Below are 214,382 nucleotides of genomic sequence, written 5' to 3'. Positions count from 1 at the left end.
GACTAGGACACTGGGAGACCAGAGTTTGAATCCTGGCTTAGCCGTGTAAACCCACTGGGTGACCTTGGGCAAGTCACACTCTCAGCCTCAAAGGATGGCAATGGCAACCCTCCTCTGAAGAAATTTAGATTCACCTTAGAGTCACCATATGTCAGAAACGACACACAACAACAACAACAACAACAACCCTTGACAATTCTACTGCAGAGACCTTAGTATCTGGGCTTACAAAAAAGTCAGTCTAAATAAGAGATAAACAACCAGCCCAATGAAAATATTATATGTAGATATTCAACCATGAACCAAATGAGTTTTGTTTGTTGTGTGCCTTCAGGTTGTTTGCTACTTATGGCAACCCTTAGGTGATTCTGTCACAGGGTTTTTTGGGCTGAGAGTGTGTGGCTTGCCCAAGGTCACCCAGTGGGTTACCATGGCCAGGTGGGGAATCAAACCCTGATCCCTAGAGGTGCAGTCCTATGCTCAAACTACTCCATGGAATTAAAGCAGTATTTTTTCCTTTAGATATTTACAGAATTTCTTCATGGATGCTGTAAAAAATTTCAGAGGGGCCATATATAAAGAAGTCTGCAGTCTGTTATACAAAAAGGTCTGACTGTAGCTATTGTATGTTGCATTTGTATAGCGCTGGTCTGGAACATTTCAGGAGTGACGCATATTTTGAGGTAGACCCCCCAAAAAATGGAGAAAACATTGGCTGATGTTGCTGACCTTCAAACAGATTTTGCTTTAAATCTTTCTGGCTACAAAAGTTGAAACTCTATGGGACGTTCTTTGTAGTGTTTAAGCATTCATGTCTAGATGATTTAGAGTGTTACTGATACCTGTTTTTCTTTTTCCATCAAAAAGGATATGGCCAGACCACCCAAGTAGTGCTGCATAATAATACATGGTCTACTTTCCTCACACTTGCACTCAAAATAACTATTTAAATGTTAGCTAAATAAAAACTGCTGAAAGTTCTCTTGTGTAACACTATTTGGGTGTGTGTATGTCTTTGTGTGTGTGGTATGAAGCAAAAAAAAAATCTCAGTTAAACTGTGTTCCTACTTGGAATGATTTGTATGTACAATTAAAAATGAAACACATTTAAACTATCCCTCTCTTGTTTTGTAAACAGTAAAAATGTCAGTGTAGAAACAGATCTTGCAGAATTTGACTTTGGACCAGCCAGATACATGAAACAATCATATAGTTTCAAAGTTATTTAAGCCTCAACATTGTCCCTATCTAGTCTGAAAGAAGAGAGACAGTGTAGCATAGTGGTTTGAGTGTTGGACTATGACTCTGGAGACTAGGGTTCGATTCCCCACGCAGACATGAAGTCCAATGAGTGACCTTGGATATGTCACATGCTCTCAGCCTCAGGGAAAGGCAATGGCAAACCTCCTGTGAACAAATCTTGCCAAGAAAACCCTATGATAGGATTAACATAAGTCAAAAACAACTTGAAAGTACACAACAATGAAGTCTGACAGGAAAGTTGGAATCAGCTACTTATAATAAGACCTAGTGGTTGGATAAACTAGATTGTGTTCTGCATTTGACTCTTAGCAAATGATAATGATTGTAGTTGTCCCATCGTTTCCAAATGGTGAGGATTAAACATTTATGCAAGACATGGAAAATGATCAGTACATTCTGGCACAGCTAATTGTAGTCATATTACAGATAAACAACATTACCTATGTAATTTCTCCTGAGCCAGTAAACAATGTCATGCAATCTTTTCCCCACAGACGTTTAAAACTGAGGTGCAGGGACGTAGCCAAGATTTTGGGAAGGGGATGGGGGGTTCCAGACTAAGTGCCACCATTATAATGGGGCTCGGGCATGGTGGTGCAGCAACACATATCCTTCATTGTATCTAACAGAAGGGGGGGTCCAGACACTATGGACCCCCCCTTGGCTACGTCCCTGTGAGGTGTTTGTCTCTATGATCCCTTAATACTGAACTCAATCTACAAAAAGGTTTAGGTTTTCCAAACCTGCAAGACTTCTCTTTTTCAACATCCGAAACATCTAGAACCTTTATCTTAAATGTATGTTGGTATTATGAGCAGAGTTATGACATGCACTGCCTTTTTAAAAACATGGGATGTCTTAAATTATATTTGAAGTGTCCTCCAAGAATAGAAGTTAATGAAGAAAAGCTAACCAATGGATGCCGGGCCAAAAGGAACTTGTTTTATTCTTGTCTAAATACTGCTGGACAGGTTTTTCTGCTAAAATGAGAGGAAACAGGAATTAATGGAACCAATTAAAAAGATGTATAATCTGGTCCAAAGACATGTGATCTACCCAAGTGTCATGGAAAATCACTGATGATAGAGCTGAGAAAATGTTTTAAACTTCTAGAAGTTGGTCCAAAACTAGCTTAAGAAAGTTTCATACTCCCAGCTACGTTTGAGTTAAGTGACAGTTTTGCTCTGTTTGAATCAAAGGCTTAGGAAAGAAAAGAAAAAGACAGAATTGAGGAGGCATGATAGAGGTGTATAAAAAGATACATGATATGGAGAAAATAGATAGGAAGACATTTTTCTCACTGTCTCATAATACTAGAACCCTGGGGTCATACACTTAAAGCTGAATGGTGGGAGTTTCAGGATAGATAATAACTAACTTCTTTGCACTGCACATCATTAAAGTGTGAAATCACTGCCACAAGGAGTGGTGGCAGCTGATAGCTTAGCTTTAAAAGAGGACTAGGCAAAATAATGGAAGTTGAGACTCTCACTGACTCTCAGTCAGAATTTCTGTACATTATCCCCACTGTCAGAGACAGTGTCTCTGTATGTCATTTGCCAGGGCATCCTAGATGGAGAGCTCACTTCCCTTCAGGCCTGCTAAGTGGGCTGGTGACTGTGAGAACAGAATGGTGTTCATTTTCATCCAGAATTGTTCTGCTTATTTCTTTTTGTGCCTAGAAAAGGAGATGCTTTCTGTATTGTCAGATCCACGTCTCCTTACCTAGTATGAGTCACTGGTCAGCTACAGCATCAGCTTCAAGAAGCTGCTTTTGTACTACCAAGTTGTAAATGTCTTACTTTCACCATGTTGTTGTTAAACATCTTCAAGTCAATGCTGGCTCATGGTGACCCTGTGGATGAGACATCTCTAAGGCTCCCTGGGCTCCACTGCTCTGCTTAGGTCCTGTAAATTCATACCTGTGACCTCCCTAATAAAGTCTATTCATCTGGCAGACAGTCTTCCTCTCTTTCTACTTCTCTCCACCTTTCTTAGCATTATTATCTTACCCAATGAGTCATGCCTTTTCATGATGTGGCCAAAACATGACAGCCTTAGTTTAATTGTCTTGGCTTCCAGAGAGAGCTCATGCTTGATCTGTCTAGGTTGAATATATGTAGGTCCTCTGCAGTCATTGTTTTCATTTTCTTTTTGTTCAACAGCAAGCCTGCCTTGCACTTTCTACTCTGGCCTTCCTTAATAATTGTTCCAAGTCCATGATGTTTTCTGCTAGTAGTATGGTGTCATCCACATAGCTTAGATTGCTGATATTCCTTCCTCCTACCTTTACTCCTCCCTTTTCTGAGTTTAAGCCAGCTCTTCTTATGATGATAAATTGAACAAATAGGGTGATATAATGCATCTTTGCCTGATCTTGTTGCCAATTGGGAACCATTCTGTTTCTCTGTATTCTGTTCTGACAGTAGCCTCTTGTCCTAAGTAACTTGCCATGGGATTCAAGAATGGAGGAGGTGTTGCACTCATATCCTTCTTGTGGACTTTCTACAGTTGCTGGCCCTTATGGGTAAAGACTGCTGGACTAGATCATGTCTTTGGTCTGATGCAGAAGGGCTTATGTTCTTATGTGCTTTAAATTTAGCAAAGATATAATTAACAAATGCTTTCACATTTCATTGTTGCAGTTTAAACTAGAAAAAGGCAATGTGAGGCAATGTCATACAGCTTATTGAAGAGCTGTCTCAAATTGTTCAGCCTTTTTGAAGTTTTGCTGCTGATAGTGACTGACACTAGTAACTTTGGGATACTGTCTCACCATGTCACTTTGAAAACAGATGCTTTCCATATCAACAGCTGCACTCCAATTGGGGGGGGGGGTCTTTAATTTTCTTTTTCATAAATTCTAGTGTAAGAAAAACATCTGCCACCAAAAGAAAGATAGAGGGGCTAATGAATTATGCAAGAGACACCTTGATTTGGAAGCACTGTTTTGTTCATTAGATTAAAATTGCCTCCTGTCAGGAACAGAGGGAAAACTCCTGGAGAGAAAATAATTTTGCTTACACTCCTTACCATTGTTATTCGATGACAAGGTTTAAATTAATGCCATTTTGCAACTGTCTAGCACTACCTTCTGATCTTTTATTTGAATGTATATAGTTAAAAACATTTTAATTCACCCAAATTAGTAATGCTGGTCACATTTTATGTATTTTATCTAAATCACAGACAGTTTGGGCAGGGATAATGTAAGAGATGCCTGCACTTCATACTTTTGAAATTGCCTTTTTGCCACTAGATGGTGATAGTGAACTGTTTGCTGCACTACATATGTTTGCCGCACTACATAGCATTATTGTTGTGAGCCTTCAAATTATAATTCCAAGTCCCAATTTTGGGAAAGAGGTGGGATAATAATATTAATAATATTACATAACTGCCCATATAACAAAATGAATATCCTCAGAGATGATTATGACCTCAAGGGAACTGACTTTCATTAAGCAGATTTCTTGCTTTCAAATACCATTACCAGCCACCTGAAAGGCCTGTAATCATCTCACACAACTCTTTGAAGATGTATGGACATGGTCACAATTTGCATCTTTTTGCATCCTGTTACATTAAACCTGAGGTTTTAATATCACTCATCAGAGTGATATCCATTAAAGTTTGTGCTTAAATAGGCCAGTTTGTCTTAAAGGAGCTTCACATTTTCTTGCTCCTTTTCCATCTTTTTAGGCCATGACAGAAACATGGTTTCCATTCATGTTATCAGGTGAGTAATAAGCAGTGTTTTTCAGCCTTTGATTTTGTCCCAGAATCTTTCACCATCAGTCTTGTTGGCTAGGGCTTCTGGAAGTAAAAAACATTAGAAAGAGCAAAGTCTAAAACCACTTGCCTAAAGAGTTCTCTTTTAGTGTTTTCCATCCGTATATTCCAGATGTTAGGGGCTATACTGCAAATGAAACATCAGTGCTAGAAACCTTAAAACCGCTCCTTCACCTTCTGATCTGTGAATCAAATAGACTCAAGTGTGCATTCGGGGCATGAGGGGATACCTCCCAGAATCAAACTATAAAAACTCCTTGACACTGAGCCAAAGGAACACATGGTTTACTGTTCCTGGCAGGGTTGTACCATGGCTTCAGCCCTGGAAGAACATTGGTATTCAGCCTTGGGGCACTGCCACTTCATTCACAAGAATGAGTTTGAAAAAGAATTTGTGCACCCACAAATTGAGGCTTGACAGAAGGAAAATAAGAGCAATGTGTTGAGTAACTAATAAAAGGACATGTGGACTATGTTGAACAGCTTTGATTATGGTACACACCATGGATAGGTTTAATCATTAACAAAAAGCGATTTGAGTTCAGAGGTAAATGTTCTTTCCAGGGGATTATGCCAAGTAAACCTAGAAAATGCAGCATAAACATGTGCTGGTACTGCAGTCCATTGTATATTCTGATACACGTATCTTGGCAGGCAGCCTGATGTACCCAGTTTGGTGGGGCAACAACACTAGTTTCCACACTGGATTAAGTATGGTGGAAGACAGTTGTACCTGCTTAAAATTAGCAGAAGTGCTAACCAAAAACCTAACATACAGTAGCATCATTTTACAGAGATAGCCCTGCCCCATCCAACTTTCTGTAGGGAGAGGTGGGATAATAATAATAATAATAATAATAATAATAATAATAATAATAATAATAAATTTGCAGCATGGAAGAAGATAGAATAACCAGCTGACAGAACACTTTATAATTGTGTGCCTTCAAGTAATTTCTGACTTATGGTGGCATTAAGGCAAGCCTATCATGGGGCTTTCTTGGCAAGTTTCTTCAGCGGGGGATTCGCCATTGCCCTCCTCTGAGGCTGAGTGTAACTTGGTCACCCAGTGGGTCAATCTGGCTCAGACAGGACTTGAACCCTGGTCTCCAGAGTCCTAGTCCAACACTCAAACCACTAAACCATGGTGGCTCTCGACAGAGCACTATATGTGGGAAATTTGATGACAAGACCACTGGAGTGCCCAACTGACTTGCCCTCATTGTTTGCAGAATGGCTGACATACAGAGCAGCCTTCGTTGGTGGTTGTTTTCCTCTGCAGAAACAGCAGGGTAGTGGATGACTGAACCTCCTGGAGGTCTCTCATTCATAGGTTGCCCTAATATGAAGTCAAGGCAAATAACTCCTTTTGGAAAACATGTTCAAATAGGACTATGAAGCCAAAATCTGTTGTCAAGATATGGTTTTGGAGGAAGCAGTGTAGCATAGTGGTTTGACCATTGGACTAGGATTCTGGAGAAGCAGGGTTCAACTCTACTTAGCTATGAAACCCACTGGTTAACCTTGGACAAATCTCATTCTCTCAACCTTAGAGGATGGCAATGGCAAATCCTTGTGAAGAAACTTATCAAGTAAACCCTGATAGGTTTGCCTCGGGATCGCCATAAGACAGAAACTACTAGAAGGCACACAACACATATACACTTAACCCCTACTTGAAATCCCTGAATCTAAGTTCAGTTGTGGCTTTGAACAACTATGCTAATGATGTGATTTAATTAGGTTTACTGAATTATGGGCTTTTAATCTTTTGATCGTAATTGCATGTTTAAGTCCAAGGCTTGCTTTTAATCTTAAAAGCTATACAAAGACTAATATTAGTGTTGTAAGATCTTAACATCTCCATATCTTACTTCCATCCCATCGAAAGCTTCCATTTTTAGAAGTGTAACATTTCTATTAAAAATCTAGATGTGATAACTTTGGTGTTTATCAGACAGGGTCGGAACTGGGGCTTTTACGTACTGGGTGATTCGAATTCGCGTGTTAACGTGAATGTACTTTCATACCTGGGAGTCTTTCCACATTGGCGGGTTTCGAATTGCCCAATCCGCATTCGCGCGAAGTGCATTCAGTGCTGAATATTTTACCAAACCGGACCTTAACATGCGGATTGGCCAATTCGTATCGGCCGCCTCGCACATGCTCAGTGGTGCCCTGCATGGGTCGCGACCTTAAACGCTTCCGGGGTGAAAAAGGAGGTCATGTCCTTTTCCTGCTTTTCGTGCCTCGCATGACAGCCCGGTAAACAGCTGGAGAGCAAGCTCATGCACATTAACAATGTGATACAACATGCCCATTACTGTTTCCTCTCTACATTCCTGCTTGGTTTTAATGTAACAATTACCTTCACTTGCAACAAATTAGCAATGCCTGGTTCTGCGTGCATGTGTGTGAATGGGTGTATGTATATGAACATAGGCATGGAAATATATATATGTTTTGCTCTAGGTGTGTGTGAGTGTGTGTATGTATATGAACATAGGCATGGAAATATATATATGTTTTGCTCTAGGTGTGTGTGAGTGTCTATATATATATACACACACACACACACACACACACACACACACTATTACATATGCTCTGTGTGTGGGTATATATGCACACAAATAGTTGCATTTGCGCGGTGTGTGTATATATATATATAAATAAAAATAAAATAAATAAAACATTTATTTCTATCCTGCCTTTCCAGGGATCAAGGCGGCGTACAATAGTGGGATTTATCATCCCAATGACAGATAAAAAGATTACAATAAAAACATTACAATATCAGCATAAAAACAACGGCAATACACAATAACACTTCCAAGCTAACAATGGGGGGAGGGGAACATAATAGGTATATTGGGGGTAAGCCTGTTTGAACAAATACGTTTTGTTCGAACATATATCTAAATATATGTATTGATACATAGGTAGATACACCTATAAAATAGCATATGCTCTGTGTGTGTGTGTGTGTGTATGCACATGTATGATTTCACATGCTCTGTGTGTGCCTTGGCATGTATATGTATGTATATAATATTGTAACTAAATTTTCTCTGTGTGTGTTTGTGTGCATACACACACACACACACACACACACACACACACACACACAGAGCTACATATTCCCTGGATCTGTGTGTGTGTGTGTGTGTGTGTGTGTGTGTATACACACACATATATATGGAGATATATATGATTACGTTAGCTCTAGGTGTGTGAGTGTCTGTGTGTAAGAGTGTGTGTGTATACACACATATGAAAATTATACACACACATAGAAGTACATATGCTCTGTGTGTGGGTGTGTTTGTATGTATTTATATATGCGCACATATATATGTACATGTTGGCTGTTTGCGTGTCAGTATACACACACACACATATGCATATGCATATATATGTAGTTTCATGTGCTCTGTTTGTGGGTTTGCATATATATATGTCTGCATATGTATGTGTATAATTTTGTTACTACATGTTCTCTGTGTGTGCATGTATCTCTCTCTCTCTCTCTCTCTCTCTCTCTCTCTATCTATCTATCTATAGATATAGATATTTATATATTTATAAACACACACACCTACTTATTCCCTGGATCTGTTGGGGTCCGTGTGTGTGAGAGAGTGTGGGTCTGGGTGTGAGTGTGTGTATGTATGTACATGTAGGTACGAAAATATATATATATGTATCTGTATATATATATATACATATATATTGTCCAGGTACTAAGTTGTGACTGGATGAGAATCTAGTGAGCAGGCAGGTGTAGACCATGGTAATAAGCTAAGTAGACCAGGTGATTGTATTAACTAATTAGAAAGGTATAATTTGCCTTGTGGGCCTATTGAGTCTTGGGAGCATTCATTGAATCCTGCTCTCCATGCTGCCCTCATGGTAATATATGCATGCTGCTGTATCTGGATTTTGTACTGTGCTATTCATATTGTTTTGCTTCAGTTTTTGAGACTTCTGTTAAGTAAAGTTTTTATTAAATTTCCTCAAACCTCTGCTGTCATTTTTTCTTTAATACTCACACCCCAACATATATATGGGGAAATATATACAATGTAATTTGCTGTAGGTGTGTGCGTGCATTTCTGAATGTGTAGGTATATATTTATCTATGTATATATGTGTCCATGTCTGTGTATGTATATGTCTGTGTGTGTGTGTATATATATATATTTATATATTCAGACATATGAAATCACATATGTTCTGTGTCTGGTGGTGTATATATACATTTATATATGTATGCATATATATCCGGCAGTTTAGTAAATAGATAGACCAAAAATCATAATTAAAATCTTTTATTTAACGATTGCTTGTCTCCCGGGCTTTTGTACAAGTTGGTGCCGGGGAAGTTCGGAAGAACACACTGAGGATAGACCGGGCAAGATATTCCCCCAAGCAAGTCCAGCAAAAAGCGGGGGTCTCAACTTCAGATGCTACAGTGTCCAGAAATGTTATCCCCTGCGTGCTGCAGGATCTGAAAAGAAAAGCAAACAAAGAAATATTACTTGATCTCATACCCAGAAACACTCATACATGTTCAGGAAGGTCTACAGACGGGTAGATAACTATAGCTATGAGCGATCATATATATGCACATGCTAGCTATGGGAGGATTGTTCACATGGGGTTCACCATTTCCATCCTATGAGGCTGAGAGAGTGTGACGTCCAAGGGCTTTCTCTGGGAGGGTTGCAGGTCAAATTAGGGGGGCAGATAGGGGGCCTAGGAGAAGGCAGAGGATGATGGGATGGGTTACAGGTCAAATAATGGGGGCAGATAGGGGGCCTAGGAGAAGGCAGTGGATGATGGGATTGGTGGCAGGCAGAAGGAGAGGTGCAGAAGGGCCCCAGGGAGAAGGCAGAGGATGATGGGATGGGTTGCAGGTCAAATAATGGGGGCAGGTAGGGGGCCTAGGAGAAGGCAGTGGATGATGGGATCGGTGGCAGGCAGAAGGAGAGGTTCAGATGGGCCCCTGGGGGAAGGCAGTGGATGATTGGATTGGTGGCAGGGAGAAGGAGAGGTTCAGATGGGCCTCTGGGGGAAGGCAGTGGATGATGGGATTGGTGGCAGGCAGGAGAGGTGCAGATGGACACCCTGGCAAAAGGCAGTGGATGATGGGATTGGTGACAGGCAGAAGGAGAGGTTCAGATGGGCCCCAGGGAGAAGGCAGGGGATGATGGGATTGGTGGCAGGCAGAAGGAGAGGTGCAGATGGGCCCCAGGGAGAAGGCAGGGGATGATGGGATGGGTTGCACACCGAAGGAGAGGAGCAGAAAGAACATTGGAGGAAACCCCACACCCCCTCCATCACAAGCGGGCAAATTTAAACCCCACTTTGCAGAAAACCCCCTGGAAGGACCGCAAGCTTACCTTTCCTCTGTGCCAAGAGTGCTCCTCCCCCGGCTTCCCTGGAACCGGCAAGAGGAAAGACCCACTGGAAGGAAAAATGGGGCAAATTGCAACAAGGCATCATGGGAAAGTTGGAATCTGGGGATCTTGCGATGGAGTTCAGGACTGGGAATTCACACCAGACCAGTTCGCACTGAGATTGCACAGAGTCCCAATGCGGATATCGCCAATCCACGTATTAAGTGCACTCGCCAACATGCACCAAAAAGAGGAGCCAGTACGCAATCAGTTCGGAAGCCCCGCGGAAAGGGCGCACATCCAGCGATGCCAGGTATGAAATTACATTCGTGTTAGCACCCGAATTCGAATCGCCCAGCACGCAAAAGCCCCAGTTCCACGCGGCAGAGACCCCATCTGATAAACGCCTTTGAATAAGGCAAGCTGCAATTCTTTGAGGAAGTGCTACACTTTAGCATTATACATTGTTTGAAGCCATAATTCCTGGAGTTTCCAAGCCATTGTTGTTGGGTGCTTTCAAATCATTTCTGACTTATGGCCACTTATGGCACTAACTAGTGTCATGTGTAGTGTGCCAGGAAATCATGGTTTCTATTTAACCCACTCTCAATGGACTGGAGTGTGTGGATCTGTTTCATTTCTATTGACTCTTTATAAGCTTCTTTTTTAAATATATTTTTTGGGGTTCAAGGATTGCTGCTCTGAGGTCTGAGATGCAACATTCAGGAAGATGGAATTGTTTTGCAACTAGTTTTTCTGTATCCTCGTTCCTAATGTCTGATTTATGTCAACTTATTCTCTGGCACAGAAACCGGCTTATTTACCCAATGTGTAAATAAGGAGAGCCTGAAGGGCATTGTTGCTAGAGCATGATATCACACTGAAGCTTAAGTGAAAGTACCTCTAACATTATGGATGATATGAATAGGTCCTTTTGATGTGTGGGCAGAATTAGGTTTGTGGCCAATAAAAAGACCCTCTTTTATAGTCCCTTCTTCTTAGTATCTGCATATCTGATTTAAATGCAATGGTAGGAGGTAATCACACAAACACACTCACCCACAAAAGGACATTTTCTACTCCTGAAAATGGCTCTGCAAATTTCAACACACTGAGTACCACATGCTATGCTGGAAAGTTCCGAAGTTCCATACATATGTGTGTCACTTTATATTTAGACATTTAGCTATAGTTTTGTTTTCTAACAAACTTTTAAAGGCATTTACAGAACTTCAAAAGTTCCAAGCTGATATGTTATTTAGTGCTACAGCGAAGCAATGAGTACACATATTGAAGGAGAGACCCAACCACCAGAAAAATGAAGCCTACATGGAGGCTCTTAAGCATAAGAAACACAAGAGTCTAGTATATTAAGCACACATATTTACTTAATCTATACAGAACTGAGTAGATAAAACGTCAGATTCACATTAGTGAAAAATCTCTACAAAATGTTCCTGAAAAGCAAAAACAAAGACTGCCTATTTATTCAGCATTTTTAATCATGAAAGCAAATATGGTTGTAAAAATAAAGCAATGTGTTCAGCACAAACTAAATTTCTGCATCACTTTTCACAGTTATTTCCATCTACAGTCTGAAGAGGTAGATTTTCTGCAACACCTGAGAATTGAACTGCAAATTAACCAGGCATAAGAAAGTGGACAATGGATAGGAAAGATACAGCCCTAACATGTATGCAAATACTTTTTCTGTTCCAAATGAAAGGGGTTGGTTTTGTGTGGGTTGAAAGGGAAGATTACCTTCTAAGGTTCTAGGACCTGGCTTTTAACTGAATTTTTGAAGCTCCAATTATTCAATAAATGCACTCCTTTACTGAACACCTCTGATGCAAATTAATTGCAAAATGTATGAAGAAACAGATGGCATAAGCAACCCCCCCCTTTTTTTTTTTTAAATGTACATTACTGGTTCACACACAGTAAAGTCTGTCTTGATAAGCCTGAGCTGTATATGCAATGTTTACCAAATAATTCAGCTAGAAAACAACAGCCGACCAAGCAAGTGCTGAGGTTTTCCTACACTGGTCCTCTTGTTGGCCAATATAGGAATGCTTTGACATTTCAGGAAACAAGCTGTAGTTCATCTAGACCTGAAAGGGCTGCCTGTGGTCACCATTTAAATGCATTTATTTTTCAGTATCAATAACCAAAATGCTTACACTGTATCTGCTGTTGATTGAAAGCTATTTTTCATTTTAACAAGTCAAAATCAACTCTGGCCAACAGATAAGAGGAAGCATCACACCAGATATGTCAGTAGTTAGAATTTGGGTAAAAATTCCACAAGCTTTGCAGTTACTTTCAAACTTGTTCTCTATGTAAAATGCTTTCAGGGTCCACTGCTCGTACATCTCAAGCAATGTTTCTCTCTTTTACCCAACTATTTGAAAATATTGGCCAGATTTGTATAATGAACCTCTTTTGCTCCAGTAACAAATGTTATTACCAAATGGTTACAATTGAAAAGATAAATCTGTTTTACCAAAGACTAGCCATGCTTACATTATTGTGTTTGAAATACAGAGTGCAAATGCAATTGGGAGTTCCCAATTAGGTTATTATATGTCAATCTGATTTTGTGTGGTCATATGAGCCAACATCTGAAAGGCTTCCTTCCAATCCTTTATTTCCTTTCATGACATCTTTCACTATGTACATTATAGCAAGTAAAGGGAGTGCATCAGTATAGCCTGAATGTTCAAGCAAACTGTCTTATTTGTAAAAAAGTACAGGTGGGCAAGGAGACAGCCTATTGACGATTATGTGCTTGAATCAAGAATCCCTTAAAAACAAAGATTAATTAGGTATCAGAAGCTGGAATTATTAGCATTTCTTCAATGCATCAACAAATAGGTAGGTAATACTGGAAGGCAGAGTTAACAGCTGCTGGTGTCCTAGTAGCATTCTGCTTATATTAACTAGGGAAATATTCTTGGTCCTTGTCTCTTTTTAAAAAATCATTTTTTTGTGGGGAGGGGGCAGTGGGGTTCTGGTCCTTTCCAAGTCAACCTACAATAACAATTCTAAGCACAACACAGCAGAAATAAAAGAGAGCCTTGCTTGTACATTAATTCCGCCGCCCCCCCCCCCCGAAGTGCCATGTGTACCAGGTAATCTATAGATACCAGAAGGCACTTTGAACTTACAGGTGTTTCACCTAATAAGACATTTCATGTATTACTGTAATTTAGCAATAACATCAAAGTATTTTCCTCCATTGATCTCTGATTTAAGAGTACTCATCTATACTCTCACCTCCATATTTAATAAGGGTAGATCCATCTTCATGGAAACATGTTTCCTGCCAATTATATGTATTATGTCACTATACTGTCTAAAATGGACCAACACAGTGTTACTGTTCATCATATGCCCATGTTCAGTGATTTATACACACTTCTCTAGGCACCAAACCTAGTGAATGGCAGAAAAATAGTATACTTCTGTTTAGCAACCCCTAACCAAAGTCTCATTACAAATAAGCTGCAACTGTACATAGACATTTGCAGACAGCAGGATTTACATTTCAGCTTTGTTCATAAAAATAAATATCCTCTGGAGGAGGCAGCAGCACTTTAAATGCTTCTGGACTTTAATTAGTGGTTGTCTGGACATTTGCCTGGCTTTGGCCCCTTGTTCCTTCATTTTAACAGGTAGGATAACAGTTACTGCATCTATGAATTGACTGTGCAGGACAATCCTGAGAAATATGAGAGTTGCGCACCCTGTTTTTCCAGTTGCAAAATTTCAAAACTATAGGCAAAACTGCAGCTACACTAAACCCTGTAAGATTGTACAGCTTTGTTCATGTAAATATGAATCTAAGAAGCCAATCAAGTGCTTCCATTGATCATCACATGCCCAATTAAGAGTTTACTGCAGTATTTGGTAATTACAGTTCGTTTCTAAATCTAATAAAAGTGAAGGGTTTTCCCCTCCAAATCAAGTCTGTGATAACACTGGTCACAACTGTTCCCCTAATATGATGTCAAATCTATGCATGGTGATGTATGTGATGGGGTCAGAAGAAAGGAATTTGCATGCATCCTTTGACAGTTTTTGTTTAGAAAAACGAGGCAGATGTGCAACACAGTTTGTGGAAAATTTATAGATAAGCTATTCAACAGCTGCTATGCAGCTTCCTGTACCAGGCAAATTCTGTTCTGTTCTAAGAAAATACAGATATGGTAGAAAAAGTAAGAAAATTTTCACCACAAAACTAAATTACCACCACCAGTTAAAGTTATACACAAAATATATCTCTCAGTACAGTGTTTACACTTTAGTCAACAAAATCTGTGGCAGGAATGGAATCATGGCAGACAGTTTTTTGAGAGCCCTCAGTTGCCACCATTGGTTCAGCATCTGGCTGGATTCCTTCTTGCGCTCCGTTGGTAGAAACCCCCAGCTTCCCATGAGAGTTGAGCGTGCATGACTGCAACACGTGTACAGCAAGATCAACATCTCCTTCTTTTACAGAAAGCTGTTCCTTAAGGACTTCCACCTTCTCATTCAGCTCATTCCTCTCGGTTTGAAGAGCTCTGCACAGCTTTTCCAAACGCTCCAATTTTATTTGGAATCCTTTATATTCTTTGTCCTTGACTGTTTTCTGTGGTAAACAAAAGATGGTACAAGACCCAGATGACACTTATGCAACATGGTCAAAAACATCAGTATGACAAACTACAGACCTGCATGAACAATTTGTTAGGGATGATGACCCTTTCATATTTTCCCATTTAACAGTTTCTCAAATAGTCTATAATCAATATGACCAAAGCATTCCCTACCCTGTCCAGTCCATTCTTACTTATTACTCTAATCCAAAGATGTATATTCCAACTTCTGCACACAAGAAGGTATAAACAAAGGTGGTTTGTGTAAAAGGAATTTCTAGCCATAAAACAAATTTACACAATGATTTTAGTAGGCAACTGATGATCTGAATAACAGACCTAATACATTTACAAAGAGCAACCAAATAGAATAAATTTACAGACAGTGATGCTGACCGGAATACGATTTCAAAAACCTTATCCATTAAAAGTATCTACAGTGCCTTGCAGAAGTACTCACTCACTCCCCCCCCCCCAATACTTTTCTACATTTTTTTGAGTTACAATCTGGAAATGAAATGGATTTACTTGGCACTGTTACCAGGTGCTGCACACAAGATATATAACACTATGGAGGTGGAAAATATTTGTATTGTGGCATAAAAACTGGTATTTATTGATTGAAATACTTACTCATGCTCACACACGCACAATCAAACACTTGGTAAGCACTGGTGGCAGCAATTGCAGCTGCCTATCTGCCATCAGCTTTATCCATTTGGATCCTTCAATTTTTGCCCACTCTTCTTAGGAAAACTGCTCCAGTACTATCAAGATGGATGCCTAATAGCTACTTTTGTGTTTTTCCACAAATCGGCAATCAGGCTAAGGTGTGGGCATTGACTACTACTCTAAGTTATTCAGGTTCTGTTTTAAAACACTCCACTTAAAACACTTGCTTTAGCTACTGTATATGTTTAGGAAAAGTGTATTGCTTAAAGGTGAATCATCCCCATCTCAGAGTCCTCTAAAACTTTTCTCTGCATTTGACCCCATTTATCCTTCCCTCAATCTGCACCAGTTTCCCAGTCCCTGACAAAGAAAAACATCCCCACAATGTGATGCTTCCACCACACCTCTCCACCAGGATGGTGTTCTCAGGGAAATGAGCACTGTTGGCTTTGCACTACACATAGCATTTGGCATCAAGCTCACAAAATTCAATTTTGATCTCATCTTCTTGTACATGTTTGTTGTGTCTATCATATGACGTTTTGCAAACACCAAACAGGCTTTGTAATAGGTTTGTTTCAGCAGTGATTTGCTTCTTGCCACTCTTCCATAAAGCCTAGTTTTGTGGAGTGTCTGGGTGATTGTTGTTCCCTGTGGATAGCTCCAGGACTTTCAGAGTTGTGACTGGCCTCTTGGTTGTTTCTTTGGCTAATGCCATCTTTATCTGATCACTGAGCTGTGGTTGATGGCTTTTCTAGCTAAAATTGTGCTTGAGCCATATCCTTTCTATTTTGTAATAATGGATTAAACAGTGCTCTGGAAGATGTTAATAGTTTAGATTTTTTTAAAAAACAACTGATGCTTCTGTACAACTTTATCAAAGACTACCTTTGATAGCTCAGAGGCGAGCCCCTCTCTGACCCAAGAAGCCTCCTTTTAACCATCCATTAAGAAGCCAAGCCCTTCCTCCAGTCCATCTGCCTTGGTCCAGGCCTCGGAGGTGGAGAAGATCTGCTGGACCTGATCCTATTCCCCACCACCATTAACTTCTCCTTTTGTGTCGTGTCTTTTTAGATTGTAAGCCTGAGGACAGGGAACCGTCTGACTAAAAGATTGTATGTACAGCGCTGTGTAAATTTACAGCGCTTTATAAATAAAGGTTAATAATGATGATGATGATGATGATGATAATAATAATAATAATAGCTCCTCTGTCTTTATGACACTAATTGCTTAGCAACACCCTCCCATAAACTCTGGGGCCTTCCTAATGAGATTATGTGGCAATGGAACTGCATATAGGTGGACTCCATTCAACCATTTGTGTGATTTCTGGAAGTAGTTTCACCAGATTTATGTATCACAGAAAAGGTTTGAAAACTTATGCAACCATTCAGTACCAATTTGTTCCGAGTTCACTTAACTTTTGTGCCCCAGTACAAATATTTTGCACCTCCACATCTTGTGAATAACATTGCCAATTAAATCCATTTCGGATCCAGGTTGAAACACAACAAAATTAGAAAAAAAAAATCAAAGGGCTTTATAGTGCAAGGCATTGTAGAGCTTTCCTCAGCCACTTTGATACAGTCTGCTTTCTCATGCCTGATTAGACAGCTTTTGCTTTTTGGTTCAGTTTTTACATTCTATGAAGTTATACAGAAGATATCTGCACAATATAATTTTTTAAAGTAGTCTGAGTCCTTAGGGCCACCATAAGTCAGAGATGACTTGAAAGCGTACAACAACAAAACCTGAGTAGCCATTATTCGAAATGCCTGGACCAGAAGTGTTCCAAGTCTTTTTCAGATTTTAGAGCATTTGCTTATGCACTATATAATGAAATAATGGGAGCTGGAACCCAAGTTTAAATACAAAATTCATTTATGTTTCATATACACCTTATACACATAATCTGAAGGTAATTATTAAAAATAAGTTTGTGCATGAAACCAAGTTTGAGTACAGTGAACCAAGCAAAGGTGTCACTATGTCAGCCACCCATGGAAAAAGTTTTGGATTTTGCAGCATGTCAGATTTTCGAATAAGGGACACTCAAGCTGTAATGAATATTAATAAGGATGAAGTGTTCACACCTTCAGTGATCCAAAATACTACTGACTATTGACTAAAGTCAGATACAGGCAGCATGTGATTCTCTTTGTACAACAGCTTCACTGGCTAGGTTTGGACCACAATTCTAAGTGCTGATAATGATTGATAAAGCCCTGTACGTCTTGAGACCAGTTGATCTGAGAAACTGCATTCTACTATAAATGCTTCTTTAGATTTCAGGAACTTGGGGAGAGGGGAAGGAAGATCCTTCTTTCAGTCTGTCTGTCTCCAGGCTGTGAAACTCCATTCCAAAGGTAGCTAGACTAGTTTCCTCTTCGGTTTTTTGGTGGCAAGCAAAACCTTTTTTTGTTTAGAAATGTCTTGAGCATCTAAATTAGACTGTAAATGAGGTGACTCTCTCACTCTTTCATATTCCATATGCCTTTAACTTGTTTGTATGTTTTAACAGTATTTAACAATGTTTCCATCTCCCATTATTTTATATCCCCTTTTTCCACAAAAAGACTTACTAACAGTAAAATTAAAAGGAGAGAAATACTGTTATAGTCAATACTCACTTCTTCAGCCATTTGCAGAAGAGCCTTGTTGTTGTTTTCCCATTTTGTACGCCAAACTATTATTTCTTTTTCCAGTTTTTTAATCTTCTTGGTCATCTGAAATCAAGTTTGATGGTAATGTTTAGAAAAGTGAGCTTTAGCAAGCACCCAGAAAACATTTCGCTCTGTACAACGTTTGACTTTAACTGTCAGCTGTCACTTAAAATGAGATTTATTATACTGAAAGAAAAATTTATTTCTTTTCACTGACCTATGTCAAAACGGTGCACAATCATTTCTTCCACACAGAATCACGCTCACCCATACCTTTTCAACATTTAACATTTTCAAACTTTGTACAGATACAAATCAGTTCTGTACATGACTGCTCAGAAGGCAGGCCCATTAAGTTCTGAGCAGGTTACTTCTATATGAGTTTATACAACTTAGCCTATATTTCACTAAGCATTTCCTCCCCAGTTAAAGATTAAAAATACTTGTAGTAAGTCAAGTACCTTTTCCATCTCTTGCCTGAATGTTGTAAAAAGTTCATTACTTTTTGCCATTGTTGTCTGGAACTCCTCAAATTTATCCATATATAGAGAGAGCTGAAGGAAACAATAAATAATAATTATAATAATTAAAGCCCTGGTGGCGCAGTGGTTAAATGCCTGTACTGCAGCCATTCACTCAAAACCACAAGGTTGCGAGTTCAAGACCAGCAAAAGGGCCCAAGCTCGACTCAGGCTTGCATCCTTCCGAGGTCGCTAAAATGAGTACCCAGACTGTTGGGGGCAAATTAGCTTACGTGCTAATTAGCTTACTTGCTGTTCACCACTATGATCTTTGGAATAGCGGTATATATAAAAAAAAAAAAAAGCAATACTGTAAACTGCACATTTTAGTTATATTACATTCAAGGTTTTATTAAATGGCTTAAAATCCTACAAGTATTAAGAAGCATTTTTGACAAGACAGGAACTTCATATGAGCTTCTTTTAAAATTGACTATTAACTGACATATCTATTTTGAAACTGCATCAAATACACACTAGGATGTAACTATCAATACAAATAGTCTCTAAAGCAGGGATGGGAAAGATGTGGTTCTTTTTGCAGGTCATGACTTCCTAACACCTGTTTTTTTCTTACCACTATAGGGCTCTCCTGGAAGTGTCTCACAGTGGAGATTACTTTTATTAAGCCAGCTAGCTTTTCCATAATAAGATAATGCTTTCATACATATAATCATTTTATTCTGTTTTACTATTAGCAACCTGATCACCCAATAAATATTTCAATACTGTATAATCGTATTATGAAATCTATATGAAATATAGCTACATCATGAAACTAAATATATTCTAACCCTCCCTAGTCCAACTGCCATCAGTGATTATTGTCTTCTGTCAGTGATATCTCAAAATATCCCATTATATCTCAGCGGCTTTCGATACCATAGACCATGGTATCCTTCTGGGGCGCCTGGCTGAGGTGGGAATTGGGGGCACTGCGCTTCAGTGGTTCCGTTCCTACCTCTCTGGGAGGTCCCAGATGGTGCAGCTGGGGGACGTGTGCTCCAGTGAGCGGGCCCTTAAAACTGGGGTCCCTCAGGGAGCCATTCTGTCCCCTATGCTATTTAACATTTACATGAAACCGCTGGGAGAGATCATCCGGAGACATGGGGCGCGGGGTTATCAGTACGCTGATGACACCCAAATTATTTTCTCTATGTCTCCGACTGATGCAGTGACCGGGGATGGCGTCTCTTCCCTCGTGGCCTGTCTGGAGTCAGTAATGGGCTGGATGAGGGAAAACCGACTCAAACTTAATCCAGAGAAGACGGAGGTACTAGTGATAGGTTCCCCTGGTCCAGGAATGACGGTGGTTCCACCTGTCCTGAATGGGGTCACGCTCCCCGTGAAGGACTCCGTGCGCAGTCTGGGGGTGCTTCTTGACTCTTCCCTTCACCTGACTGCTCAGGTGAATGCGACAGTCAAGAGCACCTGTTATCAGCTTCGGCTGATTCGCCAGCTGCGCCCATACCTGGCCCAGAGGGACCTTGAAACTGTGGTACACGCTCTGGTAACTTCGAGACTGGATTTCTGTAATGTACTCTACATGGGGCAACCCTTATATCTAACTCGGAAGCTGCAACTGGTGCAGAACATGGCAGCACGGCTGGTCACTGGTGCTCCCAGGACCAGCCATATAACACCTGTGCTTAAAGATCTCCATTGGCTGCCCATTCGCTTCCGAGCACAATATAAGGCGTTGGTTATTACCTATAAAGCCCTAAATGGCTTGGGTCCAGGATTCCTGAAGGACCGCCTCTCCCCGTACATTCCGCCTCGCACCCTCAGAACATCCGGGCAGCAACTCCTGAAGGTGCCTGGGGCTAGGTTGGCTGCTACGGCCAGAAGATCTTTTTCCACAGCTGCCCCAGCCCTCTGGAACACGCTGCCCACGGAGCTCCGCTCATCCACCACCCTGGCCCAATTTAGGAAGGGCTTAAAAACCTTCCTATTTAATCAGGCATTCCCCGTTTAAAACATCCTGTGGGCCTCCCTCCTCTCTCGTGGCCGTGAGGTTGGGCTAAGGGGCTTTTTATTGTTTTTATGGATTGTTAATATTGTGTTTGTTTTTAACCTTGTACTCTGTTTGCGCTTCGGTGCACTTTGTTAGCCGCCCTGATCATTCGGAAGGGCGGGGTATAAATAAAAATTTTATTTATTTATTAATTTTATATAAATACCTTAAATCAAGAATTCCAAAACTTTTGATCAGTTTGTCTTTTCCTGACCAATTTTCATTTCTCTGACTTTGCAAAGTTAACAGTCCTGAAGCTGGTTTTAAATGGATAAAAACCCGAGTCATGCTAAATGGGTGAAGGATACAAGTAAAGATCAGAGGCTTCTGGCTATCCTATTTTGTTTCTAAACATAAAAAGTGAATATAAGCACTTTCATGTACCCAAATTTTTCAGCAGAACTGCAAGAAACAGACAAGATGTTTCTGGTTTCATGTTTGAAACTACATTCATGTTGAATCTGTCCTAGTATCGTTCAAGACTCTTCCACTTATGTTATACATAGAGCTTCAGGGGGGGAAATAGTTTCAATGACATAAACTGCAGAAAAAGGCATACAAAACAAATCCAAAAAGCGAACGCATAAAGATGTAGTATTACTGGATAGTTCAATACATCTGATATTGTATTAGTCATGAAGTTTCCTGTGCATTCTTGACACAGACATTAAGAATTATTTTCTATTTCCACCTCCCTCCACATTTGACAAAAAGCTTAGGGAAAAAATGTCGTAATCTCTCTAAAACCACAGATTTCGCATTCATGGCTTGAACCCCCCCCAATAAATAAAAACAACAACAACAACAACAACACACCACCATTGAGCATCCACAGGTACTTTTGGTACTCACAGGTAGGGTGGGGTAGTGTCTTGGAACCAAACATTTTTTTTAATCAAGAAGGAAAGAATAAACTTGAATTACGTGAGGGTTCAGTATATCCTTTCCTCCCCAAGAAATATAAGATATTTAAGAATGGAGTCAAAGGAAAGAGCCAGCAAGACAGAGCAGGGTGGGTGGGAGGGGAAACTTGCATGCCCTAGGCTATTACTGATTCCCCTGTACCAGAATCTCCCATACACCATGGAATGCGAATAGTAAACAGGTCCTCTCCTCCAACCCTGCATTGTACTAGGGCTAGATAAGCAACTTCCTGCTCACTTTGCTCCAAATTTTTACACTACAGGACAACTGTGATTAGACTGCTGAGATAAAGTGAAATAAGACTGGCAACACTATATTGCTGAAGTAAAAGTGTAGAAGAGCAAGGCGCTGCTCATCTGATTAATTTGAGTCATTATCACTTTGAATATAATAAACAAGTATAGACAGACTCTAGATTAGTTTACCTGCTGTTTTAACTGGGCTTCTTGTTGTTTCATCTGTTCACATTTGTGTCTGGACTCTGTAGCCTCTTTTAGAAGCTAAAGAGAAAAAAATCCTTATTATCTGTACAATACATTAGTTATTAGTGAAAACAATAGAGAAACTACTCCTTTAAATTCTTCCTTTCTCCCACTATATAAAAGCAAGTTTACAACTAAGGTATTTATTAAAACACACTCTTATTTTTCTCCCTGCCAATTAAAAGCCCATTTCTGAAGCTAATGTTCATAAATGTGTTTGGTTTACAGTGTACAATCGTAGTCAGCTGTAATGATATACAAAAATCTAACCTTTCATATTTACAGTGCAAATGAATGCAAAATATTGGCATATTTAGCAAGTCCTGTTCAATTTTTCAAGGAGAAGCAGGAATGTAAGATAAATTCTAAACTATCCAACATGATGTGCTTACTAACACAAGGAAATCTTCTTGTAGTCACATCCTTTTCTTATGAATTCAAAACACTTACAAACTCCCTCTCTCTCTGATGCTTTTCTTCAGCTTCTTTTATTAGCTGAGTTGTTTGCTGAAGCTTGGCATCCACCAGTTGCTGCTGCAATTCTTTATGCTTGAAAACTTTGTCCATGTGCTAGAGAAAAGCATGAACATTTGTAAAATAAATATATAGTAATAAAGCTTTTAAACTGAACATGTTATTTCATAGAGTGGATTTGTGTCAAACTATCCCACCAGGCTTCCTTTTCATTGTGTCTTTTACTTGGAGAACACATCGCAATCTCAACAGTACCAAAAGCTACTTCAAATGAAATGACCATGTTTAAGCTGTAATGCTTAACAGATATACTAAGGAGTAAGTCTCAAGGAACAAATACCGGACTCATTTCTGCATAAAAATGTGCACATTGCATTGTTAAGGAATAGGTGCTGCACAGAATCAACATGGTCCCTGTTGGGTCATGGACACAGAAATATAAAAAGGTCCTGTTGTGATGAAACAGCATGGCAGAAATGGCTCTGAGGACTTACTGAACATAGGCCGGAAATGCTCTTCCACGTTGGAAGAACTGAGCAGGAAAAATAAAATGTTAAAAAATATATAAGGTATTGGCTGCTGGTAAGCATACACGCATCCATCCATGAAGAATTATATACTTCAAGGACCAGAATAAATAAGCATCCTTAGGGTAAGCAGTAAAAAGACAATGGAACTGTCAAAGCATAGCAAATACCTGCCCTGGGGAAAATAAATAAATAAAATAATGCAGAATCAGAGTTGGAAGAGGTCACAAGGCCTATCCTGTTTAGCCCACTGTCATGTAGGAATACACAATCAAAGAATTCCCAACAGATGGCCATCCAACCTGTTTAAAAGCCTCCTAAGAAGGCGGCTCCACTTTGTGACACCGGATCTCTCAGATCTCTCACACTAGATCTTTCAGATCCCCTCACGCTGGGTCTTTTGGATCCTACCACTTGGCACCAATTATATGGAACTGCTGAGCTACACAGGATTCTTTTCCTGTCTTATCCTAAATAGTTTGACACTTCTCTTTCCTCAGCACTGTCTCTCTAACCCTTGGTCCTCTCACTGACTTAAGCGCCACTACTACGATTTATTTTTAATATTCTTGGTAGTGTGTTTTTATGTTATACATAAATCACTTCAGGCAACTCCTATGTGAACAAAAAGGAACTAACTTTTATTTACAGGCAGAACTTACGATAGTATCTTTTTGGCAGTTGGTTCTCAAGACTTGTTATTTTTGTGTGTGTATCTGTGGTTGTTACAAACTGTCTTCTTTCAAGTTCCCCTAGTGAGTTGTTTCCCACCTGAAGCTGTGATTCTAAATAATTCTCTAAACCCCAGCTTCAATAAATTAGCTCTTTACTTCCCAAACAACCTAATACACTCCTTTAATATCACTGGACTTCTTTTTTCCTTCTCAAGTCCTTCTTCCCTTACATAGAAACCTCTATCCTATGAATATTAAATTCTTACCTTAACTGTACATTTGGCAGATTATGACACACTCATCCCCTCTTAATGTCTCCTCCTCCTTTTATAGCCATTCACCAGGCAGGCCCCATCTTTTTGGCTGCTCCAAACATCCCAATCTGCCACTGCTCCTACACAACCACCCTAGTTTTCCCCTGTCAAACAGCTCTTCCACTAGGAAGTTCTCCCTAATGTTTAATGGAATCTCTTTTCTCATAGTTTGACTCCATTTCTCTGTGTTCTAGTCTCTAGAGTGGCAGAAAACAGGCTTGCTCTATCCTCAATATGACATCCCTTTAAATAATCAAACATGGCCACCATATCACCTCTTAACCTTCTCTCCTGCAGGCTAAACATACCCTGCTCCCTAAGCCTCTCATCATAGTTTATCTTCTTACTAAGAACTGCTGTCAAGCCAGGTGTCACACATCCTTTATCTCTGCATTTCATTTTTTTCTGCCCAACTATAGTACCTTACATTTCTAGTTGACTAGTGCAATTGCAACACTCAGCAACTTAATACACCAGAAAGGCACCATCAGTAATCATGAAGGAAAGCAAATTTCCTTTTTTTACTTAAGATAAAATGAAGATCCATGTGCATCATGTCCAGTTTCAAACAGCAGTTTAAATACTTAATTAGCACTTCTTAGATAACTAAAGGGCTGAACAGTCAATCATCAGTTCTAGGGATTAACAGTTGTAACAAACACTAGTCTAAAATTAATCATTGAAAATATAGGTATGGATGAGAGTATAAAGCAGGACTGGAGAAGACAAAGCCCAAGGGGACATGTGTACCACTACCTCTGCAGTTTCATGGCTGAACTTCTGGACTTTTTAAAATATGAAAACAAGGCATGTGGGAGTTGCATATGTCTTATGCTGACCACGTGTGCATTAACAAGGCATTCACATATTCCTTCTAGTGAAAACAGAGATTTCAGATGTAAGCAGCATGCATGTTTTATCTATACGACCAATAAAGCTTCCAGAAGGTTATGGAAAAGCTATTAGCCCTGGAAAAAAGATGTTGACATTTCACATGTCTTGCTCTCATGAAAAAAGTTAAGAATTTTTGTCATCACTAATAATTTAGTAGTGTGACATTTTGTGGGAATGTGCTTACCCTTACATAAAGCATGCAGCGAGGAAATGGAAGATGGAAAGGTAAGCAGCTAGAGAGCTCAACAAGTTGATTAGGAATTTTATGGTTCATTGCCATGCAGATTGTGTTGCATTGAGTATTCTAGCATCAAGTTTTGTCCCTAACATTCCACCCAGGTGCTAACACTGGGGGGCACAACAGACTAAAAGGATTGTCTGAAAAAGATATGCAACATGAAATATGAATTGTTCTTAAGTTATTAATGAAAATCATAGGAAGCAAAAACCCTGCAAAATCTCATAGCACATAACTTGCTCAAAGCAAAGATTAACGAACAATAATACAGTACAGTTAGTTATTAGACAGATTATACAGTTCAGTGGTTAGCATTGAACCATGACCAGAAAGACCTGGATGTAACTCCTTGTTCAAGTAAAAAGCTTGCTCAAGTAAAAAGTAAACACTTCTGTTAGTGCTCTTTACTAGCCTAACCTACCTCAGATGGCTGCTGTGAGGATAAAGGAGGAACAGGCGCATAACTCCAAGGTCCTCAGAGGCAGGAAACGGTTAATATAGAGAAAATATTTGCTCCTAAGTTGACATAAAGAGAATTCTTTTTTTTTTTTCAGTAGACAGGGAGGCGCCAAACTCTTTGAAAGCTTTTCTACCTTCCTCTAGGTATGAATCTAACTACTTTTGGAAGCAAACTTCATGCATCCAGGAGCTACTGCATTACTCTCAAAATTAAGAATATGTACATTCAAGCAAGACAGTCTATATCTGTTGTAATATTCTAAAATGAAATACTACTACTTCTGATCCATGGAACAGGAAAGTCTGAATATGGCTCCCTAGAAGGTATGGACAAAAGGAGACAATTCTTTACAAGCAGTTTAAAAAGTCTGAAAGAATAATGTGGGTTGTATCCACCGGTATAGTGTGTCAGCAGAACTGATTTTATTCCCTCCCCAAAACTGTGCTCCAAGTGGGTACACAAGAGGGAGGAAAGGATATAATGTTGCTTGAGTGGAAGTTTGTTTACATGATACTGGACAAAGCCCTATATTTAAATAAGCCCAATGTAGAAATGTGAAGGTCTACTCACTTCTTCTCGCAGTGCATATTGCTCTACAAGTTTCTTCAACTTCTCCCCTAATTCAATATTTTCTTGGCGGAGCTTTGCATTGTGTATGCCATGCTTTTCCAACTGAGCCTGAATTTCATTTAGTGTGATTTGGAAGTGTGCAGTTGCTTCTTTACGTCTTTCCTCCTCTTCCCGGGCTTGTTGCATGTTCTCTTCCTTTTATAAAAAGAGATGAAACAATATGTTTTCACTAATATGTTATTCAGCCACCAGTATTTAAAAGCAGATCAATATCATTTCATTAGTTCAGGTTCTTACAATAAACTGCCCTTCCAAATCCCAGTAATTCACCCATCAGACCTACATATACACTAAAAATACTCTTGTACAAGCCAAACTCATGTATAAGATAAGAGATGGTTTCAGGGTCAAAAACATGGATTTTGATGTGATCCATGGATAAGTCAAGAGTAAAACTTAGGGAGTTATAACAAAGGATAGAAAGGGGAAAACACCACTTCCTTCCCTCCTTCTCTAGACCTCTCCCGACCACCTGACACCACTTCCCAGGTGTTGGAGAGGTTTTAACATCAGGTGGGGGAAGAAAGGGGTGTTTCTCTGACGGGAAGGGAAAGAAGTGGAGCTAAATGGGGTGCTTCTTTAATGGGGGAGAAGGCTTTCAAATCAGACTGGGAACTTCTTACACACACACACACACAGAAAAACAAACTCCTGCCTCGAGGCACGAAGAGTGGGACAGGCAGTGCTTGTTTCTGGACCTTTCTAAGCTGTATTAATGACCTATATATAAGTTGACTCAGAATTTTAGGGTCAATTTTGGGGCATAAATTTCTTGATTTATAGTCGAGTATATACAGCGGACCCTTGTCATACGCTGCAGTTTGGTTCCAGGATCCCCCATGTATAACAAAGGCCTGTTACAGACTGCCAAAATAAAGCTGCTTCGGGTCTCTTTGGAGGTATGCTATTTGAATTATGCATGGGTCCTAGGAGTCCGGAGGTCACGCCAAAGCCACACTCCGTTCCTAAGCACTGGAGTGCAGCTTTGGTGCAGCTTCCGAATTCTTAGGATGCATGCATCATTTAAACAGCATACCTCCAAAGAGACCCGAAGCAGCTTTATTTTGGCAGTCTGTAACAGGCCAAAATCTGTGGATGCTCAAGTCCCATTACATATAATGGCATAGCAAAATGGTATCCCTTATGAAAAATGGAAAATCGAGGTTTGATATTTGAAATTTATAATTTTTTTGGAACATTTTCAAACCGTGTATGCTTGAATTCGTGTATAAGAAGGGCCAACTGTACTGTACTTTGATCCAATTTCTGTGCCAGAGCATACAAACATCTCAGAAGCTTCTGTTGTGCGTGCTTACCAAGAAAAGGTGGTTGTGGGCTTGAACTTGGAAACAAAAGCTGCTTATAATAAGCTCTTTTGCAAATTAGGGTTATTTCTAATGAAAGTCAGCAAAATGTATCTTTAGAAGACCAGGAGCTACACACACTTCGCATAAGGCAGTACTGAGAGCATCTGGTCCCTGACTAATCCAAATCATTTCACTGAATAAGACTGTAGCACAGAAAGTATTCCTGAAATAAGAAAAATGATTCCCAACATCAGTCTAGTATAGCTCTTCCACACAGTAAAACTACCATCAATCTTTCAAACATTGGCCAATATGTACATGAAGTATCAGCACAAAGTTCAGCACATTAATTGTCCATGTCTCGAAAAAGTTTCATTCCAATACAGAAACATATACTTGGCAAGGGTACAAAAGCACGTATCCAGAAACAGCTTAGTAAAACTAGGCGAGAAACAGGCCTATGGTGGTATTGTAATTTCAGCTTTTACTTAAGTATGATTAAACAATAAAAATAACCAAATGCCCATAGCTATCCAACCTTGAAGCATATATCTGACTTTTTCTTTCTACTAATTTTTCACGTAGCCATAAGGATGAGGAATAGTGCATTTTCATGAACTGGAAACAACCCAGAGAAACATTTTCATACAACTTTCTTTCTAGGACAGATGGGCATCAGGTTCATAGCTACTTCATAGGTAAGTAAGTCAAAGCTCAGAATAGCAGATACAACAAAGGGCTTGAATATAGAGAATAATGGCTTCTGTTTGTAGGATAGATGGGTATCACAAAGCTACCTCTGCCTCCTTTGATTTTCTTCAATTAAACTGCAGTGGCTTGATCAAAGCAAAAGCAGCAATCTGCTAGAAAACAGTGCCATATAGCACTGCAATTTAATGAAACAATAGGGCCAAAACAGATAGGCCAAAATAAAGCTGCTTCAGGTCACTTTAAAAGCATGCTGTTTAAATGCTGCATGTGTCCAAAGTGTTGAAAACCAACATCGCTGTTTAATTACATAACTTAGGCCTGTTACAGACAGCCAAAATAAAGCTGCTTCGAGTCACAGTGGAGGTATGGTGTTTCAATGATGCATGCGCCCTAAGAGTCCAGAAGTCGCGCCAAAGCCATGCTCCAGCCCTTCAGGACTGGAGTGTGGCTTTGGTGTGGCTTCTGGACTCTTAGGACGCATGCATCATTGAAACACCATACCTCCACTGTGACTCGAAGCAGCTTTATTTTGGCTGTCTGTAACAGGCCTTAGGAAAGGCAGTTCTTCTGAATCTTAATATCTTCTTCAACCTTCTTCAGAAACATCCTGGCCAAGAAAGCCAGTCTTTCTTATCATTCAGAAGACTATTTGCCTTCTTTCCCCTCTCCCCATCTGTCCCATACCATTTCTGTTATATGGAGAACGGATATTAATATATTTGTTACTTGCAACACTCCACCTAGGAAAACACACTGCATCACATGGGTTTGTATTTAATAGTTGAGATGAGTCCATTTTTCCTTACAGTACCTTAAGGCTGAATCTCTGCATAAAACAAAAAAAATGTACAGATGTATAGAGAGATTTCCCAGGAACAGCAAGCAAGATGTGAACTAGTTAAGAATCAAGTGTCTTCTTCACTATCAAATACCATCAAGGAATAAATAGGTGTACAGCCTTTATTTCCATCCATTATCTTATTTTTAATTTTGCCATCACTCTAAACTTTCAAAAAATATTCTATACAGCCATCCCACTTAAAAAGAACATTGGTCTCAAATGTTGCTTCAGGAACCATAATCTCAAACTGACCTTTAATGTCTTATTGTGGCGCTGAAGCTCACGACAGAGAGATTCCAGTTTGCTTCGGGCAAGAATGGCCTTACTGTGCTCACTCTGCAGGTGGACTTTCTCCTTTACAACCTGTGCTTGTTTCTTCTGAAGCACCTTCATCTGTCTTTGAACATTCCGGCTCTCCTCCAACTAAATGAGAGAAATGAACAAGGGTAGGAAAAATGTTCTTTTCTAAAGTAACAAAAATAACATTTCAGGGCTTTTGTTTTTTTGAACTATGTACTGCAGTGGAGACTACATTCATTATAAAACTGAAGCTGACAGAAAGGGCCAGACAGAAACATGGCTTTAACTTCATAACTGTGACATGACATCGTGTTCTTCTGTTAGATTTTAGCACACCTGAATCCCAGGTAACACTAAACAGGGATTGTCAACATCTGACATACAGAAGTAGGAAAGACCATTTAAGGACAACATACAACATCTCCTAGTTATTTCAGAACACATTATTTGGCTACTTGAGGCCCAGACTGAGGCAGTGGCCAAGTGTCTTTAGCCACTCTACTGCATACACTTAGAGTGTTTGATTACTCATGCTTCATAGGACTGTCTTGAGGTTTCTGTGTAAATTATCATGTAATACAAGTTGTAAGGGTAAGTCATCAAAGACATGTTAAACCAGCTGGAGGTCTGAATCTGTTTCAGTTCACAGTACTGGTTTCTCTGCAAAGAATTTTAAGACCACATAAATCTTTCTTCATTCTTATTACCTATGAATAAGAAGCACTTATTAGTAAATCACTGGCATTATGGCTAGACAAATAAATGCATACAAAGATTTCTTCCCTAAATTCTAACTGCACTACTCTGAACTCAAATTTGCCATATTCCAAGTATTATCTGAATAATAATAATAATAATGGCTATGGTGTCATATGTGCAGGGACAGGCTGTTCTAGAAAGAGAAAAGCAAAGCAAATACATTCTCCATTTTAAAAAAAATTGCAGTCCTCCACATAGAAAGGGATCAGCAGCTTTAGACATTAACCGAAGTTACTCCACCAGTACACACAACACAGCAAAAAGAAGTAAATACAATTTCTCCTTATTTATATATATTCAGTTAGAGTTCTTGCATGAAGCAGCAGCAAGAATAGCAATGAAGATCTACACAACAAAGAAAAAAAACATGCTTTACAAGATTTATACACGATGAGCATTTACCAACTTAGCTGTACTTAAGGAATGTTTTATTAGTTCTTCATTTTGTTTCTATAGATTGTATGGCTGTTAAAAGCAAAGCAATTCCTCAGGTAATACAATTATTTACAAGTTGATTAATTTACAACTACTCCCCAAACATGTGACTTTAAATGTGGTACATATTACCAGATCGGCATATTTCTTGCAGAGTGCTGCTAGCTTTTCTTCCGGAGTAGCAAGAGTATTCAAGGCTTGCATCAGTAACAGTACTTCTTTTCCTATGGATCAAGAAGAGAAATGTTTTAGAAATATCACCAGAGCAGTTTGTGCTCTGAGGAGAATTGCTTCATAGTAAAATAATTAGAAGACTTTCAACTGCTTTTTAAATGTCAGGTGACTGTCAGCATCTGGACAGGAAACTGCAATGGAATACCAGGCATTGGAGGAAATATTTCAGAGGAAGGACTTGGGAAAACCACCTCAGAGTATCCTCTGCCTAAGAAAACTATGGAATTCATGGTGTCACCATAAGTTGATAGGCAACTTTAAGGCACACACACACACACACACACACAAAAGGCAAAACGCTTTGATACAAAAAAAGACACATGAATACCCTGCAATGTAACTGCACAAAAACATACTGTAAGCTTTTGCTACACATCGTGAAACGCTTAAAAACTGCTTAGTTCAGTATGAAGCGGTATAGCAATGTAGCTGCTATTGCTACAGTAGGGTTAATGTCTTCAATTTTAAAAAAATACCAATGACTGATTATAACATTAAAATACATACAAAATTCTAAGATAAATGCATACCCAAAGCATTATATCATCAGTGATAGTAAGTTTAAGCCCTTCCCCATAAACATATGAGAATCTGTGTCTTGACAAATAAACAAATAATCCACAAAGTGTGTTAAGGAAGAAGTCGTTTCTCTCTATAGCTAGTCCACAAAGTCACAGCACAGCACGATACCTAGGTTCTTCTCCTTGTTCTTCTCGCTCTCTGGGTCTTGCTGGCCGTCAGGGGGGTCGGTGCGGGCTTCTTCTCGACCCGGAGTCTCCTCTCGCAGCTCCTGAGCACAGTACGCAGTTCTCAACAGCTTCCTGTTTCTGACCATGTAATCGTCCACCTCATCCAAAGCGCTCGCATTCCCTGCGCTGTCGCAGTTTGTTTCCGAATGCTGCAGCACGGTGTTCAGGGCAGTGCACTTGCTGTTCCTCAGCTCTTCTTGGCCGCTGCTTCCAAACTCACAGATTTGCGATTCTTCCATTGTGAGCAACATACACTATAGAAGGAAACAAAGAGATCACTTCAGCCAGAACACTCTCATTACATACACACACACACACACACACACACACACACACACAAATATATATACACACACTTGTCCCTCCATATTCACTAGGGTTAAGGGCAGAAGAGCCCTGTGAATATGGAAAAAATGCAAACAACAAAAATTCCATGATTCAGGACAGCTCTCTAAGAATCTCTAGGTCCTCCAATGCAGCTCTGTGGCCAACGTCCGGCAGAGAACTGCAATGGAGGAGTGTCCTCTCTAGGAATAATCTCTAAGTCTCTCAGTGCCACTTTTAGTTACAGTTGACCACAGAGTTGCCCTGGAGGACCTAGATATCCCTAGAGAGAAGATAGTCATCCTAGGGAGGGATGAGTGTCCGTTGAGGCTAATGTCACTGACCAGGCCCACTTTACGCAGGGCTCCACTGGGGATGCCAGAGGCGGCCATTCCACCTGCGAAGCCCCTCCATCTGCTCCCTCCTCAGGCGCTTCCTGACCAGGCACCCAGGCGGGAGAAGCAATGCAGCCGGACACCACTTTCTGCCCCAACCGAGAACAGGAGCCAGTCCTGGATGCCCCACTCGGGTATTGGGCGAATGCCATCCAATAATTATCGGCTGAGATCAAAGTGAAAGACCAAACCCAGCCTTTCCTCCCTGAACGAGGGAAGGGGGAGCGGGCCCTTGCCCACCCGCCAGGAAGCAGCCTAAGAGCAGAGGAGGGGATGCGTCTGCACCGGAAAAATTAATCCGGTTTGGCCCCGCTTTCCAGCATCCTGCCTCAAGGCTATGGAATCCTGGGAGTTGGGGGATCCCGCCTCGGAAGCCCCTCCGGATGCAGCCCCACCGACCCTCAGACACCTGCTCCGCCGGGAGAAACGCCGCCGCCACAGCTGCCTCCTCCTCCTCTTCTTCGCTCGGCTCTGCGAAACCGGAAGTGCCTCGTTCGGGAGGACGGCGCCGGGGCGGGACTTCCGCTCTGTCGGCTGTTGCCGAGGCGATAGCCACGCCCCTCTCCCCACCCCCCGCGAGCTCCGCTGTCGTCACTTCCGCTCTACGCGGCGACGAGGTGGGAAGCGCGGGACCGAGCCTCGGACGCCGGTAAATGAACTGCTCGCTCGCTCACTAAGGTCCAAAACGCACTGGAGAAATAACCCGGTTTGGTACCGCTTTAACTTGTCTGGCTCCGCTCTGGGCCCACAACAAACTCCAACTCCCAGAATTCCATAGCAAAGAGCTAGACAAAGACTTAAAAGTGCTGCCAAACCGGGTTATTTCTACAATGTGGATGCATCCTCAGTTAATAGCTTCGCATCGAGGCCCGTGGAGTGTGACTTTGGGCACTAAAGAGACCAGGGTTCAAACCCCAGCCCTGCTGCCATGGAAGCCCACTGGGTGACCCTTGGGCCAAGCCACACTCTCTCAGCCTCCGCAAGGGAAGGAGGAGGCCATGGCCAGCCTCCTCTGGACAAACCTTGCCCACACAAGCCCCATCCTTAGGGTCTCCGTAAGTCAGAAGCAGCACGAAGGCACGCCACAACGGAAACAAAGAAACTACTAACACATAATAGAATCCAAATGTAATTATGCACTCATCCCTGCGTATTTGCAGATTTGCTTATTCACGGCTTTGATTAATACGTTCTCTCTAGGGATATCTAGGTCCTCCAGTGCAACTCTGTGGTCACATTGCACTGAAACACCTAGAGATTCCTCCACTAGGCCTTTGCAGCTCCTCCAGCGCAGTCCTATGGTTAGAGTCCATAGAGATCCCTAGAGAGGTGTCTTTATCTCAGGTAAAAACATGGTGTTTCTGTTATTTGTGGGTTTTCCATATTCGTGGGGGTCTTGTGCCCCCAACCCCAGCAAATATGTATATGAATAGCGGCAGCCAGAGCTCAAAAGTCAGTTGCAGTGGCCCCTCCACATCTGCTGGGGTTAGGGATGAAGGACCCCTGCGAATGTGGCAAAACCACAAATTAATAAACACTATCCTTTTTACCAGAGAGAACACCTCTCTGGGAATTTACAGGTCCTCCAGGGCAACTTTATGGGCAACATCTGCCAGACGTCGGCCACAGAATCGTGCTGGAGGACTTACCAATGCCTGGAGGAGTGCTTTCTCTAGGAACTTCTTGGTTCCCCAGAACAACTCTCTGGCCAATGTCCAGCTGAATTGCACTGGAGGAGCTAGAGATTCCTAGAGAGATCATATTAATCAAAACCCCAAATGTCAAAGCATGCCAATGAGCAGGAAGGGCAGGGGGAAACCTCAGAGATGTAGCCCCAAATGGACCTCTTCCACCTTTTGGCAGCCACCAGTGAGGGATACAGACAACGGGTATCTTGCAGGCTTGAATGCACACACAGAGAACTGTATGTCTCTCTCACAGGTCAGGCAAGGGTGAATTTCATGAAACCCACAGTGGTCCCCAAACTGTGCCCTTGAAGAGATTTTGGACTTCAGCTCCCAGAAGCCTCAGCCACACTGGCCAACAGTCTGGGATTCTGGGAGCTGAAGTCCAAAATCCCTTAAAGGGCACAGTCTGGGGACCACTGCAGTAGATGATCTTGGGCAGGTCACACTCTCTCAGCCTCAGAAGAAGCAAAGGCAACCTCCCTCCGAACAAATCATGCCGAGAAAACCCCGTGATAGGTTTAGAGCAGTGATTTCCAAACCTTGGGCCTACAGGTGTTTTGTACTTCAAATCCCAGAAACACCAGTCAGCTTGGCCAAGAGTCAGGAATTCTGGGAATTCCCAAACACCAGAAGGATCAAAGTTTGGGAACCGCTGCCTTTGGGTCACCATAAGTCAGAAACGCTTTGAAATCACACAACAACAACAAAACGACTGTTTGGATCACTGTTAAGTTCCCTCTGCTCATTAACTTCACTTGTTAACCAGTCCTCACATACTAAAAAACAAATTTAGTAATAAGGCTGGTGGAAGCATTAAGAAAACATATACGGATACTAGAACCTACTGAGGTCAGTTATGAAGGAGTGCAAATCTGACTTCTCTCTTGGAAATTGTTTTTGTATCTGCTAAGCATTTCTGTAGGATAATTACAACAGTGAAAAACATACTTGCCAGGAAAACCCTGTGATAGGTTCACCTCAGGGCACTATAAATAAAAAATGACTTGGAAACAAACACACAACCCCAAGCAACGGAGGCTCACCATCACTAGGTGCTGTTTTTGAAAAGGTGTTCTGGTTAAATGCCCTCTGCTGAGTAGTGACTAAAAGGTAGTTTGAAACAGACCACACCATTGCTTCTGACTGGTTTGACAGGAAGGAACATTCTGTAAGTTCACTGCTTTCTATTGAGTCCAGCCACAAATCAAAGTGCTATTTTCGATTTGTAAAACCTGAAACACCCAGTACTGGAACAGCCTAGTTCCATAGGAGCCGGTCTGTTTGGAATTATCGGAGGCCTGACTACTGATGGTCTGCTTAGTAAAGTTAGGTGGATACTTACTATAGACCAGGTAATATTTCTGAAGCACCTCTTCCGAGTTCCTTTAATTTTTCTTGGCTATTTCCCCAACTCCTCTTACAGGTTTTAAGCCAATTTTGTTATGTAAGCTCAGCTGAATGCAATGTTGTATTAATAAATTGTTATTACGTTACTGTTTCTTAATTTGTATTTTCATTTATGCTAAAGTGCCATAAACCATTAGCTAATACCAGGTAGGATATAAATATGTAAAACAAACAGGAAATAATTTTAAAGTAGTAAATAAGAGAGTGCAGTGTCTCGTGATTCCAGACATTTACATCTTCTGCACCTAAAAATACCATTCATTACATGTCAGTGATAGTTAACCAGCTTGCCGAAGCTGAAATTACTGCTAAGAACTGGTAATGCATTTGAGTATGTATTCAGTGTTTCTTCTCACTCATTCTTTTAATGAGCATAATGAAGCAATATTCCCTTTTAGTAGTAAAGGTGAGTAAAGGATCATCCAGAAGTTAACCTCAGCTATTAGAGGGAGGCTGGAGCTTTGCAGTTGTATAAACAAGCTGCCCAGAGATGCTTTGGCCTATGCAAGCTGAAACAGCATGGGGATTGCCAGTCTTTCTTGCTCCAGAGCTGCAAAGATCTGGGGGAGTTTTCTAGGAAGCAGCTGCACAGAGGTGCCCTGTGTAACTGTTACCAGCACAGAAGCAGACATGCTCCTTAGCATTTTTTGATGCAGGAAAAGCTGCCATGTGTTCCTAGGCCATGTGACACTTTGTGTGTGCATGTACCTGCACATTAATTGCATGCCTTTCCTGTATAAAATATTGTGGGGCGGAGTGATATCTTTGGCCATTGGGACCACTGGTAGGGAAGAGAGACCACTTGTAGGAAGAGAGAAAGTGAAGGGAACCCGATCAACACACTTTGGTTTGTCTAGCAAATTCCGCTAACAATGTCCCTGCATACATTTGCAAGCCTTTCTTGGGACAATGCTCAATAAGTACAAGTAAGAGAGAGAAGCTAAAGAACAGATAGCCACCTTTCTGCAGATTTGAGCTCTAGACAAATATTTTAAGAGAGTTTGACTTAGAAGGAAAGGCAATCTATTACAGCAGTTCAAATCCTGCAAGTCAAGAATAAACAAATTATTAACTGTTGTTGTTCCCTGCCTTGATCCATGGAGAGAGGCGGGTAAGAAATAATAAAAATAAATAGCATTTCCCTTCCCCCTTAATGGAGGCTGGTAAAGAACTTGGAGGAAGCCCTCAAAGGAGGCATCATGCTGCTGAATATATCTGTAGGAGCTTCCTAGTGTAAAGGTGGTGTCTTCTTGACTATCTTTTCTAGCTGCTTTTGCAGAGTAGAGGAAGGGGAGATACTGATGTTCTCCATTTGATCATCCCTCTAAACAAATGGGCTGCTTTCTCCTCATCTGTTTGTGGACAGAATCAAGGTGCCCCCCACCCCTCATATAGTTAACCCATCTGTAGATCTCCTTTCCATGCATTAAAATATTCTGGCTACTGCTACACTGCAAAACTAATGCAGTTTGACACCACTTTAACTGTCATGGGTACATCCTATGGAGTCCTGGGATTTGTAGTTTGTTGTGGCACAAGGCCTTGACAACAGAGAAGGCTAATTAATAGCCTCACAAAAGTACAAATCTTTCAGGAGTTGCATATGCCCCTTGGTTGCTATAAAATGTTGGAAAGTTAGAGGGATATGTTATATCAGTGATTCCCAAAGTTTGGTCCTTCCCATGTTTTGGACTTCCTAACAGGTGCTTCTGGGAGGTGAAGTCCAAAATATCTGGAGGATCAAAGTTTAGGGACCGCTGCGTTGCTGAGAGAGATGTGGCGATGTGAGAGACAAGTGCTGAGCTAATACTGGAGGGGAGGCCAGCATGAAGCAAGCCTCTTCAAGGTCATTTCTGTGAAAGAATCTGGCTCTAACAACAGAGAAAGGGGGCAGTATGGGAACATGTTAATTAACGTTAATTAATCAGGATTTTGCCTGCCATGACTCTGAAACTGTACACTGTTTAATTAGGCAATGTTAAGGGTTGAAGTTCAGTTCTGGCAACGAACATCGCTGGATCGTACCTACAGTTTCTTAATATAGAAATGCAGAAATAATCGAGTCCGAGAGCTCTTTAACTGCCCTGGCTCAATGCTAGGGAGGGGGTTCTGGGAACCCTGGTCTTGTGAGACATTGAGCCTCTCTGTCAGAGAGAGAGAGGGGGGGGGGCTCTGGTGCCACAACAAACTACAGTTCCCAGGATTCCCTAACAACTGAGCCAGGGCAGCTAGAGTGGATTGTTTCTGCAGTGCGTGTTTTGCACCTGAGCTCCTTAATGGTCTTGAGTTAGAGATGTTAGAAGGCCCACGTGGATGCGAAAGAGCCAGCATGGTGGTATTGGTCTGAGTGCTGGAGTGTATGGCTCTGGAGGCCAGGGTCTGAATCCTGGCTGGGCCATGGAAACCCATGGGGTGACCTTGGGCAAGTCACACTCTCTCAGCCTCAGAGGATGGCAATGGCAAAAGCCCCTCTGAAGGAACCCTGCCAAGAAAAACCCACGATAGGTTTGCCTTCAGGTCGCCAAAGCTCTTGAAGGGACACAACAGTAACCGAAGCACAAGAGTGGCCTTGCTAGGCTTTGGCTGGGAAAGCCTGGTCTTTAATGGGAAACACAAGAGAGAGGGACGACTGTAAGGGCCCCCATTCATGCTCAAAATGGAGGGCATTCTGGCCTTCCTCCTGGAGAGGAGGCTGAAAGGGAGGCCCTCTGCCCGCCCTGGCCCTTCCTTGGGGCTGGCCCTCCCTTCCTTGACCCTTCCGTCCGGAAGGAAAGGCCTCAAGCCCAAGGCGGACCTCTCTTACCTCGGAGCCGCTGCCTCCGCTGCTACTCTCTGCCCCGGCCTCCGCCATCTTGTGACGCCAGGAGCCAAAACAAGCCGGCCCCTCCCTCCCTTTCCTTCCAGCCAATCCCCGCGTGGCCTTTCACTCGCCACGTGACACGGAAGGGCCAATCCGATCCCCCGTTGCGTCCCGGAGAACTACGTTTCCCACCATGCCCTGCGCTAGAAGCACATGGGGAGCGCCAATGGCCCCTTTCGCTTTAGAGACTAGGGAAGTTTCTACCTAGATGCCTCCCTCTGCAAGATGGCAGATGATGGCGCTCCTCAGGGGCCTCCTCAGGAAAGGACAGGACTCCAAGCCAGGGTGAGTCTCTCTATTAGGCTGCATCCACACTGGAGAAATTAACCCGGTTTGGTACCGTTTTAACTCTTTGTCTGGCTCAAGGCTATGGAGTTCTGGGAGTTGGAGTTTGTTGTGGGGTACAGGCCCTACAATAAACTCCAGCTCCCAGAATTCCATAGCCTTGAGCCAGACAAAGATAATCCAGTTTGAAACCACTTGAACTGCCCTGGCTCAATGCTGGGGAATTATGGGAAATGTAGTTTTGTGAGACATTTAGCCTTCTCTGTCAGAGAGCTATGGTGCCACAATTAACTACAATTCCCAGGATGCCCCAGCACTGAGCCAGATCAGTTAAAATGGTCTGAAACTGGAGTATTTCTACAGTGTGTTTTGGCCCAAACTCTTAATAATACAACCAGCTGCAACATAGTACAGCAAACCCTACAGCCATGTTTGCTGACAAGACCAAAATTATTTAACGTGGTTAAGAGTGAAAAGTGATTGCAGTAAGTTCTGAGCACAGCTCTGCAAACTGGAGGAAAGGCATTAAAATGGCAAATGAGATTCAATGTAAACCCATCATTGCTGACGTAGGTGTCTTGAATGCATGCACACTTGAGGTGATTTAATCTGTTGGACCAAGGAACAGACCTTGGGATTATGGTAGACAGCTGAGTAAAAATGTCATCCTAATACATGGATGCTGTTTAAAAAAAAGGGAACTCCATGTTGGAGGAAATAAAACAAAGGATTATATGCTGGCCTTCTACAAATCAGTGGTACCATCACACTTACGTATGCTATGTACAGTTTTGACAACTGCATCTGGAAAAGGGTACAGAAAAGGACCACCAAGATTATTAAGAGGCTGGAACAAGTCCCTTCTGAGGAAGGTTTGCAGCATTTGGGGCCATTTAGCTTAGAAAAGGGTTAAGGAGAAACCTGATGTGTATAGCAAGGCATGGAGAAAGTAGCTAGGCAGAAGTTCTTCTCTCTTGTTCTCATAATTAAACTAAGGGTAGTCCACTGAAGGAGAAGAGGCTGGGAACAAATAAGATAAAGTATTTCTTTACACAATGCATATTTACTGTGGAATTAACTACCACCAAGGGGATTAAAAGATTAGACAACTTCATAGATGAAAGGATATCAACAGCTACTGATCATGACAGCTGTCTTATTACCTGCAGTATCAGATGCCTTTGCATACCAGTTCAACATACTTGAAGAGTGCTGCCATGCAGTTTTCATTATTTTTATCTATATAATGCATTTTAGAAAGTCAAATTGTTTGCGAAAGTGAAAGTCTTCATAATGACAGATTTTTATTGGGATATTTGGGAGTGTTACCTAATGATTCCTTTACATCCTGGGCATCAAGCAAAGTTAGTAAAAATGCGTTAGGCACCATTGTTCAGTTGGCTCCAACCAATTCACTTCTAGCAGTCTTCTTTTGTCTGAGTATGGACACAGTGATTCTTCTGTCTTTCAGCTTATGTAATTTAGGTGAAACATTCATCATAAAGACATTTTGATGAAAGGAAATTAACTCTGCAGCCACAGCCTGTGTGTCACTGATAGAAAACTCATTGGAAAGATACAGTTGAATCTATCATCTAACAAGTGGTTTTTAACCTTTTCTTTACCAAAGATCCCTTTTATTTTGTTGCCATAGACAACTGATGCTTAACTCAAAATTTAAAACCCTAAAGTGCATTAAATATTTGTCGAAAATTGTTCAAGGGTCTTCAAATTTGGAGAGAAAAGTAAACACACACATTCATTACATTTTTGCTTGCTAGGGGTGGGCATCTGCAGGCTTGTGACGTAGAGGGATCAAGCTTGCTTTTCATTCCTCCCACCCCATCCACTGCTTCGATGCATGTGTGTGAAGTTTCCTGAGGCAGAACCCCTCAGGAGAGCAGTACACTCCTTTGTGGAGACAGCTAGTGTGTGGCTCCTGCTCATCTAGAACTGCTGTTGCTCTGGCCACCACTCGCTTAGCCAGCCACCCAGCCTGCTCTTTCCCACCATCTCCCTCAGCCTGGGATTCTGTGTACACCAGTAGCCTTAAAAGCCAGTGAAAGTAAGCAGGCAGAGGGAAGATAAGGAGCCAGATAGCCAGCAACTGAGGAGGGTTATTGGAATTCTTTAGTCAAGTTTTTTTTGTTTGTTTTGTTTTTTGCCATTGGGATATGACTTCTTGCCCTTTTCTTTGGGAGTTCCTGGAGGAACTGGCCAAGATGAGGAATGCTGGGAAGGTGGAGGCAAGAGAGGGAAGGAGAATGCCATGGTGGTGGTGCTTGGGTTGGAGAAAGGGACTGAACTCTGTCTTCTCCCTCTGTTGTTCACTCTCCACTTTTCAGCATGGGGTTGAACTTTTGCCTCAGGAGTGCAAAAGAAGGACAGATGGCCTCCATGTACCCCTTGTGAGGACATCACTGCCCCTTGAGCATCCATGTACCACAGGATAAGAACCACTAAGCTACACTCTAAGTGAACACCTTTGGTGCTTTAGATATTCAGGTGCCAAGGATTTTGGAAGAAGACAAATCAACTTTAGCTGTAAATGCAAGTTTGATAATACTTCTTAAGAGAATACATGACACCACTGGATAGATTTTTAGTAACAGATGGATGCATTTTCATGTTATTTATAAATGTGAAAGACATATGAGAACACAAACGTGATGTGCCATTATTTGCATGGAAGTAGGTGAACACCAGTTTTCCACTACAGAAATCAGTCCACAGAAAACATACTTGATGATCCAACTAACATTTTTCTAAAACAGAAAGATAACAAAATAATTAAAATATAGACACAGTGATCTAGAAGGCTCTTTTAGGCACATACCATTTCTTGTGCACATGCTCTGGACATTCTTTCTCTCTTCTTCCCCTGAGCACGTTTTTGTTCTGCACTGAAATTCACTTATGCAATTCCTTTAAGTTTCAGAGTTGCCAAATGAACTGTGGGGCTATTAGACAATCCTTGACATTGAAATCAAAACATGCCTTAGAGCCCACTAGACTATGAACAATATTTCCACAGAACAGTTTTTACCTGATTATATATCACCTGGAGTCATATTTTAGAAAGGCTTTTTTTTTTTTTGCTTCAGGAAGTAAATCTCCAAAGAAAGTATAAAAACAAGTTCATGTCAGTTTCCAGAAAACATATATGCAAAGTCATTAATTTTCTCCCTGTAGCATTTCCTCTATTTCTTTGTCCCAGTTGTCATCTCGTTTTTCTGATTCTGTAACTACTTCATATTCTTGAAGCTCTTTTTGTAGTTCTTTTTCCCAGTCTGCAGTTTCTTCTAAACAAAAAGAAAACATGCCAGTTTTACAAGATTGTATAATGTCACTCATGAAAATTAGCCTTGTTTTCCAGGATACCAAGCAATTTTACAGCAATTTTCAAAGAGACAATGAGTATAAGAAGAGAGGAAAAAGGAACAATGTATCTTGTATGTTTGAGGCTGACTTATCTGCATCTGAGGAAATCTATGAAAGTTATGTTACAGTAAACTAGTTAGCCTTAAAGATGCCACAAGATGCATTTTCCTCCAGCACTTTCATGTTATGAAGATAAAGCCTTGTTTCTGCATTGAGGACAATAAGGTGATAGAAATGATTGTATAACTTGAAACGGCAGGTAGAGAGAACCACATTTTTCAAAATACTCCTTATTTGTGCCTGCTGTCTAGAATTTCTGCCATCTATAGTTTGAAGTTATGCTTGTTATGGAATCCACTTCATTCTGTTAAATGTGGAGATCTATCCTAATGTCAGCCATTTCAACTTGAGAGGACATATGGAGAAAAAAAATCTGTGAGCCTGTGGGCTAGTTGATACAATGGTTTTTGTTGTTGTTGTTGTTTGCAGTTCTTACCTCTCTCAAACATACAAGATACATGAAGTAAGATTTCTCAATGCAGAGTGCTTGGCTTTATTTAGAATAAAATTATAAAAAATTCCGTATTTGCTCTGCTCTAAAAACTGATGCAAAATTTATCTGAAATGGAAAGTGGATGCAGGGACGTAGCCAGGATTTTGGGAAGGGGGGGTCCAGACTAAGTGCCACCATTTTGAGAGGCTAAGAGCCCCCCCAGACACAAAATGTAGGAAAAATGTAGGACATGATGCACGATAAAATGTAGGACAAATTGTAGGACGTTCAAAAATGGAGAACACACCCAACTAAAAGCCAAAAACATTAATAAAAAACAATATAAATTCATGTTACTCAGTCATGCTCAAAATGGAAAACATTTTGACATTCTTCCTGGATAGGAGGTTGGGATATAGCTTTGTGTTTTAAACTAGGAGGAACGTCCTAAGAGTAAGGGCTGTTCAACAGTGGAACACACTCCTTCCTCGGAGTGCAGCGGAGTCTCCTTCTTTCGAGGTCTTTCAGCAGAGGCTGGATGGCCATCTGTCAATGGGGATGTTTTGATTGAGAGTTCCTGCATGGCAGAATAAAGGGGTTGGACTGGGTGGCCCTTGCAGTCTCTTCCAACTCTACGATTCTATGACGCTGGATACCAGGATTCGATGAAAATCTGATTCTCTCCAACAGAGAAGGCTAAATATCTTACATGTCAATGGTGCGGCACACAAGGGACATCACAGCACTTGTCACACTCTCTCAGCCTTAAGGGAAGGTGAAGGCAAATCTCCTCTGAAAAAATCTTCCAAGAAAACCATTGGGCAAGTTACACTCTCTCAGCCTCAGAGGATGGCAAAGTCAAACCCTCTCTGAACAAACCTCCCAAGAAAACCTCTTGAAGGCGCACACTCGCACACACCCAAGTCACCAAAGGCAGACTCTATGAACAAACCCACTAGGCAAGTAAGTCACACAGTCTCAGTCTCAAGGAAAGGCTGGCAAAGGCACACTTCTGAACAAACCAGGATGTTTTGAAATTCCTCCTGGGCAGAAATGTAGATGTGTCCTGGATAAAGGATGATGTCTGGTCACCCTGATGAAATAGAGGATGTTTTGACATTGCTCCTAGGCAGGTCTGAAATGTGTGCCGTATCCTGGATAAAGGAGGATGTGTGTCTTCCTACCAAAAATGGAAGACATTTTTACATTCATCCAGGCCAGAAGGTTGAAACATAGGACACGTCCTAGAAAAGGAGGACATCTGCTCGCCTTACAAAAAATGAGGACTTTTGAAATTCCTTCTGGGCAGAAGTCTGAAATGTAGGATGTGTCCTATAAAAGGAGGCAAGAAAAGAGCCAAGTCTCAATATCTGGACCCCAAAACATACTCTAACTCCCAGAATTCCATAGCCAGGAGCCAGAAAAGAGCCAAGCCTCGATATCTGGACCCCAGAACATACTCTTAACTCCCAGAATTCCATAGCCAGAAGCCAGAAAAGAGCCAAGCCTTGATATCTGGACCCCAGAACATATTCTAACTCCCAGAATTCCATAGCCAGGAGCCAGAAAAGAGCCAAGCCTTGATATCTGGACCCCAGAACATACTCTTAACTCCCAGAATTCCATAGCCAGGAGCCAGAAAAGAGCCAAGCCTCGATATCTGGACCCCAGAACATACTCTTAACTCCCAGAATTCCATAGCCAGGAGCCAGAAAAGAGCCAAGCCTCGATATCTGGACCCCAGAACATACTCTAACTCCCAGAATTCCATAGTCATGAGCCAGAAAAGAGCCAAGCCTCGATATCTGGATCCCAGAACATACTCTAACTCCCAGAATTCCATAGCCAGGAGCCAGAAAAGAGCCAAGCCTCGATATCTGGACCCCAGAACATACTCTAACTCCCAGAATTCCATAGCCATGAGCTAGAAAAGAGTTAAAGCACTGCCCAACCTGGTTATTTCTTTAGTGTGGATGCAGCCTGATGCAGCCTCTCCTCCCTCCCTCCCTCTCCTCCAAGGCTTCCTCCTCAGGCACCTCCTCCTCAGGCCCTGCAAAAGGGCACTCCTCTTGGCTTTGCCAGGGCTGGAAGGAGAGAAAAGGGCGCTTGTTGGACGCAGCCCCAAACAAACGCCAGGGAGCCACTTCTGCTCCTCCTGAAGCCTAGAGGAGAGCAAGTAGCGCACTCCCTGGCATTTGTTTGGGGCTGAGCGCCCTTTTCTCTCCTCCTGCTAAGGGGGGGGGGGTCCAGACCCCAGAAACCCTCCCCCTTAGCTATGTCCCTGGTGGATGGCTGTTCAAAAACCATATGACATGTTCAGCAAATTCAGGACCCAATCACTAAAACTAATAGAATATGAAAACTCACTTACCTTCCTCTGTGGTTGTATCCTTCTTCTTGTCAAGCACAAGTTGTTCAATCTCTTTCCTCAAATCTTCCTGATTCAGGTTGCATGCATCAAAAGCATCACTCACAAACTCTGATACACCTGGGCTAGTGGAAATCTCTTCATCTTCCTTAAATAACATTTTAAAGGAGATAGGGAATTTAAAATGCAATTACCTGCACTGCTTCTACAGACATTTCTAGTCGCTTGTAGTATTCCCCTTAGGGAATGGATCAAGAGAGAGATTACATGGTCAGAATTTCTATACAAAGTGGAAAAAGACCAAGGCTTAGAGACAGTTGTCAAGATACTTCAGCTCCACAGCATGACTGTGGCTCATAGAAGGGAAAGATGCAATCAAAGTCTCATCTTACCTACTTTTACTTCTTCTGTCACTATTTAAAATGCTATGTAATACAGCTTGAAAATATATTTTTCCAAAGCACAACTGCCTGTATTCTTTACTCTCAAAATTTCTTGTCCTCTTTATCTTGCTGCAACAACCAAGCATTCTACTTTTGTTTTCTGACTACAAAAAGTCAGCACTGAGCTATGGTGACTCTTCCTATAGCAACTATAGTACTTTAAGAACAATCAATATTACTAACATCTCTGAAACATCAATTTAAACCTCATTTCAGCTTAACTTGATTCCCACGATATACAGTGGGTCCCTGTTATCTGTTGGGGTATGGTTCCAGAATCTCCCACGGATAACAAAATCCGTGTATGCTCAAGTCCCATTAAGTATAATGGGTTAGCAAAATAGTGTCCCTTATATAAAATGACAAAATCAGTGTTTGCTTTTTAGAATTTGTATATTTTTAAAAATATTTTCAAGCCATGGATGCTTGAATCCATGGATAAAAAAATCCGGGGATAAGGAGGGCCAATTGTATACTCATGTATAAGTCTAGAAATTTTAGTCAAAAAATTAACTCCAAAAATCTGAGTCAACTTATCCACAGGTCAATGTAAGTACTGTACTTTAACTCTTATTTTTTTTAAAAAGGAACTGTTCCCTGTTTTGTAACTTCAGCTCCCAGAATCCCAAGCCATTGGCCAAAGGGGCTGAGGCTTCTGGGAGCTGAAGTCCAAAACAACTGAAGGGCCAAAGTTTGGACATTGCTGAAATAGTGTAATCTGTCCTGGAAGCACTGACCCCTCTATTCTTTCATCCATCCTGCCTTTAGGGTGAGCACAAACAGTTATGCATGCTGGAATTTTCTAAGTTCTTTGGCATTGTTTTACTTTGCTTCATCTTTTAGATCCTTTGTTACAAGCCCCTAAGTTTTATCATTGACTAATCCACAGGTTATATAAAAATTCATAATTTTGTCCTCAAAACCTGCACTCAACTTATACATTAAGTTGAATTATAGTTGAGTATATACAGATACATCCCCTGGGGATTTGGTAAGCAATTATTTGGAAATCAGTTTGGATTAACATAAGATCAAAAGATTCTGGTGCTGTATATACAGGTAGACTCACTGAAGAACAACTTTACCTCTTGAGGTTTTAGCTGAGACTTGATTGCTACAGGTGGTGTTTTTGGCCTCACCGTTTCTAGGGAAAGAAAAGACAAACCGTAGAATTCTAAAGACAACTTTTTGAAATGCAGAACATTTACATCTTACTTGCAAACATCTATACATTGATTAAGGCATGAAACTATGGCTTATAGTGGTTTCTTGATTATTAAACCAAGCATATCAAATAACAGTGTCTGTCAAGACACTTTCTTTGCATGTTAAGAGAAAACATGTAAAGTTTTTGGCTAGTGCTAAGTTGCATGTGAAAATGGGAAACTCATGATTGTATAAACCAGATTATTAAACTGGTTTGATTTCCTTGTTAGTTATTTGCAGTTTGTGAGAAAATGTAGTTTCCCTGGCTGAAACAGGAAACTGAGCTTGGCTAAAAACTGTTACCAAAGATTTATATGTTCTACCTTAGATAAGAGGAAGAAGAGAGGAGAAGCATGCAGGGCTTTACCAAAGCTCACGTGCACAGTGCCACAGTGTGCACATATGATATATGAATCAGTGATAAATGAATCAGCCCTAAATGAACAGGACCTCATATATTTTGTCTGGTCTTAGTAATCAAGAAAAATATGGTCACCTAGACGCTGCCAATATTATTGGCCTTACTTCATACTGTGTTTCCATGTGGGATCAGTGACAATCACTTACACCCTTTCCAGCCTCTTTGGAGTGGAAGTGTTTGTTGATTTGGTCCTGTGCTACCAAAATAGTTCTCATGCCACCTCAGCACAGTGACCAAACCACCACCAGGCTTCCTCCCAACCTTGGAAATGAGGTGAGATCAGTGACTGCTATAGAAGGCAGTAGCACATTTCTATGAATAACAAAAGTGCAGAACCCTCTACACTTGGGATGGGGAACCTGTGGCTCTCCAACTGTTGCTAAAGTCAGGAATAATGGACATTGCAATTCAACATCATCTGGAATGTTAGTGTTTTCTATCTCTTACTGTACATGAAACCACTTTCAGTGTTGTACACAAAGAAATGAAACTGGACAACTTTAGCAGTTTTGTAAGTATAAAGGGGAGTAGGATAATGGAGGCAAAGTTCTCTTTTTATGGCTGCAATACTGCTTTGTGCATTTCAAGGACATCAATTTCTTTTTATCTCTTTCAAATAAGAGAGCTGACTTCAACCTTCCCTATGATGTGCTGTATTCATCTTTCAGGGATAGCTATAAGTTATTTTTGAGAAGAACATAGTGTCTTTAATGTATGTACTCACAGACCTGTGCTCTCAGTACCAAGTGTTGATAAAAGATTATATTATACAAAAAGGATAGCAGCTTCCAGAAGAGATGCTTGTATTATATGGAGACAATCTGAGAATGTATAGGAGGAGTGGGAATCAAGTGAGTTGTTGTTGTTGTGTGCCTTCAAGTCATTTCCAACTTATGGCGGCCCTAAGGTGTACCTATCATGGGTTTTTTGGGGCAAAATTTGTTCAGAGCAGGTTTGATATTGCCTTCCCCTGAGACTGAGAACATGTGACTTGCCCAGTGGGTTTCATGTCTGAGCGGGGAATCAAACCCTAGTCCCAAGAGTCATAGTCCAATACTCAAACCACTATGCCACACTGGCTCTTTGTGATAAGACATCTGTCTATATTACAGAAAGCTTAATTTTAACCAGTGCTGTCACTGGGGGGTGGGGGTGGGGGGTTGGACCACACTGGGTGACACCCCGCCCCTCCTTGCAGAAGCCCTGCCCCCGCCTTGCCAGGTTTCCCTGCCCCCTGCAAGGACGCTACTATTTCATATATATTTTAATATTGTTTCTTTGATGCATTTTCTTAAAATATGAATTTCAGTAAAATTTTGGTAGTAGAAGAAACCTTTATTCTTCATTAAGTATTTCTGCTATGCAATGTGAAGCCTTGTAGTTTTGAAGCTTCTACTAGCCAAAGAAAATTTTAAAACAGGGGTAAGAACAAAGTTTTGCCCCATATGTTGTTGGACTTTCATGGGAGCAATTCATATGTAACTTAAAGTAACCTATTGTGAGGAAATCATTGAAGAGAATCTGGAATGTGCCTTTTTTTTACCTAGTGAGAAAGGGGATGCCATTCAACATATAATCACAGGAAGTAGGACTGAAAGGAAACCCAAAGGTCATCTTAATAAATAATAAATAATAAAAATTTTATTTATAGGCTGCCCTTCCTACGATCAGGGCGGCTTACAACAATATAAAATATACAAAAATACATAGTTACATAATTAAAAACAAACAACAAGCAAAAACCCCATAGCCCAACCTCCATGCCACTGTTGGATTCTACATAGTGAAATGCTTGATCAAAATAAATGCCTACCTGTCAGCTGTCTTTCCTCTTCACTGTCATTCTTCTCCTTTCTCACTGCTTGCTGTTGTGCAGCTAGTGCTGTAAGTTGCGCAGACTGTTTAATTAGTGAGACACGGTAAAAATAATTCCTCCAGAAAACTTCTTCCTTTACACTGAAGACAGTAAATACATGACTTTAGTACTATACTGACTTAATAAACATGGAACATATAAACAGCTTCATTTATATACCATTTCATACTGAACTAATGGTGTCTAAGAGGTTTACAACTGTAACCTAATTGCCCCCAACAATCTGGGTACTCATTTTAGCAACCTCAGAAGGATGCAAACCTGAGTCAAGTTTGAGTCCTTTCGCTGGTATTAAACTCGCAACCTTATGGTTTTGAGTGAGTGGCTGTAGTACAGGCATTTAACCACTGCACCACCAGGGCTCTAGACTTCCAGGCACTTGCCCTAATAGATAGGTAACCGTTTTTCTACTGGAGATTTGGTACAAGAACAAAACACATAATATTAATCTTGGAATGGGAATAATTTAATTTGCTAGCACTATGGGCAGTTCACATACCAATTAAATACATTTTATGGGAGAATTTGTACACTCTCAGCCAAGGTAATGTGGAAGGGGCTGGCTAAGAATGCAATTAAAATGTACTATCCTTCTTCCAAAAGGGGGAATATTGCATGGATAAAGTGTATGATAAGCACTCAAATACTGCACTGCATATAATATCATAGATAGGAATGAAATGCTATAATGTTTCCTTCATAGTGAATTTGTTAACAATGTTATACACATGCATTTAGTAATAAGGTAGATGGAACTCACTGGATCTTTCATAAGGTTAGATTGGCAAGATATTACAATCTCCTGTTACAAAGTATGACACTACTTTCTTCAGAGTCAACATGAAAATATTTGAAAATTTAATTTAACTATGCCTTGAATATTCTTTTAGACTGACTTGATAGCACACCATAATTATTATGTCACATTTTTATAGAGAGAGAATGTTAGCATGTGAACCAAAATATTAGCAAGTAATGTGTGTTAGTTATTGTCATAACTAATAATCAGCCATTATCTTTTACTCAGAGATGTAGCTATGGAAACAATAAAGTAGATAAAGAAAAATTCAGACAGATCACTTACTGCTTTGGAACAAGATCAAATCTCATTCTGTTCAGAAGCTGATCTTCCTGAAGCATTATTAGTGCCACTGGATACATCTGATCAAAGTCAAAATTAAACTGAACTCCTGCAGGTGGATCACGCAAAAAGTTTCTTCTGTCCTTCACAAAATAAACATCAGTTGTCAGTGATGGACATGTTGTTAAAAAAAGGAGTCATATGAACAAGTAATTCTAACAACACTTGGAATAACAAACAGTTTTTGAGTAAGGGAAGTTAGTCTTGTACTACCAGTGACTATGACCCCTCTAAACCTTGCAAACATTTTCATTAGCTGTCATGAAATGTATATTTCCAAGGAAGGAATTGGAAACCCATTTCTGATCATTTCTTGCCTAAGAAAACCCTATGAAATTCACGGGGTCACCGTAAGTCGACAGGTGACTTGAAGATGTGTACAGACACACACATACACATATGCACACAGTGTTTCTATACGTAGTCTTATTTTAGGTAAGCACTAGCTGAGATTTGCAGATATTTCAATGAAAATGATGGTGTGAGCAAAAACACACAAATGACTACTTACTGCAGATAAGGCCAGTATTTGTTGCTGAATTGTTTCTTCTTCATTGCTGTCTACCCAAGGAGGCACAGCTGCTTCTGCAAATGAAAAGGGAGGTATTTTATAATGCTGCACTAGCAGGATATAGCCAAACCACTGATATCCTTGTCCTGTCTGAAGAGTGTCAACCATTAAAAAAATATTTTTTAAAGTGAATGCTAATTTTGATCAGTTCATCACAAATCAGTACCCCAAATCACAAGTCAGCAAATCAGAAATATTGTGGCACATATCTAATAAGCAGATTCCATATTTTAAGTCAGAAATTAAACATATGGGTTGGATCCCAGAGATCTCTACTTTATTCCTTCTTCCTACAGTCCTCTAAAAATCTACTGCTCCAAAGAGTTGGGGCCCTCTGGAGGTGCTGTGGGAGACTGCAAGAGAAATGCCTTTTCTTATACTGCTCCTGTTTTCATTGAAGTTTGTACAAAACAGGATGTAATCCACAGTTGGCCACAAAACTGATCCAGTCCCATATACTCTCATGTTTTCAAAGGATAGTTATAACAATACAATTGGAGGGGTGGGGTGGGCAGGGAGAAAGGACATGTATGCTGCCCTAAGCTTGTCAGAAAGTAAGGGTAGGTCCAAAACACACTGCAGAAATAAACTAGTTTGAGACGACTTTAACTTCAGTGCTAGGGGATCCTGGAAACTGTAGTTTATTGTGGCACCAGAGCTCTCTCACAAAACTACAGTTCCCAGAATTCCCTAGCATTGTGCAAGGGCAGTTAAAGCGTTTTCAAACTGGATTATTTCTGCTGTGTGTTTTGGACCACAGTGAACAGTACATTAGAAAATACCAAACAACTGCTAAGTCTTCAAAATTATGTAGAAAATTTTCTTTTCTTATAGAAAACATAACTTGGGCAAACTTAGAAACAGGCTATTGTTTGTTGTAAGTACAGCACTTAAAATATGGATTATTTTAATAAAGCTTTTTAAAAATGATTTTTAAATGATATATTGCAACAAATTCAATGTTAATATGTATCTCACCACCTACTCACTGTATATGTTACATTTTGTATTTTGTATAGCTGTGGATAACAAAAGAACCTCCCTTTAAACAAATCAGCTATTTTAAAACAAGGTTCTTTGCTCCTGCCAGCTTCATTTGGGTGACCTCGGGTAACTTGTCCAAAACACATTGCAGAAATAACCCTATTTGAGATGACTTTAACTACCCTGGCTCAATGCTAGGGAATTCTGAGAACTGTAGTTTTGTGAAATAGTTAGCATTCTTTGTCAGAGAGCTCTGGTGCCACGATAAACTACAATTTCCAGAATTCCCTAGTACTTAGCCAGGGCAGTCAAAGTGGTCTCAAACTGGATTATTTCTGTAGTGTGTTTTGGACCTTTCTTTCTCCATACCCCCGAAGTAAACTGGGCACAGAGGAGACTGTAGAGAGGATATGTCAGACACCAATGTATGTAACACTGCACTCCCTTATTTTAGCTCTACCTTAAAACAAAAATGGCAAGGCCACGCTAATATCATGCTAACATCCAGTGCATTCATGCTTCCATAAGCAGCCAAATTGCCTTGTATTTGCAATAGTCAATACATTCAAGTATGAATGGATCTAAATTGTTCTTGAGACTATCTGCTACTCTTATGTAAATTAGAAATTAACTATCTTATATTTTAAAGTCATAATTGGTCCATATGTTTACTCAAAAGTCAGCAAAATAGTGGACTAAAGCAGTGGATTAAAATGCTAATGAACAAGTGTGAGAAATTAAGATGTGACTATACTTAACTTGGAACATTATACGTCTAGCAAAAGCTATTGAAATTGTATATTCTGTTGTGTTAAATGCTTACTAGGTTTGAGTATTATTCCAGTTTCAATTACACTATTTAAATACTACCTGATTTTTTTGTGTGTTGTTGCTGAACAAATTTTTTCTGTTCCTTCTGAAAGTCTCCTATAATGGTCTGTAAGACAAAAGAACAGATGTATAGCATGAAATGAAGCAAGGTTATATTAGCATTTGAAAAAAAAGTGAAGTTGTATCTCTTTAATATAATAGAGTTTGGACATAACATCAAAGCAAGAAAAAGATGTTAGACTCTTCATAGTCACATTAGCACCAACAGTTGACTGAGATTTTTAGAACAGGAATCTGTTACTGTGGCCTACAGTAGAAAGGTAAAAAAATAAATAAAAATCCAAAGCCTGGATTCTGCATATTATTTTCTTTCCCTAAAGCACTGTCTGCCATGTCCTGGCCACCATCCTCCACCACCAACATGTGTTATAACAGATCAGCATCACTGAGAGGGTAGTTATCCCATGACCCACTGTGTCCTTGCTGCCAGCTGCAGAAGCAGCAGTTCTAAGCCCTTCTATCACCTCATTTGTGATCACTATGTTCTGCTCAAAGGAGTCATTATTTATTTGAGTTGTTGTGTGCCTTGTGTTTCAGACTTATGGTGACCCTAAGGCAAATTTGTCAGAAGGTTTTGGGGTGTTTGTTGTTGTTTTTTGGCCAGATATGTTCAGAGGATTTTTTGCTTTTGCTTCCTCTGAGACTGAGAGTGTGACTTGCCCAAAATCGCCTAATAGGTTTCCATGGCCTAGTGGGGATTTGAACCCTGTTCTCCAGAGTCGTAGTTCAACACTCAAACCACTACTCAATGCTGGCTCTCTTATTTGATTTATAGCCTCTCTGTTTCTTGGAATTGGAAAGGTGATACAAAACAAAATCAAGACAACTACAGATAAAATGGATATAACTGGTATCAGTAAAAAACATAAAAGAGATTATAATGTTAAAACAGAATAAAACCAACTATAATTTAAATGACATCTAAATAAAAAAGCATTTTAAAACTACATTATCATTTTTATTTAAAATAAGCATACCATCAGTACCTTAAAAGCCCCTTCCTCGGTAGCCAATCAGTTTCAAAACCCTATTGGAACTGGCACCTTGGAGCACCACTGAGAAGGACCTCCCTGAAAGCTCTTGGAACCCAGGAAAGATTGTAGGCAGTCCTTCAGATAACCTGGACCCAAACCATGAAGAGCCATATAGATGTACAGCAACACTTTGAACTGCTACAATGCCCACAGACAGATGCAACTTTAGTGCTAATTGAAATATGCCAACAAATATGGAAAACAAAGAAATGGCCAATAGACCGGAAATGCTCGATACACATACTAATCCACAAGAAAGGAGATACAAAAGACTGCGGCAACTGAAGGACAATATCACTAATCCCACATGCAAGCAAAACAATGCTTGAGATTCTGCAGCATAGACTCCAATCATACATGAAGAGAGCATTTCCAGAGTTGCAAGGAGGATTCAGAAAAGGAAGGGACACTAGGGAGCACACTGCAAACATGTGATGGCTAATGCACACACCAAAGAATTCAAAAAGAGAACCAGCATGTGTTTCATGGACTCTACAGCAAGGCATTCGATTGTATAGAACATGAAAGCTATGGAATGCACTCAGAGACATGGGGGTGCCACTACTTCTGATAGTCCTGATGAGGAATCTGTATCAAGGAAAAGAGGCCATTGTCAGAACAGAATTCAGGGAAACAAAGTTGTTGCCAGTTGGGAAAGGGGTCAGGCAAGGCTGCATCCTATCACCCTACTTGTTTAATTTATATGCCTGAGAGTGAGGCAGTGTGGGCCCAGGCCCTTCCAGCCAGGTACTCAGTTAAGGACCAGATCAGGTTAGGTGGGCGGGGGGGGCGGTGTTGCCTTGGTCCATAAAAACACTCTTTCCTTAACCAGGATCCCAGTCCGGAAAACAGATCACATCGAATGTATTTACCTGTCCCTGAAGGCCAGAGACAGTCTAGGGATTCTGTTGGTCTACCGGCCACCCCGTGCGCTAACAGACTCCCTGGCCGAGCTGACACAGCTGGTCTCGGAACTGGTGTTGGAGTCCCCTAGGCTTCTTGTCCTGGGGGACCTCAACATCCCTTTCGAAGCCAGTGATACTCCAACAGGTGCGGCTCGGGAGTTCATGACTACCATGGCAGCCATGGGCCTGTCTCAATTAGTCTCAGGGCCAACTCATTGTGCTGGTAATACTCTTGATGTGATCTTCAGTACGGACATGGAGGCTCCGTGGGTAGAGATTTCTAATGTCTCTCCCTTGTCATGGACGGATCATTTCCTGGTTGAGGCTAGAATCAAGGCTCCTACCATTAACCCTCCCGGGGGTGGCGGACCTATTAGGATGGTCCACCCTCGAAGGCTGATGGAACCCATAAGGTTCCAAGAAGCCCTAGAGGGGTATACGACTGGCTCTGACGGCGATTCTGTTGATGCCCTAATCGACATCTGGGACACTAATCTCTCTAGGGCTATACACAGCATCGCTCCCAAGCGTCCTTTCCGGCCTGCTTCCAATAAACAACCCTGGTATACGGAAGATCTCAGGGCAAGGAAGCGGGTCGCGCAACGACTAGAGCACAAATGGCGAAGACATCAGCGCTTGTCTGACAGGACACTCCTTCGCTCTCATTTAAGAGCCTATGGAGTGGCAATACGTGCAGCAAAGAACTCCTTCTATGCTGCACGTATTGCGTCCGCAGAGTCGCGTCCGGCAGAGCTGTTCAGGGTTGTGAGGGAGCTAACTCGGTTCCCTCCTACCCTGAGCCCTATCCTGGAGCCATCTAAAGCCTGCTGTGACGATTTTAACAACTTCTTTGCGGATAAAATCTCTCGGGTAAGGGCTGATCTCGACGCCAGTCTTTGTGCAGATCCTATAGGAGAGGTGTCCGAAGCGTCCGTGGTCCCTGTTATACTGGATCACTTTGAGTTTGTTAGTACCGATGAAGTGGACAAGATCTTCCGAAGTGTTAGGAAGACGACTTGCTCTCTTGATCCCTGTCCCTCATGGTTGGCAGCTCAGGGGGGAGATGTGGTGCGACTAATGTTGCATCACATAATCAATACATCTCTAAGTGAGGGTCAGTTTCCATCTAAATTAAAATTAGCAGTGGTTAAACCCCTGCTAAAGAAGCCCTCCTTAGACCCCCTGCTTTATAATAATTATAGACCCATCTCGCTGCTACCTTTCTTAGGGAAGGTGATCGAGAGAGCAGTCGCCTTCCAGCTTCAGTCGATCTTGGACGACACCGATTTTCTGGACCCATTTCAAACTGGCTTCCGGGCGGGCTATGGAGTTGAGACCGCCATGGTCGCCTTAGTTGATTATCTCCGTCTGGGCATGGACAGGGGGAGCGTGTCCCTGTTAGTGCTCTTGGACATCTCAGCGGCCTTCGATACCATCGACCATGGTATCCTTCTGGGACGCCTGAGGGAGTTGGGAATTGGGGGCACTGCTTTGCAGTGGTTCCGTTCCTACCTCTCGGGTAGGTCCCAGATGGTGGAGCTGGGGGACTGTCGCTCCGACAGGAGGGCCCTGACATCTGGTGTCCCTCAGGGAGCGATTTTGTCCCCTATGCTATTCAACATTTACATGAAGCCGCTGGGAGAGATCATCCGGAGACATGGGGCGCGGTGTTATCAGTACGCTGATGACACCCAGATAATTTTCTCTATGTCTCCGACTGATGCAGTAACTAAGGATGGCATCTCTCCTCTAGATGCCTGCTTGGCGTCAGTAATGGGCTGGATGAGGGAGAACAAACTCAGTGTGAATCCAGGGAAAACGGAAGTACTGGTGATAGGCTCCCCGGTTTCTGGTGGTGAGATCTGTCACCCGGCCCTGAACGGGGTCACGCTCCCCCTGAAGGACTCGGTGCGCAGCTTGCGAGTACTCCTTGATTCGTCGCTCCAGCTGACTTCTCAGGTGGATGCGACGGTCAGGAGTGCCTGTTATCAGCTTCGGCTGATACGCCAGCTGCGTCCCTACCTGGACCGAAAGGACCTAGAATCTGTTGTACATGCTTTGGTAACCTCTCGATTGGATTTCTGCAACGCGCTCTACATGGGGCAACCCTTGTACCAAACTCGGAAGCTGCAATTGGTGCAGAATATGGCAGCCAGATTGGTCGCTGGTAGCTCCAGGTCGGACCATATAACACCTATCTTAAAAGACCTTCACTGGCTGCCTATTCGCTTCCGAGCTCAATACAAGGTGTTGGTTTTGACCTATAAAGCCCTAAATGGCTTGGGCCCAGGGTACTTGGAGGACCACCTCTCCCCATATAATCCACCCCGCACACTCAGAACATCTGGGACTAAATTGTTGGAGGTCCCTAGGTCTAATTTTACTCGGACCTCACAGAGGGCTTTTACTACTGCTGCCCCTTTACTTTGGAATAAGCTCCCTGCAGAGCTTCGCTCCACCGCCTCATTAGCTGTTTTTAAAAAACAGCTGAAAACATATCTATTCCGGCTGGCCTTCCCACCTTAATTTGTTTGTTTATCTTTCCTGCCCCCTTTTTTTCCCTTCTGACCCTGGATCGATGGAACATTTTGCATTTTTCTTCTGCCCCTGATATATGTATTTCCTATTTTATTGTTTCCTGTTCCTGTTTTTGTAGTAATGGTTTTAATTGCTTATTGAATTTTTAACTTGTATTGTAATGTTTTTATAATCTTGTAAGCCGCCCTGATCATTTCTATGGAAGGGCGGGGTAGAAATAAAATTTATTATTATTATTTATTATTATTATTATTATCTTAAGTAAAGCAGAATTAGAATCAGAAAATGGAGGAGTTAAGATAGGAGGAAGCAACATTAACAACTTAAGATCTGCGGAATTGGAACAGTTAATAAGATCAAAGATGAAAATGCAAAGGCAGGCCTGATGCTGAACATTAAGAAAACAAAAGTAATGACTCAGGTTCAATCTAGACAATGAGGAAAATGAAATAGTTAAAGAATTCCCACATCTAGGATCAAACACTGACCAGAATGGAGACTGCAGTCAAGAAATAAGATGACTAGGAATGGGAAGGGCAGCCATGAAAGAACTAGAAAAGATACTGAAGAGCAAAGACATACAACTGAGCACTAAAGTCAGGCCATTGTGTTCCAAATTGCCATGTACAGATGCAAGAGCTGGACAGTAAAGGAAGTAGACACAAATAAAATCAACTCATTGGAAATGTGGTTCTGGAGAAGAATACTTAAAATACAGTGGACATTCAAGAAGACAAATGGGTTCTTGAACAGATCAGACCAGAGCTCTCTTTGGAAGCTAAGATGATCAAGTTGAGACTATCATACTTTGACCACATAATGGCCCATTCTGCATGGACAAAAAGTACGTGCCACGCACATACTAGGGTTAGAAAGGGGCATCCTTTCTGGACACCACTAACCCTAGTACGCGCTCAGCGCGTACAAAATGGCGGCACCCGTTCTACACGGGCGCTGCCATCTTGACGCCGTGGACGCTTAGCGTCCGCACGTTGCACGGCGGAAGTGATGTCACAAGTGCGCCATTGGCCACTTGAGGCACCATTTCCCTGGCACTAAAAGAAGCTGCATTTTGCAGCTTCTTTTTCGTTGCATCTGGGAATTACGCCGTTTGCCTGCTGCGGTTCCCGGACGCAGCAACCAGCGGCGCTGACAGAGCGCCGTTTTTGGGCGTTCTGTAAAGCGCCAATGGGAAGGCATGGATCACTAGAAAAATTAATAATGCTAGGAAAGGTAGATGGTAGAAAAAAGAGGAAGACCACAAACCAGATGGATAGACTTGATCAAGGGGTTATGGGCAAGGGCTTACAGGATCTGGCCAAGGCAGCGGAGGATAGTGATTCTTGGAGATATCTCATCCATAGGGTTGCTATGAGTCTGAGCCAACTCAAGGGCAGGTAACAAGACGAGATACGCTGATATCATGTGGTGGCCAAAAATATTTATAAAGTAATTACTAGCAGTTGTAAAACAGTGGTAATTCATCTTTGATTGTCAACTCAGCCTGTGCTGCCAATCCTGTATAAATCGTAGCACGCACATGTTTCTAACTTCTGCTAGTTTTATACAGAACCTTTTAGTACTTATTTAAACAAACATTTAAATGTAGTGTGCAGAACAAATACTGACACTACATTTTATCTGTGAGCCACTTTGGGTCCTTTCTGGGAGAAAGGCAGCATAGAAAATAAATAAAATAGTGTAGCAAAGTAATGTACAATATGCATGTTGAAAATGCGTGATAATCTAGGTATGCCACATTTTTTATCTTCTACATCAAATGGAACTTGAATGTGAAATTGCTCTCATGAAACCTAAGAGAACCGGCACAGACAAATGCTTACATCAAATATATATAGTATTACTCAGTATACCAAATTTACTGAGTATTAAGAATTCTAAACTTTTGTCAGTTAGTCAAAGTTTGCTTAAAGCTGATGTACAGTATTTCATCCCCCCCCCCGAATATGTTAGTTGTTCATAACACTTTATTGATAGCTGATCTCATAATGCCTTAAACATGACTTGAAGCATAATATGAAATATTTCACGATAAATTTACAACAGAAAAAAGTACCTTGTCAATTATATTTTCTATTTTTCCTTCTTCTACTGACTTCTTTATTGTTTGTGCTGTTTCTGCAACTGATTCAGATATCTTTTTTGTGGCGGTAGTAGCAAAACTGAAGAGATAACCTTTTGGAAATAAGACACCATTTCAGCTCAGGATATGTTCTTTTATCGAGGCTTCAAAAATTAGTTGTTATAAATAATGAGTCTAAGCTACTATGGAATCTGTCTGAGGCTTCAACCTCAGTCGTTCACGCAGTACTTCCAGTTTCTAAACATAATGCCTCTGACACACACATTGATTTGTCGTTGCCTATTCAGTATATAAAATATGCTATATATATTGGACTAATGTGATTAATCCTGGACTGTATCTTCTGCACAATATAGAGATGTAAAAAAAAAAAAACAACCCAAAATAAAAATAAAAGAAACTGATATGGAGCCAGCACTTTCCATCTGAAGAACAGAAAAAAGAAACCCAGTAATCTATATCTAATAACTTACGGCACACATTAATTAAAATCAGGATGCCTTGATTTTAGCTGATTCCTTGATGTAAATTTAGGGACAATGGCCTTAGATGATATCTGAAGCACAATTAAATTGAGAAAACAATACTGATGGTGGTTTTCTTCTTGGCAACTATAACAAAAAAGTGTTACACTTCAGTTTGAAGTGTGGCAAAATCTAAAAGTGATTTAATGCAGCTTGGATTGCAGGCAATTAGGTACACAGGCAGATTTAAATTCAAAACCTAATTGCCTCCTGGGAAACGGGAGAGACCCCCCCTCCCCAAGTGCTACGTTTCTAATCAATCCAGTAATATAGACTTATAATGAAGTTGTGTTTAAGCTTGTCCTACCTGTTTTAACAATTTGAAGTCAACCAGACTAGATTCAAGTAAACACAGAACAAGTAATTACAATTTTGGAAAATGCAAAATGTTTTAAAAGATCTGTTTATTTGTAGGAGTGGCACTTGAATATATTTTTCACCCTTCTGTTTGCTCAAGGGGTATAATGCTCAGGAGCCGGGAAGGATAAATAGATCCTCCACAAAGGCACACGTATGTTAGCTGTTCTCTTGAATCAGAGAGAACAGGACTCAGAAGTTTCCTCATTTTTCTCTTCTCTTCCTCTTAAAAATCACACAAATCTTTCCATCACTTTCATTAAAATTGTATGTATTAAGAATGGAAATAGAATATTAAAACAGCAATATATGCATCAGTTTTAAAGAAACATCAATGGCACAATATTTCACAAGTTTTTTGATACAGCACTAAAACAGATAAAAGAACCAAGTACCTTATATTTTAAAAGACTAACAAGTTTTGTGTAGCATAAGGTTTTACTGTATATACTCCCGCTTACTTCAATGGATGCATGAAGTGAGCTGGAGTATGACAAACGACAAATGCAGTCGATAAGGTATCGCATGATTGTCATTTTTGCAACAACAGACTACAACAGGTCCCTCTCCAAACTGTTGCAATGGATATACACTGCTATTACACTGGCTTTAAAAAGCAAAGCCATACTTTTCAAGGAATAAAACAACAGATAAATATGACATCTCTGCTACAGTTGAAGCTCCTGTAGGTTTCACAAGTCAGTCTCGGGTACATATGCTGAGCATAACTAACTTATGATAACCAATCTACAGGAGCAAAAGAAACTTCCAGCTGCTACCTGTCCTAGAAGCTACGATTTCTCCTCTTGGGAGTAAACCCTGGTTAAACTGAGTGAACACACTTTTGGAAGCTTCACCCTCTTGAAGTTCATGTTCATTGGGACTATGGTTGTCACAATGGCAACTGTCAAGGGCCCCTGTACCTGTTCTACAGAAGAGCAGAAATCCAGCAGGTGTTACTTGCTGCCTAATTGTGTGACAAACAAAAACAGCTGCTGAAATTCCTTCTTCTATACACAACCATTAAAGGAGCCAACTCCAATTGTTGCCACGCTGCAGCATTAAATTCCTTGGGGAAAGCGGGAAATATGGCTCCAGAACTCCTTTTACATCCACAAATAGGAGTCCTTACTTTCCTTGTTGTCATTCCTACTGAGTCTGCTGCCACACTGTAGAATTAACTCAGTCTGACACTGCCTTAAAAGTCATGGCTCCGCCTGGAGGAATCCTGGGGACTGTAGTTTAGTGGGGCTCCAGAGCTCTCTGACGGAGGCGGCTACGTATATCACAAAACTACAAATCCCAGAATTCCACAGCGCTGAGCCATGGCAGGCCAAAGGGGCGTCCAAGTGCAGTGTGAACAGTGTGTCTTACTGACTGAGGGGGTAGGTAAAAACGACACCTGTCCTACAGCCGGGACAGCAAGGTCTCTGAGGGGAGGACACTCACTGCCGAGGCCCTTGGCCTGGTGGAGGAGCGGGTCCGAGTCCGAGTCCGACTGCGGCTCCCCCTGGAGCTCCCCCTGCTCCTCGCCGCCTTCCCCGGCGTCCCCTCGGGGCTCCCCTTCTTCTTCGACCAGAGGCGGACTCTCCCCCGCCTCCCCTTCCCGGCTCATCCCAAACCAGCCGCCCAGGCCCCGCAGCATCTTGGCCGGCAGCAGCGCCCTCCCCAACCGTCTCAAGGGGGGGAAGGCAGGATTAACGTTTGTTTCCGGAAAAGGAGAGTCCGGTCGCTTCCGGGCTACGTCACGGGCCTGCGTCACCACGGACGCTCTAGGCGTCCTCCAGGCCATCGTTAAAGCCCTGTGTGACGCTCTAGGAATCCTCTCTATTTCTCCCACCAAAGGTTTTAGCTAGATAAGTACCTTGACGCTCTAGTGCCCCTTTAAGAGATTTCGGACTACATCTCCCAGAAGCCTCAGCCATGTTGGCCAATAGTCTGGGATTCTGGGAGCTGAAGTCCACAATCCTTTAAAGGGCACAGTTCTAAGTTGTCTCTATTCCTCCGCCATAGTTGTTTCCCCCCCAGACTGCAGAACAGAAGCATTGTGACGCTCTAGGCTTCCTCTCTATTTCTCCGCTTCAGATTTGTTTCTCCCTCAAACTGCGGAGTTAAAGCTGTAATGACGCTCTAGGCGTCTTCTCTATTTCCCTGCAGCAGGTATTATCCAGGCAGCCGGATTAAAGCAGTGTGACGCTCTAGGCTTCCTCTCTATTTCTCCACCACAGATAACAGAATTAAATTGAATTTAAATTAAATATCCAGATAACAGAATTAAAGCACTTTGAAGCTCTAGGCTTCCTCTCTATCTCTCCACCACAGGGTTTTTTAATCCCGACTGAAGAACTCAAGCGCTTTGAGACCTCTTTAACTGCCATGATTGTGTCCTACAGAATCCTGGGATTTGTAGTTTGGCGAGGCCAGAGGTCTTTATCAGATCAGGCTGAATATCTCACCCAACTACAAATCCCATGATCCTGTAGGACAGCCATGGCAATTGAAGTGGTGTCAAATGGCTTTAATTCAGCTGTGTCAATACACCTGAGTGCTTAAATGGTTCTGAACCTTTGGTTCTCCTAATGTTTCGGACTTCAACTCCCAGAAGCCTCAGCCATCTTGCCCAATTGATCAGGGATTCTGGGAGCTGGAGTCTAAAATGCCTGGAGGACCCAAGGTTGAGAACCAGTCTGGCAAGTTAATCCTCCATTCATATTTAATGTATTGGTTTAGTTCAGAATGAAATGCATAGGACTGGGCTATAGTCCTGTATATGTATATGTATATTCTTTGGTGAATATAAGCATGTTATCATTGTTTCATTGAAAACCAGTGTAGGCCAATGATGGGCAGTGCTGAGACTTTAACGTTGGTTAAGTAGTCTCTCCCAGTTGCTCCTTCCCATTTGTAAAATGGAGTATCCCAGCCTATAACAGAAATGGTTAAACTATTGAAGGAGGTAGCCTACAAGTAGCAAAACACGCTGCAGAAACAATCCAGTTTGAGACTGCTTTAACTGCCCTGGCTCCATGCTAGCGAATTATGGGAAATGTAGTTTTGTGAGACATTTAGCCTTCTCTGTCAGGGAGCTCTGGTGCCACAATAAACTACAGTTCCCAGGATCCCCTAGCACTGAGCCAGGGCAGTTAAAGCCGTCTGGATTATTCCTGCAGTGTGCTTTATACCCGAGTGATAGAGCGTTTTTGGAGTCCCTCCTGGACCGCAGACTGGAATGTAGGACGTGTCCGGGGAAAGGAGGACGTCAGGTCAGCCTTCTCTGACAGAGAAGTCTAAATGTCTCACAAAACTACAAACCCCAGGTTTCCATAGCCTTGCCCCAGAGGAAGTTGAAGCGGTATGAAGCTGGACTATTTCTGCAGTGTGGGTGCAACCTTTATTTTATTTTCCCTACAAAAAGAGGGCAAAAGAGCCCTTCTTCTTCTTCCAAGGAAATTAAGGCACCTCAGGCCCAAAACACACACTGCAGAAACAATCCAGTTTAAGACCGCTTTACCCGCCCTGCCTCAGAGCTGGGGGATCCTGGGAACTGTAGTTTATTGTGGCACCAGAGCTCTCTCTGAGAGAGGAGGCTCCATATCTCACAAAACTACAGTTCCCAGAAGACCTTAGCATTGATCCAGGGCAGTTAAAGCAGCCTCAGAAGTGGATTATTATTATCCCTGCCGTGTGTTTTTGGACCTCGCTTTCCGTCCCTCTCTTCTTCAACCTCTCTCCTTTCTTCCAGGGAAGTAGGAGTGGCAGTGCTTGAGGCCGGCAACCAGGGGTCCTCCTCCTTCCAAGGGACCCAGCAGCCCCTGAAGGGAGGAAAGTCCCCTCCTTGCGACACTCACAGGGAGCTAGTCAGAAAGTGGCTTGGAGGGAGGCACACAGCAGCAGCAAACTCTTTCCTTTAACAGCGTTGCCTGGATTGTGGAGTGCAGGTTCAAGAGGAGGGATTTGCAACATTTGTTCAGTTATATAATGCATGCTGTGGCTTACAAGGGGATGGAATGAGAAGAGGTAAGCTCAAGGGGAAACAGAAAGCCAAATGCAAGATCCTCTTCTCCTTCTACTATGGATTTAATCTGGGAATCAAAGTATACATAGGTCCAAAGCAGGCTGCAGAAATAATCCAGTTTGAGACTGCTTGAGTTGCCCTGGCTCTGCAAGGGAGATCCTGGGGACTGTAGTTTTGTGAGACATTCAGAGAGAGCTCTGGTGCCACAACAAAATGCAAGTCCTGGGACTCTCTAGCACTGAGCCAGTGCAGTCTCAAAGTGGATTGTTTCTGCAGTGTGTTTTGGATCTAAAATGCAAGCCTGTGTTTCTTCAAACAGGTTGAATAAATAGAGTGACAGCAGCCTTTCCTGGCCCCTCCTTTGCCGACTGGGATATTAGGGATGCCTAACTGGAGATGGGACCCAGGGTTTCAACCTGCAGTTCATTTATACTTGGTATACACCTTCTACACATAGCCTAAGGTAATTTAATACACAATGTCTTTAATAATTTTGTGTACGAAACCTGGTTTGCGTCGACTGAACCGTCAGGAAGCAAAGGTGCCCCTCTCTCAGACACCCCTATGGGCACTTTTGGATTTGGGAATATTTCGGATAAGGGGAGAATGCACCTGTATTTCTTTATTTTATATTTATTTGCTTCACAGCATGAGCATTGCTAATAAATTTGCCTTGGCCTTGATCGGTTTAATTAATTCATGAAACTCATATGGTAAATTAATTTACCCTTTTAGGGTTGTCAACCCTAATAATAGGTTTATAGCACTGTTTGTGTAACGTGGTTTTTTTCATTTTGGTTTTCATGACTTCATGTCAGAAAGCCTGGTATCAACCAGCTTTCCAGAATATCAGAACTTGTTCCTATAGTAAAGTCTTTATCTGCACTTTCAACAGATGTCTTTGGAGGTTAAAATTTATGGACAACTATCTTAGATAAAATATAGGTGATTGCCTTATACGAAGTCTAGCTACACCTATAAAGAGTGGCTCTCAAAAATGTCAGCCAGGACCTTGCTAGTTCTATCCAGAAATGCCAGGGATGGGACCTGGAGTATTTTGCATAGAAAGCTATATCCCTTCAGTTGTTTAGGTGGCACAGATAATATCTAGGAAAGCAGAGAAGTATGGCTGGAGTGCTGCAATGTGGAGTGTTCCTGTTCTGTGTGCAGCCATGCTTCTTTTAGGATATTCCTTTCTGTTTCCGGTTACTCTCAACAGGTACTTAGGAATTACCTGTTTGTGAATATGATCAGTCCCCAGGGGGCTGTTTTCAATTATTCTCTTAGGGTTTATTGATTTATTTTATTACTGTCTTGTCCTTCGCCCAGGACTAGATTGTAAAACTGCTTGCACTTTAATTTAAAAAAAGTAGTTCAAGCAATAATACAAATTATACATAATAGAATTCAAATTTAATTATACACTCATCCCTCTGTATTTGCAGATTTGATATTTACAGATTTGATTATTCACGGATTTGATTAATATGTTCTCTCTAGGAATATCTAGGTCCTCCATTGCAACTCTATGGTCAACTTTAACTAAAAGTTGCACTGAAAGACCTAGATATTCCTAGAGAGAACACTCTACTAGGCGTTTGTAGCTCTTCCGGTGCAGTTCTGTGGTCAATGTCTGTTGGACATTGAGCACAGAGTTGCACTGGAGGACCTACAGATTCCTAGAGAGGTGTCCTCTCAGGTAAAAACATGGTGTTTTAGTTATTTGTGTTTTATTTCCATATTACGGGGCTCTTGTGCCCCTAACCCTAGTGAATATGGAGGGACAAGCGTACTGTTAAAATTCACATTTAATTATACTATTAAAACACTAATTAAATTAAAATAGTTTTAACAATCCATACTCATAATAAATAAAGATTTAAAAAGTTAGAAATCCAGCACATCCTGACTGTATCAGGCAGACAGTTGCTGAACTTCTGCCTGAATAGAAAGCCTTTGCTTTCTGGTATGGGAGTGGTCACTGAAGACAGAGGCCCTTTCTTTTGTCTTCACCAGTGATACCTCTGAAAAGTGCCTCTCCTGCAGAACTTACAGCCCATGCAGACTCATATGGAAGAATACAGCTTTTGAGACAGCCTGTACCACTTCAGCTTTTGGGTCATAAATAGCACTTTGATGTGACTAGAAATAGACTGTTTCTTTTCCCAAGAAATTTTCCATCTGAATTTTCTTTTCCATCATGCTGATACTTCCCTCTTGTTTCTTAATTGCCCCACAATCAGGTCATAATCTGCAATAGATATAACCTGGCATAAGGATAACAGTTATCCTGGCTTTTAACTCTTGTTATCACTCTTTTTGAAAATTTCATTTGTATTGCCTTCACTCGCTTAAAAAAGAAAGATTGGCTATATTACTATTGCTTAACAGTTCTGATGCAATTAAAGAATTCTACTAAAGCATGAGTTATACAGTGGGCCCTCCATATCTACGGAGTCTGTATCCATGGATCCAACCTACTTTAGTTTCAAAATATTCACACACACACACACACATACACACACACACAAAATCCAAAAAGCAACCCTTGATTTTGTGTTTTTTTGTAAGGGACACCATTTGTAGCACCAATGTACGTATTGGGACTTGAAGTATCCATAGATTTTGATATTCATAACCAAACTCCAGTTGATACTGAGGACCTATTGTATAGCTCCCCTAAAACAATGATTACTGTGAAGATAGCTCTAACTTTTCTTTTTCTAGGAAACTTCATAAGCTTGTATTTAATCAGTTAACCTTTTCACTTTTAGAATTCCAGCTCGAGATTTATGCTGTACCTTTAATTATCCCATGAAGTACATCTTGGTAACTGGTGGTGTCATCTCAGGCATCGGTAAAGGAATTATTGCAAGCAGCATAGGTACAATCTTGAAGTCATGTGGCTTAAGAGTTACTGCAATCAAAATAGACCCTTACATTAACATAGATGCTGGAACCTTTTCACCATATGAGCATGGTATGAGTAGCCTCTTTTATGTACAAATATGTATAGCTGCATTCCTGTTCTTTATGAGATTTTTTTCCAAGGTGCAGTTTTGAAATATCTAACATTATACAGACTCCAGTATTGTATAGTTTTAAGGATGGATGGTCATTGGTGGACAAAGGGGAGGAAGGATGTTGCCTAAAGCTAAGGAAACTAGATAACCATATGAATGAGTGCTTGGAATGTAGTGTTGGAACAAGAGAAGATGTGATGAACTGGACAAGGGCACCCTCATGAGAAGGGGGGAATTAGATAGTGTTGAAATGTGTATAGTCTGCCAGGAAACCATTATGCATCTGGGGAAGTAAGCTCAAGTCTACAAAAGTTCACGCTACTAGCTTCTTTCTTTCAATTAGCCTTGGTGCTACTAGATCCCTTTGCATACTGATTTTCCAAACTAACACAGCTATGTTTTTGAATTCTACCATCATGAGTTTAGGGTCAAGCATAAGAAGTATAGTGCTTAATATAAAAAATATAACCTATGTATTTATGATGCATATGTTGTTGGAGTAAAGAATGTGAATAAAGCACCAACAGCTTGCTTTCTGGAGCATTTGCAGGACCACATGTCTTGAAAGGGATCATTGGGAAAGATGCCTTCTCAGATGACAGGTGAAGCAGTCCACCACATTTGGGTTGGCATGTGAAGATAAACCCAAATGTTGTGGATTGCTCCTTGTGCCATCCCAGAATGAACCTTCTTGGTAAGTACAACTTCTCATTTCTGTAACTAACAAAAACCAAAAGGTTTGCAGAAATCCAAGAACTAGACTTTGGGTAAAGAGCCAGCTGGGAAATGTAGAATCAGTTGATTGTTTAGCACTTTCTTGCTCTTCATTAAATTATAGCTTAAGTAAGTTGTTAAGTTGTTGATTAAATTCCAACTTTGGTCAGTCTCATGATTTTTTAAAAATTAAGTTTCCCCTTTTCGTATAACATTTCTAACTTAAAGTTTAATTGATTTACACTAGTTAGTTCCTGAAAGAATATTTTGCATGATACATGTATACATTTATCCTATAAATACCTGAATTTCCTCATACTGTAAGTTATCCAGTCATTATGTATGTTCGTAAGAGCTTGGGAAGAAATGTTTTACTGTTTTTACTGTTGAAAGTACACTAATGAATACTATTATTTTTCAGGTGAAGTGTTTGTTCTAAATGATGGAGGAGAAGTTGACTTGGACCTGGGAAACTATGAAAGATTCTTGGACATTAACCTTTATAAGGATAATAACATCACCACTGGAAAAATCTATCAACATGTTATCAATAAAGAGAGGCATGGCGATTACTTGGGAAAAACAGTTCAAGGTACTTTTGTATTAGTCAAATACATGCAGATTGTTTCTTTCTGTCCTGGTGCGGTAAACTGAGATACACTGAACTCACTTTATCTACAGAATCTGCATCCATGTATTCAAGCATGGATGCGGTACAAACAATTTAAAACAATAACAGATTAAAATGATGAATTAGTTTAAGTGGAATAAAAACATATTAAACAAGTCAACAAGTTAAAACAGGTTAAAAGTTTCAAAAATTCAGAACCAAGTAAATGTATGTTTAAAAGTTGATTACACCCCAAAGGTTTAATAAAAAAAAGCCATGTTTCAACTTGAGGCAGGGAAAAAAAAAACAGCTTTGGCACCAATCAGGCCTTCAAAGGGAGGGCATTCCACCATTGTGGTACCACAACTGAGAAGGCTCTCTCCCATGACATCTCACACCGTACTGTTTCCGCTGGTCAAACACAGAGTAGGCATTTCAGTTCTTAGGTGGGTGTATATAGGAAGAAGCACTCTGCCTACTGTTAAGTTTCCAAGCTGTTTAGGGCTTTAAACTTAACTTGTTGACTTGTTTAACGTCATCACCAGAATCTTAAGACCACAAGCAAATCGGCGGTTGTAGCAGCTATTTTAAAACTGTTTTGTCTACTGTATATGGTATTCCAGTCAGCAATTTTACTGTTGGGTTTTACATTAATTGTGTGTGTGATATTATTCACTAATATTAGTATGGAAATTGACAGAATTTATGATATTACATAACCAAGCCCTTATTACATTTGTATTTAATTTTTCATTTATTCATCTTCTTTTAGACTCTTTTAGACTTATGCAGGCCCAGATTATGTTGTACCTTGAAATGCTATTCTCGTAAATCTGATCTGCTGGGCTACCTCTCAATTTGTCTTTGAATTGAGGAATAATATGGGCTACATACCTGACCTTTTATTCCATTAAAATTTGGTTTGATTTGCAGTTGTCCCACATATTACTGATGCTGTGCAAGAATGGGTAATGAACCAGGCAAAGATCCCAGTTGATGGTGATAAGAAGGAACCACAAATATGTGTAATTGAAGTAAGTATGAATGCTCTGTTTCTGGAAATGTGAGTAGTGGCAATTGCTGTGGTGTAATTTAAAAGCAGAGTGTTTTTCCTCCTCTGTTTTCTGCTATCACTGTAAAGGTTCTTTGAATTACTACAATGAAATAATCTTGTATGATCATTGTTCAGTGTTGTTATACATTTGGTTTACACTTCAGAAGCATTCATAATAGCAGTAGCTAGCTACCACATGTTACCTAAAGTTATTATGAAACCTGGTTATATAACAATATGTCTTGCCCTTAAAATGTCTTAACCTTTATAAAATTGCTGTAATGTTCTTTCGGTTTGCTCAAATTGGTTAACTAGATACAGTATTTCCTTTCAGCTGGGTGGAACTATTGGAGATATTGAAGGAATGCCATTTGTAGAAGCTTTCCGACAGTTTCAGTTTAAAGCCAAAAGGGAGAATTTCTGCAATATCCATGTTAGCCTTGTACCTCAGGTAAATTCTTACAATATGGTATTGTATATTATTTTTCACAGTTTAAATTTGATAAGATACGCTTATGCAAGATATTTTTAAGAACTGTACACAAAGAGCAAATTACATTAATTCAGTGATAGATTAATTCATATAAGTTTACTTTCTTACTCTAGCAGTGGCAAAACAAAACAATGGCCTGGTTCACACAGCTGGTGAAAGGCTGCTCTTCTTTGCTGCACACCTGTGTAGCAGCAGCCACATGCTGTTGCACAGATGCACACTCAAAAAGGAGCCGCTCTAAGTGGCTCCTTTTTTGTGGCGTCCTAAGGGCTGCAATGCAGCCCTATGATACAGCTTCTGCCGAGAGGCATTCGTACACAGCACCACAGCTGCTCAGTTGTGGTGCCTGCCGTGTGGACAGGCATGCACACCTGGACGCCCAGCCCTATCAAGCCCTAATATCACCACAACATGCCCGTCTATACCATGCCAATTTTTTTTTGTGGCGATTGTATCTTTCTAGTAACAAATAAAGAAACTAAAGATTAATTTTCCCCATGTGTATTACAAACCTGAAGGTCTGGGATAGATGAAACTATTTTCAAAACAGACTTGAAATTAGCATTTATTTTAAAATAAATCATTTGTAAAAACCAAGATACTTTTTTGGAAGACACATTTTAGAACATAAGGGAGATTTAATCCTTTACAGGGAAGTTCAGCAAGAAAGTATGATTTAATTTTAATGACATTGTTTTTCTGCAGGTACTCCTGATCATTCAGTTGTAGAACTAGTTATTGAATCACAAAAGCAGCTGTTTTGGTGACATCCATTGAACTTTTAGAAATGTATTTATCAGATTTCTAATCTGCATTTCCACACATGGCTCTGATATTGGCAAACTGACCAAAAGAGTGACCCGTAGTACAAATATATCTCAGTTAGCAAAGCTCATGTATTCTTGGGCATTACATTACATTTGGTACTGGAGCACATTTGGTACTAGAGCACAAATGACGTGGGAAGTCCTCATAGCATTTTTGATAAGTTACATCTTTCTCTTGATCTTGATGCTTTACTACACAGTCTGTTGCACTACACAATAAATATATATGTGTTTCTTAATGGTTGCATAATTTTCTCATGTTTCCTCAAAGTTATATATCTATTGCAAATGGACATTTTTTTCACAACTCAGATAGGGTTTCAGTAATTGGGTCCTTTTAATTAACACAGATTGCAATGGTATTTGCTACCCTCCTCAGGCTTCTCCATTCACCTTGAGCTTAGCCACACTCCTTACATTAACTTGTGGGAAAATAAATTTTCCTGGCAACAGTGTATTGTTGTGAGCTATCTCTGTTATAAAGCAAAGTATTCTGGAGTGGCTTTGTCATATCACCATTGACTGTGTGTTATATTACTATGTACTCTATGTAAGTATTTGTATATTGATCACATATACAATATACCTGCATGTAGATATAGACGCATGCACACACAAACTATATAGATAAGGATCAACACATCTACCTGCATTTCTGGGCCCTCCATAAGGTTATGTCTAATGGATTAGCGTGATAAATGTCTGAAGTTAAACATTTACCATTCTTCCACCATGTGCTTGTGAGACTAGATGGCCTCACCTATATCTGTGCATATGAACATATAGGCCCGTTCTAGACGGGCCTTTGCGCTGCCCTCGTCACATGCTAGGGGTTGGCCAAGGACCTAGCGTCCATACCGGCCTCACCCCTACCACGTGACGAGGGCGTAAAAATGGCGGTCCCCTATACACATGGGCGCCGCCATTTTTACGTGCTGGACACTTAGCGTCCACACGTCACCCTTGCCTTGCAACATCACGAGTGCACCATTTGCACACTCGTGCGTCGCAAGCGTGGCGTGAAAAGAAACCACTTTTTATGGTTTCTTTTTCCGCCGCCGGGAAGCCTCCCCATTTGGAGGCTGAGGCTTCCTGCCGGTGGAAATGGAGGCAGCGGCAGAGCGCCCTTCTTGGGTGCTCTGTAACGCGCCATAATGTTTAAAATGATGCACATCTATCTCATTTGTTAAAACAGAAAGCACTGACATTTGTGCGTAAACATATATGAATTTCATATTTAGACTTGAGTCCTGTCTTCAAGATACCTCACTATGTATATGTAGATATATATATAAAAAAAAAAAAAACAAACCCTGAAATCTAGAATACTTCTGATCTCAAGCATTTTGGATAAGGGAAGCTTGGCCTGTACTGACAAGATGAAATGTATCCAGAGAAGGGCAACCAAGATGAGAGCTGGGTATGTTTTGTTTGAAGAAGAGAAGACTGAGAGTGATATGACAGCCATATTAAATATTTGAAGGAATGTCACATAGAAGATGGAGCAAATTTTCTGCTACTCCAGACACTTGGACACAAACCAGTAGTTTCGAATTGGAAGCAAAATAATTCCATTTAAACTTTAGAATGAACTCCCTGAAAGAAAGAGCTGTTTGGCAGTGGAATAGACCATTTTGGATGTCAATGGAGTGTCCTCCTTTGTAGGTCTTTAAATAGGGTGTTGGATGGCCATTTGGTAGGGATGCTTTAACACTTGTTGCATGACCAAAATGTGGTTGGGATATGATCATGTGCAAAAGTCTTAGAATTTAATATTGTGTCAAATATTTATTTTTAGCCTAATGCTACTGGAGAACAGAAGACAAAACCAACTCAAAACAGTGTTCGGGCTTTAAGAGGTCTTGGCCTGTCTCCTGATTTGGTGAGTTTGATAAAATTGTCAGCGTTGAGTTAGAAAGGAAAGCCAGTTGGAAGAGATAGCAAGCAAGATAGAATTATGAGTATGTACCAGAGGTAATTAAGCTGATTTAAACAAACATAGGACTGTATTTATTATACCCTTATGGATAGATAGCACACTATATAAATTCTTTCTCCATTGTGCTCTGTGTTTGCATGGGTAAGAGCATATAAAGTTACAGATTTATTTGACTGCTTATCCAGTAGAAATGTCTGCCTTTCACTCAGCAACTCCTTGAACATAATATTTGCAGTACAGAGGGCCCTTGGTATCAGCTGGGGTTTGATTCTGTGGATACCAAAATCTGTAAATGCTAAAATCCCTTTATATACATAGTAAAATGGTGTTCCATATATAAAATGGTAACATCAAAGTTTGTTTTTTTGAAATTTAAATATTTAAAAAATATTTTCGAGTTGTGGATGGTTGAATCCGTGGATAAAGAATCTGTGGATATGGAGGTCCAGCTATATAGACAATCATGTTTATCATCTGTAAGTTTGATTCACATTAGGATACAAATTTGAGCTCCTGACAGTATTCCTACATTATTACACATATGTCCTCATATATTAGGAGGGCATCTGAACTGTCTGTAGAAATCTTTGAGTTACTTGATTGCTCTTTTTTAAAAAAAGAAAAAGAAAAGAAAAAAAGAAAGTTTGAATTTTAGGGGGAAATCCCTTTTGCACGCATTCATGGATGCCAGCTCTTTCAAGTGTTACAGATAATTTCTATCCTAACCTAAACATTTCAAATGCGACCAGTCTTATCTAAACTCCAAAAAGAAAAGATTTAAAGCACCTGAATAACATGTGGGTTAGGGAATGCTGAACCCAGCTCCTGGTCTTTCCATTTCTCTCCCGGGACTTTTTTCTTCTGTCCAGGATCACTTCTAGAACTGAAAGTAGGTAGTAGAGAAATCTGTCTCAGGTGATAGGCATTGAGGGTAAGAGTAGTAGATAGGAGAGTCATTTAATCTAAACAAATTTATATAGGAATGTTGTCACCAAAAACACAAAAATATGTTTAGAACCCATGCCTAGGCTGCATTTTTTATTAAATTAAACCAAATCATCTGTCATGCCATTTTGTGTTTATCCAGTTGGATCTCTCTCTCTCTCTCTCTCTTTAAAACCTTGTATTATTCTGTGTTCCGTGGAATAGAACTTAAGGATCTTAATGTATATGTATTATGTGTTGTTTACCTAATTGTATGTATTGTATTTTTGACTGCACATGATGTAGACATATCCAGACAGAAGGTTCTAAAATTACTATATCTAACACTACCAGTCAGAAGGTAGTGTGCAGTTATATGGTCATGTCTTCCTTAGTGGATGCTTTTGGAAACAGAACGAGAGAATCATAGAGTTAGAAGTGTTAGATGACATTATCTGGAAACTCTGTAAATCAGGCAGGGGGAAAAAGTCTTGTCTGCAAGCTTAGGCCCAAAACTGAGTGGTGGCTTGGAATGACCTCTGGCCAGGGATCGTGGCAACCACACGGCCTGCTCTGAAAGTGGGCCGCCTCTATGATCCCTAACAAGCCGTCAGCAAGGAGCTCTATCTTCAGCGCTCCTTTTTCCAGCGGCTTCATGTCTTAGGCATCCCCGGAGCTGCTTCTCGATGACCTGGGGGCATGCACCATCTGCACTCCACCACACACCCCCTCGAAGCGACTGGAAGTCACTTTTTTGGCCTGTGTGTTTCAGGACTTTGTTTCTTTTATTAAACAATAACATGCACATATGTACCTATGCAAATGAATGTTTTCTATCAAAAGTACTAAGAATGCATATTAAAAATCTGGTAAAGTTCCAGTACAAGCTAACAAAGTTTTAATTACATGGGGTCTCCTCCCCCTAATTTCAGTATCAGGAATATGTTTTGTTTAGAAGGGAATATTTGTTGATGTGGAGATTAACATTTTTAAATGTATTGTTTCCAAAGAAAATTGAATCACTCTCAGTGAACTAGTATCAGAGATATATTTCTTAAATGTCTAGCATAATTTCTTCCAAATATTATTGAACAGATAATATAACTCCTTTCCCTCTCTCCACAATATAATTTGTTTTGTAACTGACAGGATTTCTAAGGCTTATTTGTTCTTTAGTCATCTATTTGTCACAATTGACAAATAAAACAATCATAGCAAGTAGAGTCAGCAGTAGAGCATTTAAGCATGAAGGCATGAAGTCAAAGGAGCGTTACAGACCGCCGCTTTGCGGCGGTCTGCTGGCACTGCTGTTTGCTCCGTAAGGGAGCCGCAGCAGCCAAACTGCACAACTCCGTCGCGGAGCAAAAAAGAAGCTCCAAAATGGAGCTTCTTCCTGCAGCGCGGTTATGATGCCGCGAGGCGCCAATGGCGCACTTGTGACGTTATAAGCGACGTGCGGACGCACAGCGTCCTCTACGTCAAAATGGCGGCGGCCGTGTGGAACGGCCGCCGCCATATTATACGTATTGACTACATACTAGAGTTAGGGGGGTGCAAAAGCACCACCCCTTCCTAACCCTAATACATAGTCAATACGTATTTTATGGCGGTTTGTAACCCGCCCCTGACTCAAGTGCAAAGTTGAGATTCAGTGCACCTGTTTTGGAACTACAGTGGAACCTCGGGATACGAAATACCCGGGTTACGAATTTTTCGGGACCCGAAAAAATCCAATTGGAAATTATTGATCCGGGTTACGAACGTTTTTTCGGGTCCCGAAAAAACTTTTGGTGCTTTTCGCCGCGATTTTACACCAAATCGCGGCTTTTCCCCATTAGCGGCTATGGGGATTCGGCTTGCGAAAGCCGTTCGGGTTACGAAAGCGGCCGCGGAACGGATTATTTTCGTAACCCGAGGCTCCACTGTATAATTACTTTAAAAAGAGGAATATTTTACTAGTTCTGTACATTGTTTTTTTCCAAAATCTTTCTATTGATACGTATATCTGTATTTTTGACAGATAGTCTGCAGAAGTGCTAAACCTATAGAAATGGCTGTGAAAGAAAAGATATCCATGTTTTGTCATGTGGAACCAGAACAGGTTTGTTGGGCTTCTAATAGTCACAACTGCATGTGTACCACTTTTAAAGTTACTTTATTTTTATTTTTCCATGAGAGGAGATTTGCTGTTGGAGGGAAAATAAGCAGAAGACTACTCGTTGGGATAATCACAGGGGAAATCAAGAAGCAAAGAAAATATTGTTTGAAATAATTATTTTCAAGCATTTTCTAATTCCATGATTTATAGTAGCCTTTATGACATTCTACTTACCTCTTTTATTAATTATAGAGAAACAGTTTAATAAGTGGACAACATGTTATTTATTTTTTTAAAAAATCATAATATTCCAGCAGAGGTCAGTGTTGTGTCTGCAGACAAATAAGGAAGCATCTCCTGTTACTAGTATCTACTATTAAAAATCATTGGCTTATAAAGTGAAATAATATAAATTAATGTATGTTCTCTACACTGCAGTGTTCCTTATTTGTATTTGATAGAAAGTTGTGCTTTTTCAGTACAAGTGAAGATACTGGGATAAAATTATTTATTTTATTCATCTGGGATTAACAAATTCTTTAAATTTTTAGCATTTTTTAACTGGACGGTCAATGTCCACAGCGGTATATTTGCCTTTTGTTATGTCTGCCTAGAAGTAAGCTCCATTACATTCAGTCAAACTTACTCCCAGGTAAGTATAGTTAGGATTATAACTTTAGAAATATTTTTAAAAGCTTATGCTGTGTAAGTATCTCACATTATTTCTTAAGAGAAAGAAGGTAGGTTTATGCTACTGAAAGAAAATATTCTGTATGGACTATGTTTTTGCTATTTCTTAATAGCCATTTGGTTATTCTTTTTTCCTTTTTTTTAAAAAAAAAATTTGGATTCTGTAATACTGAATAAGATAACATAGAACCAGTAATTCTCCCAAATGATGGATGATTAGTCTAATGAAACAATGGTTGGTTCACCTTTCTCTCCATCAACAAACAAGAGAGTAAATCCACAAACAACTGTAATCTGTGAGTTCTGTGGATTCTTTCTGTGGTTTGATGGAAGAAAAGTTAACTAGAGTGGCAGCTTCACCCAGTTTTAGATCACACGGAGCAAACCTCTGTGGCTTATTCAGTCTCTGCAGCTGCAAGGGGGAGGTACCAGGCAGTGTGTACCACCATGCTTCTGGTAATCGATAAACCATTGTTCACTGTGTGAACTGGGCTAGTGACTAAGAAATAAGACCTACTGTATTCAGTGGGACTCTCGTGAGAAAATATTGTTTGAATTGTACTGTTTGTCAAGAAGTCATATGTGTCTGTGTGGTGCAGAGGATCAATCCATAGTCATGTAGGTTTATAGACCCCAGAGGCAAGAGCCATGAAATTTTTCTTCTATTATGTTTGTTGACTCGATCTCTTTTTTTTCTGGCTTGCCTTGCCAAAGATAGGGTTTTAAGATATTCCCCTTCAATGAATTACCAGGTTAATGTTGCAATTTGAATTAAAGCAACAATTTTAAGTGGGTAATTCATTGAATAAACTTCATGTGACTCATTGACATATAGTGGTGATCAAAGAATGTTTGCTCTGGGGATTGACAACTGTGGAAGGCTAGGGAATGCATTAGTCCCCCAGAGGAGGGCAACATCTCACCACCACACATGCTCCCCCCCAAAAGAAACATTGTTTATTGTCCCTAAATGCTGTCTAGAGGGTATGGGGTATTTCTACCATGCTTTAGGGCCTTCCTGGACCTAAATTGGCCCAGGGAGGTTGCAAAATGTGATGGAAATGCATCGCCTAGTGGATATTTTGGGCCATTTGGGGACAAATGATTTTTTTAAAAAATCTACAAAAATTGTTTTTGACCCAGGGGGATTCCTAATGTGGAGGAAATACCCCCTAGAGTGCATTTGGGGACATTTTGGAGCAAATTCTTTTTTTACCCCAGGGAACTCCAGGGGCCATAACAATGGCTCTGGGAAGCTGCATGCAGCCCATGGGGGCACACTTGTCCAAAAGTGCCATAAATCAACATATATGTACCTATTTCAATATATTGTACAGTATATTTATAATTAAAACATTTTTCTAGGTAATTTTCATCCATGATGTTTCTTCCACTTACCGAGTACCAATTCTTTTGGAAGAACAAGGCATCATTAGACATTTTAAAGAGAGACTAAATCTGCCAATTGATGACCGACCAAGTGAACAACTTTTCAAATGGAAAAAAATGGCAGATAGGTACTATTCTTTGTTACTTAACATTCCCTCCACGCCATCCCATCCAGAGATTTTTTTCATGTGTAAATCTGCTTGCAGTATTACTCTGAAGGCTTTGTCATACCTAAACTTTTGGGGCAGTTGTTTTTTTATATCTGCAGTGATACAGAAGTTAATATACTTCCACGTTTTGGGTACAATGTGGTGGAATAGCAGAAGATTGAATTTCCTGTGTAAATCTGTATTATATGACATTTCTGAGAATGTACTATACAGATATTTCTGTGCAAATATATCTTAATCTCCCAAAATGATGATATTTTACTGTGTGGTATTTCCCGCTTGGACCACTATGTTCTGCCTTCACTTCTCCATCACTGCAAACACTGAATAGTATATAGTGCATCTAGTATGAGGGATCGGCATCCATGGTGTTTTCTATGTACAGTTGGCCCTCCACATTTGTGGCTTTGACTTTGGAGGATTTGATTATTTGTGGTTTTGATTAATATGTTCTCTATAAGAATCCCTAGGTCCTCCAGCACAACCCTGCCAGAAGTTGACCAACTCCATGATCAACTTCTGGCAGAGTTGCGCTGGAGGACCTAGAGATTCCTATAGAAAACATATTAATCAAAACCACAAATAATCAAATCTGCAAAAGTCAAAGCCACAAATGTGGAGGGCCAACTGTACGTATAAACACCATGGAGTTGTGCTAGAGCACCTAGTATTTCCTAGAGAAAACACTTCTCTAGGCATTTGTAGAACCTCCTGCATGATTCTGTGATCAACCTCTGGCAGATGTTGACCATAGACTTGAACTGGAGGACCTGAAGATTCCTAGAGAGGTGTTTTCTTAGGTAAAAACAACAGTGCTTTTTTATTTGCGGGTTTTGTACATTCACAAGGGTTCTTTGCCCCTAACCCCAGCAAATGTGGAGGGACCACTGTGTTATATTGGATCCAAGCTATACCATCAGTACTAATGTGATACACCATCATATGTAGACCCTAATTGCCATAGCTTATTTTTTTCATGATTCATATGTAGTCATTTATTGTACTGTTTTAAAAAAAATACTCTGGACCAAATTCTTGTTTAGAACAATGTGAATTATTCCATCCTGGTCCTAATTCTATTTACTGAGCAATAATAATTATTATGATTATTATTATTAACCTTTATTTATAAAGCGCTATAAATTTACACACCGCTGTACATACAGTCTTTTTAATTAGACGGTTCCCTGCCCTCATGCTTACAATCTAAAAAGACACCACACAAAAGGAGAAGGGAATAGTGGTGGGGAAGGGGATGAGATCCAGCAGTTCCTCTCTACCTCCAAGGCCTGGACCAAGGCAGGTGGACTGGAGGGAGGGCTTGGCTTCATAATGGATGGTTAATCTTCATCCAGGGAGGCAAGTGACAATTAAGCAAGGCCTGGGAATGCTTCTCTGAACAGGATGGTCTTCAACTCCGTTTTGAAGCTGGTTAAAGAAGTGATGGCTCTTGTTCGTGGGGGAAGAAGGTTCCAGGAGTGAGGGGCAGTGAGTGAAAAGGGGCGAATCCGAGATGGGGCAGAGTAAATCCATACGCGGGCGCGCCATACGCGGCCTTGAGCATACGCGCTCAAGCCGCGGGGTGCGCGCAGGGCGGAAAGGGCGGCGTGTCCCATTCAATTGATTGGGCGCACGCGCCCGTTGCGCCCCACGCCGCCGCACCGCCGTGCACGAGCCCCATTGTTTCCAATGGGGCTCGAGCATAGGCGGAATTCATCTTACGCGGCGGGATCCGGAACGGATCCCCCGCGTAAGGCGAGGACGGACTGTAGTCAGAGCGGTGGGCGGATGTGATAATGCGTGCAGCTGAATGCTGGACAGAAATTAAAGGACGGAGGTGAGAAAGAGGAAGCCCTGCCAGAAGGATGTTACAGTAATCAAGTTGTGAGATCACTAAGGCATGGACCAGGATCTTGGCAGTAGAGGCGGAGAGAAATGGTCAGATTTTGGCAATATTATACAAAAGGAATCTACAAGCCTTGGCTGTGGTCTGGATCTGAGGGATACACGACAGAGAAGATAAAACCAAGACTGCAGGCTTGCTGGACTGGTTGAATAGAAGTGTTGTTCACAGAGACAGAAAAGGAGTGTTGAAGGGTGGACTTAGGAGGAAAGACAAGAAGCTCTGTCTTGGACATTTTGAGCTTCAAACGCCGATGGTGCATCCACTGCGAGACAGCTGTAAGACAAGGCGAAACTTGCTGTTCAAGCCTTGGAGAAAGGTCAGAGGTGGAAAGATATAACTGGGTGTCATCGGCGTACAGATGGTAGGAAAAACCAAAAGAGCTAATGAGTTTACCTAAGGACAGTGTGTAGAGAGAAAACAGAAGGGGACCCAGAACAGAGCCCTGGGGAACTCCAACATATAAGGGAACAGGAGATGAAGTCTGACCGCCTGCAACCACTGCAAAAGATCTGTCAGACAAATAAGATCTAAACCAGTCGAGAACAGAGTCTGAGAACCTAAGGTCAGAAAGTATATCCACTAGAAGACAGTGATCAACGGTGTCAAAGGCTGGAGACAGATCAAGAAGGATGAGAACAGAGTAAAGGCCATTAGCCTTGGCCCGTAAAAGGTCAATAAAGGCCCGTAAATAAGCCCCCGTGATTTCTCTTGTGTTTATGTGCCTTTAAATCAACTCCTGCTTATGGTGACCCTATTGGGGTTTTCTTGTCAACATTTATTCAGAGGTAGGTTGTCATATCCTTCTTTTTAGGATGTGAAATATGACTTTCCTGAGTTCCATTGGATTTCAGTGACTGAGCAGGGATTAGAATGCTGGTGTGTCCTGGACTCTTAGTACAACACCCAAACTACTGCACTCCCAAACATCTTTCATATAAGTTAAATATTGAGAGTCTACATTTTCTGCCCCTCATATTTTAGAACAAAGCTAAATGAAGATTATAATCATTTTGTCACCCACCAAAATAAGAGATTTATTGTTTACTTATATTCTCAGATATGAGAAGATGTTGAAGACATGTTCTGTAGCACTAGTTGGCAAATATACAAAACTGAGTGATTGCTATGCATCAGTTTTCAAGGCTTTGGAACATTCAGCTCTAGCAATAAACCACAGACTCAATTTAATGGTGAGGATCAATCTTTTCTTCCTTTTCTTTCTTTGCATTTTCCTTCCACCCCAGGATGCTTATACATTATACTCTTGTAGCCTTTGCTCAGAAATAAAGTATAATTTAATTAGGATTTTATGGGCATAGAAGATGTGTTTTGAACGTATTTTTTTTTAATGTTACAGTAATTTCTTTGACTAGTTTTCTGCATTATAAGGGGAACTGATGCACATGTGGCAAATAGTTAATATTTTCATGGATATTTGTTGACTGTCGATTCTGATCAAAGCATCAGAAAGCATTAAGAAAATTATTTAACAAATGGCTAATGATTTAGCAAGTGGTGAAGAGAATGTAACCACAAGTAGGTTCTGTACTATATTTTAAATATGGTAGATTTCATGGAAGGCTTAGATTGCTAACTGAGGGGCTGTACTGACCTGCCATTAAGGTCGGCCTGGGGGCAAAGTTGGGGCGTGGCATCCACATGACGCATGATTTGACTCTGCCCCCAGTGCGGCATGACACTGCACGCTGCACCACACAGCACTCAGCATCATGGTGCTTCTCTGGTGCTGCATTTACGTGATGCAGCCCAAAGCAGCATGGAAAAGCTGCGCACCGGCGGCTATGGTGCCGTTTCTGAGGCACAAAAAAGAGCTGCTTTTTGCAGCTCCATTATGCACCGCAGAAAGCTAGATCGAGGCTGCTGCATGCGGTGATCTGATACAGAGAGAGGCAGCTGCAAGCCACCCCTTAGGGGCGGTCTGCACAGCCCCTGTAAAATCTATTAAAGTTGGGATTTATTAGCAAATGTGATTAATCTTGTTTTCGCTGCTAGTTGCACTGCAAATATGTCCAGCAAATGCTTACTTTTAAAAACTGATATGTGTGTATCTGGGACGTCTTAATAACAGTTAATAGCAGTTGGTGCTATTATCTCAGTTGTCTTAATGCAAATAAAAGATAGGCTTGTAGAACAATACTGTCAGTGAATGCATTAATATAAGGCATTCAGTTCTCTTAAACAGATAAACTTTAATATGTATGTGTATATGAAATTAGATAGAGAATAGAACCCCTGATTTTCTTGGTTGGTTAAAATGGTATTTATAGATCCTATTCAAGATGCCATATGAATTACTGCAGTGTTAGAAGTCTTGAGCAATGGACAGATATTCATGCAATGTGCTCTGAATGTCTCTTGAAGCTACAGTGGGCTTTTGGTATTTGCTGGGGTTTGGTTCCACACACACACACCCCGTGGATACCAGAATCTTGGGATGCTCAAATCCCAATTAAATACAATGGCACAGTAAAATGGTGTCCCTTATATGAAATGGCAAAATCAAGGTTTTCTTGTTGGAATTTATATATTTTTGAAATATTTTCAAGTCTTGGGTGCTTGAATCCGTGGATGAAGAATCTGTGAATATGGAGGGCAGACTGTATTGTGAATTCAGGATTCAGTTAATCCTCTCAAAGAAATTAGTAATGCTTTGAATAGAGATAATAGAGCCAGAGTTTAGGAAGAGACAAGTGCTGTCATGTGTATGAAATAAAACTTTCCTTTTATTGTACTTTTAAGATGCAGATAAGTATCCTGACATAAGCATTTATGCAGCATATTAAAAATATAAAAGATACTTTAATCTTTACATCAGTATCAATTGAAATCAAAAGTGTAGGCGACTGGAGGGCTGAAATTGTCAGTCACTAGCAGAAGTATCCAATTCTATATGGGTTGTCAACCCTTTGTCCTTCCGATCCTTGTGTTCCTTCCCTCCCATTGTGACATGATTTTTCTCTCAGCATCCACCCACCACAGGCAGACTTACTTTTCTCCCACTTACTCTTATGCCCTTCATTTCCTATAGAACTTGCTGCTTTTTGTTTCTCCTTATCCATTCAGGTTCTTTTGTTTGTTTGTTTGCTCAGCCATGCTTCCCAAGTGACACTTCTTTCTCTCTACCCTGGTACACCTTCTCTTTCCCTTTGTTCTTTATTTTCTCTCCAGTCCACTCCCCCCATTCTTTCTGTCTTGCTGGTCTTTGTCTCACTTCATTCTAGTGCTCATTCTGCTTTTTGTTCTGCTCCTTCTGTTCATTATTAGTCATGCAAAAGAACCTTCTCTTACTTTCTCTATTAACTTTTTGAAGAGTTTGTGATCCCTATAGAGCAGGGGTAGGCAACCTTTTTGAGCCGGGGGCCAGGTTGCTGTCCCTCGGACAACTGGGGGGCCGAAGCAGTGGGGTGGAGCTTCCACCCTCTGGGGGTGGGGCCACATCCTGGGGGTGGAGCTTCCACCCTCCAGGGGTGGGGCCGCATGCTCCGCCCCCGGAGTAATAATAATACTAACAGTTACTAGCATGGAAACTACTAAAATGCAATTCAGAATAGAAGGGAGAAAGCATGCACCACTGTCTCAACCCAGAAAAGCACAAGGAGCTGAAAGGAGTTTTTGCAAAGAGACCACCAAGGGCAAATAAATAATAATAATATTAACAAGTTACTACTAAAATGCAATTCAGAATAGAAGGCTAACCCCCCTCCCCTAAGGAAGCAACCAACCTCTCTCTGGCTTGCTCTTGTGGCCGGCTGGCTCCTCCTTCCTCCTCCTCCTTTCCCTGCTCTTCTATTCATAAGGAGGAGGAGGGCAGAGGGCAAGGTGGAGCCCGATGCAGGCCTGCTGCAGCCCCTGGAGTGCTTGAGGGGCTGCACCAGGCCTCCTAATGGGCGCCGCCATTTTTTCTTTCAAAATGGCGGCCGAAGTATCGCGTGACCTTTGCCATCATGAGGTCACGCGAGACTTCGGCCGCCATTTTGAAAAACAAAATGGCGGCCAGAGCGGCACGAAAACGGGGGAAATCGGCGGCAATCGGCGGCAGGACTGTGCAGGGGCCGGCAGGAAGGCCTTGGCGGGCCGGATTCGGCCCGCGGGCCGCAGGTTGCCAACCCCTGCTATAGAGGGCAGCAGAAGTATGTTGTCTGTCATGCCTGTGACCCACTTGGAACTACTAAAGGTTCCCTGGTAAGATGTATGTGCAGCTTCCTGTCTGCTGGTGAAGGAAGTTTGACATCTAGTAACTGAAGCTACTGTTGCAGTCTATAGATAAATGTTATTTAATTAAACCATTTTAAAACCTGAATATCCCCAGGGAGATTCCCTCCCCCAAAGCTTGGCTTAGTTTGTATACCACATTTCAGGTGTTCTTCACTATGGTGAAGACACATCCACATGTACATGGGTGCACACAAATTTTCCTGTATTACTGATTTTCATAATATTTATTCACTTATATCCCACCTTTTCCCCAAACCTAGTTCCAAGACAAGTTAGAAAAGTTAAATACAGAGAAAAGTACATTAAAAGGCATAAATAAATGGCCTGAACAGACAGACCAAAATAAAGCTGCTTTGGTTCACTTTGAAGATCTGCTGTTTAAATGACACAAAAATCTTAAGAGGCCAGAAGTTTTGCCAAAGCTGTACTCCAGTCCTTAGGACTTGAGCGTGACTTTGGCATGGCTTCCGGTCTCTTAGGAGGCATGCATCATTTAAGCAACATACCTCCAAAGTGACTTGAAGCAGCTTTATTTTGGCCTGTCTGTTCGGGCCCGAAGTTTTTGTTAAAATGCAGTTTTAATAAATATATTCTAATTACTCCTGAGGAGAGCATCAGCATTCAAAATGACCTTGACCGATGGCAGAGATTGTTGATATTTTGGGTGATGAACCTTGCCCGTGATTCTGGTCCGGTGCCAAATGGATGAAGATGCTGGTTATCTCTCCAACACAGGAACAGAGAAAAACTCCAAAACAGGCTTTCAGCTTGCTGGAACAATGCCTGGTGAAACAGCTGCTAAATCAAAGAATCACTCTCCAGTAGTTCACTCCTTTGAGGGCTTTATTACTTTGTTTCAAATAAACACGAGCTAGTCACTACTATACAAAAACTCTTACCGACACACCACACTATCTCCAAACTCCCACAATCCACCAGACCAGCGTTTTCCTTATATACAGTATTACCATGAGGCGACCACTAAGTCCAGCCTCTTCATATACAAGTTGCTATGCACCACAGACCCTCTTGAGACTGAAGCCCTAGCATATTTACATTTAGTCCTGCTCAGTTGACCTTGAGCATCCAGCTGCTGCTCTGGACTCCAGCTGTAGCCAATTTAGGCTTCTGCAGCCATTGCCACATTTGAACATTTTCACCTTCAATATACTAACAGAGAATTGGGCCAACATTAATACAATGAATTTCAATAGGGATAAATGTAAGGTACTACACTAGAGCCCTGTTAAATGCAGTGGTTAAATATTTGTATTGCAGCCATTCACTCACAAACCATAAGGTTGCAAGTTCAATATCAGCCCAGGAGCTCAAGCTTGACTCAGGCTTGCATCCTTCCAAGGTCAATAAATGAGTGCCCAGATTGTAGGGGGGCAATTAGTTTATACTTTGTAAACCGCTTACAGACTGCTTAAGTTCACTGATAAGTGGTATAGAAATGTACTTGCTATTGCTATTGCTACATCTAGGCAGAAAAAAATGAAATGCACAAATATAGGATGGGTGACGCCTGGCTTGAAAGCAGTACATGTGGAAAAGCTCTGAGAGTATTAGATTACACTTGAATCAACGGTGTGATGCAATGGCCACAAATCAAACGCAATTCTAGGATTCATCAATAGAACCATAGTGTCCAGATCAAGGGAAGCAGTAATGCCATTGTGTTTTGCTTTGTCAGAGCTCACTTGGAATATTATGCCCAGTTCTGAATGATATTAACAAACCGAAACATGCCCTGAGAAGGGTGATCAAGATGGTCAAAAATCTAGAAACCAAGTCTTAGGAATGATTTATTGAATTGGGTATGCTTAGCTTGGAGAAGAGAAAACTGGGAGAAGACATGATAGGTATCTTTAAATAACTGAAAGGGTATCATGTAGAAGATGGAGCAAGCACACGAACCACTGGTTTCAAATTATGAGAAATGAGATTCCATATTAAAATTAGGAAAACCTCTCTGTTCGGTAGGTAGTAGACTCATCTGTGTTGAAGTTCTTTAAAAAGAGGTTAGATGGACATTTTTTTCAGGAGTGCTGTAGTGGTGTCTTCCTGCATGGCGGGAGTTGGACCAGATAGCCCTTGTTGCCCCTCCCAATTCTGAGATTCAAAATAGTGCAAATATATCTCTCCCTCATCTTTACCCTCCCCTCAAAACCATTGCTGTCATCACCTGTTCATTTAAAATTCAGAGATATAATGATGAAAACAGGATTTTAAAAAATTTGCAGTTAGGATCAATAAAGTAGAGTTATAATTATGTTTAAGATAAACTGAATATTGCTTGAGCAGTTTTTATTTAGAAAGGTACAACTACCACTTTTCCTCCCCAAAAAGCACTAAATAGCAATACTGAAAATTTTCACAGAAATCATATCTATAAAAGAAAATTAAAAGGTCATTTAAAACCTTTTTTGCATTTTTGTTTTGCCACAAATTTGGCAGCAGTAATAGCACTTCAACAGTATAGTTGGATCCCACATCTCACTTGCCTCTTTGTTCAGCTTTGTTCCTATTTGCATGTTTGGCAGCAGAGGACTTCTCATATTTGGTTTCCTGTCATAGTTCCCACCTCCTATCCCCCAAATAAAAACTTTTCTCATTGCCTTACTGAGTCGTAAAAACAAGAATAAATTTGCTACATCCACTTATTTGCTATGGGGAATTATAGAAGGATGTACTTGTGCAAGATTGTTTAACAACAAAGGGAAGGTTCAGTAATGCTTAGTTCACAGCTAGGGAACATTTGCAATTGTGTAGCAAATTGTAATATTATGAGGTACATTTTTTCATGTGCTATTATTAGAAATTCCTATTCATGATTGTCATGAGATGAGACTCACCCACTCAATGGGTCTTTTTGATCCCATTGCTGCCACCAGTTATGTGAAAGTAATGGCTACTATCAAACCTATTCTGCACTGCGAGACTCAAACCTGGGACTCTCTTAAGTGTCTCCTGCACTATAACTCTCACTAGATGCCAGCATTCTGGGTTTCAAATTTCCCCCCAGCTTGGCACCAACTATTCTTTGACAGCCACACACCCACTATCTAATGCAGGGGTAGGCAACCTTTTTGAGCTGGGGGTCGGGTTGCTGTCCCTCAGACAACTGGGGGGCCCGAAGCCAAAAAATAAATAATTAAATAATTTTTTTAAAAAAAATTAAATATATAAATAAACCAGGACAAATGTAGGACAACATTTTCAAATGGAAGACACTTTTTTTAAAAAAATGGAGGACATGCAAAAAAATTTGCTGATTTTTTAAAAAATGTTAATATAAATGCATGTTTCTGAGGCTTCTATAGACAATTGCCCCCAAAAGGCCCCGGCGGCAATTGGCAGCAGGACCAGGCTGGGGCCAGTCCCAAGGCCTTGCTGGGCCGCATCCGGGCTGCAGGTTGCCTACCCCTGATCTAATGTGTCCCAAACCTAAAAGACTTTTCTCAATGTTGGTAGTATTTTAATGTGTTTCTGAAATCACTTCAGACAGCTGCTTGTTGAAACAAAGTAATAAATTTATTTACAAGTCAGGCTCAATACAGTATCTCTTTCCTTGGATGTTGTTCACAATAGATATGGCATATAAATACTTTATTAGTTACACAGTTTAACGGTTTTTTTAGCTTGTCTTTGTAATTGGTTCTTTATAGCTTTATGTATGTTCCCTTACAGACTAAGTTTCTACAGAACCTTTATTAAACTTTTATATCTTCTGGCTACCTGTGACTCCACTAGTCACCGAACACTATGTCACCCACAGGACCCAACAACAATTTAATTAAGGACACTCTTCGTCCCTTTCTTGGGTACCTAAAATCTTTTCTAACTGTCCCTCACAACAGCCTAGCTTAGCCTCAATGTCTCTTCACCCCTCAGGGCACACTCAACATGAAAAATGTGTTTTCTTAACTAGTATATAGATTCAGCAGACCTTGAACATAAAACAGAGGCTGAGAATCCAGTGAAATTTCATCAAGCCTGGCAAAAACTTTGCAAAGCAGAGTAAGTTTCACAATTTTTTTGTTTTACTGCTTTATAACTTTCATTACTTGGTGTTTGTTAATTCCTTACTTTAATTTAGAATGGTAATTGAACTAACACATGTTGATGTCATAGTTTACACTAGAGCTGGACAATTGTGTGTGTGTGTGTGTGTGTGTGTGTGTGTGTGTGTGGAGCTCATCCATCCAACTGGTATTATGAATTTGCTCATTTACTTTATTTCCACTCATGTCACTGTAGAGCAAAAGTATATTGGATTAGAAACATTTGGATGTTAGTTCAGATACAAAGGGAATAACACCACACAAATAACAAGACAATACAGCATATATTCTGCAGAATAGGAATTTTTAAAGCCTTTATTTTAGTAAAAGATCTTATGTGTTATGGTTGTATGTTTAAAAATGGCGTAGGCCATATAGCGTTAATGCTATACAGATACAGTTAAGATAAGACCCTGGGTTTGAAGGAACTTACTTTAAATTCAAATTAACTATGTGTCTTGCATAACAGACACATATAGAACTCTGTTCTCTAACAGTTCGGCAGATGCCAGGCAGGTGCGTCATGTGGGGGGACAGTGGTGCAGCCCACACTGGGTGACACTCCAGAAAGGGAATGATACCCAGTTACCCCCTGTGCTCCCCCTGTGCTGTTCCTGTGTGCATTCCCACCCCCCACGCTGTCCCTGCATTCCCCCACACGTTCTCCCCTCCATGCACTCCCACCTACCTACCCCTGAGCCATCTTGTCCTTTTCTTCATCAGGAAAAGGATGGGGCAGCACAAAGGAGAGGGAACATGTACCCCCCCCCCAGAAGCTCTGCCCTCCGCACTGGGTGACACTCTATGCCAGTGGGGTCAAATTGGTTCCTTCAGGGAACCCGCCTTCTGAGATTTTAAAATATTTCTGATTTTATAAAAAATTAAAAATACCCCTAACACTCTTTGAGGGTAAGTGGGGCAGTTTTATCATGTCCTTTCCAAGGGTGCTCCAGATCTAGGACAGGCCTTGCTTAAGGTTTTTCTAGGAAGACCATTTTCTAGGTCTAAAAATAACTCATGTGAGGCCATCCCCCTCCCTTTCCCACCTGAAACTGCATTTATGGCCAAAAGCACACCTCTAAGGAAAAAAACTATTTTTTTCCCCAGCCAAATGTTTGTGGCTTTCTTAAGTACCACACAATTCCCACACCTTCCCAAGGGGAGCATTTTTGTACAGAATTTAAGTTTTGTTTTTGAGGAATTGAAGACTGAGAGTCCTTGGCATCTTACAAACAGACTGATGCCGCCTTGAATCCCTAGATTGGAAGAAAGGCAGGATATAAGAAAATAATAATAATAATAATAATAATAATAATAATAATAATAATAATGGGCACATGCAATTCATGAGCCAAGCTTTGCCCTCCCCCAGCTAATCTTATCTAAGCTTCTATTCAATTTCCCATCTGTTGCTGTCTTTGCACTCTGTATTTTTCTCCAGTTGTGTATTAGTTCCTGGAGGTTTTGGACACAGGGGAACTGAAGGAAAACTTCAAGCAATTTCCTGGGCAAGGAAGAAGAAAAAGCCTTTTCTTGGTAAGATATTTACAGGTATCTTCAGTTTTGCATAGTGTAATTAAAATCAGTGAGCCAGCAAGGCGTAGTGATTTAAGTGTTGGACTACAACTCTGAAGACCAGAGTTTGATTCCCAGCTTGGCTATGAAACTCACTCGATGACCTTGGGCAAGTCACACTCTTTCAGCCTCAAGGGAAAGTAAAGCCAAACCTCTGAACAAATCTTGTCAAGAAAACCCCATGATAGGCAAGTCCATGGATATCGAGGGCTGACTGTACTTAGATCTCTATTCCAATCCTGTAAGGACAGAAGCGTGGTGCCTGGCTTCACCCATATGGCCAGGTGCCCCCTTCCAACCTCACAGGCCATAACTGGGTCCTGCAAGTAGAACGACAACAGCAGCAGGTAAGGGAGCACACAGACATCTGGTCTACGCCTGTGGTGGAGTTTCTGGGAAACTCCCCTGAAAATAGCCGGTGTAGATGGGTCTAAGGGCCGGATGGGCTGGGGTCGGGCTGGATCAACTGGAATGGTGTCCAGTCTGCCTTTTCCCAGCCCAGGGCTGTTGGCCTGCATCATCTAAACAGGATGACATAAAGCAGGGGGAATACGGGCTTTTTGATCCATGGGTATAGCCCCTTTGAGAAGTCTGCAAATCCCAATGATAATAGATGAGAGAGAGAAGGAGAAAGAGAAAAGAAAGGGGACGAAGTACAGTGAGAAGTAAGTTCTCCTTTCACAAATTTACCAACTTTTATAATCCTAAATTCTCATGAACTTGCCATTTTCCCATGCCATTCATTGGTCCTTTCCCTGACTATGTCATTAAAACTTTATATCAATTTAAAAATGGTTTGTCTGAGTTTATTGTTGGATAAAAAGTTTAACTGCTTTCCTGTTCCTCCAGATGCATCTCTTAGTGCTTTCTTTCAGCTGCTCAGAAAGTCATAAATTTTTGTATCCCATCCGTGATATTATTTAGATAAATATATGATCTGGGGTCATACATTTGTCCTCCTTACTTTGAGAGTTTGGTCATCAAAAGGGTTTGTGAATCATATGTTGTTGTTGTTGTTGTTCAGAAGCAGTCCCAAATTAATAAAGTGTCCAATTCAAACCCTATACGCTGCTGCCATGGCTTCATGTATTCTACAGAATTGTAGATCATCAAATCATGGATTTCATACTATCTGATCTAATTTAGTTCTCAGTGTGTGAAGTAAAATACTTTCCAGTTCTTTGAAAAGTTCATATATCTGCTACAGTGAAATATATAATTTTAAGCAACTATAGTCCCACTGAAATTAATTTGGGACTAAATTGGAACTTGTTGCTTTCCAGCCAGCAGACAAAATGAAGCCTGTGGGGCTGTATTGAACTGAGGAAAATTTCAGTTTTCATTTAAAATCTAAATTGAATGGATTTTTTATCCTCCGTATCTGAAGAGAGAGTTTGAATGTTCAATGACAGACATGCCCACTATAGTGCTCAGTACCTGACAAAGTGCTCAGCCATTGTAGGAGAAAGTCTGTAAACTGATCTGAGCATTTTTGGGTATCTAAAGCTTAATTGATCTCTCAGTTATGAACTCATGCATATTAATTTTGTGTATTGATAGAATTTCAGTTCTCAAATTTGTAATAAAAGTTTGTTTTTATAAGAATTGTGGTTGATAACTGCATTCAAGTTGCTCATGGCTTCAAGACCCCCAAACACTGCTCTGCTCAAGCTGTGTAGGCTCAGTCCCATGGCCTCTTTGATTAAGTCCATCCATCTGGCATGTGGTTTCCTTCTCTTTCTGCTGCTTTCTGCCTTTCCTAGCATTATTGTCTTATCCAATGATTCATGCCTTCTTATGATGTGGCCAATGTATGATAGTCTTAATTTAGTCATCCTGAGTTCAGACTTGATCTGTTCTAGGACCTATTTGTCTTATTGGCCATCCACATAATCCTCAGCACTCTTCACCACCACAACCTCAAATGAATTTATTTTCTTCCTATCCACTTTCTTCACTGTCCAGCTCCTACATCCATACATGCTGATGGGGAATACGATGCTTGGACAATCCCCACTTTGGTGTTCAGTTATATCTGTGCTTCTTAAGATTTTATCCAGTTTTTCATAGCTGCCCTTACCAATTCTAGCCTTGTTCTACATGCAGTCTTCATTCTGATTAATGTTTATAGGAACTCTTATTATATTTGTCTAGATACCCTAAAGGCATGAGATCTCATCTGATCTTGGCAGCTAAATAGGTCAGCCCTGGAGACTGGCAACAGATACTGTAGTCTATGTTGCAGAGGAAGGAACAAACAAAACCATCTAAGTATTCCTTGCCTAAAAATCCTCCCTGTGAAATTCATGGGATTGCCATAAGTAGACAGATGACGTGCTCATATACAGACACAAGAATATATTGTATCTCTGCTTGGTGAATAGAAAATAAGTAAATTTCATTTTATATTTTTAAATAGTTGGTATTATTTTATAACTTCTAAGAATTTATATAGAAGCAGTGCTTAAGTATTAGAGTTTGATTTAACTTACACGTATTTTTTCTACATAAATTATAGAAACACATAAACTCATAGACTGTAGTTGCTGAAGATTCATGATAGTTGGCCAGATAATAATCTTGAATTTTAATATACCTGTATCTAAGCTCTAGACAATGAATATGAGACAAATATTCTGCTGCTATACACAAAGGTGGTTGCAAACCCCCCCCCCACCAACCCCCAAACCTGGAATGGAATCCTCAGAGTGCCCTAAGTAAAATAAACTTTTTAAATTAAAAAAAAAAAAAAAAAACGCACACTAAGGAACAGTGATTTTGGGTGTGTGCAGGAATTTTACTTCTGGGAAATAAGCAGCTGGCTACATTCAGAGATCTCTTAAGACAGAGTTTCTTTCTACCAGAAACGCTGTCTTTTGTTTATATTGGTGGGTTGCAGACCGCCCATTTGGGGTAGGCTGTACCCACCCCTTTCCCCAGTGTATCGGGCCCTCAGTGGCCAGAACGGCAGCCGCTGAGGCCCCGATCCGCCGCTTTCCGGGCTGCGGGGACGCAGCAAAAGGCTTCCTGCAGCCTGGAAAGGGGTGTCCTTGGGGCTTCAAGCCCCAAGGACACCCTGCGGCGGCGGGGAGGAGGAGAAAGGGGCCACTTGGCCCCTTTCTGCTTTGGTCCGCTGGGCGCAGCCATCTGAAGGCTGCACCCAGCGGACCAAACCAGGAAGGAGCTCCGAAACAGAGCTCCTTCCTGCTCTGCGCTAAGGGCGCACTAGATGCCCTGGCGCGGAACGAGGACATCACTTCCGCGCCACCCTGTATAGAGGCGGCGCGGTCGTGACGTCCTCATGGCGGCGGCCGTGTGGAATGGCCGCCGCCATTTTGTGCGCTCTCCGCGCGTCCTAGGGTTGGGGGCATCTGAAAAGGACGCCCCTTTTTAACCCTAGCACGCGTGGAGCGCGTACTAAAGTGCCCATTTGTAACGGGCCAAAGTCTGCTTATTAACATCATCATAGTAATAAAATATGCACCACAATATCAACAAGGACAAACTTTATTTTAAAATTAACGTATTTCCATTTCTCTCCATAGTACATATAGTGACTCATTATGAAATAAGATTTTTAATGAAACAGTAAGATATGCACCTGAGCAATGGTGCTGAGTATCTTCCTCAGTATTAAGTGAAAAGCTATCCTGCTGGCTATGTTCAGAAACCTGTGGTGTATCTTAATATTGGGTTAAATGTATCCATCTTAGCTTGTGCATTTTAAAACAACCTCCACTGCAAAAGTTATCCATGTTGTTGTACTGTTCATAGGTACTTGACATGTGACTCTTACGTATAAACCGAGCCATGGTTAGGGTGCTGCTAGCAGAGAGCAGAAAGTATCTGTTACAGCAATTTGTCAATAAATGCAATATACAGAGTCACATGTTTCATGGCTGTTGGAGATGGTGGTGATTGTGGTTCAGCTCATCTGGAGGGCATCAATTCTAGGAACATTAATTGAAGTTATTGTAATTACAGTTCTGTAGGGTTAATAACAGTAAGGTCAGTGAAAGTGTGGTAGGAAGAGTTCTAGATGTTACATGGGGTTGGAGGAAGGAGAAGCAAGGAGTGTCAGGTGTTAGAGGGACAAATAAGAGAGAAATTGTATGTGATGGTACCTATTTTTAAAACAAATTATATATTTATATATTTAAAACAAATTAAATAAATAAACAAATTATAGGACAGGCTTTTACATGCTTGTTTTTTCTTCATTTAATAGCAGCTGAGGGGAGGGGGGAATTCACATTGGGATGATGGCCTGAGGTAGAAGGGACTAAATGATTAAAGGTTCTGTCCTCCAATTTCCCTAAATTGGATCACTCCCTCACTTGTGCTATTTTGGTAAAAACAAATCAGTGCAAGGATTAATCACATTAGTAACGCTACATCTACTTTGCCTCTGAGAGGAATGGAAATGGAAAATGAATTGTTAAGAGGAACATGAGGAACATGAGAGTATTAGAAGAAATGAGGGGAGGGAAGAATGATACTTACAGATGGAAAGTGGCAAGAAGAGGGGAAAGAACGTAATGTGTTAAAGTGAGAAGATCAAGAAAGAACACTCCCTCCCAAAAAAAGAATCAAAAATGGTACAAAGAAAAGAAAGTGGTAAAAGGAAGGAATCCATGAAATCAGGGTCTGTGTTAATAGTTCAAGGATCTAGTGGGCATAAAAGGGGTGTGTATGGGGCACAGATGTGTTTGTGTTTCCTCCCTGCAAGGTTTTATGCTTTCTACCTGGGTAGTTTTGAGTTGTTTTTCTTGTGGCTGTTATGTGCCAAGAAACTGAATAAGACGCCAGTGTTACAAAAGAAAGTCAGGCTGGTAAGGTTTTAGCATGAGGCTACTGTTTGCCTTATTCTAAGGTACCAGTGCTTTTAAAACTTTCCTGAATTTAGGTAGTGGTTAAAAGGAAAGCAATATGCTGCAGCAGTGAATGAAAAATATTGTAGGATATACTAGTACATTTTATTGTAATTTCTACCCTACTTTTTCACCAATGTATTCACAAATATGAAATTTGTGTGCTGCTGTGTTCATTTACTTTTCTTTTCTTTTCCATTTCTGATAGGAGTCTGTTTGGGAATGCAGCTGGCAGTAGTGGAGTTTGCAAGGAATTGTTTAAACTGGAAAGGTGTGTTTTCTTGTACAATAATAGTTCACTTAAAACCTAAGATGAAGTCCTAGCAGCTGAAGTGAAATTTGTTTAGTTGCCAACAGTTAAGAAATCCAGTGTCATCACTCTAGTGCTCTTCTTCATCACTTCTGTCTTCAGTTGAAACTACTAATATGATTTTAATTCTTGTCCAGATGAAGCACATACAGATGTTTAGAAACTGACAAAGGCTTGATGTCATTTATTGATCAAAACAGCTGGAAAGTAGCTTAATGTAATATGACTTGGTGGCTAAAATTTGTATGGATCATCAACATTTCACTGATGGTGCTGCTAAAGATATTTTTCTGAAAGATCAAAGACATATTTAGCATAACTGTCTGGCTTAATGGCACTTAATGTCATGTAGGCCAACACAGTCATGTTTACTGGAGTTTATAGTCAAAATATGATTCTCAACAATGAAATTTACATTTGTTTAGTTAAAGGATATGTTATTATTTTACATCAACAGAATCAATAGATGCAAAATCTGTATGACTGATTAAATTTTAAAATTTTCTACAGATGCAAATTCTACAGAATTTGACTCAGATACAAAGAATCCTGTCGTAAGTACTGATTTCTTGCTATGTTTTTAAATAGGTACTCAGTCATGCTTAGACTACACCCCTTGAAATCAGTGAGACAGGTCAGCAATGTTTGCCTTAAGTTCCACTGATTTCAGTGAGTATTTTAAGTAGAGATTTAACCACTTGTATGCTCTACACTCTGATATTAAATAGCTGAGCCAGCCATAATCTCATTAGCCAGAAGTTTTCTCTCTATAGCAGGAGTGGGAAATTGTGGAAGGCTAGGAGCTGTAGCTCCCTAGAAGACCTTAGATCAGTGGTTACAAAAGTGGGTGGTATGCTCCCCTTGGGAGCGGTGAGGGAAAAAGGGGGTAGCAGAGGGGTGGTGAAGGAAAAGGGGACGAGAGTCAAAGTATTGGTGCGCAAGAAAGACAAGGGGAAACAGCAGCCTTTAGGACCATGGCGGGGATGAGGGCTGCATGGAACTTCTTTTCAGGGTCTCTTAAAACCACCACATAGCCATGCTGATTGTTATGTGTGGTAGTGTCTCCCATTCTTTGCCTGCCTGCCTGAGCTCACTCTCTTAGCCACGTCTTTTGCTAGTAGTGTGGTGGCAGTTCGGAAACTCTTGTGAGGCTTGGGCACAGGGCATCGCTTCTGTGGGTCGAAGCACTGCCATTTTGGGACAGACTGATTGACTAGAGCAAGGAGTCCAGTCATGTGGTGGTGGGGAAGAAGGGACGGCAAAAAAGAGCTTTCACATTTTGTACCCTGCTTAGGCTTTGTGAGCTTTGCCAGGACTTGGCTGGCAGGTTGGAGCTGCGCTACTGCTCCTGTTTTCTTTCACCAGACAGACAGAGAGAAGAGGTAGTAAAATAAACAATGTTTGTGTGTGTGGGGAATCCTTGAAGCTGTGTGGGGAAGATATGTCTCTGAGGAAAGAGAGGGAAGAGTATACCAGGCTGATTCTTGGAAAGAGTCCTTCACCTTGAAGCTGCTCCTGTAGTTAAAATATGTCCCTTCCCCATCTGTGCCAGTCTCCAGTCCAGAGCATGCAGCCTCTGCAAAACCCCTACACATACACCAGCTGCACCCCTCTCTGTCCCAGCGAAAAAGGATTTAGAGTCCTTTCTTGCCAGGGAAAAGTTTCTCCCATGCACCTCGTCACCTTGGTAGTAACAACCAAGCACCTGGCTGAACAGCGACCAAGAGGCCTATGCCTCAAGGCCAGCATGGGTGTGTCACTGCTCAGCCAGTTGCTTGGTTGCTACTACCAAGGTGACCAGGTGCATGGGAGAAACTTTTCCCTGGCAAGAAAGGACTCTAAATCCTTTTTCGCTGGTGCAAAGTGAGCAGCAGCCATGATTGGTTGTTTTGAGTTTGCAGTAGAACAGTAGACCTAACATCAAGAAATACACTTTGGGGTGCTAGGGTTGTTGTCCAAGAGGAAAAGGGGTGGAAACCCCCAAAAGTTTTGGGACCACAGCCTTGGAAGGTTGGACCTGCTCCAGCAAATAAAAAGAGAGAGGGAATGCACACAAACACCTGGGGGCATTTTCATCATGTTTTGGGTTTCAAAAAAGACCTCTCTTAATTTGGTCCAAGGAACCTGCAAAGTGTTTGGGGAAAATGCACCCCAATGCCCCCTAGTGGGCATTTTGGAGCATTTCCGGACAATTTTTAATTTTTTTTAATTGCCAAAATTATTTTTGGGATCTTCCAATCCATCCATCCATCCACCCACCCAGGTCTCAAAGGCCACAAAATGGCCCTGGAGGGCTGCCCACCCCTGCACTATAGGAGTATAAATTGAAGCAAATGTATTAATATGGTAGATTTTATGTTCTTATTGTTAACCCTGGCACTGAGTATGTATTCTGGCACTTGGTTCATTTGATTCCTGGGTAATACAACTTTTTAAAAGAAGTTTTTAAAATGAGATGTCACTACTGCAGTTGGTTGGTCAAACAATAAAGAGTTTGTAGGTAGTCAAATTCAAATAAGCCTTATTTCTGAACATTGTGGATTTATTGTCACATGTGCCTACCCTGAGATCAGATGCTAAAGCTAAGGACACAGGCATAAACAAGAGCCTGGGATGCAGTTGGAACATGCTTGGGCATAAAGTGTCTAGTGTATATACCAGGTCTGACTCATGCAGAGGCATTATAATTCTTGCCAATCATGGGATCTGATGTTGAATCCTGCTGCTCTTTTTCATGCCTGAAACAGCTAGAAGGTCAAAACCTCCATACAGACATGTAGAACCTACACATTTAATAGTTCAAACAGAAGGTTTGTGGCTAAGGTGGGATGTGGACTGGAAACATCCTCTGGCTCATAGCACAGACACTCAGCTATTCTGCCACACCAGACCTCAGCTACCCATAAGCTGCTTAAAAGTCTCATTCCCCTGGTCCAGGAATGGCGGTGGTTCCACCTGTCCTGAACGGGGTCACGCTCCCTGTGAAGGACTCCGTGCGCAGTCTGGGGGGTGCTTCTTGACTCGTCCCTTCGTCTGACTGCTCAGGTGAATGCGACGGTCAAGAGCACCTGTCATCAGCTTCGGCTTATTCGCCAGCTGCGCCCATATCTGGCCCAGAGGGACCTTGAAACTGTAGTACACGCCCTGGTAACCTCGAGACTGGATTTCTGCAATGTACTCTACATGGGGCAACCCTTATACCAAACCCAGAACCTTCAAATGGTGCAGAATATGGCAGCCAGGTTGGTCACTGGTACGTCCAGGGCCAGCCATATAACACCGGTGTTAAAAGATCTCCATTGGCTGCCCATTCGCTTCCGGGCGCAATATAAGGTGTTGGTGATGACCTATAAAGCCCTAAATGGCTTGGGCCCAGGATACCTGAAGGACCGCCTCTCCCCGTACATTCCGCCCCGCACCCTCAGAACATCTGGGCAGCAACTACTTAGGGTTCCCGGGGCGAGGTTTGTCTCCACTACCAGGAGGACATTTTCCATCGCCGCCCCTGCCCTTTGGAACACGCTGCCCACAGAGCTCCGCTCAGCTACCTCCCTGGCCCAATTCAGACGGGATCTTAAGACCTTCCTGTTCAGGACTGCATTCCCTGAATAAGGTCCTATAGGCCTCCCCCGCCACACTGGCAACGGGACTGGCTAACCTGGGGCCTTTTGTTTTTATGTTTTCTGTAATATTGTAATTGTTGTATGGTGTATGATTTTAATGTTTATTCTCTATTGTATTTTAACTGCTGTAAACCGCCCTGATCGGATGGAAGGGCGGTATATAAATAAAAATTTTATTTATTATTTATTATTATTATTTGGAAATAACATATAATACATAATGTAAAGATACATGGAATTCCCCCAATAAGATAAATTTCCGTAAATATTTTAAATTCACTCTTAAATTACCTGGAAAAAATATTTATTCATTTTACCAGTCATCATATATGAATTATTTTAAATCAAAATTGATATTTATTGACTGTCACCCATCTTTTCACAGAGATGCTTTGTAGAAATGCAGCCATTTTCACAATCCATAATTGGGTGGATTTGGAATCTCACATGTTTTCTTTTTCTTCGTCCTCTTCATAGGATGGCTTATGATCCAAAACCGGTTAGTCCAGTCAAAGTAGATAATCCAACCAAGCTACTTAACTTGCTCATCAGTGACTTAAAATCATTAAAGTTGATTTTTCCATCTTTATCTATGTCTGCATATTTGACAATGTCATTGAAAGACATTGAACTCTGTATGGATTTTGTTTTGTAGGGAGGGGGAAATAATAAAAGACAAAACAAATTAGTTTATGTAGATAATTCCAAAGAGGAAACATTTTTTTCAGAACAAAATTAAGTTAAACTATGTCATTGGAACATGAATAACATTTGTTATTAACTTATACAGTGCTCCCATGCCACACGTGGCTTTCAGTTTACACTGAAGGTGCGCCACAGGAAAAGCAATGGTGTGTGCATGTGGCATGTGCACCATGCCACATGCACACGCCCCATTATTTTCAATGGGGTTTGACCATACACATTTTTTCCCTTATGTTGGGGGGGGGTGGTGGTCTGGAATGGATCCTCTACGTAAGGGAAGGGCCTACTGTAGTTGTATCTCTATACAAAATCTGAGGTAAGCACCATCATCTCTGCAGAGTTTAAAGTCTCTGTCATAATTTTATCAGCTACTTGTTGGCTCTATAATTTAAAAAGTGGTTTACCATGTGAAACGTTTCTTTTTTTTTAATCAGTTACATTTTTGATACAATTTCTTATTAGGAATTGAAGATAAAAGCATTCTTTTGCCTTCTTCTTAGGACTGTAAGTTGTGTTTGTTTTTTTAAAATGGAAAATCAGACTGTACTTTGCTTACTGTGGTTGATGGAGTGGCCTCAGTGAAGGAAAGTATGGAGGCAGTGTTAGAAAAAAACCTGTGACCTCTTCATCCTTTTGCACTCATTAAATAGAACAGGCCTTTTAACTCTGTTCTAGACATATGTCTTTGTAGAAATATTTGAGGGATTCTTTTGTGGGAACTTGCAGTGAGTTCCCTAGGCTAGGGAGTTCTGTGAGCTCTGCTGCTGTTCTCAGTCCTCAGTTGGTGTTTCAAGGAGTTTACCCACCTATTCTGTAATCAAATGTAGCTATTCTGTCCTCTTCTTCAGAGAGCATTATCCCTTTAAAAGCATTATTCTTACTTTGTCTGAAAAAATATTTTTATGTTCATATTTTTTTGTTATTACCATGAACTACTTTGGCTCTAATTATGTATGACTACAGTATCAAAAAATTGTAGCTAAACACAATTTATTAAAACAATTACACACACACACACACACACACACACATTGTGTGTGTGTGTGTGTGTGTGTGTGTGTGTGAAAAATGGCAGAACAGTTTTTCTTTTTGGCTAAGTGAGATTGGTTCCCAACACTAACAGTGATTTAATTCTAAATATTGTAATCTTCCATGAACAATGCTTTTGGCTTTTCTTGAGATAATGTAAAGGCAAATATTCAACCATTAGCATTACTAGATTTACGTTGTTTTCAGTAGTGAACCAGCATATTTTTTCTGTAGTTAAATAGTTGTGCTCTTCTCATCTTAGCAGATGGCAATTTCTATAAATGTTGTGAAATCCATACACCAAACCCTGAACATATTAGTGTCAGTGAACCTTTGGCCTCTCCATTCATATATTTAAAATGAATGGTAAAGTTTTCTTTCATACTGAATTATCCCTATTTCCATCCACTTCCATCCCTCCCTTGCTGCCCAACATGTTTTAAATTCTCCAGAGCTGCTAAAAAGGTTTGCAGGGCGAGGAAAATAACAATATTGTGTTTTATATTTAATTGGCAGCACAGTTTTGGAAAGACTTACCAAAAAGTTTGTGAAGTTATCCCGAAGCAAACGTTGAAGTCCTTCAGTTGAAAGAAAACTAGAACTACCTTCTTTTATAGCATATTGAGTGAAGAGTTTTAAAAGGTTGTCAGTACTAAAGTTGTCCATGCTTTAGTTTATTGAAAACCTGTAAAAGAAAATGCAAAGGTGGTATGTTTTGTTATTTATAAGGAGCAACACTAATTTGAATGGAAACTGCTTATCATGTATGGGAAAATTGTAAATTTATATACATATGCTCTGATATGGCGATTTATTTTATATTTGCATCTATTTTACCACTCGTTCCTGAGGTAACCTGCTAGGGAAAAAATGTTTTCTATATATGACATGATACAGTTGATTCTATCAATACAATCCTAGGCTTGACTTTTTAAATGTTAAGTCTCAATGAATATAATTGGGTTTATTCCTAAGTAAGAGCATATAGGATTTGCAAGATAAAATAGTACATTCACAGAAGATATTAAAACAGATATACAAATGTATGAATCATATTTACCTGATGCTCCAAACCTAAGAGGCTTTAGCGATGTAATGTGAGAAGCTCTCGATTGGGACACCCTTTATAAGTTTCACCTCCTTCCACTCCACCCTGATTATGAAATGTGTCTTCTTGTTAAAGGAACTTGTTGATAGTTGTTAGACATGTTGATAGTTTAGCAATCAAAGTTATTTCTTTAAAATTATGTATTTATTGCACTTTTTCTGCCCTGTCCATATAGCTTATTGAAGTTTTTTCCCCTGGTGGTTATTTTGTGTAAAGGGTTCTCTGGAATTTTATTATTTGAATTTTAATAAATGTTTTACAGCTTGTCTTAGTATGTCAAATCTATTATTTGTTACCAGGTGCACCACAATATTGTAACTTTTCCATAGTTTTCTTCATTCCTACTTGTATGTAAGCTAGACCTCTGGAATATCAGCACAGGGAAACACCATTGATTTGTACACTGCATAGTTTCAAACAAGAAAGCACAGAGCCCAGGATATATCTTGGGAATCTCTTGAATGTGTCTCTCCTTAAAAAAATTATTGAAGGATAATTGCTGAGGGATAGGTTAATGTCTCAGCCAGTATGTAACAAGGTGAATACAAAACACTACTCTGAACTAGCAACAAGGAAAATAATTTTGTGCATTTGAGGCACTTCTAGATAGAGATACATTTCTCCTTTGTAATTAAAACAGTTTCTGCATGTAGGGTCTTTTTTTATAACATTGTATTCATATCGTCGATTATCCTATTCAAATAAGACAGAATTTATAGAATAAATAATAGAATAATTTACAAAGAAAAAGTTGCTCGAATTACCATCTCAATCAGACTGTTTTCTTTGTTAAATAAATGCTAGATTCATGCCATTTAGCAAAAGAAAAAGACCAAAATAATCTTCCATACTGTTCAGTTCAGTTCCTCTTTATTACAGTCATAGACCAGCACAGTCCATACTGCAGATACATTAGAGGACAAGTATTGAATGTTGGCAAGATAATAAGTATTTAGATTGTCCCCCCCCCCCAGCAGAAATGCATACAGCTAATCCTATAATAAAGTGAGATTACAGATATAATGAGCTTTTATATAATAATATTTAAAGAAGGCTGCACTGACTTCTTTGGCTCACATACTTAATTTAGTAGAATTGATTTCAAATCCAGCCCAATAGCTTTCTTGAATTCATTACAGTGGGCCTGCCCGATCCGCAGGCTCTGGATTCACAGATTTAACTCGTCATTCTCCTTTTGTGTCGTGTCTTTTAGATTGTAAGCCTGTGGGCAGGGAACTGTCTGTTATCCCCTCTATTGTAAACCGCTCGGATTCCCAGTGATTGGGCGGTATATAAATAAAACCTATTATTATTATTATTATTATTATTATTATTATTATTATCATGGACTAAAAGTGCAGATTAAAATAAATAAATAAATAAATACATACATACATACATACCTGGTGTAGTGAGGTGAATATAGGTGAGGATAGAGCTAGAAGGGCTAATGAGGACCAGGTGGAGAAGGAAGGGGAAGGAAGAGGAGAGGAGGGGCCAGAGGCGGAGCAAGGAGGAGTCCAGGAGGAGGAGCAAGGGGCAGCCTCAGGGGAGATAAGAGGAGAGGGGCAGAGAAGCGCGGGCAGAGGGCTGCGATGCGGAAGAGGAGACTGGGAAGTGGCGGCCGCGAGAGGGACAGAAGTAGTAAGAAGGAGCCCACAGTGTCACGGGTCGGTAGCCACTCTGCAAAGGCGTTCGGGAGGTCGAGGACGGGGACCACACGAGGAGGTAGTATTAAGAAACCCCCAGGAAGAGGGAGACTTGACTGACTTAAACTTGGAGGGGTGGAAGCTAAACCCCAAGGAACGTTCGGAAGGAGAATGGTGGGACTATAAGGGAGAAAAGTGGGAAGCAGGGCCTGTCCCGCGGGAACGGGAGAAACGAGGTAGAACCTTTGGAGAAACACGCCGGGGGAAGACGAGCCCGTCTTGGAGAAAGCCAACCCAGCTCCCAGGAGAGACCCCAGCCCTGAAGAAGTCTATCTTAGGATAGTCAAGGGTTTGGGACTGTGACTTTGGTGGTTAAAAATCTGTTTTGGTGAAGGGAAGTTTACATTAAAGTTGCTGTTATAACTGCAAGAGTGGTGTAAGTTTGTTGCACCTGAAGACTTCCGCGTGTTCAGGACACGTGTTTCTTCCAAACATGCAGCCAGCCCCGCCCACACCTGGGAATCTAGTAAGAAGTGGTCCCAGGGCAGCTGCAGAGGCAGTGGCAAGTACCAGTCATCAGGCATGTATCATTTGACCTGCCTTCCAGGGAACCTGCCAGCCACCCACCCACTTCTGTCTTATGAACAAACAAGTTGTGCTGCCATGTTTTCATGAACAAGGGAAAAGTGGGCAGCTAGTGGGCTCCCTGGAAGCTGAAGAATGCATGCCTGGCAGCCAGAGTTTGCTGCCATCTCCACTGCTGCATTCTATAATAAGGACTTTGAACACCTGCATTTTTTGTATCCACACAGGATCATGGAACCAAATCCCAGCAGATACAGCAGATCCGCTGTATACCCGAGGCTCTGATCATACATTTTGCTTTTCAGTGTCAAAGAAGAGGGAGCCTCAGGTTCAAGAGGTCCCTCTTTATTGCTTTCTGCCCTTCTCTTCCAAGATGCAAAGCAATCCTCAACAAAAATGGGTTGATTGGTTCTGAACATCTCCTGAAATTTATTATTTCTACTCCTTTTCCTATATATAGATAGCAGGTTTGTAGAGATCTGGATTACGTATTAATCTAGCAGTTCATGAGGTTATAAATTACTGAGAGCAAGAGCGAAAGAGAGATGATATTTCAGATACTGTCTCTCTAACTGCTCTGCTTAACTGAGGTCATAAGTAGATTGCTGGATTATTTATGCCTTGTGAATGATAGTGGTTTAAATCTGCAAAATAGTACCCTGTTCATTTTGACTATGAAAAACACTACTACAGTTGTATTGTGGTCTGCCTTGCACTGATTTATTGATATGATACGTTCTGCCTTTTATTCCATGTTTATTTACTCCATCTAAACACCCCCTCATTTCTGATAGGACATATATAAGGTAAGCATATACACTGAATCTTGGCAGCTTTAGTGAAAGTATTACTGGTCTTTTCTATTTTTCTTTTCTTTTTCTGCATATTCTTTCAGCTTTGCTAATAAATAAGATCTATCGAAATGTTTTACTTCATTGTTCTTGCATGGATCGCTGTGCTGCATCTGATTTCGATTGTATTGATTTATATATTCACAACTGATTGCCTTTCTTAGCTGAGATGTATTGATTGCCAAAAAGGACTTTTTTGTATGTTTTATGAAAACTAGAGAATTTATTATTTATTCTATAAGTATTTACTGAGTAATTGCTGATAGCATCCTGAATTCTGAAATTTTGGAGCAATCCCCATTCTTGTAAACTAATGGAGTCTGGTTTTGGTATACTTAATTGGCAGTAGCTATGAAAAAATGGCAGCATCCTAAGCGTTTAGAATCTGTACTGTACTTTTAATACTCTAATCATTTTTAGAAGTTGTGAGAGCCAGTGTGGTGTAGTGGTTGAAGTGTTAGACTGGAGATCAGGGTTTAGTTCCCTGCTCGACCATGGAAATCCACTGGGGACCTTGGGTGAGTTAGACAGTCCCAGAAAACTTCATGATGGGTTTGCCTTGGGGTCACCATAAGTCAGAAGTGACTTGAAGACACACAACAACAATTTTCACATGAAAGGCTAACAACAACTGTTCTACAATAAACTTAGAAAATCTAATATTTATCAAAACTAATCAATTTTTCAAAGGGTAAATATGTTAGTCCCTTCCAGCAAACAGTGAGTTTTGTGGCACCTTTAAATGTAGCAGATTTATTTTAAATGCATGGAGTACAGGGTTAGGGCTTCACATATATATATATGTACATAACACTTGGCAATACTGGTGTATATGAAATGTGTGGAATTCATACATTAATCATCTGAAATAATTGGATGGTTATGACACATTGCCTGGCTTACATGCCCAGAGCCTTGGCCAATATCAGAACAGAACTTCATACGTTTCTGGTCATAAGCACCACTCCCAGTTCTTTCCATTTTGTATTTGTGTCATGGTATATAATGAGGGTGTGTTTGCTTCTCAACATTCAGAGGGTCTGTTAGCAAATAGTTAATATCCAGTGAATCATCGTGAACTACAAAAGTTCAGACTGTGGGTCAGCATAAGCTTGGATTTTTAATGGCAAATTCATAGTGGGTTCCTTCTATGTGAAAATTTCAGGCATTATGATAAAGACAATTGGCAACATACAGCTTGTAATGGGACTCTTTCATGCCTCAAACAATATAATTAATTGATTTTTTGGGTGCATCCTCTGGGTCAGCAGATGATTATATCCTAGAATGAAACTGCCTATTTGTCAGTCTCTCTGATGAATCAGTACAATGATACTAATTATTGTGGGTTTGTTTTTATAAAATATTCAAATTTCATTTGTGATCTGTAGTCTTTCATTTTCAATTGCAGAGTAATTCATATATTGTAGAATATTTAATTTTTCAATAATGTAATGGAGATAACAGAATAAAGGGTTCAAAACCAATGAATGTAATTGGTAATGATATTCTGATTTCTTTAAAAAACTGAAGATGTTTCATTAATATAACTATATAAAAGGTTAGCATGGTGGGCACAAAACTTTTCAACATCATATTTGACCTCTGTTCTAAATGACTGACTCCATATTACAGTTTAAATTGTGTTCATTGTCTTTATCATAGTGCTTGAAACTTTGACATGGAAGGAACTCACTATGAATTTGCCCATAAACATCCAAGCTTCTGCTAACCCACAGTTTGAACATGTAATATGCCCTTATATGTTACCCAGTTCCATTTGGATCTGATTGGAAAGCAACTTCTTTTTAAAATATGTGGAAAACATATTGCTCTGCTTACCTCTACTGAGGGCAGCACAGCAGGGGGATATACAAAGGAATAGTCCAGAGTCCAGTCCAAAGGTCACACAATGCCAAGCAGTCAGCCAGCCACAGCAAAGGGCAGAGGTAAGAGCATAGTCACAAGGTCAGATAGTCAGAGTCATGATTCAAAAAGCAAGGAACAACAAGGCTGCAAGACTGGTTGTCAACTACAAAGAAGCACTGCAGCTGGTGGTCTTTTAAAAGGCCTCTGCTTCTCAGCTGAAACCTATTAGCTCTCTTCTTGGCTTCTAGCCTGGAAGAATGCCTCAAAGACTCCCTGGCGGGGTACAGACCGCCGCTTTGCGGCAGTCTGCCGCCGCCGCCAGTAGGTCCGCGGGGGAGCCGGAGCCTTCAGACGGCCCGACTCCCGCGCGGACCGAAAAAGAAGCTCCAAAATGGAGCTTCTTTTACCGTCGCGTTTGCGACGTAGCGAGGCGCCAGGGGCGCGCTCGCTACGTCACAAGCGGCGCGATGCGTACGGACGCTCAGCGTCCGATACGCAAAGATGGGGGCGCCCATGTGGAAGAGGCGCCGCCATCTTGTACGTATAGGATACGTACTAGGGTTAGGGGGGTGCGGAAGCACCGCCCCTTCCTAACCCTAGTACGTATTCTATACGTACTAAATGGCGGTATGTATCCCGCCCCTGACTTGTCTTTGCTCCACAGGTCCTAGCACCTGTAGGCTAGAGTCCGTTTCTCCCTCTGCAGCTTCCTGAGCCTGTTCTGGGAATGCTGATCCAGGCAGCCCCAGATCTGTCCCTGTCTCAACCTCCTCCATGTCTTCAGAGTCTGAGTCCTCTGACTGTGCCTCTAAGTCAGGCCCAGGGTAGTTAGTCCATGACACCTATTTTATTGAATACATTAAATACATTCCCAATGTGAAATACATGTTTTGTATTACATTTCACATTTCACACACCTGCAGTGTATTTACATGAAAATGTGGACTAAAGACCACAAAACCTTATGCTGAAATAAATGTGTTAAAGTTGCCACAAGATTCTTTCCTTCATTTGGGAGCGAGGGGTATGCTGTTACAAGATGTATCATGAAAATAGCTTTGACTGGAGCTCACAATAGCTAAATCTTAGCGTCTGTATATACATGATATTTAATCCTTTGTTGTACCATGCAGTTTTGCTGGTCTACACAGTCACTAATAATGATTCATTACAGATATGGAGATATTGAACTGGTAGTATCTGAAGACTATAATACAATGTGAGATTGTCTATACCAGAGTGGGGAACCTTTGACCCCCTCGATGCTTTGGCCTATCCCATCATCCCTACCCAACATTGCCAGTGATAAAGGATTGAGAGTTGTGATTATAAATATCTTAGGGGCTGTACCAGGAGAAAGGCAGGATATAAATGAATAAAGAGATTGCCTTCAGGTACCATCAATTCTAATTTTAATGTTTCTGTGGTGAATTACTATTGTTACTGAAGTTGAACCAGTGGGGATCTGAATCTAGAGTAAATATTGCACTTTGTAACTAGTTGCTTGTGGAGCTAGTGTTTCAGTGACACAGGGTATATGCTATCAGTATATGTTGAGATTGGAAGCATCAGAAACAATTTTGTTTGTGGTAGGAAGCATAGGGATAGCTATAGTAACCGTATATAGGTCACAAACTGGGATTGCTGTAACAGAAAAATGGATTAGAGTTGTCCCACACCCAATAATTTCAACATAGAAATATGCTGACATGAAGAGAGTGTATGTACAAGAGCATTGGGTGGGGTGAAAGGGAAAAGGCTGCGTGACAGAGGGACAAAAGAACATTGTAGGAGCTGGATGGGGGAAAAACAATGAATAGATATTAATGAATGCACTGACTAGACCTTTTAATACAGTTCCTCATTTTGTGTTGACCCCCAACTATAAAATTATTAGTATAATAATATAAAATATGTGTTTTCCGATGGTTTAGGTGACCCCTGTGACAGGGTTGTTCAACCCCCAAAGGGGTCGTGACTGATTGAGAACCGTTAGACTAGAAAGTGAAGAGTGATAAGCAACCGTTCATTACAATGACTACAAGGAGCATGTTATGAGTTATAATAGGTCATATTTTTTGCAGCTTCAAGAAAAGGAAACAAGGTTGAATTTCACCTTTTTGCCCCCTTTTACACTTCTTAACAATTGCCTGTCAAAAATACAAAGTTTTTCAGTCTATGTCAACCTGAAGGAATGCTTGTCTGTTTGTGTGCACCATAGTTCCAGGGCTGTAAGGTCTAGACACTTGAAACTTGCCCTGGTTGCTAAGGTGTCTCTAGGAGTGCCTTGGGGTTATTTAGTTTTAAAAATGAATTGTAATGACTGGGCCTCCAGTCATTTGAGGACTCCCCTCAAACCACAAAGGGTTAAGCTGGGGGGAGGTACATGCTAATGAGAGCTTACATCACATGATAACAAGAAGTTACATCATAGCTGACCTAAGGCCCAACTGGCCAATCAGAGAGTAGGACCGGGAGTTTTGAGAATCCTCCACCAGAGGGCTTTAAAAGGCCCGAGCCCATGTGGTCTCCGTCTTCATCTTTGTTTTGGAAGCCCAGCTGTTGAGCCTGTGCCAAAAGGCAGGCTTATGGGATGCGGTTGGAGCTAGGCAATGAGGGCCAGCTTCTTGCATCCAAAAACCCATCAAGGACTACAAATCCCATCTCTGTGTGAGTAGCTTAGGAAATGTGTTAGCTAGTGTGTTTAGGCTTTGTTATGTTTATCTAATAGCTTGCCTGAAATGAACATCTTGTAACTATGTATTCTATACCTGCAAGGCAAGGAGCCCTTGCATGAATGATATCATATTGCTCTATTCTGTCTATTTAGAATAAATACAGTACCTTTCTTTAAAAGTATTTGCTGTCTCTGCTCCTGTACACGTGTCTTAGCTCAGTTACTGCTTGTTCAGGTTAGCAAGGGAAGGAACTTAAGTCCTTAGCAAGTCCCAGTGTGTGCTAAGGGAAGTTTGTTGGAGATTCACTGGGTGGTGGCTGCTTGATTAGAGGATCTCAGGGGGTCTCATTCAGCTCAGCAGAGAGTGGGAATGGAGACCTATGAGATTCTAGGGGAATTTAAAAGGGATCCCGCTGGGGCTAAGGGCTAGGAACAGGGTGGCTGTTGGGCCACTAAGACCCCCAGGGATCATCACATGAATCCACTAATTATAATTTTAATTATATGCATTATATATTTAATTATATATACTGTAAGCTGTATAATTTGTAACCAGCATCAGACAATAATTAACAGAGACCCTACACTCCCTAGAGCCAAAACTGCAATTAAGAATAACATTTTCATTTCTCCAGAAGCATCTAAGAAGTTGTATGTAATACATCGTTCTACATGGCCTCTCAACTCTTCCAGCTGTTAAAAAAGAGGAGGAGTGAGGCTTGTTGCCTAGTAAATGAGAGGAGGAAAGTGAGAAGAGGGAAAGGCTGGACAAGCACTGGGATAGAAAAAAGAGGAAAATGTTGGAGGAAGAAAAAGAATGGATGATAGCAAGAGAGAGAACTGGAGTGGGAGACGAAGGGTTTTTTAAAACTTGCAAAGCTGGCTCGTATTCAGTACAGATGGAATATGAAAGTACAAATATAAACAATGCTTTTGTTTTGATTTACTGTTTGGATTGATATTTAGGCAGTAAGTATATAACCCAGAATGTGATGTATTTTTAGTTTCTTAAAAATTACTTTCAACTTTAAGTTTTTGCTAAAGGTAAAATCTTAAGAGACTAGCATTCCGGTCACTTTGTATCACTTCTTCTTTCTCTACTACCACATACATGGAGCAAATTATTCTTTTTAGGTTAAGCAGTAGGTATTTCATCTGAAGTTTGTGCTGTGTTTTTGTACATCTACCACTTCTTTCAATAGATGTAGTGAAAGATACATTCTGTACTAAGCCTGTAATGTAAGGATAGCTCAGAGAATAACAATGTGTACATTTACTGAGATGTTTTATTATCACAATCATTATCTCATGTCTCAGAAACAAATTTATCCTTTCCTTTCAGGGTTTCTTTTCTGTATGGTACTGTATTGTTGTTGTTGTTTTCCTTTTAGTAACTGAAATTCTTTTAGTCACTGAAATATTCTTCCATCTTTTTATATGACCCTTATTATTGTCTTCTCCCTCTTAATTTGCCATAACAGCTTCAAACTGTTCTAGGCAGACTTTATCATTATTTATCCATCTCTTTGAATATGACAGCTGTACTTGAAGTCAGTGAGTTTAGTAAGAAACCAGTGTCTAATAACTAATGGATATCTATAACCTTTGGTAATAAGTGGTGAAAATAAATTTGATATTTGCAAACTTGCTGTCTCTGCAAAACATTCCCTTCAGGTGTATGGATTTGCCACACATTAATTATTTTCCTTCCCTGATTATTTTATAGTACAGCTGCACATACATGATAATTCTGAATATATTCAGTTGGACATAATTTCCAATGAAGCTACTTCCATCATTGTTTTTTTGGACCAGAATGCTAGTCTCTTAGGATTTTACCTTTAGCAAAAACTTAAAGTTAAAAGTGATTTTTTAGCAACTAAAAATACAATTCTAAATATAATTTCTGGAAGTAAGTGTCATATTAGCTCTTGATGATGAAGAGTATGAGTAGGCATGCTTTTTAAACTCCCCAGCATTGACTGTGCCTTCAGTCTTGGTTTCTTTGAAATGATCTATGGAAGTACAGATGAGCCCACCACCCCTAAACTCTTTACTTAAACAATAGAATGCTGCTTAGATAGTGTGAAGTATATTTGCATTTTATAAGATATGTATACATTTATGAATCCATAAGTTGGTGCATTATTAGCCAAAAGAGATATGCTTATGAATTGATTAGTTTTAATTCTATATTTTCTGCAGGCTTTTTACATTCACCTCCAGTTAATGGGAAAAAAATAGCAAGCATTAATTGTATGGATGAAGCAATTGCATTTGTACATTTCCATGCTCTTCCATATCTAGTGCTGCCTAAATAAAACAACTCTGGGCCTGCATTTGGTGTGTCTGGAAATGGCTTCTCAATTAATTCTTCAGTTTACACTGACAGAGTTGATTAGGGCCACACATGTTACAATCCTACTTGTTGAAAATGTTTCTTAGGTATTCAGTAGATATGTTCAATAGAAGTGTTAAAAGCACCTGAAAAGATAATTCTCCAATATGTTTGAATTAGAATGACAAATAAAATAAAATGGATGAGTAAATAAAAATTCACTGCAAAACATCTTAAAATATCTATGTAGGTTAGAAGAGAAGAGAGACAACAGCCACAGCATGAAGCAGTGGGTTGATTTCTTGAAGATTTTTGCCCTAGCATGTCTGATTTTTAAGTGTATCCCATCCCATTGAAATCAACAAGAAGAAAAATACATGAGGCAAGTGTAGCTCAGGGGCCCCCCTGACCCTGTAGCTCCAGAGGGTAACGAAAACACTCAAAGAACAGCCTGTTTTGGAAGATCTGAAGCAGATTTGTGGGAAGCTTTAAATCTGTGCAGCTTTTCTCTGACATAACAGCCTCCCGGAGTAGAAATGCTACTCCCATTCTCTATCAACAGAGCTCCTCTCAGAGCATCCTCACTCCTCTTGGACTGCATCCACACTGCAGAAATAACCCGGTTTGACACTGCTTTCACTGCCATGGCTCAATGCAATAGAATTCTGGGAATTTTAGTTGTGGCACCAGAGCTCCATTTTCATTTAAAGACCTTTTCATTTAAGCATGCTTTTAACATGAAGGCAGGAAAGCTTCTTATTGGGATGTGTGATTTATTTATTTTTTTAACTTTTCTTTGCCTTTTAAATGATTGTATACTGTGATTATTTATTGTTACTACAATTTTAAGGGTTTTTAATCGATTCTTGTTGGGAGCTGCCTTGGAGTCCAAACTGGGAGAAAGGCAGTATACAAATATAACAAGAGGCAGGAATCATGATATTTATCATTTTGACTTGATTCTTCACTCTCTCAATTTTCCTCCTGTCTTGCTGTGTCAGTTGCAGAGGTTTGAGATCTCTCACTTTATTTCTCCAACAGTTTTCTATCTCTCTCAATTATTTAGGTTTATGGATCAGGTTTCCTTTCTAAGGTGTATTTTTCAAGTATCCTACTCTGTTAACCCCCTCCTTCTTCTCTATTATTTTCCTTACTAGTGGGTTTGAATGGTGTTGGAGGCTTCAGGTGAATTAAAGAAAAAGAGAAAGGTGTCAAGAGTTTGGAAATCAATATAAAAAACTTCTGCTCAGTAAACAAAACAGGGTATCAGTGGAAAGCCACCCCATGAAAGAGTTCGGTTGTCTGAGCAAGCCTTCAGTGAGAATTTACATATGATTCAGTTGGCTGCCAACTCATACAAATCTCTGAACAAGCTGCAGAACTGGCACTGAGAAAATTGTCTCCACAAATGAATCTGAAGGTGTGGCTGAGGTTTCTTGTGCTTTTGCCGCCTCTGCTTTTGTTTCAAAGTCCTTCATTTATTTCTACCAGAATGTATCCTCTTTGATCTAGATTTTCTGTGACTTTTGAAGCACAATCTAAACACAGCCAAATAATAATTTAAATACACCATTTATTTCTGTGATGAGAAGTACTTTGTTGTTATTTTTTTAAAAACCCACCAGTTAATTATTCTGTGGGGCCTGAAAATTTACACATCTGAATTTTTTGGCCGTACTGTTCCTATGGTGTTTGCAGAAATGTCTTATATGCTTTTCAGGCAAAAGAACTTCATTGCCATGGGGATGTGGCCAGCGCACAGATAATACTCCCAATCTGCTAACCAGCTTGCAGGACTATGCATGCATCTCTTGCCACCAACAACAAGTTCCCCGTGATCTTAAACAAAGTTTGCCTTTAAACCAGGATGTGAAGTGTATTTCTGACCTTTGTTGGAATTTAGTCTTGCTTAACAGTAATCTGTTTCATATTAGCCCAGTTTTCCAAATGTTTTTAACATAAACAGTGCAAACATAAACATAAATAAATATGGATTTACAATTGAAGTTAAAAGACAATGCAATATTAAACAGTTGTTATTTATATTGGGCAGCATAAATACATGGATAAAGAAGTCACTGCATAGGTTACTATGTGTCAGTGGCAGAGTTAACACTGTTTCTTCTCTCATCTTCTCTCAACTCTTAACATTAACTATGTGTCCAAACAAAGTTTAAACCAGCATAGAAAAGTCAGGACTATTGTGCAGTACAGAAATGAAAACTGGTGGTAGGGAGTGCTTTGTCCTCACAGTCTCTTATGCATAGGAAGCATTGCATGTGCACCATCTCCCACAGTATCTACATCAGTTCAGCTAGATCTTAATCTGGATTTATTTCACAAAGGATTTACCAAGTAATTTGTAGGTAATCCATGTAGGGTTGTCCTGTGTTGTTTACAATATGTTCATTCATTGAGAAATCTTTATGGAGTATTCCTGTGCCAGTTTCCTCTGAAAAACTACAAAAACTATCTCCATGAAAAGAAATGTATCTCAAGTGAATTTAGGTGAATTGAACACCATCCTTATTTTTGAGTTTTCCCATATCAGTTGAAGATCATCTCTAGGTCTTTGAAAAATCAGAAGGAAGGCAGGTGGCAACCAGGAGAGTGTTTTCCCCCTGGTGGGATCTTCTTTGTGGAATATGGATGTGGAATGTCCTTTGCAGACCGATTCATATTGTGCCATCATTTCAACACAAGACAGAAGCTTTCATATTTTTCCAGGCTTTTAAACATTATTAACTTCTGGTGTTTTACTTGGAGTTTTTTTCTTCTGCTGCTATACTGTTTTTCCAGTTACTGTTTATTTTTATGTTGTATTTCTATTTTTACTCCCTTAAGCTACTCTGATAGTACAAATAGATCTTTGAAAGAATTAATTTCAGAAAATACATAAGTACTATACATATTTTGGATAGTGAAGCTTAAAAAAAATACAGCCAAAAATAAACAGCAACTAAGGATAGCCAAAGGAGAAATTATAGTATCTAATTTCTGTTTCCTCCCCTACAAGTATCATGTACAGACACTTGTCCTTATATTTCTCTTTCTTTTATAAGAGTTAACCCTATCTTTCTTTTCTGGTGCTGGTTCTCAGTTTGTTACATTTAGTACTGCCTTGACTGAATTATATCTCCTGTATGTATATGGAAAGTGTAAATATGAATGACTGCGTCTGAGCAAGAGTAACATTACAGTGTGCTCTTTAGTTGAGAATTTTTAGAGATATTTTTGCTTCTGAAGCTCCAATTTAGTAATACTTAAAATATTTCTGTAATCGTAGCACTTAATTTGAATCCCAACTCAATTTACATAACTATAGGTAACACTTGGGGGTGTGATATTCACAAATATTATGTGAAAAGTGCCCACACAAATCACATAGAAGTGTAGCCATATTTTATTCCTTTTTATATCCTTTGCTTTTCCAGTTGTAAGATTTTAAGGTTCCAATTTTATAGCCGTTTATATGTGAGTAAGCCCCATTGAGCTCTGTGGGGCTCACTTACAGGTAAGCTTTCATAGGATTGGGTTGCAAAGTGTTTAACTTTGGCTGAATCATGGCCATTATTTCTTGCAAAGGTTTTCCAAAACTCAGAAGATGGACATGGTTAATGCATTTGGCACTGAATCTTCTGATCAAGATCAAGAAACAGTACCATATCAGTAATTTGCAATATACATAAAGGCTTCAAGTAAATTTGGGACTCCTCCAGGACTCTTTATACATCCTGGACAATTGTCAGGTTAGTTTTTGAGGGCTCTCCTTCAAATCCCCAAATTTTATTGTTAGGGAAATGCCTAACAAGGGCTTGGTTGGTAGCTTTAACATTTTGGCTGAAGGTTATTATTTTTAAATTGAGCACAAGTTTACTTTTCTGTCTATCTCAGAATGAATACATAAGCTTTTGTTCAAAGATTGTTGCCCCAAAAGTTGCTTCAATTGGTTTGTCATCATCCCTTCTTTTACATCTGGGTTATGACACTGGTCTCAAATCAGTAAAAGACAGACTGTGGGATATTGCTTTGGACTCATTCATATTCATCCTGCTCACTAAGCATATTATACAGCATGGGCATTTTCATCTAGTTGAGTATTTAAAGAATTTGACTGTTGGTAATTATAGCTGACTTTTTACCAAGGCCAGAGTTAATGCTTTACCCTCTGAAATGCTCCAAGGTAGATTTGCTGGTGTCCTTTATACTGCAAAATTATGTTCCTGCAGAAGTTAGGAAGCAGAACCCATGAAGCACATACTTTTATTTTGTGGATTCTACACACAGACTCATCAACATATGATTAACCCATTAACAGCAAATCTAAGAAAATTGGCCCAATTTTATGTGAAATTCTTATTAGAAGATACGATTTCCAGTGTGACTTTGGTGGTTGCCATGTTTTTGACTGAGGTAATCAGGATCAGAGAACTTCTGTGCTAGAGGAAAATGTGTGAAATAAGCTTTGTCTGTATAAATTGACCAATTGTTCCTTGTGTGATTTATTGATTTTATGTGGTGAATTTAATTTTGCTAGTAATGGACTGTAATAAAGAATTGTCATTGTTGTATCTCGTATTGTATCCTCGGGGATTCCTGTATAGTATCCTTTTGAGTTTATTTTATAGTATACAACATTGTTTTACTCTTTCATTGTTTCATTTACTCTTTCTTTGTTGGGCATTGATCTTGGTTTTTATGTGCCTTCTTTTGTCCAAAATATAGATAACACAAATAAAAGTAAATATTTTTCTTTGTTAAGGTCATTGATATGCCTGAACACAATCCTGGAGACATGGGAGGAACAATGAGATTAGGAAAAAGGAAAACCATCTTTAAAACAGAAGATTCTGTTCTACGTAAGTTGTAACTCCTTTGTGAAGTCGAAGGCTTTCATAGCCGGCATCCATACTTTTTTGTGGTTTTTTCTGGCTATGTGGCCATGTTCTAGAAACATTTTTTTCTGATGTTTTGCCAGCATCTGTGGCTGGCATCTTCCAGCTACAGATGTGGTGAAACGACAGAAACAAACTCTTCTAGAACATGGCCACATGGTCAGAAAAAAACATAAAAACTATGTAATTCCTTTAAAATATTGCTGATCACAACAGAAATGCAAAATATATAAAATCAGCTAGCTACTGAAAGCTTTACTAGAAAGCCATGCTTTGACGTGGCACCAGAATGACATTAGTATTGATGCCAGTTGGCTTCTTGGGGAGGATATTCTATAACTGAGATGCCACAGCAGAAAAGTTTTGCCCCTACTGATGAGACACAGTGAAGGACACCTCTAGCAGACCTCTATTCACAGTCAGACAGGTGTAATTATGTATTAAAAATTAATGAGAGAAATTATTATAAAGTTACAGGATAAGGGTAATCTATCAAAAAAGTTGAGGCTATCCATAAAACCATGCAAAGACAAACATGTTGAATGCTAAATCTAAAAATGCAGTGTGTCTCACATTTGGTAAAACTAAGACATGAGAGAAGGTCTACTTTGCTACTAGGCCTCCTTGTTTTGGAATTTCTCCCCCTTAAAATCCCACCTGGAGCCAACACTGGTGTCATTCCAAGCACCAGATAAAAGCCTGACACTTCACCAAAGCTTTTTGGGTGTGATTGATTTTTTCCCCAAATTTATATATGTGAGTGGTTTTAGATTGTTTTAAACTCTTTTAAATGGTTCAAACTGTCTTGTTTTAAATTTTAAATGACTTAATATAATCTTTTAAAGTTGCTTTGTTTTAAACTGTTTAAACTTTTTTATTGTACTATATTTTGTGATGCTTGAATCACATGGGATATAAATATTTTAATAAAAGAATAAAAGCATCTGAAGAATATAAAAAAGTATACCAGTGTCTTACTTGAGCCATTTAACATCTGATGTGTCCATAGCATTTATGAAATATATAAAGAATTCATGACTTCATGTCTTATCCTTCTGTTTCTGTTATGTGAGATTGAACCACTTGTGGCATAGTGAATAGAAAATCTCAGGGTTTGATCAGCCTATTTGCTATAGGTGAGCAAACATTCGCTTCCCATTTGACTTGCACCCATGCTGCTGTCAGAAGCTTTCTGTGTGGGAAAGTATCTCTCTTTGCTCTGTTCTTCATGGAAAAGGGGGAAGGTGTTTTCCCTCCTGCCAGAGAACCTTTTCTAATATATCTATGTATCTATAGATAGCTCAGTCCCAACACCTTCACAGTGACGTTTGTTCTGAAATTGCTAGAGGGCCTTTTTGGTGGTTCCTCCCAGGCTTTAAAACTGCCTTCTTTAGACAGCGTGGCTGGCTTTCTCCTTGCTGTCTTAATATTGCCAACATGCTGCCAGTGCTTTTTCCCAAAAATACAATTTGTAGACAGAATACAATTCTCCCCCTCCCACCCCACACACATAACCACTATAAAGAAGGAAATACAGTTCTTCTTCCTCTTTTCCTTGAGCCTTTGCAGCAGAGAGCAGCAATATCCTTCTCAAAATGCTAGTTGTATAACCAGTTTTTCTGTTTTCCAGCACTTGGAATTGTGCCTGGAAACAAACTGGGAGCCAGTGGAGCTGTTTTAACAGGAGAGTAGTATGGTCCTTGTATCTTGCTCCAATTAGCACTCTGACTGCAGTTCTTTAAACTAGCTGAAGCTTCTGAACATTCTTCAAAGGTAGCCCCACATATAGCATGTTGCAGTAGTCCAAATGGAATGTAACTAAGGCATGTGCCACAGTGGCCTGGTCTGACATATAAAGGAATGGGCTAAAGCATGGTTCATTGTGACCATGCTATCTCAGTCTACAAGGGTCATCTAATCCAACTCTCCCCAGCAGGAATGCACAACTGAAGCATTCTTGAAAGATGCCATCCAACCTCTGTTTAAAGGAGCTTAGGAGCACTCCTGAACCCAGTTTTGCCACTGAAACTGCAAGTGGCTGCAGTAGCTCAAGATAATGATAAATAATAATAATAATAATAATTTTGTATCTATCTTTGCGCCTTTCCCAATAGATCGAGGCAGGATCACAGTATTTATACCCCACTCTTCAGCCAAAGCTATCAGCAGCTTACAATTTGTTAGACATTTCAAGCTTACAATCTAAAAAAAGACAAAACACAAAAAGAGAAGGGAATGGCAGTGGGGAAGGAGGAAAGTCCAGCAGATCTGCTCGCTCTCGGAGGCCTGTTGGAGCTGGCTTGCCTTTCTCTCCCTCAAGATGGTGGATAGAGGGAGGGCCTTCTTCTTTCATGGCTCATTCCAGTTCCAGCTGCTTTGCCAACTGTAGTTTTCCCTGAATTGGTATAGCTGCCTAGTTACAGTGAACCATGCTTCAGTAATACTATGTCTCATCTACTACGGCATATTTACATGTGGTTACCTTGAAGACATCTTAAATGGGAGAACACCAGGAATCTCAAGGCTAGGGATGACTTGTGCCTGAAGCGCTAGAGAGATAATGCTGCCTGCCTATCACAGTTGCTAGTGCTGGGTTAGTCTGAACATTGGCCTGACTCAGTATAAGATAGATTCCTATGTGTTTTTAATGTAGTCTGGATCCAGCTGATAGAAGATTGAACCCAGGACCATCATGCAACCCATATGTTTTACTGCTGTCATTGATAAGCATAACTGGAATAACTTACCTGCAAAATTAATCTAAACTGTAACCGAAAATATTGTCTACTGTTCCAGAACATTTCAAAGCATAGTGAGGTAGTTATTGGCTTACGTCAGTGCAGCAGTTTCCAAGTAGTAGAAATAATGTTTAGAATGAAATATGCACTCCAGGCACCAAAAATGTATATATAATTTTATTAAGCACAACCAAAAGAATCATTAAAATGGATATTATTTCATTTTTATTCTCCAGAACATCAATAATTATAGTTGCCATTTCCTTTATATTTAGTATAATATTAATTAACGGTTGTCTTAACTATGTTCTGTATATGCTCATCTATAAATCTAAAAATTTATGCCCAAAAATTGACCTCAAAATCCTAGGTCGACTTATTTACAGGTCACTATGGTAATGTGATGGCAGCTCTTTCAGATTTCCCCATGTCGTTTCTTTCTCTCTAGAGCCAAGCAGGAAGAGTCCTGGGTGATTGATTGATATTGCTGTTTGTTTAAGAGTTCCTCTCCTGCCTGTGTGCTTCACTGTCGGGGGATTGAAGGCTAAAGTGAAAGCTGAACGCTGAAGCAAAAAGCCTCAATGAGAGTCCCTCGGGCCGCACACAAACATATACTGAAGGAGCCTCCAAGTTTTACCCTCAACCTATCCATGGGTCATGGCAAAATCTATAATTTTGGCTCCAAAACCTGCCCTCAGTTTATACATGAGATCGACTTATAGTCGAGTATATACAGTAACCATTCAGAATTCTATACCTGTAACGTTGTCTTCAGGAGCATTCCTGACCATATTTGTCTTACAATGTTACAGTATAGAAATAAAACCCATAATACTATTCATGCTAATATCACAGTGCCTTCCCCTATAATACAGGAAGGTAAAAATAGGCTGCTAGGAGCAACAAAACAAATTAAAAAACTGTGTTTCATTTTAGGAAAACTCTATGGTGATCAGGTTTTTGTAGAAGAACGACACAGACATCGTTATGAGGCAAGTAAGAGCTAACATATGGCAGATGTTTGACTATAAAACAGAATTCAGAAATACACATTGTACACATCTTAGAAACAACGTTGTGGCTACTGTATATAGCATTATCATCATGCTAACCTTCACAAAACTACAATTCCTGGCATTCCATAGCATTGAGTCAGGGCAGTTAAAGCAGTATTAAACTGGATTATTTCTGCAGTGCAGATGCAGCCAAAGAAGATGCAGATCTGTGACTGTCACTTTTCTTCTCCTGTATGGTTTTTTAAAGCATCTTTGTCTCATGATGAAGCCATAGGCTTCAAAGTTAGTATGAAATCATAGAGTTGGAGGAGACCACAAGGAGCATGCAGTCAAATCCTTCTGCCATGCAGGAACATGCCGGAATATTTTGTGCCTAATTTTGTCTGGTTTAATAAAGATATCACCACAGTGTGTAATTTAGATTTAGCTAACAACATATTTCCTTTCATAGAAGTTTTCTTTAAAAAGTGCTGTAATTTGTTCTGTTCATCAGCAAGCTCACTTTTGATCCAAGGGCTGGGAAACAGAAGATATCTCTCTGCTGCTAAGACTCTTTATGCATAGGCGGGGGGTGGGGAGGAGCATGGGGAAACTAGTGCCTTGAATTCTGAAGCTTCTTAAAGTACAGGAAAACAGGAGAGGGCTCTCTGAAACAAGAAGTAAGCCTGAAGTAATGAAGGTCCAAAACAGACAGGCAGGGAAGGCTTCTGGCTGCTCTGAGGGTGGGGCATGCAGACATTGCATGCCCCCAGAGAGGCTGGAAGCCACATGGAGAGCATGCCTGATGGGGAAAAGCAAAAAGCCAGTCCTTGCCAGCAGCCCTTTGAGGGCCACGGCAGAGGCTGGCTTTGGGATCACTGAGACTTGTCACAGTGCTCCCATGCTGATCAGAATCCGACTGGGGATTGACCAGCCACAGGCCACTCCAAGCTGCCAGTCTGTTTGACCCCTAAGTCTAGTAGGATTCCTGAAGTTAAAAGTAGGGGCAGGAAAACACTTAGGCCCCTTTTGGGATATTAATTATCCATTCAGTGTTTAGTTTAGCTAGAGAGCAGGAAAGGAATATCTGAGGAACTGTTTGTAGGGCTTCTGAGACAAGAAAAGATAGAAAAGCCATGGAAAAACAGAGGAGGACTAAGATGCTGCTGTTAAGGTTTCTGAGATGGGAAAACAGGAGAGAGTTTTCTGAGCTTTGGATGGAATATCAAGTTTTAAAAAAGAGATGAATAGGAAAACAGCCTCTGAAGTCCTTTTTGAAGGTATTAGGGCACCCATTAGCTAGTCACAGATAAATAATACCCACATCCAGTGCCAATGCAGATTTACATCTGGATGTATATTCCACCAGTATTATGATATTGACTCAAGAATTTTTGCAGCAATCTGTTTATCTTCTTGTTGCTTTCCCCTTTTTAAGGTAAATCCTGAGTTGACTCACTTCTTTGAAGAGAAAGGCTTGAAATTTGTTGGCCATGACACTGAAGGAAAACGAATGGAGGTCATTGAACTGGATGGTAAGGACTTCAACAAGGACTTCAGCTCATGGAAGATGAAGTGTTTATTGCAGAGAAGCATATTTAAAACTCATTGATCATTCAGAAATCTGTTTCTGTACATTAAACACTGTGAAAGAACAAATCAGATAAAGAAGAATTGAGTTGTTATTTTAGAAATTCAGATTCTTGAGGAGTCACTTATTGGACCACTCATGTTTCAGTCTCAGCAGATCCAATGGTACAGTAGTATCTATCACTAGAAAGTATATAGCTGAGCTGTCATCCAGACAAGCCAGCTGGAGGAATGATATCCTATGGTACATTGTTCTTTAAGGTATATAACTAGAAGTGAAGCGAGATCTGTTGAATCTTTCCCTTTTTAATTTCACTAATCACTGAAGAGGCTAATGAAATAATGTACCATTTAATAGAATCATAGAGCTGGAAGAGGCCACAAGGGCCATCCCGTCCAACAACATGCCATGCAGGAACTCTCAATCAAAACATTCCCATTGACAGATGACCATCCAGCCTCTGCTTAAAGACCTCCAAGGAAGGAGACTCCACTACACTCTGAGGGAGTGTGTTCCACTGTCGAACAGCTCTTACTGTCAGAAAGTTCCTCCTAATGTTGAGGTGGAATCTCCTTTCCTGTAGCTTGCATCCATTGTTCTGGGTCTTGTTCTCTGGAGCAGCAGAAAACAAGCTTGTTCCCTCCTCATTATGACATCCCTTCAAATATTTAAACAAGGCTATCATATTACCTCTTAACCTTCTCCAGGCTAAACATCCCCAGCTCCCTAAGTCGTTCTTCATAGGGCATGGTTTCCAGACCCTTCACCATTTTAATCGTCCTCCTTTGGACACGCTCCAGTTTCTCCACATCCTTTTTGAATTGTGGTGCCCAGAACTGGTCACAGTATTCCAGGTGGGGCCTGACCAAAGCAGAATACACTGGCACTATTACTTCTCTTGATCTAGACACTATACTTTTATTGATGCAGCCTAAAATTGCATTGGCCTTTTTAGCTGCAGCATCACACTGTTGACTCATGTTCAACTTGTGGTCTACTTGGACTCCTACATCCCTTTCACATGTAGTCTCGTTCAGCCAGGTGTTCCCCATCCTATATCTGTGCATTCATTTTTCCACCCTAAGTACAGTACGGAAAAATGAAATGCACAGATATAGGATCGGGGACACCTGGCTGAACGAGCCTACACGTGAAAGGGATCACATTTTTGTTTAACATAGATTTGCCATGTAGTTCAAAGCTCTCACCAGATACCAGAGAAAGAACTAATTTCATTTTGTGGCTGCAGAATTTACTAACAAACAACCACTTATTTTTAACTAGTCTTAAAGATATATGTTAAGGCTAATGGGAGTGGGAGGGGGTTAGAGAATAGATCTAATAACTTAAAAACAGTACATTTTACATATTTGTTTATTTGAAATATTTATAATTTAATTTTCCAAGCAAATCTGAATAGTAGCCGATAATTGGTCTTTATAGAGTTCAGTTACACTCATTTATACCTCTAGTGTGCTGCTACTTATTAAAGCTAAATGTATACATTTGTTTTCAGTGAATGCTAATTTCCAAATTGAAAATCTTGATAAAATGTGCCCAAATATTATGAAGCATGAATTTTATCCCTGCTACTTGCTTATTTCACAATTTACAGATGTATGTATATTTTGCCATGAGGTTATAAAGATATTAAAGCAGAAGAATTACAGAGAATAAATACAGAAATTTAAAAACAAACATAGAAAATAGAAATATTCAATTTACATTAAAATATAAACATATGGTTATGAAAACCTGAAGGGCCCTTGTTCTCCGCTGAAGTTTGGTTCCAGGACCCCTTGTGGATACCAAAATCCATGGATGCTCAAGTCCTATTATATGAAATGGTGTGCCTTATATAAAATGGCACACCATATCCGTGGATATGGAGGGCTGATTACAATTCCATTAGGTACCCTTATATAATACAAGTGACTACAATATAACCCCTGTATCCACAGGGGATACAGCCCCAGACTTGGTTTAGATATGCAAATCCATGGGTAGTAGTTGCCAGGCCAGAAGACAGGCAGCACTACTACCCGGCTCCTGCCTCCTTGCCTGTACACCCACCCTCCTTGCCTTGTTTCTGGCAGGGCTTGGTGAACTCCTCATGTGTCCTTTTTCATCCCTGCTAGTCGCACCTCGCTGCTGCTGCCACCCACCCTTTGCTTTGCACAGCAGTCAGCTGGCCAGCTGCATTTGCCTTGGCTTTTCCGTGCTTGCCCCTGCCTCTGGTTTGTATCTCTTGGCTGGGGAAGAAGACAGACACTCCTTCTTTGACTGAGAGAGGTGCAGGGCGAGAGTACCGAGCTGTTCACCTCTCTTGGTGGTGGGTGCTGCACTCTTCCAAGGTGACTTCCAAAGAGAGTGGTGACTGAGTGTCAAGTAGCCAGCCTTCCTTCCTCTTGTTCTCACATTAAAGCGTGCAGCACCCATCACCAACAGAGTTGTACAGTTTTGTGCAGTTGGCACAAAGAGCCTCTCTTGATGGAGGAATAGGTGTCCATCTCCTTCTTCAGCCAAGAAGTGCAAACTGGAGATGGTAGCAAGTGGGGCACAGCTAGGGAAGAGTCTGCTGGCAGGCTGGCTGCTGTGCAAAGCAGGGGGCAACTGCAACAAGAGGCAGCCCACATCATCCTCATCCTGCAACAGGATAGGAGGTGAGATGGGGAAGAGCATACATGGAGGAGGAAGAAAGGAAGGAAAGGAGCCGAGTGATGGCACTGTCCCCCCCCCCCCCCCTTCACCACCTCACACAAGAAAAAGATGAGGAAGGAATCTGCCTGGCAATGGCAGCCATGGATTGTGAGTAAGTGAAACCATGGGTACTGGTCCCATGGATATGGGGATTGTACTGTATTTCTATAATCTCATGTTGCTCTATACAAAATGTAATTTCACATTTTTGAGATATTTCAAACTGGTATGTATTAAATAATTTTAATATTCTGGTTAGATTACTCCTGATGTATAGGCTGATGTTCAAAAAATATTTCATGTCTTACTTGAAAATGTTTATGCACAAAGTATAATGGAATAGGACAGTGTTTTTAAACAGCATGTTTCTCTGATAGAAGTAAGAGATGCAATAAAATCTCTGAAGTTTTTCCAGAATCCATTTTAGGCAGCAACATGTTTCATTAGTAAGAGAAAACAAATCAGCTAAGCCGTGCAGTACATCTGTCTTGTCACAAATGGGCAAGGCTTATGAGCAGATGTGAGAATCCATGTGGTTGATAGGGAGTTGAGATATACTTCAGGAGGGCTTTTTAATTTCAGAGACTGAAACACATCTTCCGTATGATAAGTGTTTCTCAGCTGAGAGGCATATATTGAAAGGGGAAGTAGCTGATTGCAAGGAGGAGATTGAAGCTTTGCCCAGTATGATTATCTCTACTTGCCTCATAGCAGAGAATATTTATCTGAAAGTATTACAATGGGTTGAAGGAGAATGTAGCGTAATATTTTTTTATAAATACATATTGTTAAACAGCAAGAGAAAAATAATGCAAAAGCTTATATTTACTTAAAATAAGGATTTGTTTCCTGAGATTAAAAGTTAGAAGTTATGTGAAATAATGCCAAATACAATAGAAGGAAAGAATACATCCATACAAAACGATACATAATCATTTCAAACTGTTGTTATATGTTAAATGCTTGCCTGTTATTTTTTAAAGTACATTTTTAGAGTAAAGTTATTAGATTCTTCAATTAGCTCTGTGATTTGTCATCAGATCATCCATATTTTATTGGTGTCCAGTTCCATCCAGAGTTTTCTTCAAGACCTATGAAGCCCTCACCTCCCTATCTGGGTCTGTTGCTTGCTGCAACAGGGTCGCTCCGTGCATATTTGCAACGTGGATGTAAATTGTCTCCTAGGTAATAACACTTTTGTCATCTATATAAAGTTGCAGAAAGGAGAAGTCAGTTTGGAAGTACTTATAATTATAATAAGTGTAATATTATTGTTACTGCTACTGCTACAACCACCACCACATATGTTAATAACACCAGATCATGATTTAAAAGATCATATGAGTCCATATATGGCTATTTGAGACTAACAGTTTGTAGATTAAGGAACCTATTCATCAAACCCATGTAATTAATTATATCATGATTAGCTGAAATAAATAAATAAATAAATAAATAGACATGGGTTTCCATAGGATATTTGTGGAGTTCTTATTTACCAGTAATATGTGTGATAAGATATAGGTGATTCTACTTAAGGAATTTCATTGAATTAGTAAAAATCATTTTGCCCGTATCAAGTGGGAAAGAGCAAACTGACCAGTCTCTCAGCCTAAAGTAAGGCTTTGTGAAATTGTGTTAGGAGGATAAAATTTGTTCGTGTGAGAGACAGACAATTATTTTAGATGATAAAATTTTGATGCACTCTTTTCTAGGAATCATTACAGTAGTTCATATATTTAGCATATATCAGTAGTGAGATAGCACACAGAGCGCAGAAGTGAACTAAGATCTATGTCATAAAACCTTCAACAATAAACACCCACACAACTAACCCTAAAGGATTTTGAAGTAAAACTTCAGAAAGAAAGCAGTATTTTAGTATTTGAATGTACATATAACAACCAAATGCTACAAATCATATACTTGGTATTATTATAATAATAGTAACAAAGTTGGGCTGTTATTATAATCTTTCTGTGGTGCAATAATGCTAAACTGCTTCATAATGTCAAGTTTTATTCCATGCTTCCTTGGGTATATTCAGAAAGAGGTAAGTATAACATAACTATTATGATAGAAAAATAAATTCTGATCATAATCACTAAGGGTTTGTCCAGTATGGAAGCAGTTCCTGAGATTAGGTATAATGAGAGGAGATTCTACGTGGTCTATTTGGTTGTTTTTGTCTTCTGCTTTTTAACTTATTCTTCCTGTTTGTCATTTCTTCATCTATTCCTATATACTAATAGTATGTATTTATCCTATTTTAGTCAAAAAGTGGAACCAGGCAGCATGAAATGGAGGTATTAGTAGGTCTTGCAAATATATAAGAACAATAGGACAATGCATGAGAGTTGTGTCTGTGAGCCACATGACAATCGATGTCGCTGTAACAAGGGGGAAAACAGTACAGGTTGGGCCTTTGCTGGGAACCTTGAGACGAAGAATTGAAAAATTATTTATTTATTTTTGTTCATTTCTGTTCAGTGACAGCTACAGTGACCTCAGTGATGAGAATTTTCCAGAAAAAGATCTTCCAGAATCAGATACAAGGTGAATATTCTTCTGAAGAGCAAAGCAAACACAGAAGAGAAAGGTAATCTGGATGATGTCTTTTTCTCACATCTTTCATGAGAGATTTTTCTCAAAGCAAAGCTTTGGAGAAGCAGACATACACCCTTGACTATTCATTTTGAGTGCCAGTGGAGTGTAGTGGTTAGAATGACTCCAAACTATGACCAGAGTTGGAATGCAATGGAAACCCATTTGGTGGCCTTGGGCAAGTCACATTCTCTCAGCCTCAGGGGAAGGCAAAGGCAAACCCACTCTGAACATCTCTTGCAAATAAACCCCATAGGTTTGCCTTAGGCTCTCCAAAGGTTAGAAATGACTTGAAGGCATACAACATCACAATGAAACAGTGCAAATTAAATTAATTTCACTTCTAGACAGTAAGACCAAAAATGTGGAGAGATCAAGGGGTTATGTGTTTGTCAGTACATATGCAAGGCACTGTGTTTATGTTTATGTTACCCTAAAACAGGTTTTTGCCATGTTTTTCATCTCTGAACTCACACTTGTCCAGAACTGAGTCCTCTTCATTTGCAAATGTGTATATTTCCATGCATGAGGAAAAAGAGGAGAGGGGAGCATGACTCTACCTTCTTCTGATGCATGTAGAGGGTGACCATCTCCAGTGGTGAGCCACATCTGTCTGTGAGACTTTAATTCTCCACTATTCTAAATAGTATGGAGAGCAACCATGGACAGAGGGGGCTGTCTGCTGCAGTCACCTTCTCCACAAGGACACAGTAAAGACGGGTAGAGCTAGCCCCATTGTATGCAGGGATCACATGCAATTAGGAAAACTGAAGAGAGTTTTGTTGTCCTTTAAATATGAACTTTTCCGGGTGCTTATATTTTTGGTACAAACAGCTGACTTCTTAAAAGCCAATACTGTGGTCAGAGTTTCATCTCTGGAGTATATCACAATGGACTTACTTTGTGCCATACATCAAGAGCCTCTCTGTTAACTTTCAGGCTACAAAATAAAGAAGATAAGGGTGATTTGATGTGATTTGGACTCCTCTCTTACTCTTTGATCTGATACTTGCCTTCTTTATGTATGAGACAAACTTTTGTCAGATATGTGTCTAGCCTATTCATTAGGGGACACTTAAAAAGTGATTTTCTTCTCTTTTTTGTTTTGTGGACACAGTAACTTTCATTTCAAGATTTCTTTGTTAACCTATTTTTCAAAAGTTATGCTTGTGTACTGACAGGTTGTGTTTGATTATGTGGAAATAGGTTTTTATAAATAGACTTCACAAACACCTGTTTTTTTCCCCATCTATTGTCCTCAATTTTCTGTTTTCATCCGTTTGGCTCAGCATATCTGTCACATTTGAATAGTGTGTTGCAAGGAAGCAAAACATGGTTACTGTATTTTCTGGCGTATAAGACTATTTTTTAACCCAGGGAAATCTTCTCAACAGTTGGGAGTCATCTTATATGCCGGGTGTCATCTTATAGGGCAGGTGCTGAAACTTCCGAGCCAGACTGGAGAATCTGTGGTCACCGCATATGATGGGGGGAGCTCAAAAACAGCCGCAGACACATCCCCGCCGTATGCGGCGATTGTATGAAAGCAGCTACCGCTCTGATAGTCTTGGAGACAGGGAGGGCTGGGCAGGCAGGGAGAGCTGACCAGTCCAAGCAAGCTTTGTATACAACAAGTTTTCCTGCTAAGTACCTGCATGTCATAAGCATTTGAATTAAAATTACCATATTGAAATCAAATCTGATTTTTAAATTTTTTTATTTGGTGTGCGTTGGAAGAGGTGGTAGTCTTATACTTATACGGTGAGTATATCCCGAACTCTATATTTTAACTGGAAAAGTTGGGGGTCGTCTTATATGCCCAGTCGTCTTATACGCCGGAAAATACGGTATATCAAATTCAGCTTTTTCTACTGCTTAAGGCAATGAGTAATTTTTTCTTCAAATGGAGTTGTTCACAGGATTAAGTTTCTGTGTCAAGTCATGTAGCAGTCAAAACTTGAAAGCAGCCTAAATGGCTTCCTCTCACCTGACTTCATCAGAACAGATGTTGAATGAGGCAAGTGACTCAAAAGTAGAAATTGTTTATTAGTCACATGGATCTTGTTTCCAAAAAACCAGAGAGAATGTATACATCACATTCTGTAGTGTAAGTGGGGGAGGCAGGTCACCATATTTCCTTTCCACTTGCTTCAAGGACAAAGCATTTGGTTATCTATTTATAGTCCAATAGGAATAGTAGGAATAGTAATTACACGTGTAAAGAAGAAGGTTGCATAGTAGCAATTCTTTTTTCATCCACTTTTCCAAGATTTTTAAAGAATCAGGTAGAATAAAAGTCATAATTGGAAAGTTTATTGTGAGGTGTGGAGTCTATTGTGTTTCAAAGCCATCAGAAAAGACTAATATTGATGCAGCTGCTTTCCATATGTCTTGTGAAGATCCCCCTGTGTTCCAGACAATCCTTTTTGCTGCCCTAGAGAAAAATCAATTCCATTTAAACATTGTAGCTTTTTAAAAATTGCATAAAACACTGTCTCATCCTGCCTGATGATTTCCAGTGAATCTGTTCGCTTTTAGCTAGATTTTGCTAGCAGGAAAGTATGGGGATATTTTAAATAAATTTCTAAATCCTTTGAAAAATGTCATTAACTTTAAGAGTATGCTGTTTATAAAATACAAAACTGTAATAGTCAAATTACATGACTGGTACATATTTTTTGGGGTGAAGATGTTTTGTTCATACTTGAGAAATTTGACGCATTATAATTGTCTGTTTCTGAAAGGATGCCAAATATGCATACCTTTCCATTTTGGTCTTCACTACTGTATCCAGTTGATGAGTCTCCTGACAGAAGAAATGTTGAAAGAAATGTTGTTGACGTGCAGACGTGGGGGAACTCTATGACAGTGTTATAGAGAATGTACCTGTGTGATTGCATTATATTGGATTGAAAACAGGGGTCAACAAATGCCAACTTAGGCCTGTTACAGACAGCCAAAATAAAGCTGCTTCGAGTCACAGTGGAGGTATGGTGTTTCAATGATGCATGTGTCCTAAGAGTCCAGAAGCCACACCAAAGCCACACTCTAGTCCTTAGGGCTGGAGCGTGGCTTTGGTGCGACTTCTGGACTCTTAGGACGCATGCATCATTGAAACACAATACCTCCAGTGTGACTCGAAGCAGCTTTATTTTGGCTGTCTGTAACAGGCCATAGTATATCAGCTAAGATCCTATCTTTCATTTCAACTACTGTACTTCCTTACTCCCCTAGCATGTTCCTAGTATTTCTGAAAGACACCAAAATTTATTTACTTTGTGCTATAGTGAGGAAAAGAGAAGAGAAGAAAATGTAGGAGCCTCTGAGGTGTTTGGGGAGTTTAGTTCGGGCGGGGGTTACATTTTCTACACTTCTGTGGGAGTGTAAGTGTAAGACCAGAGCCTGGAGAAGTAACTTTGCCAGACTCTGGAAAAACTACACACTTGTCAGGCTTTCTGGCAAGCACACACTGCATAAGAGATAGGCAGACTGCAACAGGCAGACTGCAGGGAGGTTTAGATAACTGTAGAAATGTCTGGAGGCTTTTCTCATGCCAAAATGGCCTAGTCCTCTCTGGAATCTCTTTCCTTCTCAGTGAAAGAAGAAAAAATCCTCTCTCTTCCATGCCCATTTAATTGAAAGGGTTGGAGGAAGAGGTACAGATTTCTTCTCTCAATTTGGATACTTTGAAGTTAAGGGAAAAATAGATGAAACACATCATGTTTTTCTTCTTAAAAATAAATCATGTTTTTGTATCTTCATTGAATCCTCTATCCAAGGGCAGAAGGAGAAAAACCTTTGGAGAAAGACAGAAAGAATGGACATGTCTCTTTCTCCTCATCTCCAGTGCCTTCTGAAATTGAGAGATGATTCCACTTCTCCCTGAAGCCATTTTTTAAGCACAGAGAACTGTAGGGAGAGATGAGCACAGAAATAGTAAAGTAGAGAAATATCTTCATGGATACACAAGTGTGAGTATATTATATGCTGCCCTGAGTCTCTCAGCAAGAGGGTGAGATGGTCACCACTGATGACATAAAAAGTGGCACACTGTTGATATCTCTTCTGTCTTAAATTTAATGTACAGTATTTGGTTGTTTCTATATCTGTTGCACATAAAATTTACAAAGATTTGTGAACATGGATTTAAAACCTAGTTCCTGGTTTTTGTCTCCTAGGATGCTACCTTGTCCCATGTGAACTCAGTCTCACCAATTTAGGACAGTCTTGAGAATGGTGCAGCACAGGACCAGGCAGTGCCCAGGCAGTCGGAGTGCCCAGATACCTGTTTTATTTTCCCAGATTTCTTTTTAGGCTACCCACATTGTCCCTCGTCCCCAAAAATCTCAAAAATAACAAATCACATTGTATTGTAATGCAGTAATGTATCTCTTCCCACCCACCCACCCCCCGCCCCAAGTTTGTCTGATGTACTATTAGGAGAGCAGTATTGTTACCTCATTACCAACAGTCTTGTATGTACTTCTTCTTTGGAGACCCTTTAGAGAATAGTGGAGATAACTTGGTCAACCAATGCTATGCTTATTATTGCATTTTCTTAAGGAAGAGGAGTTCTTTGTAGAATAAGATAGGTGTTTTAATTTACTATATTAAGAGACAACTGTGTGAAAGAAATTGCAGAAGGTATCCTGTACGTCAAAGTTCTGTATTTTAAAAATGTTTTCCTCCTCTAAATAAAGTTTGGTAAATATATTCTTTGACTGTGTTTTTTTTTTTTTTACAAAATGCATAAAAAAATAAGAAGTTTTCTCGTGCTCAGACCAATATACGCTACAGAAGTAGAAATGTGGTGGGGTGGGAGGAGATAACTTCCTTACATATGTTTTGAAAAAAATGTTTTTATTATGTGCCTTGGAGATTATGAAAGTTAATAGTAGTAGATGATTCACTTGATCTTTAGTTTTTTTGTGGTTTTTTTGGGTGATGTGGCCGCCTTCCATTTCACATTTGATCTCTGTTACCAAATATTGGTTATTGACATTTCAAGCAGGTTAGATGCTTTTATTTTACATCTGAAGCAGGTGAAATGTTAATATGAACTAAATCAATATAGAAATGTTATTTTTGTCAAAACAATATACAGTTATTAATAAACAATTATAAGTACAAATCCTCTACCCTATGAAATATATTATTTAATGTTCAGTATATTTGAAAATAATATTTTAAGGTAAGCCTTCAGTTCTGTTCATTCTTACATAGAAGGCCACGTGAACTGCTGATTAAATGTACAATAGGACTGAGCTGTATAGTTTACTATTAGGTGATCTGATGACTCCTTTTTTCACAAATTAAGTGTTTAAAATAGAAAAAGAATGAAAAAGACAAGACTGCAATGGACATGACAATTTATTCAATACTCTTTCAGATATTCATTCTCTGTTTAATCCTATGGTTATATTTGCTTGGTGTTATTTATCTTGTAATTGATTATATACTTGAAACTCTCAGTTTTAATATGGTGCAACAGAAGAGTATTTTAATATATTAAAATAAATGAAGCAACCCAAATAATTTCCCCCCTTTCAATGCCCACACCAATATTCTTGTTTCTAGCATCTCATCATGTTCCCCCATAGGGAGGAGTCTTTTGCTCTTATTCCTGCCCATTTCTTCTTTTCCCTCCCACTTTTGGTTCTGGAAATTGTAGATACATGCCTTTCCCACAGGACCTTCCTAGGTATTTTAATGAACAGAAGTAATCAGTTGCCTAATACACAGCCTTAATTGAATACATTAATATAACCAAATGCATTCTTGTCAATTTTTTAAAATTTCGCTTTGTGTAAAAACAACACTAATAACTTCATTAGTCAGTGAATTTCTAAACTTAGAACAGTTACTTCAAGGAAGACTGATTTCTTCGTTTTACCTCCTGTTGCTGCTGCTGTTCTTGTTAAATCGTTCTGTTAAATGGTGCTGACATCATGGTGCTTGGTGATTACCTTTACACTGATGTTTACTGAGATGGAAAACATGGTAGAGATGAGGTGTAGCCATTAACATAGAGGCTATTATGATCTTATTATTCAATTATTTTTAAAAACCCATATATTGCCCTATATTTAATCTTTCCAAGGCCCGGGACAGACCGCCAAGAAACAGCAGCCTGCCGGTGCCCATTTTTTCTCCATAGGGACAGCACAGCCCCCAAACGGTGCACCGTTACTGTGGAGCAAAACCCAGTGTTTCTGGGTTATTTCTGCGGCGCCGCAGTGACATCACAAGTGTGCCATTGGCGCACTTTGACATAAGTGCCGCGTGGCGCTTACATAATGGTAGCGTCCTATTGTAACACTGGCACTATGGACTAGGGTTAGGGACCGTGTAGTTGCCGCGTGGTCCCTAACCTTAGTATTGGCGCTGGAACGCTGCTTACTGGCAATGTGTACCATGCCTAAAATCAGCATTTTGCCATCTGAATGGCAGTGGATGTTTACTTCTTTTAATTACTACCTTGCAAAAAGAATTGAAGATATGTACATATTCAGCATATATATTATATTTAATACACTATGTTACAGTGGCCCCTTGGCTTACGTAAGGGATCCATTCTGCACCCACCCCCCTGGGGTAAGCCAAAAAATGCATAAGCTTGAATCCCATTTGATTGAATGGGGCTCGTGTTCGTGGTGCGGGAGAGTGTGTGCGCTGTGGGTGCATGTGCCATTCACTCTCCCGTTTCACGGCTTTTGCATAAGCAGGAAGCCGCATATGGGGCGCACTGTCTAACATATGTCTTAAAATAAATTTCACATGTTAGTAGTTCGATGTGTTTACACATGCCAGCATAGTCAGAAAGGATACTTCAATAAAAGAGAGAGAGAGGCAAAAGTAATGGTCTTAGTTTGGGATATTTGACACGTTTCAGCTTGAAAAGGTGAACTCTCATTGCAAATTGAGGTAAGTCTGTGCAATATTCACACCAGGATGATAGGCCACTTTGATCTTTTTGAGGGATTCTCAAAATGGGTTAAAAGACATTTTGAATTGCCTGGTGGGGCAAAGAGACTAAGCCAACGCTTGTCCCTTTTCTGTGGCCCATATGGAGTTAAAGAACTGTTTGGGACGCACCATTGGCACCCCTTTGTGGTGAAAGGTTAGGTTCTTGAACAGCTTAGACACATCAAGGGACATGGAGTTGTGAGAGAACCTGCCTTTGGGGTAGACATAGGGGTTTTGCTCAACCTTACAAATTCGAGGGAGTTTGGAGGAGAGTGCCTTATGTTTACCTTTCTAGGACTGGCTGAGGATGCAATTCGAATCACTGGATTTATCTCGGGGTTCGGTGTTTGTGCCTAAAGAGAAGGTTGAAGAGGAAGTCTAGGATTGACACCTGGCTTCAGCTGGGCCCGCACCAGGCTTCTCACTGTAATCAATTTGCTCAGAGTTTGAAGTTAAGGTTGAAGTTCAAGTGCTTAGCTTTAAATAGATTATAGGTCAAATAAATGACCCTTTATTCATCCAATTTATATGTCTGGTCTCATCATTTCATGGTTGGGTATCAAACTCTGAAGCCTTCTGAAGGTTGTTGCAAACTGCAAACTTTAGTGTGTTCTCTTCATGTCCTGAGGGGTGTGTGTGTGTGTGTGTGTGTGTGTGTGTGTGTAAGTGAATGTTCTTCCCTCCCAGTCTTTGATTCTCCTATCCTCCAATTTCTTGCTTTCATTTTCTTAATATATAGCCTGAAAAAGGGTTTTCAAGAAAATGGATATACAGTGAAACTAATTTGAGAGTGTGAAGAAACATGCTCCCCATTACATCTCAGTACAAAATGCAGATTGTATGGCTTTCTTCCCTACTGTTGACAACAACCTTTACCTACCTGTTTTTTGTAATACCCTACTTGACAAGGCACTGAGATATCTTGAAAGCTTCCAGAAATTTTTATGCCTTTTGGGTTATTTATTATCTTTCCAGGTTGATCAAATTTTGTACTATCTAATCCTGAAGAAAACTTCTGGTTAACTTGAAATACATCAACCATGAGGAAAATTGCATCCAGAATTGCTCACATTAAGAAAAGTGTAAGAAAGAGCATACAGCAGGGAAAGTACATACACTGCCACTTCTTCCCACATTATGCGCCTTCCAATTAACAGTTTTTTGGGAAAGTGTGTTCATTTATTATTCAATACATCCTACAGCTTTGAGTTACTTAAGTAAACTTATACAAGTTTGTTGGGCAGGCAATTAAGTGCAATGTGTTTATTTAGTGTAGATCTACCCTATTACAAGTAATTGGCTAAAATGCTTAGCAGCATTCATCATAAGAGAGAACATGCTATCAGAAAAATTAACTAGACATTCCAGTGGGCTGTAGGAGACATTTAGTATGCATTAAATAAAGCTGTTTTATCTTAATTTGTGTTCCAGCTGGAGTTCAGATAACATTTTGTTTTAAGAATCTGTGAAATATTTTGATTCTGACTTCATATATTAACAAAATTCACTCCCCTTTGTTTTGCAGCAAACTGCAAGTTTTCCCCATGGGTAATATCCATTTTAGTAATGCAAAGAAACATAATGAAATGTTATGATACGGCATAATTGCCTTATGGCTGCATTTACATAAATTATCTGAAACTGATCGGAAAATTATTATGTGCTGATGAAACAAAACAAAACAAAAAATGAAATGAAATGATAGTGCCAAAGAGGATGGAAACATTTCATCTAAAAACTGGCAGGACATATTAGATTGCATCCTGTATTTGCATTTCTCTCTTGCATTTAATAAATATATTAGTATAAGATAATTAGGCTATAAAAGTCTACACCAGCCTTTTTAATGAAATAATTGAACTGAAGAGGACAATACACATTTTACTATTTCATCTCAAGGTCTAATTATGTACTCCATTAGTATATTATCATAAACATTCAAAATATTAGCAGTACAAGTTTAGTATGTTCTCTGAGAACACCCAAGGCCATACAAATAATTAGCTTTTCCTTTTCTTCTCTGTCAATAAATAGACATTTCTTGTTCAATAAAATGAAAAATGCCTTTTTAAATTTTGCCAGTTCTGCTACTAAATATCCAGTACTGTTGCTAAACAGTAGGAGCATTTTTATAAATGGTGCCTGCGGGAGGGCTGGAGGATTTACATCACAGACATCATCTGTAATCCATGTGTTATATAGTGAGTTATCCTGACCACTGTGTGAAAGGAGTGGAGGTGAATGTCCATTTTTATCCATCCATCACCAGGTAAGTTTGAACATGGACTAGTTTCATAAAGGGAAGTGGAAAATGTCCCCTAGCAAGACATGCTTATATAGTTAAATCAGAGTTTAATAAGTTTATTATCTGAAGAAGTATCCAGGAGACCTTGAAACAGTCGTGCATGCACTGGTAACCTCTCATTTGGACTTCTGTAATGCACTCTACATGGGGCTACTCTTGTGCCAAGTTCAGAAACTCCAGCTGGTACAAAATATGGCAGCCAGATTAATCACAGGTACTTCTTGGAATGATCATATAACACCGGTTCTGAAGTCCCTTCACTGGCTGCCAATTAATTTCCAGGCAAGGTACAAGGTGTTGGTGATTACCTTTAAAACCCTACATAGCTTGGGCCCAGAGTATTTGAGGGAACGCCTTCTTCCATACTGTCCGTCCTGCACATTAAGGTCCTCTGTGATGAATCTACTTCAGCCAAAAAAATCTAGGCTAATTTCAGTCACCTAGAGGACAATTATACAGTGTGCCTGCGTCATAAGTGGGTGTGCCTTATGCAGCTTCCTGCATATGCTTGAAGCCACGCTGGAACAAGCAGTGCCCTTTGGCTGGTCCAAAGAACTGCAAGCACCTTTTCATCCTGGAGAGAAGTGACCAGTGGAGTCCCACAGGGCTCTGTCCTGGGCCCAGTGCTGTTCAACATCTTTATCAATGACTTGGAGGAAAAAATTGGGGGAATACTTATCAAATTTGCAGATGACACCAAATTAGGAAGAATAGCTAATACTCCAGAGGACAGGATCAAAATTCAAAATAACCTGAATAGACTAGAAAGCTGGGCCACAGCTAACAGAATGAACTTCAACAGGGAGAAATGTAAGGTACTGCACTTAGGGCGAAAAAATGAAATGCACAGATAGAGGATGGGGGACACCTGGCTTAAGGAGACAACATGTGAAAGGGATCTAGGAGTCCAGGTAGACCACAAGTTGAACATGACTCAACAGTGCGATGCGGCAGCTAACAAGGCCAATGCGATTTTAGGCTGCATCAATAGAAGTATAGTGTCTAGATCAAGGGAAGTAATAGTGCCACTATATTCTGCTCTGGTCAGGCCCCACCTGGAATATTGTGTCCAGTTCTGGGCGCCACAGTTCAAAAAGGACATTGAGAAACTGGAGAGTGTCCAAAGGAGGGCGACTAAAATGGTGAAAGGTCTGGAAACCATGCCCTATGAGGAACACCTTAGGGAGCTGGGGATGTTTAGCCTGGAGAAAAGAAGGTTAAGAGGTGATATGATAGCCCTATTTAAATATTTGAAGAGATGTCATATTTAGGAGGGAGCAAGCTTGTTTTCTGCTGCTCCAGAGACTAGGACACGGAGCAATGGATGCAAGCTGCAGGAAAAGAGATTCCACCTCAACATTAGGAGGAATTTCCTGACAGTAAGGGCTGTTCGACAGTGGAATGCACTTCCTAGGAGTGTAGTGGAGTCTCCCTCCTTGGAGGTCTTCAAACGGAGGCTGGATGGCCATCTGCTGGGGATGCTTTGATCTGGATTTCCTGCATGGCAGGGGGTTGGACTGGATGGCCCTTGTGGTCTCTTCCAACTCTATGATTCTATGATTCTAACCAGACAGTTAACTGAGGCCAGAAATCATATTATCCTTTTTTAAAGAAAAGAAAAAAGAAAACTGTTTTAAGATATGGAAGAATGCCCACTTTATATTGTAATCACATCTTGAACTGTACAAAAGTGTTTTGAAAAGTCATATTCAGAAGTCATCAATACTAGTACATCTTTTAGATACTTTGGTCAAAGACTGTAAATAAAATTGATTGATTGATATTCAGAACTGAACTGTGACACACACACACACACACACAACATATATGTAAAGAAAAGGATATAGATATACAGGGTATATATAGCTAACCTGCATCTGCACGGCTTTCTAACATTATTGGGATATTTTAGCACATTATTTTAAAATAATCTTGTAGTCTTTTAGCACCCAGCAGATGTTTTCTTCTATCCTGGCCCTTCTTTTAGAAATGAAAACCAAACCTACGTACTTAAACTCCACTTGACAATAAAAGCCTGCTCTTTTTACTCTCATTCATAATTTCTTTTATCTTTTGCATAGATCTTATTCACTTATCCATACCTGGCACCTTTACGCCAACTCAGTCAATATGCTTAATACAATTAGAATACAGTGAACAATAATAGAATTAGTGGTCCACCAGGGGACCATATTTAGTACAGCAGCTACAGTGAGCAAATGTTGGCAGTTACTGTACTTGTTTGTTTTGCCTTGGGAGAAATGTTTTTTTTTTCCCCTTCAGGGATAACTTTTGCATATTCCCCACTCACAATTGACTTCAATGAGGGAATTGATATAGCTCAATAGGAAGCAGCAGATGAGTTTGGGTAACTCTTAAACGCTGAGATTTCAACCTATGTATAAGTTTCCAAACCCAGAACTCCAAACAGTAGATTCCAAATTAGTTTATAATAACTAATTATTAAGCACTTGCTCTCTCACACATACACACAAGAACTAATGATGTAAAAAGTGGTAGATATTGAATTCAGAAGGTTTTACCAGTGGACAATATGTTAACGGATTCAGGCACAGAGCTCTGATCAAGGGATACAGTAAATTATTCTGGCTCAGCATGCAGCAGGGATCCTGTGCCAAGGAGTCAAGAGAGAAATGGACAGAGTTAAACTATCTGCAGTATTATAACAAGTCAACTTCAATAAAAGAATAAAATATAATTAAAAATATTTTTAAAAGCTCTTAAAACAGTTCAATTAAAAACAATAGTGCACCCTCTAGCAGAGTGGTTCTCAACCATCCTAATGCTGTGACCCTTTAATACAGTTCCTCATATTGTGGTGACCCCCAACCATAAAATTATTTTTGTCTTGGTTTCTAAGACCATCGGAAATATGTGTTTTAATATGTGTAAGCTGAATGCTGCGTATAGCACACAGCGTATGATGGGGGTCCACTGTACCTCTTGCTTGGTTTTTACATTCTATAGCTTTCATGTCTTTATTTCCATATTTTCCTTCTCCTAATGTTTACTTGCAATAAACTCTGTGAATCTGTGATCATACAGATCTATTCTTGATCTTTCAAGTCCTGATGTGTGGTTAGACATTGCAACAAACAGGACTAGTACAAATTGAGCTGTTATGTATTTAAATGCTTCTTTGAAATGCTTCTTTAAAACTATACTCTCTTAGTTCTTTGTATCACACCATAATTCACTTATTCTGAATGACTAAGTCTTTAGGGACAGAATGTACTTTCAGCTGGCAAAAGCATCAGTAGGTATAACACAGACCTGTGACACTACGTAAATAATTCTTTGGTCTTGGGAATAACATTTATATATTTATTTATTTCAAGGATTTATATCCTGTCTTTCTTCCACAATAGGATTCAAGGCGTGTTATAGTCATTTAAAAAGACAGAAGTAAAAACGTTAATTTCAAAGGTTTAAAAATATTTAAACATTATTAATATTATTAATCTGTGAGTCACAAGGGGGCGGAGCTAGCAGACTAGCTTTATAGACCACCTTCCAGAGCCTTCCAGAACAGTCCAGCCAGAGAGAGGAGAAGGAGAGGAGCTGCTTGGCAGCCATTTTGAGACTGTGTGCTTGAGACCGTGTGCTCGTTGCTGAAGGGGTGGAGCTTCTGTGAGTCACATCTGTGAGTCACAAGGGGGCGGAGCTAGCAGACTAGCTTTATAGATCACCTTCCAGAGCCTTCCAGAACAGTCCGGCCAGAGAGAGGAGAAGGAGAGGAGCTGCTTGGCAGCCATTTTGAGACTGTGTGCTTGAGACCGTGTGCTCATTGCTGAAGGGGCGGAGCTTCTGTGAGTCACATCTGTGAGTCACAAGGGGGCGGAGCTAGCAGACTAGCTTTATAGACCACCTTCCAGAGCCTTCCAGAACAGTCCGGCCAGAGAGAGGAGAAGGAGAGGAGCTGCTTGGCAGCCATTTTGAGACCGTGTGCTTGAGACCGTGTGCTTGTTGCTGAAGGGGCGGAGCTTCTGTGAGTCACATCTGTGAGTCACAAGGGGGCGGAGCTAGCAGACTAGCTTTATAGACCACCTTCCAGAGCCTTCCAGAACAGTCCGGCCAGAGAGAGGAGAAGGAGAGGAGCTGCTTGGCAGCCATTTTGAGACCGTGTGCTTGAGACCGTGTGCTCGTTGCTGAAGGGGAGGAGCTTCTGTGAGTCACATCTGTGAGTCACAAGGGGGCGGAGCTAGCAGACTAGCTTTATATACCAACTTCCAGAGCTGCGCGCCTAACGGCGCCCGAATTTTAGTTTTCTTTAACTGAACAACTCTGTTCAAGTGGCATCAGGTTAGAATCGGATATTGAAACAGAACCTTCCCTTTAAGTGTAAGATAGCAGCCAGTACTTACCTTTAAAGAAGTATTCCCAGTAGATTGACTCTTATATTTATTACTAAAGACTTTGCAGTATGGACAACGAGGGATCTGCCGCAGTCACCTGCAACTCTTGTGGGATGTTTCTCTTCTTGCCTACAGAAGTGGAGAACTTCACATGCACCAAGTGCAAGCTGGTAGCACTCTTGGAGGAGAAAGTGCAGCAGCTGGAGTCCAGAGTAGCTACACTTCAGCAGATTAGGGAACAAGAGGATTTCCTGGACACAATAGAACTAACCATCTTGGATGAGTACCACGCAGAGGAAGATGCTAGGGTGGAAGAGGTCACTTGCCAAACACAGGAGGCAGACAGCTGGAGGAATGTCACAAAAAGAAGTAAGCCAAGAAGGAATTGTTCGGGGAGCTTGCAGCTAGAGAATTGATTCGAAGCTCTTTCCCTTATCAAGGAGGATGAAGAAGAGCAGCATGGACAGACTTCGGGGACAGAACAGGGGAGCCTGAGAGTCCCACTCGAGGGAACAGTCGCTGCTAAGCCTCGGAGGAGGCGTGTGGTCGTAGTGGGGGACTCCTTGCTGAGGGGTATAGAAGCAGTGATTTGTAGGCCTGACAAGATGTCTCGAGAGGTGTGTTGTCTTCCAGGTGCAAAGATCCGTGATGTGACAGAGAGGCTGACAAGACTGGTCAAGCCTACTGACCAATACCCCTTCCTTTTGGTCCACGTGGGAACTAATGATACTGCAAGACACAGCATTCAGAACATCAAAAGGGATTACGAGGCGCTTGGTAGGAAGCTGAAAGGAATGGATGTACAGGTTGTCATCTCGTCTCTTCTGCCAGTTGAAGGGCATGGTCCAGGAAGGGAGAGGAAAATAGCAGATGTGAACAACTGGCTTCGCAGATGGTGCCGCCGAGAAGGATTTGGTTTCTTCGATCATGGGCTGCGGTTCCATGAGGAGGGACTTCTTGCAACAGATGGGTTGCATCTCACGCCAGTTGGAAGAAATGTTTTTGCCAACAGTCTCAAGAACTTGATCAGGAGAGCTTTAAACTGAGTTCCGAGGGGAAGGGAGACAATATTAAGGAAGGCGAAAGGGATGGCGAAAATAGTCAAACTGACACAGAGGAAACAAGGCAAACAGTGCAAGGACCCAACAGTGGGAGGCAAAAAAACTTGCACAGGCAGCAAGTAAAAGGGAACCATGGTCTGCGATGTCTCTACACTAATGCACAGAGCATGGGAAATAAGCAGGATGAACTCGAACTCCTAGTACAACAAAGCAAATATGATATAATAGGCATCACTGAAACCTGGTGGGATGAGTCTCATGATTGGAATGTGGAAATAGAGGGGTATAACCTTATTAAGAGAAATAGGCCAAACAAGAAAGGAGGAGGAATAGCACTATATGTCAGAGATATTTACACCAGTGAAGAGATCCTGGACATCAATCATGGAAGCCAGGTGGAGAGCATCTGGATAAGAATCAAAGGGGAGGGAAACAACAAGGGTGTTACGGTGGGAGTCTACTACAGACCCCCAAGTCAGACTGAGGAATTGGATGATATCTTTCTAGAACAGATGACCACACAGTCAGAAAAGAGAGATGTAGTAGTGATGGGCGATTTCAACTATCCTGATATTTGCTGGAAGTCAAACTCAGCAAAATCCTCAAGGTCTAGCAAATTCCTCACTTGCATGGAAGACAATTTCATGGTCCAAAAGGTGGAAGAGGCAACAAGGGGGTCAGCTATTTTGGATCTGATCCTAACCAACAAGGATGACTTGGTTAATGAGGTGCAAGTGGTGGGATCATTAGGTGGAAGTGACCATGTTCTCCTGGGGTTTGTAATACAGTGGAAAGGAGAAGCCAGGCAGAGTCAGACACGCATCCTAGACTTTAGGAGAGCGGATTTCAGTAAACTTAGAGAAGTATTGAGGGCGATTCCATGGTCAGAAATACTAAAAGATAAAGGAGTTCAGGACGGATGGGACTTTCTCAAAAGGGAGATACTGAAGGCACAATTTCAAACAGTTCCAGTGAGAAAGAAAAACGGGAGGTGTCTCAAGAAACCAGGATGGATGACTAAGGAACTTTCAACCGAGCTAAGTTTGAAACGGAACATGTATAAGAAATGGAAAAAGGGGGAAATCACGAAAAAGGAATTCAAAGAAATAGCAGGCATGTGTAGGGGTAAAGTCAGAAAAGCTAAAGCGCAGAATGAACTCAGGCTTGCTAGAGAGGTTAAGAACAATAAAAAGGGCTTTTTTGGATATGTCCGCAGCAAAAGGAAGAAGAAGGAAACAGTAGGGCCACTGCGTGGAGAAGATGGCAAAATGCTAACAGGAGATAGAGAAAAGGCAGAATTACTCAACACCTTCTTTGCCTCAGTCTTCTCAGAAAAGGCAAAGGGTGCTCAACCTCAGGATAATGGAGCAGAGGACAGAATAGGGGAATTTCAGCACAGAATAAATAAAGAGATAGTAGAGGAACACCTTGTATAAGAAATGGAAAAAGGGGGAAATCACGAAAAAGGAATTCAAAGAAATAGCAGGCATGTGTAGGGGTAAAGTCAGAAAAGCTAAAGCGCAGAATGAACTCAGGCTTGCTAGAGAGGTTAAGAACAATAAAAAGGGCTTTTTTGGATATGTCCGCAGCAAGAGGAAGAAGAAGGAAACGGTAGGGCCACTGCGTGGAGAAGATGGCAAAATGCTAACAGGAGATAGAGAAAAGGCAGAATTACTCAACACCTTCTTTGCCTCAGTCTTGTCAGAAAAGGAAAAGGGTGCTCAACCTGAGGATAATGGAGCAGAGGACAGAATAGGGGAATTTCAGCACAGAATAAATAAAGAGATAGTAGAGGAACACCTTGTTAATCTAAATGAATTTAAGTCTCCGGGACCAGATGAACTCCATCCAAGGGTATTAAAAGAACTTGCAAAAGTAATATCGGAGCCATTGGCAATCATATTTGAAAACTCCTGGAGAAGAGGAGAGATCCCAGCAGACTGGAGGAGGGCAAACGTTGTCCCCATCTTCAAAAAGGGGAAAAAAGAGGATCCAAACAATTATCGTCCAGTTAGTCTGACATCAGTTCTAGGAAAGATTCTGGAGCAGATCATTAAACAGAGAGTTTGTGAACATCTAGAAGGCAATGCCATAATCACAAAAAGTCAACATGGGTTTCAGAGAAACAAGTCATGCCAGACAAATCTAATCTCTTTCTTTGACAAAATTACCAGCTTGGTAGATGAAGGGAATGCTGTGGATATAGTATATCTTGATTTCAGTAAGGCCTTTGACAAGGTTTCCCATGACATACTTGCAAACAAGCTTGTAAAATGTGGGCTAGACAAAGGAACTGTTAAATGGATCTGTAATTGGTTGACCGGCCGAACCCAAAGGGTGCTCAACAATGGCTCCTTTTCATCCTGGAGAGAAGTGACCAGTGGGGTCTCACAGGGCTCTGTCCTGGGCCCAGTGCTATTCAACATCTTTATCAATGACCTGGATGACAGAATTGGGAGCATACTTATCAAATTTGCAGATGACACCAAATTAGGGGGAATAGCTAATACCCCAGAGGACAGGATCAAGATTCAAAATGACCTGAATAGACTAGAAAGCTGGGCCACAGCTAACAAAATGAAATTCAACACAGAGAAATGTAAGGTATTGCACTTAGGGCGGAAAAATAAAATGCACAGATATAGGATGGGTGATACCTGGCTGAATGAAACTACGTGTGAAAGGGATCTAGGAGTCCAAGTAGACCACAAGTTGAACATGAGTGAACAGTGTGATGCGGCAGCTAAAAAGGCCAATGCTATTTTAGGCTGCATCAATAGAAGTATAGTGTCTAGAACAAGAGAAGTAATAGTGCCACTGTATTCTGCTTTGGTCAGGCCCCACCTAGAATATTGTGTCCAGTTCTGGGCGCTACAATTCAGAAAGGACATTGAGAAACTGGAGCGTGTCCAAAGGAGGGCGACAAAAATGGTGAAGGGTCTGGAAACCATGCCCTATGAGGAACGACTTAGGGAGCTGGGGATGTTTAGCCTGGAGAAAAGAAGGTTAAGAGGTGATATGATAGCCCTGTTTAAATATTTGAAAGGATGTCATATTGAGGAGGGAGCAAGCTTGTTTTCTGCTGCTCCAGAGAACAGGACCCGGAACAATGGATGCAAGCTACAGGAAAAGAGATTCCACCTGAACATTAGGAGGAACTTCCTGACAGTAAGGGCTGTTCGACAGTGGAATGCACTTCCTCGGAAGGTGATAGAGTCTCCTTCCTTAGAGGTCTTTAAACAGAGGCTGGATGGCCATCTGTCAGGGATGCTTTGATTTGGATTTCCTGCATGGCAGGGGGTTGGACTGGATGGCCCTAGTGGTCTCTTCCAACTCTACGATTCTATGATTCTATGAATATTAAAACATAAGTTAAAACATATAGTTAAAACCAGTAAAAACTGTAAAAAGGATTTACAGCACAAGTAAAATTCATCCACTGAACACCTGCCTAGATACAAATATCTTCAACTGTGGGCAGAAAGAGAGCAGGGAGGGGGGGCAACCTGATCTCATGTGGAAGGGAGTTCCTCAGACTGGGAGTAGCCACAGGGAAGGCTCTCTCCCGAGTCCTCACCAACCACACCAGCGAAGGTGGTGGGACTCAGAGAAAGCGCTTTTTTGCCAATCTTAGCACTCAGGCTGGCTTGTATATGGAAATACGGTCCTTCAGACAGTCTGGACCCAAGCCATTCAAGGCTTGAATTGAAAGGTCAAAACCAGCACCTTGAATTCTGCCCAGAAACAGACTGGTAATCAGTGCAGCTGTTTCAGCAGGGACATGGTCCCTGTAGCCAGCCCCAGTCAACAGCCTGGATGCAGCATTTTGCACCTGCTGAAGTTTCCAAACACTTTCCAAAGGAAGCCCCACGTAAAGCACTTTACAATAGTCCAAATAGGATGTAATCAAGGCATGTGTCTCCTTAGCCAGATACAACTTCTCAAAGAATGGGTGCAGCTGACACACTAGTTTTATCTGTGCAAATGCACTCCTGGCCACATCCAGTCCATTACTAACAGCAGACACTGGTTTAGTTCAGAGATAGTTTCCTTAGAGTCAAATGGAAAGGAGAGATAGAGTCGAGTATCATCCGCATGCTGATGACACCACACCCCAAAACTCCAGATGTCCTCTCCCAGCAGTTTCATGTAGTTGTTAAACAACACGGAGGAATAGAAGAAAACCCTGAGGGACCCCACAGGCCAATGGCCAGGGATTCAATCAGGAGTTCATAATAAGATAACATAATATAGAACCTTATATTTCAGTAATTCTTAACATATAATAATCCCATTTCAGGATAGACAGTACACTAGACCCTCAGGTTGATCTCAAACATTAAATAATTACATCCTTGAGAATTTTTGTTTCATATTTCCTCCCAAGATAAACATTTTGCTTCTAGTAGTATTTGAGATCCACTATTTTGGGGCCTAGGTCAGGGATGGGAACCATGTGGCCCTTCAAATATTATTGAACGCCAGCTCCTGACAGCCCTAGCCATCACAGCTAAGGATGAGAAAAGCTAGGAGATGTGGTCTAAACACTGACAGTATTTGGAGGACTGCAAAGGTCTCCCATTTGCAATCACAAAAACATTTTTCAAGTTAGCAAGGCTAACACATTATGCTTCTGAACTGAGAACAAACTTGCAACACACACACACCCCAGTAGAGATACTGCAGTGTTGTCTTGTAATTACAGTCTCAAGAATCATATTTTTTTTTCTCTGTTTCAATTTGAAATCCCACACCTGGCCCTTAAGCAGATGCACACACATACTTTTTGCTGTTCTGTTTAAAATCTTTTCCAACCTGAAGAAGAATCCAATGAATCTTGCCTACTATTCTCAGTTTAGGATTTTATCCTTGAACAAAAGGCAAGTGTTACCAAGTTTGGATTTTAATAAAATCTTGGAATAAGTGGACTTCACTATGACCCCCCAACTGACCTCCTAGAGGAGCCACCATTAACCCAAAAGTGAGGAGGTCATGTAGTCAGCCTGCATGGGAAAAGGCAGGATCCCTAGAAAATAGACTTGGAAAATCCCCACAGGAAGTTCAGGAATTGCCAAACAAGAATGGCCACTGCTTCCAAGGTAAGACAATAACCTTGGCCTCACACCTAATGGACTGGTGATCAGCTTAACGACCCAGCCATTGATCTGTTTGCCCACCTGATTGTGTCCAGACCTAGTTGCATTGTTGTTCTCCTCTCCTCAGCTTAACAATAGCCCAGGTAAACAAGCCTTTGTTTTGCGCTTTATTTCATCGCTACAGATTAGATTCAGCCTATAAAAAACTAGGTTTTGGGACCCTCAGTGTGCTATTACCAGATTACAGAGTGGTCCATGCCAGTGAGAACTCTGATCTTAGCTCCCTCGGCCATCTTTCCCCAACTTCCATTCATCCAAATCTGCATCAGACTTCCCCGAGAAGACTTCTATGGTAACGTACCTCCCGTAGTGGTGCCTCTCTCTCAACCTATCTCCCAAATTCACCCCTTTGCTTTCCACCATTATTGAATGTGTGTGTATGACCCCTTACTGTATGTATGTTTCTACTTGAATAAACTTTAGACATTTAATTGGACATAGTTGGTATCCATGTCATCTCTCTAAGGATTTCCTGGTGACCTTTGGTATGACACGATCTTGGCAAAGGGCGTTGTTAGGGCCCCCTCTCAGCAATCTGAGCTAATTAAAATTCCCCTAATTGAGAGACTTCCTAACACAAGGTAAACATTTTTCGAGTAAACAAAATAAAGACATATTTTGTAACCTTTTGGCAGGTCCTAACAAAGATTTTTATATATTTTTTAAAAAAATATAAAGGATCAACACAGCAGTGGTTTTACAAATATAGCATTTCACTTTAAAGCTCCCCCCCTGCCGCCCTGTGCTTGTTCATACCATACTCATAGATTATTTCTCCAAAGTCAATTTTTCTTGCAACTTCACACTCAATAGACAAAATAGCTAGGTAACTTAACTGCTCTTGCCACATAGCAGAACACCTGCAGTTTTTGATGAGTGCTAGTTTGCTGAAACTTCTTTCAGCGTTTAGTATTATATAGTATAGGCAATAAACAAAAAAGGCAAGGCACACTAGATTGAAAATTCCTTGCAGGCTTTTGGTTTGGGTTTGGTAAACATTTAATAAGAAAAATGTGGGGTAGTTCATACTGTTTTCTAAAAGTATACTTTTTTCCCCACAAGAAACATTTTCACAAGGATTTTTTCCCCTGAGAAATATCTGCAGGATACCCCTGAAGTAGATGTGTATTAATGTATGGTTTGTATCTCTCTATCCTACCAGTAGCACTAGTGTCTGCTGTCCGTGAGATCAATGTTCCTTATCGATATGGCTTTTCTTCTGCCCTGCACATGTATAAGGAACTCTGGGACCTGGCCTGTGCTATCTCGGCCTGGCTGCTCAAACCCTACACAATGTTTTTATCTTTGTATTGTTTTAAATGTTTTTTATTTGTTCATCCCTTGGGAGCCCTTATGGGTTGGGAGGTGATACAGAAATGCTTAAATAAATAGCAAATATTGAAGGAGATGGTCCAACAACATTATTTCGAGAACTGTTTGTTCTGCCTCTGGCTTCAGCTAATCTCAAAAGATCTGGAATAGAATATGCACATACATAAAGAGAGATAACTTCCTATAAATCTCCTCAAGTGCAAACCCATAATTTAGTCTCATTTTTCTCTCGTATGGTGATGTTATAGCCTCTGGGCTTAATGGCACGCCTTCAGACCTATTATCTGCAAAATTAGCTATGACCCCTAAACTGGGAAGTAACCCTTGTATTAGAAGACAAAGTACTTTAGAAGCTGTCAGTAGCTTCAGATTTTTGAAATGCAGCAACACAGTGATATGTTATAAATAATAGACATCTGTGCCTGTTACAAGATCCAGAATACCAACTTTTGCACATTGAGCCTGTTGATTTCGACTGACTCAAGAGCTCTTACCTCTGTGTTGGATTGTGTACGTGATGTTTCCTTCTATGTACAATCAATTTTGACCATCCCTGGATGCTCATTTGCACAGCTGTACAATGTGACCCTGACCACTATGAATCCATCCAGATATTATTCTTGTGGTCATGACAACATAGAAAAGTATTGCTGCAATCACAGGAACTGCTGAGATGCCATCATTACCTGGTTCATACTTTATGTTGTCCATTTGGCCAAATGCCCAAGAACCGCTGTTATCACAGTTTATATCATATCCTACAACATTTCACAGATGAAAACCAGGGAACCTGTGACCAAATAGCATCAGGATATTGTGGTCAAGATGGCATTCATGAGGAAGCTAGGAGAGGCTGCAGCAGTTTGCTTTTGTCTCGGTCTGTTCTATTGGGAAGGGGGGAAATTCAACCTCCTCTCCTTCCACCTTGCTGAGTTCATTGAGGACAAACTACTTTTGCTCTTTGAACTCAGTTTGCAGCAATTGAACTAAGGCCCGAGACAGATGGGCCAAATAAAGTGGCTTCTGGCATGGCATTTAGATGATGCATGCCCCTAAAGCGACCGGAAGCTGTGCCGAGGCTGCACCAAATCAGCAAGAGCCAACCCCTTTAGATTAAATCTGCTCCTGACGGTTGCTGGCTTGGGACCATGGTGGTGGCCTGCTTCAGGAGTGTGCTGTGCGATTACTGCAGTCCTAGCCCAATGGGCCAGAGTGTCCAGAGGCCACTCCTTCTGGGCTGTCTGCTTTGGTCCTAAATCAAGGACAAAGACAAAATACAGGAAGAGGAGAGAGAACCTGGGACATTTTAAAAGCAGCTGAAAAGTGGAATAACCGAGGATTAATCAACACTGTCCCTACCAAATCAGGGCAACTAGAGGTTATGTTGTATAAACAGGTTTTACAAATCGCTACTATTATTACGGGCCCCATTCTTGATTCAAGTTAAGATTCTAGAAGGCTATGATGTAAATCCTTTTGCTAGTCCCATAACTACATAAAAGTTGACTTAACGATTCAGCTGTTAATTCTATAGGTTTATTCTTCTGGAAACTAGCAATTAGATTTAGACCTCTGACTTCAGACTAGTAGGCTGGAGACTACTCAGAGAAGGAGAAACAGGGTGTAACTATTTGGTTATATGTGGGATCGGAAGCATCTTTCAAACTTCAAGCTTTGGTCTTTATTATACTGGAGTATGCCAGTGCATAGAGAAACAACAATATGTAGGGCAAAACATTTTTTGTGTGTGGGAACCAGTCATTACTGAAATATTTAAGTGCTTCATGACTTGAAAAGATGACAAGGCCCCAGCCATGTCACAGGTATTTTTTTTTTTTAGGCTAATGTTAAGCAATCTAATTAATAATCTGAATTAGGAAGGGTAGCTAATATCCCAGAGGACAGGATCAGAGTTTCCGATTCCCTTGCATACTGCTACCACCTATTTTAGAAGTTCAGCATGGCTTATCCCTCTCTGAGCAAAGGTTCCTTTATTTTAATCAGAATGTTTATGTGCTCAGAATGATTTGAACAGTAGCTTTCAAAATAAGTGTTTTTACTCTGATTTCTCCTTGCCTGTGGGTCCCTGAGGTGTATACTCACTCACATTTCCACAGATGTTTAAGATCTCTGCTCCCAGTTCAGCACTCAGCTCAGTCAGGTAGGGTCATAAATAACTTCCTTTTTTTATTGGTAATAGGGCAAAGAAACAGTACGATCTTGTATCCAGGCAGAAAGCTCATGTAGTGTTCCCTTCATGCCCAGATGCAGGCACACAGAGAGATAATGAAATACAGCTACAGTGGTTCTAAACCATATCGTACCAGAAGGAAAAGGTCTGTAATCATTTGGGGATCATCAGTAGGACCTAAAACAGCATCTGTCTCAGTTGTATCCATCTTGCTGCCACCTCCACCCCTCCCATGTGTGAATACGGCAAAGGCAGCAGCCCAGGCTTGCTCATCCCTCTCAGCCTCACCACCCTTCCAGCAAAAGGAAGGCTGGCTGGCTGCTTAGTTGCTGCTCCCAGAGTGACTGGGTGCAAAGGGAGCAGCAACTGAGCAGCCAGTCTCCTTGGGAATAGCAACTGAGCAGCTGGTTGAACAGCAGCCAAGAAGCCTCTTGACCATGCTGGCCTTGAGGCAAAAACTGATGTGAGTGAGACATTATTTTCCAGTTTTTAGCTACAACCAGGCTTGCTGCTGTCACTATATATAATAATACCCTCCAATATTTACTTTCTATTTCTTTTTTAAAGACTGATGTCATGATTATTAGAATTAAAAGAAATGGATAGACTTACTTTTTTGATTAATAACAAGTGAGTACATAGACTACATGAAGAATGGCTGCCAGTTTTACAATTCTGGGAAAATACATTTAATATCAAAAAAGATCTATTGATGTAAAATAATTAACAGAATTTATGAACAGGTCAATAAGGTAAGATTATAAGAGGCAAGAGACCTCCAAGAAGGTACTCTATTTTATGGAAGTGATAAGAAATTAAATGTGCCAATGTCTGGATACAGCCAAGGGAGAAGAAGGGAAAAAGGAAAAAAGTGAGAGAGAATGCTTTAGATATTTTGTTGCATCTTTTATTCTACTGGAATGTATGACATATAGTACAGTATATAGTAAGACAAATTTAATAATGTAAAATATAATGTATTTGTAAATTTGTAAAAGACATTTGTAAAAGCAAAGTATACTGTATATATTGTGAATGATATTTCTAAAACAATAATAATTTAAAAAAAAAAACTGATGTGAGTGAGAAGTTTCTCAATTGCTGCTCAGTTGCTGCTCCCAAAGTGATGAGGTGCGTGCACAGGGAGAAATTTATTCCTTGCTTCCCACTTTTCTCCCCAGCGAGGAAGGACTCTGAGAGGAACAAGAGAAACTAAGGTCTCTTTTGAAGAAATGACCTTGAACAGTCCTCTCTCTCCCTCTTTCCCCAGAGACATGTCTTCCCCACACTGCTTCAAGTTGTTCCCCCACCTTCACAAACATTGTTTCTTCTGTTACCTCTTCTCTCAGCCTCTCCAGTGAAAGAAAGCAGGAGCAGCAGTGCAGCTCTAGCCTACCAACCAAGTCCTGGAAAAGCTCAAACTGCTTAATTAGGATCCCAAATGTGAAATCTCCTTTTTGCCACTGCTTGTTTTCCACTGTCGTGTGCACGAACTCCTCATCTTCACCATCATCCTAAAGGCCTCTGATTCCCCTTGACTTTTGTGTGCACCAATACTTTGACTTCGGCTGACCCTTTTTTCCTAATTGACCCCTTTCCACCTCCTTTTCCCTTGCCACCCCCTGGATTTTTCCCCTACCCCCGTGTGTGTGTGCGTGCATGCGTGTGTGTGTGTATCACCTACTTTGGGAATCACTGCATTATAGGTTGCTGTTTTATTATGCTTGTACTCAATCATTTAACATACAGCACTAATAGAAATCACATTGTGGCACAAGAAATGTGGATTTACTGTGACTGAGCACTCTTATTTTATTTTATTTTGGTCTTTTAAAGTCATATCTTACTAGGTGGATGCGTAAAGGTGTCTTCTTCACACAGGATGTGACCAGACCACTCAAGATGCATAGTAGTCTAAAAGAAAATAAAAATGTACAAGGGATTTTTAATTAAAGCAATCATAAATTTTGAGCATTTTTCTTAGCAATTCAGTGAAAACACAGGGACAGATGATTTTGGCTAGTAGTACCTTCAACACTGCCAAGTTAAAAAAAAAAAACAAACCACTGGCATATATTCCAATCCATTCCACCAGAAATTTAAATTATATTCCACATAGTAAAATGGTACATTTTCATGCTAATTCTTCAGGATGTCATACTGGAGTAGAGAGAGAAAGGTGGCTATTCTTTCAACTGTATCAAATCATTAGGGCAAATCTACTGATGTACTGGAAAAATGGGCTTGAACATTCCTAGGAACCTAAATGGGAAAGTGGCCATGGAGTAGAATCTTCAAGAAAATACTGGGAATTCAAGAAAACACTGGGAATGCTCCCTATCCATTTTATTCCCAAATTTACAAATCCAGCAGGAACTGGTAGCTGTGCATGCAGGTGCATGGATGTTTCCAGAGGATCCTGACAGAAGAGAAGAGAATACAGTAGTAGGGTGAGCTGTAGTCTGAGCTGAGTTGGGAGATTTAAAAATGGGAGAGAAACCAAGGGCTACTCTTGAATTCTCTTTAGCTTGAGGCCTAAAACAGGTAGAGGAAAGAGATGAAGGTTTAAATTCAGGAATGGTGATGTGGTTAAATAATTTCTGAATGCTGGACTTAATGTTCTACCCATTCCCCGATGTATGTGTGTTTTTACAGTATATATTATTTTGCTTACTTCAATATATGGCCCTACTTATTTGGAGGCCTGCCTGCTGATTTGACTGAGTCGACTGTATGCTAAAGCCCTGAAATCCTGGCCTGATAATACCATTGCTTGGAAACATGTCCTAGGTTTCTGTATTGAGGATTTTTGAGGGGGAAGGAGCTTAGAAAATTTACTTTTCTGATTACCTAGAATCCCAGTATCCATGCTGGCTGGGGGATGCTTGTGGTCCAAAAAGTAACTTTTCTAAGTCTTGCGACTATCTACTTTTAGTCAGAAATGCAGAAAAAGCTTCACTCCCTAAGTGAGAACTAAAGAGAAACTTCAGAAAGAAAGCATGCCATTACTGTGAGCATATCTTGTGGACTCCTTTCACTGCAAAGTTTAAACCAGCATTATTCAAATGTTCACAGTCTGTAAAATGACTTTAAAAATTCCTAGGTGGTAATTAGAACGATCATTATGAACCACTTCAGTTAAGAAAATGGTGTTGAATTAAAAAATAAATAAATTATGGCCATTAGCTGTGGCTCATGTAGATATGATTTGCACACATTTTAATTTCACAGCACTGAGAGTGGCTCAGATTACTCTGCTATGCAAAATTAGTCAACTTAATGCTGCTGTTTGAAGTCTGCTTGCAGAATTACAGCCTCAGAGATCAGCCCTACGAATACACAGGCTTCATCCACACTGCAAAATAATCCATGCTGACACTACTTTAACTGCCATGACTCAATGCTATGGGATTCTGGAAATTGTAGTTTGTTGTCGCACTAGAGCTCTCTGACAGAGAAGATTAAATGTATCACAAAACTAATTCCATAGAATTGAGTCATACCAGTTAAAGTGGTACAATATAGATTATTTATATGGGTTTCTACAAACATATCTGGAAAGAACTACTATTTCTTCTGTTATTACTACCACCCTAAGACTGTACACTTAGAATACAGCTTTGGGAATACCTTGTATATATGGTATATATATGTGTTTGTACTGATGTGAAAGGTGACAACACTGTATTCCTCAGTGGCAGTAGTATATCATTTGTTCTCAGAGGACAGAATAAAGGTTTTCTACCACGTCAGATATATATATATATATATATATATATACACTAAAGAAAATTCTTCAATTAAGCAATCTTTCCTCCCCCATCAATGATAGAAGATCTCATCAACTGAACTCTCTTCTCTGTATTTCTTGGTCAACACTCAGAAATATGTAGGGATCATTTGGTAGAAAGCCTCCATACACAGCTCTGACCTACACCAGAGGTAACAGCTAGGGAGTTGCCACTGATGCCTCCAGCATTACTGCTTCATGCCCTGCCCTGGTGGCGCAGTGGTTAAATGCCTGTACTGCAGCCATTCACTCGAAACCACAAGGTTGCGAGTTCAAGACCAGCAAAAGGGCCCAAGCTCGACTCAGGCTTGCATCCTTCTGAGGTCGCTAAAATGAGTACCCAAACTGTTGGGGGCAAATTAGCTTACTTGCTAATTAGCTTACTTGCTGTTCACCGCTATGATCTTTGGAATAGCGGTATATAAATAAAACAAATTATTTATTATTATTATTATTATGATAGGGTCAAGCCAAATGTGCTGAATACAGTAATTTACCCATTGGATCAGTTTGGACCAGCTGGTACAATACAGCTGGGTGGCTTAGGTTTCTTATTAAGCAGTGTTTACAAAAACAGGCCCTGTCAGATGCTCAGAGAACAACAGCCTCAGACCATAAGGCTCCATTCCATATTCTTTAAAGTTTCATCCATTTGCCAAGGAGGGGAGAGTAAGTTTGCCAGATGAACTTACTTTATGTTTGGCCCAGCAAAAATGGATGTTTCCAGTGTATTAGATACCATTAAGGCTTATAAGAAAGAAGCTGCCCACTTCAATTAAATATTGATGGGGTGATATGGATAATGATGTGGACATGTTCAGTGTCCACACCCTCAACAAGTTAATAGCATATTTAAAAACACATTGAAAACATACTAAAATAGAACTACAACACGCTTCCCATTAAAAGCTCCATCTGCTGCAACATAGTAAAAAAGCAAATGCCCCCCAAAAGAAAACATTTTTTACCTGCTGACTGAAAGATAGCAGAGAGGGGGCCAACCAGACCTTCTGAGACAGGAGATTCCACAATTTGGACCAGCCACCGAGAAGGCTCTCTCCCATGTCCTCACCAAATATCCCTGTTATGCTTGTGGCATAACCCAGTGGTCCCCAAAGTGTGCCCTTAAGAGATTTTGGACTTCAGCTTCCAGAATCCCAGACTACTGGCCAACATGGCTGAGGCTGGTCCAATCAATCTTTGTTTGCATATTTTGACATTTAATTCATCCATACGTATCACTCATCATCCTTTTTAGGGTTTTAGAGAGATGTACTATAAAAGTAAAATACAGTAACAACATAGTAATTTATACAGTTCAATGGTAGGATCCAGTTATATGCATACAATTTAGATTGGCAGAATCCTGGCCTCTTTCCCTCAAGACATCACCTCTAGGCACTTGAAAATGCTACTCAGAGAGTAAGAGAACCTAAGGATGGTGGAGGAGCAAATGCACCTCCCACTAGCAACACCATTTGGTCCATAGAAGCAGATCATGGTGGCAACCCAATGTATCCAGATGTTTTCAGCTGTGTGTATGTATGTTTGTAAGGTAGGGTTTTTTTTTAAGAATGGGTATAGGTAAGAAAAACAAATCCATGTGATTTCTTCACTGTGTAAACCCACTTTTACTATGGTAAGTTATTGTGTCCTCACAGTTTTAGATGATCAAACGGGTGTAAATTATCCATTTTGACAAAAGCGTCATGCCACACTTTAAGGCATAACTAGAAAGATGGAGCCAGAAGTAAAGGGTTTGATTTATCAGTTAACACCTCTTTTTTGTACAGACCAAAATAATGGCTAGTACTATTTTACTCCTTCTTCTTATATTTGATGCCTGCAAAAGGGAAGATAATTGCTGAGATGCATTTCATGTGTAAATTGGTTGTCATAACAATTCCATAGCAACCAGTGATCCATTGGTTAAGGAGACTTAACCCATCTTGCAATGTCTGAAATTATCAGGTCAAAGATGACAGATAAGCACATCTTGTAAGTCTTTGCTGATGCAAAATTTAGACTTGGCACCCTGAGGCACTGTGCTTGGACATTGTATATTTTCAGGATGGCATTTAATAAAATAATAATGATAATCCTACAAATAGTAAATTGGACTGACTTGAAATTTAATAAAGCAGTGACAAATGTCACCTTATGCAAGTCACTTTTTGAGCTGCATCTGCCCTTCAAGACTAAAATATTAAGGATCAAATGTTAATAAGAATATTCCCCAGCTATTAATCTCCAGTTTTCTGAATGGACGTAAAGTGTTCTGAACTTTACTTAAAACATCCTGGGAAGGATGTTATTAACTGCCTTCTTTTCTGCTATTTGTTTGTTTTAATGGAGAATTTATTTATTTTCGTGCTGGTCAAAGCAAATCTGTAACCTTTGTGAAAACTCTATGTACGTATGCAAGTGGAAGAAGCATGCTGCAGCCTAAAAAAAAGAAACTCAAAATGTCCTAATCATGGTTGAGCTCCTACATCAGAGTCAGCATTTCATCACTTTATGAATCTGTAACTACAGCCCTCTCTACTCTGTCTCCAAATAAACTAGCCTCCCCCATACTCTCGGTGGTGAGTCCAGGTAACACAGAGTCTAATCCCAGAGTCCGGTACCAACAGACTCTGTGCTGTTCAGTGCCAAGCCTGAGGAATACCCCTCTTAAAATGGATTCAAATAACTCCCCATTTGTTCTGGATATTTCTGGAAGATCTAGAGCATTATGTTCACATGCCAAATGGCTGTTTAAAACATATCCCATTGTTTCATCCACCACAGCCGCATCAGTGGCACATCACTCACCCTGAGATCAGAATAAGGTGCGCAGGCATGTGACTGATGCTGGGTGGCTCATTCTGATCTCAGAGTAAGCAGCACACCGTGTGATCTTATTGTGTCCCTTTTGAATAAAATACTATACAAATACTGCTGGAGAACCTTATGACAAAATAGTCTGGTTGCAAACACAAAGGGCTGCCTACAATAGATTGTACTTCTGCTTTATTGAAGAAACCTTGTCTCCTGGGCATCCCATAGTCTTTGTTTGGTTGCTATCCTTCACCCACATCAAAAAGTCATTAAATGCAATGTTCCAAGTGCGTAAAAGGCAAGAGAACTAACATAAAATATGTTGCAGATACTTAAAGCTGCACTGAATAAACCACCCAGGATCATCATCACTGTCATTGTAATAAGCATGTAAACTCTTGGGAAGACTTTTGGGCCATCAGCACTACTCTAAAAGGAGATTTGGTAGGAATCCCAACTTTTTCATTTCTGAGCAAAATGCGCAGGCTAAATCCTAATAAAAATTAAGGCCTGCTGAGTTTATTACTTCAGTTCTACACAGACAGCTGAAATTGGGTACACTCATCATTGGTGGCAGTGAGGTATAAAACTTGGCAGCCTTTCATTTGTGCCAGGACCCAGCATGAAGTTTATGCAGTAAGACCAGATGAAAGTGCCCCTCAGCAGGTACAGGGAGAATTTCCCTTGCCTCGGAGACACCCTCAGATAAGATGGGGAACCGTTTTCAGATTAGATGGCTTTATTTGAAGACAATTTCAAGAGGGGCAGCACTTATTTTTCTAGGCACTGAAACAGCCCAAGGCTTCTGTACCAAATAAAGCTGAATGAACAATTTGCAGAACTGTTCATTAAGATGCCTCACTGTACGATTTTATCTAATACACACACGTGGCAAAGTGGTTTGAGTGCTGGACTGTGACTCTGTAGACCAAGGTTTGATTCCCCACTTAGCCATGAAACCCACTGGGTTCATGTGTGTGTGTGTGTGTACACACACGCACATACATATATGAACCCAGTGGGTTTCATGGCTGAGTGGGGAATCAAACCTTTGTCTACAGAGTGTGTGTGTGTGTGTATATATATATATATATATACACACACACACACACACTCTGTAGACGAAGGTTTGATTATATATATATATATATATATATATATATATATATATAGTGTGTGTGTGTGTGTGTGTGTGTGTGTGTGTGAGAGAGAGAGAGAGAGAGAGAGAGAGAGAAGCATATTTAAATTACAGGTTGTCAACAGAATATCTGAAACTTCTGCTTAACTCTCCAGTAGCTGACTAAAGCATGGGTATTCAACCTTTTTGAATTGTGCCACGGGTACTCTCACAAAATGACGGGGAGGGAACTAGCCCAGCTTATAAACTGGCTATTATACTGGGTATCACCCATCACAAAACATCCATCTCCAGAAACTCAGGAGAGTTAAAAAAAAAAAACCCAGCTCGCTCAAGAACCTAAGCAATCCAGGACAAAATTGTAGTCTCATATCCAAAGTAATAATAATAAAACACTTAAGAAACCACAATTTTCTGCTCCATTTGACTGTTTTAATCCATTTCAGGGCAGTAAAATTGATGAGGCTCAAAGATAAGTAAATTGGCCAAGAAACTAAATATGTAGCCATGGTAGGGTTTGAGCACCAAGTGCCAAATCACATATTTCCCCCAAGAAGCACAACAAAATATGCATTTCACATAACACAAAGTGGTGATACTAAGGGAAGCACACACGCCTCCCACAAAACCCCCAGGCAACACCCACAAGTCATAAATGAGAAAGAATACATAAGCTAGGAGAGGCTGCCACAATTTGCTTTGGTGTGAGCCTACTGAAAAGTTCTGCCTCCTCTTCTCTTCTTCCTCCTGCTGAGTTAATTGTGTGCAAATGGCTTTTGCACTTTGAACTCAGTTTGTAGCTTCTGAAGTAAGCTGAGCACAAAGGGAGAAAGTAGGAGATGGAGAGAGAAATCAGATATTTTAAAAGCACCCACCTTCACTCTCCATCAGCCAGTAAATGACCATGCTAAGGCGGCTAGAGCAGCTTTAAAAGTGGAGGGCTTTGGGGGTGGTTTTGGTCACTGTAGGAAAACAGTTCTTACCTCCACTTTGCCACTGGAATACCATCCAGCTGACAATTGACTAACCTCCAAAGACTGGTGGCATTTCTCCACAGTGACCAAAAAAGTGAATTACGCAGGTGCAACTTACTAACAAGCTGCCAGACACTATTAGGTAAGTGATTATTAGTCTTTTTATATAGCTGTGGAACTGAGGTTGTTGTTGTTGTGTGCCTTCAAGTTGTTTCTGACTTATGGCAACCTTAAGGCAAACCTATCATGGGGTTTTCTTAACAAGATTTGCTCAGAGGAGGTTTGTCATTGCCTTCTCCAGAGGCTGAGAGCATGTGATTTGCCCAAGGTCATGGCTGAGCAGAGAATTGAACCCTTGTCTCAAGAGTTGAATTGCAGTCCAAAACTCAAACCACTACATCACCATTTTAACTGCCTTGATTCAATACTAGAGAATTCTGGGATCAGTAGTTTTGGGAGATATTTAACCTTCTCTTCTCAGAGAATCCTGGTGCCTCAACAAATTACAAATCCTAGGATTCCATAGCAGTGAGTCAAAGAGTTAAAGTGGTGTCAGACGGGATTATTTTTGCAGTGCGGATGCAGCCCCAGTTAAAACTGAGGTAATTAGGTTTACAAGTTCAAAGCCATCCAGTGAATATATGTGCTGTACAAGGTAAATAGCACTGGAACAGAGTAATGCAAAAAGTAATCTCGTTGTGAAACACAAAGTGAGATGAGGGAGAGCGTTAAATGTTAGGCTTGGATATTTTGTTTACTTCCTTATGTGATAGACTATCTGACCAATGTTTTTTGAGTGTCTTATGTATTAGCATGTCATTCTGTGACACTTCCATTTCAAAGCATATCAAACGGCTTTTAATGTCATACTTGCTTGAAGAGTCTTCCCCCATGAGCCTTATGCCCATGAACCGAACATCATCACTGTAACATATTGAAACTATGGAAATATCTAGCATATGGGAGTTTCCTCAGCAGCTGTTCCATATCTTTGGAATTCTCTTTTTCTGAAGGTTCCCTGAAAGTGCTGTCTTAATTGTTCTTCATTAAGGAAGGCAAGATTTAAGCTTTAGGCCTGGTCCAGATGGGCGCAATAGGACGCCCTCATCATGTGCAAGGAGCGGTGCTTCTAGACGCCCCTTGCACATGATGAGGGCGTCAAAACGGCGGTGCCCTGTACAGATGGGTGCTGCCATCATTACGTGATGGATGTCTAGTCTCCGCACGTTGCGGCACCATTATGAGGTCGTTGAGTGTGCCATTGGCACACTGCTGCATCATAATTGCGCCACAAGAAGAACCCGCTTTTTGCGGGTTCTTTTTGGTCCGCAAGGAAGTCCTGCAGTCTGGAGGCTGTGGCTTCCCTGCGGACCAAAACTGTTCCTGTACTGAACAATGTGGACATTAATTAAATCTTGGTTACATATTTTTCTTTTTTTCTCTTTCATTTTTTCTTTTTTTAATATTGTTCACTCTTTTATATAAAGTATGTGTTAGCTGAAGGTTAGCTGAAGGAAAATGTCAACATGACTTCTCTTCTGCATAAATAAATAAACTAGTTTCCTAAAATGTTGCACAAGTGCTACATTTGTATTCCAAGAAGCAAAATATTAAGTCCTAAAACCAATTAGTTCCATTGAATCAATAGAATTTACATTAAATGTTGACTTACCGAGTTCTCATTGATTCAGTGATGCTTTTATAGTTCGAATTAATTGGATTTTAGCCAAAGCATGCACAAAAATGTAGTTAATATAATAGCTGTAGTTTTGTAACAATACTAACATCCTTTTTTCTCTTTCTTTCTTTCTTTCTTTCTTCTTCTTTTTTTTTGTTTTGTTGCATTTTTGTCATGCGGAACATGCAGGAAACAAAGAAGAAAAGCCCCTCATAACAACAGAACAAGAACAATCATTAATTAAAGGGAAAAGGAAAATAGACTTGAAAAGGTACTTTTTGTGTTAAGACTCTTCTCTAAAGAAAAAGTGTAAGAGTGTCAGTTGAGCCTTACAGAATGTTTTGAAAAGTGAAATGGAGCTCTGGTGGTGCAGTGGTTAACTGTCTGTACTGCAGCCGCTCACTTAAAACCATAAGGTTGCAAGTTCAATACCAGCAAAAAGGGCTCAAGCTTGACTCAGGCTTGCATTCTTTCGAGGTCACTAAAATGAGTACCCAGATTGTTGGGGGCAAATAGCTTACAGTTGTAAACTGCTTAGACACTGCTAGTTCAGTATGAAGTGGTATATAAACGAAGCTGTTTGTTTTTGAAAACAAAAAACAAAAGCAAAATAAAAACCAACTTGTGCTGGTTGACAATTTTTATGTTTTTAAAATGGGTGTCTCGATGAAGATGAGAAAATGTGAAAATATCCTTTATAAATAGCATGTCAGAGTGAGGGTGGTTCATGGGAAGAAAAATAGAGAATCCTGATTCTGGGCTATGGCATCTCTGTGATTGGAGCATTCAATGTGATTTCCAGATTCAAGGTGAGAAGTGAGCACACAAAAGAAGTGAATGGAAGAAATGAGTGGCTGTCTGAACTGGAACCAGGCTGCATCAGCCCTGCAGAAATAATCCAGTTTGGTGCCACTTTAACTGCCATGGCTCAGTACTATGGAATTCTTAGATTTGTAGTTTGTTGTGGCACCAGAGCTCTCTGACAAAGAAGGCCAAATGTCTTACAAATCCCATAGCATTCCTGGCGGTTAAAGCATTATCAAACTGGATTATTTCTGCAGTGTGGATGTAGCTCCAGTAGTCATTTCCCTCATAAAGGCCTGAATTTATTGGTTAGTCATAACCAGTGTTGCCTAGGGAAAGCTACATTCCTGATTCAGGCCAAAGGCTTCAAAAGATTGGCTTAAAGATGGGACCCAGGATGGTGAAGGCAAAGAGAATAAAAGCCAAGTGTGGGCAGTGAAAGGGTAAATTGGTAGCTATCTCTTCAAGGGGTGCAAGATCAGCACTCAGAACATAGTGAGAGGATAAGGATATGCCACATGGATAGCTTTTGCCACAGGAAGACTTTCTGCTATTCAGGCAGATTGGGGGAGATATGCCAAGATTAAAGGGTTGCTTTGCCAGGGATTTTTGCTAAGAGAATTGAACTGTGCTTCAGTGAGTAAATCAGCTACGTGGAGGAATGGCAGTCAGGGAGACATTCACACCTCAAGAAAGGGGGGGGGGGTGTTGCCAGGCTGCTTCCTAACAAAAATGGTTCTTAGCATCTTCATATTGGCATACAATAAAAAGTATCTCTTACAGTTCATACACTATAAAATATAGGAGACAAGGTGATGTCCAGTTCAGAGCTGAACAGAGGTATACTTCAGTTAACTAAGTAAATGTGTTCCTGGGCATTACTTCAACAGTAAATTTGGTACCAGAGGCAGAAATAACATGGAAACCATAGGGATATGTCCCTATACCACAGCAGTTCAACCCTGTCAGGTAAAGCCTGGAATGGGTATAAGTAAACAAAAACAATGTGAACCTTCCAGAGACCACTTATGAAATCCAGCATGGCACAGTGGTTTGAGCGTTGGGCTAGAACTCTGGAGACCAAGGTTTGATTCCCTACTCAGTCATGGAAACCCACTGGATGATCTCAGGCAAGTCACACACTCTCAGCCTCAGGGGAAGGCAAGGCAGCCCTCCTCTGAACAAATCTTGCCAAGAAAACATCATGATAGGGTTGCCATAAGTTGGAAACAACTTGAAGGCACACATCAACAATAACAGCAGCAGCAGCAGCAGCAGCAGCAACAGCAACAACAACAACAACAGGATATCAAGGCTTCCTCAAGAATGCTTCCAGGAATGTCCTTTTTTAAAACCAGACTCTACTTTTCTTATGATTTTCCTTGTGGTAGCTAAATTTAAAGAACATGTGGGTGGGAGGGGGTAACTGGTGAGGCAGGCTTATCTACTCTCCCTTTCTCTCTGTTTTGCTGTTTATCTGTGTCCCTTGAGATCCAGGTTCTCAAATGGTATGCTGCATTCCCCCAGGGGGGCATGACAGTTTCTCAAGGGGGTGCCAACCTCAGCTGCTGATAAGATGACCTTCCAGAGAGTTTTCTTTCCCTTTGCTCTTTCCTAAAGCAAAATCCCTCATTTCTGTCTTTAGAAGGAGCAAAATTAAACCCCTTTCCTTTCCCATTGCTCTTTCCAAAGGCAAAATTCCATATACTACATCAAGCAGGCGAGCCCCATGACATGCACATGTAGATGTAAAGGGTCCCCCGGGGGGGGGGGCAAATTTTGAGAACCACTGCATTAATAGATTTTGGAGATAGCTGTGGTTTATCTTGCCTGTTGTAGGTAGGCAGACATAGCTACAGTAGGTTCAGTTAGATTAGAACCTCATTCTTACTCAGCTCAACCTGTTTATTGCAGAAACTCCAATCCAACACTCCTTCACCCTCCTCCCAATGCCTATTCTGCAAAGAAACCTTTCAGCTAGACAGAGGGCAAGGAAGAAAGGAAGGCTGGGGGCATAAAAATGCTTTTTGAGTAAAGAGCCACTTTTTCAGAGGTTTTGTTAGGTATGCCTCTACTATACATGGACACATTTGACAAATATCTATATTTACCCATTTAAATTTGATGAAACAGAATAGATATTGAAATCATTCCCGTCTCTTGTCAAAGGCTGTTGCCAAACTGCAGAATTAATGCAGTTTGACACCACCTTAACTGTCATAGCTCCATCTCATGGAATGCTGGGATTTGTAGTTTGTTGTGGCATCAGAATTCCCTGCTATTTAGTGCAGACTAAATATCTCACAAAACTACAGATCCCAGAATTCCATAACATTGAGCCATAGCAATTAAAGTGGTGTAAAACTGCATTACTTCTATAAATGTAGTAGTGTAGATGCAGCCAAAGGATAGGTCAAAGACGGTTAAAGACACTTTGAGCTGGAATCTCTTAACTTTCTTAAATTTAGCTGTATTCCAGATTTACATGTGCACTGGAACATTGCAGGGGAAAAAAGAAGCAGGGGCAAGAAGATGCATAAAGTTTGTGAAAAGGTAATTTGGATACATTAGCTTTATTTTTCCAAAAGAAAAAAGATCTGGTGATTTTACTCCCTTAATGGATATTATTCTGCTCTACAGGTCACCCTGTTCTTTCCTTTCTTCATCTATTTATAAAAGGGATTTTGCATCACTCTGCTGCACCCAGAGGAGTATTGATTGTTAGGAATAGGAGATAATTTTGTTCAATTCATTTTTTTTTTAAAAAAATAAGAACTTACTCATATTTGCAAACAATTTTCCTATTCAAATGGCAAATACACATCTCTGTAGAATATGTCTTCCATGAAATGTGTCCCATATTTTTGAAGGAAACATGACCGCCAATTTAAAATTTACCTGTACTAAAAATAAATGACACACGGAATGAAGAATCACATGAAGATGAACTCCAGATTCCAGAAAGTGAGGTGGAAGCTGCAATAAGAGAACCTGGGAATAACAAATCACCAGGAACAGACGACATTTCAATTGAACTGCAACAAATCACCCATATAGAAGCAAATCTAGTGTTAACTAAAATATGCCAACAAATATAGAAAAGAAAACATTGACCAACAGACTAGAAATGATCAATATAATCTCCAGCCACAAAAAAGGAGACCCAAAAGAATGCAGAAACTATAGAACCATAGCATTAATTTCCCATGCAAGCAAAATCATGCTCAAAATTCTGCATCATAGACCTTTATCACACATGGAGAGAGAAATCCCAGAGGTCCAAGCAGGGTTCGTGAAAGGAAGAGGCTCCAGGGACCACATGACAAATATACAGTGGTGGATGGAGCACCCAAGGAGTTCCAGAAGGAGTTCCAGAACATCCACTTAGAGTACCATAAATATCCACACATCAACCTATCCTGCAGCATACACAACCCCTATGCAGATCAGAAAGGCTGCATGACACATGTTGGTGATTGGGTGCCATTGTGCAATGCACAATATATGATGCAGAACCACAATGGAAAGTATATGATGTACAACTGCAGACGCAGATAAGACACAGATGGACATTTTGTCTTCTGCAACTCACTTCTGCTTTTAGCAGAATATGTCCATTGCACCATGGTGACTGTTTGGCCCTGCAGGCATAGCATGATTTACATGTGTGTATGTCCCTAAGTGAATTCCCCGCCCATACATTAGAGACCTAAGGTAAAAATGGAGGTCTAGACATGAGGAACATATGAGTACATCCATGTTCAGTCAATCATATTTTACAGAATCAAGTGTTAATCTTATTTTGCTCAATAAGGTGAAGCCCGTGCAATTAATCTTGATCTGTCTAATCAAGTGACATCTATGCAATTAATCTGTCATGTTAATTGAAATCTGCACAAGTAATCTTGATATTCCCAGTCCTTATGGTTCTGCACAATTAATAGGGGTTTAATAATAAGAGTAATTGTAAGCTTTTCTGAGAGCCTTTAGGGCTGAAGGGCAGGGTATAAATACCATAAATAAATAATTATTATTCTAGATCAGGATTTCCAGAAAGCCTGGAAATGATGGGCTTCAGATTAATAATATTTCATGATTGACTGTAGTCCCATTTGGTTTACTTGAAGCATGACTAAGTTAAAACCCAATCTCTTGCTGTAGCTCAACGTTGTAAGGGAGCTCTACTGTCAGTGGTTTTGACCACTGTTGGTTCAGACTCTTTGCTGCTTACTCAGGGCAGCTGTGGTTTAAATGTCAGTGGGGCAGTAAATCTGCATGGGATTGTACTCCATACTTTAAAAGAGCTGTCCAAGGTACTTAACCCTATCCTGAAAATGGATACAACACCTTGAATACCTTTAGTTCAAACTAAAACCAAGAACAAATCTAGATGACTTTTAATCCACTGACTTATCCACAGCATCAGCTTCAGTAGTTAAGGATGATCTCTTCTGTAACACATCCCATACATCTCTTCTGATAACTGGTCCTTTAGATTAGCTCATTTGAAAAATTCCAGCAATGGCTTGGCCTTTCTCTCCCAATGATTTACAGCAGCTATCGTTCCAGCACGCTGTGGCAAGTGCATTAAGCCTAGCTCAGGCTTAATGAATTAGATTAAGAGAGGAGTGCTGGCTTTTATTTTGTAACTTTTACATCTTGTTTGATGCGAGGTGGTTATCAATTACGCTGGAACTAATCTCATTATAAAATATTGAGCTTGTCAGAGGGAAGGCATAGAGATTATGTCATGTAGCATATAGCAAAGATGGATTCAAACAGAAGACTGAGGCATCCTCCAGATTGATTGTTTTGTTTTCTACGGATACCATAGCCATCTATCACCTTGATCATCTTTGTGCCATCGTGTTTTGACTGAAGGAGGGATTGAGAATTCATTTGACTGCATGCCCACACTAGGAGTAGCTTCTTTACAGCAACAGCAACAACATTTTACCTATCTTGATCCATAGGGAGATAAAAACAACAAATTAAACTTATAATACCTGCTAAAAGAGCATATAAAACAAACACACATTCAAAATAATCAATGCATACTTTAAAATTAGTTGATTTGAAAATCATCTGGGTTAGCCTACTGGAAAAGACTGGTTTTTACTGCTTTTTTAAACTCAGAAAGTGTATCCTTCTGACAAATCTCTTCCAGTAAACTGTTCCACAATCTGGGGCTGGTCAAAGGAAATATCCTCTGACTGTATAGCAGCTGTCAGTCTATTTTTGGATGACTGAAATAGAGGTCCCTTAGAGGATATAAATGTATGGGGTGGATTATACAGGAGAAGGTGATCCCCTGTGTAATCTGGACCCAAACCATGTAGGTCTTCAAAGATAATAACCAACACTTTGTACCTTTCTCATTGCTCAACTCTGCATTTTACCTTTGGTCACCTGTAAACTGCCTGCTCCATAATTTAACTCTGGAGCAAAAAAGAACATGAACACTCTCTGGGTTATGTTGGCAATACATAGGTCAGCTGCCACCCTGATAAAGTCTGCTTTGGGAGTCTAGACAGGCAGCAGCAAAACAATAAATGATGCATGGAATGGCTGGCTCCCAGATACTACAGTGCCCTGCCTCAAATAGCTTTTAATGTCAGAAACCTTTTATTTTCATTGACTCCCTGCTGGCATTTTATTAGGGTTTGTATTGGCTGAATTTGTAGCATTTTTATATGCTGCTTTAATACTTTTTATTGTTATTTTGTCTTTGATGGTTTCTATACCCATTATTGTAAGGTGACTTGAAGCAGACTTACAATGTTATATATAGAAAGAACCACTGACCAAACTGAAATGAAGCTGCTGTTCTCCTTTCTACCTAAGAGAGGTAGAAAGGGATAAAAATTGGGAAAGTGATTATTTTAGACCATGAATCACAGAATTCTCCAGTCAGTATAGACAAAAGGGAGGAATTGTGCCCCCCTCTTCATAAGCTTGGGGAAGGAAAATGTATCACTGCTGTTGTATCCCATTGATGGGTTGCCAGGCAATTTCCCAAACCGAATTCAAAGTCCTGGTCTTGACACAGAATTTCCATGGGGATTGGGTTCAGCTTAGTATATAGCAAGTCTCTTTATCCACCCTACTATTGGTTAAAATAGTCTGTTGCTCTGGAACTGTATGGTTGAAGGACAGCACACTGTGGCAAAAGTCAGGAGTCCAAGTGTCACTTGCATGACTTTTACCACTCAGGAAGAACCTTATAGCAAGCAGTGGGAACCAAACATTCATTGGTTACTTTCCTCCTTGTTACTCCCTCCCCTTTGTATCATTTCTATTGAATTGTGAGACAGCATGCAGGGGGTGTCTAATCCATTAATAACTCTTGAGATAATAAACAAATCTGTTAATCTTAAGAGACCGGAAGCTGCACCAAAGCTGTGCTTCAGTCCTTAGGACTGGAGCGTGGCTTTGGCGTGGCTTCCAGCCTCTTAGGACGCATTCGTCATTAAACAACATACTTCCAAAGTGACCCGAAGCAGCTTTATTTTGGCCTGTCTGTTCAGGCCATATAGTCTTCATTCTGATTAATGACTAAGCTAAGGTATGGGAAACCCTGAACTATGTCTATGTTTTCATTATCTACTTTAAAGTTATGTAAATTATCTGTGGCCATTGCTTTTGTTTTCTTAATGTTCAGCTGTAAACCTTCCATTGGATTTGCTTCCTTGACTTTCTTCAGTAATCATTCCATGTCTTAGCTATTTTCGGCTAGTAGTATGGTATCATTTGCATATCTTAACTCATTGGTGTTCCTTCCTCCAATTTTCATACTCCCTTCCTTTGTGTCTAGTCCTGCTTTACATATGATATTTTGGATATACAAGTTAAATGGACCTTGCCTGAATACAGCCTTGCCTGAACTCCTTGCCAATTGGAAACTATTTATTTTTCCATATGCTGTCCTGAACCTCTTGTCCTGAATACAGGTTATACATTGGGACAATAATATGTTGTGGCACACTCATTTTTTAAAGAGTACTACTTAGTTGTTCATGATCTACACAATCAAAGGCTTGTTATACTAAAAAAAAAAAGCAGATGCTGATTTTCTTTTGAAATTCTTTGGTGTACTTCATTATCCAGCCTATGTTTGCAATATGACCCCTAGTGCCTCTTCTTTTCCTGATTTCAGCTTGGCCATCTGGCATTAGTTAAAATTAGAGTAGATTCTGTTTCTGTAGCTTGCAGCTGTATTGGTATGCCGTCTGCTCCTCGTGATTTATTTCTTCCAAGTGCTCTGAGTGCAGCTTCCACTTCACTTTCTAAAGCTGTAGCTTCAAATGGTTCTTCCTTGAATGAATCTGTCATCCTTTCACCTTTTTTTATATAGTTGTTCAGTGTATTTTTTCCATCACCTTTTTATTTCTACTTGGTCATGTAATGTGTTCCCCTGCTGGTCTCATCAAAGCATTTTCATGATAAAAGCCATTCAAAAGGGGTTTACTGTACCTCCATCTGTGCAGTTCTAACAACTAATAGCTGTGGTGCCACTGCCATTGTCTCTGAGAGATCCTCTGCCAGTGTCACACCCCCCCCCCCACGACTGCTGCTTCCCAGTAACTTTTTGACACATTTAATCTGTCTCCTCAGCAAAAGCCTATCTGACGTGGAAGACTCTACTAGCAATACTGCTGACATCAGTCTAGCCTCTTGCCTCAAAGGAGCACACAGTCCCACTACTGTGAAAAGGAAATGCCATTTACACTATATACTGATCCCCTTATAACTCTGAGTAATTTTTTTTCTATCTTATGAATTGGATGCTACATTTTCTCTTCCATTCACAGGGGAACTCCCTATTTTATTTTATTTTAAAAATTTACAGCCTACCTTTCTCCTCATGTGGAAACCACAACTCCCATCCTATGAACCAAAACAAGTAGACAGACTGTTTGGAACATGAGGACAGGACAGAGAATCAAGGTCTATTCAGTTTCCAGAAGAAGAATATCAGATCAGGGCATCCCCTGTTTGATTATTTATTAAAAGAAGATATGGCTCAAGAGTGGAGAAGTCACTTTTCTGGACCTAAACCCCTACAATCCCCAGCCAGCATTGGCAGTGACTGTGCTGTTCTGGGTATTGTAGTTCAAAACAGTGACGTCTTTGAGCTCTGGGCTTTGGTCATAGCATGCTGGGAGTCGAATCTGATAAGCCTGGACCTTGAATGCATAGAAAGGGGAAAATGGTGGCTGCAGAGGCAGTGAATATTTTGCAGATGCTTATTTGGTGTACTCACAAATGAACATGCTATGCTGAAAGAGGCAGAAGTCAACCCATGGGAGGACAGCCTGTACTTGTTCTTGGCTTCAGGTATACCCTGCCTAGAAAACCCTACCTACGCATCACAATCACAAGGCAAGTGCCATAAAACATTGACAGTCTTCTAAAGGTAGCCAAAATTGTTGACATTGCTTGGTTTGGAATCCCTTGAATTCTCTTTGGCTCAGATAAAGAAGTTTCTCTTGAAAAAGATCTGTTTGGCACAGGCAACTTGCTCAAATGATGTGATTCTTTTATGTGGCTAATTACCAGGTTACCTAGGTGAACTTTACAAGTGTGCTGCTTTCCAGATGGTGCTATTTAGGGCTTTTATCCAAATTGCTTTGGCAGGTAATGCCAAAAACTGAAAGAAAATGAATTAATAAATTGACATCTGCAAGTAAAAAAAGGAGAGGAAATGTCCCCTTCTTTAAAGAGGAACATTTGGAGTAAATCACCATAAGTTCTTTTTGGACACATAAAACTAGTTCTCCTGAGGGAGCTCAGTGTATACAGCATATCCATTGTGTATATCTTTACTTTATTAGTGAACCACAGCTGGAATACAGATGTTCCCAATTTTTCCTTAGGAGAAGGAAAACAGCAGTGGTGTTACTACTCATCACACATGCAAATCATATTATTTCATAGTTGTGTGTGTGTGTAAGAGGGACTCTCCACAAAATGTTGCAATATGTTCCTAGCTCCTGACAAAAGTATCCATAGCTTGGGAAAGTTTCTTTTTTGAATCAGAACTTCCAGAATTTACCAACCAGAGTACTTGCTTGGGATTTAGGAGAAATGTCCCTCACAAAAAAGGACTTCAGAGCTTCTCCAAGCTCTGGAAATGCTCCTGTTTAGGACTCCAGCCAGCTTGGAACTTCAACAGTTTGTAGTTCTGTTCAGGTAATCAAGATATCAACAGGACGAATGATACATGTGGCTGCCCTTGTATATCATCTTCCAACTCTTCCACTTTGGCAATTAATACTTTTTTGTCCCAGTTTTTTCAATTACTTTTTAAAAAAAGTCCCGGTTTCTCTCTTTCTTTCACTTTCTGTCTTTGTCCTCAGTTCACCTCAGTTGCCGCAAACTGAGTTCTTCAAAGTGCAAAAGTACTTTAAACACAATTAATTCAGGAGCAGGGAGAGGAGAAGAAAAGGCAGAATCTTGCTCTTCTCAGTCAGTTCAGGCAAACTGCTGCAGCCTCTCCTAGCCTGGGTGTTCTTCCTTATTAATAGTGTTTGACATCCTGATTACACTCTAATGTTGCTTGGCCACATATCCCAATTTTCATCTACTCCTCATTCCCACTTACAGATACATTGGTGTGCAATCTGAATCAAAGGACTGATTCGACATTGGATCGTGGTTTACACTACACTTGCCCCTATCTCACTTTCTGTCATTTTCTGGCATCAAAATAACCCACTTGTGGTTCACATTCACAAATGAATTGATTCAAAAGGATTTGGCTCCAGACAGCCCCCCTCACCAAACTGATTCAGTGAATCAATTTAAGTGGGAACCAGGGTTGTTTGAACTGGTTCAAACCAATTGCGATCCGGTTTAAAGAGTAGTGGGAATGAGGTTTCTGAAATGTTGGACAGTATGGTATCTATCTGACCTTGCCTTGTCAATATGTAAGTATCACCCAGGAAGTGAGAGAAGAGAGACTGCTTAGTTCAGTATGAAGTGGTATATAAATGAAGCTTTTATTGCTATTTTGTGTACCACTCCCTAACATGGAACATGTGTGTGAACAACTGGCTGCCATCGCTCTGAAGTGCCATGTAGCAAGAGTGGGGAGAGATGTCAGGGAAGGTCTAGGGCAAGAACACTCTGGGAAATAAAAGCACACGAGTAAAAAATAAAATAAGAAACCAGTTGCCCCAATTCAAGTCATCTCAAAGCAGATATCTGAGGTTGTTGCCTCACCCAGTATAATGGTAGGGCTGGCCGTGAGTTTCTAAAATCATGCATAGTGTGAAGAAATCTGATAGAACTTTCCCCACACTTTTTGGGAAGGCATGAAAAGTAATCCTAGAGCTCAGAGGTCACTTGTTCCAAACAGACTGAGTTGCAGTGGATTCAGGAAATACTGATTCACATAGCATATAAGTCATTAGGTGTACCTCTGGCTGCACAGACCTTTTGACACTCAGTTATCCAACAGAAATTGGCAATTTCCTGGAGGTAGGAAGCACAGATAGATGTTTCTCACATTTCAACATCTTAATAGAACTCACTGGTACCTGAGAGGCAGGCACTGATCAACTTGAGTATTTAGACTGCTTGCAGTGTTTTGCTTCCTTTGCTGGTAACATGATCTGTATTGGGTAGGGCAATGTGTGGCCTGGCGATGGGGGTTGTAAAAAAAAAAGAACGTTTTTTTCTGCTTCAAAATTCCTCCAATGTGCTCTAGGAGGCATTGAGGGCATTTCCACCATGTTTGGAGGTCCATGGCTTCCCCAGTAGTCAAATGAAATTTTAGCAAATTTTTGCCACAAACATTTTGCATCAAAACTATATTTCCTGTAGTTAAAAAAAAATCTGTCTTCGCTCTAAAATGGCCCAGGAAGGCTCAAAAACATGTGAAAATGCCTTTGTATACCTCTGAGGGTATTTGGGAGCAAAAATGTTGTTTGTTGGGAATGGATATGGATTTCCAAGGTCTCTTGAGGGGCCAATTCAGCCCACATCCTTCCACAGTTGTCCACCACTTAGCTAAACATGACATATTCAGATAATGACCTTGTCCTGGCGTTTGTCATAATTATAAAATTGGATAGGTAATTGGTGGCATTTGCATCAAGTAAAGGTTTTTCTTTACAGTGCTTTGCAAACATTCAGAAAGCAGGTTTTCAGCAATATAAAAGGAATCATTGTTTTTAAAAACAACTTTTTTTCATGTCCCCAAACCCTACAGTGCTAACAGTTTTCTGCTGGAAATGATCCATTCAGCGGAGTAGACACTGAACTATTCAACTGGCTAATTAAATAAGGCTAGAAGAAGGAAAAGTTCTGTCGCCCCAAGGACTGTTCTGTGAGCTCAGCCAAGGAGGTCATGACTGCAATTCCCAGTTGCTTTAACTTTGTTTTCCATGAAACTCTTGTGCTTCTGTATACCTAGGAAGGCAGCAAGCAGAGAACAATGTGCTACTTTTACAAATTTGATATCAATTGCCTGTTTATTAGGTTTGCTGCTCCTCTTTGGTCTTATTATAATAATGTTTTCATTGTACATTCACTATATGATCATTGTGGTCAAGGATGGAGGGTGGTTTAAAATAATCTTAAATAAGGTAGACTGTATTAGGTCTAGATCTAGAACCTTAAATTTGTTAATATAAGTATATAAACATGAGAATTGTTAAAATCATGCATGGCTGCTTGCCTCTCCTTCCATTATATGGGCTTATGGTGATTTATGCAGATTTATGGAAACTGCCATTTATACTTGATATTTTTTGTCACTTTTGTCACTTTCTTGTCTGAACAGTCTCTTGATTTTTTTTAAAAAAGAGCCTATTTTAAAAATTTCATTTTATTCATTAAAATATGTACACTCATACTTGTGGCTTTGATATTTGCAGCTTTGATTATTCACGGATTGTCCTCCAGTGCAACTTTATGGTCAACTTTAACCAAAAGTTGCCTGAAAGACCTAGAGATTCCTAGAGAAAATACTCTACTAGGCATTTGTAGCTCCTCCTGTGCAGTTCTATGGTCAGTGTCTGTTGGAGGTTGGCCAAAGAGTTGCACTGGAGGACCTAGAGATTTCTAGAGAGCTGTCCTCTCAGGTAAAAACATGGTGATTTTGTTATTTGCGGTTTTTCCACATTCACAGGGTCTTGTGCCCCTAACCCTAGTGAATATGGAGGGACAGGTGTATATCTTGCCTGATATCTAAAGTTCAAAGACAGGTATAGCATAAAATCAATTTAATCAACTGTTCTAAAACAGTATGGACTAAAAGCACATTGAACAATTTGACAAGTTTTTGCATCAGTGTAGGATTTTTGCTCCAGTGTGTGTTATTTCACATTGATTACATGGATTCTTCTTAGTGAGGTAAGAGAAGAAAGGACATACAGGTTGAATATTCCTTACTGAAATCCAAAATACTCCAAAATCTAAAACTGTCCACAGGAGTAGCTGAGATAGTGACACTTTTGCTTTCTGATGGTTCTGTGTACACAAATTTTGTTTCATGCACAAAATTATTAAGAAATATTGTGTATAAAATTACCTTCAGGCTATGTGCATAAGGTGTATACAAAACATAAATGAATTTCATCTTTAGACTTGGGTCCCAGCTCCAAGATATTTCATTATGTATATGCAAATATTCCAAAATCCAAAACACCTGTGGTCCCAATCATTTGCCAAGAAGCAAAATGACAGTTTAAATAAAGGTAACTAAGGTGACAGAGAGAAATCAAGGATGAAGTGAAGGTTTTCATGGACTGCATAGTAATACCAAATTGTACTTCAGAGATACAAAGGATATGATCCAGAAACTGGATTGCAAGCAAATAGTTAATTTGCTTTATACTTGCATAACTGAATTTGCAGTCAAGTGGAAATCTAATGAAGTCTTAATCAAAAACTGGATTAGGTGAGTGCAGAACACTCTACATTTAGCAAATGGGCAAACTTAACCAGCTATGAGATAAAAAAGAAAAGAGATGCTTTTCAAGAAAAATGATTATATCTGTAGTTGTTATGCAGCTTTCTCCAACTTGGGGCAGTCCAGATGTTTTGGACTGTAATGTCTAGCAGCCCAAGTCAGGCAGTGGGACAATATCATTCACCCCTGAGGACAGCAGTTTAGCTTAGGTAACACAGAGTAGGTTGTATGCTACACACAGTTGTGTCCTCCAACAGAAGGAAAGAGTCAATAGTTGTGGCCACAACGTATGTAGTCTTTCAATGAATTTCAATGTTTTTAGCTTTTAACGTTTTTGACATTATAAATTGTGTCATTGTTTTTAATAACTTTTGTATTTATAATTTTACTGAAGGTTTTGTATAGTTTTAATCTATATTGTTTTTTTTAAAACATGTTGTTAGCTGTCTTGAGTCTCGTTATTGAGAGGAAGGTGGTATATATGAATGAATTAAATACATAAAAAATTATAGCACTTTGATACCACTTTAACTGCCATAGACCCATCTTGTGGAATTCTGGGATTTGTAATTGGATGAGATATTTAGGATTCTCTGTCATAGAGCTCCCATGTTATACTTGAGACAAGTGGGCCAGAGTTCTCAAAGAGCATATTTTAAGTGCCTGAACAAACTACAAATCCATGAAATCCGGAGGCAGAGCCACAGTAGCTAAAGTCATAATGGTATAACTGTGTAGTATGGATACACCCAAAATATGTTGTGCCCCACACCAGCTGCTGCACTTTTCCTAGTGGTAGGGCCATTTGGACTTCCATGTGTTCTTTGAAGGTATGAAAAGGCTATATCACAGGGTTAGGCAATTGTGAGAGGCTGAGACGCTACATTAGTCCTCCCACCAACCAGGAGACCTTGATGGGATGCATTTCCACTGCCCCCCACAATAATTCTTTTGACCACAAATGCCCCCAAAGCCCTTTAGCATGTGTGGGAGCATTTTGCAATGTTTTTGTTCCCCTGGGATTTTTGGCTCATGGATTTTTATTCTAAACTTTTTTAAAGTGCCTAAAATGAACTGAGCTGGGTCAAAAACATGGTGAAAATGCCCCCATGTCCCCAGAGGGCATTTGGGGATAGTTTTCTGACTGAGGGGTGTTTCTGGGAGCCACAGAATGGCTCTTGCTATCTACCCCGCTATATAATAACTTTTCAGAGAATCCAGTTCTCTGCAAAAAATATTATAATGCTACTTTAGCCACTATGGCTCTGACCCAGGATTTCATGGATTTGTAATTTGTTCAGATATTTAGAATGTGCTGCTAAGTGCCTTTATATTTAACCCTTCCCTAAACTCATTTTAAGGAATATCAATTCAAAATCAAGAAAATAGTTGTTTTAAGGTAAGTCAATGAGCACTGTAAAGCAACAATAATCTCATATTGAGAAATATTTCTTCTCTTAAGGGACTGGCCATAAATTATATCACTCTCTGAAAATCCTTTTGAAACCCACTAATCTACCCCTTCCTCATCATCCATCATGTTTTCTACTATTAGCTGCCTTGGCCTCTCAAGAGGAATGGCAGGGTCAACTCTACTGTAAGTGCTTATAAATCAAATGAGTTTAAATCAGGGATGGGGGAATCATACTGGCTGCTGGCTGCATGCAGTTCCCTCCTCAAACAAGTTGTTCTGTCCTTGGATTCCCAGCTTAAATATTTTGGTGAAACAGGATAATTGTTGCTTCTGGTGTGGCAGTTTCCTGTAGACAAGGGAGATTATCGCATTACTATGAACCCGATTTACCTTTTCTGAATTACATTCAAATCTGGGATGCAGCTGGGTATAATCATATGGATTTTGCTACTATTGCCACCTCACAACTGCACCCAGACAAAAATCTGGCTAAAATCCACCCACACTTTTCATTTTTGGGAGCTTCCCGACTTTGCAAATCGGCTAGCTGTGGGTGGATTTTAGCTGGATTTCTGCCTGGATGCAGTTGGGAGGTGGCAATAGTAGCAAAATCCATACGATTATACCCAGCTGCATCCCAAATTTGAATGTAATTCAGAAGAGGTAAATCGGATTTATTAATAATGTGATAATCTCCAAGGTGCAGTCATCTCCATGAATAACTTTTCAAAATAATAATAATAATGAAAAAGTCCTGCAAAGCCAAAATGTGTTCTTTTTATTTTTAGTTTGTGGACCACTATTGATCTAGTCCTATATGCACTACCCAGGATACTCCAGGAGCAACCCAGAGTATCCAGGCCATGGAGTTGCCCTAACCTGCTCCTTTTACCTCAGGCTCTCTGTTCTGAGACACTAGGTGGCTTTTGGCATGCATGCTGTGGCAGTGAGTCACTTGCTCCTGAGATCAGATCAAGGAGTCCAGCCTTGATGTTATGTCTGGATGCCTCATTCTGACTTCAGACTAAGCAGCCCACCACCACAGCAGCCGTGCTGGATGGCACAGCAGGACAAATTTCTCACACTAGCCAGCATTGGAATGAAGGGCTCCAGATCTTCTGGGAAGATCCAGAGCAAGCAGTGAGTTTTAATAGGGGTATACACCACATTTGGGCTGGACATTGTCAGATCTGTTCACACCAGACTTGGGTTTTGGGCCACGCATTGTCTGGTATCCCCACCAAGAAGACTGGGAGAGGATGGTTTATTAGGCTGTTGGTGCCAGGCATAGGACTTGGCCTCTAGGCCCCTAGATCTTGCCCACCTCTGTTGTACATCAGTTAATGAGATGCTCACTTCTTTTAATCAATATTAAATAGTTTCTTTAACATAACCCTCCCTAACATGTTTTTTTAAACATTGCTTTTAATTTGGTTATTGTTTTAATGATTTGCTCTCAGCTGTTTTAACAGGATTTTCTCTTTTATTTTATTTCAATCATATAATCAACATTTATTTTAGTTATATCTGTTTTTAAAATCATGTCATGGGCCACCTTTGGGAGAAAGCTGAATTATGAAATGAACAAACTTTGAAACTATTTCTCCATCAGATATAATGACTAATGGTAAGATGTCCAGGTTATGCTACTTTTCCAGTTTATCTAAATAAGGTAGCAAGTTCTGGGCTGTTACTCACATTTTAAGTTTCATTTTTCATGTGATCCATAGAAGAGGACATCCAAACCTTAATGTTTTAACTGTCAGAATATAACTAAATGCTATCAGCTGGATCTACAGAACAGGAAGGTAGTGCAAAAAAATGAGCCATTTTATAATACCAAGTTGAAATATGATTTAAATGTATAGGCTGAGACACTCCCCTGCCCCCAGATTCCATGAAATGTAGCAATATGTATAAAACTCATGAATTTCTATCGTTCATCTTGTTTCTAATTGTTTCAGAATTATATTGCTTTTTTATTTATTTATGCACTGATACTGAGTTGCACTGGTCCACCAGTTTAATGGACCTGTCAAATTAAACGAGACTCCACAAACATCTTCATTTTATAGGCATCATCTGTCTCCACAAATTCTAGCACCATTCAGCAATATAAGTAATGTGTACGATGTGTTTTCCTCAGGATATTGCTTATGCCGCTTTTGATGTCAATGAAAGTACAGCACATTCTTTTCTCTTGTCAGGTTCTGGGGGGAAAAAACCTTTCCAGGGAGATGCCGTTCTTATGATAAAATGACATAGAAGTGTGAACACGATCACTCAGTTTAGCAGGAAAGACTGAAAACCATTGCTGAGGGAGCATTAAATTACATTATGCTGTTTAAGAAAGCACCAAAGCTGGGTAGAAGAGGATGCACTTTGTATTCAGAGTGCTTAATACCAAGAAGTCTCCACCATATGGCTTTAGAATGTTGGTGCCACTTTGGGGGTTGAAGGTTTAAGTTGGTGCATAGAAAAACAGGAAGATGTCTTTTACAGAATCCATGTAGCATTATTGACTGACTGGCAATGGCTCATGCAACATTTCACAGATGAAAGAAGGATACATGTGGCCAAGCAACATTAGAATGTGGTCAAGATGGCAAACACTGTTAAGAAGGAAGAACACACAGCTAGGAAAGGCTACAGCAGTTTGCTTTTGCCTGCTGATTGACTGTAATGATATGATGATTATTTTGTAACTCTGGTAGTCTGTAAATTGAAATTCAAGTCCATGCCAAAGCTGTCTACCACTGCATTCTAGAAGTGGTAACTCCTATGCAGGCCTAGGCTAACAGGTTTATTAATTAGACTGTATCTGCAGTACGCCATTATAACATTTATCATGCCTCTGTTTTACAGAATCCTGGAGTTTGTAGTTTGGTGAGGTAGTTTGAATTCTCTGCTACAGAGCCGTGGTGCATTTACCCCTAAACTACAGTGCTAGAGCTCTGTAGCAGATAAGTATAAATACCACACCAAGTTACATATCCCAGGATGGATTTGTAGAACAGAATCATGAGGGTTAAGAGTGGTATTAAATGGTTATAATTGTAAATGTTATAGGACCATTACTCTTCAACTTTTTTTATCAATTACTTAGATGATGGGATGGAGGGACTCCTTTTTTGTTGAATATTTTTATTAGAATTATATAACACAAAATAAAAGTACAGTTGGCCTTTCCTACCCAGTGATTTTTTTTATCCACAGATTCAAGCATCTATAGATTGAAAATATTCCAAGAAATATAACTTCCAAAAGGCATGCCTTGATTTTGCCATTTTACCTAAGGAACACCATTTTGCCATGCCATTGTATTTAATGGGACTTGTGCATCCATGGATTTTAATATCCATGGGGGTCCTGGAACCAAACTGCAGAGATACTAAGAGCCCACTGTATAATAAAGTCTACACATAGAAACAAAAGAGCAGGAAAGAAGAATAAAGAAATAAGCAAGAATAACAAGAAAAAATAAAGTGACTTCCAATCTTTTCTTCAGCTGCTATATCCTAATCCCAATTAAGCATACTCCATCTAAAAAGGAACAAAAAAGCACTTCTTTCTATAAATATTTCATTAGTACAGCCATAAAGTAAAACTAACCGTGCTGTTATTGCCCATGGAACTAGTACTCCGTGGCATACCTCTGATTCTGAGCCATCCTGATTAGTAGTCAGTGATCTGAAACAAATGTCTACATATGGGACAACGGCCTAGAGCAGTGGTGAGCAACTGTGCTTCTCCAGATTGGGATGCAAACCCTATTAACGCTTGCCAGCATAGCCAGTGGTGAGAGGTGATGGCTGTTTCGGTCCAAGAACAGAAACATAGCAAATATGACATATTGCCTAGAATCCACCCTGGACAGTAAATAGATTCACACTGCTTAATGAGCATGCAACATCCTCCAAAATTTCAGAATTCAAAACAGAGCTTGAAATGTTACATCTGAAAAGGAAAACATTCTATAACTCATTACAAAGCATCCCATAAGTAGTTTAACACCATTTTATGTTGTATTTTATTTGTTTTGCAGAACCTTATTGCTGTGTCATTACTTTTTTCTTATTTTTCTTTTGCTTTGAGGAGGGGACATCTTAGAACTGATATAGGAATGGCACAAAACCTGAACAGTTCCACTCAAGATCCCTCTATCAGTGCTTTTAAATGCCCCTAAAATGTAAGTTTTAAAAATCACCTAGAAAGTAGTGGCAGCAATCCAGCATCCTCTCAGCATAGCATAAATATCTACACACAGAAAGAAGCTGCATGAACATTACACACCAGCCAAGCAGAATGGCAACATTGCACAGCACACTGTTCATGACTAAGTGCCATTGCATAATGCACAGTACACAATTGCAGTGCATAATATATGATGCACAACTGCAATTCCCAATATAGAATGTGAAACTGTGATGCACAATGCACAACCACACATACAGTGCACAATGCAAAATTGCAACATGCAGTGCATAGTAACAGTATGCAAAGATAAAGCACATGCTTAGTTTTTTGTGGGTTTTTTAGGCTATGTGGCCATGTTCTAGAAGAGTTTCTTCCTGACGTATCGCCAGCATCTGTGGCTAGGATCTTCAGAGAATGCTTGTCTGGAAAGGAGTTGGGTATGTACAAATAGGGCATAACAAATTTATTTCTACTAACCATGGGTAAAATTCCAAGACACAGGTAAATAGTTTAAAAGAATGTGTACATGTCTAAATATTAATAATCTTTCTAATACAAAAGTTATTCTTGCAATGACTTATACTCAAAATGAGGCTACTACAAGACATTTTCAAAACATATGAGTAAGAGAAACATATGTGGTAATACACCTCAAGATATTCCAAGTACAATTGGCCCTCCATATCCACAGATTCTTTATCCATGGATTCAACCATCCATGGCTTGAAAAATTTCAAAAATATATACATTCCAAAAATCAAACCTTAATGTTGCCATTTTATATAAGGGACACAATTTTACTATGCCATTGTATTTAATGGGACATGAACATCCATGGATTTTCGTATCCATAGGGAGTCCTGGAACCAAAACCAAACAAAGATCCGACTATATACTGGTCACCAGAACATCTTTTCAAGAAAGGCTTGTCCAAATCAACTAGCTGCTCTGGCTTATAATACAGAGGGCCTAAATACCATAGAGACACCAGATCTCATCTGATCTTGGAAGCTAAGCATGGTCAGCTCTGGTTAGTCCTTGGATGGGAGAGAGCCAAAGGAATACCAGGTACTGTAGGAAGGAATTGGCAAACCACCAGAAGATTTCTTGCCTAAGAAAAGCCTATGAAATTCATGGGGTCACCATAAGTCAACAGGCAACTTGAAGTCACACACACACATGTTTAATACAGATGAACATGTTGCCTTTTCAACTCTGCTTCTGTTGTTGTCAGCAGAATATGCACCTCATGCAAAGGTGATTTATTTTGGCCCTGCATGCATAGCGTATATCCCTAACTGAATGCAAGCCATTGTTTTTACACCAAAACTATAATGCTGTCCCCCCGTTGCTTTATTACTTTTGAAATGTAGTATCATCATGTCCCTGTGGCTAAAAAACCCTCTTAACAGTCTACGGAGAACTATGGCGCTTTCCAGACCGCCCAAAAGGGCGGTCTGCTGGCGCCCTCATTTGCTGCATGAAGGAGCCTCAGTGGCCAAACCGCGCGATTCCTCTGTAGAGCGAAAAGAAACCGCAAAAAGTGGCTTCTTTTTGCGGTGCCATTATGACACCGCAAGGTGCCATTGGTGCACTTGAGGCATCATAATGGTGCTGAGACATGCGGACGCTAAGCGTTCACTACGTCAAAATGGCAGCATCCATGTAGAATGGGTGCCGCCATTTTGTACATGCTTGGCATGTACTAGGGTTAGGGGTGTCCAGATAGGACGCCCCTTTCTAACCCTAGTATGTGCCGAGCACGTACTTTTGGGCAGTCTGGAAACTGCCTATGTCACTTGTAATTCATTACTCCCAAACTCTAGTGAAAAAATATGTATATTAAGAGAAGATCCTACACTTCAAACCAAATGAAAGTGTCTGTATCCCCTGTTTGCACTGCAAAAGAATATAAATGACTCACATTACAGTAAAATGTACTGATTTAGTTCATAATTAGTGACAACAACAAAAATAATTCCTAGCATATTTTTGTTTTTGTGACTAACATTTTTGATTTAAAAAGCTTTAGCTGTTTATCATGCAGCATCAAGTGACATGACTGTTGTGGCGGATGGGTGTTTCCAGAAGGACAAACACCAAAATGTCCAGCCATTATAATGATCCATTGAACACATTTCAACCATATCACTTCTAATTATTTTTATGCAGCCTTTTAGAGGAGACTTTCATCATATGTACTGTAACAAATCCCCAGCTAAGTAGCATTTTAATATAGCAAGGACATATTATGGTGATAAAGGGGTTAGGGAATTGTTTGCATGAATATAGATGATGTCTGCTTGCGTTGCCAATCCAATGTACTAATAATGTTTCCCCTCAACTCACTGTTTTCCCTTAACCCAAGAAGCAAGCCTAGCCCAAGATGCTTTGGTTCTTGAGAAGAAAGACAACATGGTGCTCCCTCCTTTTCCCCGGTCTCTATAAAGAAACTGAAAGTGGAATCTCACTTAATCTCTGGCTATATAACAATATCTGTAGTTTCTCTTTACCGGTAATCCTGCAGTTACCACCAACTCTGAGGATTTTCCAACCCTTTCCCCACCGACCATGGAGTTTTACCACCAGTGCCACCAGTGGTGAGGGTTCCTCTCAGGCAATCCCATCACTGTATCCAAATGTGGGGTTTCTACCCTTTAACCCACCAAATGTGAAGACTTCCACAGTGCTGACTACAATTACCAAGAGTGAGGGCTTTTCCTGCTCCCCATTTCTGCCACCATGTAAAGTCTTCCTCCTGTCCCACAGGTGTGACACCAACTGTGTGGAGTGTCTAAATGCCCTCAAGCCACCCATGAGGATTTATGGAACTTCTGTTTACAATGGATGTCACCAACAACACCTTGTCTGAATCCAGTTTTTCATATAGATAGCATTCCTGGAGGCCCATAAGTAATATATTGCATAAGGATATGCTTCATTACCAACATTCCCTGTTTAAGCACATGATCGATTTCCTGCTGGGCTCCAGCATAGAATCTTTCCATTTCCTCTCCTTCTGCCTCTGTTGTTGAGGATAACCTTGGATTATGGTTACGCTGATGGGTTTTCCCTGAGGTCTTATTGGTATTATTTGGTCAGACTTTGCATTATGTCTTTTGATTGTTTTGGCTACATCTCTCATCATTATTAATTCCCGCTAATTTCTTCTTTGATTTTCATTTCCTGAGTAAAATACTTTGTAATTATCTGACTCAAAATGTCTCATTCTTGCCCACTTTAGCTCACTCACCCCATGTATCGCAACATTTATATGTTTCATTTCTTCTTTTAACATATATAGTTTCTCCCGATTCATGCTTCGTTCATTCCACAACACACAATGTAGCTTTGGACTTTCCTTTTACTTCTGAGCACATCAACAGCTGATTGTCCTTTTAGCTTGAATCCATTTGCATCTTTAGCCACCGTGCTACTTTTAGTTGTTCTCTGCTGTATCCCAGTAGCTCACTGAGTGCCAACTGACCTGCAAGTTTCATCTCCTGGCACTATCTTTCATTTCATTTTGGATTGTCTCACCATAGGATCATCATGTCTGGAAACCATGCCCTAACAGGAATGACTTAGGGAACTGGGGATGTTTAGCCTGTAGAAGAGAAGGTTAAGAGGTGATATGATAGTCCTGATTAAATATTTGAAGGGATGTCATATTGAGGAGGGAGCAAGCTTGTTTTCTGCTGCTCCAGAGAGCAGGACCTGGAACAATGGATGCAAGCTCCAGGAAAAGAGATTCCACCTGAACATTAGGAGGAACTTCCTGACAGTAAGGGCTGTTTGACAGTGGAGCAAACTCCCTTGGAATGTAGTAGAGTCTCCTTCCTTAGAAGTCTTTAAGCAGAGGCTGGATGGCCATCTGTCAGAGGTGCTTTGATTGTGAGTTTCTGCATGGCAGGGGGTTGGACTGGATGGCCCTTGCGGTCTCTTCCAACTCTGTGATTCTATGTTAAAAGGCATTCAAGAGGAGTTTACTGTGGCTCTGCACAGTACTAATAAGTGTTAGCTAAGGTGCCACTGTCATTGTCTTAAAGGTCCTCCACCAGTGTTACCACTATCCCACTACTTCTGCTGCCCAGTAGCTGTTTGGCCCATTTAGTCTGACTCCTCAGCAAAAGCTTGTCTGACATGAGAAGCAACATTGTCATCTTGCCTCACAAGAGCATGCAATTCTACCACTGCAAAAAGGTAGCACCACATGTGGAAGAAACTATACAACCAATAAATCAAATAATATTTCTTAACACAAGTCCATTACATCAGTGTCCTCTTCAATACCTGAATTAGCAGCCTAGTTTAAGATTTTCAGCACAGGCCATGTGACATATGCAACTTTGGCTTTCAGCAGAAGGGAGTTCATGAGAAGAAGAAGACACAGAAAACTCTGACTACTGACTCCCACAGCTGCTGCCTCAAGCAGCTACCTTACTGTGCCTAATCATAGGGAGTCCTCCACACCAAAAGGATTTGTCTTTGCAGGAGAAAGGGAAGATAACTAGCAGAAAGCCAATAGGAGCAACTGGGATGAGCGAAAATCAGTTCAATAGTACTACTAGCACACTGGAGCTAGCAACACAAGAGGGACTTGTCAGAGCTTTGTTTCAAAGCAAGAAATGAGTCAACGCACCAAATACCAAATTAGACCATATGTTTAGCACCTCTCCTTTTTTTTTTTTCCAACTGGTGAAAGGCACCTGACTGTCACAATATTTTCTCATCTATGTACCCTGCAGAACCACAATATAATTGCTGTAGTGTGGGACAGTGGGACAATGTGAGAAAGTGAATCGAGGCTTGAATTTGAAATTTAGCAGCATTATCTAAGGTGCTAAATCTTTTTCAGGGCTTAGGTCAACACCTTGGACAACTCCTTTAGTTGACTAAAACACAGAGAAGATTGCACAGTCCACTGACACAAAAGCCTCCCACTATCTCTAATATGTTTCATTTACTGTGTTTTATTTTGATCATTGGAAGGTGCCTGTCTAATTCTTGCTGGGTGCCTTCAAGGCATTTCTGATTTATGGTGACCCTAAGGCAGTGAACCTATCGTGGGGTTTTCTTGGCAAGTTTCTTCACAGGGGGTTTGCTATTGCCATCCTCCAAAGCTGTGAGAATGCGACTTGCCCAAGTTCACCCAGTGAGTTTACATGGCCAAGCAGAAATTCGAAGTCTGTCCTCCAGAGTTGTAGTCCATCACCCAAACCACTACACCAAACTAGCTTCTTCCTGTGTGATTATCTTTGATTTGAGAAAACCCATAGTGGGAGGGGAAATGGGTTAATCACAAGGAACAACGTCTTAATCTCTAGTGTGAAACTCTTTTTGAGCACCCACATACATTTCGATCATGGAGGTTCTTTGAAATAATATTTGGAATTGATTTCATCATTTGTGACAATTTGAAATCCAAGTTGCATTTACCTTTGACCCATATATAAGAACATATAAGAAGAATGCCTATTTCTCTGTTTCTAGAGAAAACACAGCAAAACTGATAATGAGTGTGATCCAGTTAAAATTGAAGACTTTTTAAAGCCCATTGATTTCAGTTGCAGAGAATTAGGAATGTAGTTATCCCAGCAGCATCACCACCATTGAGATCAATGGTAGCATCCAATAAATATACAAGCTCTTTGTTCAAAATAATAAGCTGCCCTAATTCTACCAGCAAGGATCTCAACAAACTGTGTTGTCCATGAACTACATAAATAAATATCAGATTTTTAAAAGCCCTATCAATCTATACCGAGGTTTGTATTTTAAACTCCTGCATGACAAAAATTTGATGCTAATTTGTACTCCAAAGAACATGAAAAGCAGGGCATGAAACGAAAAACAGCTTGAGGTCAGAAATAAGGGCTTTCCTCCCTACTTCTGCTTCTCACCTGAAGAGCAATTTGTTCCCTATGGCCCTACCTCTGTTAAAAAGCTTTTGTGATTGGATAGCCACCAAATCTACTGATGGGTGTGCTAGCAGCAAAACTATAATACAATATTTAAACTCAAAGTGAAGGAGAAATATTGTGTTTTCTGAAATACAGTAGCAGCAGGCAGCCTTTCCCTCTTTTGACCCCCTACGAAGCCAACTTGGAAAAACAACTTCAGATGATAAGAGGCCTACAGACAGTCTTGATGGCTGCTTAGCATGAGTATGACAACAGCATCTTCTTTCTCAGGCAGACACCCTCCATTTTGTACCTGCAATTCTCTTCAGGTACATATCCATAAGGTGAGCCTGGAGATACAAAATAATCACCCACTAGCCACATGTAAGAAAATGCTGGAAACATTGTTTAATATCACACACACACCAATACATTTTGCCAGTGTGCACAACAGTTTTCTGGGAGCATTGCAGGCCATGGTTAGTGACTAATCCATGCCTCTAGTTACTTTTGTTTTTCTTACAACAGGGAGATAAATGTCAAGTGGTCCAAGGAGATGATGGAAGAAAATCAAAAATAGGACCAAACCTTTCTACTCCTGTGGATTCCAATTATGCAGCAATACCAAGACAGTTCAGAAACAGGGTTTTCATGTGTGCATTAAACTGGGGGTGGGGGTAGGGGTTGGGGAACCAGATCTTCATTCATGTAGGCATGAGAAAAACATGAGACAATCAGACTCTGGATACAGTTCCAGTGGTTTTTGCAACACAGCTTCAGCTCTCACTTTTGGGGTTTCTGATTATTTGATGAAAATTACTGGAGCAAGTGCAGAGTAGAGAGTAGCTTAAAAGAGTATTTTACTGAATAGTCCAACAGGCCCAGCAACAAAGGCAACATCAGTAGTAAGGGAAAATGCTGAATAAAACTGAGCAATTCATTGCTCAGATATTATTATGAAACTGGCAGAGATCCTGCATCTGGAGACATATGTATATCACGCAAATAGATCTCCATAGCTACATCTCCCCATGTTGTCCCCCCAAACCTCACTGCGATGGGACTTTCTTTAAGACCTAGGTGATATCATCTTTGAACCTCAGAAGGCACCCTGTCACTAACACTTTCTCCTTTTTAACTCTTGCCTTAAATGTATAAGGGCTAGGGTCCCAAATGTCTCCATATACCAGTTTCAGTATTTTTTTTTATTGTTTAAAAAAGAACAAACATCTTGAGGACAAACATAGATACATTAAACATAGATACATTGAACACACATTAAACAAAACATTAAAACATTACAATCTTAACTTCATGTAATTATCCTTGCTATATTAGTTCTTCCCTATCTTAACTGCTAAATCCATATCATTGACATTAAATTGGTTCTCCTGATTCTGCAAATTAACAAATTAGCAGTAGACCTTCCCTAATTTATTTAATTTTTATATCTTCTTGTTGATTTACGAACAAATTAATATTTTATTCTCATATTTGTTATTGCTAAAACTTAAAGATTGGCTTACCAAGAAAAATATATCTCAATCAATTGTAGTATCTTACAACCTTCCATACAATCTCTATGTTTTCTTGATATTTTCTTTCTTTTTCACACATCTTTCGTTTAAATTAGCTCAGATTCCATCCTGTGTTTTTACCATACTCTTTCAAACACTTCCAATCATTCTCAACCTCTTTAGGGGATTCATTCTTCATTATTTTGGTAAGTATGTCCATATCCATGTTTTCTCTTAGTTTAATCAACCATTCCTCGTTGGTTGGGGTTTGGGGTTTCTTCCAGTATGTCGCGTATAGTATTCTTGCAGATGTCACAATATACAGTATAATTTTTGTGTATTTCTCAATCTTTTTATTGGGCGCTATTCCAATCATATTAAGTAAAAATAATTCTGGTTTTAATGGTATTTCGACTTGTAAGATCTCATTCATCATTTGTTGTATCCTCTTCCAATATTCTTTAGCCATGTGGCATGTCCACCAACAGTGATAGTCGTTTCCTTCAGTCTTGTCGCATTTCCAGCAGTTTCTCTTTCCAGATTTATAAATCAGATTTATTTTTGTTGGGGTCATATACCAACGATATAACATCTTAAAATAATTTTCTTTCAAATTTTGACATAGGGTAAATTTATTGGTATCTTTCCATGATTTTTCCCAAGCTTCAAGCTGTATCGTTCTTCCGATGTCAATTGCCCAACGTACCATTGTATGTTTGACTACTTCTTGTTCCAGGTCTATTTTTTTCAATATTTTGTAGAATTTAGTTATGTGCACCTTGTCCTTTTTAATAAAGATATCATCCAATTCATTGTTGCTTTTTAACTCTCGCCTTAAATGTATAAGGGCTAGGGTCCCAAATGTCTCCATATTACAGTTTCAGTATTTTAGGTAGCATCTATTGTCTTCTTTCCAATTTATAATAATCAATGCAGTCAACCATTATAAAACAAAACTATAGCTATTTTTGCTGAGGTGGACACATTTCAACAGGCATCTTCTGGGACTTCTGAGGCTTTTCAGATCTCTGCAGATTATGTACTTGTAGCGTGACCAGCTACTGGGACTATGACTTTCACCACGGAGGGTCTCCTCTGGCTTTCCTTCTCTCCTTACAGTTTTGGGGAGATGGAGGAGGAAATCTTGCTCATGCCACATTCCATGGGTAAGGGAAGGAGTGTGTGTGAGAGAAGGATGAAACCTTGGTATATTTTGGACATGAAAGAACCCTGACTGGATGTGGGAGTAGGAGCAATCCAGGAACATAATTGACCAACATTTACTGTGACCATGATGAGATTAGGATTGAGCTGTTAGTAATCTAATTTTTATTAAATTATCATCACATTTTCCCCACCTACTTCCCCCATCCACCCCCATTTTAATCTGTTTTCTTTGCCTAAAGCATGGACTGCAAATTTGGCAGGCCTGACAGCTCCTTTTGTCTTTCATTGATTCACTGTGGGGCATGCATGTCTGAAAGTGTGGGAATGTTTGCGTGTGTGACAGAACGAAAGTGTATAATCAATTCCAGCTTTTAAAAATCATGAGAAAGCACCCCTTTTTGGGAGCTAAAGCCTGCTTGCCTGTGGCCTTAGGAGTGTGAATCTCCTTATTTTTGAACTACAGTGGGCCCTTGGTATCTGCTGGGGTTGGGTTCCAGGACCCCCCTGTGGATACCAAAGTCCATGGATGCTCACGTCCTATTATATACGGTGGTGTAATAAAATGGTGTCCTTATGCAAAATGGCAAATTCAAAGTTGCTTTTTTTGAATTTATACACACACACACACACACACACACACACACACACACACACACATTTTCAAGCAGCAAATTATTGTATCCATGGATAAAGAACCTGTACATATGAAGGGCTGACTGTTTTTGAATAGTTTTGGATTTGCTTTAAACAACCTTGCTTATCTATTTATGTATCTGGTGAATTTTCCTTTAATATATATTCAATGCTTGCATAGTGTGATTGTAGTTTTCTTTTGATTAGCTTTGGATTTACTTTAAACAGAACATTGCTTCCTATCTATCATCTATCTATCTATCTATCTATCTATCTATCTATCTATCTATCTAGTATCTTCCAGTGTTTTTCTTCCAGTTGCTTTCTGATAAAAATTAATATATGCTTATGTGTATCATTCATTACTCAATTATTCCCCACAAACCTTTTAATTAACTTGTTCACATGTGCGCTTATGCACCAATTTTTAAAAGCACACATTATTTATTTATTTTATGGATGAAGTTTGGCTGAAGTGTTTAAGTTTTGCTATAGTTTAACCTGTCATCTTCTGTAATAATGGCTTCTCTGTGCATATGACATTTGGTGGATGCTGCCAATGATCCTGTACTGCAGTGTTAGATTTCATGAATAGCAACAGTTTTTATGTAGCCTCCATTTTAATTTTAAGGGTGAGCAGAAAGAAATGAAATTAGAATTTTGAATAGGGTGGATTAACTAAAATCATGGCTATGTGATGCTTCACAGGACTGCAAACACCTACCCAGCCCAGTTATGAATTCCTGTGTCATTCCTTCCCAAACATGTGCCTTTTAATTTTAATTAGGAACACATTTTAGACAATGAATAAATTCTAATGATGGTTTCAGGAATCAAAGCTATTTTGTTTCAGGAAGAAGCAACATAATGAAACATAAAAAAACAATAAAATACACACTTGGGAATGCAGAATATGTGTTTCAAAATGTATTTTCAGCAAAACATGCTGGGATACGTCTGTTGAGATTTTTTTTTCCTAGTCCAAAAATTTATAACCTCAGCCAGGCATTTGATAATGAAGGCATACCAAACCTTCATCTGCGCTAAACAATATCCCAGCCCTTTTATTTATTAACATTTGAAGCAACCTAGGCATTAAATTAAGCCACCATGGCGTGGTGGCTTGAGTGCTGGACTAGGCCTCTGGGAGACTAGAATTCAAATTTCTGTTCAGCCATGGAAGTCCACTGGCTGAACTTGGGCAACTCACCCTTTCCCAGGAGTTTATCCCGTGAGGCTAGTAAAGTGCAATTACAATAGGATCTTTGGCAGGTGCTTATCACGTGCTGTCATTTCTCTCCTGTTACTGTTTTACATTTCAGTCAGTGGTGGAATGCACCTTTTCACTGATGGGGAAAAACTGGCAATGAAAAGGTGCTCTCCAGCAACGACTGAAATGCAAAGCAGCGACAGGGGAGACATGAAACCTTGTGATAAATGCTTGCCAAAGATGCTATTATCTTACTGTAATTGTGCCTCACTAGCCTTGTGTGATAAACTCCTCAGTCTCAGAGGAAGGCAATATAAAACCTCACCTGAATAAATTATGCCAAGAAAATCCTTGTATATTGTATTATATTGTATTGTTGTCATATACATAACAACAACAGATATGAATAACATGACAATGCCAGTTTTTTAGAAGAAATTCTTAGAAAGGAAGAATGCATTTCCCTGGAACTAGATGTTGAAGAAAACCAGTGCCTTTGTCCATCTGTTTCATGTTGTGGAACAGTATGTATCTGTTCCTCTTCTCCACCATCCACATAACAAGCATAAGATGAGACTTTCCCATGTGCAAGGAGGACTTGTGGTTTCGTCCTTTTCTTCTTCTTCTTGTCTTGTTGGCTTCCCAACTGAATATAATGCTGTAGCACATCCAAGGGTGCTTGGCAGTCAGTCACTAAAGGCAGTATGAGTGAGCTGTCTGTTATGGAAAGGGCTATGAAGAAGGGCTATGAGCTGTAGGATGCTGGAGGTCAAATTGGTTTGCCTAGCAATTTTTGGGCAGGACTCAAGAAGAATACAAACTGAGATACAAAAATGGCAAACTGGAGCAGCTGGAGCATGGAAGATCATGATTTTTTCAATCCTTAAAAAGATGTTGGCTTGACCTTCTTGCAGCTGTTGATTACAAATTCTTTTTAGAAAGAAACATAGATGCTGCCAGTGATACACTTTGGTGTGAAAAAAACAACAACATTCAGATACCACATGAAGGAGGGGCAACTCTGATCCTCCAAATGATGCTAATGATGATATTACATTCTGTGACGATCTATCTATATGGCTGTAATATATGGAAGGAAAAGTCATAAAAGAAAGAAAGCAAAGCCCCAGTTTTGCAGGGAAATGGCCAAGACTTTTTGACTCTTTGCATATTCTAATTACAATTTTCTTTTGGTGAATTTTAATATTGTCAGTTACTCAAATGCTGGTTCATAGTAGAAAAATGGTACCAGCCATGCACAAACAGGGAGGTACCAGTGGGATTTCTTTTTCTTTTCTTTTTAAAAAAAAGGTATTTAGGAAGCATCCCAAAAAGGCTGAACCCCACAAAGCGCAATGAAGACAGTATGTATGGTGGTTATGCAAGTAAAAATAGTTACTTATTATTAAGCTATTGACTTGTTTTGTCCACTGCAGGAGAAAATAAATCTTTTTGTGCTATGTCTTCTCTATATCAAAGTATCTTGCGGTGTTGTGGAAGATATTTCTGCACAGAAAAATTTATTTTTGTGCAAAAGACAATGTTTCTGCGCAAACACCCCTCCTCCATTTCCTGTAAGAAAACACAGTTTCCTTTGTAGGAAACATATTTTCTGAGGAGTTTCTCTGTGCAGAAAAATACTTCAGAATATTTCAGGACATTTGACTAAATGTGCAATTTAATTTTTTTTCCCCTAACAGGGTTTCCTGACTGTCAAGAGCCCTATTTTTCAACTTGGAAACAAATAGTAGAGAAAATAGAGATTTTTTTTTTTTTATCCCTAATGGGGACCCCAAAAGCTATGTGAAAGATCTTGAACAGTAGCACTTTTCATTGTAACACTTGGTTGAGTGCAATATATTCTTGAACACTGCAAAATGCATACAGGTACTTTATGTACTCTTGCAAAGAACACTTATACTAAAGCTATACAAAAAACAAAAACATCGCACCCTGGTGACAAGCCAGGCATGACTCATAACTCACCTGTTTTCAATGCAGGTAACAAACCCAAACTTAAATTTACAGCCATCAAGAGTCCAATTCCTCTGTCACCTGGAATTTGATGGTTTAATTTGAGGAGTGCAATTCATTTTAATATTTTTAGGGGGAGGTATGGATCCTTATGGGTATCTTTAATGGGAAAACTGAAGGTGAGATAATTTTTTTCCTAGGGTACCTACTGGCTAAGCATTCTGAGCAATAAATGATGTTTAACACAGTTCCACTTTATGAACATATGTCAGGCTGAATAAAATAGGAAAAAAGGTAATTAAATTTGTTATCACTGCAAGATCCTGGCTTTTCATCATTCATACAGGCAGATGCAACATGGCTATGTCTCCATGTGCAGGAAAAGGACCGTAGGTGCAGAATGCTTTCTGCTAGAGCATTGGCATGTGAATATACATTATGCCCTCTTGTATGTACAGGGAAAGGGTGGAATCTCAAAAAGAAAAGTGTGCTTATCAATTCATGTTACAATAATTTCCAATACAATTTTTTTTAAAAGTTGTGCAGTTTCTACATCTACAGAGACCTGTTCTATTATCTGAGAAATAGTCGTGCAAATTCTTCCAAAACAATTCTTTTAAAAAGGGAAATGGTGGCTTACACCAAATATAGTAGCAATGAAATTTTCTGTTTATGCAGCACTTTGCACACATTAGGGCTCGACAGAGCGCCCCAAAAGGGTGGGCTGGAGCCGTCCGTTTTTGCTCCTGAGGGATGCCACAGCAGCCAAACTGTGCAGCATCCCTCTGCACCAAAAAGACCCCAGAAAAACTGGGTTCTTTTAGGTGTGTGCAGCTGATGCAACAGGTGTGCCCTTGGTGCCCTATCACACGTCGATGATGCAAGAGAAGCGCTGTAACATGCGGATGCTGTGCTGCACTGGCATCATCATGGTGGCCCCCATGTGGATGGGAGGCCGCCATAATGGCAATGTCCGTACGGACTAGGGTTTGGGAGCATGTGATAGCTGCATGCTCCTGAACCCTAGAATCGGCACCAGGACAGCACTTCCCACCCACTTGTACTGGGCCATTATCTCAGATATACACCAATCCTGTACTACAGCGTGACTGCCCTATGCATTCATGAAGGAGATCTTTAGTGTGGAGTACGTGTGGAATAAGGAAACATGAGTCTGTCTATTTTTTGCCCATCTCCATTTTGCATGTGTTCACATTCATGTATCTTTTCAATTCTACATTCATTTAAATATGTATGTTTATTTTTTAAAAAAATATACAAACTGGTATTGTTTTGAAAGTAGGACACAGAGGCACCCTAGCAGCAGAAGGGTCACCCTTTTCAGACCCAATGGTAAGTGTAGGATTTCACCTTTTGCAGTTTTATTGGTTACAGCTGAATAGGCTTGGCACCTGCAAGGGTCAGGATCCAGACATTAGCCATCCTATCTGCAGACCAAATATGGAAAGTGGCATTATTTTGAAAGCAGGAGGATAGAGCACCCTAGCAGCAGAGACAGCCTTTACTGTGCATGGGACAGCAATAAGTAAAAGATATGGAGAGGCAGGGAAGAATGCTCTGGCCAACATTATACAACATTATATATGCCAGCTTCTTTAGCCACCTGCTGTTCTCTCTTGGACCTATTGCAAGTAATGGTAAGTTTCCCATTCAAAGAATTGTTTTAAGGGTTACTGGGTCTTCATGTTTGAAGTCTTTTGAGATCTTATGCTAAGTTGCCCATTCCAAATTGTCTTCTCAGGTTGAAAAGTTATTTTGCTGCCTGAAGCAGATCAATAAATTGCAACCCCCTCCTGCAAAAATAAAGATGAATACATATCCTAGGCTAGTCAAATAGTTTTGGCACTTGAGGTAAAAATACTCATATGAGCCCCCCTGGCAAGATGGATATGATAAGAATAGATTAAATAAGTAACAACGTGTTGCCTGGTCATTGACACTCAAAGTCTGCTGCTGGAGGTAGCTGTCTATGCTATTCTATATGGTGGGCCTGAGTTCTCTGATTAGAAGATAGTCTAACTGTGGATACACACAGAAATTAGACTGGTAAATGTCTCTTAAGATCAATGTGAATATGTGGCCTCAACTAGCCAGATCAGAAAAAAAGCTGGCAAAGACACCTTCAGGACATGAACTTGTCAGCAATTTGCTGCCTTGAGGTAAAAGCTAATTTGCACAAGTTGTAATGTCACGATGGGCATCGTGACCTATAAAATATCTAAGTAAACCATACTAATATTGTATGGTACTGAGATTATTAGAGCTGAGATTTTGCAATACATTTGCCTGAAAATCTTTCTCTACTTGTCATTCCTTTGTTCCACTATGGCCACTGAGGTGTAGGGGAGAATAGAAGAAACAAATAAGTAGCTTAGAGGTTGCTTTTTTCTTAAACCATAGGACAGCAGGAACTTATGAAGAAATGAATAAACCTGTTTTGATTTTGGGGAAAAAAGTCTATCTTTCCATGCTATTGTTTGTAATCAAGAGATATGAGAATTGAATTGATAATTAGGTTTTACCAGGGACGAACATGAACCAAAATTACTATAACTTCATTTTTTTTACCAATATCTCCTTTTTTACAAATTAGAAAAATATTGAGTGTAATAACTGACAAACTGAGTAACATCCTGTTTTTCTCTGCATTTCAAATTGCAAAACAGTATCAACATGTTAAAAAACTGTCAGGAAGTGTCATTAACCTTTCATTCTCGTTGATATTAATTGCATTTGTTAATACTCCCATTTACTTTGCTCACCTCTGCCACCTTATATGATTACAGTTAAAAGTATCTGTCACATCGAGGATAGCTACACAAGTCCTCTTTAACAGAGGACAGTGCTCTCTTTGAAGGCATCCAGAGGACAGTCCTCTTTTTAAAGCAGGTGTTCTCTATTTAAAAGCCTACTTAAAGATAGTAGGCCTTAATTTGATTGTTAGTGCTAGCTTGAATTTCCAGGTCAATACGGTTGGCTCTCCTTATGCGTGGATTCAACAATCACTGCTTGAAAATATTTTAAAATTATATAAATTCCCAAAAGCAAAGTTTGATCTTGCCATTTCATATAAGGGATGCTATTTTACCATGACACTGTATTTAATGGGACTTGAGCATCCACAGATTTTGGTATCGACCGCGGGAGGGGCTTGGGATCAAAACCCAGCAGATACCAAGAGCCCACTGTACTGTGCCAGTCCCTAAAATTTCAAGGCCAAGACCTAGGGATGACATCTTGTGGTGTCATATGAACTGGGCTCTGGTGATGTTATAAAGGTGATATTAAAAGGTACAGTCCCCAATGTTGTCATGGGGCATGTTACCTTCAGTATCAACCACAATTGCACAGAGTATGCCTCAGGGCTGGGGAGTCAGAGATGTGAAGTCAGAGTCGGAAGCAATTTTGAATGGAGTTGGAGTTTGAAGTAGTAGAAATGTAGTGTTTCTGACTTTACAATGAAAACTTATAATATTATAGTTTGCAGTTTCACAAGGTCTCTGGCCTTCTCTGCCAAAGCATGCTGGTGCCTCAGAAAACTACAAAGTCCAGGATTCTGTAGGATGGAGCCATGGCAGTCAAAGCAGTGAAAAATCGCATTATTTCTACAGTGCAGATGCACCCACAGTCTTCCCCACTCAGGTGAGATTTAATGTAATTCTTTTTAATTGATAAAAAATATGTAATTTTTTACCTGTGCTTGTAAATTAGCACATACAGGGGTTTTTGGGGTTTTTTTTTTTGCAAATTAGTGTCTTCTTTAGCCCATTTTTCCTTCTGGGAATCATATGTAAGTGGCCATACTAATCAAATCATGACATCGTACATCTTGATGTAATGTCATCAATCAAATGTTATTTGATAAAACCAGATGTTTGTTTGTGAAAATCAGATAATGACTCCTAGTTGTTTACTTGTTAATTCATTATTATGCTAATACACATTTTTTAAAAAAATAAAATAAAAATTAAATCAAATTAAAATTCAAACAGGTGAGATGATGGAAAGCCCATTGTAGGTAGAGAAGAAAAACATCTCAGGATATCATGTCAAGACTGATCAGAAACTACCCACTTTTCTCTTTGCTTTCTGCACAGGTCTAACCATATTGCTATGAGAAATGGCAATACATTAAGAAATGAATCTACATAGTTGACTTATGCTTGTTGAAGTTTATAGAACAGTAGTAATCATTGGAGTATTGGAACTGAGTCATAGAGGGGCAAACTGAAGAGTATTGAAGAAAAAAGAAATCTTAAAGCTAAGGGAAACCAGATTTTAAAAAATTACAGATGTCACATGCAACAATTTAGTGGAGCGAAGTTATGCATCATGGTGCAAGTTCTGAAAACTGCCTCAATCCTTTTCTTTTAAGTTGAATTGACTTCTTGAAAGAGGCTATGCTTTGGCCTAGACATTTTGGTGCTCTGTATTCTCTTGACACAACCACTATTGGCTCAGGTACAAAAAAGAGTCTTCAGTACTGCTGAAATAGTTGAGGCTGATCTTTTCTGCCTCTGGCAGGGCCTCTGTATGTCTGCATTTCCAGGTTTGCCATCAGAGCAACTAGTTTTCTCACCTGCTTTTCACACCTGAATTTTGTGCTTCTGTCTCCTTTGACAGCTTTGAACCATCCAGAATAAATTCTACTGCCACTGCATCACTTGTACACAATCCTGACATTTTATATCCTTTTATTCATTTAACTACAATTAGTAATTCAGATTTAATTAAAAAGTATATCAGATTGATTAGCTTTGCTAAGTGGAATGTGAAACAATGGGGAATAATTTATTTAAAAAGACTAAGCAGAATAAAAGCACTGCAAGTGATTGTTCTCCATAAAATATTCTTTTATAAACAATTCCTGTAAATGTATGGACCAGTTAATATGGGAGGTTTAAATACACCTGATCTCCAGCTTTATTATAAAGCAAAGCACTTGTCCTTCACATTTTATGACTGTGTCACCTAGATAAAATAATGACTATACTCTGAAAGATCATACATTGTGAGGTATGCTTTGGAGAAGAAATAATATCATTGAAAGTCAAATTTAGACCAGAAAAAGTGATGGAAAACTGATATTTGTGTTCAACGTTGCTTGTATGGCAATAAATGGAACACAATATTTCATATTTCCAGTCTCAGTTCTTCTAGGGTGACATTTTTTTCTATCTAGGGGCTGGTAACAGGGTTCTTCTTTCAAATGAAGCAGGTATACAGATTCTGTTGTTTTAAAGAGTAATTTGTTATAATCCTAAATAAGTATCCCAATTGTATTTAAGTTGAATTCTATTTCCTGATATTACACCTGTATCTTGAATTTGCAGTTGTCCTTCCTGTCTTATAAAGGAAATGGGAATTGTTTCTCAAGGGCTCATCTGCACTGCAGAAAGGATGCAGTCTGACAATTCTCTAACTGCCATGGCACAATGCTATGAAATCCTGGGATTTGTAGTTTGGTGGGACACCAGAACTCTCTAACAGAGAAGGCTAAATATCTCACAAAACTATGATATGCAAAGGAGGATTAGTGTCTGCTAAACATCTAGATAATTTCAACCGGAAAGAAGAAAGTGAACAAAGTTTGGCTACCAGTCCTGAAGAATAACAAAATGAGGACTCAGCAAATGCAAATGAGAAATCACCCAGGGTCAGGGGTTTCCCAGCAGACAATGATCACCAATTAGCAGACACTAATCCTCCTTTGCATATCCTCCCACCCTGAGGCCCTGCCATCAACAACAGAACAATGCACAGATTAACATGGAATTTCCTCCCTACCCAGGGTCACACAGTGTGTGTGTATATTCCAAAAAGCAAAGCTTGATTTTGCCATTTTATATAAGGGACACCATTTTACTGTGCGACTATATTTAATGGGACTTGAGCATCCACAGATTTTGGGCATCCTGGAAGTAAACCCTAGCAGATACCAAGGGCCCAATGTAGTTAATTTTCCCTTTCTAATGTAAATGTAATAGAGTTAAATTTTTAATCTTATTGGTTAACTAAACACAATAACCCTTTCCTACTAACTTTCCTGTCTATGGAATGAGCTCAAACAAGTTGTAAATGAAAAACTGAAAAATCTTTGAAAGGCTTCCACATACTTGTGAACTGGAGAAATGCCCACAATTCCTATAGAAGAACTTTATACCTATGGCTTCACCTGCCCTTTGCAACAGTACCACAAAAATCAGAGCTGTCTAATTCCAAAAAAGAGGTACTGAGAGAGGCCCCAGAATATATAGCTTTACCCTTTGATTATTCCAGTACTCCAAGGTAGTGAACCAAATGTCAAAGACTGGAGGCATAATAACATAATCAGAAATGAGCTGGGAGGCAGTCAGTCGATTAGTGCTCCATTAAGATGGTGGCTGATTATGATTACATCTCTATTTCACATGTATGGCTTGTGATGGGGCTTATAGGTGACTTGATGCTTTAAATAACCATTTTTTCCCTTTATGGGAACCTAAATTGAAATGGTCTATTGCCAAACTTCAGCAGATTGAAGCTCTTGCAGTTCAGAAAGGGTTTCCAGCTGTTTTGGCTTCTCGTTTTTATTCAGAATTGGATTCTTCTGAAAAGCTAGCCAAGGCATTTAGGTAAGAATGTCTGAGAATGAATGAATGAATCAATCAATTCATCTCTGAGAATGAACTATCCAACACTGTAGAAAATCTACCTCTTATTTTATAATCTGAATGAAATGCTATTGCATGATGAAGATGAGGAGGAGGAGAAGGAGGAGGAAGAGGATATGTTGAATGGATGCATGCATATTTTACCACATCCTTTGTGTGAAACTGCCCTTAGGCTCAGTTCAGAAGCTAAAAACCAGTGCAGAAATGCTGCAGCCAGGTTAATGGGCCCTCTTATGGACATATTTAACTTCAGTGCTTAAAGATCTGCCTATGACTACCGACTGTACATTTGGATTATACAACTACTCAGAACCAGCGGCATCCTTGCCGCTGGTATCACCAGGTGTTGATACTTCAGAGGCAGAAGGGGTGGGTGGGGCTTCAAAGGTGGAATGGGCAGGACTTCTGCAAGGAAGGGCAGGCACAGGCTTAGTCAGCCTGAAAGCATGCCCATGCCTCTCCCTGCCATGGCCCCTGTCCTTGCCGTCCCCCCTTCTCCTCAGAGGAGAAAGGAGCTGCAGCAAGGAGCCCATAGAAGCATGTGCGCCTCCCAGTAGTCCTTGCCACTGCCCCTTTCACCTCAGGGGAGAAAGGGGCATCGGCAAGGAGGTGCCAGGGTATGCACACGCGCAGTCTGGCTCTGTGCCAGAGGATTGTGGCAGGACTGGGTGGGAGCAAGGGGCTGACTGGGTGTCACACACCCCTGTGGTATCACCCAGTGCAGCCCGCACCCCCCAGTGATGCTACTGCTCAGAACAACAGAATCTGGGAAATCCCCTTTCCCTATATAGAGCACCTCAGTCTTATGGTCTAAGAATGATGCCCTGCACACTACAACATGACCTAATTGAGTCCATTTCATGATAAAAAGGAATATCTTCTCTACTGTAGTGCCCATTATGTGGAATGAGTTCACCAATGAAATTAGGCAGGTTCCAAATTGGGAGTTTTTTAAAATTATTATTAATAACCTTTATTTATAAAGCGCTGTAAATTTACACAGTGCTGTGCATACAGTCTTTTTAATTAGACGGTTCCCTGCCCTCAGGCTTACAATCTAAAAAGACATGACACAAAAGGAGAAGGGAATGGTGGTGGGGAAGGGGATCAGGTCCAGCAGTTCTTCTCTACCTCCGAGGCCTGGACCAAGGGAGATGGACTGGAGGGAGGGCTTGGCTTCTTAATGGATAGTTAAAACGAGGCATCCTGGGGCAGAGAGGGGCTCACCCCTGGGAACGCTTCACTAAACAATATAGTCTTTAACTCAATTTTGAAACTGGGTAGAGAAGTGATGAGGTGTGCATGAGGTGGAAGAAGGGTCCATGAGTAAGGGGCAGTAAGTGAGAAAGGAAGAATCCAGGAGGGGGCAGTGGCAATCCTACGCTGGGACAGGAGACCTTGACTACCAGAGCGGAGGGTACTAGTAGGAATGTAAGGAGAAAGAAGTTCAGATAAGTAAAGAGGGGCCAGTCCATGGAGGGCTTTGAAAGTCGACAACAAAAGCTTGTACCAGATGCGGAAGGGGAAGGGGAGCCAATGAAGGGAGGATAACAGAGGAGAAACATGGTCAAAGCGGTTAGCAAATGTGATAATACGAGCAGCTGAATGCTGGACAGAGATTAAAGGATGGAGGTGTGAGAGAGGAAGCCCTGTCAGAAGAAGGTTACAATAATCTAGTCGCGATACCACTAGGGCATGGACCAGAGTCTTGGCAATAGAGGCTGAGAGGAATGGACGGATCTTGGCAATGTTGTGGAGAAAGAATCTACAGGCCTTTGCGGTGGCCTGGATCAGGGGAATAAATGACAGAGAAGAGTCAAAAATGAAGCCAGTCAACTAAAGGCTTACTTGTTTGCTGAAGCATTTTCCTGATTACTTTCTGATTACTGTACCTTTGAATCAAAAAGATTTTTTCACTGAATTTTTTCACTGATTTTTTCCCTGTTGATTTATTCTTAGCACTTGTTTTTATTAAGCCAGTTTCTCCTCCTTAAACACCTAATAATTTGCTGCCTTGTCACAATATAAGAAAATGAGCTGCCTGAGGTGGCTGCTTCACTCTCCCTAGGGCCAGCTCTGCATATTCCTGCATGGCAGGGGGTTGGATTGGATAGCCCTTATGGTCTCTTCCAACTCTATGATTCTATAACTTTAAATCTCATATAACCTCCATCAGTTGACAACTTTTTATTTTGAACTAATCTGGAAGTGAGCTGTAATCATATATCAAGCTATGTGCTTCAAGTCATAATTTCAAAAGGGGAAATTCATACCCTCCAAAATTTTACAGATTAAAAACAGGACACATGTGACCAAACAACATCAGACTGTTTTTGAGATGGCAAAAGTTAAAAATCAGGACAAACATACAAGCTAGGAGAGGCTGCAACAATTTGCTTTTCCCTGAACCTACAGGGAAGGGGCAAGATTCTGGTCCCTCCTGCTAAGTAAATTGTGTGTAAATTACTTTTGTACTTTGAATTCAATTCACAGAAACTGAAGTAAGCCAAGGGCAAAGGGGAGAAATGCAAGGAGGAGACAGAAGCTGCAGCATTTTAAGAGTAGCTGAAAAAGTGATGTTAGAGAATCAGACTCAGAGAATTGTCCCTGCCAATTCAGGACAGTTGGAGGTTATGGAGACCAATATATAGCAACATAGAAAGATATTTTGTACTGAATCAGACCGTTTGTTTGTTTGTTTGTTTTATATTCCACCTTTCACTCAGGCCAGAAATGATTGTCAGCTTCTTAAGAGTGATGCTAGATAGACTTGGAAGGCAACACTGTGCATAGTTACTCAGATGTAAGTCACACCATATAATCAATTTGGCTTACTTCCTAGGAAAGTCTTTTCTAAGTTGGTGCCTTCTAGATGTTCAGTCTAAAGGTAAAGGTAGTCCCTTGACATGAATGTCTAGTCGTAACCAACTGTAGGGGGTGGTGCACATCTCTGTTACTAAGCCAAAGAGCTAACATTGTCCTTAGACAATTCCTGTGGTCATGTGGCTAGCATGACTGCACCAAATGCTGTTACCTTCCCACCACAGTGGTTGGCAGAAGCTGGGACTAGTGACAGGAGCTCACCCCATCATGCAGCAACTGGGCCTCAAACTGCCAACCTTCTGATCTTCCAATTGTCAGAACTGGTATCTTAACCACTATGCCACCACATCCTACTACTCTCATAATCCCTGAGAGTGATGGGAGTTGTAGTTCAAAACATGTGGAGGGAACAGGGTGAAGAAATATGTTTGAGCCTGCAGCCTGTATTTTACAATGGACATATATTTTAATTTGTACACATTTTTATTATAATCCATTTCTTTTATAGCCATTAAATAGATATAAAACCTACTTTTAAAGGAATACTAAAACCACTACCACATTATGTTGTATGTATTTTTTCTGAAGATCCTACAGCTGTTATCAAGATATAAAAACAATTTTCCATGGAGAAGTATGAGTGGGGTTTTATTCCTGTTTCTTTAAGAGAATTGTAATTTTAATTTCTCTATAAAACATAAAATATAACTTTGTGTTTTACTTATGAACAGGTACATAGTATTTCCCTTTATCTTATTAACAGGTATGTTTGATGACATTTTTTCTAACTCAAGACAAAACTATATTCATGAAGCTATATATTGATAGCTGTAATATAAGCATTTGAAGAGAATTATCTCCTGGCTAGTTAGATTGATATGTAGTGATTCTCACAGATACACGTAAATCCAATTTCCTTCCTATATGATTCAGGTTTATTCTGGCAAGACTGTGTCTTCATTAGATACTGTAAAACATTGCCTTTAGGCTTTTTGTTGGCCTTATGAGACCAGATTTATCAAAGTGGAAATATATATTAGAAGTATAGAGAACAGAGGCTTTCATTGGAAATTACCAGCAAGCATCCATCAACAGAAATTATCATTGGGCAGTTGTTTTGTTCTACATGAGTATGGGCATGATCTTAAGCATTAAGACTTTTGAGCAAGAGAGCTTGTTATGAGCAGAGTGGTGACATCTTAGAAAGGAAATCTTGGTTTCAAAAACATCTCAAAGATTGAAAAGAGTTGTAAATTTTGGAAAAGTATAAGTCCTGGGGCTAAAATCTGCTGAGTTGTATAAAAGAAAAAAATTATACTGATCTCAATCCATGGGAAGAGGTGGTTGAACAATCCTGATCATGATCATCATCTTTTGCATTTCTGACAGATGCCTTTGAGGCTGAGCGTGTGTGACTTGTCCAAGGTCACCCAGTGCATTTCCATGACTGGAGGGGTATTTGAACCCTTGTCTCCTGAGTTGTTGTCTCACTCAATGCTATCTCCCACAATATTAAATACAGGTACAGAGAACAACGCATAAATTTATACTATTAAAATACAACTAGTTTAAAAACAAGTTTAAAACACCATTATTATTGCTTCTTTTTGTTTGTGACTTTCTTTCAAGTGTTTACAATGCACTGTTGCAAAAATATATTCTTAACTTTTTATATAATAAAAAACTGTCCGCAGTGAATGTATTATGCTTAATTTCATTACAGCTTCATATATACATTCAAGCACTTAATTTGATTTCATAATTTTAAGGCAAGGTGAACAACTGGGGAAGCCTAGAGGGATGCATTAGGCCTCCAGGAGACCTTGTAGGGCTACACTCCCACTGCACCCGCTCCTGCAAAAAAGGGAAAAAATAAAGGGCAAAAGAAGACATTTGGGGGCAAAACATTTTTAAAAGAAATTTTGACCTGTATGGGCTCAAAAAGACTCCAAACATAGTGGAAATGCCCCCCACACACTCTGGAGAGAATACACAAAAACTGATTGCAGAACACTTCAGTTTTCCTGGGCATTCCATCTCAGACCTCGGAACAGTAGTTCTTGAACAAAAGGACTACCAGGAAGAGTTGAAAGAGAAATAGCAGAAGTGGAATGTGTCCACAGACTCCAGTCCATAAACAGTGGGTTGAACAGAGATAATGGTTTCCTGGCATGCTACATTTCACATTTCAAGCATGGACATGATCTTGCAGACTGGAATATGAATGAATGATTTATTGACTTAGAGGGGAATACAGATGGGTGGCTCCATGGTGTCTGTTTTTGCCCTTCATCGGTGCCATAGAATCATAGAATCATAGAATAATAGAGTTGGAAGAGACCGCAAGGGCCATCCAGTCCAACCCCCTGCCATGCAGGAAATCCAAATCAAAGCAACCTCAACAGATGGCCATCCAGCCTCTGCCATGCGAATTGCACCGTGCGGCACTGACACGTGCTCTAAAAAGAATCAAAGAGTGGCTTCTTTTTAGGAGTGCCATAATGGTGCTTGTGCTCATTGATGCCGCTGCTTCCAGCAAGCGCTGTTTGGGCATGCAGACGCCTGGGCGTCTTCTTCACATGCCCTGTGTGGGCAGGACCATGGCAATATGGTGCACGGGTGCCGCTAGTAGGACTGGGTGCATATGGACGCCCAACCCTACTTAACCCTAAAATTGACCCCAGCATGGCGCTTTGCACCAGTCTGTATCAGGCCTTAGTCTACAGACCATTCCAAATCATCTAGCACACTGTGAAGCTCCCAGTATAGAGATCAGTTTGTAATCAAAAGTAATAAAAATATTAAAGCTCATTGGATTATTATACACTTAAGAAATACAAATGTGTTAGATTTGAATTACATACCAACCCATTTCAAATTTTGGTAGAATGGTTTGGTTGCCATATTTGATATTTTTGGTTGGGACATTCTAGGGCTGACTGTAATGGAAACCAAAGGCAACAATGAGATTGCCATCTGAATAACTCAGAGCATAATGTATAGGTAATACATATTTTGTAGTCACTTCAAAATGAGAGGAATGAGTTAATGTTTGAAAGCACAGGTTATGACCATTAAATCCAGATAAGTCTTAGTACGAACATCCTGTTCTTCCATCATTATTACTTTGTTAAATGCTGATGCTGATGAAAGTAAGCAGCCCTTTGTGTGTATTTGCTAAGCTGGAGGCCTTTTGAGACAGGTTGATAGCCTAGATGACCTTAGACAAATTGACTTTTGAAATATTGTTGAGTTGCCAAGCATTTAAGTTGAAAGCAGAGTGTTTTCTAATTATGTAATGACACTTTTGCTGTTAATCATAGCAACAAGAGAAACTGTGTGGTATTTAGTTCCAACAGGATCTAGTTGGCCTTTCTGGTGGTACCAGTTCGGTAGTATTTCAAGTGAAATATCTTTCTTTTAAACATCTTTGGTTTTCCAGCAATTCAAATGGTCCTGGTGATGAACAGATTTCAATTACTAGCCAGGATAAAGATTTCTTATCTCTTTTCCTGACACCATTCCAGTAAAATTCTTTGTGATTTGAAACACTAATTCAAAAACACATATTTAAAAATTTGTATAATAATAGGAAATAGCTAATTCAAATCAATTACATCATCACTTGCATTTAGGAACAATTCAATTAAATTAATTTTTTCAAATTTGGAATTTCAGTGTAAACTTAATTCCAGAATAAAATTATTAAGTTAGTAATTAAATAATTAAATAATTAAATGAGAATGCCAGGTTGTGCTTTACTCTTGAATCTTTTCGCTAGCCCTTCGGTGTTGCAAAATTACAACCCCAACAGGGAGTTCTTTTCCATTCAGCACTGGACACTTCATAAAGATGCCTCATCTGTTGCAGGAATATGAATTTTCAGGTTCTTTCCCTGGGACCTTTGGCGGGACCTATGGAGAAACCAGTAAGCCAAAGAAAGATAGAAGGTAAGAGAATGAGATGATAAAGGGAAGGAGAAAGAGAAAATGTGAGAAAGATGTTAGGGGATGGGGATCAATGAGAAATATTATGAAGCCATTTCCTTCTCTCCAAATCTCAAAACAGGGGCAAAGCATGAGGGGAGTAAATCATGGACAGAATTTTCCAGCATCATTCTGGTAAAGCTTTTAGTACAGGCATTTAACTTAAATTTAAATGGCAATTTAACATAATATTGTAAATAAATTTCTCCACTTCCAACATAAATGTAATTGCTTTTTATTCTTATCTTGTTAAGAGTTAACTAAACCCACTAACCCTTTCCTACTAATTGTCCCATCTCTGCCTATGTGACAATGGAGAAAGTGAGCAGGCCTAGCCCAAGACTATTTGCTGTTTTGCTGCCCTTTCCCAAGTCATGAGAGATGGCTGGCCAATTTTTCACCCTGCAGATAAAACTACAAAAATACACTAAACAGCCACCAATTTGTTGTCATTTCATAATACCCTGGATCATCTGTCTCATACTCAATGGTTACGTCAGTCTTGCTTATCCTTCCTTCCTGCTTTTGATCCTGCCCAGATTCAACAAGTGGCAGAGGCTGTCTTAATGAAGCTCATTTTGCCGCCTCACTTGTTTGATCACACTTGTGTCAGTTTACAAATGTTAACAAGGAAGAGTGGCCAAAATCATAGCAGATCAGCAGCACTGCTCATTCCTTTAAAATATAAGCAAATGGGGGGGGAGGAGCCACGAGCGATGGTGTGAGCAGCTAAGATTGACCGCTCCTGAAAGCAAAGCCTAAAAAGCTAAAAAAAATCTCTCCTAATGAGAAAAAAAACTGTGAGTAACTGCAAATAAATATATTGGAAAGGGAAGAGAGCAGATTGGAACCGTTTAATTAAAGTTTTAAAGGGAAGGAAGAGAAATAAACAGCAATCTTACATACGGCATTGCCGGCTAGAGGTTTGTCAGCCGAGCGGACGCTTGGATTGCTGGTAGATGTCTAAAAGCCAAAAGAAAAAAAAGGAACTCAAACAAACAGTGATAAACTGGGGAAGAGAGTCTAAACAACACCCTTCCGATAAGGCTTATAGTCGTTTGCAAAGAATAAGTTCACAAGAGAAGCTTGGAACTTGTAATAAAGAAATGAAAAAGACAACGTCTAAGGAGGCAGTGGGAAAAAATGGAGCTAGACCTAAAGAACATGGCGAAGTTCCGGGAACAGAGCCAAAACAAGAAGAAATAAAGATATGGTTAGAAAAAACTCTCACTGAAAACCAAAATAAAGGTTTTGAGACCATGAACGAGTTGATAATTAAAAATAATGCTATTTTAACAGAAACTATAACTAAGACAATTATGGGTGAAATGAACAAATCTTTTCAGATGATTACAAAAGAAATTGAACAAGTGGATAAAAAAGTCCAATTAATACAAAGTCAACAGAAAGATCAACAAAAAATAACTTTGGAACATTCAACCAGATTGGACCAGCTGGAAAGGAAAATTATTGACTTGCAGGATCGTAACAGAAGGAATAATATCCGCATTCGAGGCTTTCCTGAGTTGCCAAATGAAACATCCAGATCATTAAAAACAGAAATCCTTAAATGGCTACAAAGCATTGTCCCTCAGATGACTTGGGCAGAGGAGGAAGTGGAACGACTACACAGAGCATCAACAGTTAAAAGGGGCTTGACCCCTAGAGATGTAATCATGAAAATAACAAGTTTTTACAAGAAAGATCAGTTAATGAAAGAAATCAGGAAACTCTCAGAAGGACTGAAATATGGAACCACCACAATTGAAATTTACAATGATTTATGTCCAGAGACTATTAGTTGGAGAAGAAGCATTAAGCCTTGTATTGCAGTTCTGCAAAAAAATGGAATAAGATACAGTTGGGGCTATCCTGTATTTTTGAAATTTCAATGGAAAGGAAAGCAGCACAAGATTTTCTCCATGGAGCAAGGATTGCAGCTGTTGGAGCAATTGGATCTGGCCAAGCAAGGAGGAGAGAGCGACAAGGGTGCAGCTGGAGGAGCCAAGGAATGATCGAAAACAAGGACAAGGACGTTGACTTTTTTGCTATTCTATAATTTTCTCTTTTTCTTCTTTTTCTTCACTTTCTTCTTCTTTTTTTTAAAGGACATGACAAGAGAGATTAATAATAAACAACCAGGAGGAAGAAATGGACCACACATCGGAGAGATGGCTTCTTTCTCCCCCCCCCCCCTCCTGGAGGGCTAATAGAAGCCATGGGCGAGGTCTAAGACCTTGGGGATGGAGGAGGGGAAGAAGGGATAGGTGGGTTAAATGGGGAAGGGGGGGGAGGGACGGGAGGGAGGGAGGGAGGGAGGGAGGGAGGGAGGGAGGGAGGGGGGAAATGTTTGTAGGGGTAGTGCACTGAAGAGCCTAGATAGAAGATGTAGAATAGCAACATGGATAACAAAATAAGGATAGCAACATTAAACGTGAAAGGACTGGGGTCTGTAATTAAAAGAAAAAGGATTGAATCATTAATGAAAAAACAGAAAGCGGATATTTTTTTTATTCAGGAAACGCACCAAGCGAAATCAGGATCATCGGAATTGAAGATGAACTGGGTTGCCACATATGAAAAAGCATATGGTACTTCTAAAGCAAGAGGAGTAGCAACCTTAATATCTAAGAAATGTGGGTTTGATATACTAAAAGTTAAGTCAGATGAAAAAGGAAGATTTGTATTGGTGCAAGGAAAGATGGGGGGAGAAAAATACTTGTTGGTAAATGTGTATGCTCCAAATGAAAATCAAATGGAATTTTATGAAAAAGTATTTAAGGAAATGGAGGATATGCAGGGAGATTACACAATTATGGCAGGAGATTTCAATATGGTCATGGATAAGGTTAAAGATAAATCAGACCCAACAATAAGGGACAGACTTAATAAGATTACACCTTTGAACAAGATAATTAATAGGAAAGAATTAAAAGATGTGTGGAGATTGATTAAAGGAGATGAAAAAAACTATACTTACTATTCAGCGGTTCATAAAAATTATTCTAGAATAGATTTCATTTTTGTATCCAAAAATATGATGTCAAGGGTATTAAATAGTGAAATAGAAGGAATAAAAGTTACAGATCATGGAATAGCAAACATGGATTTCATAATTAAAAAAGATTATAGAGAAGCAAAAAGATGGAGGTTAGACACTAGCATACTTAATAATAAAGAAATAGTGAATAAAATAGAGGAAGAATGGCAGGTTATATGGGATATTAATAACAAAGAGATTTCTCAAGCTTTATTATGGGATACTATGAAAGCAGTGGCAAGAGGGATTTGTATTAGGGAAACATGCAAGGTAAGGAGACAAAAGGAAGAGAGAAAAATCAAATTGGAAACGGAAATTGAAAAATTAAATAAGGATTATATAAAGAATAGAAGTAAATATATATATATAAAACTGCAAGCGAAAAGAAAGGAATTAGAGAAGATAGAAATAGATCAGATCCAGAAAAATTTGATATATTTACGGAGGGAGTTTTTTGAATATAGTAACAAAAATTCAAAAATGTTAGCAAGATTAACACAAAAAAAGAAAGAGAAAAATCTGATAGGGGTTATAAAGGACAAAACAGGGAAAAATGTATGCTGATGAAAGAAAAGATAAAGATATTGAAGAATACTACAAAGATTTATATACAGCAGGGGATAGTTCAATTGACAAAATTGAGGAATATATAGAGAAAAATTGGAGAACAAAGATAGAAGAAGAGGATAAAGAAATAATGGAACAACCAGTTTCGAAAAAAGAAATTGAAGAAGTGATAGATAAATTAAAAGGAGGGAAATCACCAGGAATGGATGGATTAGGACCAGAATATTATAAAACTTTTAAAAAGGTTTTAATACCTAAATTAGAAGTGTTATACAATAAAATTTTAAATGGAGAAAGGATCCCACCATCATGGGACCACTCAATGATAATATTGATTCCAAAACCGGATAAAGATTTGTCAGATCCAGGCTCATACAGACCTATATCCCTTATCAATCAGGATGCTAAAATATTAACAGCCATAATGGCAAAAAGAATGAATAAGTTTATATATAAATATATTCAAAATGATCAATGTGGATTTGTGCAAGGAAGACAAATGTCAAATTTAATAGGAAGAGTACTGAATAAAATAAATATAATAGAGAAAAGAAAGCAGAAAGCAGGAATAATGGCATTAGATATTTATAAAGCTTTTGATTGTGTGGAATGGCCAGCATTAAAAATAACGTTAAAGAAATTAGGTATGGGAGAAAAGTTTAGAGGATTGATAGATCAGTTATATTTAAATAATACAGCAGTAGTAACAATAAATGATGGAATAACAGAACAAATTTCAATTTCTAGAGGAACAAGGCAAGGATGCCCTCTTTCCCCGGTTTTATTTGCAATAATTATTGAAATATTAGCAAATATTATTAGGGAGGATAAAAATCTGGAAGGAATTGGGATGAGAAAATTGAATAAGATAAGTTTATTTGCAGATGATACTCTATTAACAATTAGAGACCCCTTGGAAAAAATGAATAATGTGAAAAACCATTTAAAGGAGTTTGGACAAATGACAGGACTAAGAGCCAATTGGAATAAATCAGAGCTAATGTTGTTCAATTATCCAAAAACGGAAGAACAGGAATTTGTAAAGGATGGAAAGATAGATATAAAGGTAAAAGATACAATTAAATATCTAGGAATAAAAATTACAAAAAATCTACACAAATTAGAGGATCAGAACTATAAAAAATTAAGAATAGAAATTAAAAGGAAATTAGAAGAATATAAAAATATAAAATTATCATGGTTCGGTAGAATCGCATTAATAAAAATGAAAATTCTGCCTAAGATTAATTTTTTGTTTAGGATGTTGCCAATACAAATATCAGAGGTTGAAATTAAAAATTGGCAAGTATTAGTGAAGAACTATTGTAATGAGAATAAAAAAGCAAGGATTAATAAAAGATATTGGTATAAACCCCAAAAAGAAGGAGGTTTGGGTCTCCCAAATTTAAAATTGTACTATAATGCAAACCAAATAAGATATATTATAGATGGAATCATAGAGAAAGGGGAATTAGATTGGTTAGAGATGGAAACAACAGGAATAGAGGAAAAATTGGAAAATATATTTTTTAAAGAACTTACTATGAAAGAAATGAAGGAAATAGAAAACCCCTTTTTAAAGAATATATTAGAAATTTGGAAAAAAAAAAAAGAAAAACTAATGCCAGCTATTTCACCTTTAACACCAGTTATAATGCTAAAAATTTTTCCAGTAAATTTAAAGGAAGAAGTAGGGAAATTAGTAAAAGGTCAAGAAATATATAGGATAAGAGAATGGATGAAGACTATGAGGGAGAAAGGGAAAATAAAGGAGAAATTGCAAGGATCAAAATTAACTTGGTATAATTGTATTCAATTGGAACAATGGATAAAGAAGTATGAGAAAAATATAGGAGAGATTAGAGAATACACAAAATTTGAACAGTTGATTAGGCAAAGAGAAAGTATAGAGGCAAATGAAACTTTGAAAGGGGTCACAAGTGAAATATATAAATTATTATTAAAATATAATGAGAAAGAAGATTATTTAAAGACAACATGGGAGGATGATTTAGTACAAAAAATAAATGACCACGAATGGGGGAAAATTTGGAATCAACGCCATTTAAAATTTTATTCTATACGAATAAAAGAGAACTACTACAAAATAATTTGGAAATGGTATTTAACGCCTGTAAGGTTAAGTCATATAAATAAGAATTATTCAAGGTTATGTTGGAGAGGGTGTCAAGAGATAGGCACTTATATGCATATGTGGTGGGGTTGTAGAACCGTAAGGAAATTTTGGCAAATTGTATTTGAGGAGATAAAAGAAATAACAAAAATTGATTTAGAATTTAGTCCAAAGATAGCGTTATTATCTTTATATGATAAAATTAACTGCACCCAAGTTATAAAGGATCTAATTACAAATTTATTAACAGCGGCGAGATTAATGATAGCAAAAAAGTGGAAAGACCAGGGAGATTTACAAATACAAGATTGGTATAGAGAGATTTGGCAAATAGCAATTAATGATAAGTTAACTAGTGAAATTAAGTTTAGGAGAGGAATAATCAAGAGAAATGTTTTCGAAGCAATATGGAAAACTTTTGTACAAAAAGTTTTAGGAAAAGAAGGAGGTGTTTTACCACCAGAGGAAGAGTTACAATTCTGGAGATAGAGCAATAAGAAGACAGGCTCGGGTGATGGGGAGCACTTGGGGGAAGGGAAAAAAAAATAAAAAAATATAAGCAAATGACACTACAGAAAATAATGCAGCAGTATCTGTTTTCTTTTAAAGGAGTAAGAAGCATGCATTTCACAGGTATTCTACTTATATCACATTTTTAAAAAATACAACAATTAATGAGCTAGTTTTCAAACAGGTTACATATATGTACTGTAGATTCTTTAAGCCACAACTAATTTCAGTTCCACTGCTTTTAGTGGGCCTGCTCCAAATATGACCAAATCTGGATCAATCTGCTGAACCAAAGCCACTCAAAATGGTGGTCCAAGGACCAGTGTCAATCCATGAGCCACCAGCTGCCAGTGCCTGGAGTTTCCAGAAAGAAAGAAACAATTCTAGTCAAGGGGCACAAATACAGCACCAGTCCCTAGCATACTGAGAAAATTAAAATGCTGATCTCTCACACCAGGCAGCTAAAGAAGCTCTATCCTACTCCTCACTATAAAGCTTTTGTAAGCATCTCTTAATTAGTCTTGGCAGGAAGATTCTTTCAAGGAACGTGCCAAAATCATTACCAACAAAGAAACTGATTTTTGCACATCTCTTCTTAGATGCCCACTGTGATGTACTCTGTATATGAACTCAGAGAAAGGAGGAACTGCTCTAGAATTTTAACCTACAGCCTAGGCCTAATTTTGATCAACTGCAGGGCTTCTGAGAAGGAGGAAGGCCATGGTGTTTTAGCTCTTTACTCTCCGACATTTCACAAATGAAAAACAGGTCAAGTGTATACCAAGCAACATCTGAGTGTGGTTAAAATGGCAAACATTATTAATGGAGAAGTACACATAAGCTGGCAAAAGCCAGAACATTTTGCTTTTGCCTGAGTCTACAGGGAAGGACAGGATTATGCCCTCTTTTCCTTTCTTCTTTGCTAAATTAACTGTGTGCAAACTACTTTTGCCCTTAGAACTCAGTTTGCACCAATAGAAGTAAGGGGCAAACCCTGTAGCATTTTAGCCAGCTATCTAGGTTACTGTCTGACTGCAAGCTGTTCCAGTAGGAAGAAGAACCAGTCTCCTCTAAAGAACAATTTGATTTCCTGGTCTTAATGATGTCAGCTATTCTGGTTATAATATTTGTACATTATTCTTTGATGTTCTAGCACACTGGAGATGCAAAAAGATATGTGCCTGTTTGTTATACTGAAGATACATGGGCTGGTGTAAACCAATATGCTGCAGATTATATACCAGACAAATTGTCAAACATCCTGAGAGTTATCTTGATCTCTTACGTGCCTTGGTTACAGTATGCATACATAACTATGCACTATTTATGAACAGTGCAATTGATCATATTTTCCCCTTTTTTATGTTAGATCCTGCTTTAGTGAGTAGTTGGGGTTTATGCAACAACAGGCAGAAGTTCTATTGTCATCACAAACCAAATCTGCCCACTTCCCATCCCCTGGAAATACTGGGGTAGAAAGGACTGAGAGCAGAACAAGATTTCCATAAGTGTTGCAGAGGCCAAGTTTATGTCTGATGTTTATATGGTAATTTAAATATCTGAAATATCTGAAAATTGCAGGTCAGGAGAGGAATGCTTGCTCCCTGAATGGCTTGGGATAACTCTAGGAGGAATGAAAATGATCTCCCCAGTAGTGCTCAAATTATGCCAAAGAAGATAGGAAAACTCTTAATGATATCTATGTAACCCTCACCTTAAAATCCTTCAGCATTGGCAAAATAATGGCTCCCTGTAGCAAACTCTGGAAATGTTAGATTTTTTGGACTGATGCACCCAGAATGCCCAACCAGCAATTGTCATGTTCTCTGGAAGATTCTGGGAGTTGTCAACCAAAAAGTGACTTTTCCAAGGTCTGTCTTATAGCCTTCTGTAAAAACCTAGGTGAGGGGAAAGCACCACTTTCCGTAATTCCAACAATACACGCACAATCCTCTTAGAAACCTTAGTGATGGGGCAGAAACATGATACATGGCAAAGTCAGCCAATTTTTAGTACAGACACTTTCTGCCTTTTTTAAAATGAAAGCTGGTGTGTCTACTTAATGAAAGGACAGAAGGAATCTAGTGAGCCTCTTTGGAAAAAAAGTATCAGTTTAATACACTGAGAGTAGGTACTGGC

The 214,382-nt window shown here is 40.0% G+C and overlaps 3 protein-coding genes across 16 annotated transcripts; 1 reads left to right on the top strand and 2 right to left on the bottom strand.

Annotated features, from left to right (window-relative positions):
- Positions 1 to 11,847: 11,847 nt before the first annotated feature.
- On the bottom strand, positions 11,848 to 38,621 carry TXLNG (taxilin gamma). 3 transcript variants are annotated; one of them, XM_089511684.1, is made up of 10 exons: positions 38,538 to 38,621; positions 31,862 to 32,174; positions 31,070 to 31,161; positions 29,696 to 29,866; positions 26,525 to 26,719; positions 22,824 to 22,943; positions 22,317 to 22,391; positions 18,894 to 18,986; positions 18,400 to 18,495; positions 11,848 to 15,087 (listed from the first exon to the last, which is right to left on the bottom strand). In XM_089511684.1, the coding sequence occupies exons 1-10, from the start codon at positions 38,583 to 38,585 to the stop codon at positions 14,761 to 14,763; spliced, it is 1,530 nt and encodes a 509-aa protein (XP_089367810.1). In that variant the 5' UTR covers positions 38,586 to 38,621; the 3' UTR covers positions 11,848 to 14,760. The 3 variants fall into 3 exon arrangements, with proteins under 3 accessions (XP_089367810.1, XP_089367811.1, XP_089367812.1); XM_089511685.1 differs by lacking the exon at positions 38,538 to 38,621 and adding an exon at positions 33,049 to 33,132; XM_089511686.1 differs by lacking the exon at positions 38,538 to 38,621 and adding an exon at positions 33,039 to 33,115.
- Positions 38,622 to 38,796: 175 nt separating this feature from the next.
- On the top strand, positions 38,797 to 131,682 carry CTPS2 (CTP synthase 2). 11 transcript variants are annotated; one of them, XM_089511680.1, is made up of 21 exons: positions 38,801 to 38,879; positions 64,451 to 64,594; positions 66,906 to 67,111; positions 68,290 to 68,460; positions 69,412 to 69,512; positions 69,867 to 69,983; positions 72,651 to 72,734; positions 75,736 to 75,816; positions 77,869 to 78,020; positions 81,026 to 81,158; positions 88,139 to 88,227; positions 89,713 to 89,807; positions 94,926 to 94,988; positions 95,538 to 95,581; positions 116,224 to 116,320; positions 120,031 to 120,086; positions 121,528 to 121,624; positions 125,421 to 125,565; positions 126,871 to 126,936; positions 130,764 to 130,955; positions 131,163 to 131,682. In XM_089511680.1, the coding sequence occupies exons 3-20, from the start codon at positions 66,946 to 66,948 to the stop codon at positions 130,852 to 130,854; spliced, it is 1,848 nt and encodes a 615-aa protein (XP_089367806.1). In that variant the 5' UTR covers positions 38,801 to 38,879; positions 64,451 to 64,594; positions 66,906 to 66,945; the 3' UTR covers positions 130,855 to 130,955; positions 131,163 to 131,682. The 11 variants fall into 11 exon arrangements, with proteins under 11 accessions (XP_089367797.1, XP_089367796.1, XP_089367799.1 ...); XM_089511679.1 differs by lacking the exon at positions 38,801 to 38,879 and adding an exon at positions 62,207 to 62,276; XM_089511678.1 differs by lacking the exon at positions 38,801 to 38,879 and adding an exon at positions 63,834 to 64,133.
- Positions 41,467 to 62,056, bottom strand: SYAP1 (synapse associated protein 1). Of its 2 annotated transcripts, none has more exons than XM_089511683.1 (9): positions 61,981 to 62,056; positions 59,209 to 59,327; positions 52,634 to 52,700; positions 50,720 to 50,793; positions 50,152 to 50,291; positions 49,005 to 49,147; positions 46,650 to 46,708; positions 45,125 to 45,269; positions 41,467 to 42,181 (listed from the first exon to the last, which is right to left on the bottom strand). In XM_089511683.1, the coding sequence occupies exons 1-9, from the start codon at positions 62,039 to 62,041 to the stop codon at positions 42,054 to 42,056; spliced, it is 936 nt and encodes a 311-aa protein (XP_089367809.1). In that variant the 5' UTR covers positions 62,042 to 62,056; the 3' UTR covers positions 41,467 to 42,053. The 2 variants fall into 2 exon arrangements, with proteins under 2 accessions (XP_089367809.1, XP_089367808.1); XM_089511682.1 differs by lacking the exon at positions 61,981 to 62,056 and adding an exon at positions 61,566 to 61,836.
- Positions 131,683 to 214,382: the final 82,700 nt, after the last annotated feature.

This window comes from Sceloporus occidentalis, unplaced genomic scaffold (assembly GCF_023333645.1).
Source record: "Sceloporus occidentalis isolate IW3139 unplaced genomic scaffold, rSceOcc1.0.p SCAF_2, whole genome shotgun sequence".
Lineage (NCBI taxonomy): Eukaryota > Metazoa > Chordata > Lepidosauria > Squamata > Phrynosomatidae > Sceloporus > Sceloporus occidentalis.
Note: the sequence above shows the minus strand (reverse complement) of the source record. Positions and strands in the feature narration are given on the sequence as shown.

Coding starts and splice junctions, on each gene's coding strand:
- TXLNG (XM_089511684.1), bottom strand. CDS start 38,585: ATGGCGGAGGCCGGGGCAGAGAGTAGCAGCGGAGGCAGCGGCTCCGAG. Junction 31,162..31,861: donor GAACAAGGAGAAGAACCTAG/GTATCGTGCTGT, acceptor CTTGATCCATAG/GAAAAGAAGTACTGTTACTG. Junction 22,392..22,823: donor ATCAGAGAGAGAGGGAGTTT/GTAAGTGTTTTG, acceptor TTTTCTCTTTAG/CTTCTAAAAGAGGCTACAGA.
- CTPS2 (XM_089511670.1), top strand. CDS start 38,803: ATGCCTCCCTCTGCAAGATGGCAGATGATGGCGCTCCTCAGGGGCCTC. Junction 68,461..69,411: donor CTTGGGAAAAACAGTTCAAG/GTACTTTTGTAT, acceptor TTTGATTTGCAG/TTGTCCCACATATTACTGAT. Junction 126,937..130,763: donor CTTCCAGAATCAGATACAAG/GTGAATATTCTT, acceptor CCTCTATCCAAG/GGCAGAAGGAGAAAAACCTT.
- SYAP1 (XM_089511682.1), bottom strand. CDS start 61,761: ATGCTGCGGGGCCTGGGCGGCTGGTTTGGGATGAGCCGGGAAGGGGAG. Junction 52,701..59,208: donor TAGAAAATATAATTGACAAG/GTACTTTTTTCT, acceptor TTTGTCTTACAG/ACCATTATAGGAGACTTTCA. Junction 50,794..52,633: donor ACAACACACAAAAAAATCAG/GTAGTATTTAAA, acceptor TTTCATTTGCAG/AAGCAGCTGTGCCTCCTTGG.